Source organism: Schistocerca piceifrons, chromosome 9 (genome assembly GCF_021461385.2).
Source record: "Schistocerca piceifrons isolate TAMUIC-IGC-003096 chromosome 9, iqSchPice1.1, whole genome shotgun sequence".
Lineage (NCBI taxonomy): Eukaryota > Metazoa > Arthropoda > Insecta > Orthoptera > Acrididae > Schistocerca > Schistocerca piceifrons.
In genome coordinates this window covers 137,381,533-137,651,915 of record NC_060146.1, presented here as the reverse complement: position 1 = coordinate 137,651,915, position 270,383 = coordinate 137,381,533, and the positions used below count along the sequence as shown (strand labels likewise).

General features: G+C 41.2%; 1 protein-coding gene across 1 annotated transcript; it reads right to left on the bottom strand.

Moving 5' to 3' along the window:
• Nucleotides 1-36,605: 36,605 nt before the first annotated feature.
• Nucleotides 36,606-252,748, bottom strand: LOC124717212 (peroxidase-like). Its single transcript, XM_047243999.1, has 14 exons — nucleotides 252,689-252,748; nucleotides 212,162-212,295; nucleotides 123,772-124,027; nucleotides 117,334-117,539; nucleotides 107,793-107,969; nucleotides 94,680-94,870; nucleotides 81,457-81,652; nucleotides 78,188-78,385; nucleotides 74,085-74,232; nucleotides 65,485-65,641; nucleotides 55,254-55,424; nucleotides 46,780-46,969; nucleotides 38,062-38,167; nucleotides 36,606-37,520 (listed from the first exon to the last, which is right to left on the bottom strand). The coding sequence occupies exons 2-14, from the start codon at nucleotides 212,292-212,294 to the stop codon at nucleotides 37,454-37,456; spliced, it is 2,196 nt and encodes a 731-aa protein (XP_047099955.1). The 5' UTR covers nucleotide 212,295; nucleotides 252,689-252,748; the 3' UTR covers nucleotides 36,606-37,453.
• Nucleotides 252,749-270,383: the final 17,635 nt, after the last annotated feature.

The following is a 270,383-nucleotide window of genomic DNA, read 5'->3' as shown; positions in this document are numbered from 1 at the left end:
CCTTTCGTTGTCTCTCATAATTTTTAAATCGTAGGCCAGTAGTCATATTATTCCTTGCAAACGGCGGCCTTCAATACGGGAAGAGTTGCCTGATTTCTCCGCTACGGCGTGCTAGGAAGTTGATGAATCTATGAGCTGGTAAGTATTTGCTAAATATACCAGTAGTCTGTTTCTTCAAACATGCTCGGAGGTGATGATTTTGCAGTAATGAAGTTGACACACGAAGTTATATGTATAATGTTGATGTGCCTCAACCGATAATGGTCCCATTTCTTCAGCAACCGCATACAGGACTGATCACTCTCAAATACACGAAGTAGTATCTGGAGAGAAATTTGAATATGTTCCAGCAAGTATTTCAGCCAGAGTAACTCAGGAGCAGCTGTTGCCAGAGCTATATATTCTGCCTCTGTAGAAGACAAAGCAACACAAAGTCTGTTTCACGTTGCACAACAGATGGTGCTTCCATATCATTGTAACAAATAACCAGAAGTAGATTTTGAGTCTTCCTTTTCGTTCCAGTTTGCATCAGCATAAGCCAGATGAACTTCTTGATTTCCTTTTCGATAATGAAGATTCGTATAGGTGGTTCCTTTTCATATATCTCAAAAGTCTTTTCAAGCAGCTCCATTGTTCTTCCAGTGGATTGATTTGGCATCGGCTCCAGAAGATGACCACATCACACATATCAGGCCTTGATGCTGCCATTGCATACATCAAACATCCAATCAATTCTCTGCATGGCTTATCAATCCTTTTTCCTTTTTCCTTTTTGGCGTCTCGAATGGGTTACAATCTTGCATGTTGAATCGTTGTAGCAGACTCTTCCAATATGACGTTTGGCTCCGATACGTTTTTCCTTTGTTCCTTGAAACCTCGATGCCACATATTATTGTGGTTCTCCAAGTTCCTTTATTTTAAATGGCTGCTTTCACCTAAATTTCACTTTGTCCATTTCCTCTCTGTTACTTTTTGCCAGCAGAATGTCATCAATGTAGAGCACAATCTAAATAAGAAGTTAATCTATAATTACATAGTAAAGACATTTCTCTGCTTCTCACTGAGTGAATCTGGTAGAGAAAAGAAACGCGTGAATATGATTCCATGCTGGTGGTACTTGCCTTAAGCCATATGAAGACCGCTGTAACCTGCAAACTGAATCAGTTCTTCAGGAGTAGCCACTCCTCCGGGAATAATCATGTATATTTCCTCCTGGAGTAATCCATGAAGAAAAGAGATGGCGACATCAAATTGTTCCAGAACCAGTCCTTGTCATATTGGAATAACTAGCGTAATTCTAATAATTGCAAGTCGAGCCACTGTTGCTTATGTTTCCTCACAGTCAGATCCCTTTTTCTGCAAATATCCTTTAGCCACAAGTCTAGCCTTGTGTCTTATGATATTTCCATCCTTGTCCTTATTCAATCTCATCACCCACTTATTGTCGATGTCCTTCCTTCCAGGGGCTACTTTAACAAAGATCCAAGTCATGTTTTCCTTTATAGAGTCAGTTTCATCCAGTATCGATTTGTACCAGTATTCCTTACCTTCATGAGTTGCAATTTCCTTGTAGCTTGTCGGTAAGCCATTGATAAATGATTCTATGCTCAGAAGAAGAACAGCATGGTTATCCAGGTATTGAGGAAGGTTCCCCTTCCTGGTAGAATGTCAAATAGTTTCCTTTACAGTTTCCCCTTTGTCACTGGTCAGTTCCGATATGGAAATGCTTTCATGAGCCACATTATTTGATGTAAAATTTTCCTCAGCGAACTCTCCTCCATTATCGACCTTTTGTTTCTTCTCTGATGATTCCTGTACAGGTACCGGAATCCAGCCCTCAGTCAGCTTGCTTTCAAAGCCAAAACTTCCTTTGTAGAAAACAATGTTTCTTTCTGCGACTATTTTTTCTTACTCTGGGCACTGAAGTATGTAGCCAGTGAAGTAGCACGTCAAGGACTTGCTGTCAAACTTTCCTATTCTCGATTCCTTTGGCACCAGTAGATAAGCAATACATCCAGATACTCTTAGCTTACTCAAGTCAAGTTTTTCGTTGTAACACAAGGCTGCAGGCTCCACTAGGACTCCTATTAAGTAGGTATACAGCTGTATAAACCACTTCTGACAACGTCTTACTTAATTTACACTGAAGTATCAAATTGCGAGCATTCTCAATAAGAATTTTGTTCATTAGCTGCGAGACTCCATTTGCAGAGTGAGACTCAAGCTGTTCTTCAAAAAATTTGCTTCAGTTCGTTCTACATGTTTTCACAACCAGTGTCACAGCGCAATCTGACGATCAGCAAATTACAATGAGCTGTAACCATAGCATGAAATATCTTCAGGTAGCGAGTCATCTTAAACTTCGATTCCAGTGCGTAAGCCAAAGTGAAATGCGCAAAGTCGTCGAAGAACGTGAGCACATACTTCTTGCCGTCGAATGATTCCGGTGAGATTGACCACACAGGTCACCGCAAATCAACTGAAGAGGTCTGCTGCCACCTTTCCTGGTGTGATTGTATGGTACCTGTGGTCATTTACCTTCGACACAATCTGAGCGTTGTTCCGTGGGGCCTGTTGAAGTGTCCAGTTCCATACCATCAGCTTGTGACTCGAGGCATTTAACGCTATCATATCTCTGCCTAATCTGCTGTGCCAGTTTCAGATTAGTTTCAGCTGAAACAACTTTCAAGGCTTTACGTTACAAAAAATTTAAAATGTATAGTTGAGATTCATTACTATCTGCTATGACAATAATTTCGTTTCCTTTTATAATTTCTTGAGCTTTCTCAAATATGATAATAAAAACCTTCATTTGCAATTTTCTAGCTGACAGCAAATTATAATTAAGATCAGACACGAACAGAACATCTTTAATCGTTATTTGAATTTCCTTTTCTTTTACAACAGCAGTGACTTTAATTTCTTTTCTTACTTTAGCCTCAAGAAAAATGCCTGAGCCACCTACTTTAATTAATTGTTAGCTAAAGGTATCTTGCTGTTAATCAAGTGGTCCATAGCTTCAGGATCCAAGAACCAACTTATATTGTTCGCTGATTGATCTTCACTTGAAGCTGCAAAACAAAAATCATCTTCCTCTGTGACGTTAGCCACGATGACAATGGCTTCCTTTTTCAGATTTCTTTCTGCTGCCTGGATAACATGCGGTATACAAATTCACTTCGAAAACTTAGGTACAAAAAGTTCACTTAAAATTTAAATTTGTCTTTCGTCTGATTTTATCGAAATTCGTGCGGTTGGCGACATATTTTCTGGTGTACTAAATATACAAACATAGCCTGTACTTAGCCAGGATCTCCTTGTTCACAACTAACAGTTCCAAAATTTCATTATATATTTACGCAAAAAAGGTAATTTTCAGAAGTTCCGGACGGTTGCAGAGATTTTCGTAATTTATGAGTGTTTTTATCACCAGTTTTGTAACAAAGCGGTGATCGTGATTTACAGTTACTGTTAATAAGTAGCATATTGTGTCACATTCGTTTATATTGTCTACATTTATCGCAAACTGACACTACTGTCTGACTTTCTTAGCAACCATAAAGCTTCAGAGAAATAGTAAAACTTGAAACAAGTTTTCTGTTGTCTTCATAGATATCTCGCTTTTGGCTATAAATTACTTAAAATTCGAAAGAATTTTGATACTATTTGTAGCATACTAAACTTATAAATTAAAAGAAAATTAGCAAGCTTAGTACAAAGTTATTTGTTTACTAGTCTGTAAAATACTGCACCCAGCATAAATTGTTTAGTTTTCTCTAAAATATTGCACCAGGCATATACAGCCCTACTGTGTTTGCTGTTATCTGGGGTTGCTGCTCGGAAGCAGCTGGAAATCGCCATGACTACTGACAAGTGACAGGAAGCTGCTGCAAATGTGTGTGTTTGTAGAGCTACCAGGAGTTGTGTACCAAATACCTCAAGTACTACCCTCTCCTGTTGACACTGTCTCTCCTGCAGGCAATACAAGCTCCAGCATTACCCATTCACTTCACTGTGAGTGGTGTGTCAATGGTGGACCTAGGCGTCGTGTACAATGAAGACAGGACACAGGATGTTATACCAATCCCTTTAACAAAGCAGTTTGTGCTGCTGTCTTTCACTAAAATTGAAACTAAGCCACTGGGTTTCTCTTCACCTGTAGTGCTCAGAGCCATTTGAACCATTTCACTTCACCTGTTTTGGGAAAACATACGTTGTTCTTTATCAAGAGGAAGCAATCGAAAATGAATAAGAGGTCTATTAATCGTTGGCAGTTCAAATATAAAGTGAATAATGGTACCCCTTAGGGAAAAGGTAACAAGGAATGGGGAGGAACACGTGGTACACTCAGTGTGTATGCCTGGAGTCTTCATTAAGCATGTTGAAGAGGCTATTCCAGCAACCATTGAGGGAACAGGATGCAACCAACTGCAGGTCATTCTGCTCATTGGAGCAAACTATGCCTGTCGTCATCCTATGGTCATTCCAGCGAGTAGCAAAGAGGGTTGATAATGCCAGGCTTCCTCACAGAATTTCAGTGAAGTGTACAATATGCAGCAGTGTCCCAGAATTTATCATGATTCCCTGGTCTTGAGTCGAGTTGAAGACTTGAACCAGAGACTCTGAGGATTCTGTGACAAGCTAGGCTGCGCATTTTTAGACTTATGCCATAGGGTTGAGAGTTGTATGGTCTTAAATAACTCAGATGTGCACTTCACATCAGAGACAGCTACCCAAGTACCTGACTGTGTATAGGTTGCACACAGTTTTTTTTTAGATTAGCCAACTAAAATGTTTCCCACAGATGAGCGTATCATAATCCTAGTGGTTAACTGCCGAAGCACTCTAGCAAAGTGCCAGAGTTTGAAGTATTCCTGAAAAGCAGTGAAGCTCATGTAGTACTAGGTACAGAAAGCTGTTTGGAAACTGAAATTGTCAGCAGTGTAATTTTTGAGGAAAATTTAAGCATATACAGAAGGATAGGGAAAGGGGAAATGAAGGTCGTGTATTTGTCCCAGGAGACAAGAAACGCATATTCACCGAAATATAAATAGAAGCTACATGTGAGATTATTTGGTCAATACTCAGTATTAAGGGTGAGCATTAAATTATAACAGGATTCATGTATCGACCAGCAGATTCTCGTCCTGACATAACCGAAAACTTTACTGAAAACCTCATTTCGCTACTAATACATAAATTCTCTAATGATACTCTAACCACTGGAAGAGACTTTAATCATCCAAAAATCAACTGGGATAAATCTAATTTTGTTAGTAGTGGGTATGACAAGGCATCCTTTGAAATGTTACCGAATGTCTTCCCTGAAAACTACCTTGAACAGACACTTCAATACCCCACTCACGATGGAAATATATTAATCTAGTGGAAGAAACAGACCTCACCTCCTTGAGGAAGTACACATCGAAACTGGTACCAGTGATTATGAGGCAGATATAGCAATAATGATTACCAAAACACAAAGGGCAACTAAAACAAGAAGGAAGATTTATATGTTCAGCGAAATAGACAGAGAAACAATAATGTCCTCTCTCAAAGAGGAACTTGAAACTTTTAGTTCCAGATAGAAGCCTACAGAGGAGCTGTGGCTCAATCTTAAAAGAATAACTGACCATGTACTGAATAGATAACACCCTGTAGTGCAGGTCATAATAGGAGAGATTCTTTGTGTATAGAGACACTGTAAAGAAGACTTTAAAGAAATGTAGACTCCTACATAAAAAGTAAAAAACAGACGAATGGGCTACAGATAGAGAGATACTAAATGAAACGCATATGGTCTTATGTAAAGGATGTTAGTGGACAAAAGTTAGCATCCATTCACTCATTGATGACACAGGAACTAAAATTGAGGGTAGCAAAGCCACCTGATTGAGCGATGTGATGTGTAAAATGTCCTGGGAAATATCCATGGAGCATATAAAGCAGTGCAACAAAGATCATTGTCTGCACTACTTGCTAAGCAAGTTGTGCAGGCTTTTCAACTGTTCCTTTACAAAGAGAAGCCCAGGAATATTGCCCCAATTTAATTTTCGTACCGCTGGAAAGCTTAGTGAAATAGATATTAGTGTCAGTGGCGTTGTGAAACAATTTAAATCATTAAAATTTAACGAAGTCCCAGGTCCTGATGGAATCCCCATCAGACTTGTATACCCAATTTTCAGCCTAGTCAGCCTCTCTGTTAACTGTAGTCTGTCTGTTGATCCCTCAAACAAAAAACTGTGGACAGCACCTGGAAGAATGCACAGGTGACACATGTCTTCTGGAATGGTAACAGAAGTAGTCCAGAAAGCTACCATCCAGTATTCTTGACATAGATTGGTTGTAGAATTTTCGAATATATCCTGAGCCCAAACGAATGAGGTATCTCGAATAGAACGACCATCTCAATGCCAGCCAGTATGGATTTCGAAAACACAGATCATATGAAACCCAATTCGCTCTTTTCTCACACGACATACTGAAAGCTTTGGATCAAGGCAATCAGGCAGATGTAATATTTCTTGATTTCCAAAAAGCATTTGTCTATGTACCACACTTACTCTTATTGTCAAAATTACTATCACGTGGGTATCAAGTGGAGTTTATGATTGGATTCAGAATTTCTTCCTAGGGGGACACAGCATGTTGTCTTAGCTGGAGAGTCATCGATAGCTGTAGAAGTTACTTCAGGTGTACCCCAGGGAAGAGTGTTGGGTCCCTTGCTATTCATGTTGAATGTTAATGTTATTACAGACAATATTAATAGTATCCTCACTATCTACAGAGAATTACAGTGTTAATACAGCTGCACAAATATTCAATCAGAATTTGATAAGATTTCAAAGTGGTGCAATGATAGGCAAATTGCTTTAAATGTTCAAAAATATAAAATTGTGCACATCACAAAATGAAAAAAACATAATCTCCTATGAATCAGAGAGACATAGTACAAATCTGTAAACTTATACAAATACTTGGGTGTAATACTCGGTGCAGACATGAAGTGGAACATTAACATAGGCTCAGTTAAGGGTAAAGCAGATAGCAGACTTTCGTTGATTGGTAGAAAACACTGAGGTGACAAAAGTCATGGGATACCTCCTTTTTGCCCAGTGTAATGCAGCAACTCGACGTGGCATGGACTCAACGAATTATTGGAAGTCCTCTGCAGAAACACTGCGCCATGCGGCCTCTACAGCTGTCCATGATTGCGGAAGTGTTGCCTTGGCAGGGTTATAAGTACGAACTGACCGCTTGATTACGTTCTGTAAATGTTCAATGGGACTGACGTCGAGCGATCTGCGTGACCAAATCACTCGCTCGAACTGTCCAAAATGTTTTTCAAACCATTCGCAAACAACTGCTGCCTGCTGACACTGTACTTGTCATCCATAAAAATTCCATCGTTGTTTGGGAACATAAAGTACACAAACGGTTGCAAATGGTATCCAAGTAACCTAACATAACCATTTTCAGTCAGTGGTCGGTTCAGTTGGGCCAGACGACCCAGTCTATTCCTTGTGAACACGGCCCCAACCTTTATGGTGCCACCACCAGCTTCCACAGTGCTTTGTTGACAACATGTGTTCATGGCTTTGCGTGGACTGCGTCACACTCTTACCCTACATCATCTCTTACCAACTGAACTTAGAATTTATATGACCAGGCCATGGTTTTCCAGTCATGCAGGATCTAACCGATATGGTCACGAGCCCAGGGAAGGTGCTACAGGCGATGTAGTGGTGTTAGCTGAGGCACTCACGTCGGTCGTCTGCTAACATAGCTCATTAACGCCATATTTGGCAGCATTATCCTAGCGGATATGTTCGTCTTACCTCCCAGAATGACTTCTGCAGTTATTCGAAGCAGTGTTGCTTGTCTGTTACCACTGACAACTCTACGCAAATGCCAATGCTCTCAGCCATTAAATGAAGGCTGTAGGCCACTGTGTCGTCCAAGGTGAGATGTAATGCCTGAAATTTGGTATTCTTGGTATAGTCTTTGCGTGAATCTCGGAATATTGTATTGCCTAACGATTTCCAAATGGAATGTCTCAAGCATAGCTCCAAATACCATTCCATGTTCAAAGCCTATTAATTCATGTTGTGCGACCATAATCACGTCGGAAGATGGAAACCGTTTCACATGAATCAGCTGAATACAACTGATCGGTCCGGCAAGGCACTGCCCTTTTTTAACTTGTGTACACGATACTCCTGCCATCTGTATATTAGTATATTGTTGTCCCATGACTTTTGTCACTTCAGTGAACTAGAGAAATGGAGTCAGTCTAGGAAAGAGATTGGTTAGAAGTAGTAGTAGTAGTAGTAGTAGTAGTAGTAATAGTAGTAGTTCATTAATTCAGAGATGGTTTATGCTGCATGGATACAAATCACTCGTGTGACCCATCCTAGAATATTACTAGAGTGTGTTGACCTGTACCAAACAGGACTAGCAGGGGACATGGAACGTATACAGAGAAGGGCAGAAAGAATGATCACAGTTATATTTTATCTGCTGGAGGGTGACACTGAGATGTTGAAAGAACGTAACTGTCATAAACATTGACGGCAACTATCCCAAGAAAGTCCATCAAGAAAGTTTCAAAAACCTGCTTTAAATGACGACTCTAGGAATATACTACAACTTCCTGTATATTGCCCTCATTGGCATCACGAAGATAAGATTAGATAAATTACAGCACCTACAGAGACATTTAAACAATAATTTTTCTAGCGCTCCATACATGATTGAAACGGTGAATTGCCCTAATAACTGGTACTGTGGGATATGCCCTGTGCCTTGCACTTCACAATGGTTCACGGAGTATAAATGTACATGGAGATGTAGGGGTAAACCGAATAAGGTAGCACTGTTTTAAACAGAGTGCCCTTGTATTCAGGAGAGTGGAGGCTCCAGTCTTCATGCAGCTATCCTGATTTATGTTTTCTATGGCTGCCTTAAATTACTTGAGGCAAATGCTGGCCTGATTTCTAATATACGGCCATGGCCGACTGTCCATCCCATCCTTGTCATATGAGACCTATAAGTCTGTAAATGACTGTTGTACTTAAATTGTAATACCTAGACATGTCCAGTGTCCATGTAAAAGAGACCTACGCTTTAGTAACACTACAATATTTTTACTGTTACGACTGCATTTATTTTCAATCGATACACACAACACAAGACTTCGATGTGCTACGCTACAACTAAGGTGCGCGTCATATATCTTGGCGGCCGAGTTTAGGTTCGTTCTGCGCATTTGACGTCACAAATCACAGTCAGCCAATGAACAGAGAACGATGTTGCCAGATCTCGACTGCAGTGCAGAGCACGGACGAGTGTCTTCAATTTTAGAAACGTTCAGTCATAAATGAAGTAATTGAACAAAATCAATGTCTTGATAGCAGACTTTCTTTTATAGAAAGTTTGGAAAAAGCATTCTTTACACCAATTGCTTCATATTCTATTAATTAATTAAACCAAACAAACAATAAGCCTCCTAATTCAGGCGATAGCAGGGAAAGGTGTTTGTATCAGTCTCACGAAGCGCTTTTTCACAATAAAGAACAGCGGTAATTGTTTATTTCCTATTGTACTTCGACGCAACGTGAGTAATTCATAGTCATCCCAACAGTGTTTGTCGGTATTTTGCAAACGTTTAGAGTGCTCCAGGAGATGCCAGAAATGAGTAGCTGCGTTGGCGTAATGGTTAAGGTGTTGGGCTGCTAGTTGGAAGATTCTGAGTTCAAGGCTTGTTGCATACTAAATATTTTATTTATTTAAAAACAATAGCGAAGTGTCTTACTTAATGAATTTTATTCGTTTGAATGTAATGTTTTGAAATTTCCTGTGCCTCATTATAATCATAATAAGTTTTCAGTTTTTGTAATTTTCTCCTCCAATATTTCTTTTCACAGCAATTAAAAACAACGAAAAGGCACACATACAATATTCATGTTATCCGTTTTGTTTGTATATCGCCTCTTCCGCAGTCGCTGTTTTACTATTCATATTGAGATATATTCTTTTGCGGCAGTATTAAAAGTATTATTTAGAGCAGAATATCGGCTCGTACGTTGCCGAGCTATTTGATTGTCTGACGGAATTCTTTGCTTCGCTGCTTTGGCAACATCATATTCAATGGTTTTGTCGACTGATCTATGTTTTGGCAAGTATTTGCTGTCCGTTGTGACAAAAACAAAATGTTTGCGCACTGTGCCTCACTGGCAATATATTTTAGTTTTATGTTTTATTACGTCCAAAATTCAGTTTTGTGTACTTCGCCAACTTCGTTTTAATCAGAACGTTTTAGAAAAAAGCGAAATGACTCTGGTATAAAGAAAGTTTTGTTACAGTTGCTAAAGATAGAATATTTCCCAATTTATAAACACTGTTTATGTTATAAAGGGTGTTCATTTTATGGGGACATTGAAATCTCTTGAAAACGACACACAGAGCCAAAAGAAATCCTAATGAAAATTAGTTCCTCCCGGAAGGGGACATCCAATTATAACAAATTTGACTACAAATTCGTCGAATTTGGTAACATTGGATGTCCCCCTCTGAGACAAAAAAAATTAGTTATAAATTTGTTTGATCCGATGTGTAGATTTGCGGATATTTCAATGTCTCCAATTAAAATGAACACTCTGTATAGTTGGAACCATGAACGACTGCGGTCGATTTAAGGCTCGTTCTACGCACCTGACGTCACGCATCCGCTGACAGCCAATGAGTGTTCAGTAGTTTTCTGAAAGGTCTGCTGGGAATGTCTTGGCGAGTGCGAGTGTTAAATGTGATTGTAGTTATTCTTTGGTGAATTTTTATCGCATTTGTTGCAAGTTGTCATGGCTGATAATGGTGGTAAGCGACAAACTCTCCATAAACAGGCGAGGGACATAATTTACCGGATTCACGCTTTTTTCAAGCGCGAAGCAGAAAACGGTGGACCTATCACGGATGTCGCCAGATCTCAGGAACGCACTGCAGAAGCGACAGGCGTTAGCTTGAGAACCGTTCAGCGGATTGCCAATGAAGGAAAGTTATCTACGGAGACCTGTGGAAGCCCACTTTTCAGATCGCCAGGGAAATATTGCACTCGTGAGAGGACTGTAACTAATTTAGATAATTTCGACAAAGATGTTCTAAGACGAGAAGTGCTCAACATGTACAACACAGGCGAATTTCCTACTGTAAAAAAAATCACTGTGAAAATGCGTGAAACCATAAATTTTAAAGGTAGCATGACTTCAATGAATAGAATACTTAAAAACATTGGATTCAAATATGTACATACAAATGACGGAAGAAAGTTTTTAATGGAACGTAGTGATATCGCTGCTTCAAGGGCACAGTTTTTAAGACGTATTATTGAAGTAAGAAAATCCGGGAATAAGAACATTTTTTTCTTGGACGAAACATGGGTGAACCAAAATCACACAAGGAAAGCGTGTTGGAAAATGAGTGATGGTTCGGGTGGGTTTAAAGTACCAGTTGGTAAAGGTGGACGAATAATTGTGCTTCACGCTGGTTCTGCTTCTGGATTCATTCCAGAAAGCAAATTAGTGTTCCGGGCAAAAAAGAGAAATTCAGGGGATTATCATTCCGAAATGAACTCTGAGACATTTAAATTGTGGTTTAGGAATCAGTTTCTCCCTTACTTGCCTGCAAACTCGGTGATTGTAATGGTCAATGCGAGTTATCACTCTGTTGTTGTTGACAAGACACCCACAACAAGTACAAAAAAAGCCGATATCATGTTATGGCTTGCAAGTAAAAATATTCCACATACTGCCAACCAAACTCGTGCTGAAATGTTGAATCTTGTAGTGCCTAATAAGCCTCGCACAAAAGTTTATGAAATCGATTGTATTGCACAGGAACATGGACACACAGTTTTGCGTTTGCCACCGTACCATTGCCAATACAATCCGATAGAGTTAATTTGGGCACAAGTGAAAGGGTATGTCGCAGAACGAAACGTGACATTTAAAATTGCCGATACAGAAAGGCTTCTGCACGAAGCACATGACAGAATTACTTCTTCAGCATGGGCTGAATGTGTTCGGCATGCACAAAGGCTACAGGAGGAGGACATGGACAGGGAAATTGTAATTGACAATCTGCTTGAACCCATCGTCATAACTCTAAGACCTGATGATTCGGACTGCGACACTGACTACAGCGATGCAGAAGACTATCGCAGCGATTGACAACAATGAATACTCATGTTCTCTTTCTTGTTTTTGTTCCACAGTTGCAATTTTACCAATGGTATTGAAATATATTCCTCTTCTGCAACTGTAATAAGCGTCTTATTTAGACCAGACGCGTTTTTCTCTTTTGAAGCATCTTCATTGGACAGCATTGTGTCTCCTCCATTGCCAAGTCACCTTTCGTAGTTTTGTGCTGAGGTAACACAATATTCAACGTTTGTGTCGGCCGATCAGTGTTTTAGCAAATAAATGCTTTTTGTGTGTGCCACACACAAAAATTATATTTGACATAGCCCAGAGCACTGATACACAGTATATTCAAGTCCTAATGTTTTTGTAAGTCCACAGTTTTGTTTAATGTATTTTGTGTACTTCCTTTTGATTGATCGAAGTGCTTTAAAATAAAGTCAAACGCGCCCGGTGTAAATAAAACTTTTATTACAGTCACGAAAGACGGAATATTTCTCAATATTACATACGACACCAATCTGGTACTTAAATTAAATGAGATGTTGTTATACAGTAAATTTTATATGAAATTTAGGTATCTTGTCCACATTTCATTCTCAACATTGTGGTAACTACAATCGAACATACGGAAAGTATACGCTATGAACTTTACCTCTGCAAACTCTTCAAAATTTCGTGCAATGGTTTACTACATTTAATGCTGCAATATAACTGCGTTGAAAATCGAAACAAAATTAAGTCATTTATGGGGGGAAGGTATCAGTCAAGAAGATGTGTCAAAATCAAATTTTTGGGCCAAATAGTTTTTGTGAAATCGAATGATAAGTGTGTCAAAGCAGTCGGAACACTATGTGTCTGCACAGGCGAGCAGTGCAGTGGTTACAAAATCGCGCACGGCGTGGAATGCGGGGAGCACGTCTCTGTAGCAGCGAAAGGTTTAATGCGGCCGTGGTGGCTTTACTTCATAAACTGCGCGCTCCCCCCTAAACGTAAGTTTGAGAACTACACTGCTACGGCGCTGCTTCTCTTGGCGCGTACAACTGGCAACGCTGCAATCTCCCGCGTCTGGGCGGGCATGCGCGACCCGCCAAGATAAATGAATTGAACTATAATATATAAGAAAGAACGTAAAATCAAGATTTATGCAGACTGTTATACACGACAATTTTCAGCTACACTACGTAATCAGAAGTATCCGGACACGTCCAAATGCATATGCTTTTCATATTAGGTGCATTGTGCTGCCACCTACCGCCAGACACTCCATATCAGCGACCTCAGTAGTCATTAGACAACGTGAGAGAGCAGAATGGGGCACTCCGCGGAACTCACGGACTTCGAACTTGGTCAGGTGATCGACTGTCACTTGTGTCATACGTCTGTACGCGAGATTTTCACACTCCTAAACGTCCCTCGCACCACTCCTTCCGATGTGATAGTGAAGTGGAAACGTGAAGGGATACGTACATCACAAAAGCGTACAGGTCGACGTCGTCTGTTGACTGACAGAGACTGCCGACAGTTGAAGAGGGAATTCCACACTGCATCAGGATCCACTGCCAGTATTATCGCAGTTAGGCGGGAGATGAGAAAACTTGGATTTCATGGTCGAGCGGATGCTCATATGCCGCACATCACGCCGGTAAATGCCAAACAACACCTCCCTTGGTGTATGGAGCGCAAACATTGGAGACTGAACAGTGGCAAAACGTTGTGTGGAGTGACGAATCACGGTACACAATGTGGCGATCCGATGGCAGGGTGTGGGTATGGCGTATGCTCAGTGAACGTCATCTGCCAGCGTGTGTAGTGTCAACAGCAAAATTCAGAGGTCGTGTTGTTATGGTGTGGTCGTGCTTTTCATGGAGGAGGCTTGCACCCTTTGTTGAATTGCGTGGCACTATCACAGCACAGGCCTACACTGATGTTTTAAGCACCTTCTTCCTTCCCACTGTTGAAGAGCAGATTGGGGACGGCGATTGTGTCTTTCAACATGATCGAGCACCTCTTCATACTGCATGGTCTGAGGCGGAGTGATTACACGACACTAACATCCCTGTAATGGACTGGCCTACACAGAGTCCTGACTTGAACCCTATAGAACACCTTTGGGATGTTTTGGAACGCCGACTTCATGCCAGGCCTCACCGACCGACATCCATACCTCTCCAAAGTGCAGCACTCCATGAAGACTGGGCTGCCATTCCCCAAGAAACCTTCCGGCACCTGATTGAGCATATGCCTTTCAAGAGTGGAATTTATCATCAAGGCTAAGGGTGGGCCTACACCATACTGAATTCCAGCATTAGCGATGAAGGGCGTCACGAACTTATAAGTAATTTTCAGCCAGGTGTCCGGATACTTTTGATTACATAGTGTATGATAATGGAAAGTTAGTAACGAGTTTGAAATAGAAGGAACCTTTACACTAGGGGCTCGTTTACGGGAGGTTTCAACATCAATCAAGAAAGACAGCACAGTCCTCATGTACAGAGGCTTTGAAGTGTTAATGACTGGAGCAAACGACGTCAGCAGAAACGAGAGGAAAGTAGTGGTACAGACCCTGAAGAAAATTCTCGAAGTGTTAACCCACACCAATGTGATTATCGTTAATGTGCCTCATTGACATGTTTTGCCTCAGTGGTCATGTGTGGATAAGGAATTGGAAGAAGTCAACAAGAAGTACAAAGCTCTCTGTAAGCTCTTCAAAAATGTTACCATAATCAATACCAGTAGTTGTAGCAGTGATTGGCATACCAAGGATAGCCAGCACTTCAACAAACTAGGTAAAAGTTTTTTAAGTGATACAGTTCTCAGAGTAAAATCGGATAAGCTTGGGAAGCAAGAAAAACCAGTGCTCCGTTTGGACATGTCTCAACTGAAATGACAAAAAATTTATAGGCATGGACCAGGTTTGTGTTCCACTAGTGCAGGTACAAAACCTTGCCAACTTTTATATGGTAACACTAGATTGCGTCAATCAAGTAAAGATGCAAATAAAGCAATGCCAAAAGTAAAGTTTAAAATAGGTTTCCTCAACATTCAGGATAAGGCGGATAAAAACTTTGCAGTTTATGAATTTTCATATGAAAACGTTGTGGATATTTTGTGTTTAAGTGAACATTGATGTAAAGAGGATGAGCTTGGGTACAAAGTATTGGATGATTGTTCATTATTTAGTTGGTACAGTAGAGAATGTCACTTACATGGAGGTGTAGCAATATATGTAAATACATCTCTTGCACCAAACTGTGGTAGGATGGATCTCAACACCCTTTGTGCTGATCTACATTTTGAAATACGAGTACTAATAACTGAGACTATTATGTTAGTGGTTGTAGTAATGTACAGACCACCTAATGACTGACCCACATGTCTTTCTAGAGGAACGTGAGGACCTCATAATGTACTTTGGTATACCAAAATGGGAGAAATATAATATTGTCATTGGAGGGGATATCAGTTCAAGCTTTGATGTTCTGAATGACAAAAAAATTGTGACAGAGCTCATAAATTTCCTTAGACAATTTAACTTATAGTATGTTAACTGTAAATCTATAAGGGGCTCTGCCTGCCTAAACAACATATTTACAAATATTAAGAGAATTTGTATGTACACTGATATAATTAGTTTCCCTTTCTCAGATCATGATGCAGTATTTATTAGTATTAGTAATGTAACTTCAGATTGTACAGACTCAAAAGCCAAAATTGTGATTACTAGACCAATGAGTAGAGTGAGGATGGTTAGGTTTAAACATGCCCTGACTTGTTTCAGTTGGGACTCCCTTTTTAGTAGGCTTCAATATTGTTCCTCTAATATTGTTTTCACTGAGTTTTTCTCTGTATTTTGAAATATATTCGAAAATACCCCCCCCCCATGAACCATGGACCTTGCCTCTGGTGGGGAGGCTTGCGTGCCTCAGCGATACAGATAGCCGTACCATAGGTGCAACCACAACGGAGGGGTATCTGTTGAGAGGCCAGACTAACGTGTGGTTCCTGAAGAGGGGCAGCAGCCTTTTCAGTAGTTGCAAGGGCAACAGTCTGGATGATTGACTGATCTGGCCTTGTAACAATAACCAAAACGGCCTTGCTGTGCTGGTACTGCGAACGGCTGAAAGCAAGGGGAAACTACAGCCGTAATTTTTCCCGAGGGCATGCAGCTTTACTGTATGATTACATGATGATGGCGTCCTCTTGGGTAAAATATTCCGGAGGTAAAATAGTCCCCCATTCGGATCTCCAGGCGGGGACTACTCAAGAGGATGTTTTTATCAGGAGAAAAAAAACTGGCGTTCTACGGATCGGAGCGTGGAATGTCAGATCCCTTAATCGGGCAAGTAGGTTAGAAAATTTAAAAAGAGAAATGGATAGGTTAAAGTTAGATATAGTGGGAATTAGTGAAGTTCGGTGGCAGGGGGAACAAGACTTCTGGTCAGGTGCCTACAGGGTTATAAACACAAAATCAAATAGGGGTAATGCAGGAGTAGGTTTAATAATGAATAGGAAAATAGGAATGCAGGTAAGCTACTACAAACAGCATAGTGAACGCATTATTGTGGCCAAGATAGATACGAAGCCCACACCTACTACAGTAGTACAAGTTTATATGCCAACTAGCTCTGCAGATGACGAAGAAATTGAAGAAATGTATGATGAAATAAAAGAAATTATTCAGATTGTGAAGGAAGACGAAAATTTAATAGTCATGGGTGACTGGAATTCGGGTGTAGGAAAAGGGAGAGAAGGAAACATAGTAGGTGAATATGGATTGGGGCTAAGAAATGAAAGAGGAAGCCGCCTGGTAGAATTTTGCACAGAGCACAACATAATCATAAGTAACACTTGGTTTAAGAATCATGAAAGAAGGTTGTATACATGGAAGAACCCTGGAGATACTATAAGGTATCAGATAGATTATATAATGGTAAGACAGAGATTTAGGAACCAGGTTTTAAATTGTAAGACATTTCCAGGGGCAGATGTGGACTCTGACCACAATCTATTGGTTATGACCTGTAGATTAAAACTGAAGAAACTGCAAAAAGGTGGGAATTTAAGGAGATGGGACCTGGATAAACTAAAAGAACCAGAGGTTGTACAGAGATTCAGGGAGAGCATAAGGGAGCAATTGACAGGAATGGGGGAAATAAATACAGTAGAAGAAGAATGGGTAGCTTCGAGGGATGAAGTAGTGAAGGCAGCAGAGAATCAAGTAGGTAAAAAGACGAGGGCTAGTAGAAATCCTTGGGTAACAGAAGAAATATTTAATTTAATTGATGAAAGGAAAAAATATAAAAATGCAGTAAGTGAAGCAGGCAAAAAGGAATACAAACGTCTCAAAAATGAGATAGACAGGAAGTGCAAAATGGCTAAGCAGGGATGGCTAGAGGACAAATGTAAGGATGTAGAGGCTTGTCTCACTAGGGGTAAGATAGATACCGCCTACAGGAAAATTAAAGAGACTTCTGCACATAACCAAGCTATACATAGCAAGTGAACACTCAACAGACTTTAAAACAAAAAAACTCAAATAATTAAACGTTAGGATGATCAATTATGTAAAATGAAACTGACAAGAAAGCAATATCGGTATACTCATAATCGATTTCCAGTATCATATCGTTTAATCGATTAATCGCAATTACTTGCGAGAACGCATTGTTTGATCTTTATTTGTTTTAAACTAAACTGCGATTTTCCGATATCAGTGATTTCTGTGAATGCTACTTTTCAGTATCTGTTATTCTCAACTGTGATTTGTCGCAGTTAAGAGTCGCAGTTAAGGAACCTAAGTCGCGTATCCCTCCGCCACTGCTATTTCTGCTACTTCCGCGATTTCTGCGACTTCTGCTACTTCTGCGACTTCTGCGATTTCTGCTACTTCTGCGATTTCTGTGACTTCTGCTACTTCTGCGATTTCTGTGACTCCTGCGATTTCTGCGACGTACCACCGTATGAAAAAGTTACATCTGTCCACACAGAAAATTGCATCTCAACAAACCTGTCATTGGTAAGTATGTTTTACGTTTATTCTTCCGCTGACTTTAATTTTGTATTAAAGAAACAACTGTGAAAATATTAATAGTGTAATTAATATGTAAGTAGCCGCACAGTACCGTAATAGTTCGTGTTTAGAAAATGAATTCTAACATATTGTTATGTTCATAGGTACCTGAACTACATTTCAGTCACTCAGTAAAGAGATAATTCAAAATATCATTGTCAACAGATCTGAAGAAATTGCCAGTCTTTAGACCGTTTTCGTCAGACGAGAGGTTAGTTTCTATGCGTTTTGATGGACTTAATTACTTCAGTGAGATCGTTCTTGCGAATGTGATATAGCAAATATTAGCAAATGTGATATAGCAAATATTAGCAATCTACTCTGTCAATTATATTGCTAGTAATTACTGACAGCAAAAATTGTTTAATAATCCTTGTGTTTTTGCAGACGCAGTTCTGACTGATTACTGGTTGCTGTACATATCTATCCACATCAAGGCTGTTGAGAGAGACTCGTGAAGATTCAAGACAGCTCTTAGAGGATTTGCAGTTTAAAAGTGAAATAATTATGAAATAAGTGTGCGACTGATTAAAGTGTTTTATTGAAGTTGTTGTGCGATTTTAAAGGAATAATAAATGTTAAATAAATTGAGTGAATAATAAAAATCTCATTTTCCACATGTTAAGCCGTCCTATATCCGTAATTTTCCGCCACTTATTTATTGGTAAACACTTGTTGGATACAGATGTGCCCCCCCCCCCTTTTTCCACAATCTTGGTGTGACACTGACCTGTAACATATCCCGAAGTCTACAATATGCATTTTGAGGCTGTTGTTATGAAAGTGGGGAAGTACAGATCTTCCAGTTAAATCAGGAATAGCTTAAGTGCATTGCTTGAAAGTGACACAGGAAAAGCTTACTTATGTAGGTGGTAGTAGTGTCGGCAAAAAGTTCTTGTGTGTGAAGTTGCCATGTAGAACACCAGGTGTAAAACTTTTCTCCCGAGTCTTGAACTGTGTCGGAACAAAAGTGAGGCATTCATATGACTGTTTTCATTTCTCTACACTTATACAGATGTCTGAGTTCTGCTGTGTTAACATTGCAAAGTCCTGTAGGCATGTGGAGTATTAACCAAAACTGTCATATTGGAAGCAGAATCAAACACATTTGTTACGTTACTTGATATTTTCAGGAGAAAAAGGCAATGTTGCTTTTTATTAATATAATACATTCAGAGTCACAGCAGTATTTGACCATAACTGATGCTGAATGTGCATGTCGTCATATAATATGAAGGGCTTATTTCAATAGTGGTACAAGTCCATTACCAACACTTTTCTGTCTATAATGCTTCTGAAATTAGTGATCCAAACAAACATAAATAAAGGTTCATCTCTAGCAAGAAGCCATATGCTTGAATATTTCTGGTATCTCAACTGCAGATTTTTCAGCGCTCATTTAACTTTACGACTCTATATCTCAAAATTAACAAAAATGGACTTGTACCACTACCGAAATAAGTCCTTCATATGCACACACAGCACATCGATCTCGTGAGGCACAAGGCTCTCATAACGAAGTACGTACGTCGGTCAACAGATGACACTAGGAAAAGTATGTTAACTGCGCTTTTTAGTTGCTACTTGCGACTCTTAGTTGCGATTTGTCACAGAAATCGCAGTTTGACACGGTCGCGAATAGCGTAGTATGAACTTTGCTCAACAGATGGCAGTGCTAACTGCGCTTTTTAGTTGCTACTTGCGACTCTTAGTTGCGACTTGTCACGGAAATCGCAGTTAGACTCCATAGCGTACCGCAGAGATGGACGTAGTACGAACTTTGACCCACAGATGGCACTGTTAACCGCGCTTTCTAGTTGCTACTTGCGACTCTTAGTTGCGACTTGTCACGGAAATCGCAGTTAGACTCCATAGCGTACCGCAGAGATGGACGTAGTACGAACTTTGGCCAACAGATGCCACTGTTAACCGCGCTTTTTAGTTGCTACTTGCGACTCTTAGTTGCGACTTGTCACGGAAATCGCAGTTAGACTCCATAGCGTACCGCAGAGATGGACGTAGTACGAACTTCGACCAACAGATGCCACTGTTAACCGCGCTTTTTAGTTGCTACTTGCGACTCTTAGTTGCGACTTGTCACTGAAATCGCAGAAAGCAGTGCTAAATTCGACCAATAGATGGCTCACGTCTTTGAATATGAAATACTATTTGCGACTGCTAACTGTGACTGAAATCGCAGTTAGATTCTGTAAACTTGCTACTGTGATATCTGTGACTTCTCAGTCACTGTGATTTCTAACAGATACGCGATTTCCTGCCCACCACTATTAGTTTACGATCAAGAGCGGTGAGGGTGTCATCGTGCCTTGTCTTATAAACATTTGCGAAAGAGAAGTAACATATGGAAATAAATAACGTGAACTGATCCTCGGAACATTCACGTGCCAAGTGGTTAGCTTTATCATAATGCCATGTGTTGTGTATCGTAATTTTTTTGTTGGGCCTGTGACAACACGTATTCACTAGAAGAATTTCTGTTATTGAAAAGTATAAAAGTTGGTGGGCAAGAATTACCAGCACATATCTGTGTATTAAATAACACAAACTTGTAAATGTTCCGCATGTAACCATATTTTCAGGTTATTTTGCGCTGTAACTGTAAAATGGTTCATACCACATCATTATCATTTCTCGTGTGAATGATCAATGGCACATGACACTAAGGTCGGTAGGTTGATTTGGGGGAGGGGAGGTCATCGATATCATTGGACGATGGAAGAATGGTGAAGGAAGTCTGCCCTTTCCAAGGTACTGTCCCGGCAGTAGCCTTAAACAATTTGGAGAAATCCCAGAAAATCTAAATCAGGATGGTTGGACATGGGTTTGAACTGTCTTCCTCCCAAATCTAAGTCCAATGTGCTAACAACTGCACTATCTCACTTGGCAACTTATAATGAGAATACTACTACATAATCTTGAGTAATTTGAAACTGTGTAAACCTACCCATTTGCTGATTAAAACTGTGCGAAACACTGTTGTTGAAACTACTATCTTCACAGATCCAGCAACAGGAGAAGTCTTTCATACTTAGTATGCCAACAATCCCATCCGATTTACCCACACATTTTACGACTTTTCAATTCCCAACCATTGTTTCGAAGGCAGTATCTATAAACAAGATTTAAGATGAAAGGGAGGTAGACAGAGAGGGGGCAGCAAATTGACATAGAGAGAGAGAGGAGGAGGGATTGAACAGAGAGAGAAGGGGGAAGAAGATTGAGACATACATTTGATTCCATTTAGCGATTGCAAACCATTGCTGGGTTCACTGGTTTTAATATACAATTACAGTTTACTACAAGAAACTGAATTCAAAATCATACGATTTTAGTATAACTGTCAATAATTTAGGAGTAAAGGAGACCACTCACCAATTAGTAGAAGTGTTGAGTCATTCACAAGCACACGAAAACAGTGAAAACTTTGCTAGTTTCTGGATGAATCTAACACACAATGCCAGGACTGGAGATCAGGATGCGGACTGTTGGGTGGAGTGGATAGAGGGAGGAGAGTGAGGAGTCACTTAATAAAAGTAAGTCTTCTTGTGCAGACTGTATATCAATTAGGTTCCTTTCAGATTATGCTGATGCATTAGCTCCGTACTTAACAATCATATACAACTGTTCGATCGACGAAAGATCCGTATCCAAAGACTGGAACTTTGCACAGGTCACACCAATATTCAAGAAACGTAGTAGGTGTAATCCACTAAATTACAGGCGCATATCGTTACCTCGAAGAAAACGGTCTATTGACACACAGTCAACATGGGTTTAGAAAATATCGTTCTTGGGAAACACAACTAGCTCTTTATTCGCATGAAGTGTTGAGTGCTATTGACAAGGGATTTCAGATCGATTCCGTATTTATGGATTTCCAGAAGGCTTTTTACACTATACCACACAAGTGGCTTGTAGTGAAATTGCGTACTTATGGAATATCGTCTCAGTTATGTGACTGGATTTGTGATTTCCTGTCAGAGAGGTCACAGTGCGTAGTAAATGACGGAAAGTCATCGAGTAAAAGAGAAGTGATTTCTGGTGTTCCCCAAGGTAGTGTTATAGGACCTTTGCTGTTCCTTATCTGTATAAACAATTGGGGAGACAATCTGAGCAGCCATCACAGGTTGCTTGCAGATGATGCTGTCGTTTATCGACTAATAAAGTCATCAGAAGATCAGAACAAATTGCAATACGATATAGAAGAGATGTCTGAATGTTGTGAAAATTGGCAGTTGACCCCAAATAACGAAAAGTGTGAGGTCATCCACATGAGTGCTAAAAGGAACGCTTTAAACTTCGGTTACACGATAAATCAGCCAAATCAAAAAGCCTCAAATTCAACTAAATACCTAGATATTACAATTATGAACAACTTAAATTGGAAGTAACACAGAAAATGTTGTGGGGAAGGCTAACCGAAGACTGCATTTTATTGGCAGGACACTTAGAAAATGTAATAGACCTACTAAGGAGACAGCCTACACTATGCTTGTCCGTCCTCTTGTCCTCTTTTAGAATACTGTTGTGTGGTGTGGGATCCTTACCAGATAGGACTGACGGAGTACATCGAAAAAGTTCAAAGAAGGGCAGCACGTTTTGTATTATCGCGAAATATGGGAGAGAGTGTCACTGAAATGATATAGGATTTGGGCTGGACATCATTAAAAGAAAGGCGTTTTTCGTTCCGACGGAATCTTCTCACAAAATTCCAATCACCAACTTTCTCCTCCGAATTCGAAAATATTTTGTTGTCACCGACCTATTTAGGGAGGAACGATCACCACGATAAAATAAGGGAAATCAGAGCTCCTACGGAAAGATATAGGTGTTTGTTCTTTCCGCACGCTACACAAGATTTGAATAATACAGAATTGTGAAGGTGGTTCGATGAACCTTCTGCCAGGCACTTAAATATGATTTGCAGAGTATCCATGTAGATGTAGATATGGATGTAGTTAGTTTCAATGTCTGGTTGGTATCTGTTATCGCTCCTGTTACTCCTAAGCATCTCTTTTTGAATTTCTGAAGACCAGACATCTTGTAGAAATTTTTTCTTGAACTCAGTTAAAATATTGTATACATCTGCAGTATAATTTGTCTCGTGAACTGTATCACCTTCCAAATGTCCTGTTTCGAAGGAAATTTGTTCCTACACTGTCCAAGTACCAGCAGTGTGCCGATGAATTCCTGTATAAAAACTTTTTGATCTACATTTTCTTGAGGACATCGAAAGAAGGTTACTTCTGCTTAGGTAACAGGCACATGTTGTACCACACTATTAGACAACTTAAAATTTCTTGGTAGACTTGACAAAATCTCGTCCACAATATGATTATGCGCAAGCTGCTCAATTTGAAATGACTCATGTTATGTTCGTTCAGCATCTATTGTGTGATATGTCTGTGTTAGATGATTAATAAATTTAGTTACTGGTCATACGTGACAGTATCACTTATGTTGGTCAATTCCTTAACTACAACTTTCTCCTGTATGACTTACTTTCACTCTATTTGCTCTGTGATAGTGCAATAGACAGTTTCGTTGGCTTCCAACCTTTTCGCGATTAATAACTCGGAAAACTGCGTGAGTTTCATCGGTTTTCTGCGCAGTACTGAGTTCCAGGTCTACCACTGAAACAATCTTTTGGAATTGCGAATCAGCTTGCTCCAGCAACTATACGGTACAGGGTGAGTCACTAACTATTGCCACCTAGAATAACTCCGAAAGTATGATAGTAGATGAAAAGTTTGTGGAACAAATGTTGCATGGGACAATGGGGGCCATAATATGACGACGGTCTTTTGTTGCTAGGTGGGTTCGCGTTAGAGATATATGAAGGTGAACTTTGTTTTTTATATGGGATGCTGTAGTTTGGTACTTATTTTCTGGTAGCGGCTATCGAGATGAATCCAAAGATGTGTATCAGTAAGGTCTTTGGAGGTCAATGAAGGTCACAAAGATGGCATGATCGTCCATTAGGAGAATGTGTTCGCAGTGGTTCAAATGGCTCTGAGCACTATGCGACTTAACATCGGAGGTCATCAGTCGCCTAGAACTTAGAACTAATTAAACCTAACTAACCTAAGGACATCACACACATCCATGCCCGAGGCAGGATTCGAACCTGCGACCGTAGCGGTCGCTCGGCTCCAGACTCTAGCGCCCAGAACCGCACGGCCACTCCGGCCGGCTTGTATTCGAAATGATGACCATTGGTACCAGTGCAGTGCTGCAATCTTCTTATCATGGATTGAGTGGTATTCCTGATCACTTTGGCACTTATCGAAGCACATGCTCTGACAATTCTCTCTCGCATCTCTTCAGGTGTAGTTGGAACGTCTTTAAAAACAATGTCTTTTACGAATCTCCACAAGAAAAAATCCAGAGGCGTCAAGTCTGGTGAACGAGCTGACCACGACACATCTCCGCATCCAATCCAGCGATCTCGGAATTGGCTCTGTGACTCATTTCTAGCCATCAGTGAAAAATGTGCCGGACACCCATTGTGTTGATACCACATTCTTTTCCTTGTTCCTAAAGGTATTTTTTCCAATAACAGACCTAATGTTTCTTGCAGGAATGTGGTGTACTTCCTACTTCGATGAAATAGGGCCTATAATTCTTTCCTCCAGAATCCCACACCATACATTCACCGAGCACAGTTTTTGCTATTCAACTTGCCGCAGCCAACATGGATTTTCAGTTGTTCAATAAATCATGTAATGCAAAATTACATTTCTATGGTTCACGAATGGAGCCTCGTCAGTAAATAAAATCAAATTAATAAATGTGCCATCCCTCTGAATATGAAGTTGAGCCCATTGGCAGAACTCAATGCGACGCATACAATCCGTACCAGTTATTCTTGGTGGAGACTGATATGGTAAGGACGATATTTATGGGGATACAGAACATGAACAACACTTTCAGGCTCATGCCAGATTCCCTTACGATTTAACACGAACTAAAACAAGGATCCCGAACCACAGTGGCAAGAGCGCCAATTTCCGTTTCCTCATTAGTGACTTTCCTTTGCTGGATATGTTTCCGATGTGTTAAAGATCCAGTTGTTCTCAGTTATCATACACATATTTAAATTTACGACGTGTAGGGTGAGTATGTTGAGGATATCTTTCAGTGTGTAAGTCTCTAGCTCTCACCGAATTTCGTTGGCATTCTCCTAAATGAGAAGTATATCGACTTGTTCTTCGATGGAATACATTATTCACATTCGCTTTATTCAACGATACTAGTCTTACCGTTCCTATTAGTGTTGTATTGCGAAACCGTCGAATGGTGCTTACATGTCACTGGGACGTCAGGTGGATACGCCGTATTCGGCGAATATTTACTATTTGCACGATATACGAGAGAGAATTGTCAGAACATGTGCTTCGATAAGTGCCGAAGTGATAAGGAATACCATTCAATCCATGGTAAGAAGATTGCAGCACAGCACTGATACCAATGGTCATCACTTCGAACACCTTCTGTAGATGGACATTCATGCCATCTTTGTGACCTTTGTTGATCTTCAAAGACCATACTGTTACACATCATTGGATTCGTATCGATAGCCGCTATCAGAAAATAAGTTCCAAGCTATAGCAACAAAGTTGGCCTTCATATCTCTGAAGCGATCCCACCTAGCAACAAGAAACCAACATCATATTATGTCCCCCATTGTTCCATGCAACTTTTGTCCCACAAACGTTTCAGCTCCTATCATACTTTCGGTATTATTCTAGGTGGCAATATTTAGTAACTCACTCTGTATATTAGGCAAACTGGTTTTAAATGTCACTCAAATGGTTCAAATGGCTCTGAGCACTATGAGACTTAACATCTGAGGTCATCAGTCCCCTAGAACTTAGAACTACTTAAAGCTAACTAACCTAAGGACATCACGCAAATCCATGCCCGAGGCAGGATTCGAACCTGCGAATTTAGTAGTAGTGCGGTTCCAGATTGAAATGCCTAGAACCGTTCGGTCACACCGGCTGGCAAATGTCACTCTTTACTTTTGATTTCAACTTTAATACTTCTGTCAAAACGCTGTCAATTTCTGTTTTACTTCGCTGGTCTCAGTTTTTACCATGAAATTTACGTTTTCAAGCTCCATTTTCAAATCAGCTATTAAACTGAAGTTTACCTTATCATTATTAGCGTTTATCTAGTCATTTTCCTTTCGCAATTTGGGCTTGAAATGATTTAACATCTCTATTAATGACAACACAAAAACATTTTGCCCATCAGGCTTGACATCGGCAGACAGTTCCCCCTCTACTGCATCTGTCATTGGATGAGTCTCATTAGCACCCGTAGGTACTGAGTTGCTCAGAATATAACTGGTTCAGTTGTGACCTGCTCCACCCAAACAATAGTAGGAGATTCTGCCACCGTTTCATCTCCATACTGTACTTGGGTCGAGTACATATCCAGATTGAAAACTACTCAGTTCCCTCTTAATGCTGTTGTTGTGGTCTTCAGTCCTGAGACTGGTTTGATGCAGCTCTCCATGCTACCCTATCCTGTGCAAGCTTCTTCATCTCCCAGTACCTACTGCAACCTACATCCTTGTGAATCTGCTTAGTGTATTCATCTCTTGGTCTCCCCCTACGATTTTTACCCTCCACGCTGCCCTCCAATACTAAATTGGTGATCCTTTGGTGCCTCAGAACATGTCCTACCAACCAATCCCTTCTTCTCGTCAAGTTGTGCCACAAACTTCTCTTCTCCCCAATCCTATTCAATACCTCCTCATTAGTTATATGATCTACCCATCTAATCTTCAGCAATCTTCTGTAGCACCACATTTCGAAAGCTTCTATTCTCTTCTTGTCCAAATTAGTTATCGTCCATGTTTCACTTCTATACATGGCTACGCTCCATACAAATACTTTCAGAAACGACTTCCTCACACTTAAATCTATATTCAATGTTAACAAATTTCTCTTCTTCAGAAACTTACTATCCATATCAATTATTCCCTTGTACTTCACCTTATGACGTGGGATCTGCTGGTTTCTTACAACTATCAGATGCTCTGTTGTGAAGTGTTACAAGCATACACAACAGTCGGAAAATAACTGGAGAACTTAGTTTTTGAATTTTGCTCTGACACACCGCTTGTCGCTGCTCACTCGCTGTAGCTGCTGGGTTGGTTTTCCGCCCTGTTGCGTGGAACTGCAAGAATCCGTCACCAGCCCATCTACCTCAGGGTCCATCTGGACCTCCCGCTGACTGATATACAAACAAAAAGGCGACCTTATCTGCGGCCGGATAAAGTTCGTGGCCTTCTGGAATCACCTTTTCTGTCGTGAAATGGACGAGTCAAAAACCTCCAACTGTTACAGCTCATTGTTGCGTTCTAAATCAAACCTAATCTTACAGAATTCACGACGAACTTATTACACCCACGTCAATTACATGGCAGTGTTCCATACAATTTTCCAGCACCATGGTGCACCAATACGGAACATTTTAATTTCTCCCTTTGATGCTAATCAGCATAGGAACTGTTATAACCTACCTTTTGCAGATTAATTATTCATGACCTAGTGACACATCTGTTAATATAGAGAAATAATAAAATCCACAAACTCACTTCCTCAGAATAATGCAGAACAACCTGCCAGACACAATAAAAGGAGGACTAGCAAGGATGCGTGGCTGTGTTACAACACAGACTTACCTCTTGAGGCTGTGCACACGAAGTCCAGCCTCAATGCTGAATCTGTTCACCTTACCTCTTACCTGCTCTTAGCTGTTAGACCGTTTTTCTTAAGCTGTGCTCATATATGCGAAAAGTAATTAACCTTTGAGTTCAATCGACAACGCTAAAGGAGACGTTCGTACGCCATAAAGTAAAGAAAAAGCTGGTCTGGTGGAACTGTAATATATTTCTGAGGCCCTTTGTTCTCCAGTTTGGTTGGTGTACATTAATTACAACAATCATGCAAAGCTAGAAGCACTACTCGTCGGAATTCTCAGAGCTTAAGTGACCAAGAAGTAATTAGGATTGACAAGACACTTCTGCCTGTACTGAGAAAGCTATTCGCATGTAAATTTATCTTAGCGCTGCAGCTCTGCCGCACTCTCAGGATCCCTCTGGCAATAAGTCACCCGATATACCCCAAGATATAATATAACCCAATTCCACAGTCTCGACTTTAAGATCACCAGTAATTATTTGTTCACATCTAGACAATCAACATCGTCCAACTTAACGCCAGGAAGTCGAGTGATGGCATATTATTCCACAGGAGCTCGGTTCATTACACTACCTTCCTGTGAGACTGTAAATATTGTTACATTAAAAATATACATACTTAGCAACACCAAAATCTGCACTAAGGCACTGCCTATGTCACTACATATTTAGACTTGGTTTACACAGCTTCTTATGCAACTGAGTTTGGACTGTCAATTGATGCAGGTCCTGTCTCAGCCAACACCCGGCACATTCTCCTTCACATACTGGAATGTCACCCCTTTTTATCTCTTTTTAGGCTACTGTAACGTCGTAAAAGCCACTTTACTAACACTTTCACTTTCTTCAAGACAACGTCCTGCATGGATTCCATCAGTGGGGACTCATTCCAAACATTACTTGAAAAAATTATCCCATCATGCTAATTTTCAAAAAACATAACTTCTAGTTGGTCTGTTTTTCTTTTCCTGGCTTCAGGACTAGGACAGGTCCACCTGCTTGATACCAAGAGATTTCTGTCCTCACAAAAGGGTCTGACTTTTAGCTCCGCATGTTTTATTGCTGCACAAGCCCTCCAGAACTCTTTCTGGTGCTGCACTCCAAACCTCCGCTATGATTAATTGCTGTTCTCAGGCACTCGGCTGCCCCACCACACAGCAATGGCTGGCATCAGGTGCCACTAACTACAGCACTTAATCAAAACTGAATTATTTCATTATCTGTAACTTTCATCACGATGCAGTTTGCACCAATCGATCTCAAATAAAAGACTGCACTCAATCAAGTTCTGTTCCTACTTCTTTCTTGTCTGAATAACTATTGTAAATCCAGACTTTAAAAAGTCAGAAATGTTCGAGGTCAATGAGATTACATATCACAACCACATCTCAAGTCCTCACAAGAGCCATGTGATACGTCAGGGAAAACCATTGCATTGTGATGGGACAAAACTACACTACTGGCCATTAAAATTGCTATACCAAGAAGAAATGCAGATGATAAACGGGTATTCATTGGACAGATATATTATACTAGAACTGACATGTGATTACATTTTCACGCAATTTGGGTGCATAGATCCAGAGAAATCAGTACCCAGAACAACCAACTCTGGTCGTAATAACGGCCTTGATACGCCTGGGCATTGAGTGAAACATGGCGTGTACAGATACAGCTGCCCATGCAGCTTCAACACTATACAGCAGTTCATCAAGAGTAGTGACTGGCGTATTGTGACGAGCCAGTTGCTTGGCCACCATTGACCAGACGTTTTCAATTGGTGAGAGATCTGGAGAATGTGCTGTTCAAGGCCTGTATCCAGAAAGACCCGTACAGGACCTGCAACATGCGGTCGTACATTATACTGCTGAAATATAGGGCTTCGCAGGGATCAAATGAAGGGTAGAGCTATGGGTCGTAACACGTCTGAAATGTAACGTCCACTGTTCAAAGTGCTGTCAATGCGAACAAGAGACGTGTAACCAATGGCATCCCATACCATCACGCCGGGTGATAAGCCAGTATGGCGATGACGAATACATGTTTCCAAAGTGCGTTCACCTCGATGTCGCCAAACAAGGATGTGACCATCATGATGGTGATGACGTTTTGCCATTCGTGCACCCAGCTTCGTCGTTGAGTACACCATCGCAGGCGCTCCTGTCTGTGATGCAGTGTCAAGGGTAACTGCAGCCACAGTCTCCGAGCTGATAGCCCATGCTGCTGCAAACGTTGTCGAACTGTTCATGCAGATGGTTGTTGTCTTGCAAACGAACCCATCTGTTAACTCAGGGATCAAGACGTGGCTGCACGATCCTTTACTGCCATACGGATGAGATGCCTGTCATCTCGACTGCTAGTGATATGAGGCCATTGGGATCCAGCACGGCGTTCCGTATTACCGTCCTGAACTCACCGATTCCATATTCTGCTAACAGTCATTGGATCTCGACCAAGGCAAGCAGCAATGTCGCGATACGATAAACCGCAGTCACGATCTTTACCAAAGTAGGAAACGTGATGGTACGTATTTCTCCTCCTTACATGAGAAATTACAACAACGTTTCACCAGGCAACGCCGGTCAACTGTGTATGAGAAATCGGTTGGAAACTTTCAGCACGTTGTAGGTGTCGCCACCGGCGCCAACCTTGTGTGAATGCTCTGAAAATCTAATCATTTGCATATCACAGCATGTTCTTCCTGTCGGTTAAATTTAGCGTCTGTAGCACGTCATCTCTGTGGTGTAGCAATTTTGATAGCCAATAGTGTACTTCGAGCAGAAGTCATAACCCAGGATTGCAGTGAAGACACGACCAGTCAGCAGGTGCTGGCCATTGAACTGCGTGATCTCCTGTGTTGTCAGACCACAAGCGCCGAAATCATGCCACAAGTCACGGACACCAGCCACAGGTGGCCGCCATCCACGCTTGATCACCACCGATCAGCAGAAGGACTTGTGTGGCACCATTCCGGGCATCAACGTTCTGGGGCCAGTCTTTGAGTAGCTACTCCAGCCCGACTGACTTATGCGTCATAGACACGCTCTGCCAATTACGCGAGACCCCAGTCATTGTCCTGTTCCAGACGCTTCTGAGTGACACAAAAACGTCGTGCCTTTGGCAATTCTCAGTGCCTGGAAGCAATATTTAACTACAGTTGTACCAGTCTGGGAGGTGTTCGACCAGCTGGGCAGTGAGAGGCGCCCATTCTGTGTCAGTCACTGTAACTCTGCTTCCACAAGACCGAGAACGAGGGACCAGTGCTGGTCTGCCCAGCCCAGGCAGCCAACACCATGCCTGCTCTTCAGCATCAGTCCAGACTTCGACAATGGGCGACGCCATCGATGTATGCTGGGACCTTCTGCAGTAGAGAAGATGTGATGCCGCCCGTGACTGCAGGGCCTCTGCATCCTACCGTATTAGCCCACCTTGCATACCAGAGACGCCAGAACAGCACCCTGCCTTCCAGGCAGAGCACGAACCATATCTACGACGCTGGAATATTACAAGAAAGCTTCAGGCCATGCCAGAGAATAGAGTGCACTCAGAAGAATGTCTGAACTGTCTAAATTAGTAAAGAACTAATAAAGAGTTGTATCTTCACCAGGACCCAACTAAGCCGGCCGGAGAGGCCGAGCGGTTCTAGGCGCTACAGTCTGGAACCGCACGACTGCTACGGTCGCAGGTTCGAATCCTGCCTCAGGCATGGATGTTCAAATGGTTCAAATGGCTCTGAGCACTATCGGACTCAACTGCTGTGGTCATAAGTCCCCTAGAACTTAGAACTACTTAAACCTAACTAACCTAAGGACATCACACACATCCGTGCCCGAGGCAGGATTCGAACCTGCGACCGTAGCAGTCGTGCGGTTCCAGACTGTAGCGCCTTTAACCGCTCGGCCACTCCGGCCGGCAAAGGGCATGGATGTGTGTGATGTCCTTAGATTAGTTAGGTTTAAGTAGTTCTAAGTTCTAGGGGACTGATAACCTCAAAAGCTGAGTCCCATAGTGCTCAGAGCCATTTGAAGAAGGACCCAACTCTAGTGCTCTCCACATCCACCATCTTTGGCAGAGAACACAGCCCCCAACCAGCCAGCCTACGTTTCTTTAACAGCAAAACACTCATCTACCCTAACCTTTCAGATATCTGGCGCATTGCAGTGACGGCCATTTACATTCTGGAAAAATCTCACATCATATTTCATGGTGAATATTATACTCCAGTTTTCTATACTTTACATCAGTGTGAATCTCCGTGTTTGTTGACTGCTTCTTAAATTAATTACTACTTTCTAATACTGACCAAATCTACGAGTAATTGATGCATTGGAAGCTCCAGTGGTTGGGCGATTTTTCTGCTGAAAGGAGATACTGGTTACACAAAGCATGGCCAGAACCACAACGGCAACAGAAACAGAGATTCATATCGTCTTGACATTGCTGCCTCATTCACCACATGTTGTTGAACATACTGGCACATCTGCTCTGCAGTAATGTGTTGTCTTTGTGTTGCTATCAGTTCGTTTGAGAAATGGAGAAAGTCAGGATACAAGGTGTTGTTTAGATAAGTTATGTTCTTGTGAGGAAGTACTTCTAGTGGTTTATCTGGCCATCACATTCATGATAGTGCTCCCAGTGTTAGTAACTATCAGAAGAGAAGCTGCCCTGTGATTCACAAGTTATCTTGTTAACCAGTAACCTACTGCCTGGCAGTTTCTAGTCTCATCACCCCATTAGGTCAGCCCTGCTCATAGAAATCGATCCAATGCATACCAGCCCTTTGGAAGTAAGGTTGTAGCACTAGGACAGCCGTTGTGTCTTATCCTGCTCTTGCTTTCGCTAAAAACAACTTTACCTTGCATGTCTGTGTGTCGCTCAGCATCACTTGTGTTGGGCAAATCATGACCCACTCTCTCTGACAATGGCAGAGTTCGTCTCTCGACATTAGTACATAACTTACCTTTTCTTTAGAGATCAGCATCACCTCTTGCATTCTCACCTGTATGTACCTCCCCTGAGCTTCCCACTTTACTGGGTGGGTGTGGACTATGAAACATTTATACTTTGCGTCAATTCTTGAATGAGTAAATGGAGTTTGGCTGTATCAGTGCTAACCATTATCATAGTCAAATGATAGAATAACTATAAGCTCTGCTCATTCAGTTTAACTATGTGTTCTACACAGATGACACAAAAGTCATCGGATACCTCCTAATATCGTGTCAGATCTCCCTTTGCCCAGTGTAATGCAATTCGACATGGCAAGGGCTCAACAAGTCGTTGGAAATCCTCTGCAGAAATAGTGAACTGTGTTGGCTCTACAGCCATCCATAATTGCGAAGGTGTTGCAGGTGCACGATTTTGCGCACGAACTGACCTCTCGACTCACTCCAATAAATGATCAATGGGATTCCTGTTTGACAATCTGGCGAGCCAAATTATTCGCTCTAAATATCCAGAATGTTCTTCAAACCAATCGTGAATAATTTTGGCCTGGTTGCATGGCGCATTGTTAGCCATAAATATTCCACCATTGTATGGAAACACGAGATCCATGAATGGCTGCAGATGGTCTCCAAGTGACTGAACATAACCAGGACACAGTCCATTCCATGTACACATGGCCCACACTGTAGCCGGCTGGTGTGGCCGAGCAGTTCCAGGCACTTCAGTCTGGAACCGCGCCACCGCTACGGTCGCAGGTTCGAATCCTGCCTCGGGTGTGGATGTGTGTGATGTCCTTAGGTTAGCTAGGTTAAAGTAGTTCTAAGTTCTAGGGGACTGATGACCTTAGATGTTAATTCCCATAGTGCTCAGAGGCATTTGAACCATTTGAACCCACACCATATGGAGCCACCACCAGTTTGCACAGTGTCCTGTTGACAACTTGGGTCCATGGCTTCTTGGTGTCTGCATCGCACTAACCTTACCATCAGCTCTTACCAGCCGAAATCTGGCCTTATCTGACCAGGCCACAGTTTTCCAATCGTCTAGGATCCAACTGATACGGTGTTGAGCCCATGAGAAGTGCTGCAGGTAATGTCATGCTGTTAGCAAAGGCACACACGTCGGTCATCTGCTGACATAGCCCACTGATGCCAAATTTTGCTGCACTCTCCTAACGCATACATTTGTCATACATTCCACATTGATTTCTGCGGTTATTTTACATAGCGTTGCTAGTATCTTAGCACTGACAGCTCTATGCAAATGCCCTTGCTTTGGACTTTAACCAAAGGCCGTTGGCCAGAGCGTTTCTCACAATAAGAGGAAATGCCTGACATTTGGTACTCCCAGCACACTCTTGACATTGTGGATCTTGGAACATTGAATTCCTTAATGATTTGTGAAATGGAATGTCCCATGAGTCTAGCTCCAACTACCATTCCACATTGAGAATCTGTTAATTCCTCTCATGTGGCCATAATCACATCGGAAACTTTTCATTTGAATCATGTGAGTACAAATGATGGCTCTGCCAATGCACTGCCCTTTTATGCCTTGTGTACGCAATACAACCACCATCTGTATGTGTGTATGTCACCATCCTATGACCTTTATCATCTCAGTGTATTTGAGCTGTTAATTCGTTCCAGACATTCCTTAGGACATCCAGAAATTGTTCTGGTGTATAGCATAGGGCTCAACTGCCCATGTGATACATGATGTGTGGCCTCCTGTAATGCTCTTTCCTCTACTGTAGGATCCCTTATGCTGTCAAGTAGTGACAGAAGGGGATCTCAACACAGCTACACTAGTATCTAACCAGTCTATCAGAGTCTGCATCACATTCAGATGTTGATTCACAGTCCCCATGGTTGCTTTCACACACTCCATCAGCTCTTTTGTTAATTCCTCCAACGTCCATGTTGTATTCAGAATCTCCTGTTCCATGTTTGTTACTTGTATGGTATGCCATTCCATCATGACTTTGTAGCTGCTGGCTATTTCACTAATTCGTCCCAGCATATCACTCAGTTCTGCGATATCATCAGTATCCTCAGTCCAAAAGATCATTTAAGCAACCTACTACCTGCATCCAACCATCCTCTCTTATGTCGTAGCAACGTCTGTGGCATCAAATTTACTGCTTTGCATAACTGCTCCCGTAGTCGCCCATATGAGGGACTTAATCCTGGATACTCTCCTGCCAATTCCTTCAACACTCATTTCCTCCTGGCCTAAAGGTGTAATCTGGCAATTGTCTCCTCCAGCCTTCATACTTTGTTCCTCCCTTCCCACACATTACATGGCATCATCAGTGTTCAACAGTGGCTGGTTAGAATGACATCCTCCTGTATGCCGTACAGTACCCTTCCTTCCAGTGATTGATACTGCACTGTGTCTACCACTTGTGGTGAAGCCAGCTTATTCTGGTTAGTTTACATAAATCTATTAACATAAAGTACAACCCAACTAAACACTGATGTTACATAAACTGCTGATATTTGTTCCTTTGGAGGATCAGGTCCAGTGTACTGTCAAGTACTGCTCAACTAGTAATTATTCTTGACACATATTCCCTGTTTTAATGTCCACTGAGTGGTTATATTTCTTGTGTGTTTAAGTGTATGACGTGAGTAACTGCTTTGATGTATGCTGTAGTCAGGTGGACCATTGAGGCTATTGGTATTCATAATTTTCAAGGTATACACCCTTCCTGTAAGGAACTGAGCTTATTTGTTGTGTAGATTAGGTGTCCTTACTACAGAGGAGCTGATTATGAATAAATGTTATTTCGTTTGAAACCTATTGATCAGTCCTGCAAGTTCTTTTCCTGAGGCACTATTTAACAAATTTATAGAACTGCCATTTGAGACTGACTGGATAATGATTCTATAGCCACCGAGGTACATTTTGAACAAGAACCACAAAAATAAGAGAAATTAGGGGCTCTATTAATCCATACTCAGTCATTTTTTCCACATTCAATTTGCTAGTGGAACAGAAAAGTTGTAGTGGTACAAGATGCCCTACACCCTGCACCGTATGTTAGCTTGTGGAACATGTACATAGATGCATGTGTAGGTCCAAGTATTTAAATCAATGACTGAAGTGTCTTACTCGTTGTTTTGATGGTTTTAAAACTGCTTTCATAACTGTAATTGGTTATTTCAAGCTGTAATCTTAATGAACAAGATGTTTAAATTTTTTATTTAATTTCAACTGATGGTTGGTTCAGAGTGCTTTGCTTAAACAGTATTAAATTAACTGGTATATGTCTTTCAAAAAATTGTGCCAAATTTTCTTCGTGGGGTCCTCTGGTAAATACAAGCAATTATTCAGAATGAGATTTTCACTCTGCAGCAGAGTGTGCGCTGATATTTTCTATTTAGACCGAATTTCATTTTTAATTTTTTATTCAGATGCTTATTTTGAATGTTATGATTTCAGTGGCACAGTTAATTTTCATTTGGGCAGCTGATTCTAACAATATAGTTCGATACATATAAAATTTTCTGAGCTAATCAGCGTAATTCCATATAGTGACACATGCCAACAGAAGGTTAAGCATTCCCACTTTCCTCTAAAGTATTTTAAATAGAAAGTTCCTCTAATTTGAAATGTGGTGCTTATTCATAAAAACAAGAGGACTCACGTTGTGTGAGGGTAATAGTTCCATGTATTTTTCTAAATTTATGACTAGCAACATTTTCTATAAATAAAAATCACGTAAGTTCTTGGCATTCATAAAGAACAGTAAATTCCAACTTTAGCATTTTCAAAGCAATATGTAATTTAAAGAATAACAGTTTGTTGTTACATCTATCTAAAACTAGTTGAATGTCACCCAAAATTGGTAGCCGCCATCTGAAAGAACATGTGTAACATCTATGTTGAGAGCAGTCATGGTGTTGATGCATGCCGCCGTCATGCACGTTCTGAATGCTAAACTCCATCCACTGGAAGCTGTGAGATTCATTACATGTCCACCCTTGGAATGAAAAAGGTCACCAATAAATGTGATTTGTGCAATCTGTACTATTTTTCAAAGTAAAAATGGAACTAAGTTGTCATCAGAGTGAGGCACTGGTGGACACAGTGGTCTAATTATGGACTGACTTAATTCAACTACCATAGTGTAATCGTCTTTATTAAACTACTACAGGTTAGTGATAATAGTGAACTCAGTCGTTTTTGTACAAAATGTGAACACTATTTCTGTCCCACAGTGGCACATTCAGCTTCACCACTGGATTGTAACTGTTAAACATTGTTGGTTATGGCCTCAATAGTTGTGCTAATATTTTTTCATAGTAAATAAACTGGTTACACTTAATAACTGATCTTTGAAGGGAATAAATAGTGTATTAATATTATCAAAAATATGGTGTCATGCACATCACTGAACAAATATCGTCCCACACACATTTAAACTTTCAGCTTTAAGGTGATTGAGATTGGTGCTACTGAGAACGAGACTATGAAATTCTGGTTGGTGTCATCACATAGTCACTGTTCCTCTTTCCAATAGCTCAGATCCACCTCAGGAATGAGAGTGCAGTCTATTGCTGGATTCCTGGAAAAACAATATTGCCAATGACAGGACATAAAGTCAGATCTTGAGGAACAGTTGTTTGACACAAATGGATCAGAGAACTCAGTTACACACAAGAGGCAGCCAAGATCTAAGTTGAAATGCAGTGGGGAAAAGCAAGAATGGACTAATAGTAATAACAAAATGGATCAACATATGGATATTGTTAGTTTTCTATGTGAGTTGGGATCTTCCACTACATTTCAACATACCTGCCCTCACTGCTGACATAGTTTACCATCTCATGGTTAATTCATTCTTACATTCATTTATCATATCCCAAAGATACCATCAAAAAAGAGAAAGACAAGCAAATCCTGGAAAGTTCATATGTATAGTGTGTGAGTATTGACAATAATTCATCACTGTAATGCTTAACACTGGTCATGTTTAAACTGAGCAAGTGTACAGTAACATAGTAAATTAGAAGAAAAGCTACTAATCTGAGAAAGGCTGCTGCCACCTCTGTTTTATAATGATTGCCATTTATCTCCTGTCAAAATACATTTAGAAATCCACTTACGTGTCATTGACTTTCTTCAAACTGTTGGCCTGTATTCTGGTTATGTTATCTGAGTTGTCACAAATTATCCTGGACATGGTTACCTTTTTAATTTCATTTATCTGATCTGCAAACAAGCCAGACAAAAATTAATCTGAGACAATGTAATAAAAGCATATCAGAACTGGGATTCCACTATGTTTAGATACATGACTTAGTTTGAAAGCAAAGATGCAGAGATGTGCTTACAAAACTAGTGCAATATAAATCACCACCTTAGCTCAGATTGCTAAAGCATGCCTATCCAGTGGTGCTTGAATAAGAGAGAACTGGGTTTTCATTCCCTCTTTCACCCTTTCACACATCACGTTCTGCAAATCTCAAGATGAAGGAAACACAATAGAGATGAGAAATATGTCAAGTTATATGTCAGCAGAAAGAAGTATGCTACTGTAAATTGTAGTAAGAACAAATTATGACTAGTGATAAACCATTCATATCAATAACTATGGGAACTGCTTCCCTATTACTTTATATACAAGGGTCATTCTAAAGTTAAAAAAAAAAAAAAAAAAAAAAAAAAAAAAATTAATAGACGAGCTGTGCAATTCTCCCCCTACTCCATGTCTGTGTTATACACCTTCCTCATCAAGTGTGCCATTATGACGATAACAGACGCAGGAGTTGTTTCAAAATGTATAACAAATTGTAACAATCTCGTCAAGTTTGAGATAAAATAACCAACGTTTATAGAAATTTGATGAACAAAGCTTCAATTTGAATATAGTGCATCATATTTAATATTAGATGAACGAATATTCATGCAGAGAAACGATTAGGCCAATGTTCAGTTGTGATTGACAAACTCAAATCAAGGATTAAGGAAGATATTCAACACAATAAATGTTTCACTGTTGATGGACTGAGCATATGCTTTCGATCAGTTGTTTATCACATTGCTAGCGATAATTTGGGCTATAGAAAAGTGGGTGCCAGGAAAGTTCCTCAACTTTTGATAGATGAACATGAAAAACAATTAATGGGAGTTGCACTGACTTTTCTCACTCAGTATGACAAGGGTGGTAAGGAGTGTTTGAACCATATTGTTACTGACGATGAGACCTGTGTTCTGCATAGAAGTCCAGAGACAAAGTGCCAGTTAATGGAATGACATCATTGTCAATCCCCAACAAAACAAAAGAAGGCAAAGAAATTCTGAACATGAAAAAGATTATGATCACTGTGTTTTGGGATTCAAAGGGTGTTCTACTCATCGACTTTATGCTTGGAGGAGAGATTATAAATGCAGCAGCCACTGTCAGACCATTCACCAACTATACCATACCATTCAAGAAAAATGGTTCAGATTACAATCCAGCAGTGTAGTACTTCTTCATGATTAACACTCATATTTACTCTGCTGCATTGACAAACGATTTGATCTGGCAATATAAGTGGGAAGTTTTAATCATCCACGTTATATCCCATACTTGGCCCTGAGTAATTACCATTTTTTCCCAAAATGAAGAATGGTTTTGGCAGAAATCACTATGGGAATGACAATGAACTGAGAAAAGATGTTATTGAATCCTTGGTCACAATCGAGTACACCTAATGCAAAGAAAACCTTGTGGAGTAGTACGACAAATGTTTAAATTTGAATGCAACAGATAAGATATCAAAATAAGTTTTCTTGTATTGTCTTGAACAACATTGTATGATAAAACAAATATTATTTACTGTTAAATAACCCTGATTTTTTAATGTATATTAACAGAGGAACAGTTACTTCGAAGAAAGCCATTGATCCTCTTCTTATACTACACAGTTGCTGTTTTATCTAATACTTCAAACATAGCAAAATTTACCCAACAAGTCATCCACAGTAAATATGTTGCTTTATATGTTCTCCAAGCATTTGTTGCATTCATTCATTATGAAAATCCGAGATTTTGAAAATATCAAACATTATCGTTATCAGGACCAATTGATTGTCAAAGTCGAAGTCGAATCACACAGATGTAAGTGATGCAGTAGTGCTTCCTATGGCCAAAGATTATCTTAATACCAATGATGAAATGTGATGCATAGCATATTTGTTTCCATCAAAATGTACAATACGTACAGCTATGTACCCAGCAAAGCAAGAACACAGGCACTTCATGCGTTTATGTCCTATATTATCCATCACAATGCAAAAACAGATGCTGTGAGTGACATTTCATCATTGGCATCAATGGAATCTTTGGTCATAGTTTACTCTAACAATAATAGGAAAAACACAGGGTCTAGTCATAGAGTCTGTATTTCCATGGAGTAAGCATAGTTTATTGTTTTTATTCTATGTTCCTTGATTTACTGTGCATGTTCTCAACATCAAACGAGGCTAGTCACGTGATATTGGAATGACACTGCTCATCTACAATTTGCAGTAATGGCGAACCTTGAATGTTTCACATATTTTCCTTGTTTCATATACGTTTCTACATGTTTGAGTTTTAATATCAGCCACAGTGCAGTGCTGTCATTACTACAGAAATGCAACAGACACACTTTCAAATATGTAAGAATTTGGACACACTGATGGGTGCCGTAAATTAGTTGCAGTCAGTATGTAAACTTTTACCAGATAAGGTACAGAAATTGTCAATGCAACTAGATAATTGAAAACTTCTTGGCAGATTAAAACTGTGTGCCCGACCGAGACTCGAACTCGGGACCTTTGCCTTTCGCGGGCAAGTGCTCTACCAATTGAGCTACCGAAGCACGACTCACGTCCAGTACTCACAGCTTTACTTCTGCCAGTATCTTGCAGAACTAGCACTACTGAAAGAAAGGATATAGCGGAGACATGGCTTAGCCACAGCCTGGGGGATGTTTCCAGAATGAGATTTTCACTCTGCAGCAGAGTGTGCACTGATATGAAACTTCCTGGCAGATTAAAACTGTGTGCCCAAACAAGTTCTGCAAGGTTCGCAGGAGAGCTTCTGTAAAGTTTGGAAGGTAGGAGATGAGATACTGGCAGAAGTAAAGCTGTGAGTACCGGACGTGAGTCGTGCTTCGGTAGCTCAATTGGTAGAGCACTTGCCGCGAAAGGCAAAGATCCCGAGTTCGAGTCTCGGTCAGGCACACAGTTTTAATCTGCCAGGAAGTTTCATATCAGTGCACACTCCGCTGCAGAGTGAAAATCTCATTCTAGATAATTTAAATTTAAACACTACATTTCTGCAAAAGGAGTGGGAATTATAGGATAGGGCTGAAGCAGGTATGCTAGACCGAGGTAATACCTTTGCACAAAAGATAGTTGAGGAACATATAACTCACGTGGAATTAGTCAAGGAGATGATGAAGGAGAAAGAGAATGAATTGTTGGCTAGGTTAGATTCGGGCATTAAAGCAGTGGATGAAAAGTTGCGGAGTAGCCTGATCAATGTTGCAAAAGTAATTAAAGAAAATCCGAGTCCAAGCAGCCAAATGCCTACATCAATATACTGCAAACCACCGTGAGGTGCATGGCTGAGGGTATGTTCCATTGTACCAGTTATTTGGGTTTCTTCGTGTTCCATTCACGTGTGGAGCGGAGGAGGAATGATTGGTTTGAATGCTTCTGTGCATGCAGTAATTATCCGAATCTAATCCTTGCAATCCCTATGTGAGCTATACATAGAGGGTTGTAACTGCTGCTGACTACTGTACCTTCATGCAGCCATACTCAGAATATAATCCCATGTACCAAAAAAATGCCACATTGTCAACAGACAGTTGCAGTGTTACGTGGCTTAATGCTTAATTACAGACTTACTATTTTATCAGTTGATTTGTTTTCACCACGTAACGCGCGCTGTTTACGTCCTTCTTCGTTGCTGAGCAATGTATCACTTTTCGTTCTGACGCCGCAACTCTTCCTTTCCTATATCTTTACTACTTTTTACCTATATAAATGATGAACTATTGGTTTTGCCGTTTAACAACTTTTTAATAACTGTGGAAGTATATAGGCATCGGATCCCACCTAATGTGTCACCCGCCTATACGTTTTACATGAACCTTTCAAGACTCGATCGATCTGTTTACAAAGGGAAAGTAGAATATCTCTTCCTTTGACGTTGTCCAACAACGACCTAGGAAGCTCGACGCCCTTGCGGCCCAGGATCTTCCATGGCTGACGGTAGTTTGCAGCATTCATTTTATTCCTTGCCCACTTGCCGCTACGTCGAACTTTCGTGGTGATCGTTGGGCAACATAAATAAACTTTCTTCCCACAGTATTTCTCAAAACCCAAAAACAAACTTAAAGAACATAATAATAATAACTGTTCTTACAATTATTCGTATAAGTCTTGGTCGAATTAATGAGTGGTGGGATAGGCCTAAGCCTTGTGACACCACACAGTGTTACATGTCTTTCCACTTTATTACCTGATGAAGGTTTATTACGGCATAGACAGTTCCTTATTTTTTCATTGGAAGGCAAAAGAATGAACCCAGTGATGTTTACAAGGGCCTTTCGTAATGCGTTGCCTAGAAACTGGGAAGAGACACAAAAGGTCTGTTTTGATGTAGGATACATGCAAGATGGTGTCTCGCTATGAGTCACAGATATGGCAGATAGATGGCACATTTATGAACAGTTCAAGAGAGCACTTTTGGATAAATTTTGGTCTCCCATGGTACAGGAGAGGTTGCACCGTGAAGTTTTCAATCCATCACCATTCAGCAGCAAACATGGGGACAGCTAAGAAAATACTCTGAGAAGTATTTAAATAGAACTTGGTACTGTTCAAACCCATTCTTCCATGTGGAAGTGCTACGGATTTTGAAAAGCCGTCTGCCTGCCCACATCTGCGAACAGTTAATTACCATTCCACAACATGATCTAGAGTATTTTTTATCAGTATTTGATTCTGCCCACCTTATTTATGAGGAAGGACCAGTGCAAACACAAAGTGGCAGCACACCGTTTGAGTCCCCAAGATTGCCAAACAGCAAGGTGGAAATGGTAACAATAATCAACAAGGTTGCCAACCACACTCACCTTGCAGCAATGGCAATAGATCAATGGAAAAGACCAAAAATATAAACAAGGTTATGAGGACCATCAGGGTCAAAATTTTAACCAGTCGGCTTATACTGATCAGAGATTCTACAGCCAGCAGGTGTAGAATGCACAGCCAACTAATGGCAACAACCAGTCTGACAGCTGACAAGGGCAAAACGCAAACAGACAATCAAACAACCCACCAACAGCTGATTATATTCAACATAATGAGAATTACATTTCAAATAGTGGGCAAGTCCATTGAGATTTTGAATCGAGAGCTACACAAGACACCAACTAGAGAAACCAAACCCACAATGTACACTTAGCTGACATCACCTCAAATGAGGAGGTTAATACCCCAGTTACCCAGGCCCCTGTCCAATGTCGAATGAGGGGGGTAAGGGCATAAAGCTGATTAAAAACTGTTTTATTAGATATGATCAGAGCAGAGATATCAAAGATGAATTGTGCCAGGAAGATACCACTAACCATTAAAGGGAAGGTGAGGAAACAGTGCAAGCAGTAGTTAACTCCCAGATATTTGACTTAAATGTAACTATGGTCCTAGATACCAATGCCCCAACTTAAGTGATATCTCAGGACCCTGTATATCAGGCATAATATAAGTTTAACTGAGGTCTCATACAACCAAACCACAAGAGGTCAAACCAGATACTATACATTGCTTATAAGAGCGCCAAGCATGTGTGCTCATGGTGCATTTGCACTTGATCATGAGATACACATTGTTTTACACATATTCACTGACACAATATTCATAGTGACATATTTATACACATAACGTACAAGAATGATATCCTGAAGTGAAAAAGGTGTAAGTCATAAATACTGAATGACAATCATTGCAGATATTTTGAAACAATTGATGTTGATGTCTTGTGTAACACAGTGATGTACAGTCAGAATTTTCCAGTAGGTAGGAAACACTAAATAAGTGAGTTAACACAGAACGAGTAAATTTTCATGAAGAATATACTCAGTGGTTATATTATAGATAAACAAAGGACTTTAGTAACAGAGTAAAATATATGTCTGTTTGTGTCTGTATATGTGAGGATGGATATATGTGTGTGTGTGTGTGGGTGTGTGTATACCTGTCCCTTTTTGCCCCTAAGGTAAGTCTTTCCACTCCCAGGATTGGAATGACTCCTTACCCTCTCCCTTAAAACCCACATCCTTTCCCTCTCCTTCCCTCTTTCCTGATGAAGCAACCATGGGTTGTGAAAGCTTGAATTTTGTGTGTGTATTTGTGTTTGTTAGTGTCTCTATCAACATACCAACTCTTTCGTTTGGTAAGTTACATCATCTTTGGTTTTAGATATATTTTTCCCACGTGGAATGTTTTCGTGGCATTCAATACGTAATGCAACAATTTTTTTTTCTCAACCAATATCAGTTGAAAAAATGTGGAATTTGTTGGGGACATTGTGGAGTATTCCTGCTTCAGCCCCCACAATTTCATGAAGTTTTGATATGTAGCGGCACTATGCATAAGTCTTCAAAATGGCGTCTGTAACAGAGGCGCATTCCAAGCAGAGAGCTGTCATTGAATTTCCTTTGGTGAAAACAAAATCATTGCAGATATGAAAGGCGCTTGGGCATTGAACAAAGGCATGGTGAGTTGTTAGATGAGGTTTCTGGCATCATGGCAACAGGGTGGCGCCAACCTTTCCAATCTCCTGCATGCCAGCTGGCTGCTCACAGCTGTGACTCCTACAGTGTTGGAAAATGCACAAACTCTCATTTGAGGTGACAGATGGATCACAATCAAACACCTTGTCTCTTGACTCAACATCTCTGTTGGTGTGCTGGCACACTCATCCACCAGTTGACACATTCAAAGGTGTATGCTCATTGGGCTCCTCACTGCCTAACAGAAGGTCATAACAGCCAAAAAAGGACCATGTGCAGAATTGCTTTCAAGTTATGAGACTTATCATGAAAATTTTTTGTCAAAAATTGACACGGGTGATGAAACATGGGTTCATTAGTTCAAACAGAAAATGAAACAGCAATTTGTGGAGTGGTGTCACATCACTTCACCTCCAAAGAAACAGTTCATGCCACACCCTCAGCCAGTAAAGTCATGGAGACAGTCTTGTGGGACTCTCAGGGGTTATTATGTTTCATGTCCACCCTCATGCTGCAATGACCAACTCTGAAGTGTATTGTGCTGGTCTTAGGAAATTGAAGAAATGACTTCAACATGTTCATCGCCACAAAAAATGCAAATATACTTCTTCTCCATGACAATGCAAGGCACCATACAAGTTTTTGCTCCTGGTGGAGGTCATGAAATGGCATTGGACTCTACAGCCCTGATCTCCAACCTTCCATTTGGCCCAATGAAGGCAGCATGCTGCAGAAAGTAGTACATGGATGATGGGTAGGTTACTGATGCAGGAAGACATTGGCTCTCCTCGACCAGTAGAGTGATACCATGTGAGCGTATGGACCTTCCCAGTAAGGTGGTGTAAGACTGTTGATTGAACAGAGATTATGTTGAAAATTAGAGTTTAGTAGCCAAAACAATGGTGAATAGTACTGCATGTTTGAGTCTTGAATAAATACGATCTGTTTCAGAAAAAAAAGTGTTGCATTACTTACTGAACACCCTCGTAAACAAACACTCACATTGCAATTTCTCAAAACAGCATACTGGCACTCCAAAAGACAGTAAAAATTAAACTATTTATTATTTTATATATATGTAAAGTTACTGAGTATTTGCAATGTAACTAACAAGTAACCTGATGCAATTGTTGACAAATGGTATTATGATATTTTGTAAAGTTTCAATTTGACAACTTATTTATATCAAATTACTGTTTATTTCAAACTTGTTACCACAATTTGTCAAACCAGACTCATGAAGAATCATTAATTTCAATTGTAAGTTTAATTATGTACATTTCCAAGAATACAGAAAAACATTTGTAATTTTTGTACATTATATAAGCATGAGAGGTTGTGCAATCAATGAAAAGCAAGATAAAAGGTGATATTATTCAATGTATATTTAAGAAAAGAGACACTGGAACATCTAAATGGGAACTTTTTAAACATACATTCACCCATAGGAGTAACTTTTTGCAGTGATTTTTTGAAGGATATCAGTTCCAAATGGAATACACCTTTTTTTTAGTCTTCTTTTGCCAGATTACATGTAGCTTGACTCATCTCACTCCACAACACTAAACACAACAGAACACAAAAAGAACTTCATGATGGGATTCGTGGAACAAGATGTTTTAATGAATGAATTTAGACATGTTGTTATTTCAGGATTCTGCTTAACGTTTCAACATAGTGCACACACAAAAACACAAACACACACACACACACACACACACACACACACACACACACAGAGAGAGAGAGAGAGAGAGAGAGAGAGAGAGATAGAAAGGGATGGGGGGAGGGGATAAATCAAAATTAGATACTTAATGTAATTTGAAAACACATACAAAATATAGTAATAAAAGAGAGAAGAGGTGCCATATTGCGAATGTGTTAATGAAATTAATAAAGGTAATAATTACTCTTCTAATGCACATGTAAGCCATATTTGCTGATAGAATGAAAATAAATATGTTAGATTGTACTGTAACAGTAACAAAGTTTATACAGACTTGTTCAACAATGAAAAATGTGAAGCAATGAGAAAATAACTGATACCTTCTGAGAAGGGGTAAGGGGACCCAACATAATCATAGAAGAATCTGTCTCCACACTTCCAACGGTAGAACTGTTCTGCAACAATGATCTGCCTCACAGTCAGTATATCTGAGCTGATGTTCTCCAGCATCACCATCATCAGGTCTACATCATCTGGGTCTTCATAATACTGTTTTAAGGTCATGGCATCCTTAAAAGAAAGGTTAATTTATGTGCTTTTTTTGCTTAATGTACACAGTGTGTAAATAACTCTTTTTGTGCATTTCATACTCTCGCCATTCAAATAGTCATTTTGATTGAATAAAACATTACATTAGTAGCTCTTTCAGATTAAAGCTATTAGGTTTTGTACTGGGTTGTTCAGTAATATATGAATATAAAAGCCACACAGTTTATTTCGCTTACCACATGCTTGCACACACACAAAAGACTACAACAAAGATGATAATATTGTACCAAAGAACATAGAAAGACAACTTACACTATGGTGCCATTGCCAACTTAACTAGCAGATCTAACAGCTCCCCCATCTAAAAATGGGATAACTTAAGGTTAAGTCTTTTTAGTTTTTTAATAATCCTGGAGCTACGGCACAACATTGGAACATCCTGGACATCTTGCTTAGCAGCTGGAGTCACAGCAGGTTCATTATTCTGCATGGCTACGGGTGGCTCATTTACAACAGTGATTGATAATTGTTTGCTTTCAGGCATCTTGTCAGTTTCAGAATCAGAGTTGAAACCCATTTCACCATCATCATTAATGGTTGGCATTATATTAGTTTCAGAAATAGCTCTATTATTACGAGGAATGGATGACAAAAGTTGGTCCACATGTATCCTATGAGCATTACCACTAAGATCTATTACTGTGTGCATAACATTTCCTCCTCTTTCCAAAACTACACCCTTTTCTTATGCATCAGAGTTGATACCATGTCTCATGCAAACAAAATCTCCAACATTTAATATATGACTCTTCTCAAGTGTTAACTTAGGTCTTAGATTTGGCTGGATGTCAAATGATTTGGTTAGGTTTAATTGAGTCCCTAGATACTTTCTAAACATAAGCATGGCTGAGCTGTGGCCTGTGAATGCATATTCTGCATTCTGAATCACTTAAGGTCTTTCATTAGTTTCACTAATTCATTGAAAGTCATGTCCTCTGGCCTCTGAAGATAAGCTAGGTCCATGGTGAGAGCTGCATACTCAGATCCAACGAGACTCAATAGGTAGTTCATTTGCAGATTGTCTGATATCTTGTGCACAAAGAACTTATTCTTCATAATAGAGATGTACACACTCCACTGTACTTGTTTTGTGAATTCTAGCATTGTGATACCACCAGGATTATCCACAAAGTCCTCTTCACTGCATCCTTGTCCTCACATTCACTGTCAGTTTCTGACATGCTGCAGTTGATGGTTAACTTGAATAATTTTCCCAACAGACACTATTTCAGTGAAAATGTACACATGAAGGCACATACAACAAGTTCTTGTTGAACTTCTAATTGCCAGTTACTAGGTTTTGTACTGGATTGTTCAGTAACTCATGGATATAAAAACCACACAATTCATTTCACTCACTACAAGCTTGCACATACACAAAAGACTATGACACAGATGACAGTATCATGCTAAAGCAAATAGAAAGACAACTTACACCAAGGTGCCATTGCCAAATCAACTAGAAGATGTAACAGAGTCTAAATACATTATGTGATCTCTGATTAGGTGCAAAATGAAATTAAAGTTTCATGTTTTACACATTTTGTTCTCTTCAGACTTCTTCTTCTTCACTATAACCTTCATGATCCTAACTATATAATTACAACACACTTTTCTGACTGATACACTCTGGTCAGACCTAGTTTTTTAGCTTTAGTACATGTATATATGAATATGTACTTCAGAAAATCTACATCTGAGTTGTGTCGTAAGGTGGTAAAGTAAAAGTCTTGCGTTGGTTACTCTGTGCCATAAAATTACTGTGTCTTATGGAATACAGATGAATAATGATAACAGAAATTCCTGGATGCAATCAATAAACAAAAATGAGTAAAGGTGCCCAGTCACCTGCAGATTAACAACTGATGTTGCAGAGACAGGTTCCTGTATTTTGTTATTATCTGGACTGTCAGAGCTAGAATGAAAAAAGTTTGTTGGTGTTGTTAGGGGCAAGGAAGTCAGCATTTGAGTTTTGTGTGTGGGAGACAGTGAAATTCTTTTATATGTGTTCCACATTTCTTTCATTTGCAAGTGAGTGAAAACCTTTCGCAGATGCAAATCTCCCCCCTTCTCGACCTGGGAAATATTTTACCAACAGCATTTATATTTTCAAGTATGTCAACCTCCAAGTTTCTTAGATAATTTTTTTTAAATAAAGTAGCATGTAAAATGTCTAAATACAGGAAGCAGTTCTTGAAAATTAAAAGTGGGCTGACTGGCTACAGGTAACATTAGAGCCAGGTAGAGGCACCCATTCCTTGTCCAACCACATCTGCTGGTAACAACATATCTGACATGGTTGTTGAGCCTATAATGTAGAGGAATGGGCTGGTGCACCTTCTTCTGCCATGTAATGTGCAATAGTGTACAAAATTAACACATGATCTAACAGTATACTATTTGTAATTTAGTATTTAGTGTAACTTTGGCAATATAATTAAAACGACCTTCCATTTTCTAAAATTTATTCTGAGTAGTAATTTTGACAATATTTCTAAAAAGAACTAATTATTTGTGTGTTAATGTCTTTTTAAGGAAAATATCAATACACAGTGACTTCTTGTTCTTGTTCACCTGTGTTTCTGGTTGGCACAAGTAAGCTGTTATTGTGGAGTTGGTATACAGGGTTGCAAACGGTGTGACATGTTGTATTTTGAAGGACTGCTCTAAATACTGGCATTATTTATTGGGTTGGTGCATAAGGTTGTATTGTTTTTCCTTAATAAATACAACAGATACCTTAATCATCAATAATATATTCTCCTTCATTATTTAGAACAGTCTACCAATGCTGGGGTAAATTTTCAATTGCATGACTGTAGAAATCACATGGCTTTGAAGCAAAGAACTCAGTGAGCCACATTCAGAGCACATTTAATCCAGAAATGAAGTTTATTGAAGGCTGTTTGATAGAGAGTGGAAAAGGTGAAAATGTGAGGGTACAAGATCAGGTGAATATGGCAGGTGCTGAATAACTTCCCAACCAAACGCCTGTATAGTGATTTTTTCAATCTAGCAGAATATGGGCAAATGTTCTCATGGAGTAGCATCAGTTCATGCAGTCTTCCTTGTGGTTGTTCTTGGATTGCGTCTGCAAGACATCTCAGTTCTTGACAATAAACTCAGCAGTGATGGTTACTCCTTGGGGAAGCAATTTGCTATTCCACCAGATAACATTATCTTTTGTAGACATGCACAGGTCTTCATACAGGGAGTTGTTTTGTGTTTGAGCTTAACCAATCATTTCTTTTCCTTCTGTTAGCATAAAGACACCATATCTTGTCACCAGTAATGGTACAGGATAGAAATGGTCAGTGTTGTTCATGAGCCAATTGATGACGAGCAAACAAAGATGCACATGTGGTCACCTGCTGATTTTGTGATTTTGGCTCGGAGCATGTGGTACCTATATATCCCATTTTTGAACCTTCCCGGCTCCATGCAAATGTTGCACATTGGTAGAATGATCACAGTTCAGCATATTTGCCAGTTCTTTGGTACACTGATGTGGATCATTGTGGATTAATGTATTTAAACAACCTTTCTCAAAGCCCAAAGGTCTTCATGAACATGTAGAGTCGCTGATGTCAAAACTATCCTCCTCAAAATGAGAAAACCATTTTACTGTCATGCTCTGTCCAATAGCATTATCCCTATAAGTGGTGCCAATATTTCTGGCTGCCTCTACTGCTGTCACCCTCTAACAAACTCTGACACGAGAATATGTTGAAAATGCTCCAATTTCTCCATTTGGCACTCCATTTTCTACTGTCCACAACTCCATTCACTATCTCCAAATGACAAATTAACAATAAATAAACTCAAGTAGCAACAGTGAACTACAAATAAAAAGTAATAATTGATAAATAAACCAATAGCAGTTAGAATACCAATATTCCAAATGAAAATGCTATGAACTTATGTACCAATCTAATAGTTTGTAATAAGAAGACAAAACAATAAAAATGAATGTTTTAAAGATTATACACTTCCAATTAGTCATTTTGGCTGGACTATCTTTAAAATTAAAATTTTACCTTCAACAATCAGGAAATCTACTTCACTGGACAATGGGCACCAAAGAAGACATCAAACTTGATAATTTAAGTAATTAGAGGAAATCATTATTCTTATCCAAAAATTCATTTTAGATTCAACCTATGCTCACAGTCCACTGTGAATGAAACAGCTAATTATGTAAACATATGCAAACAATCCTTTTGCAATGTTTGTAATAATACTGAATTTATGTATAGTTGTTTTGCGTGCACATGTTTTAACATGTAGAACTGTCAAACCATGGAAGGTTTAGTAGGCAAGACAGAAGGAGAAAAATTCTCCACCAAGGAAAAAATTACAGAAGCATTGACTTTTTAAACCATAGCACTCACGCACTCATATAGCCATTGTCCACATATGTGCATTCACAGCTGTAGTCCCAAGTGAATACTGATAATGATGAGAGCACACTCTGAGTTTGTTTTATGTAAATTATTAATCTTGCAAGTGACTCTATTAACATACTTTATAAAAACTGACCTCATTTTGCCCAGTGTAGTGCAGCAACTTGACATGGCATGGACTCAACAAGATGCTGAATGTCCTTTGCAGAAATATTTGGCCATGTAACCTCTACAGCCATCCATGATTGCAAAAGTGCTGTTGTTTCAGGATTTTGTGTGTGAACTGACCTCTCGATTATGCTTCATAAATATCCAATTAAATTCATGTTGGGTGATCTGAGTGGCCAAATCATTCGCTAGAAATGCTCAGAATGTTCTTCCATCCAGTTGCAAACAATTGTGGTTTGGGAACATGAAGACCATCAATGTCTGCAAGTGGTCTCCAAGTAGCCAAACATAACCATTCCCAGTCAACAAGCAGTTCAGCTGGACCAGAGCACCCAGCCATACTGTGTAAACACAGCCCATCACATTATGGAGCCACCACTAGCTTTCACAGTGCCTTGTTGATGAGCTGCGTCCATGGCTTCATGGGGTCTATGGCACAGTCAGACCCTATCATCAGCTCTTATTAACTGAAATCAGAACTCATCTGATCACACCATGGTTTTCCAGTCATCTAGGGTCCAACCAATATGGTCACAAGTCCAGGAGAGGCACTGCTGGCAATGTCATGCTGTTAGGAAAAGCATTCACCTTGGTTATCAGCTGCCAAACCCCATTAACACCAAATTTCATCATACTGTCCTAATGGATATGTTCATCATACATGCCACATTGATACTTGTGGTTAATTCACAGAGTGTCGATTGTCTATTAGCCCTGCAACTCTACACAAATGCTGCTGCTCACAGTCATTATGTGAATGCTGTCAGCTACTGTGTTGTCCTTGGTGAAAGGTAATGCCTAAAATTTGGTAGTCTCAGCACATTCTTGACACTGTGTATCACAGAATATAGAATTCCCTAATGATTTCCAAAATGGGATGTATCAGGTGTCTAGCTCCAATTCCCATTCTGCATTCAAAGTCTGTTAATTTCTATTGTGTGGCCACAATCGACTCGGAAACCTTTTTATATGAATCACCTGAGTATAAATGACAGCTCCACCCATGCACTGCCCTTTTATACCTTTTTCATGATACTGCCTGCCATCTGTATATGTACATATTGCTATCTCATATCTTTTGTCGCCTCAGTGTATTTTACTCTTATTACTGTCAAATTCTAGGCAACTGTGGTATCTTAAAAGTGGAAAGGAAAGCAAATTTTTTGAGGGAGGTAGGGAGGGCAAGGAGAGCATAAGAAACTGTGTACATGCTTTAGAAACTCCACTGCACATGCAAATAGACGATAGAATTTTTTCAATATGTGTAACCTCACACACATCCAGTGAGGGTAAGCACAGTGGGAATGAAAGGGCTTTTGGTGTCTGTCTCTGCCTCTGCTGTTATTTGACTCTCCTCTAACTGTCGTCCCTACCACAATATGACTGTTTACTGTGTGTATAGTTCCCACCAAAGTTGCCTGTATGCAAATTTGCTACAAAATACTAGTTAGCTAGCTAAGTCATGTATTGACTGTACTCTTCACATTGTAACAATCTCATATCCATTTCTATTGTGACTGTCACAAGTATTTTGTCATGAACTGTTCCTTCATAGTTCATGGACCAATTAATTAATTACATTTCGTTTGGAGAAGATTTATTTGTGATAAATAAAAATTGTGATTAAAATTGAGGGTTGCAACCTTCTCCCTCACGTCTCCCACTGTGGTGTGCATACTGTAAGACCTTTGGTACACACACCATCAAATTATTTGACTTGTTGCTCTAACGAAGTAGGCGAGTGTCAGCAATATGTCTCGTGGTCTTATCATGGCGTGTTTATCTTCTGCCGTTAGGTCAGACGATAGAAATGCCACTTGCACGCTTAGAGTAGCAGATTGACGGTGACCAACTTTAAACAGAACTTGATTAATTTTCACACACATTTATTAAAATAATAAAAAATATAGACATTACATAACTTGATTCTGGATGCTGTTTAAAATTGATAATCTGAAGTTCCTTTGGTCTTGGTACATTAATCTTATTCTCACATATCTCTGATACTTGACAAAGTGTCTATACATTTCTCTTCATGGCTATGTACAGGAATATGATAATCTTATTAGGTGCAGACTGAAACTTGACTATAGACTAGTGCAGACTAATGCAGAATGGTACAGACTGGTGCGGACAAATGTAGACTGACTAATCGGAGGTCTGTACACTCGTTATAATACCCTGAGCATTCAGGTATCACTGCCCAAGTGTGATCCGCGAGGAGAAAAGGTTCTATGTTAGCAGCAATCTCATTGGCTGCAAGACATATTAATACGCGGATTGGCAGAAGCAGAATTTGGTCTGTCTCTAAGACAGTGCCATCTCGTAGTGCGGAGACGGACGAGCGCTGTGCCTGCACTGTTGTGCTTAGTGGGGCGCGCTCTATTGGGAAAGTTGTGTACGCGCTGACTACGCGGAACTATGTACACAACTCCCACTCTCTCGAATCCAGACATAGATCCACGCTTGGCCTCTCCTCAAATTTTTGTTTTTGGAGATCAGGTCTGCTTTATGTTGAAGCACAGTTTTATTTTATTCTCACCCAGACATGTTTTCCCACAGCTATGGCATTCTCAGTGTGTATGATATTTATCCTATTGCCATTATTTTATGTTTGCAGATAGCAATGTCCTTCTAGCAATGGATGAAAAACTTATAGGAAAGTTGGTACTCACAGAGTTAAAGTTCTTCCAATTATGATGATAACTGTTTGGAAAGCACTCTCTGTGAATTTGTGCTTCTTTGTGGGCACTGCATTTTGCTGCACCATACATTAAATGTATATTGGCCAACTCTAGTAATGAGTAACAGTCTTTCTTTGACTATGGATCACACACTGTACACAGTAACACGCATCACAAGCTGTCTGATGCAGTGGACAACTGACCCCAGGGATAGCAGTGTGGGTGCAGCACAGGTTAATGCACCAGTGTGATGCATGCAGTCATCAAATGATACATGTGCTCTGAGCTAAGTTTTGTACAGTATGTCTGTCTGGTGGTAAAGGAGTGTATGCTTTTTATTACCCAATGCCTCTTCCAGGGTACAACAGACACTCAGGATCCTTGCAAGGGTATGGCAACACTGGACGCACCATTGCAACAGAAACACTAAGACTGGTGGTTGTTGCTTTGAACAATTACAGTCAGCTACATTGTTGTTATGTGATTTACACTGTGCATATCCATAACACAATAAATATACATCTCTGACCACTGGCTCCTTATCTCACTATAATGGGTGTGAACACAGTATCACCTGTTTCAATATGACTCAATAAGTGTTGAGACATCCTGTATGTACGTACATTTATCTACTCATAATGGACAAATGACCACCAGTAGCACTGTTCAATTACCCTCAATAGGATAACCTCGATTTTCAAAATTATTTATGAGTATATGCAAACATGGAAAAAACTGTGAATAGCCTAGAGCTACAGATATTAGAGCATATTGGCTTTCCTCATTTTTGTCTGTTGTTATCTATTCTGAAGGATCAACATAAGCCCTATTGTTGGATCTGTTTCAATTCAAATATGCTCCATTTGGAGAATTACTCTAATTTAAATCAAAAGTGCAAATGGGACCAAAATGACTTATTCAGATGTAGCACTTAGTGTTTTGTTTTCGCACACAAAAATGAACATGGAATGACAATGGTTGTTTACATACCTCATAGGACATAATATCAGTAAAGTCTTCAAATTTTGTTGCTCTCGGTAGGCCTATTAATTCTCGATAATCATTATAGCGTCCCAAGCCACCATCTCTTCCTCTTATTATGTCAAACATGTCTAGATCTTGACCATAAGGCCAGTCAACTTGGAACATGTTCCTGTTAAGCTGAAATCATTGAAACTTTATTAATTCAAGTACTAGTTAAGAATATTGACATACCTACATCAATATTGTTCAAGTGAAATAGGCTGAATGCCTTTAGCCAGCGATATTTAACTTAGTTTTGGAAAAAATATTGTGGGTATAGAGAGACACATTCAAGGCAGAAGGCACAACAGGCACAATGTTGGATGAAAAGAATGGGAGACTTTACATTGAGTGCTTAGACTTTTGTAGCCACCTAGTTTGAGTTGGGCTGCTACTGTGTAGAGATGAAACTGTGGGGAGTGGAGGTGCTGGTGGTGGCCAGTGGTGGCTAGGGAAACTTGGCTGCCACGTAACCCATCTTTTATTCAGTCTCACATTACAATGATCAAAGTGTAGTGACACCACAAAAATGCCCCCTTCAGTTGTGTGGTCTTTCAGCTGCGCTGTCAGTTGCTGATGGTGCAGCTGGTGTGATGGATGGATGACGTTCACATCCTGCTTCTCTAGCACCATTTTCTCACTCAGCATTGCTCGTCCCACTTAACACTCTGCAGCTGTGAGTGAGGAGTGCCAGTAATGTGAACTTTAACCCTGGATTCTCATAGAGGTCCACTGCTGCAGGAAGGGAAGCTTGTCTTGGGGTAGGTGGTCCGTGAAGCACTGCCCTTCAAGGCAGAAGTTTAGCTGCTGCTTTAGTTGCTCCAACTCCACAGTTGCAGACTTAACTCCATGAGCCAGTCTCCTGGAGACAGCTGCCCAGATTTGTGCTGGTTGCTCACTGGCTTCTAACACAGTGGAGACATGCATAACCACTGCATCACAAAGAACATTGCCAGACTATACATAACTGTACTAGAATTGGAGGGTTTTTGTAATGGTTAATAGCACATTTTTTTGTTTCCAGGCATGTACAGATTGATGCTCTGGTAGCCCAACAGAGTAGAAAATCTGCTTGGGCTGAATTGTAGTTACACAGCTTTTCTGTGACGACGTGAAGATTATGTGGCTCTGCATAGCCTGCTTTACTGTAGGTGAACATGCTCATTTATGAAGGTAAATACCAGTGCCTCTGCTTCTGCCTGCTCATCCCACATATTTGTGCGATGAACCTGTTTTTCTTACAATACTGCTCAAAATTAACATTCCTCCCCTCTTTGGGAAGACTTGGACCCAGGGTCTGAACCCATGACCAGTCACATACATAGTTGTGACGCAGACAACTCACTGTTTTCTAATAAACATTAAGGACCTTGAGCTACAAAGCTTGGAGGCTCTATGTACACCCACACCTGTTAGCCCATCTTCTCTTCCAGCCTTCGCAACATTACTACATCAAACCTCTTGCTCTGATTTATGGTATCTCATAAGTACTAAACCCTCCAAAGCATTTAACAGTTATATACCAATGTATCACACCCTTACGGTGTCTCATACTATCAGCAACAATGTTTGTCCCAGCACTACCCCAGGCTCCCTGCCATACAAATTGCAAACAGTCATAATCCTATACTGTTTATGTCTATTATATTGAGTTTCTTGCACTTCTTTTAACAGGTCCAATGGTATCCAATGTACTGGAGGGTCGCACTGCTAAACAGCCCTCTAAGATAGACTTGGCAGAACAGAGCTGAAATCAACATTGTGTCTCTGGTTGTAGTACTCATAGTCATGATTGTATGCTACTGCTCCTCCTGATATTGCTGTATATGTGAGAGCACTTGCTCTACTGAACTCCATCTTTCTTGATTGTCTATTAGCCAGTTTAAGGGTAGGATTAGCTTAAGCTCCAAAGTTTCATTTAGACAGTTGGGTGGGGTAGGGAACAGCTTGAATAGGGACAGAGTTTACAGCATTGATAGTGACTGAGCAAGATAGCTTTTCCAATTGGTAGCACCAACGTGAGCATAGTTGAACTGTTTCAGCAGCGCAACTGACCTCATCTCAGCAGTGCTGCCTAGTGAGTCAGTGTGGTGCTGGAGATGTGCCCGGATGCACACTGTACTACAGTTGGTAGGAACTACTGGGAGAAGGGGCAACACTAGGCACATTCTGTGCCTCAACAGGACTGAGAAGGGGAAGCTGATGTAGTCAGTTAATGAGAATGAAGCAGGTGGGTGTGGGGTGACACTTGGTCAAATATCTGTTGTTCTGGGTAGGAGGACTGTGCCTTTTTTGGGATAAATTGTAGCAAACGTCAAAAGTACAAGGGCTGTTCAAAAAATATCCAACCTTATTTTTCACTATCGAGACCAAAAATGGTGTTGGGGCACACACACACTCTATATTTGTAGGCATACTTAGTGCACACTCTTGATGTTTTTTACACATGTGTGGAAATGACCAGTTGCTGAGTAGTCATTGACAAATGAACAAATGTAAATATTAGTCTTCAGATTTTGTGTTGAGGGTAAAATGACAGGAAAAGTGGAACAATGTTATTGCATCAAGTTTTGTTTTAAGACTGGCAGTTCTCAAGTTGGAATGACCCATAACATTCAACAAATCTTTGGGCATTAAACAATGGATACCAAACGGTAGGAAGGGTACAACCCTTCAAAAATGGAAGCTCATCAGTGTAGAGTGAAGCATGTTCAGGTGGGCCCTCAACACCCACAAATGAGGTTGTCAGTGATCACATAGGGAGGCTCTGATGATGCACGATAGATGAATCTTGATCAGAGAACTTGAAGGCAAGATTAAAATTATATTGGACAGATTCATTCCATTTTTGGACCTCGGGATGATCTCAGCAAAATCAGTGCCAAAGCTGCTAACAACAAAGTAGAGGCAACTCTGTTTGAAAATATCACATGCTGGATACTGTGAACAGTATTCACAACTTTCTTAACACAGTGATCACTAGGTTTATTGGTATGACTCAGAAACAGGTGCAGACACACTTAAATGTACCATATAGTGCTATTGCCATATGAACATGCAAGTAGAACATCCTTACAGAGTGGGAAATCATATATTTAAATCAGAGATGGCATACATTTTAAGGTGAAAGAGGATATGATTACCATTAGACTAGATAATCATTTTGAATTGGCAGCCATTGAACTAATAAAGCTATACATCTATATGAAGTTAATTGTTCTGTGTGTGTATTGTTCATCTAGTGAGAAAACTTTCTTCAACAAATTAACTGTCATCCTGGAAAGAGTTGCAGCCTCCAAAATCAACACCTTTAACAGTTTTGGCATGGCACAAATGGTAAATGCTTCTACTAAGGTATAAAAAAAGTTCAGCATCAGTTTTACAGCTACCAAAAGTGAAAATTGTAAAATATTTCTAAAAGATCTTGATTCTATGTTCATTACTGTCAGATAATGAAACTAAAGATAATCTTCTCCAAACACAGATGTCCAATTTTTCTAGGGCATTGGCAAAACAGACCTGGGATGAAGTTTATAGGGAAAACAGTGTAGATGGTAAGTTCTGTAAATTCTGCACTTTGTTTAAATTAATGTTTGAAAGGACATTTACAAAAGCAGCCATTTCAACAGTAACAGCTAAGTAAAATAGATATATAACTGTGGGTATTAGAAAGTCCTCACAGCAACTTAAATTTTTTCAGTTCTCTACTAAAGCAATATACTAAGCCACAGTCCCTAAATTACTATCGTAGCTACAAAATGAAATACGGGATATTACTGCTTACTGCAAAAAAGTCATTCAATGAGAAAATAATACACAATGCTGAAAATAAAAGCAAAGCAATAAGGCGTGTTATATAACATCAAACTGGGAACGACAGACATAGGTATAATAAATTAAAAATTAAAAATTGACCGAGACATAGAATATCCTGAGGAACAGGCCAATTTTATAACTGACTATTTCTCTGGTATTATGCAGGTGTTGCCATAAAATCTTCCTAAAACACATGCAGCATTCACAATGAATTAAACAGCAAGCACAATGGTGATGTTTCTCACAAGAGAGCATACAGTCAGCAGTACACTGAAGAAATTAAACAATAAGAAGTCAGCAGCCATTGATGAGGTTAGTTTGCAGACTGAACAATAAAATTTCACCATATTGGATATAGTACCAATTTGTCTTATTAACACATTGGAGCCTAATGGGTTGGCAATCCAGTTAATACCCAGATCCTGACGAAATATGCTACAGTTTAGAATTTTTTAATAAATTTACTAATCCACTTACCTCTTTGGGCATTATATCAGCTTAATCTTCCATCCTTCCTCTATATGCATAAGTATACATTTAGCACAAATAAATTATACAGGGATATGTAGATATTACTCTAAAGATACTGTTTTTCAGCATTTTTATTTTTCCCCGTAGAGGCCAAAATTTTCATAAGTTGTAGGGAATGGTAGGCTATTGATCTAAAATCACTTATCAGCAGGAAATTCTAATTGCTTAATTTATAGGTAAAGTGTTTTATTGTGAAATTGTTTTTTTTATTATTTTTACAAATTGGAGAACTTCACACAGGTATGAAATCTTTCAAAACTCTCAGGAACACAAAGGCCTTTGTTACATGGCCTACAGTAGTATCTGGCCTCTTTCCTCACTACCTTTCCTGCAGCTTTCACTTGTTCCCAGAAGACCCAGCATCTTCTAGCTAGGTTTGTTTTCTTTTTTGTTGGCAGCAGTTTCTAGGAAAATGATGTGTTGTGAGTCTGCTTGCACTTGCATCTCCAGGTGCTGAATGTGTGTCTTTATTTAGTTCTGCTCCTCCTTTTTGAACCAATTCCTTTGCTAATTTACAGATAAAATCTGCTAATTCACACTTTTTTTGATATTTTAATCTTGTGAATAATGTTGGCATTCACAACTGCCCTCATAGAAATATGGAAGAAAATCTTTTTCCACTATTTTACAGCCTTTCACTGGAAGGGTTAGTAACTCATCAGCTGGTCTCCCATGTCAATCCTGTTTAAGACAAGTTGTAGTCTAGTACAATGTCTGGTTTTACTACCTCAACATATTCACTCCTGGATTTTACACTGACATGAGAAGCAGTCCTCTTATGCTGTGTTGACAACATGTGTGCATCACGTTTGTCTTTTCATTTTAAACAGAAAACGTGTTCTTTGCAATGAAATGTCATTTCTCTTTTCTTTAGTTTTTGATTTATTAGGTCTCTATGCAAACCTACCTTGTTCTTCATCACAGTTCCAACTCCCAATGTATTTCTTTCTCATAGTTCTTCAAGGACTGCAGGATTTGTATAAAATCTGTCCATGTATACCACATGTCCTTTTCCCAAGTAAGAGGAACATACACTCAGCAGCAGGGATTTGACAGAATTCTCAACATTTCCTTTTCCTACATTATAAACTTCAACATTGCACATGTAACCTGTTTAGCATCATTTACAACATACAGTTTTATCAGATATTTCTCTGGTTTGTCTTTCATATAAACATGGAGTCCAATTCTTCCTCTAAAAGGATGTATTGCTTCATCCACAATCAGATTTCATGATGGATAAAAGCCCGGTTCTTGTTGAGGTATTCATAGTGAATTATTGTTCACTTGCAGCGTCCTGAATATGTCAAAAAATCTGTCTCTTGAAATTATCTGAGGTATCCATAGTGCATAATTGTTCACGTTCAGCAACCTGAACATGGCAAAAATCTGTCTCACGACATTAGCTGGGAAGCAAATGATAATGCAAGCACAGGCTCTTCAGACCAATAATCCCTACGTTTAGGTTTCTTTACAACACACATATGCAAAATGATTGCCAAAAATTGATATACTTCATGTATCCTCAATGCTCTCCATTTCATCGATAAAGATTTTGATTTGATTCTATTCTGACAGCAAAGTTCAGAAATAGTATAAGTAGCACGTATATGTGTTTCTGACTTTACCTTTAGAAACATGCTGTGATCAAAAAGTTGCAACAAACCATGTAGTTCTGTTGATAACCTATTGACAGGAACCTTAATTCCACTCATTTCTTCAAACAGAGGTAATTCCGGGAGTGCATCAAAATGACACCATTCATTATGAAGGGTAGGCTGCTGTAATGAATGATAAATCTGACTAATAGAAACTTGTGTGCTAGCTTCTTCATACCCACTACCATCATTTCTATCAGCAGCACAGGTTTTGCTCTCGATCTCACGTAAATCATGGTTGTCTTCTGAAAAATCGCTGATGTCATCTGAAAGATCATCATGTTCTGATCCATTGTTCAAGGGTTCTTCAATCTCTAAGTTTGACAAGCGATGTCTATTAGCCATATTCACTGTTTATATGGTTTTACACGTGTGAAGGATGCACACAATAGCACAACATGACAGCCAGCATAGAACAAAATGACCGTCAACAATATTTTATTTTACAGGTCCATCTTGATCACACAAATTTTTACATTTCACTATTACCGGTTTTGACTACTGCCATCTTCAGATCTGTTACAAACAAAAACAGTGTGCAACCAACTAAGTTCAGTTTACTGATGCTAAATCTAATTAAAGTCCTGGTGCTACATGAGAAAGATAAAACATGTTTACATGATTAACAGTCATGTATACCAACCATACATACCATAAAATATTCTGATGTAGTATCAACTTCAAACTAAACATGAAAGTACATAGTAAGTGCTGGTGATGATCAGAATGTGTCTAGTATTTATACAAAGAAACTGAGGCCACCAGAGGGCACTACAGCTAGGATACATGATTAAGCAGTATCACAAATGTGATGGTTAAAATACAGTATGCATAGATTATTAATTACAGTTACTTCACATGACAATAAAACATGTACTGACATGGAACTGGATCCATACTTAAAATACACATAAAAAGTGCAAATACTAATGATGTGAAGCTCCTAGGCTGGCAAGGTAAAACACACAATTATATTCCCACAAAGTGCCATGTATGATTGAACAACATTGTTTGCAGACAACTCTAAGGTACTGGTCGCCAACAAGTCACCAGAAGTACAAAGAGAGAAAGCTGATAAATGCTTTTCTGTGTACATAAGTGGGTATCAAACAATAAAGATACAAAACTTCCTGGCAGAATAAAACTGTGTGCCTGACCGAGACTTGAACTCGGGACCTTTGCCTTTCGCGGGCAAATGCTCTACCATCTGAGCTACTGAAGCACAACTCACGCCCGGTCCTCACAGCTTTACTTCTGTCAGTATCACATCTCCTACCTTCCAAACTTTACAGAAGCTCTCCTGCGAACCATGCAGAACTAGCACTCCTGAAAGAAAGGATATTGTGGAGACATGGCTTAGCCACAGCCTTGGGGATGTTTCCAGAATGAGGAGAGCAGGAGAGCTTCTGTAAAGTCTGGAAGGTAGGAGACGAGATACTGACAGAAGTGAAGCTGTGAGGACCGGGTGTGAGTCGTGCTTCGGTAGCTCAGATGGTAGAGCATTTGCCCGTGAAAGGCAAAGGTCCCAAGTTCGAGTCTCGGTCGGGCACACAGTTTTAATCTGCCAGTAGTGCACACTCTGCTCCAGAGTGAAAATTCTCATTCTGAATAAAGATACACTTAATATAAAGAAAATGAGCACTATGAATTTCTAATTAAAAAAAAAAAAAAGAAAAAAAAGAAAAGACTGTAATAACCTCAAAATAAATAATGAATCTGTACAATGTGTGAAAAGCACACAGTTATTTTGAATGCACGTTGATTGTTAATCAAAGTGGAAAGGGCATGTAAAATCACTTTGAATGATAGGAAAACTTGAGGTCAACATCATGATCAAAACATGTTATACTAACAAGGGAAGTCTGGAAGTCTATTGACTTGAACAGGACTTTGGTGTTCCAGTTACATTTAGAAGCCTAATGTACCACTGAATATAGGATGGTGAGAGCATTCAGCTTCCCACCATTGGACTTAAAGATGTGCATGTAGTTCCTCAACTAAATGCATGAAACAATAAGCAGAAGTACTATAGACACATTTGGCAAAAGCAATATCTGGACAATCCTCAGAATCATATCCCAGAGCTGCAAAATTGAATGGCACTTGAACCACTTTCTTGAATGCAGTTTCACCTGCAGGAGTATTGTATCCGGCTGCTTGTCAGGAATATTGAAGCATAAGCTGATACACTGGAGCAGACAGCTGTTCATGAATAATATAATGCATTGTCATTATGCAAATTCTGTCTCATGACTTCATGTCTAATTGTGCTTATATAGTCTGTTATCTATCTTTCATATGTTTTACATTTTTGGGAGAAATTTGTAGGTAGTTTGGTGTTTTTTGGCAGATTGGCTTTCAATGTCTTTACCTGCAAATGAACAACTTTCTATTGTTATGTTCTTGTGAGTAATCCACGAATCTAAAGTAGTGTACACTTCTGGTTATGGGTGACATTGTAATAAACAGCATTCACGAAAAATGATTTTAAATGTTTTCAACATTTTCCCACTTGTGTTAGCCTCTGAATGTCTGTCTGGTGGAGGATTGTCTTCAATAGAAGTTTTAATTTCAGGTCAAAAGTTTTTCCTGGAGAAAAATATACAGTTTTTATTTTAGGTGTTCATTCATTGAATCTCCAACATCTACTGTATGACTATGAGTTGTACTGTGTGCAGACTGGACCAGAGTGACTGTTGATTTTTCCTCCTTTTTTAGGTAGCTTCACATCAGAAGTTAATTCATAAAAAAATCCACTTTGATCAGTGTTCAAAAGGCAGTGTCACATATTTGGAAACTCACAGTGTACTGGTTTACTTGTCTGACAAAATGAGGACCAGACTGGTGAATGTCTTTTGCTTCCTTTACATCTCTGTCTTTCACAAAAGTAGTCCACAGCACATTCTACATTCTTCTTGTGACATTGTATGAAAGCTGAAGAATGTTTACACTTTGTGTGTATAATTTATCTTGCTTTTTGCATTGCTCAAAGTATGATGTGACACTAATGGGCACATTTTCTTTCATTTCTTGCTTTGTGAAATCAAAATAGAATGTGTTGTTTTATCTCCAAATCTTTGACTGCCTTCTTTCCTTGAAATGGATATTCATTACATCTTTCTTTCTCCACAAAATCAAATATTAATTCACTGTGCAATGTGCATTTTTATAGATGGAAGCCTCTTCAATAACAAGCTATAGGTCACAACTTTAGTAGAGGTGTATGATAATCATAGTAAATGCTGTCAAAACATTCTTCTGAAAGTTTTATTAAAATCCTAACAGTGTTGGATTTCTTTTCTGGTGAAGGTTTGTAGTCACCAGAACTGTTAGCTCTTTGTTGAGGAGTACTGTTTCCACCACTACCACTAACATTACGATCTTGAACACTATTAATTCTGTTATCACTGACAAAGTCATTTTTCTCATCCACCATCCTATTCACTGTTATTTCAGTTGAGCAGTCAAATGAATATTCATGTCTCTGAGTCAAATGAATATTCATGTTTCTGAGTCAAATGAATATTCATGTTTCTGAATAATCATACACAGTAAAACATTGTGAAAGTGTCATATCCTGTCCTACACTGTCTTCCATTGGATAACACCTTCTTAACTTGGATGCCACACTATTTAAAACATTCAAAACGTTAATGGTTTCATTCATTTTCACTGTAGATTTATGAAAATACTGACACACGTCTACTAAATACATCAGTTACTTGCTGAGGTAATTGGCTGACAGATGTTTGACCCCTTCCCCCCTCCCCTCCTCCAAGACTGTAAGCACTACTGTATACAAACCAAGGGACCAAGAGCAACAAAATCACATCACATGCTGTTGCCAGTTTGGTAAGAAGTGTGAGATGGGTCTGTGTACCAATGTTCAATACAATTTCCTGTTCAAGCCAAGAGACATCCTTTGTAAGCTTCATGATTAGTTTAAACAAGTGTTGACTTCCCTTTAACTTGTTATCCAGTTGTGAAAGTAACATGACATCACCAGGAACATTCAGACTTGAGAAACAAAAACCAAAAGAGAAGTATGACATGCGAAAAATGATTATGTGGCAGTTAACTTTCTTAAGCAAACTATATATAATTGCTATAATAGTTACTAAATTTGTTATCTCAAATTTGCATATAAATCAATTGGATTAAGTACCACAACAGTTTATACATAGCTGTCTTACCTCATAGACTGTGTAACTGTCGTACTTCGTGGAAGCTTGCTGTGAGAGACCCAAGGTCAGTTGATCAAAATTGTTACCTTTGAGGATGATTTCCGGTTTATTGAACCATCTATTTATTTTTATTTTACCAACTGGACATCCTATGTCTTTGTACATGCTGCAAGATGTGATTTGAATAGTTTAGCTAATTAATAAGAAAAATGAATATATACATGAACAGGTCCCTGGAGAAAAGGACATTTTTGCCTTGCAGGACATTTATTTATTATTTATTTAGTATTTTTTCTGTCATGTATCCATACACTAATGGCTTTTGCAAATGTCAGAAATAACAGTTGACAATAATTCCATTTACAAAATATGTTACATATCACAGATGTTACATCTTATATCTGTTTTGTACATTTATTACTTTACAGTTGATATGCTATGGGTTCATGTCACAGTCAGTGCCTTAAGAGTTGTTGAATAAGTGTAAAAATTTACCTGTCAGAAACAATTTTAATGTAGTGTTAAAATCATTCCCCACACAACCACAGCTTCATCTATATTTCTTCTCTTCAAACTACTGTGATGTTCGTTGCAGAGGGTACACCCTGTGCTACCAGTTATTAGGGTTTTCCCCTTTCCATTCTTGCATGGCATGTGGGAAGAATGATTGTTTAAATATCACTGTGCTTGCTGTAATTAATCTAATACTGTCCTCATGGTCCCTACAGGAGTGATACACAGGGGATTGTAATATATTCCCAGACTCATCTTTTAAAAGTGGTTCTTGAAATTTTGTAAATAAGCTTTCTGGGGACACTTTATGTCCATGTTCAAGAACCCGCCAGGTTGGTTTCTTCAGTATCTCTGCAAAACTCTCCCACAGTTCAAACAAGTCTGTGACTGTTTGTACTGCTCTTCTCTATATAGATTCAACATGCCTTGCTAGCCCTATTTTGTACAGATCCCACACACTTGAACAATATTCTGGCATGGGTCACAAAAGTGATCTGTAAGCCATCTCCTTTGTAGACTGATTGTATTTCCCCAGTTTTCTATCAGTAAAGTGAAGTCTGTCACCTGCTTCACAGAAAACTAACCCTACATGATTGTTCCTTTTTATATCTGCACAAAGTACACTCAGGTATTTTTATAGGTTGGCCATTTCCTACTGTGACTCATTGACGTTATAGTCATAGGACAGATTTTTTTTTCAGTTTTTTAAGTGCACAATTTTACATTTCTCTGCATTTAAAGTGGGCTATCAATCTTTTCACCACTCTGAAATCTTATCGAGATCTGGCTAAATATTTACGCAGCTTCACTCAGACAGTACTTCATTACAGATAACTTCGTCATCTGTGAAAAATTTGAGGTTACCAAAACAGCAAGAGCCACAACATACTTCCCTGGAGCATACCTGAAGCTACTTCTGGATCTGTCAATGACTCTCCACCCAACATAACTTCCTTCATGCTTTCTACAAAAAAAACCTTAAGCCAGTTAGAAATTTCACTAAATAATCCCATGTGATAGATTGTACTTTTGATAATAAGAGCAGATGTGGCACTGAGTTAAATGTTTTTCGGAAATTGAAAAATACGGCATCTACCTGACTACCTTGATCCAAAGTATTCAGTATGTCATATGTGAAAATTAGTGTGAACTGAGTTTCAATGACTGATGTTTTCTGAATCTCTGCTAGTTGGAATGAAGGAGGTCATTCTGCCTAAGATACCTCATTAGATTTGTGCTCAGAATATGTTCTAAAATTTTGCAACAAATTAATGCCAAGGATATTGAATGGTAGTTTAGTGGGTCACTTCTACTACCCTTCTTGGAGACAAGTGTGGTCTGTGCTCCCTTCCAACAATTGGGCATGGTTTTTTGTTTGAGGGATCTATGATAGATTACAGTTAACAGAGGGGATAACTCTGCTGAAAAATCGGTACAGAATTTCATAGGGACTCCCATGATCTCCCTGGAGATTCTCAGTGGTACGAGGATTCAACCTGGTCAATTCTCCTGGGTTTTCTTTTATGAAGGAACATTTTAAAATGGAATGAAACATTTCAGCTTCTGCTTTGCTCATTTTAAGTTCCTATTTTATCTGAGAGCGAATGGACACTAACTTTGGTGCCACTAACAGCCTTTATGTACACCCAGAATTTCTTTAGGTTTTGTAAAAGATCATTTGACAGTATTCTGCTACATTTATCACTGAAGGATTCTGGCAGTCCTCTCTTGACAGTAAAAATTAAATGGCGTTTGATGAGAGCCTCCCGTTGGGTAGACCTCTCGCCTGGTGCAAGTCTTTCGATTTGACGCCACTTCGGCGACTTGCGCATCGGTGGGGATGAAATGATGATGATTAGGACAGCACAACACCCAGTCCCTGAGTGGAGAAAATCTCCGACCCAGCCGGGAATCAAACCCAGGCCCTTAGGATTGACAGCCTGTCGCGCTGACCACTCAGCTACCGGGGGCGGAGAGTCAAATGTTTTTAGCCCTATGATTTGTTTCACACGTATTATGCATTAATCTGTGTTTCTTTAGAAGGTTTTTTACATAGAGTGTTTCTCCCATTATGAACTGTTCTACCAAGTTGATATTGATCCAATGCAGGGTAAACTGTTCTCGTAAACTTGTGCCATAGTACCTTTACATGGTTGTCTCCTGTGCTAAAAGCTTAAAGTTCCTCATTGAGATATGACACTATTGTAGTTTATCTGGCTTACTGAATATATATATCTTTTGCTTCATTGTTGCTACAAGTGCCTCGTGGTCACTGATACCTGCTTCAATGTTCATTGTTCACATCACCAAAGAGAGCAGGTTTATTTGTTGTCATTGGGTTTAACATATTTCCATCATGAATGGGGTTCCAAGCCATCTGCTCTAGGTTGTTTTCATAGATGGTACTTAGTAATGTTTCACAGGATATCTTGTCATGTCCAACATTAACAAAACTAATTTTCCCAGTTGATTAAAATGATTATTGGATGATAAAGACTTCTCTGATGGCTACTGTATGACTTCTCTGATGGCTACTGTATGATGACAGAACTAACACAAAAGCAAACTGAAGCTTCTTCTAAGGCTTTCAATTACATCAAGATATGTGTCTGATGGTCAATAAAAGGATCCAATGACAATTTTATGCCCACCTGCGATACTTAGTTTGTATATATGTATGTATTGAACTGGGGACCTAGAAACGACGGAGAGGCATCATCCCCGCCACAGCCCTCAGTGATATACAACCCCACTACAGGCTACAGCAGTCCACTCACCCCATCACTGATCCACACCGAACCCAGGGTTATTGTGCAGTTTGGCCCCCAGTGGACCCATGGCAATGTCTCATTCCAGATGAGTGTAACCCCAATGTTTGCATGGTAGAGTAATTATGGTGTACATGTATGTGGAGACAGTGTTTCCGCAGCAATCGCCGACATAGTGTAACTGAGGTGGAATAAGGGAAAACTTAAATCACATTTTTCTCACATGACATACTGAAAGTTTTGGATCAAGATAATCTGGTAGATGGTGCATTTATTGATTTCTGAAAATCATTTGACTCAATTTCATTGATATTCGGAAATGTAAAATTGTGCACTTCACAAAATGAAAAAAAAAAAAACAAAAAACAAAATGGAAAAAAAAGAGTAGTATCCTATGAGTCACTGTTTGAATCAGCCAGCTCATCCAAATACTTGTGTGTAATGCTTTGTAGGGATATGAAATGAAATTATCACATAGGTTCAGTCATGGGTAAAGCAGTTGTAGGTTCCAGTTTATTGATAGAATACTGGAATGTGCAATCATTCTACAAAGGAGATTGCTTACAAATCACTCATGCAACCAGTTCTAGAATATTACTCAAGTGTGTGGGATCCACACCAGCTAGAACTAGCAGAAAATAATGAATGTATGCAGAGAAGGGCAGTACGAATGGCCACAGGTTTGTTTAATCCATGGGAGAGTGCCACAGATACACTGAAGGAACTTCATACTCTTAAAGATAGATGTAAACTATCCAGAGAAAGTCTATTAACAAAGTTTCAATAACTGACTTTAAATGGTTACTCTAGGAATGTACTACAACCCCCTACATATTGATCACATAGGGCTTGTGAGGATAAGATTAGAATAATTACTGCACGCACAGAGGCATTCAAAAAGTCATTCTTCCATACATGAATGTAACAGGAAGAAACCCTAATAACTAGTACAATGGGATGTACCCTCTGCCATGTGCCTCTGGGTAGTTTGCAGAGTATAGATGTAAATGTAGATAACGAATATATTGTCAGGTATTTGTGATGCACAAACACTTCAGAGTATGAAGATCTATGACCTATCCCTTGGATAAGTCTTATTGCTCTTTTCTGTAACAGCAACATCCTGTTCAAGTGAAAATCAACTGCACAACCCCATAGTTTGATGCCATAATTAAGAAAGCAGTAACTTATTCCACAGTAGCCTATAGTGTTTTTAATATTTGGCTGAGAATTATCTTTGTGAATTGGCTAAGGAGATGTAAGCCACTACTAACAAGTCTCTTCTGCTGCAAGTTCTTTGTTTTGCATATTTTGACAGGGCGTAGTACAGAGCAAAAAAAGGAAAAGAATTGTCTAGTAAACATGAGCTATGAAATGCATACCTTAAGAGCTTGTTTTCCACAGTAGTGCACCTTATGGCACTCCCTGGAGTTTTTCTTCCACTTTCAGCCATTGTACACTAAAGTGTTAATTTTAAATACCTGGCACTTTTTTGTTGCATAGTAGATAAGTGGGCAATGTCCTCCAGTGTTAGGCAGGAGACTCCTACATCAGCCATGCTGATAGCTTTTAAGGTATGCATTTTAAAGCCGGCATATATTGCACATTTTTGCTTCAAATGAACATTCCTGTCATATCCCTGAATATTGACCATTACTCCTGGGACATCTTGTATAAGAAAGAGAAAGACAAAGCACTGGGCCCTGAGGAACACTTAGTAGTACAGTATCACTGGTGTATTGGAAGTTTATTTTTTATTGCCTAGTTTGTGCATCAGTTTAGTGCACCACTTATGATTCAACAGGTTTGTGACTAGAACATTCACAGATGGATCAGCCATACAACATGACTTCACTTTTTTTTAGAAATAAAAAAAAGGGTCAACCGCTGAGGTGCATATCTAAGTCCTGCAGTAGCATCAAATTAAAAGGCTGAGAGCTTAGTAATAATTACTACAACAGGAAATCCTTAAAAAGCAAAGATAGCTCTGCACTTTTAAAGATGTTATTGTCTTACCGCAACACACCAAGAGTTACTTGCTTTTCAATACTTTCATGCATTCTTCCTCTGGCATTGCAATGTTTCATTTTATATCTGGAGCACAATTTATTTTGTATCAGCAATAAAAAGTGTGGATTACTTTGATCACACAAAACTTCCAAGACACAACATGTATATAAAATGACTAATAAATTTAATAGGTATTTTTCAGAAATTTCCACGAATCTCCTGACCAACTCTCCAAACACTGCACACTTTCTTCCCAAAAACAATACCCCTTTTAACTCCTTTTTCCAATATGCTACTACACCATGTGAATTTGAAGGCATTATAAGGAAAGACATTATAAAGATTTATTCTGCAGGGCTTGGTATGATATCCTGCTGCTTATTTCATAATTGCCCAAAGTACATGGTGACTATAATTAAAGTTAAACTTTCAGAATGCTGTATGAATAACACTACTGGTCAGAATGATGTCAAATTGCAACAGAATGTTATCGGAGAAGGGGAAAAATGTGTGGTAGGAGAAAAAGAATAGTGTGAAAATTGATCAATAGATGGTGCTATATGTGTCAGAAGATATAAATGGAAACACCTGTCACGTGCATAACCAATTGATGTTGATATAAACACGCTGGGTACACGGCTTTTCCTCCTTTCACACCTGTGATGTTCACCATGACTGTCTCAATGCAGGATCGGGCTCTGCTTGTAAAGCTGTATTACAAGAATCGTGACTGTGCTCACATCACTCTGCAGAAGTTCTGGACACTGAAGGATTCAAAAAAAGGCGTTTCTCTAATGACTGCCATGTTTCTATGTAATGGAATTGGCTTATTTTACAGTATCGTGCTTGAAATCCCTCCACAGACATGTAGACCACCACACACATGATACCAGAAATAAAACCTAGTTACAAATTATAGCTCACATCACAAAATTATATGGTAATGAGGTAAGGGCATAAAATATTCAACCACCTCCCATTAAACAACAAAATAAACAAAAATAAAAAAAAGAGAATTAAATTAAAGGAATTATTACTGCGTTGGTAGTTCTATTCTGTACATTCTTTAATTACTTGTAATAAGCTGGATTCTGTTTTAACTATTATGTACAGCACATAATTTTTATGTTTGTGTTCACTACATGAACAGAATTTGACAATACAAATGTAATCTCCAGTAGGGACCCATCTGTATGGAATGTTCTTAATAATTATAACTATGAAAAACACGTGCAATATTTCTTATCAATGTAAATTTTCATTTGTTATTCATTTCTGTGTATTTTTACTTAGTAAAATAATTTAAACTAATGTATCTTGTAGCTTTATGTTTTTGTTTATATCTCCTATATGTACTCTGCTATGCAAAGTATGTACACCACCACCATCTTACCATAATTTTTAATTGACTTGTCTTATACTATGTTGTGCTTTCCTGTAAAAAAAGTATGATATACAGAAATAATAAATAAATAAAACTCAAGCATCCTATGCCACTAACTACAAATTATACTGTTAATGATCACAATGTATATACTTTCTGAATCGTACTATTACTACTACTACTGCTACTACTACTACAATTATCATTATTTGTGAATAAGCCCATTAGGGCCACACAAAGTGCTTACAGTTAGGTATTTGCCTTCCTCTGTGCCCATTTTTCTGTCATTCTCTTCCATTGGCTTCCTTTCTCTCTTCAGATCTTATTGTTCCAGTCTTCCTCTTTGGTTTTTCCCCTTGATCAACTTCCCATTTGTGAACTTTGGACCAGGAGATTTTGAGTTTGAGCATCTTATGGAGTAATTTCTGCCAGTTTCAGATCACTTTTGATCATGTGCATGATGGCTTTGCTCTTGTTGAACAAAAAAAAAAGAGAAGAAGAAGAAGAAGGAGGGAGAGAGAGAGAGAGAGAGAGAGAGAGAGAGAGAGAGAGAGAGAGAGAGAGAGAGAGAGAAGAATCAACTATTGTAAGTCTGTCTGCGTTCATTTATTTAATGTGTCCATAGAATCTTAACCTGCACTTTGTAACATTGCCATGGATGTTTGCGTTTTGTTTGAGTTCCTGATTGCTTCTGAGTTGGTGTTGTTTATCTATAAGCTTTGGGTCTAGAATTTTTCTTATGACTTATCATGCATATTTCTCAATTTTTTCATTATCAGTTTTCATGTTCAAAATTAGTTTTACTGATACATAGAGGCATTACCATATTGTAATGTCTTAGTTTTATATGCTTGGAGAGACATTTCTAGTTTTTTATTATTTTTTTATTTTTTTATTTTTTTTTAGGTCAGTATGCAATTTACGTATTTGGAATGTAATTTCATTTGATTTTGTTTTGATTCAGTTTTCCTGGGTGGTTTCACAAAAAAATTTAAACTGTAGAACTCATTACATTTTGCCATATTTCATCTCCATGAATTTTGGTGCTTGTTTGTTGCAGGTCATGTGCTCCGTCTCTTCGAAAGATGTTTGCAAACAGATTTTTTCTACAGTACTTTCAAGAGTTCATTCTCATTTTAGGGCAATGAAATGTCTTGAATTAGTATTGATAGATCATTTGAAAAAGCTGGGCAGTCTATAGATAGCCTAGTTCTGCCTAAAGTGATTTGTTAGTCAATTCTGAGGACTGTTTTCTGTTTGCACCATTCTTGTATCACTTTGTCAAGAAGACAGTTGGACAGTAATGAAGAAAATCAGTCTCCTTGTCTTACTCCTGTGTTAATTTCAAAAGGATCTGAGAATTGCCCCATAAATTTAATTTTATCTTTGTATCTGTCAGTGTCCGTTCTAGACCTTGTTTCTTTAATATTTGGAACAGTGCTTCTTGTTCAACTGAGTCATAGACGTTTTTGAAACCAACAGATTTACAGAATAAATTTTTCGTACAAAATCTCTGATTTCTTATGGTTAGCTTTAGGTTCAAGATTTGGTCTGGATATGAAACACCTGTTCTGAATATTGCCTGATATTTTCGTATTTTGTGCTCTGTTGTGTGTTAAGTTATTTTAGTATTCTAGTATTTTAAGCATTTATATGACAATGCAGAAGTACACTCAGAAAGTTTTTAATTCAACTGACACTAGATACAGGATCCTACATATTCAGTTTACAAATACATGGAAGCCCAGTTTCTAGTACAATATCATGTGACAAATTTTCTTGCTACACTTTTTACAGATCTCTTATGGTGTCAAGGGAAACCGTCAGGTTTTTCAGAACACAGTTTTGGAGAACTGATAAAATTTGTGCCACATGATTTAGATGAAATGAGTTAAATTTATAATCTCTCTTGCACGAAGTCAACTGTTACTTACAGCAAGTCACCCTGAGCGGTCCCATGAAACATCCTGAAAACTGCCTCTGTGAACTCGGCAAGTGTAGCTGGTCTCAAGTCCTCCTTGTAACAGTTGCTATATCCTGTTTGGTTTGACTCTATAGGGAACTTGTCTAACAATTCAGTAACTGCAAACAAAAGATAAATGGTTCTGCAGAATCATCATCTAAAATTGGAAAAGGTGTTAAGCCTATATGTTTTTTAAATGAGCAAATAATGTGCAGTATATTGCGAGGGTCATTCAGTGAGTAATACAACACATTTTTTTTCTCAACCAATTTCAGTTGAAAAGTGCAGAGTTTACACTACGTAACATTTCCACTTCAGGCCTTATAATTTCATGAAGTTCCGATAGGTGGTGGCACTATACGTAGCCTTCTGAATAGTGTCTGTAATGGAGGTGCATCCCAAACAGAGAGCTGTAATTGAGTTTCTTTTGGCAGACAATTAGAGCATCATAGATATTCATAGGTGCTTGCACAGTGTCTACAGAGACCAGGCAGTGAACAAAAGCACGGTGAGTCTCTGGCCGAGGCGTCTGTGACCATCGCAACAGGGCCGCACAGACCTGTCTGACCTCCCATGTGCTGGTTGACTGCACACAGCTGTGGCTCGCGCAGTGTTGGAACATGCAGATACTCTCATCTGAGGTAATTCATGGATCAAACACCTCACTGCTCAACTGGACATCTCTCTTGGTAGTGCTGACACACTGGTCCACCAGTTGGGATACTCACAGGAGTGTGCCCACTGGGTTACTCATCACCTAACAAAGACCGTAAACATCAATGAAGGACCATCTCGGCAAAACTGCTTGTGCATTATGGGGATGATGAAAATTTTTTGTCAACATCATCACAGGTGATGAAACAAGGGTTCCTCACGTCAAACTGGAAACAAAACAGCAATTCATGGAGTGGTGCCACACCACCTCTCCACTGAAGAAAAAGTTCAAGCTGCATCCTCAACTGGTAAAATCATGATGATGGTCTTCTGTGACTCTGAAGGGGTTATTCTGTTTGATGTCCTCTCTTATGGTGCAACAGTCAACTCAGAAGTGTACTGTGCTACCCTCAGAAAATTGAAGAAATGAACTCAGTGTGTTCATTGCCATAAAAATGCAAACAAACTTTTCCTTCTACATTACAATGCAAGGCCTCACCCAGTTCTGCACACTAGGAGAGCTCACAAAACTTCATTGGGCTGGTCTTCCTCATCCATCCCGCAACTCGGATCTCGAATATTCTGACTTCCATCTGTTTGGCCCAATGGAGGGTGCACTCCATGGGAAGCAGAACATGGATAATGGGGAGCTTATGGATGCAGCAATTTGTCTGGTCTGATGTCGACTGGTAGAGTGCTACCATATGGACAGAGTGGTCCTCCCAGTAAAGTGGCATACGGTCATCACATTGAACAGAGATTGTGTTAAAGAATATGTAGCCAAAAGAGTGAGGAATAATATGGTGCCTCAGAACCCTGAATAACCCCCCCCCCCCCTTCCATAAACAAAAAAAGAATGAAAGAAAAAAATGAAAAGTGTTGCATTACTTACTGGACACCCCCATAAAGTTTTAAGTGGGTACACATATACTTGGAACAGTGGCGTGGTGTGCTGTAAAAGGTACCCTCCTCACTGTTCTCCCTACCTCTCCCCTGTGGTTTTTTGCCACCCACACAAGCTACACAATATCCTTGTCTGTCCCTGTTCCACCTCTGCTCCTAACCCCTTGCCCCACAGCTCACAGACCTCAATGTGAGACCTTTCCTGTATGTCCTCTCATTGCCACCTACTCCAGTCCTGTCATAGGCACCAAAAAATAACTACAACCACTGCAAGTGTTGCACTAACGAGCTCCCTGTTGTCATGAATGGTCACACCTAAGCTAGAGGCAGTTAGCAAGCATACTGTGCAACAGTGTATGCTTGACTCCAGAGACTGTCTCACAGCTAATGCCAACTGGACTGTTTCATACCAATATTAGCTTTTCTGAACTGCACAGTTGGGGAGCCTCCCTGCAACATATCTTTCATTCCCATACACACTCTGGCCTCAACTGTCCTTCCATGCTCCCACTCCAGCCTCACACACACATATCCCCACTCCTCTTGCCCCTCCCAGCAAAGCTGCACAGCACTTTCTCCTTCTCTGCTCCCCCCCCCCCCCCCCCCCCTTACAGTTGCACCTAGCAGCCCACCATCTTGTCTCTACTCTCTACCTGCACACACCACAAGCAGTGCAGTACAAGTGCACCTTCTGTATCCCCAGTACCCACTCAAAGCAAGATCACTGCTCACCACAGTCTCAATTTGGCCTCAGCAGCTGAAGTCGACAGTGGCTACGTGTGGCTCAGTCGTGCATATAAGGGGGGAGGAGCTGTCAAGTGAGAATTTTTGAATGTGCCTGTTCACTGCACAATGCCTGTTCTAAGTGGCAAGCAGCAATCTATCATAGTTTTTATATGCAGAGTATTTATTTTAACTCGAGCCAACTAAATATCTTGAATATGATGCCCTCCACGAAAGAAATGTTCTAGGTGAAAAGTTCAGTATTAAAAGGGACATCTGTCTGTGCTACAGCTGGTCACCTTCTAACCAGCACTCCTGTGTGGACAGGGTCAAGTTTGTATTTTCAAATGGGACCTGCCCATTTTTATTGCATATTCGCATTTTATGACAAAAATGCTTACAGTTTATTCAAACTATTGTTTCCTATTCATAATAATTGAGAAAAGTGTGCCTCTTTTTTCAATTAAGAATCAACACATTTGATTCTGCATTTCATTTACAAATGATGTAAATGTAAACTGTTGAGCTCTAATGCTTGATGCTAATCTTCAAACATGACTTGGATGTTGTGGATGTTATTGTATAGTACAAATAATATGGCTAGAAACTGCCATTTCTGGCAAACAAGCTACTTGTATGGTAATGCAGTCTTCTGTTGTCTAGGGCATTGATTGTGGTGAGTCCCCAAACCACTGGAATGCTTGATTTCAGAGCCCACACTCAAACCCCACCATCAGGGTGACATTTCAGTGTGTGTTTCCATCCTGCTACCATAACTCTCACACTGGCTGCTATATGGCTATTGATGAAATACAAATGTCAACTACTGTAATGAGACAAAATGTCCATATAGTGATAGTGACAGGCACACTTGCCATGAATACTCACCAAAATCAAAAACTCCAATAGTGAGATGGTGAGAGGCATTGGGGCTCATCAAAACCCAGCATCCCAGTGGTGAGATACCAGGGCACTCACCGAAATCAAGAGCCCCAGTGGGAGAGGCAAGTGAATCACCAAAATCAAGCATCTTGATGGGAACAGAAAACTATTACATCAATGATTGTTCCTAGATAACACTAAACATAGTTCCTAATAAGATGCTGAAATAACTAACCATACTGTACTGTACAACCAATTCTGCAACACTAAAGTAAATTTCAAACATAAATATCAACCATGAGAACACATTTGCATCATAAAAGAAGTTTAGAATCAAATGTGCAACATCAGGCATACTTGATATTTGTCAATTACAGTGACACCAGCTACCAAAAATGGAAAACAATGCCTTGAATAAACCATCTGTATTTTTTGATGCAAATTCTAAATTAGCAATAAAAATGGGGGTTCCCATTTGAGAATACAAAGTTGACCCTAGTCATGCAGAGAGGGGGGGGGGGGGGTTAGGAGGTGGCCAGTTGTACCACAGACAGGGTGTCCCATTTATTAATATTAATTATTTCACCTAGAACATGTTTCCATACAGTATATATATTCAAGATATATTAGTTGTCTCAAGTCAAAACAAACACCCTGTCTATAAGGCACTATCAGTATGAGTATATTGGCACTAGTTGTAATTAGTCACCAGTACACTTCACAGAAGTAGTTTGCAGTGGCTGCTTCTGACTGTTAATGTGTAACTCGACTCTTTTTACATCCCAGTCGGCCCTCCTTCATGATGGAATTTAGGTACCTCAATCCACAAATGAATAGAGGCTCAGAAGTCTCTGTTTCAAACCTGAAAGAACAATAAATAAATTCTTATAACAGCTTTTTGAGAGTACTTACCCACAATCTGTGAGACAAATTCCGTATAGGTTATGTGTTGGTGTTCTGCAATAACGATCCTGCGAGCCTCTTGGTATGTCTTCTCATCGTCCCAGTGTGGGTTCATGGAAGATAACTTGTTAGCCACCCTGTTGTGTTCTCGTAAATACAAATTTTGCAGTATCGTCAGCTGGGTGTTCTGGTTCACACGGGCATCACCTGAATACATAACATTTCATGCCACATTTTATCTGTGACACTGGAAAGCTAAAAACAATTTTAAACTACATAACAAGGTTGGCTTGTTCCAGTTTTTTGTAAAATTTTTCTGTGTCCATATTCATTTATTCCAGTGAGCTTCACTCTATGGTACAAGACTGAAGTATCCACATAAGGTAATTGCACATTCTGAGAGTCATATTTGGTACACTAGGCCAAATGTAGGCATGAAACCAACTCACATTTAATTCAAAAATTTATATGTTCATAGCAGCAACATAAAAAATACAGAATACATGTGCTAAACTTCAGTTTTTAATACAATGATATTTTTTAATTTCTTGTCCTTGATTTGCACCTCTATCACCAGGAAATTGTGTATGAGGAGGGGGGGGGGGGAAACATTGCTTTGGGTGGAGCTTGTATAGTACACATTTCTGCCACTAGGTGTGTATAGTGCAGCTCATTGCCAGTTCAGTGACACCTGTGTTATCAACCTGGCTTGTTCTTTTTATCCGCAGTGACTGTTTTGTTCTTGTTTCATTTTTTATGATGGCAGGTTTAAGTGAACAATATGCAGCTGTGAAATTATGTTTTCTACTCAGTAAAAATGCTGCTGAAACTATTTTAATGTTGATAACAGCTTACCAAGATGATGCTATGGGGAAAACTCAAGTGTATAAGTACAGGGTGACACAGAAAAATGGAAACATTTCCACAGTCCAACAAAACTAGAAGTGATGAAGAAAAGAAATTGCATTCATAGTAATTGAATCCTTACAACTTTGCCATTAATGAAAAATTGATGGCATTTATTATTTTTTTAAGAAAATTATGTCCTTTAGATGGTATCCTTCTGTACAAATACATTCATGAAATCTGCTGTTGAGATTCCTCATTGACTGCTGCAATATCTCAGCTTTGATACTGGGAATTGCATCCCGAATTCTCTGTTTCAATTCAATTTCCCTGTTCATTTGCAAGAAAAAATCACAAACGGATAAATCTGGCGATCTAGGGTGCCAGGGGATGTTATTGAATTGTGAGATCACACGGTTGCCAAACAATTCTCACACATATGCCATCGACTGCCGTGCAGTATGTGATGTCGCTCCGTCTTGTTGAAACCAGCCTTCTTGGACATTTGGAAAGTTGTTCAATGCAGGTGTAATGAAAGTTCATAACATCTCCACATAATGATTGGCATTGACAGTTAATGTGTTTCCCTGTTCATTTGCAAAAAAGTACGGTCCGATAATCCCATGTGATGAAACACCACACCATACTGTCACTTTACTAGCATGTAAAGGGCGCTTATGAACGTCATTAGGATTTGTGTTTGCCCAGTAATGGTAGTTCTGTTTATTCATATAACCTGTGAGATGAAAATGTGCGTCATCTGACATCCACAACTTGTTTAAAAATACATTTTCTTTGTTTATTTTTGTTATCATTTGTTGACAGAATCCTAATCATAACCAGTAATTGATGTCCTTTAATTGTTGCACCATCTGTAGTTTGTATGGCTGAAATATTAAATCAGGATGAAGAATTCTGCAAACACTCTCCTGGGACATTCCAACCACTGCCACTAGTTTACAAATTGAACACTATGGGCTCCGTAAGACAGACTCGCGTACAACATCAATGTTCACTAGAGAATGTACACTTCTTGGTTGTCATGTTTGTTTATTCTTGAGGGCGGATCCAGTCTCTTCAAAGTTATCAATCCAACATTTTATCATGTGTTTTGATGGAAAGTCATCATGACATCCTAAATTATAAAAAAATCAAAACTCCCTCTGTGGTGCTACCAAAGTATCATTGTTTTTATAAAACATTTTTATGGCTAATGCATGCTATTGTCCATTCCACTAATCCATGATTACTGAAATGGCGGACTGTTTACTCGCTGACTGTCATGAACCCATAGTGCTGCCACCTCTCCATTGCTGCCACTACTCATTTCAAACATTTCCATTACTCTGTGTCACCGTGTAGTTTGCTCAATTTAAAAATGGGGACATGTTGATTGATAACAAACCTTATACTGGATGTCCATCAACTGCCAGAATCAATGAAAAAAATTGAAAAAATTTGAGAGCTTGTGCTCACAGATGTCGACAGACAATTGATGAACTTTCAGAGATTAGTGAGTTCTCTTGGAGCTCAGTTCAGTGAATTTTAATGGAAAATTTTGGAACAAAAAGGGTTGCTGCCAAGTTTGTTCCTCAGGTAATGACTGACAGTCAAAAGGAACATTGGGTCAAAACAAGTGCTTTGAAACAACAGTTTGAAACTGATCCAGATTTTCTGTCACTGGTGATGAGTCATGGTACTATGGCTATGACCCAGAAACAAAGCAACAGTCAAGCCAATACAAGATGTCATCATCACCCCATCCAAAAAAATGTCGTCAAGTCAGATCAAACATCAAAGCCATGCTGATTTGCTTTTTTATGCCAAGGGCACACAGCTCATTCAGAGTCTGTTCCTGCAGGTCAGACTGGCAGTCAACCTTTTATTTGGAAGTTTTAAAAAGATTATGCAACAGTGCTCATAAAAAAAGACTCAATTTATGGCAGACAGAAGACTGATTCTTCCACCATGACAACGCACCTGCACACACAGTCATCTCTGTTAGATAGTTTTTGGCTAAAAATGGCATGGTTATAGTGCCCCACACACCTTACTCGCCTGACCTGGCTCCAAACACCTTTTCTTTATTTCCACACAAGGAAATGGGCATGAAAAGAACTGATTTGATAACACTGAAAAATTCAAGAAAAAGATGAGGGAGGTGCTGTCAGCCATTTCCAAAGATGATAAAAAAAAGTTTTGAACTGTGGAAGCACCAGTGGGACAAATGTATTAGTTGTAATGCAGAGTATTTTGAATGGGATAAAATTGTTTTGAAAATAAATAACTTTTCAAAATAATTCTACTTTTTATAGGTACCTCCTCACAGTCATAGCAAAACATTGCTTCCCACAGACAGAAATATCACTGAATAACACTTGTTCATATACAAAAATGCCCTTTAAAAATATATGATACATAAAATTATGTACCTGCAATGAAGCATGTCCTATTTGATGGCAGGCTACAAGATACCATTGAGTTAGGCACTTGAGGCAACACCTTTCTGCCGTCAGGAAGGACTTGTTCAATAAGCTTCCCACCTTCAAATTTTCTTAAGTTATATGCTCGCTCCTGTTTAGCCCCATACGTGAAAGAAGCATCAATGAAGTGATTTTCAGAATTAATCTGTAACAGATGGTGATGTTTTGTTTTAATCTAAATTTCTCTAAACCTTCCAGAGGAAACATTCAGTTGGCACCTGTATTGATAACATTTTAACTAACTGAGTATGTAAATTTTGTTTCAATTTAGGACTCTCAGGATGTTTTGCATTATTAGTTAAACTGCAGTAAAATTTGTAGGAACATTTCAGTTAGGAAAACTGACATGAAAAGGATCTTTGTTAATGAAAACTTCTTTTATTTGTATTTATATGCCAAATGTGTTAGAACAGCATTTTTGGTGACTATCTGAAGCAATAAAAATTATGAAAAATTCTTTAACAACATTCTAGATGTCTTCAGTGAGATGTTTTCACCTAGAAACTTCTGCAATAAAGTGAAAAATTAATTGCAGTGGATCAGCAAGGGCATAAAAATTTCCGGAGTACAGAAATGGCACCTACACTATGTAGAAAAGTAGAACAGAAACACCAGAAAATCCAGGATGGAATAATAATTGTGGTATAGTCAATGTCCACTCTGTGGCGCCTGCAGCTGTGTGGTCGCAGTCTTTACGTCATACAGCCAACGGCTGGCACGCCCCACTTATGTGCAGCTCTGCATAGCTGTACAGCGCAGGTGCGGGCCTCACACACTGAGTGCCTCCACGCTGTCAGGGCAACCTCAGCCAGCGTCCTCCCGAGAGACAGTTACGTGAAACCATGCTGCCAATAACAGGACACAACAAGCGGACTCGGGTACAGTGGGCATATTCCTCCGCCACTCGCCCTATATAGCTGTATACGCCGCCACGCCTGGCAGTCTCGTGTTGGCCTACCTACGTGCTATGTCGACATCACACCCCGGAACGACTCTACACTACGACTGTTTACCATACCAGACTTGGACTCTGCAGCCCAGTTGCTGCTCTTGATCAAGCACCAAGTTGTGTTGTTATTGTGGAACTGTTAGCAATAAACAGAATTTGGAACTCACACCAATCGTTATTTATTGTTTCTCTAATTACAGATACAACAAATATGACAATATTGTGAAAAGGATACATTGCTACTCATCATATAGAGGAGACGTTGAGCTACAGAAGGCACAACAGAAAGACTGCTAAACATGTGACCTTTCAGCCAAAAGGCCTTCTTCTAAATTAGACAGGCACACACACTCAAGCAAGCGCAACTCACACACACACATGACTGCTGTATTTGTCCACTGGCCCCCTCCTCTATACAGTGAGTAGAAATTCATCCTCATCATAACATTGTTATAACAGAAACACTGACTGAACTTTATAACTAAAGGATACATTGCTACTCATCATATAGAGGAGATGTTGAGCTACAGAAGGCACAACAGCTGCTATTAAACAAACCAAGAAATTTCAAAATTATGGTTGAAGGAAACACTGTCGTAAGTTCAACTCCAATATCAGACTACTTAAAGTATTCTTTATAAATGTTGTTACAGAATGAGTAACAGAATGTTATAATTAATTAAATATCTTTGGTCTCTGAAATTCTGAAGACCTTACAATACTGCTAAAAATTTCAATTAAGAATGCAGAAAATGCAATATCACCGTTAAAAAACAAAACTATGTGAATTGGAATAGAATACCCAAGAAAATTATGAAAGCAGTACCCAGCTTAATAACACATAAGAAAGGATTAAGAGAATGGGAAATTAACACATTATTTCATTTCTCTCAGGCACATCAAAAATATCTGAGATAGCTGCTATTAAACAAACCATGATTTAGTTACAAAGTTGTTGTCATAAACAGTCAGTTTGATTTTTGGGAGGAGAAAAGCTAAACTGATGCAAAAATCATTGACAGAGAAAACATCAAAACATTAGAAACGGAAGAATATAGTTACACTAATCTTCTGTGAACTCACAAAGGCTTTTGATTCTATAATTGAGACATACTGTGTACAACACGTTGTTTCCAAAAAGTTATGATATGACTTGGTCTATGAAGAGTAAATAAATATGGAAAATTAGGGATGGTGCTCTAAAATAGCTTAAATCCTACTTATGGGACAAAAAACAAGGAATAATCATCACTTTAAATGGGAAAAATTAATTAGTCTGACTCAGTACTTAATTTCTGAAATGTTAGATGCCAGAATGCTCCTCTTCAACTTTACAGTGCCCTTTATCCCATCACAAGTTTCAGTTTTTGAAAACTTGTGATTAAAAACATACAGTGAGAAATAATTTTTTTTACAAAATGTTGTTGTTGTTGTTGTGGCCTTCAGTCCTGAGACTGGTTTGATGCAGCTCTCCATGCAACTCTATCCTGTGCAAGCTTCTTCATCTCCCAGTACCTATTGCAACCTACATCTTTCTGAATCTGCTTAGTGTATTCATCTCTTGGTCTCCCTCTACAGTTTTTACCCTCCACGCTGCCCTCCAATAGTAAATTGGTGATAGTAGCTTACCTGCACTCCTATTTTTTTATTCATTATTAAACCGACTCCTGCATTACCCCTATTTGATTTTGTATTTATAACCCTGTATTCACCTGCCAAAAGTCTTGTTCCTCCTGCCACCGAACTTCACTAATTCCCACTATATCTAACTTTAACCTATCCATTTCCCTTTTTAAATTTTCTAACCTACCTGCCCGATTAAGGGATCTGACATTCCACACTCCAATCCGTAGAACGTCAGTTTTCTTTCTCCTGATAATGACATCCTCTTGAGTAGTCCTCACCTGGAGATCCGAATGGAGGACTATTTTACAATATTTTACCCAAGAGGACGCCATCATCATTTAACCGTACTGTAAAGCTGCATGCCCTCGGGAAAAATTACGGCTGAAGTTTCCCCTTGCTTTCAGCCATTCACAGTACCAGCACAGCAAGGCCGTTTTGGTTAGTGTTACAAGGCCAGATCAGTCAATCATCCAGACTGTTGCCCCTGAAACTACTGAAAAAGCTGCTGCCCCTCTTCAGGAACCACACGTTTGTCTGGCCTCTCCATTGTGGTTGCACCTACAGTACGGTTATCTGTATCGCTGAAGCACGCAAGCCTCCCCACCAATGGCAAGGTCCATGGTTCATGGGGGGGGCCTTCTGAAATTCAGCTTTACAAAACATAATTTATTATAATCCAAACAATAAAACTACCAGATTTAATATAAAGAAAAGGTGCAGTGGCACTTTGCTCCCTAGTTCTGCTCATACACACTGATGGATAAAAAGTACAGCAACAAAAAATAATTGATGTAGAGTTATGAAATATCGGGAATACATTTTTCTGGGTAACATATTTAAGTGATTAAAACTGCAAGATCACAGGTTAATGTAATTGTGAGAGAAGCCATCGAAAATGGGGAATGCTGGTCATTAACAACTGGTGTAACCAGCAGTATGTTACATGCAAGCATGCAAAAATGCACTTGTTGGCCAGTACAGGGATGGTTAATGCTGTTTGTGGATGATGCTGGAGTTGTCGTCTGATGATGACCCCTATGTGCTCAATTGACATACCTGGTGATTGAACAGGCCAAGGCAATATGTCAACTCTCTGTAGAGCATGTTGGATCACAACAGCAGTATGTGAGCACGTGTTATCCTGTTGGAAGACGTCCTCTGGAATACTTTTTATGAACAGCTGCACAACAAGCCGAATAGCTGAATCACCAGACTGACATACAAGTTAGCAGTCACAGTGTGTGGGATAACTGTGAGAGTCCTCCTCCTGCTGTCGTACAAAGTTGCACCCCAGACCATAACGCCAGGTGTAGGTCTAGTGTGTCTAGCATGCAGGCATGTTTGTTGCAAGCCCTCAACAGGCCTCTTTTTAATAAAAACATGGCCATCACTAGCACCGAGGAAGACTCAGCTTTCATCAGAAAACACAACAGACCTCCACCCTGTCCGGCAATGAGCTCTTGCTTGACACCACTAAAATAAAAAATGGCGGCAGTTTGGGATCAGTGGAATTTATTGTCTGGCATGGAGCTGTCCTTGAAGTAACCAATTTGTAATGGTTCATTGTTTAGCTGTGGTGTAAACTGCTACTCAAATTGCTGCTGTAGGTGCAGTACGATGCACCAGAGGCGTATACAACATGTCAGTCTTTCCTCTTGGTAGTGTTATGTGGCCGACTGGAGCCAGGTCTTCTTGTGACTATATGTTCTTGTAACCACCATTATCAGCAATAATGTACAGTGGCTACATTCCTACCAAGTCTTTCTGCAGTATTGCAGAAGAAACAGCCACTCTGATGTGACTGGCGTGGGATTTGAATACACATCATTTTTCAACTGTAGAAACATGTTTACCAACTTCCATTAATGTCGCACTATTCCTTCCTGGTGTTACAATGTTTTTATCTGTCAGTGTATATAGGCACAAGCCAGTAGTATTAGGATTCAGTTATTAAGGAATCAGTGGAGAGATGTTCAATGCAAAATCATATTTATCATGATGGTGGCTTTCAAATAAGGAAGGGACCCACTGATTTCTTTACTTCCATCAGAAAGTAAACATTTTGTGACCAAAGGCATATCTAATGACATTTGCTTTTATTAATTTTGACATCTGAATTTTAACTCCATGAGTGCACATTTTGACAGAGAGTGCACATGTAGTATCACATTATGCATGCACCTCCATGCCACAGATGGAGCAATATTTGAAGAGGGTGCATAACTTGATAGAGGTCACTCATGTAGCAGCTACTTTTGCACATGTATCTTCGTGCCTGTTTTTTGTATAAAGGTAGCAATATGAACTAGCAGCCTCCAGTCCAATATACTCGCCTAAAGATGGCTGAAATATTGTGGCAGGAAGTCAATGTTATCTCGCTGCTATCCTGAAACTTCATGGAGTAAATTGGTTACCCATTGTCATGTCACTGATGCTGGCAAAATGGGAAATTATTGTTATGTTGTGATTTAATACACGTATACTATTTCAAATCTTCAGAGCTGACTTGTTCCAGCAAATTAAAGAAAAATTTTCTGGGATGTGCCAGAAAGGCATTTCAGCACATTCTGACAAAAATTAAGCCCTGGTATGACTGGAAAACAATATTTCAGTGTATCTCACTAGGTTCCATACTAGACCCATTCCTCTTTCTGTTCAATGTGAATGATTTAATGGTAAGTATCAGCTTCCAATCAGCTCTGTTTGCTGATGATTTGTGTTAGTTGAAAATAAGGATGCAGAAAAGCCTTGTGACCTTATGATCAATACTCTCAGTAGTTTAGAAATCTCATCTCAATGAGATGAGTTGAGTATGAACATACATGTAACCCAGATGATGATGCAGTTCACAACCAAACAGTCAAAATTTGACCCAGTTAAGATTACTAATGATAGCCAAGACAAACTGACTCCATCAAATTCTTAGGATTTAATTTATTTATAGACAATGGGAGAGGGACATGTACATCTGACTGGTGTCTGTTCTGTTAGATACGCCTGACAGAACAGCATCACTTGTAATAGCACGACTGGTACATACATGTAAATGTGAAGTGAAACAAAGGGAAAGGATGGGTGGGAAATTGTGACAGCTAGCCAAACAGGACGTTTTGGTAATACAGTGGCGAAAGTTGAAAATATGTGCCACATTGGGACTCCAACCTGGATTTGCTGCTTCTCTTGAACAGTTGCCTTAACCACTTTGACCATCTGGACACAGTCCCTGACTGACTCAAATTTTCATGTCATTGCATGCTGCACTGGAGCATCCCTCACCCATTAAACTCCCTACTTGATTCTCATAGGATTTTGAATGACATTTGTGCATTTGTGCTGAAACAAATTTCAAGGAGCAATTACCCTTTTCTTTTTCAAAATTTATATATCTGAGTGATTTATGTTCTGTCAGACATGTCCAACAGAACAAACATCATCTGTGATGACATGGCTGGCACATACATGTAAACATTAAAAATAGGGAAGGGAAGGAAAGGGTGAAGATGGGTGGGGAAATTCTGGTGACTAGGTGCTGTCTGATGGAACAGACACCACTCAAATACTCAAATATACAAATTTTGAAAAATAGGCTAATGGCTCCCTGACATTTGTTTCAGTGTAAATGCACAAATGTTGTCTGAGCTCTTACAAGAATCAAGGTTTGTGGGTAGAGAGTTTAGTGGACGAGGGATGCTGCATTGAAGCAGATGGTAAGTTGGAAATTTACCGTGTTCAGATGGCTGTAATGGTTAATGCAGGTGCTCATGAGAAGTGGTAAACTGGGGTTCAATTGCCAGTCCAGAAAAAATTTCAGGTAGCTCTAAATGTGGGAAAATGCAAGTTAATGCAGATGTGCAAGGAAAAAAACTTGTAACATTCAGATACATCATTAATAGTGTACTTTTTGGCACAGTCACATCATTTAAATATCTGAGAATAAAGTTGGAAAATGATATGCAATGGAATGAGGATGTATGGACTATGGTAGGGAAAGAAATGGTTGACTTCAGTTTATTGGGAGAATTTTAGGAAAATGTAGTCCATCTGTCCAATTGAGGAGCTACTTGAGTGAGAAGTAGTAGCACCAGTCACAAAAACTGACAACAGCTGGGAGAGTGGTGTGCTGACCACATGTACTTCTGTATCTGTACCTGGTAATACCTGAGGGCTGAGGATGACACAGCAGTAAGTCAGCACCAGTGGGCATTCAAGACTGGTTCAGATATTGTTTGTTTGTTTTGTTTTTGTGCCTGCATATAGAATGCTGCTCAAGTGTTTGGGATCTGTACCAGGTCAGACTCAAGTAGGACATTGAAGCAACTCAGAGCTGGGCTAATAAATTTTTTAGTGGTAGGTTTGAACAGTATGTGAGTGTTACTGAGCTACTTTGGGAACTCAAACGGGAATCCCTGGAGAGAAGGTGGCATTCTTTTTCAGGAACACTACTGATAAAATTTAGAGAACCAGCATTTGAAACTGATTGCCAAATGATTGTACTGCCGTGAACGTACATTGCACATAAGGACCACGGAGATAAGAAACGAGGAACAGGAAAATAACTAGTAATACTACAGGGTACTCTTTGTCATGCACTGTGTGGTAACTTGTGGAGTATCTACGTAGATGTAGATGTAAGTGTGCACATAGTTGTCATGATTCCCCACCCATTACTTTGCTTTCCTTCCCTTTCCTACATTTTATGTTTCCACTTATAGAGATGTCAAAACATTGTAACGACCTGCTTGATAGTCTGGTTTTCCACCACTGAAAAGCAAAACTGCAGCAATTCTATGTGACATTGAGTGGAAAAGGCATTGGTGGAGTTATGGATGTATATGACACCGATTGTTTGTTTTCAGGTCATGCATCTGCCATTAATTATGGCCTCACAACTTGTGGGCAGAGAGATCTATCTCTACATCTATTTTATTAATTTACCACATGACTGAAATTTGATGGATTCCTTTTAGCACTCATGAGGTGACCTCACCCTTTTTATTATTTAGGGTCAGTTGCCAATTTTTGCGCCATGCAGATATCTAATCTAAATAGTTTTGCAATTGGTTTTTCCTGATGACTTTACTAGATGATAAACAACAATATCATCTGCAAACAACCTATGATGAAATGTGTCATTGCCATCAGAAAAGAAACCAAGCATGAAGGTATTGCATGTGGTCTGCAATAATGTTCACACAGTTCACAGCTATCATGGTGCCTCCAGTTACCATCACAGGTCCCATGGAAACCCATTTGGAAGTCCCCACTGCATAATATTGTCTCCATCAGCCTGTTTTCATAACACAGAACATGTATTCAGCACCACTTGCCTTGATAATGGCACATCGGGAACAGACTAGCAACCTGGTGTGCCAAGAAACACAATTCATCCAACCAGGTGACATACAATGGGGCAGTCAGAAAGTTTCCAGAATTTTGTTGTAACTACACTACTGGCAATTAAAAATGCCACACCAAGAAGAAATGGAGATGAAAAACGGGTAATTATTGGAAAAATATATTATACTACAACTGACATGTGATTACATTTTCACGCAATTTGGGTGCATAGATCCTGAGAAATCAGTACTCAGAACAACCACCTCTGGCCATAATAACGGCCTTGATTCGCCTGGGCATTGAGTCAAACAGAGCTCGGATGGCGTGTACAGGTACAGCTGCCCATGCAGCTTTAACACGATACCACAGTTCATCATGAGTAGTGACTGGCGTATTGTGACAAGCCAGTTGCTCGCCCACAATTAACCAGACGTTTTCAGTTGGTCAGAGACCTGGAGAATGTGCTGGCCAGGGCAGCAGTCAAACATTTTCTGTATCCAGAAAGGCCCGTACAGGACCTGCAACATGTGGTCGTGCATTATCCTGCTGAAATGTAGGGTTTCGCAGGGATCGAATGAAGGGTAGAGCCACGGGTCGTAACACATCTGAAATGTAACATCCACTGTTCAAAGAGCCATCAATGCGAACAAGAGATGACCAAGACGTGTAACCAATGGCACCCCATACCATCACACTGGGTGATACACCAGTATGGTGATGACGAACACACGCTTCCAATATGCGTTCTCTGGGATGTTGCCAAACACGGATGCAACCATCGTGATGCTGTAAACAGAATCTGGATTCATCCGAAAAAATGATTTTTTGCCATTCGTGGACTCAGGTTCGTCATTGAGTACACCATTGCAGGCACTCATGTCTGTGATGCAGCGTCAAGGGTAACCGCAGCCATGGTCTCCGAGCTGATAGTCCATGTTGCTGCAAATGTCATCGAACTGTTTGTGCTGATGGTTGTTGTCTTGCAAATGTCCCCATCTGTTGACTCGGGGATCGAGATGTGGCTGCACGATCCGTTACAGCCATGCAGATAAGATGCCTGTCATCTCGACTGCTAGTGATACGAGGCCATTGGTATCCAGCATGGCATTCCATATTACCCTCCTGAATCCACCAATTTCATATTCTGCTAACAGTAATTGGATCTCGACTGACACGAGCAGCAATGTCCTGATACGATAAACCGCAATCGCGATAGGCTACAATCCAACCTTTATCAAAGTCGGAAATGTGACGGTACGCATTTCTCCTCCTTACACGAGGCATCACAACAACGTTTCACCAGGCAACGCTGGTCAACTGCCGTTTGTGTATGAGACATCGGTTGGAAACTTTCCTCATGTCAGCACATTGTAGGTGTCGCCACCAGTGCCAACCTTGTGTGAAGGCTCTGAAAGGCTAATCATTTGCATATCACAGCATCTTCTTCCTGTCAGTTAAATTTGGCGTCTGTAGCACGTCATTTTCGCGGTGTAGTTATTTTAATGGCCAGTAGTGCATTTACTGCCACAATAAAGGTACATATTTACTTAATTCCCTTGAAAGTAGGCTCCTTCAGAACACAAACACTTATTCCACCATTCTTAGTACTGCTGGAAACAATGATGGAAGCCATGTTTTCCAAAGTTCAGCTGTTTTGTTGGTTTTGATGTCTTCTGTGGTGGGAAAATGGTTACCTTTGAGGCCCTTTTTGATCTTGGGGAAGAGTCAGGCACCTGCAGATATTAAATCTGGTTAGTAGGGTGGCTGGTACAGGAGTGGAATGTTCATTTCTGCAAGCAGGAAACACTGTCATGATGCAGTGTACATCCTCCTTGCCATTTCATGGGACATTTTCAGTCGATTGTCTCTCTCAGTGATTTCAAAATTGGCATGTGGAAAGGGTTGTTAAGAGATTTTACAGCAGGTACAAATTCAGAATACACAACACCTTCACCATCAAAAACTGCAATGAGTGTCACTTTTGTTTTGGATTTGATATGGTGTACTTTCTTTGGTTGAGAAAATTACATTGTCTGATATTCTTTGGGCTCTGGCTTGTATGCAAACACCCAGGGCTCATCACCATTGACGATTGTCTTAAGAAATGTCAGAATACTTTTTTCAAAACATTCGGCCACATCCAACAAAAGAATTTCCTTTTTATCTGGAGTCAGCTTCCATGAGACAAAGTTTGAACTAAGACATTTCATCTCCAAATAATATGATAGGATGGCATTAATGGATTCATGAGAGCTCTGGACTTCTTGTGCCAACTTCTTCATAATCAGTCATCAGTCTGATCTGATTAACTGTTGCACTTGCTTCACCAATTATTTGTTTCTGAAGGCTGCAGGTCTTCCAATGTGGTGCTTCTCCTCCAGTGATTCCTCCCAATCCCAAAATCTTGGAAACCACTTGTAAATGGCTGTTTTCTTTAATGCAGAATCCCGTAAACTGTCTGCAATGCTAACAAAGTCTCTGCAGCAGATTTCTCCAATCTGTACATTAAATTGATGTTCACTCTTTGCTCAAACTGCAACATCATGCCAAGAAATCACCATACATTCTTAACTGTAAATAAACAAAAAGCATTAAGCATATTATTGCAGAGTTGGTAAGAATAATTAGTTAGATCAGACTAATATGAGGGGCAACAAAATGGTTACAATAAATCTCTGGGAACTTTTTGATTACCCCTCACATTTCCTATGATTCTGGGTCCAATTTCGATGATCCTGTGCTCATTGCTGTCATAATTGATTATGTCATCACATCAACAGTAACATGTGGGGGGTGTCTGCTGAGAAGTCCCATTTTCAACATTGTCTATTAAACAGTGTGTTACAAAACAGTTGCACCTGAACCCGTATTGTATTTTGGGCTTTAATCTGCCACAAACTACTGCCTATCCTACTTTACAGAGTGGCCAAGCATCTACCTCTGCATTCTGTGATGAGGCACAGATGTCCAAAACCCTGTCACATACAGTTTCACCATTCTTCAGCTACTTTCCATAGATATTCACAATGGCAGAACACAAACAGAAGACCAGCCATTTCCAAGATACTGCCACGCATCAAGCCATAACAATCTGCACTTTGTTAAAGTTGCTTGCCAGTATATGACATTGTCACAAATAGGTGCAACAAAAAGACCATCAAACATTACACTTTTGGCCAAAATGCCTTCTTCTGGACTGGAAAATAAGCATCTACACCAACATCCACATCTACATCTATACTTGGGAAACCACCGTGAGGTGAACGACAAAGGGTACATCCCATAGTACCAGTTATTAAGGTTTCTTCTTATTCCACTCACATATGGAGCACGAGAAGGATGATTGCTTGAATACCTCTGTGCATGCAGTAATTATTCTAATCTTATCTTCACAATCTCTATGTGAGTGACATATAGGGGGTTGTAGTAAATTCCTAGAGTAATCATTTAAAGCTGGTTCTTGAAACTTTGTTAATTTACTTTCTCGGAAAAATTTACATCTATCTTCAAGAGTCTTCCAATTCAATTCCTTCAGCATCTCTGTAACACTCTCCCATGGATCAAGCTGACATATGACCATTCGTGCTGCTCCTCTCTGTACATGTTCAACATTCTTTGCCAGTCCTATCTCGTATGGACCCCACAGACCTGAGCAATATTCTAGAAGTGGTTGCACGAGTGATTTGTAGGCAAGCTCTTTTGTCAATTGATTGCACTTCCACCAGTAAGCCAAAGTCCACCAGCTGCTTGATCCATGACTGAACATATGTGATCATTCCTACAAAGTGTTACACCCAGGTATTTGTTTGAGTTAGCCGATTCCAACAGTGACTCATTGATACACACAAACACTCATGCAAAGGGTAGTCACACATGCATGGCCATTGTCTCTGGCTGCCAAGGCCAGACTGTGAACAGCTGTGCATGATGGGAGAAGCAATCCAGGTGGTGGGGGTAAGGAGAACGCTGGGGCAGGGATGGGGAGAGATAATAGACTGGGGTGAGGGACAGTAGGTAAAGTGCTGCATGTGATAGCATACAGGAACAATATGGAAAGAGGATAGAGTAGCTAGGTGCAGTCAGGAGGTTACACAGAGGTCAGGGAGAGGGTATGGGCGGGGAGGGGGGGGGGGGGGAGTGGAAAATTAGAGAATTAAAAAGACTGTGCAGCCTAGCCTCAGCAGCCGGGGACACTGGTCATGTGTGTGTAGGTTGTGTTTGTGTGAGTGTGTGTATATGTTATCTAATTCACAAGGAGGCCTTCTGGCTGAAGGATTACTTGTTTGACATTCTTTTTGTTGTGTCTATCTGCAACTCATCTTCACTGTATGTCGCTATTCCATCTTGGATTTTCCATTCTTTGCTCATGTCAGTGTATTTCTCATTTACAGTTCACAACATCACAACAGTGATTCTCCCTTTGCTTCTGCTTTGCTTATGTATTTTCCTCACTGCAGGATGTGCTCACAAGTCCACCAGGTGGGATCCAATCTTGTGGTGCTGTGGTTGTAACACTTAAACTTGTCATTGTAACTGAGAGGGGCATACTTGGTAATGTCTATTTTTCTTTTTAAGAATTTGGCAAATACAATATAGACACTAAAAATACAGAAAAAAACTTTTCAGAATATCTGATTTATGCATTAGACAGAACCAGCCACCCATTGTTTAGAAAACTAAAAGTATTAACTGGCCCATACGTTTAAGCTTATGGAATTGTTATCATCCTGTATTTGTGGCTGGAATTATTCAAGCAAGACCATTTTGCTCATACATATGACAAAAGAAATGAAGAAAACTGTACACCTTCCACACACCAACTTGAACTATTCTCTCATAATCCCCAGTATATAGTAATGCAGGCTTACAATAATTGTAAATATTTATAATTTTACATTGTTATAATTGATAATTATGACTATAATAATTGAACTGGGATGCATTAGTACATATGGAGCTATGTCCACTGATTCACTGATAGAGAAATTCTGTTAATCAGTGGAAAAATTCGTGAAAGACAAACTGGTAAATTTGATTCAATAAAACTTGATACTTGTTCCTCTAAGTAAATAAAGCTGTTTATTCTTAGGTATTACATTTTAATGCTGCGTTAGTCTTTATTTGCATAAAAAATATTGTGAACATGATGTTTCTCCTGTACACAGAGCAAATGTTTTTCAGAGGTCTCTCATGTGATGAATAAACTGCAATTCTCCTAAACTAGTAATATTTCTCATCAAATGATTGCTTAAATACTTACTGTCTCTGCTGGACCTAAGATGCCTCCAAAAGTGTAAGTCTTTCTTGACCTCGCTACACTCATACACGTTACCCCTTTGTCCGCGTAGTATGTATCATCCTTTGGTATCTTGGCTGGGTAACAGCCAATACTGATGTTCTTACAGGGGAGAGGAGATCCATTATATGCGCAGCACTCTATTCCAAGCCCATCTGCAGTTAAGAATGTAAAGCATTTTCTTAAATTTATAGTACATGTAATTTATACAGGGTTAACACAACATGGAAGATTCCACTAAATGCTACCATAGTAGTGTAGTTATTATTGTAGTTCCAATTTACTTATTTGTTTGCCATTGTAGTGTCTCCTGGAAAATACTCACCACAATACTTTTATGGCATTTAAACAAAGGCAAAATGAAGCATCTCTGCTGGCTTTGGCATCTTTCTTGGAGTAAATAAATACTATCTATATTTCTTTCTAAAATTTGATTTCAGAAAACAATGATCTAACAAATATCAAAACTACTTCACAGTCTGTGTTTTCCTAATCTTTAATATTCCTCAGTTTTTCTGAGGAAATTTTCTTTTACAGGGTCATTTGAAATTTAAAATTTCATAGTTCCATGAGTTCTAAAAATTTTTTGACCTCACTAATTAATTTTTGCTGAAACATTGACTTGTATACTAATTCATAGTACTAGGTTTCCTGGTAATATAACAACCTTGAAGTCATTTTAATTTAAAGATGTGATTCATTACATAAAAAATAATATTGAATACTAATGATGTGCACTTCAGGAAAGTAGGAGCTGATTAATTAATATCATTAGTTGAAAAGGCACATGAATTATGGAGAGTTACAAGAACATGTGCATTAATTATGCTATTAACTAAAGTTACTCCATGAAATAAAACTATTCAGGGGTGATTCTAGAAGTTGGTCAAGGGGGAGGGGGGGGGAAGGGATTTGGGAGAATGGAATATAGCTTAACAAAAGGAGAGTTGGGGTCCTCCACCAACAAATTGGTAAAATTTGGTGTTGCTTGTTGCTTAAAGTACTTTATGGTAGCTGTTTTGGAGTTTAGGGTAAAAACTGTGTATAATAAATAATAAGACGCCCATTTTAAGTTAAATGATATTTATTGGTTTAGAGAGTAAGCTATTTGCCGCTCTTGTTCTTTTCTTAAAATGTGTTTGAAATACATTGCAACCTATATTGCTACATAATTATAAAAAAGAATGATTGAATCTGTTGGAGAAATATTTTCACAGATTTCTGAAGTCATTTTATCCAAGGTAATATGATACTCCATTGGAGGGGGGGAGGGGGGGGAGAGGGGGGGCTACAGCCCCCATAGCCCTCCCCCTTGCCACTGCCCCTGAAACTATTTAAATAATTTTGGAAGTGTTGATGTAAATATGCCCCAGGTTAGACTATATACACAACCATGAAAAGAGGTAGAGTGGGAGTTGTTAATATGAGGTTGTCAGTAGTATTCTGTAATGATCTTTACATGTTTCATATGTAGCAGTTTGGATTATGAACAGTACTGCCCCTCTCCCCACCCACTCTGCAGTAGTTACTTTTAATTTGTTTAATTTGTTAAGGATTGGTAACACATTTATGATGCCTCCAAAGTTATGCATAACAACTGCATTGCAAAAAATATATTTTCTGTATGACCTATAAATATTTCAGCCTGTGAGGTTTCAGACAGTCATTCATGGATGCACTCATTATTGAACAAAAACAAAAAAAAAGTGAAGGTCTTTCATATTGACTTTATCCTTTACGAAAGCCTCTATCATGAACTGTGAAATTTATTGAAACAATGAAATTCTAGCAGTAACTGAACAGTGAACAATTTAATGTTATTAGGTCATAACATTGCACTCTGAGGGGAATAACCAATAACAGGTGTGGGTATATCATAATATGGGCCGTAATATGGGCCAACTACCACAAATAACAAATGCTATGAATACATCTTAATGAACTTTATTAGCTAACATAAATACATGCAACTGCCTGAGACAAAGGCTCAGATTACACTACTCTCCCTCTGCGCAGTTCAAAGTTTTTTCTTTTCTTGTGGTGGAGGGTCTCTGGAGACTGTGGCAAGATTGATACTCCCACATGGGACATTGACTCTTGACTTTAGAAAATATTTTGATTCATTACCACCCCAGGACTTCATATAAAAATATGTTGAATGAGGAGTATGCAGCTGGACTGAGGACTTCCCAACAGATAAAAGGCAACACATCATTCTTGTCTGTGAGCCATTCAAGGATGCCTGAACAGCTATGGGTGTTCCTCAGGGAAGAATGATGGGAACTGTCTGCTGATGATTGGCTATGATCCATACATGATTTGAAAAGTTTCATTTTAATTCTGTGGCTAGTAACCACAAGGGTATGCACCCTCATTCTGTGAATTGTATTACTTTTTTCTGAAGGTACAAATATTCAAATTCTTGTGTGTTATGTTTCTAATACAAAGATTGGGAATAAGCCCAGCACATACCAAGGCAACTGGGGAAAACCACCTGAAATCCAAGCTCAGTCTGTCTGGTTAGCCAAACAACTGGATCTAGGTCTGCCTCACCTCTGTAATATTATCTACATAGTGGGAGGCAAAAACCTTTGCATCAAGTTTTGTGGTTGATGATTAGAGTTTTTCATGTGGATTGAATTTCATTTTTGCCACCAATCAGAAAAGGATTTTTGTGCCAGTATCTTTGTTGCTCACTCCACTTTCAGGTCTCACAGTGAACGAGGAACAAAGTTACAAGTACAGACACTAGGATCCTCTTTCTTTTACTTTTGGACATTAGTCTGTCTGGCTGGTGTATGTGTTAGGTATGTTATTTCACATGTTTTGAACAATTTCCTTCAGAGGTTGGAGGATTCTCAGATTAGGATCAGCTGATGAAATTAATCTCAATATATCATGGCTGATGGTCTAGCAGTAACAAAGGGCTGGAAACCAAGATATCACAATAACTCCTCCCAGTCAGACCACATAATATTTCAGTTTTCCTTTAACTTAGCTTTCACCTCCCAATGATGTGCAGATTCACCAGGCATGAGATACTGTTTAGAGTCCTCATTAAACTGAACGTTCCTTTTCACCAGTATGAATTCTGGTTGGACATGGGCATGGTGTCCAGTTCAAAGGCTTGCACCAGGCCATTGAACCATACCAATTATTATTATTATTATCTCTTTCCTTTCTCAGACGTTATGTCTGGTTAAAAATGGAAAGTGACACGGACCTTGATCAAGCGTGACTTCCTTTTAACTGTACGGTATATGTTACATTGCATTTAGCAACTTTCGGGTAATTGAACACGTATAAATAATTACAGATTTCTGTAGTTATATATATACATTTGGGTGTAGCTGTATTGCATTGATGTACTGGTGGATATTGTGTGGTATGACTCCTGTCTTTGATAGTATAATTGGTATAATGTCAACTTTATCCTGATGCCACATGTCATTGACTTCCTCAGACAGTTGGATGTATTTTTCAATTTTTTTCTCCTGTTTTCTTCTGTATATTTGTTGTATTGGGCATGGATATTTCGATTAGTTGTGTTAATTTCTTCTTTTTATTGGTGAGTATGATGTCAGGTTTGTTATGTGGTGTTGTTTTATCTGTTATAATGGTTCTGTTCCAGTATAATTTGTATTCATCATTCTCCAGTACATTGTGTGGTGCATACTTGTATGTGGGAACATGTTTTATTAATTTATGTTGTATGGCAAGTTGTTGATGTATTATTTTTGCTACATTGTCATGTCTTCTGGTGTATTCTGTATTTGCTAGTATTGTACATCCGCTTGTGATGTGATCTACTGTTTCTATTTGTTGTTGCAAAGTCTGCATTTATCTGTTGTGGTATTGGGATCTTTAATAATATGCTTGCTGTAATATCTGGTGTTTATTGTTTGATCCTGTATTGCAATCATGAATCCTTCCATCTCACTGTATGTATTGCCTTTTCTTATCCATGTGTTGGATGCGTCTTGATCGATGTGTGGCTGTGTTAGATGATACGGGTGCCTGCCATGTAGTGTTTTCTTTTTCCGATTTACTTTTGTTGTATCTGTTGATGTTATGTGATCTAAAGGGTTGTAGAAGTGGTTATGAACTTACAATGGTGTAGCTGATGTATATATATATGAGTGATTGCTTTGTGTATTTTGCTAGTTTCTGCTCATTCTATAAAGAATTATCTTAAATTGTCTACCTGTCCATAATGTAGGTTTTTTATGTCAATAAATCTCCTTCCTCCTTCCTTTCTGCTTAATGTGAATTGTTCTGTTGCTGAATGTATGTGATGTATTCTATATTTGTGGCATTGTGATCGTGTAAGTGTATTGAGTGCTTCTAGTTCTGTGTTACTCCATTTCACTACTCCAAATGAATAGGTCAATATTGGTATAGCATAAGTATTTATAGCTTTTGTCTTGTTTCTTGCTGTCAATTCTGTTTTCAGTATTTTTGTTAATCTTTGTCTATATTTTTCTTTTAGTTCTTCTTTAATATTTGTATTATCTATTCCTATTTTTTTCCTGTATCCTAGATATTTATAGGCATCTGGTTTTTCCATCGCTTCTATGCAGTCGCTGTGGTTATCCAATAAGCAACCTTCTTGTTTAGTGTGTTTTCCCTTGACTATGCTATTTTTCTTACATTTGTCTGTTCCAAAAGCCATATTTATATCATTACTGAATACTTCTGTTATCTTTAGTAATTGTTTGAGTTGTTGATTTGTTGCTGCCAGTAATTTTAGATTATCCATGTATAGCAAATGTGTGATTTTGTGTTGGTATGGTCCAGTAATATTATATCTGTAATTTGTATTATTTAGCATGTTGGATAGTGGGTTCAGAGCAAGGCAGAACCAGAAAGGACTTAATGAGTCTCCTTGGTATATTCCACACTTAATCTGTTTTGGCTGTGACGTGATATTTGAATTTGCTTGGATATTAAGTGTGGTTTTCCAATTTTTCATTACTATGTTTAGGAACTGTATCAATTTAGGATCTACTTTGTATATTTCCAATATCTGTAGTAACTATGAGTGGGGTACACTATCAAAAGCTTTTTGGTAATCAATGTATGCATAGTGTAGCGACCTTTGTTTAGTTTTAGCTTGATATGTCACCTCTGCATCTATTATCAGTTGCTCTTTACATCCTCGTGCTCCTTTGCATCTGTCTTTTTGTTCTTCATTTATAAATTTTTCTGTGTTGTATGTGTCATTAATTTCTGTGTAATGACTGCAGTTAATATTTTGTATATTGTTGGTAGGCATGTTATGGGGCAATATTTTGCTGGGTTTGCTGTGTTTGCTTGATCTTTAGGTTTCAGATAAGTTATTCCTTGTGTAAGTGTATCAGGGACTGTGTGTGGGTCTGCTATGTAACTGTTAAATAATTTATATCTAAAAACAAAGATGATGTGACTTACCAAACGAAAGCGCTGGCACATCGATAGACACACAAACAAACACAAACATACACACAAAATTCAAGCTTTCGCAACAAACTGTCATCTCATCAGGAAAGAGGGAAGGAGAGGGAAGGACGAAAGGATGTGGGTTTTAAGGGAAAGGGTAAGGAGTCATTCCAATCCCGGGAGCGGAAAGACTTACCTTAGGGGGAAAAAAGGACGGGTATACACTCGCACACACACACACACACATATCCATCCACACATATACAGACACAAGCTGACATATTTAAAGACAAAGAGTTTGGGTTTGACCATATGTCTGCTTCTGTCTGTATATGTGTGGATGGATATGTGTGTGTGTGCGAGTGTATACCCGTCCTTTTTTCCCCCTAAGGTAAGTCTTTCCGCTCCCGGGATTGGAATGACTCCTTACCCTCTCCCTTAAAACCCACATCCTTTCATCCTTCCCTCTCCTTCGCTCTTTCCTGATGAGGCAACAGTTTGTTGCGAAAGCTTGAATTTTGTGTGTATGTTTGTGTGTCTATCGATGTGCCAGCGCTTTCGTTTGGCAAGTCACATCATCTTTGTTTTTAGATATATTTTTCCCATGTGGAATGTTTCCCTCTATTAATTCATGTTAAATAATTTAGTTAGATGTGAATGTGTTGAGGTGAACTTCTTTAGCCAGAAATTTGCTATTTTATCTTTTCCAGGGGCTTTCCAATTGTGTGTAGAATTAATTGCTTGGGTGACTTCATGTTGCAAAATTATCACTTCAGGCATTTGTGGTATCATCTTGTATGTGTCTGTTTCTGCTTGTATCCACTGTGCATGTCTGTTATGTTGTACCGGGTTTGACCATATGTTCCTCCAGAAGTGTTCCATGTCTGTTATGTTTGGTGGATTGTCTATTTTAATGTGTGTGTTATCTATTGTCCGATAAAATTTATTTTGGTTTGTGTTGAATGTTTGGTTTTGTTTCCTTCTATTTTCACTTTTTTTGTATCTTCTAAGTCATTTGGCCAATGCTTGTAATTTCTGCTTCTTTTCATCTAATTGCTCTATCACTTCTTGTTGTGAGATTTTACCTAACCTTTTTCGTTTTTTGTCTGATATTTCATTTCTTATAAATCGTGTTAGCTGTCTGATGTCTTTTCTCAGTTTTTCTATTCTGATCTATAGCCTGTGTTGCCATGCTGGTTTTGTAGGCTTCTTCTGTGTGTTGGTTGGTTCTGATCTCTGCCTAGTGTGTATATTTAGTGTAGTGAGTGCTCCTATATAAACCAGGAGTTGTAACTCTTCCATAGTTGTATTTTCATTTATTTTGTTGTGTATGATTGTGTTGATAGTTGTTATTGTTGTTTTGACTTGTGGGTTATTTGGGGGTCTATGCAAGAATGGTCTAATGTCTGTATCTGTGTCTTTGTATTCTATATATGTCAGCTGAAATTTTTCTTCTATATCTAACATGTGTGTCACTTCATGTTCTATTTGTGCTTGTTCTGGTGACTGTCTTAAGATTTCGTTTTCCTCTGATTGTTTAATTGATATGTGTTGTTCTCTGTTTGTTTCCTCTGGGATGTTTGAGTCAATTACTGTATTTTCTTCTTCTTCTTCTGATTGCACATTATTTTGTTCCAGTATTCATTGTACTTGTTGTTTGATGACTGGGGTAGCCTGTTATTTTTGATTATTACACGGATCTGATCAGCTAGTTGTTGTTCTGTTAAAAATTTTAATTCTGGGTATCTGGTAATAAATGTTGTGTATGCTTGTGATCTGTATCCAGTTGTGTTGGTTCCTTTTTTTGTTGCTTGGTAATAACAGAACATGAGGTGTCTGTTAACTTCATCTGACCATCTCATCCTCTGTCTTTGTTTTCCTTCTAGAGTGGTTGCAGGAAGCATATCCTGCAAAACACCTCTATTTGGATTTAAATCATTTTCCGTGTGGCTAGCAGTGTCATTACCATTGTGGGCAGGCATAGGGTTCAAGCGTCGTCCCCGACCATGACGGCGCTTGTCCGAGGCTTCATTAGTTCTGTCCTGAACCAAATAATCACACTAAAAGGGGGGTTAGCCCTATTAGTGGTTTGTTCTTTTTGTCGCCTTTTATGACTGGCAGAACATTATTATTATTATTATTATTATCATCATCATCATCATCATCTCAATATCTGTATGAAGGAATACAGTTGTAAGCAACTAAGAAGAGAGGTGTGCTATAAGGTGACTGTGATAACTCTTGTTCTCAGAGGTTGATGATGTCAGTGCACAAGAAGGTCCAGACCAGTGCTGTTCACTTTATATAGTCATATTGCAAAAGATAATATTAGCCCTAATCGTGCACCCAAACTCCAGATGTCAGACAGTCAGATCAGTACCGAACATTGTATATCGAGAGGTTATCAACCAAAACTCTAATATAGTTTGTGCTACATGCTATCATCCAGGAGGACATGCGTAAATGGTATGCAATACGTAAGACCTAACGTACAGAGCACACATAACTGTAAGCATCTAATATTTAGAGTTCCCATATGGAAGTTGGAAGAACATTAGTTTGTTGTACCAAACATCATAGGTTTGAGTCCTGCTCATGCCAGTTTTTGTATTGTACTACACGAGGAACTATTATATGGGACAACATGTTCCTGACTTGTAAAAGAAATGTTTATAGTTTGTAGCAATGCTCTTTTGGCTGCCTGTATTCACTTCATTTATTTGAAAATAGTAAACCTAGAGAGTACATCTGTAGGACTGCAGAATAAACAGAAAGTCTCCATCACATGCACTGTAATATGTGGCTATCTCTCTTTTACAAACATTAGCTCTCCACTTTCCACCACCATTTCCACTGGTACAACATACACTACTGCCCATTAAAATTGCTACACCAAGAAGAAATGCTGATTATAAATGGGTATTCATTGGACAAATATATTATACTACAACTGACATGTGATTACATTTTCACACAATTTGGGTGCATAGATCTTGAGAAATCAGTACCCAGAACAACCACCTCTGGCCATAATAACGGCCTTGATATGCTTGGACATTGAGTCAAACAGAGCTCGGATGGCGTGTACAGGTACAGCTGCCCATGCAGCTTCAACACGATACCACAGTTCATCAAGAGTAGTGACTGGCATATTGTGACAAGCCAGTTGCTTGGCCACCATTGACCAGACATTTTCCATTGGTGAGAGATGTGGAGAATGTGCTGGCCAGGGCAGCAGTTGAACATTTTCTGTATTCAGAAAGGCCCGTACTGGACCTACAACATGTGGTCGTGCATTATCCTGCTGAAATGTAGGATTTAGCAGGGATCGAATGAAGAGTAGAGCCACTGGTCATAACACATCTGAAATGTAAAGTCCACTGTTCAAAGTGCCGTCAATGTAAACAAGCGGTCACCGAGACGTGTAACCAATGGCACCCCACACCATCACACCGGGTGATACGCCAGTATGGTGATGACGAATACACGCTTCCAATGTGCGTTCACCGTGATGTCACCAAACATGGATGCAACCATCATGATGCTGTAAACAGAACCTCGATTCATCCAAATAAATATCATTTTGCCATTCCTGCACCCAGGTTCATCGTTGAGTACACCTTGCAGGCACTCCTGTCGGTGATGCAGCATCAAGGGTAACTGTAGCCATGGTCACTGAGCTGATAGTCCATGCTGCTGCAAACGTCGTCGAACTGTTCGTGCAGATGGTTGTCGTCTTGCAAACGTTCCCATCTGTTGACTCAGGGACCGAGACATGGCTACACAATCCATTACAGCCATGCAGGTAAGATGCCTGTCATCTTGACTGCTAGTGATATGAGGCATTTGGGATCCAGCACGGTGTTCCATATTACCCTCCTGAACCCACTGATTCCATATTCTGCTAACAGCCATTGGAACTCAACCAACATGAGCAGCAATGTCGCAATACGATAAACCGCAATCACGATAGGCTACAATCCAACCTTTATCAAAGTCGGAAACATGATGGTACGCATTTCTCCTCCATACACGAGGCATCACAATGACGTTTCACTAGGCAACACTGGTCAACTGCTGTTTGTGTATGAGAAATTCGTTGGAAACTTTCCTCATGTCAGCACGTTGTAGGTGTCACCACCGGCGACAACCTTGTGTGAATGCTCTGAAAAGCTCATCATTTGCATATCACAGTATCTTCTTCCTGTCAGTTAAATTTCGTGTCTGTAGCATGTCATCTTCTTGGTGTAGCAATTTTAATGGCCGGTAGTGTACATTGCGCAGTGAAAAATCTGTTTTTCATTGTAGATATCATGCAAAGTCCAAATGTCTTGGTTGACTTTGGCTGTTATTTGATACTAAATCAATATTTGAGCATTCTGACTATCTCATTTTTTTGGGTAAAGCACTTCCCTTTTCTCCTTTCATGATATTTAGTCATTTCCATCACTTGAGGACTCTTCTGGTAAAGATATCTAAGTCATTGACTCTTGTCCATGAACTTGGTCAAAAATGAATGTTTCCACTCCAGCTGGTGTGTGTTCATCAATATCTAATGTTTTCTCTTTACTGTCATTTGATGCCTTCCACTGATTAATTATGTCCCATAGGAATGCTGCACATTTTCTCTCATCTTCAGTTATTTCCATTGTTGTTGGAACACAACCATAACTACGAAACAATTTGACAGTGACAGCAACAATGGTCAAAGGGTACATGTCACAAAAGAGCAATGTCAGATGTAACAATAGCAGTAGCTTGCAAACTGGACAGCTATTTCAGACCCACTTGTTCATATGTTCATGAACGTCATGCTACAGCAATGGTGGTGGTGCTGCCCTCTAGCAATCAGTTACTATTCCTATTGTTATTATTGTTGTTATTGTTGTTATTATTACTATCAATAGTTTCACATGTGTGATGCAATTAATTCTTTATTGTTCTATTCAAATAATTTATGTTTATTCTGTGGAACTACAAATGTACTTCATTGGTTTGCTACTTTCAAATAAATGAAGCAAAAGCGGACTTCCAACAGGACAGTTTTGTAAGCTCCGAGCAGTCCTTTTATATGTCAGGAACATGTTGTCCCATACAACAGGTTCACACATACTACAGTACAAAACTGGCATGATCAGTGACATTTGGTATGACAAACTAACGCTCTACTGATTTCCCTGCGGAAGCCCTGTATGTCAAACACTCACAATTACATTTTCATTGTGCTCTGTTAGTCAGGTCTTACTTATTACTTAGCATACATGATTGCTCTGCTGGATGACAGCACATAGCCCAAACTGAATTCGAGTTTTGGTTCTTATTCTATTGATATACAATATTTAGTATTGATGTGACTGTGTGGCATCTGGAGGTTTGGGTGTTAGATTTTTGTAGCTGACATGGTAGCTGTCTACAGTAGAGTGTTATCTAAAATATATTTACCAGGGGTTGAAAATACTACTTCAGTTGTATACTTATTTTATTATCACACAATCTGTTTTGGGCTCTTATAAGCCCACCCTCAGGTGTTGTAACTTGGTGCTGTGGCCCCCGAGAACCAAGTTACAACACCTGAGGATGGGCTTATAAGAGCCCAAAACTGGTCATGTAATAATAAAAGAAATTTACAACTGAAGTATATTTTCAACCCCTTGAATAATGCTCAGTTCCAGATGTTTTTCTAGCAGGATTGTTCATAGTAAAATATATTTTTTGAATAACCTGTCACAGAATGGCAAAATATGAAACTGATATAAAGACAGGCACATCGACATTCTCAGAATTTATAGAAATACAAATCTTTGTGCCACAAAAATTTTTAAAATATGGTAGTTTGTGACTAGACAATTAAGTACTTACAATGGATCTATCCACAAAACGGAATAATTTTGCATTTTCAGTCACTGGGAAGACTGGTATTCCCATAAGATATTATGAACTGATTTTTTTTTTCTTCTAGAAAGAGGATTTTTACAAAATCATTGTATAAACTAGACTTGAATGCTATTTGGGTGTGTAAAACTGGAACCAAGTTCGGTTAATGACACTATGTATGAAGTACTACAGTGATAATGGCCACAGGCACAATATCCGATGATCTGCTATGTATAAGAGTACAAAGAAATGGAGAATATCACTTCTGTTAAAGAGTGACGGTAAATAGTAAATATACGCTACGTGATCAAAAGTATATGGACACCCCCAAAAACATACTTTTTTTTATATTAGGTGCATAGTGCTGCCACCTCCCAGCAGGTACTCCATATCGATGACATTCACAGTCAGTAGACATTGTGAGAGAGCATAATGGGGCATTCTGTGGAACTCAGAGACTTCAAACATGGTGAGGTGATTGGGTGTCACTTGCATCATACATCTGTACATGAGATTTCCACACTCCTAAACATCCCTAGGTCCAGTATTTCCAATGTGGTAGTGAAGTGGAAATGTGAAGGGACACATACAGCACAAAAGTGTACAGGCCGACCTCCTCTGTTGACTGACAGAGAGCACTGACAATTGAAGAGGGTCATAATGTGTAATAGGCAGACATCTATCCAGACCATCACACAAGAATTCCAAACTGTATCAGAATCCACTGCAGGTACTATGATAGTTAGGTGGGAGGTGAGAAAACTTGGATTTCATTGTCAAGTGGCTGCTCATAAGCCACACATCAGGCCAGTAAATGTCAAACAATGCCTTGCTTGGCAGAAACAGCATAAGCATTGGACAATTGAACAGTGGAAAAACGTTGTTTGGAATGACAAATCACAATACACAATGTAGGAATCTGATGGAAGGGTATGGGTATGGTGAATGCCTGGTGAAAGTCATCTGCCAGCATGTGTATGCCAACAGTAAAATTCAGAGGCAGTGGTGTTATGGTGTTGTCATGTTTGTCATGGAGGGGGCTTGCACGTCTTGTTGTTTTGCATGGCACTATCACAGGACAGGCCTACATTGATGTTTTAAGCACTTTCTTGCTTCCCACTGTTGAAGAGCAATTCGGTGATGGCGATTGCATCTTTCAACACAAACAAGCACCTGTTCATAATGCAAGGCCTGTGGCGGAGTGGTTACAAGACAATAACATCCCTGTAATGGACTGGCCTGCATAGAGTCCTGGCCTGAATCCTATGGAACACCTTTGAGACGTTTTGGAACACCGACTTCATGCCAGGCCCCACCGACCAACATCGATACCTCTCCTCAGTGCAACACTCCATGAAGAATGGGCTGCCATTCCCCAAGAAACCTTCCAGCACCTGACTGAATGTATGCCTGTAAGAGTGGAAGCTGTCATCGAGGCTAAGGGTTGGCCAACACCATATTGAATTCCAGTATTACCAATGGAGGGTGCCATAATTTGTAAGTCATTTTCAGCCAGGTGTCTGAGTACTTTTGATCACATAGTGTACAAGTCACATTGCTAAATAGTTGAACTTTTCTTTCTGTTTACTACTGCCTAAAAGCAGTCATGCTATGGCAACCAAATAATTTGTAGTTAATGTCAAAATTCATCCACAACACTCCCATACTGACTATGGAAACCGCTATCTTACCCTTTGTTAGAATTAAACTGGGTCATCATACATTTTGTTCTCAAAACAGATACAACATTGAAATTTGTAGAAAAAGGAAGAGAGTGCTACTCACTAAATCCAAGCCAGTCATTACTAAGTGCGGTATCATGTGCTATTAGCTGCCCAAACTGTGTCAACAGAAGAGTATTGGAATCATCATTAAAATCACCAGTGGGTAGTAAGTTCTGTCTGAGAATTCTGGCATTTGGGAGCTCTTTGCCTGTTACTGACTTCCTTGGTACATTGATACCTGCAAAGAAAACATATGTACCATCACTGTTCCAAAGGTCACATTAAAGCACAAATCTTCAGAGAGATGAGGAACTGTTAGTTTAAAGAATTAACCTGCAGTGACTACTTCTACCAATATATGTATAATTTGAGTCATTCCATTTACCTGAAGGCTGTCCTATATGATGTGTGAATGAGTTTATGTAAATGAGACTTTATCTGAAACTGTTTTTATCATCAGCAACAAATACCAGTAAGGAGTAAATATATATGAAAATAACTACAGGAATTCCAAGATTTTTGAAGAGGACACTGCATTACATATGGCTTCATACTTTACAAAGCATTCTTATTGCTTTGTTTACCTTGTGCAGGAGTAAATAGTTTATGAACAGTACAAATATTAGAACTACGTAGCAGACTCCACTCTGTAGCATTTGCTATTCATGTGACAGCAACCATTTGTAAAGAGGCACTAAAGTGGCTTACTGCTGCTATTTCCTTTTAGTTACAAAATACGAAATTATATTCTAGGGCAGTAAGACAACCAAAGAGAGCTTTTTCCATTCAAGAGAAGGTCGTCAGGGTCATGAACAGAGCTCATGCCAGACACTCTTGCAGAGATTTTTTCCAACAATTGGGAATCTTCACCAAGCCATGCCAGGACAATCTCTCAATAATTGTAAAAAAAATAACACATTTTATCGACTTAACAGTGCATAACAGGATTTACATAGTGAGATAAAAAACCTCACAATTACGCACAGAGGAGTAATTTACTGAAGCATAAAGATATACAATTCCCTATCAGCTCATGTCAAATTTACTAGTGGTGTCTTGTCAAAATTAAAAAGAAAATATCTAAAGCATTATCACGTACAAAAGTCCCACTCTACAGTGAATATTTTGACATCTTCTTCTGTAGTGATCCATGTGAGGATTAGTTGGCAGCAGTTAAGCTTTTCGTGTATTTCAAGTTTGATCTTCATTTCTCCATACACCTTACATGACATATTGTCTTCCATAACTTGGTCTATGTAGCTTAGCTGTGGTTTTCTTTTAGGTCTCCTTCCATTAATATATCCTCCAGTGACTGTTTCCAGGGGTCCCTAGTATATATGGTGTGCCTACCCATTTAGATGCACTCTTCTTTTCACAACTGATTTCTATACCCCTCCCTTCTCACCCTATCTTTTAAGGACCTCTTAGTTTGTTATCATAACAGTGGAATTTATTTTGAGCACACATCTTTAATACCACACCTTGAGATAATGTAAGTTTCTTCTCTTCCTCAGGTCCCTGAGTTCAGGTTCACAGCCACAACATGCCACACATTTTTGCACCATAAAATACTTTATAAGTTTTGAGGTATTCATAATCATTTATAGCTCAAAAATATTTGAACCTATTAACATAATACAAGGGGTGTTCAATAAGTAATGCGACAAACTTTTTTTGTCAGCCAATGTCAGTTGAAAAAAAATGCAGAATTTGTTATGGGACATCATGGAATATTACTGCCCCGGCCCCAATAGTTTCATGAAGTTTTGATACCTGGCAGCAATATACTTGGTTTTGAAAATGCCATCTGTAACAGAGGGGTGCTCCAAGTGGAGAGCTGTCATTGAGTTTCTTTTGGTGGAAAATCAGAGTATCACAGATATTCATAGGTGTTTTCAGTATGCCTACAGACTTGGCACCGAATAAAAGCACGGTGAGTCATCATTGCAATGTGGTCGTGCAAACATTTCTGATATCCTACATGTTGGACAGCCACGTACAGCTGTGACCCCTGCAATGTTGGAAAGTGCAGCCACTCTCTTTCACTATAATCAATGGGCTACAATCAACCACCTTGCTGCTCAACTAGATGTCCCTGTTGGCAGTGTTGGCACACTCATCCACCAGCTGGGGTACTCAAAAGGGTGCCCACTGTGTTTCTCGCCACCTAGCAGAAGACCACAAAGAGCAATGAAGGACAATCTGTGTGGGAGTGCAGTACTGCTTGTGTGTTACAAGACTGATTGTGACAATTTTTTGTCAAACATTACCACAGGTGACAGAACACGGATTCATCACTTTGCACCAGAAACAAAATGGCAATGTATGGAATGGCACCACATCACCTCTCCTCTAAAGAAAAAGTTCAAAGTCGCACCCTCAACTGGTAAAGTTAAGGTGATGGTTCCAGAATGAGATTTTCACTCTGCAGCGGAGTGTGCGCTGATATGAAACTTCCTGGCAGATTAAAACTAACTGTGTGCCCGACCGAGCCTCGAACTCGGGACCTTTGCCTTTCACGTGCAAGTGCTCTACCATCTGAGCTACCAAAGCACGACTCACTCCCAGTCCTCACAGCTTTACTTCTGCCAGTATCTCGTCTCCTACCTTCCAAACTTAACAGAAGCTCTCCTGCAAACCATGCAGAACTAGCAATCCTGAAAGAAAGGATATTGCGGAGACATGGCTTAGCCACAGCCTGGGGGATGTTTCCAGAATGAGATTTTCACTCTGCAGTGGAGTGTGCGCTGATATGAAACTTCCTGGCAGATTAAAACTGTGTGCCCAACCGAGCCTTGAACTTGGGACCTTTGCCTTTCGCGGGCAAGTGCTCTACCATCTGAGCTACCGAAGCACAACTCACGCCCAGTCCTCACAGCTTTACTTCTGCTAGTATCTCATCTCCTATCTTCCAAACTTAACAGAAGCCAGGAAGTTTTAAGGTGATGGTGTTCTGTGACCCTGGTGGGTTATTCTTTTTTGATGTGCTCCTTGTGGTGCAGTGACCAACTCTAAAGTGTGTTATCCTATTTTCAGGACATTGAAGAAACAATTTCAGCATGTTCATGATCACAAAAATGCAAACTAACCTTTCCTTCTCCAGGGCAATGCAAGGCCTCACACAAATGTGCAAGCCTGAAAGGACACCAAAAAACTTTATTGGACTGTTTTTCCTCATCCACTCTATTACCAAGACCTCATACCTGACTTCCATATATTTGGCCCAATGATGGATGATGAGTAGGTTATTGATGTAGGAAGACATTGGCACAAACATTGACGAGTAAAGTGGTACCATACGGGTAGCAGCCCTTCCCAGTAAGATGACATAAGGTCACATTGAATGGAGATTATGTTGAAAAATAGAGTTTTATAGCCAAAAGAGTGGGGAATGATATGGTGTATTGGAATCACGAATAAAACTAACCTGCTTTCAGAAAAAATGTGTTGCTGGATGCCCCAAGTAAATGAGAACTATACCCGGGCCGCTGAAACATTGCACTTGACGTTTGCGCATGAAGTTGGCAGCGTAACAGAGTAACAAGTGAAGAATGATAGGCGCTAGGCGTTCAACGTGGGGCGCCAGCCAATCACAGCGCAGTGAGCACAGCTGTTACTCACGTGCTGTGACGTCAAAGTTCCCTCGTTGCCGGCTTTGTTTAGTGAATGTGTATACAACGTGAATTGTATGTTGTTTACCGCGTGTTTTCATTGTACTGTGTGCTATATCGTTGTGACTTTTGTTACGTTGTGAGTGTACATACTTGGAAAATGCCACCGAAAAGACTTCGTTCACTTAGTGACAATCCTTTGCGTCGAGGGGTGCCGCTAAACAGCCAGGCACTGGAGTTATTACGCAGAACCCGTGAGTTTTACGAGCAGGAGAAGAACTACGTAAGCATTCATGGACAGCCATCAATTCCTGCCGACAAAGTGGTGGAACGTACGTCGAAAACTCTTGGTATTAGTGCAAGAACCGTAGTAAGTAAGGGAGTATTACTACAAAACTTGGAAGATACTGAAGTGAGCCGTAATGATTCCGAGCTGTCTGGATCAAATAATACATTTTTATCAACCCGGGAAAGAAGAAAAAGCGGCCTAGTCCTATCACAGATTCAGATTCTTTCCAGACTGATGCAATTCGTAGGCATGTTTATGCTTACTACAGCAGAAAAGAGTATCCGACTGTAGCTAAGTTATTAATCTCTTTAAAAGAAAGTGAACTCTTCAGGGGTGGTAAAACATCATTAAAAATAGTGCTAAAAAATATGGGTTTCCGTTACAAAACGCTAGACGGACGCAAAGTACTGTTAGAGAGGGCACATATTGTTACCGCTCGTAGTATTTTCTTGCACAAACTTGTGGGCAGAGACATTCATTCCATAATTTGGCTAGACGAAACGTGGGTTAATGCCAGGGAAGCTGTCAGTAAATGTTGGACGGATAACACACCCAGCAGTAGCGGCCATCAGCCGACGGGAAGAGGAGCTAGATTAATTGTGGTTCATGCAGACTCCTCCAGTGGTTTTGTCCCTGACGCACTTTTAGTTTTTAGATCGAAAAAGACTGGTGATTACCATGAAGATATGGATCACACACGATTTGTTGAGTGGTTCAGGAACCTTTTAAAACAATTTCCTGTCCCCACAACAATTGTAATGGACAATGCTCTATATCATTCGGTGATACAGAACAAAGCCCCAACCACAAATGATCGGAAAGAAGTTATGGTGCAGTGGTTACAGGCTCGAAATATTGCAGCGGATATGAGTATGACAAAGGTTCTGTTGTATTCTCTTGTTAAAGAAAATAAGCCTACGACACCTACATATGTAGTAGACGAAATTGCCAAGGAGCAGGGTCATACTGTAATAAGGCTGCCACCATATCACTGCCATTTCAACCCTATTGAGTTAATATGGAGTGATGTAAAAATGTATGTAAGGAACAACAACAAGTCCTTTACATAACAGAGGTGGAAAAGCTGTTGCGTGAAGCTCTTGTGACTGTGGATGCAGCCTCATGGAGAAAAAAAGTAGAGCACGTCGAGAAGCTTATACGAGCAGCACAGACAATAGAAGGAATTATCAGTGGCCATGAACAATTAATGATTTGTCTTGCTGATGACGACGATGAAGACGGTTTTGGCGATGAGTCGGACAACAGTGACGATGGCGAGCTGGATGGAATTGCGCCATTATCGCTGTAAATTGGTGAGTGATAAATTACTAATATTGGTTATTTATTGCAATCTCTGTTATTTATTTTGTAAACTACGTACATTATTGATTTGAAAGTACCAGTCGTCAGATGCTTGTTTTTTTGTATTTCTTTGCTCCGTTATCGAAAGGGTGCACAGTTATGCTTTTACATGTATTGTTATACGGTTGTTTACTTCCTGTCGTAGTACAACTAAAAACGAGTTTTTATATGCACTGTAATTGCTCAATCGCTTGCATTTACGAGACGGGACGGAAAACTGTATCGTCTGCTGTGTGTATAGAGGCTGCTGTTGCAACATCGCTATTACAGTGTAGCCAACCTAAATAGACAAAAAGCGAACTGTCAAGTGCAATGTTTCGCCGGCGGGGGTATAACTGATATTATGATGTTCTGGGATTAACATAATCAACTAAAAAGTATATGACTAGTGCAGTGTGTCTTTAACTTATCATGGTCTTTTTTTGCTTCCTATTCTGCTTTGTTCAATAATGTTTAAGCATGTGTCTAAGATATCTGAGCACAAGGGAGTGGAGGTCATTACACTGTCATTCTGTGTATGTATTTTATATTTTTGACATACTGTCGCCACATAACTGTTGAAGCCACAGAAGCAATTATGTTCTTGTAGATAGGTTATCTGCTGAAATTTGCACAGATATGTACTGTCATGACTACCATGCATAACCTACTGCTCACCATTGACATTGCTGTCCAGGACATCAGCAGCAAGGCCAAGGTTCTACATCTATCTCCTGTACTTCAAACATTGGATTCCATGCCACAAGTCAATCTGATTTGCGATATCAGGGCAACAATCGTGCTGGCCATGAAGTCGGTTACAGTGATGCAACCACAGAGCACTGTTTCACACAGATGTGCAATGGTATTAAGTGTCTCTAAGGATGTGTGACTTTGCTCATGGGCCCTCCATCTGCACGTACGAGAGCAACACACATTCCTCTCATCGGCTCTCGTGGTCTTCCTGCATTGTGTTTGCAAATTACAGTTATTCCTGAGCAACCAGATGTTTGGTTTGCAATAACAGAAAACATTTTTGTTTCTAATGATGACTGTCAAAATTTAGTATATGACCTCCATAACATGGAGGTGAATTACAAAACAAATCATGACCTACAAGTGGTCCGCAAAACGTTAGAGCAGCTTAGGATGCCTCCACATTGTGACTGTGTTCCACACACAGCAGTGTCCACAGTCAAACAGGGGCCAATAAAGCCACAGGATGTGGCCACACACACTACGTGCTCCATATCCAAACTAATCCCTGGTTCACCAGTTTTGTCAAGTGCCAGTCAGATCGCGCCGGAACGACAACTATCAATTTCTGATGGCTCCATGATGGCACTGAGGGAATCAACACCTCACGTCACTTCCCTGCTGTCTCCTATTGATGGTGCTAATCCTGATCATCACTACAGAACTAGTGGCTGTCACCAACTGCAGTTATGTGTCCATCATTCCCAGCCACCCAGACATAACCTGGCTGCAAGGTCAAATTGAAACTCTCTCTCATCCACAGTGTTCCACACTTAGGGGAGGGTGAGGCTGTGTGGGAGTGACATAATTGACTAACTGATATGTTACAGAGGAATTACAGACCTTGGCAGCATGCATCATTGATTGAAATCAATGGGGAGAGTTGAAAATTTCTGTCAGACCGGGAGTTGAACAGGGGTCTCCTGCTTACTAGGCAGACCCTGAGTCATTCAGAGACAGTGGCCATTGAAATTCACTGACTACCCTAGCAAGCCTCCTGTCAGATCCAAAGTCTCATCTTATCCACACACTACAAATGTAGTGCCCCTTATCCATTATACTGCCGGATCAAAAATAGCATCTGTTTATCATGTTCTTCATTGCTTCCTGTTCTGCTTTAGTTACTGATGTTTATGCATGTCTCTTTTGTGTCTGTGCACAATAAAGTGGATATCACTGCACCAATATTCCATGTATGTATATTATATGTGGGAGGTAGTTCCCTACAATGTAATGAAGCACTAACTTCACTGTAATATCCTACAGAAGTTATTGATACATTATAATATCCTAACATTTGAGATATGATACAAAGATTCTGTACATGGCTCAGTAAAAGTGCGTCATTGTTGTTAACATAACAACTTATTATTGGTATTCCATTATTCATTATTACTGCTATAAAATTCTGGCTGTAAAATCACATCTGCATTTAAGGGGACATGGTACGTGAAATTCGTTGAAATTTGACATTTTCTGTTTTCTACTCCATAATGTACTTTGAACTTTCCTGAACATTCTGGTATATGATACATTAAAATCAGACAATTGTGAGACCCTCAAATAATATTTTGAATGTTGACGTGTGACTGTCATATTTCACGGCTACACATATACTGCCACCGTAGAGCAGTCATATCTTGGGAACTACACAGTCTAGAAGGCAGTGAATTACTTTGTTTTGTGCCTACTGCTACGTCTCAGAAGTTGGCATTATGAATAAACAAATCAGTCCTTTGTTTTTGATACTAGTTTTCGTTGAAACTAGTGTGATTATTGGGTATTTTTGTAGTAAGCTAACTTCTATTGCTTTTCATACGTAAATAAAATAACTAAGCATGAAAGTAACTTCAAGAAATTCAAATTTTTGGGCAACAGATATGTGAGACCTGCATTTTCTTCTGAAGTACTTGAAAACATGTGTGCTAGTAGTGAAGGAAACCACGATAATGTTTCTGAAATGACCATGCCCCCTAGTGCATCGAAAAGGAAAGTAGCTTTAGAAATGGGTGACAGATAAAAGTAATGATATTATGGACAATAATGGAGGAAATCAAACCTATTTACAGAGATTTGGCAAATCCTGAGCTACTAAAGAAGTGTTTACATGGGAAGACCCAGAATGTGAATGAGTCCTTCAATAATGTTGTGTAGTGCCATGTGCCTAAAAATGTATTTGTTGGCCTTATGACTCTAAAGTTAGCTGTGTCTGATGCTGTAATAACATTTAATGGTGGAAACTATGAAAGAATTAAGGCTCTGGAGAAGTTATAGGTGAGATTTGGACAGAACACAGCTAAAGGACTGTGGGAACTGGATGAGCATTGTGTGCGTGATGCAGAGTTAGCTGCTCAGCAAATGACAAAAGAAGCAAGAAAGAAAAGGAGGAGGCAAGTACTGGGCTATTGTGACACTGAAGAAGGCACAGACTGCGGGGCAGAGCAATTCTAGTGCATAATAGACACAGAAATGTAAGACTGTATAAGAGTTTGTAATAAAAAGAGTTTTAAACCTCAATATCTCTGAACTACATTTTTTTGCAATAAATGACCCATTTTCTAAAAAAGTACTGATGGTAGAGACATAAAATTTTCACAGCATGCCAAGTGTGAGCTTCAACACATATGGAATTAGAATAATTAAAATATCCTGAGTTGTTTTGTTTTTATGTTAATTTATTTACTAAATTCTGTTGAAAAATCGAGTGTTTGGAAAAAAAAGATAACATGCCCCAAAATAAAATTTTAGTAATAATTCTAGTTCAGTGTATCTAGAAAGGTGCATTGAATAATTATGGAAAGTTGTAAGTTGGTGTCTTAAAAAGTTTCCAAGATTATGGGTCACAAAATTCTATAATTTAACATTGGCGGCATGGGACGTACAATGTTCCCTTAACAGAGTGTAATACACCTACAACATATGATAAGTTCTCCACTGAGCAAAATGCTCACAACATGGATAGATGGAATACAGAATTAACAAATTAAAAATAGTGATAGTTAATTAGTAATAGACCATACAAAATTAATACCTGAGAATTATATGTTACTGTTGGGGTGAAACTTGATTTGGTCAACATTTATGCAAATTGGCCCTCACAAGAAAGCTTATGATTTAAAATGAATGATTGTATGAATGAGCCTTACAAAAGTGTTTGTAAAGATGTGAACAAATAATCATATTTCGAAATTGGGGGTAACAACACATTGCCTCTACTATGAAAATGAGAATCTTTGCTGAAATAATATGTTATTGTATATTGGTACCTCTTTGCAATATTACTTCTTCTCCACCCTATTGAATGTCTAATTTTTGTAGATTAGTAAAAGAGCCCTTACCAATTTATTGAGTGTGTACATCCACTCAGCTGTAACTGATGTAAATCAGCTGTAATTATGAGTACTTTACAAAGCCTGTTAATACTTTTTCTTAATATTTTAGTGGAGTCTATTGCTTTTCATTGTTATACATAGCTTGATACACATTTCACAAGCTATTCATCTTCTATTAAATTTAAGATGTTAAAAATTAATATGCATCACTTAAAATTTTACTTTGTAATATTAGATAAAAGTATGTATATTAACACATGAAAGAAGGTTTACCATCATGGAACACTGAGCTCACAAGCCGTGGGTAAGCAGTTTCAGACATTCCCCATATTGGATGCTTGAGGTTATTACATGACCCATTGTATGTTCTGTAAATAGCAGATGCATTGCAGCTCAGACTTTGTGGAAAGTGGGATGGGTCTGCTGGAACCTGCATATCAATGAGAAGATCACCCACTTGCTCTTTCGATATATTAAACCTGTAAAAAAGGAAATATATCTCTCACAATTAATCTCTGAAGTATCCTATGAATTTACACCAACAGATCCAATTAACAATTTCTGTATTTCAGTATGTAACGATCAGGTCAATTTCAATATTGAAGTAAGTAATATATTATAAAATACACTAAGGACTTTCAAAAGACTTTGCCTTCATAAAATTTGATTTCAGACTTGTGCTTCCCTAAACAAATGTAATAATTTGATGTACAGAACAACAAAATTCTTTTCGGGTCTTTTTTGGCAGTTTTGTAGTGAATTTTTCCATATGTTTTGCTCTAATTTAATTGTGATATTAATGTATGGCTTGGTTGATGCCATAAGAGTGACACCACAGGCTATCATTACAAAACTTGTAGGTCAACTGAATGCGGACAGTGATACGGGCTGCGATTAATCTGATAATGACAGGGACAGCGAACACATGCTGTGCATCACTAGAGCTGTAACTGTATTTTAGCTCCAAATAATTGTATGGTGGCAACACTGGTGGCAGCCCTATTGGTATGACTGAGGCACACATTTTTGTTTGTGTTGGACATTATTGTAATAAAACACCAAACACATCTAAAGCTCCAATAAGTCAGATTCATTAGTGGTCAAATACGGAGTTCCCCGAGGTCCAATCCTGTTTTTGCTATATGTAAATGATTTAGATACAACAGTAATAAAAGGAAGCTATACCAGTTTCCACATGGCACCAGCATCTTAATTGCAAGAAGTGCCAAAGAAACCTCTGGAAAAAAAAAAAAAAAAACATTTAAGTTGTTACAAAGAATATAGTAGTGTATTCAGTGCAAACAATTTGATTATAAATTTTAAAAAAAGAAAAGAAAACTGTTGCAATGAATACATTCATCATCCAGACTAGAACATCAGCCAATAACCATACAGAAATAAACAGATAGACTATTGGAACATAAAAAGTACCAAATTTCTCTGTAGATGGACATTACAAAACATGAAATATGATACACATGAAGACTACATAAACAGAAAATGGAGTAAACATGTTTCATAATATAAAAACTAAGAAACTGTATATTATACAATGATATCAGGACTATGTATTTTGCTTATGCTCAATCAGTATTGAAATATGTTGTAGTATTTTGGGGAAAATATAATTAGTCTAATCAAATGGGTACACCAAAGCTCGTCATGCAGGCAACCATAAGTATTATGAGAGAAAAATGCCAGCATTGCACATAATGAATCTGTACACAGCTGCTACACTAGAAAAATGATGGATGTGTGCAACAGATGAACACAGCACTATTACAGAAAGTCATACTCCATCCTCCTATGCTCTGACTTTATAAAACTGTCTTTGTGTAATAGTCAGAGGGGTCCCGGCTGGAGGAGAGAATGTTGTGTTCTGGGGAATGGCTGGCTTGGTTCAAATGGCTCTGAGCACTATGGGACTTAACTGCTGAGGTCATTAGTGCCCTAGAACTTAGAACTACTTAAACCTAACTAACCTAAGGACATCACACACATTCATGCCCGAGGCAGGATTCGAACGTGCAACTGTAGCGGTCATATGGTTCCAGACTGTAGCGCATAGAAATGCTCGGCCACTCCGGCCAGCTATGGGGAATGTTTTTGTGGTATTCCCTACATGATGTCATCATTCTGAAAGGCACAATGGAGCAACACATGTTTGTACCTATCCTAATGCCCACATCCACCCCTACATGCAGTTTGTTATCTTTTCTCAGTACAATGGTGTCTTCCAGCATGACAGTGCAACGTCTCACGCGGATCATAGTGCACGTGTGCAGTTCAGAGCACTAGCATGAGTTTACAGTACTCCCCTGGCCAACAAACTCCACAGATTTAAACCCATTAGAGAATCTGTGGGACCACCTCGAGCAAGCTGTTCACACCACAGATCCTCAGATGAGAAACCTAAAGCAGCTGGCAATGGCTCTGAGTTTGCTTCGGTCCACATCCCTGTTGGTACCTTCCAGAACCTCACTGACACTCCTCCTGCATGTCCCGTGGTGGTGAGTGCTGCAAAAGGTGGTTATATAGGGTGATCAAAAACAATCAGGAAAGCTTGTAAGGGTTTTGCAGGGCAGGTTGTGCTGAAAAGTAATTGTTAAGAAAAAAATTCGATATGTTGTGCCATTTACAAGCTAATTAGGATTGAAGTTAGTCAATCAGGCCATTGCAAACCCAAATTCAAACAGCCTGCTGGAGACATCACCAAGCGTGTTCTTCATTTGGTTTTCTCAAACTGAATGAGAGAACAATGCAAAAATTGGGCATGGGATGGTAGTCAGGACCAAAATCGAGCCAAGGGCTGAGCAGTCTCATGTGCTATCATCTACGCTGGGAGAACAACTGACATTAACTGTGTATGGCAGGCTGCTTAAATTTGCACACAAAGGGGCCTGATCGGCTAGCTTCAGTGCTGAGTAACCTGGAAATGACACAACAAATCAAATTTCTTTTCTTAACAAATATTTCTCAGGGCAGCCTCCCCTGCAACAACCTTATAAGCTTTCCAGACTGTTTCTGACCACCCTATATACAGGATGAATTATGTAAGACGTAACAACTAATTTACACTGAAGCGCCAAAGAAACTGGTATAGGCATGCATATTCAAATTCAGAGATATGTAAACAGGCAGAATACAACTGTAAAGACAACAGGTGTCTCACACAGTTGTTAGATCTGTTACTGTTGCTACAGTGACAGATTATCAAGATTTAAGTGAGTTTGAATGTGGTGTTAGAGTCAGCGTACCAGCAATGAGACACAGCATCTTCAAGGTCACGACAAAGTGGGGAGTTTCCCAAACAATCATTTCACAAGTGTACTGTGAATATCAGGAATCTGGTAAAACATCAAATCTCTGACAACACTGCAGCTGGAAAAAGATTCTGCAAGAACGGGACCAATGATGGCTGAAGAGAATCATTCCACATGACAGAAGTGCAACAATTCCCCAAACTGATGCAGATTTGAGTGCTGGGCCATCACATCACACCCCACACCATTACAGAACCTCCACCAGCTTGAACATTCCCCTGTTAACATGCAGGGTCCATGGATTCATGAGCTTGTCTCCATACCTGCACATGACCATACGCTCGATACAATTTGAAACGAGACTCGTCCGACCAGGCAACATGTTTCCAGTCATCAACGGTCCAAAGTCAGTGTTGGCAGGCCCAGGCAAGGTGTAAAGCTTTGTGTGGTGCAGTCCTCAAAGTTACACAAGTGGACCTACGTCTCCAAAAACCAATACTGATGATGCTTCATTGAATGGTTTGCACACTGACTCTGGATGATGACCAAGCATTGAATCTGCAGCAGTTTGTGGAAGGGTTGTACTTGTGTCTTGCTTAATGATTCTCTTGAGTTGTCATTGCTCCTGTTCTTGCAGGATCTTTTTCCAGCCGCAGCAATGTCGGAGATTTGATATTTTACCAGATTCCTGATATTCACAGTACACTTGTGAAATGGTCATATGGGAAAATCCCTACTTCATCAGTGCCTTGGAGATGCTGTGTCACATCGCTCATGAGGTGACTATAACACCATGTTCACACTCACTTAAATCTTGATAACGTGCCATTGTTGCATCAGTAACAAATATAATGACTGCACTAGACTCTTGTTGTCTTATATAGGCACTGCTCACTGCAGAGCTGTATTCTGCATGTTTACGTATCTCTATATTTGAATACAAATGCCTACACCAGTTTGGTGCTACAGTGTACAAACTATTGCATATCAGCTTCGTCGAAAGAATACCACTACATACACTGTTGTCAGAAATGTGTATCAAGCCTACCTCTCTGGTTCTGCCATTGCACCTCTTTTTGTGTAAATTTGCAGCTAAGCAAAGACTTCTGACAAAGACCAATTGCGTAAATAAGGTTTCAGAACATGATGGAATGACTAGTACATAAAATTCAGCTACACAAGCTGATACCGTTAATGACAATTGTTCTCATACCATAGATGACTGCGAACGAGTTTACGATCCCTGCCTCCAATCATCATCCAATGAAGAACACATATGTGTGTGTGTGTGTGTGTGTGTGTGTGTGTGTGTGTGTGTGTGGTCCGTCATAGTTGAGTGGTCAGGGTGTCCAGTTGCCACATGTTCAATTTCAGGTACTGATAGGGATTTTTCCTTGGTGGAAGAACAAGAACAGAATGCAGTCAGTGCCAGATTGCCAGTTGAGGAGTTATTTAAGTAAGAAGTAGGAAATACAAAATCTCAGAATTTATCTCTGGGAAAGTATCGTGCTGATCCCACACATTCCACAGCTCTTCTGAATGGTCCATCAGTGCCAGAATATGGAACTGCTATGTATATCTATAGTGGACTGATCCATTCGATGGGTATGTAAAATTCTGCTTTAAAAATAATTTTCTTTTTTAATGGTAAACAAACTAACACTTTTTGTAATGCTGGGTATCACAGGAAAGATGTGGTAAGCAATATTTGTTAGGGCTTATGCCAGCTACACAAGCCAAAACCAAATTGCAGATATTTGAAAACACACCAGAGGAAATATGCCTGATGACTTTGGACATCCAGTGTGTGCCCCCCCCCCCCCCCCCCCACACACACACACACACAGGTATAATGCACAAATTCTAGGTATTGATCGATGAGAAGATACAGAACAAAAAAGGTCTAATGAACTTATGTCCAGGAATGCAAGGATTCAATGCTAGAGACTATTTATTCAATCATACTTTGTTACAGAGACTGTTGTCTAATACATGCTGTACCATGGAGCCATAGTTACAGTATGCACAGTTTCCTCCTACAGAGTCATACTGTTCCATATACATCATGCCCTAGCACCCTCTCCTGCCATTAGAATTGGTACCGTAATGTTGTGCCCAATTCACTTCTCTTGCTGACTCACCTTGTAGTGGCTGTGATACAGGATTGTGCAAAAAGGTTCCGTATTCGAATCGAGAGCTTGTTGACATGGTGTTTGCTTATGGAAAGGTGAACGGCAAAGGGTGGCAGGCAGAAATGTATCAGGAGACCTATAGCTATCACTGTTGACAACAAACACACCATTCAATGTTTGCAATGCTATTTGTCTGAGCAGAGTTGTTACAGAAAGCATGAAATCATGAAGGATGTACCCAAAATTTTTGGACACCAGACGTGGAGGAGAATGTGATTAACACTGTACAAAGTATCCGCCATGTCTGTACCAGGCTGTTGGCCCATTAGTACAGCATAAGCCAAACAACCATGAGGAACAGTGTCCATGACAATTGTTACTACCCTTATCAGTTGCAGCATGTGCAGGGCTTACTAGCAATAGACTTTCCTCACCGGGAGCAGTTTTGTCACTGGTTTCTTCACCAGGCTACCACAATACCGGGATTTGTGTTATCCGTCCTATTCACAGATGAGGCCATCTTTACTTGGTGTGGTGTCTTCAATATCCATAACCGTGATCTGTGGAACACCATGCAGAACCCCTATGGTATGGTGACAGCGAATCATCAGCATTGGTGCAGCAGGAATATCTGGGCTGGGATTGGCTACCATATTTTGGAACCAGTCTTCTTCCATGTCGCCTAACAGGCCAGAACTGTTGGCATTCCTTGCGACTGACTTTGCCTCCCCTGCTGGAAGAACTCCCATTGATCATTCAAAAGGTTATATGGCTGCTAGATGATGGTGGTCCAGCTCACCTAACCATTACCGTCTGCATGCATCTCAATTGTGTCTTCTGTGCTCATGCATTGAAAGAGGGGTTCCAGTTGAATGGTCTGCCTGTGCAATTTCTGGTTATGGGACCATACCAAAAGTATCATGTATGCAGACCTCATTCCAGATGTGGAGCCACTGGAGCAAGTTATTCATTCTGCCTTTGACACTGTTCGGATGGAGCACGGCCAATGTGAACGTGTGAGACGGAGCATGCTACAACACATATACACATGCATTGAGGTACATGGAAACAATTTTCAGCATATATTGTAATTGTTGTTGCATGATACAGTGTGTATTATACCACAGTCTCTTTAATAATGTATGATTGTATAAATGGTCTGTAGCATGGAAACTGTGCATTTCCGGACATAAGTTCATTAGATCTATTTTTGTTCTGTATCCTCTCATCAATCAATCCCTAGAGTTTGTACACAGTCGAAAAAAATATATGAGAGAGACAGGAAAGAGAGAGAGAGAGAGGGAAAACGCACTCACTTGTGCACTAGGAAATTAGCCAGTGCAGTGACATTGGCGAGGTCGTCAAGTGAATCCAGCACATGCTGCTTATCAGAGTCAGTGGACTCTTTGGTGATGAAGTTGTAGTGTTTGTACTCTGGTGTGGCAGGTGGCACAGGCAGGTGGTGCGACACCCACTGCTCATGTTTCTTCAGCGTCTCTGCTAGCCTGGATCCCCTCTGTAGTCCATGCCGCACTGCATCCCAAATTTCAGAGTCGCTCACGTTCAGGTCACCTGTAACACAAGGCTTGCGTCACCACTCCACACCTGACACAACGTACAAGCTGGGCCATGGACAGAGAGCATATTACACAGAGACGAGAAGCTTAATTGTGCCACAGTAGCCTGACAAAGCTAGCAAGTCGTCAAGACACTGGGCTCATATTTGTGAGGACAGCAGTTTAGTTATCTGGGTTTAGGTCTTCCATTTGTAACGGAGCTGGTCAATGGCCCTATTTTCACCAGAAATCAAAATACGTGATACACAATAGCATCTACATCTACATCTATATTTATACTCTGCAAGCCACCCAATGGTGTGTGGCGGAGGGCACTTTACGTGCCACTGCCATTACCTCCCTTTCCTGTTCCACTCGTGTATGGTTCACGGGAAGAATGACTGCCAGAAAGCCTCTATGCATGCTTGAATCTCTCTAATTTTACATTCGTGATCTCCTTGGGAGGTATAAGTAGGGGGAAGCAATATATTTGATACCTCATCCAGAAACGCACCCTCTCGAAACCTGGACAGCAAGCTACAGCGCGATGCAGAGCGCCTCTCTTGCAGAGTCTGCCACTTGAGTTTGCTAAACATCTCTGCAACGCTATCACGCTTACCAAATAACCCTGTGATGAAACGCGCCGCTCTTATTTGGATCTTCTCTATCTCCTATGTCAACCCGACCTGGTACGGATCCCACACTGGTGAGCAATACTCAAGCATAGGCCAAACGAGTGTTTTGTAAGCCACCTTCTTTGTTGATGGACTACATTTTCTAAGGTCTCTCCCAATGAATCTCAACCTGGCACCCACCTTACCAATAATTAATTTTATATGATCATTCCACTTCAAATCGTTCCGTATGCATACTCCCAGATATTTTACAGAAGTAACTGCTACCAGTGTTTGCTCTGCTATCATATAATCATACAATAAAGGATCCTTCTTTCTGTGTATTCGCAATACATTACATTTGTCTATGTTAAGGGTCAGTTGCCACTCCGTGCAACTTCTCTGTATACTACAGCATCATCCGCGAAAAGCTGCATGGAACTTCTGACACTATCTACCAGGTCATTTATATATATTGTGAAAAGCAATGGTCCCATAACACTCCCCTGTGGTATGCCAGATGTGACTTTAAAAACTCTTCAATCCATCCACACAGCTGGTCTGATATTCTGTAGGTTCTTAATTTGTTTATCAGGCGATAGTGCGGAACTGAATCGAACACCTTCCAGAAGTCAAGGAAAATGGCATCTACCTGAGTGCCTGTATCTAATATTTTCTGGGTCTCATGAACAAATAACGTGAGTTGGGTCTCACACGATCGCTGTTTCTGGAATCCATATTGATTCCTACAGAGTAGATTCTGGGTTTCCAGAAATGACGTGATACACAAGCAGAAAACATGTTGTAAAATTCTACAACAGATTGATGTCAGAGATATAGGCCTATAGTTTTGCGCATCTGCTCCATGACCCTTCTTGAAAACTGGGACTACCTGTGCTCTTTTCCAATCATTTGGAACCTTCCGTTCCTCTATAGACTTGCGGTACATGGCTGTTAGAAGGGAGGCAAGTTCTTTTGGGTACTCTGTGTAGAATCGAATTGGTATCCTGTCAGGTCCAGTGAACTTTCCTCTGTTGAGTGATTTCAGTTGCTTTTCTATTCCTTGGACACTTATTTTGGTGTCAGCCATATTTTCGTTCATGCAAGGATTTAGAGAAGCAACTGCAGTGTGGTCTTCCTCTGTGGAACAGCTTTGTAAAATGGTGTTTAGTATTTCAGCTTCACGCGTGTCATCCTCTGTTTCAATGCCATCATCATCCCAGAGTGTCTGGATATGCTGTTTCGATCCACTTACTGATTTAACGTAAGACCAGAACTTCCTAGGATTTTCTATCATGTCGGTACTAGATACTAATGGACACTCGGAGTACCTGATAGATAAAGAACACAGTGTACCCAATACATTTGGACAACCAGGTTACCAAATACAAAAAATACTTCAAAATCATTTAAATTCTTGTTTTCTTTGTCATGCTTGAATAAGTTATGGAAAACCATTTCACTTAGATAAAAATATACTAAACTATATTTTAAGAAAATATTTCAAAATGTAAAAGTTGTGTTCATTTTAATTTTGTAAGAAACTTTTGAAATGAATTAAATTTTAATTATTACTATTTAAATAAATATTAATTTGTAATATGAAGATATTCTTCAATATAAATGTTATAAAACTAAATTGAATTATAAATCGTATCTTTCAATGCAAAAATCGGTTTGCCATTCTAACATCTTTGAATTTCGATCTGCGAGGAGCATTACAAGTTGCTTTGTATCTGAGTAGCTTGTTGGTATGGAAATAATGGTTCATGTTGGATATTATTCTTGTAATGAGTGAGTCTGTTTTGTGCTGTTCTGTGATGAAAGTTGGAAGTGGTTTTAAGGAAATTGCTATTCTGATGTGCCATTGAAAATGAAATGCCTTATAGTGTGAAAGGAAAACTGCCTGTAAATAGCACACTTCACATACACATTTTGAAGATAAACTGTATCATTTTCAGCATGCAGGAATGTTATATCACTAGACACTGACAACCACAAGGATGAAGCATTTCAAGAAACTGAGACATTGAGTGAATTATTATTCACAAATATTATTTTATAAACAATTCATCCTCTCCTCGTATTTGTTCTAGGTAGTGAAGCAACTTCATGCAAACGGACATAAAGCTGCATTTTTGCCAGTTCTGCAGTAAAATAAATCTTGCAATATGAATGAGAAGGTTTGACATTCTTCCCTTAAAACACACTAGGATTGATCCCTTAAAACCACAGCAATTTTCAAGACAGCAACTTTCCTTCTAATTTGGTGGCTTAAATTGGAATAAAATGTGTACCTCAACTTGTTCCAAATACTTTATACTTTTTGATGGGATCTACCACCCCCCTCCCCCCCCAAACCATAAAATAGTTTTTTTGTTGTTGTTATGCATAGCCTGGATGCTAGTTTAAGTGGTAATATGACAATGTGAGCTGCTGGAGCCAACTAATGTGAACACAGGACAAAGGTTTGGTAATGCAGTTCTTCTTAGTCTTTCATGTGAAAGCTCAGGCCGGATGGAAAAAGCAATGAACACTTGCATGTAAAATACACTGAAATGACAAGGAAACTCATATAGGCAAGTGTACTCAAATACAGAGACATGTAAACAGGCAGAATACAGTCCTGCGGTCAGCAACGCCTATATAAGACAAGTCTCTGGCGCAGTTGTTAGATAAGTTCTGCTGCTACAATGGCAGGCTACCAAGATTTAAGTGAGTGTGAACATCATATTATATTTGACACAAAGGCGATGGGAGACAGCATGTCCAAGGTAGCGATGGATTGGGGATTTTCCCGTATGAACATTTCACGAGTGTACTGTGACTATCAAGAATACGATAAAACATCAAATCTCTGACATGGCTGCAGCCGGAAAAGGTTGCGGCAAGAACAGGAACAACGAAGATTGAAGAGAACCTTTAAAGGTGACAAAAGTGCAACCCTTCTGCAAATTGCAGCAGATTTCAATGCTGGGCCATCAACAAGCGTCAGCGTGTGAACGATTCGATGAAACATCGATACAGACTTTCCGAGTCAGAGGGCCACTCGTGTACCCTTCGTGACTGCACGACACAAAGCTGTATGCTTTGCCTGGTCCCATCAACAGTGACATTGAACTGTTGATGACTGGAAACATGTTGCATGGTCGGATGAGTCTCATTTCAAATTGTATTGAGTGTATGGACGTGCACAGGTATGGAGACAACCTTGTGAATCCATGGACCCTGCATGTCAGCAGGGGACTGTTAAAGCTGGTGGAGGCTCTGTAATTGTGGGGGCCGTGTGCAGTTGTAGTAATATGGCGCTCCTGATATGTCTAGATACAACTATGATAGGTGACATGTATGATCACTTGCATCCATTCATGTCCACTGAGCATTCCGACAAACTTGGGCAATTCCAGCAGGACAATGCGACACCCACACGTCCAGAACTGCTACAGAGTGGCTCCAGGAACACTCTTTGAGTTTAAATACTTCTGCTGGCCACCACACTCACCAAACATGAACATTATTGAGCATACTCGTATCTGGGATGTCTTGCAATGTGCTGTTCAGAAGAAATCTCCACACCCTCGTACTCTTACAGATTTATGGACAGCTCAGCAGTATTCATGGTGTCAGTTACCTCCAAAATACTCCAGACAGTCGAATCCACACCATGTCGTGTTTTGGCACTTTTGTGTGCTTACGGGTGCCCTACATGATATTAGGCAGGTGTACCAGTTTCTTCGGCTCTTCAGTATATTAAACAGTTAGACATATGCAGGCTAAGTGCTGTCATTATGTTGATACATTTAAAGCGTTTTCTGCAGAACTGTCTTGGTGGTAATCCTACTAGACATCTAACTCCTTTTCTATCACTTGAAAATATATTTAGCTCCAGCAGAACTGCTCCAGTGCAATATTCCATCTTGCAGTTGTGAATGGTAAAGCAAAATACACTGCCAGAAAAAAATTGGTACACCCTTTCAGAGGTTCCCAATTCACTCTTGATTTATTGCTGCAACAGTGCAACACTGGACTCACATTCGGGAGAACAACGGTTCAATCCTGCGTCCGGCCATCCTGATTTAGGTTTTCCGTGATTTCCCTAAATCGCTCCAGGCAAATACTGGGATGGTTCCTTTGAAAGGGCACAGCCGACTTCCTTCCTCGTCCTTCCCTAAACCGATGAGACCGATGACCTCGCAGTTTGGTCTCTTCCCTCAAAACAGCCCAGCCCCAGCCCAGCAACAGTGCATATGGACTACATGAAATGATTACATTTATAGATTAATAGCACATACAGTTCTAAGGTATCAGGTATTGACCCACGCTGAAAGACTCATATTAATAAGCAGTATTGCCTCCACAGGCAGCAATGCAGGTGCTGACTCTGGCATCCAGTCGATCATACAGACAGCGAAAAATGTCCTGGGATACATTATGCCATGTCTGCTTGTCCTGTTCACGTAGTTCTGTAAGAGCTGTTGGTTGACAAGCCACATCAGTCACTTCTCGTCCCATCATATCCTACAAGTTCTCGAATGGAGAAAAACCTAGAGATTGTGCTGGCCAGGAAAGTTACTGCACATCTTACAGAGCACATTGGATTTCACAGGCAGTGCATGGGTGAGCATTATCCTGTTGGAACAGAACATCACTTTCCCATTGTAAGAATGGCAAAAGAGCGGGTTTAACAACATTCTTGATGTACCGAGCGCTTGTTAGTGTCCCCACCAGTAACACCAAAGGTGAACTAGTGTTGTAGCTTATCTCACCCCAGACCATAAGGCATGGTGTGGGACCAGCATGTCTTGGACGAAAGAACCCTTTGGGACAACGCTCACTGGGTCTACAGTGAACACACAAACAACTATCACTTGCATGCAGGCAGAATCTGCTGCAATTTCTGAAGAGCATGGCATATCACTCCATCTTTTAAGTGATCCTCTGATGGCACCAGTCAAACAGTGCACACTGATGCTGTGGTGTGAGTGGAAGATGTTATAGAGGTGTGCCCATGGTCCCGCTGCTAACAATCATTTTGCAACAGTTCGTGTTGACACATCTGGGCCCACAATCCTTCTTATCTGTCCTGTGGGAGCTATATGATCCTGGCAAGCATCTGTGCTGCGTGTACATCCAGTACCTCATCTACAGATGTGAGAACTTTCATGCGACCACTGATACCAGCATCATTGCACAACTGATACACCATGTCCAATTTGTGTGGCAGTTATCCAAAAGGTCAGTCCCGCCACTCGGAAGGCCTCAACCTGACCCCTTTCAACTGCACTCGGTTGGCTGTAGGAAGCATGAGTGCATCTCTGTGGCATGGTTGCCTGCTTGCTTCACACATTTACACCAAGCCACTGAACCTTCTGGCTGTGAGTATTCCTTATTAATGGGTAAACATAGATGGTGCTCTGGTAGCTATGCCCCTACACTATCTGTTGGTGGACGATGCTGACATCATTATTGGTACATCTATTTTTTCCGAGGTAGGATTTGCCATCATCAGATCAAAATCGACATCATCTTTCCAGATGTACTAATTTTTTGTTCTGGCAGTGCATGAGTGGAGTAATAACTATTTGCACACAGTTCCTCAATTTATACCATAAAAAAGCTGCACAGATCAGTATGTTCTTCACAAGAGAACTTTTGTCTATGAACAATTCAAGTCGTTTTACTGTTTTTCTTTCACTTTTAGTTATGTTTACATTTTAAAAATTTTATTTTGCTTTCATCTGGTTTATGCACAGCTGATTGGCCTGATACCAGTGACTAGTCATTTCTCTGTTGTTAGCTAGTACACTTTGTAAATCCTCATCTGTGGTTATTGGTGTCATGTCATCAAAATATAGTATAGTCTTACATAGCATGTGATTCGGAAAGTCATTAATGTAGGCAATAAACGGGAAAGGTACAAGCACTGAATGTCAGGGTATTTCTCTTTTTATTTGGAGTGTTGCTGATCTTTGATTATTGGGATACACCAGGTGTAACCTATTTCTCAAATTAGATTTGAACAAACTGTGAGCTTCACTTTCTATCCCATAATATTCTAATCTTATGATGACTATGTCATGTGACACTGAATCAAATGCTTTGCTTAAAAGTTAAATCAATAAATGTTTCTTCTCTTCTTAAACATTATTCACCAAAGCTTCAATTGCTTTTAAAATTGATAGCTTAGACCTGAATCCAAACTGTTTTTCATTTAAAATTTTGTTGATTTCAAAACAGCTGTGTCACTGTTTGCACATACAATTTCCTACTATCTCGGATGAGGCTGGTACTATTGAATTAGGTCTATAGTTATTTGGGAGCCTTTTTTCACCTTTTTATATACACAGGTAATATGAGTATAAGCTTAAGACATTCTGGGAAAATTCCTTCATCTAGTACTCTGTTAGTGACAGAAGTGGCATTTCGATTTCTTTTGTTATGATGTGATGAAATTACTGTGAGTTCAAAATAGTATTTTGCTTTCTAATTTCTTAGTCTGAATAGCGATTTATGAATGCCATATAAAGTATTAAGGTCCAGGCAAATTTCTCACTTGTTTGTTTTGCATGATTGAACAGGGCTTCTGCATCTGAAGCAGAATTATTGAGTGCAGAGATGGTGCTGGCACTATTAACAAGATATTCACCTAGCGTATTACAACCAGAAGGTACTGTTCTTTTTATTGATATTATTAATTTCCATTTCAGTGACATTCGACACTGCTTTATATCTATTTCTGGAATTTAAAATATGCCCATTATTTGCACTTCACTTTGCACTTTTTCAGTTTTAGATCTGTAGTGTTTTCTCATATTTATGTAATTTTCCTAGTCCCAGTCCTTTTATGAGATCTATCTTTTTAGAATATTGTATTAGTATCATGCATTTGTTAAATTGTGAAGTGTACTACTTGTTGTTACGATACTGCTTATGTGCAACATTGGTATGATATATTTTTTTTTTGTTGCAGTGGGGTACATCATTTTTTTTATTATTATCAATTACATGAAACAAATCCATTTCCTTTAATTGTTCTTTCATATTATTTATATTGAATTTCCTGGGAGTTTATATGTCACTTGTTTTTCTCTGGTACTGAGTGAAGAGTTTCCCATTAGAAGCCACTGCTCTGCATGCAGTGATATTCCTAAATCTACAACATCAATTGAAGAGAGTCTATGCTTGTATTACACATTATGTTATCAAGACACACATCCAGTCTGGTGGACTTGTCATTGAGAGAGTAATAGTTCAATGACTTCAAAGCATTGACCATATGAATCACATTTTTCTCTCTGCCCTTATGTCTACGTTAATATTACCTGCAATTGCAATTTTATGATGTTAATATTTAGTTCGTGCATAAGTCCGTAGTGTTTTTGTTTTGCATGTTAGTATTCCAGTTGCTATGGGTTTAATTATCGATTGTCATTTTTTATTTGTAGGTCCCTGTTGCTATTTGAGTTAGCATATTCTCATTTTGTCGTTTAGAGATAGTAATGGAGTTGTGGGCGCTAGAAAATGGGGTGCCAAATTAAGAAATTGGAATATTTCCTAATATTCTTCTGTTTGGGTGCAGTAAATAGGTGACAGCAGCGGAGGCAGTCAGAAACATTAGCGCCATGTGTGGGGGCAATGCCATTGGACAGAGCTGAGCAAGCAAATGGTTTTCTTGTTTTTTCAGGGGTTTGACGATAATCGTTTAAACACATTAATCCACAATGATTCACTTCAGTGTACTCAAGAACTGGCAAATGTGATGGAATGTGATCATTCCAGCATCGTACGAGACTTAACATGCAATGCTCTAAGTCAAAATCACAAAATTCTGTGGGTGGCCATATGTATATCTCTGATTGCTTGTCATCAATTGACTAGTGAACAACAGTGACCTTTCCTACCCTGTATCGTTACTGGTGATGAGAAATGGAGTCTTTGTGCTACCATAAGGAAGAGAAAAGAATAGTTTAGCCCAAAACAAAGCAGCAACTCCCCATACAAAGACCTGCACACATCCGCAGAAGATAGTGTTATAGATCTGGTAGAACAGATGTGATGTGGTGTTCTACGAATTGCTTCCTCGATGTACAACCATCATTGCTGACATTTGTTGTCAGCAACTGAGACGTCTTGCAGACGTAGTCCAAGAACAACAATAAAACACAGTTCACCTTGTTTTGCACTGAGAATAATTTCTAGAGTTTGCACTGCAGGGTGTACAAGATTAGTGTATATGGCTTATTTCGACTCTATTATATCCTGTGGAATAACATTCTGGGGTGCAAATAAATGTCGCTTAACAGAGGTTTTTAAATTACAGAAAAGGGCCATTAGAATTATTACACACAGCTCTCCACAAACACAATGCAAGTCCTTGTTCATGCAGATAAACATACTTACAGTACCATTTTTGTGCATCATAAAAAGCATACTGCATACAAGAACACACTTGAGTAGTTTATGTGTAAATTCAGATCTTCATGTTACAATACACATATCTGTAATAATCTCCATGTAGAAAGAACAAGAAAAACAAAAACTCAAAAACATGTGAGCCACTATGGAATGTTGTTGTTGTGGTCTTCAGTCCTGAGACTGGTTTGATGCAGCTCTCCATGTTACTCTGTCCTGTGCAAACTTCTTCATCTCCCAGTACTTACTGCAACCTACATTCTTCTGAATCTGCTTAGTGTATTCATCTCTTGGTCTCCCTCTATGATTTTTCCCCTCCACGCCGCCCTACAATGCTAAATTTGTGATCCATTAATGCCTCGGAACATGTGCTACCAACTGGTCCCTTCTTCTTGTCAAGTTGTGCCACAAACTCTTTTTCTCCTCAATTCTATTTAATACCTCCTCATTAGTTATGTGATCTACCCATCTAATCTTCAGCATTCTTCTGTAGCACCACATTTCGAAAGGTTCTATTCTCTTCTTGTCTAAACTATTTATCGTCCATGTTTCACTTCCATACATGGCTACACTCCATACAAATACTTTCAGAAACGAGTTCCTGACATTTAAATCTATACTCAATGTTAACAAACTTTTCTTCTTCAGAAACACTTTCCTTGCCATTGCCAGTCTCTATTTTATATCCTCTCTTCTTCAACCATCATCAGTTATTTTTCTCCCCAAATAGCAAAACTCCTTTACTACTTTAAGTGTCTCATTTCCTAATCTAATTCCCTCAGCATCACCAGACTTAATTCGACTATATTCCATTATCCTCGTTTTGCTTTTGTTGATGTTCATCTTACATCCTCCTTTCCAGACACTGTCCATTCTGCTCAACTGCTCTTCCAAGTCCTTTGCTGTCTCTGACAGAATTACAATTATTTCTTCTCCATGGATTTTAATACCTACTCCGAATTTTTCTTTTGTTTCCTTTACTGCTTGCTCAATATACAGATTGAATAACATCAGGGAGAGGCTACAACCCTGTCTCACTCCCTTCCCAACCACTGGGAGTGAGACAGGGTTGTAGCCTCTCCCCGATGTTATTCAATCTGTATATTGAGCAAGCAGTAAAGGAAACAAAAGAAAAATTCGGAGTAGGTATTAAAATCCATAATGCTCTGCCACTCTGCATCAGGGGAACAGAATATGAAGGAAAATGTAAGTCAGAATTAAAAAAGTATCTGATAAACAAATGTTTTTATAGCATAGTGGAATACTTTGAATCCTTAAATCACTTACTGATAGTTGTATCGTCAATATCATGTTGTTCTCAATGTCAGTTCTATGTCTCGTTTATACTCTTTTAACTCTAAATTACGTGTTATATGCGTTTTCCAAAATGTGCTAAATATACAGGGTGAGTCACCTAACGTTACCGCTGGATATATTTCGTAAACCACATCAAATAATGACGAACCGATTCCACAGACCGAACGTGAGGAGAGGGGCTAGTGTAACTGTTTAATACAAACCTTACAAAAATGCACGGAAGTATGTTTTTTAACACAAACCTACGTTTTTTTAAAATGGAACCACGTTAGTTTTGTTAGCACATCTGAACATATAAACAAATACGTAATCAGTGCCGTTTGTTGCATTGTAAAATGTTAATTACATCCGGAGATACGGTGAGCAGCATCTGCAGGGAAATGTTTACAATGACGACCGTGTTTACGAATGTGGCTGTAGTGCACTGTTGTGGTTTGGTCTAGCTGTCGCTGTGTCCGCATGTAGCGCTTGCTGCTATTGTTATTCTGCATTCGTCTCCGCACGCAGACCAACTGTAGTACACTGTGTTACCAGACGTCTGTGATAGTGTAGTGTTGTAGGAACTGTGACCATGGTGTATTCGAACTCTGAAAAGGCGGAGATGATACTCACCTATGGCGAGTGTCGACGAAATGCAGCTGAAGCCTGCAGGTTGTATGCAGAACGGTACCCAGACAGAGAGCATCCAACGTGCTGCACATTGCAAAACATCTACCGCCAACTGTATGCAACAGGTATGGTCGTAGCACGCAAACGGGTCCGTAACAGGCCCGTCACAGGAGAAGCGGGTGCAGTTGGTGTGTTAGCTGCTGTTGCCATGAACCCACACACGAACACACGGGACATTGCGAGAGCCGGTGGGCTGAGTCAAAGTAGTGTCATGCGCATGCTGCATCGTCACCGCTTTCACCCGTTTCATGTGTCGCTACATCAGCAATTACATGGTGATGACTTTAATCATCGAGTGCAATTCTGTCAATGGGCATTAAGAGAGAATGCGTTGCAGTTCCACCTGTTTACCGATGAAGCGGGTTTTACAAACCACAGGGCAGTGAATCTACGGAACATGCATTACTGATCCGTGGACAATCCTCGCTGGCTCAGACAGGTAGAGCGACAGCGACCACGGACTATAAATGTATGGTGTGGAATCATTGGCGACCACCTCATTGGTCCTCACTTCATTGCTTGGGCCCAAACAGCTGCAACATACATCGCGTTTCTACAGAATGATCTGCCAACGTTGCTCGAAAATGTCCCACTGGAAACGCGACGACGTATGTGGTATCAGCATGATGGTGCACATTCCACAATTAACACTAGGCTGACCCTTGACAGGATGTTCGACGGGCGTTTCATAGGACGTGGAGGACGCATAAATTGGCCAGCCCGTTCTCCTGATCTTACACCTCTGGACTTCTTTCTGTGGGGTACGTTAAAGGAGAGTGTGTACCGTGATGTGCCTACAACCCCAGAGGATATGAAACAACGTACTGTGGCAGCCTGCGGCAACATTACACCAGATGTACTGCGGCGTGTACCACATTCATTACGCCAGAGATTGCAATTGTGTGCAGCAAATGATGGCCACCACATTGAACATCTATTGGCCTGACATGTCAGGACACATTCTATTCCATTCCGTAATTGAAAGCGGAAACCACGTGTGTACGTGTACCTCACCCCTCATGGTAACGTGCATGTGCGTCAGTGAAAAAGACCAATAAAAAGGTGTTAGCATGTGGCTGTAATGTGCTGTTCCAGTCTCTTCCATGCCTAAGGTCCATCACTGTTCCCTTTGGATCACTACGTAATTCGGTGCTCTCCGATACACACGATCGAACAGCGGAGGAGTGGTACTCAAGTGTCAACTTTAGGTTACAATATCTCCGGATCTAATTAACATTTTACAATGCAACAAACGGCACTGATTACGTATTTGTTTATATGTTCAGATGTGCTAACAGAACTAACGGGGTTCCATTTAAAAAAACGTAGGTTTGTGTTAAAAACATACTTCCGTGCATTTTTTTATGGTTTGTATTAATCAATTACACTAGCCCCTCTCCTCACGTTCGGTCTGTGGAATCGATTCGTCAGTATTTGATGTGGTTTACGAAATATATCCAGCGGTAATGTTAGGTGACTCACCCTGTATATATCTAAATTAATCACATACGGTACATGTTAAAAGAGCATGTAAAAGAACAACCCATTAATTCAATGTTTTAAGTTTCAACATATTATATAATGTTAATTTAATGTGTATGATAGAAATTTGTAATGTTCTGCTGTGCATATTCTGGACAGTATTATGACAATCCTATATCATGTAAATGATGCAAGGGATGGTAATAAATGAAATGAAATGAGGATGACAATTGTGTGAAGTGATGCTACTCCACGATTACGACCGCCCACAATTATAACTTTTTGTTTGCGCATTACTATAACAGCTGCTTCAATTATGCCTTCAAGTAATATTCAGCTAAGGTCTGTGACACAGTAATGTAAATCGAGTTTGCTTTTATAGCAGATTGAGAGATCACCATGAGAGATATTTTTCCGAAGTAGCTAGTAATTGGCAAGTAGACAAGAGGAAAGCATAATTCTATTTCAGGATCTTCACAGATTTACATGTCAGTCAGCCAACAACGTGACGACGAAACCGAAGAGTATTACACCAGAAGCGAATCACTGGCGAAAAGAGAGAAAAAGATTGTGCGGTGGTTGTCGAAGGGAAAGATGGAGAGGTGGTTGGATAGTTTGGGTTGGATAAGAGAAACTGGTGAGGTGCAAGCATGATCACATTTTTTTAAAGAAAGCTCATTCCTAGTTGGAAGTACCCTTATACCCTTTTCGAAAATCACAGAAGAAGACTCAGATACCAGATCGATTATACACTCATACAGATTCCGGACATGCATCAGGATCGTTAAGTCTTATCCAGAAGCAGACATTAATTCCGACCACAACCTGATTGTAGAGGAAATGCAGGTCAGATTGAAAAAAATGTTGGTAGGTAAAGTGAGAGACGAAGTAAACTTGGATGCGCTAAAGGAAGAGTGAATAATAAAAAAAAAACTGGAAGAACGTTTTGGAGACAGTGCAATAGGGGGTAAAAGACAGGCAGCATAAATGAACAGCGAATCCAGTTCAGGGACACACTGAAAACAAAAAAACAACCAGTGAAGGAGTTGTTGGAGTCATGCTGTCAAAACTGGCGCCAAGGAAAAGAATTCGTGTGATGTTATTCCGATTGTCTTGTCCGAAAATTACTTTGAGCGGATAGTAACGGAACCAACTCGTGAAGGTAACGTCATAGACCTCCCAGCAGCTAACTAACCTGAAATTATCAAATCAGTTGACGTAGAGGAATGTATCAGTGGTCACAAGGCTGTGATAGCCACTATGACCATGAGTTTTACAAGGAATGTTAAGAATAGTAGGAAGATACCTTGAATCAATCCCAAAACCAACAAATAATTAATGTGAAGTAATGAAATTTCGCGAATACGTTTGTCTAGGTAAAATATTTAAGATAGTTTTAACATAGATTTAAGAATGCATGATCAAAGGTTAATGTAAGTGCCAGATCCGCTGCAAATGTGAAATGCTGGTACATTAATAACTGGTGTAACCACCAGAATGTCGAATCCAAGCGCGCAAACGTGCATGCACTGTGTTGCACAGGTGCCAGATGTCAGTTTGTGGGATGGAGCCTGTTGCACTTGGTCAGTCAATACAGGGACAGTTAATGGTGTTTGAGAATAATGCCGGAGTTGTCTTCCAATAATGACCCATATATAGTCGAATGGAGAGAGTTACGGTGATGGAGTTGCCAAGGCAACATGTCGACACTCTGTAGAGCATGTTGCGTTACAACATTGGTACATGGACGAGCATTATCCTGTTGGAAAACACCCACAGGAATGCTTGTCATGAATGGCAGCACAACAAGTTTGTGGTGTCACCGCCAGACACCACACTTGCTAGGTGGTAGCCTTTAAATCGGCCGCGGTCCGTTAGTATACGTCGGACCCGCGTGTCGCCACTGTCAGTGATTGCAGACCGTGCGCCGCCAAACGGCAGGTCTAGAGAGACTTCCTAGCACTCGCCCCAGTTGTACAGCGACTTTGCTAGCGATGGTTCACTGACAAATTACGCTCTCATTTGCCGAGACGATAGTTAGCATAGCCTTCAGCTACGTCATTTGCTACGACCTAGCAAGGCGCCACTATCATTTGCTATTTATCTTTGATGCATGTACCGTCAGACTGATGTTTACCAATTATGGATTAAAGTTAAGTATTCCAGAAGCTACGTACTTTTCTTGCTAGTATAATTACTTTACCTGTTCCAGACCTCACGCCAGCCTGCGTGAGCTTTAGCGCATGCCTTTCGGCTATCTCATAGTGGCTTGGCTGTCTTGTCAAGTCACAACAAAGTTGAATCACCAGACTGACGTATAAATTTGCAATCAGGTGTATGGGACAACCACGAGAGTGCTCCTGCTGCCATATAAAATAGCACTCGAGGCCATAACTCCTGGTGAAAGTCCAGTGTGTCTAGCATGCAGTCAGGTTGGTTGAGGCCCTCAATTGCCATCCTTCTAACCAATGTAAGGCCACCTGTGGCACCTAGACAGAACCAGCGTACATCAGAAAACACAACACACCTCCAACCTGTCCGCCAATGAGGTCTCGCTTGACACCGATGAAGTCGCAAATGACAGTGGTTTGGGCTCAATGGAATGCACGCTATAGGGCGTCTGGCTTTGAGCTGTCTTTAAAGTAACCGATTTGTAACAGTTCGTTGTGTCACTGTGGTGCAAACTGCCGCTCAAATTGCTGCTGCAGATGCAATAGGATGTGCCAGAGCCATACACTGAACACAGTGGTCCTCCCTCTCGGTAGTACCACGTGGCCGTTCGGGACCTGGCCTTCTTGCGACTTTGCATTCTCGTGACCACCGCTGCCAGCAACCATGTACAGCAGTTAAATTCCTGCCAAACCTTTCTGCAACACAGCAGAAGGAACATCCAGTTTCTCGTAGCCCTATCACATGTCCTCATACAATCTCAGTGAGGTGTTGACAAAGGTGTCTTTGTAGCCTTAAAGGCATTCTTCACTAACATCAACTCACCACGTCGAATCTCAAAGGTGACTAACGTTCACGAGCGCTACAGTGTGTATTTAAAGCAAACCTGATTTGAATTCTCATTGGGTCTGCCCCGATAGCTGAGTGGTCAGCGTGAGGGATTGCCGTCCTATGGGCCTGGGTTCGATTCCCAGCTGGGTTGGTGATTTTCTCTGCTCAGGGACTGGGTGTTGCGTTGTCTTCATCATCATTTCATCCCCATTCGGCGTGAAGGTCGCCCAGTTGTATGTAATAAGACCTGCACCAAAGCGACTGGACCTGCCCCATCAGGGGCCTACCAGCCACTGACGTCAAACATTCATTTCCATTTCCATTCTCATTGTGGTGCTACTAGCGCCTGGAACGAGATGCCGGCCGGAGTGGCCGAGCGGTTTTTGGCGCTATAGTCTGGAGCCATACGACCGCTCCGGTCGCAGGTTCGAATACTGCCTCGGGCATGGATGTGTGTGATGTCTTTAGGTTAGTTCGGTTTAAGTAGTTCTAAGTTCTAGGTGACAGATGATCTCAGCAGTTATGTCCCATAGTGCTCAGAGCCATTTGAACGATTTTTTGAACGAAATGTGAATAGACATCATCTTTCAGTTGTAGAAACACAGTAACCAATTTTTGTTTATGTCGCTTAACTAAGAGGGGTATTCAGAAAGTAAGGAATGATCGGTTCCGAAATTGAAACCACAACGAAAATGCAATGAAGTTTTGCATAGGTGTGTTGGGCAGTGTCTCTAGTATGCCCGTCGATCGCATTACGTCGTTCTTTATAGTTCTGAGCACACAGGGAGCACATAAAGATACCTAGAACAATAGTGTCTCCCGCCAAGTACGAGGACCTGATGAGAAATTTCACCTGAAGCTATGCAGCCAACATTACATAACTGTCGTGCATTTTCTTCTTCAAAACAATTCTCAGCCGCATTCTGCAGGGTACTGAAGATACTCCTGCATCTTTTAATTGGAAATGTTTGATTACCCACAATACAGCCCGTAATTGTCTCCCTTTGAGTCTCACCTCTTCTCACATGAACTGCTGGCTGTGAATACAACATTTTGGCACAGACAACGAGCTGTAGACCAGCGTAGAGAATTGGCGGAAAGTGCTGGCGGCTCCCTTCTATAATGAGGTTCAAATGGTTCAAATGGCTCTGAGTACTATGGCACTTAACTGCTGTGGTCAGCAGTCCCCTAGAACTTAGAACTACTTAAACCTAACTAACCTAAGGACATCACACACATCCATGCCCGAGGCAGGATTCGAACCTGCGACCGTAGCGGTTGCGCGGTTCCAGACTGTAGCGCCTAGAACCGCTTGGCCACTCCGGCCGGCCTATAACGAGGGTATTGGAAAGTTGGTACAACGCTACGACAGACGTCTAAGTTGGATCGGCGACTATGGAGATAAGCTGCTGGAAGCTGAAGCTAACTGTTGCAAATAAAACAGTTTTGATTTTCACTGTTCCTTACTTTCCGAATAGCCCTCGTACTTCTTGATATTGCGACTTTTTTTCCGTCATTGTATTTTTGATTAGTAAAAGTGACAGAATACAAATTGCAGAGTATCTGACTGGTTAACATCAAATATTTAGTGATGAGGACGAATATGTGGAGCACAAATAGAAAAAAAATTGAAAAGTATCGTTCCCTATGTCTTAGACAAATATGTTTCTTGCAAGGCCTTGTGGGGTGGGAAGGATCCACCGTAGTTTAATAGAAAAATACTCCATAAACGAATAGAGCTTCATCTCAGTCTCGAGAGAACTTAAACCATAGCTAACAAACGAAAGCTGAATGAAGCGAAAATGAGCGTTAAGGAGTTCAATGAGACAGGCGTTCAATGATTTTGGAAATAAAATTTTACCAGCCAATCTGGTCTCATGTAAAATCAGTAAGCGGTTAGAAATTATCTATTCATTCATCAAAGACCATACTGGCACCGAAATGAAAGATAACATGGAAGAGGGCCGAAATACTGAATTCTGTCTTCCGAAATTGTTTCACAGCGGATCATCGTAACACAGACCCTCCTCCCAGCTATCCAACCATCGTCGAAATGGCAGATTCTGAGATAACCGATCGTGGAACAAAAAAGTAACTACAGTCGCTTAGTTTTGGAAAGGCATCAGATGAGATAACTACAAGATTCTACAAAGATTGTTTGAGTTCACTGTAGTTCGCTGTAGCAAAGAGGGGTACCTAGCGACTGGAAAGAAGTACAGGTCATTTCCGTTTTCAAGAAGGGCTGCAGGACAGATGTGCACAATTATAGACCTACAGTAAATCGTTGACGTCAATCTGTTGTAGAATTATCGAGTATGTTTAAACCTCAAGAATTATGGTGATTTCGGAGAAAGTAAATCTCCTCTATAAAAATCAGCATGGATTCCGCAAACAGAGATCCTGCGAAACTCAGCTCGCACTGTTCCCCCGTGAGATCCACAGCTCAGTGGACAACGCACCTCAGGTTGATGCCGTTTTCCTTTATTTCAAGAAGGCATCTGACACCGTCCCGCACTGCAGTTCAGTGAAAAGAAATACAAGCTTACCAGATTTGCATCTGGATTTAAGACTTCATTGCAAACAGAGACCAACAAATCGCTCTTAATGGTACAAAATCGATAGACGTAAAGGTAATTTCCTGAGTACCTCAAGGAAGTGTGATAGGGCCGTAATTGTTTACAATGTATACAAATGGCCTAGTGTAAATAGTCTGATACTTTTTAAGATTGAAGATGATGCGGTTGTCTGTAACAAAGTAGGAACGTCAGAAGACAGTATCGATTTGCAGAATGGCCTGCAGAGGACTGATGAATGGTGTTGGCAGTTGATCCTGAAAGTAAATATGTGTAACATTCTGCGCAATCATATGAAAAAATTCACTACTGTACAACTACCTTACTGATGAGAGACTGCTGGAAACAGCATTTACCGTAAGATATCCAAAGGGACCGTAAGTGGAATGACCACATAAAACAAATAGTAGGAAAAGTAGACGCAAGACAGATTCATAGGAAGAATCTTATGGAAATGTAAAGCGTCCACGAAAGAAGTGGCTTACAAGGCGATTGTTCGACCTATTCTTGTGTACTGTTCATCAATCTGGGACCCTTAACGGGCAGGACTGAAGATGAGATTGCCGGATCGTTCAGCGGGCGCGAGTGGGTTAGCGAGATGCTCAACAAACTCCACTGTCAGATGTTACAAGAGAGCCGTTGTGCATCACAGAGAGGTTTACTAGAGAAATTTCGAGAGAGCACTTTCCGTAAAGTGTTGGACAACATATCATTTGCTCACAAATACATCTTGCGTAATGACCACGACGAAAAAATGCGTGAAATAAGAGTCTGTACAGAGTGTTACCGACAATCGTTCTTCCCACGTGCCGTTCGCGAGTGGAACAGGGTACTGGGAATCAGTTATTGGTACCTGAATTACTCTTCGCTTCACACCATTAGGTGGCTTGCAGAGTCTGATGTAAATGTAGGATTATACTCACGAAGTGGATGCGGAGATGAAAACCACAGGTTACTGAAGACATGGTCTTGAAGTTGGCAGCAAGAAGAATAAAATGTACAAAGTGGGGAAGGGAAAAGGCAGTACAGTCGACTGAACAACGAACTGAGAAGAGCAACTGGTCAGGCCACTGAAAAATGGACGAGCTAAATCTGCTCACAAATTGGAACACTGGAGGAGAAACATAGGTACGAAAAGATGTATCGAGTAGCCAAGGACATAATGTTTCTGGAAAGAAAGAACAAACCTAATGTGGCGATAGACAGGACAGATGGAACTCTAATAAACAACCAACACGAAGTTCAGGCGAGGTGAAAAGCGTATATGGAAAGCCTTCATAAAGCTGATCAAAGATCTTGTAATCTACAAATTGAGAAGGAAGAAGCAGTAAATAAAGAAGGAAGCTTTCCAATGGTTCAAATTGCTCTGAGCACTATGGGACTTAACATCTGAGGTCATCAGTCCCCTATAACTTAGAACTACTTAAACCTAACTAACCTAAGGACATCACACAAATCCATGCCCGAGGCAAGATTCGAACCTGCGACCGTAGCAGGCGCGCGGTTCCGGACTGAAGCGTCTAGAACCGCTCGGCCACAACGACTGGCGAGGGAGGCTTTATCCTATGGTCAGAAGTAAGTGAGCCATTGGAGGAAATGAAAAATAACAAAGGATGTGGAGTAGACGATATTCCAGAAGAAACCTCCAAGGGTTTAAGAGAAACAGGCGAAAAGGAAATGACCTTTCTGTGTAACTATACCTACAACAAAGGGGAATGGCCGGCATATTTTTTTGCATACATTATAGTCCCAATCCCAAGGAGGATGAATTCTAATATGTGTGTTGAACATAGGACTAGCAGCCTAATAACGCAGGCAGCAGAAGTTCTTCAAGTTCTGAACAGAATGCTATACGGTATGCTGGAAGCACTTGGAGAGGAGCAGTATGATTTCAGAAAGGGAGCAGGGGCATGAGGACTATTGGTGAAAACATATCATAATCATCAGTGTAGCAGGTCTTTTGGGTCTCTGTCTCCTGTGACTCATCGCTTGTTTCTTAATGTTGCTTTATGTGCTTCCATTTATCAGGTTATTCATGATCAGAAACACCATCGCCTCCTCTTTTCTTCCACATACCCATCTAAGACTGTTGTTATAGGTCCCTCCATGTCTCTCATTATACATACTATTCAGCCTCACTTCCTGCTTTGTATTAGATCCAATTGTCTTTGCCTCCCCACCCTTCTTATTACCTCTTCATTTTTCACTCTATATAAAAATGCAGTAAGTGAAACAGGCAAAAAGGAATACAAACGTCTCAAAAATGAGATCGACAGGAAGTGCAAAATGGCTAAGCAGAGATGGCTAGAGGACAAATGTAAGGATGTAGAGGCCTATCTCACTAGGGGTAAGATAGATACCGCCTACAGGAAAATTAAAGAGACCTTTGGAGATAAGAGAACGACTTGTATGAATATCAAGAGCTCAGACGGAAACCCAGTTCTAAGCAAAGAAGGGAAAGCAGAAAGGTGGAAGGAGTATATAGAGGGTCTATACAAGGGCGATGTACTTGAGGACAATATTATGGAAATGGAAGAGGATGTAGATGAAGATGAAATGGGAGATACGATACTGCGTGAAGAGTTTGACAGAGCACTGAAAGACCTGAGTCGAAACAAGGCCCCAGGAGTAGACAATATTCCATTGGAATGCTTTGTCATATCTCCCAGCAGGCCCTGATACTGCCTTTGACCAACAGGAGGTCCTCTGCTTTCACATTGATTCCGCCCGCCGGCGGGGTGCACTGGATGGTCTGCCTCTTATGGCTGCCCACATTGCTGCATCTACCTATCGTGACCCTATCTCGTGGCAGGTTCTCCACTACGTGGTTCACGGGTGGCCCTCCTATGTTACTCGTAGGATGCAGTCTGAATTCAGCCCTTGGCGCCACCTGTCCCACAGGGTCTCTGTGGTCGATGATATCCTGTTGGCCACGGAGTCAGATGCCCATTGAGTGGTCATCCTTCTGGATTTGTGGCTTCAGGTGCTCAGTTTGTTGCACTGCGGGCACTGGGGTATGTCTCGTATGAAAGTTTTGGCTCGCAGGCATGTGTATTGGCCTGGCATCGATGGCAATATTGACTGCCTGGTCCATGGGTGCACTGTGTGTGCACGTCACCAGGCAAGCCCCCCTCAGTCATTTGCACCCTGGCCTGTGCCTCGTCGGACCTGGGATCACATCCATATCGATTTTGTGGGCCTGTTTTTGGGGTCCATGTGGGTACTCATCGTTGATGCCTACTCCAAATACCCATATGTCGTCGGCATGGCATCCACGACCACAGTGGCTACACTCATGTCTCTGGCCCAGGTTCTCGCCATTTAGGGCCTGCGACACACACGTTGGTCTCCGATAATGGTTCCCAATTCACAGCGTCCTCCATCCATGACGTCCGTTGGGCCAATGGTATCAAACATATCTGTAGCCCCCCCTTTACACCCTTCGTCCAATGGCGTGGCGGAGAGGCTAGTCCACACTTATAAACAACAGTTGACAAAGGCAGTCAACACATCTCCAACCACTTTGGTCCTCACCCTGTTTTTGAGCACCTATCACATTACGCCAGTTGCCAGATGCAGTCCAGTAGAGCTCCTTCATGGGCGACAGCTGTGGACCCTGCTCCATTTGCTGATGGCATCCCCCTCCCACCCCCGCTTCTGGCCCTCGCAGCAGTATGCCCCTTGCATGGCCGTGTGGGCCAGTGAGTATGGGCGCAAGGCAGGTTGGATGCCCGCCATGGTCATCATGGCCCATGGCAGCATCTGACGTCAGTCAGATGTCGAAAGGGTTGGAGCACCGCCATCACAATCAGCTCTGCGCATTTGCCCCTGTGGGACAAGTGCTGCCGCCTCCTCCCCTACCTCCTTTGGGTACAGACGTGGTCCTCAAGTCGCCACCCCTGCCCCCAGTTGCCATCTCTCCATGGGCCTGCTGCCAGCCCTCCCCGCCCCCACCAGGTTCATCGGCAGCATGGACTCTCGGTTGGCCATCATGGATACCTCGGGCATCCCTTCCTCCCCACCAATGGCAGTTGATGTGCCTGGCTCTTCTTCCCATTGTTGTCCACCCCGGCACCGTCCAGGGAGTTTCTGCCCCTACGCGCAAGTTTCAGGGGAGAGGAATCTGGCACCACGCACCGCGGAATTTGAATCCGCGCCAGATGGCATGGCGGTCGAAGACCCCTAGAGGTCTCTGCACCATAGAGCCGAAAGACGTGGTGGCGCGTGCCTCCTGGCCAATGTTTAGTGTGAGGGCACCACAGTGGAACAGGTGGTCTCAACGGTTAATAGCGGTGCCCCTGATCATGTATTTAAGCACCTGCTTCGCGCTCAGCCAGCCAGTCTAATCTTACATGTGTCTCTGGACTTATCGCCTTGCCTCAGACAGCATCTATACTTTCTTGTTTTGTGTACAAGTGGACATGGTTTTCTTGTGGTTCTGTTATTTTGATCTTGTTGTTCATTTGGTCCTTCATTGATCATGTCCATCCTCCCCCCATTTGTGATGTAGTTCGCGGGCCACTCTGTGGGTCCCGTCGCACTTTCCATCACGTCAACCCCGTGACCATTCCAGTTGCAGTTACAACAGTGCGAACAATTTTAGCAATTTTAACAGTAATTTCAACAGTGACCAATGATGTAACAGCATTTCTTCCAATTTCAGTATCATAACTAAACCACCCCTTCTCCACTATCATTGCAAATATCGATACATGACTGTGCCGTACGTCCCTTCATTGTTAATTCTTGAACACACACACCATCAAAGTATATCTGACAGCGCTCTACGTATTTCTAACACATCGAGCATAGTGCTTAATTTACGATTATCTCTCTGCATATGGGAGTCACAGAGCATTCTCACTGTCTTAAGGTAAAATTAAAGAGTGACAGATTCTCCTCACACTGTCATTGACCAACCTGCCCTGCAGCACCGTTACCGATTTAATCTGCAACTGACTAGAAGTAGGCCGCTGCGCTCCATGTCTCGTGAATGAATGGAGCTTGCCAAGTCCTCACCCATCCAGGTGCACAAGATTTCTCGAAATGCGCCCATGTCGAGGAGGTTAGCACTTCTTATCGATGTATAGTAACAGATTTCAAAGTGTCATGATGTAACAGCAGATGGTTAAGAAGAACAAGAAACAGATGATTTTTATGCATGTTGGAGTTCCAGACGGATGGAGGTCGATACATTTTTACGTAAATCAACCAAGCTAACAACTCTAAAGCATTGTTCTAGAGTCTAGGATCAGTACCTCGAAGATATTGGTAAGAGAGAACATAAGCACACGCACTCATAAGGCTACAATGTTCTGCATGGGCTATAATGTTAGTTCGCTTGCATTTCTGACCTTCCAGTCATATGGAATGTAGCACTGTTAATATTCCTATGTAATAAATATATTTCATTTTTTTAAACTAAAGTTCAGTCTTGATCATAGCACTTACATCTCAGTAACATAGGTGATCGGTTTCGGTTATATTTATATAATCATCTTCAGACCCATGGCTACCTTGGTGGATGGTAGTTGGAGCTCTCCTCAGCTGCTACGAAGTCAACCAAAACTGGTCACCTGTGTTATTGAGACATAAGTGTTGTGATCAAGACTGAACTTTAGTTAAAATATAATACTCTATTGATCACTGTTTCCAAAAATGTTTACCAAAACTATACAAATATATTTCAAGTGGATGACATTCCTTCTTCCCGGTTTCTCTACGATAAACTATGTTATCGAACCCTCAAACAAGAAAACTACTTCCTTAAAACAATGGCTCTGTGTGATACGAGTACAATATAGCTTTCCGGAGATGTATAGCAGTAACGCGTTTGTGCCGAGGGGGAACGAGCCTGAATTTGTAGAACAGTACTGAGAGTGGCTTCGGTCTGCTGAGAGTGCTCTGGTCACCTGTTGGGGGTGGATGATCACCGACCATGCAGGGAAATATCTAGTGCTGTTAGGAGTGTATAAGGTGCTGTCTGTCTTCACAGTAAACGTACAAATGATGTGAAAGGGCTGATTTTGTATGGTGCAGGATACAAATTGTATGTTTAATAGATCTACATGGTATGCAGTGGTATATTGATGGGTTGGAGATCTTTTTCCAATATTCAAGCTCCTGTCCTCAGTGGGAAAGCGGTGTAATTGAGTAGGAGTCTTTCCATATTTGACGATGTGTAGGGTACGTAGTGATATATTGATGGGTCACAGATCGGTTTCACGTTCTAATATTCAAGCTCTTGTTCTTGGTGGGAGGGCAGTGTAATTGGGTAAAAGTCTTCCCGTATTTGACGATATGTAGGGTAGTTTGTAAGGTTTAATTGTCGGTGCAATATGGCGATCTGTGTAAAATTGTTCTTTGGTGCTGAAAGTCAGGTCTGCAGAAAGCATAAAAAGGCAGACGGTGCTTCCACACCAGCGTCATCAGTAATTCGGCGGGTAAATTCGATAAGAGCCAATCATAATGCACAATTCATTCACAAGACTTCCTTTGTGCTGGGATGTAGAAGTCTCTACGCTGTGGTGAGAACGTTTGCGTATGTCAAAAGCAGGAAGGGTAACACATGATGTATGGGGTGCCATGTTAGGATCGTGAAGAATAATGCATTCGACATTATTCCGTGCTATTTTCGTAAACAGGTTCTGCATACAAGCCGAGACCATAGAAGCTCCTACGAAAGCGACCGTTAACTATTTTAGGACATTAAACAATTTCCGAGGGGTCGACTTGGCTCTTATTTTACGTTTATCAGTATAACATTGAGAACCTTTTAGATGCACTTGCGATGGTTTGTAGCTATAAGCACAATGCGCCAGTATTTGTGTCACACATGTCATGACCAGTGGAACAGTTTATCTAGAGCACAATTTGTGACATCAGTATGCGCGGCACGCACACGTCACGAGTGGCAGAACCGTTTTTCTATTGCATGATCTGTGATTTCAGTATGCACATCACACACATGTTGTGAGCAGTTGAACAGTTTTCTATAGAATTTGTGAGAGTAAGTCACTCTGCAAATAGGTCTTTGCTGGACTGCAGGTAGAGAGAGGGATTACATCGGCAGCAGTGAACACATGCGCACGCTGTCCATAGGATGACTTGGCACTTATTTAGAGAGACATGTGACGTGAGTATAACAGTTGAAGAACTTTCACATGCCGTCGTCTGTGGCATGAGGGTGATGGCTTGCGTCCAGTGGTGGTTCGCGCCCTTGGAGCATCTGTACTCTGCAAATAGGTCTTCACTCCCATCTGGTCACGTCAGCAATGGTGCCCAGGTGATCATGTGTTTTGAGAGGAATTTCTCAGGTGTCAAGTATGAAAGGGATGTTGCCGCTTCATGTTTGTGGGCACCTGTGTGTAGTTTGACAGCTGCCGTTGCATCTCAACTTCTGGGAGCGTGTGCGGTAGCGTCCGGTGTGGTCTAGTGGCCAGGGGACAGCGGGCGGTGTCTGTGCCCGTTGTTTGCATGTCTGTTGCATTATTTTGCAAGCAGGTCTGCAGGCTGTGCTATGTATAATTTGGACAGTTTACGAGTTGACTTCGTGTCTGCACATCAGTGTACTGCATTATTTAAGAGTTTTCATGTCTGTACTGAAATTATTTCAGTAATTTAGGAGTTGTTTATGTGTCTGCAGAGCGTTATTTAGAAGTAGTTTGCAGGTCTGTGGGCTGTGTGGCGTGACCCCAAGCAAGTCAGAGGGGTTGTTTTGTACCGGTGTTCTAAATATACTATTTCAAATCTATCCATAAATAAATTGTTCCAAAATAAATACACTCCTTCCTCTCTCCAGCAGCCCAGCACAGGCTGAGTCATTTTCCCCTCCAGACTGTCATCTTGGTTTATATCATGGAACAGACGACAGCGCCCTGTCGTGACAATATTGTGTACTAGGTCCATACCTCATGGTGCCCACACGACCATCTTGGATTACGTCACAGACTTGATGACAGCGCCCTCTGGTGGCAGCACTGTGTACTATGTCAGTTAGCCTCTGGACACAATGGGGACCACACCAGATGGTGGTAGTGTCTCTAATTGTTTAAATAAAGACTGGTGCATGCAAAATAAACTTAAGTCCAGTACATGTTGAGTCCTTCCCCACCAATCTCTAGGAAGAGGTGGCGGTCGGGTGGCTTAGGTTAGTGAAGGTAGCCCAAGTGCCCTGTCTTTCCCACCATTTTCTTAGGTTAGTAGAGATAGCCCAACTGACCTTTCTTTACCTCCAAAATTGAGACTTCCTGCCAATCCCTAGGAAGAGGTGGCAGTTGGATGACTTCAGTTAGTGGAGGTAGCCATTTTCTTAGGTTAGTGTAGGCATATTGCATTGTCCTGATGGAATTTGAAGTTACCGCCATTTTCTGGGGGAGGGAGTTAGGTTAGCGGAGGTAGCCCAATTGACCTATCTTCCCACCAAAATTGAAACTTCCCGCCAAAATACGCCATCTTGAATTACGTCTTCGCCACCATCTTGGATGACGTCATCGCCACCATCTTGGATAACGGTACTTTGGCGCAAACTCTCCTTGCCTCAGTGCTTATGTTTCACCACTATACAGGAGGACACTCCATACATATCATATTATTAGTCTTTACATCAAATCTTTGTTCATATTGCTGCAGAAAATTCTCCTTTTCTAATAAAATTCCTCTTTCGTCATCGCTATTTTTGTTTTAACTTTTGTGCTGTTCTTCCTCTTAGTTTCAATCCTGATACCTCGGATATTAAAGCTTTGAACTTGTCCTAATACACCGATGAGCCAAAACATTATGACCACCTGCTTTATAGCTTCTTTGTCCGACTTTGGAATGAGATACATCACCATTTCTGTGTATCAAGGATCCAACAGTTTGTTGGTTGGTTTGTGGAGATATATGACATTAGAGGTATATGCACAGTTCATGTAATTTGCGTAAATAATGGGGCGCTTTGTTTGTGGCACCATACACAATCATTAACCCAGCTCAAGGGAGGTAGGGTGCCCTTCCCTATTTCTCCACTGGGGTAATTCCTGTCTGGCGCATCCACGTCATGGGGGTGGGCTCCTACACTTCAGTAGGCTGGAGTGTTAGGATGGCTGAGTTCAGGCAGGCACCCAATCCCGTGGGGTATAACACAGAACCCATGCCCAGGGTTATGGGTGAAGACCGTAATGGCAGCGACGGCGGAGAAGGAAGACTTCGGAATGGTGTAGCTGGCAGATGAGGCAACCCTCCTTTCTGGGGATTAAATGAGAAGGGAACCACTGCCTTGTGGTGGAGGAGAAACTCCAAAGGCTAAGGGAGACAACCCCAACAGAAAATCCTTTCTTGCGTTAGGGCTAGCAAGCCAGTAGGAAAGTCTTCATATATTGCTTTCAAAACACAGGCGAGCCTCGGAACAAACCACTCAGGATTTGACCCCACTGCTTCTTCAAGTACTGGTGCAAATGATGGGAGACCTGATGAGATTCATCAGTACAAGAAGATGAAACCAACTGGACTAAAAAATAACCTAAATATTGGCACCCTTAATATATTAACCCTCAATGGAAAAATGGAAGAAATGACAGATGTACTAACAGAGAGGAAGTTAGATATATCGTGATTAAGCAAAACAAAGTGGAAGGGAAAAGGTGAGAAGAATTTGAGAGGAGGAGGAAAACTGTACTGGAGTGGGAATAACAGGTCTGGAAGAAATTGTGTGGCAGTGATGGCGAATAAGAACGTACAAAGCTGTATTGAAAATGTGAGGTATATATCAGACAGGATCATAATCTTAAACCTGAGATTCCAAAAAGAAACACTAAAAGTAATCCAGATTTATGCACCTCAAGTGGGATGTAGCGAAGAAGAGAAGATGGACTTTGAAAATGTGTTAGAAAACCATATAGAGAGAGCTAATATAGTGATGGGAGATTTTAATTCACAGGTAGGCAAAGACAGAAAGGGATTTGAGCAAGTATTGAGATGTTTTGGATACGGAGGCAGAAATGAAGAAGGGGAAAGACTCCTGGATTTGTGCCAGAGGAATGGAATGAAAATAGCAAACAGCTGGTTTATGAAGAGAGAAAGTCATGTTATCACCAGATACAGTTGGGATGGAAGAACCAAGAGTGTAGTTGATTATATTCTAGTAGATAGGGAATAGGGAGAGAAAGTAACAAATGTGAAGGTAGTTCCAAGTGTGAAAGCAGATGGAGACCATAGATTACTGGTGGGACAATGGAAAATGAATCAGTGTGTGAAAAATAGAAAACAGAAGAAAGTGATGAGGATACAGGATTGGAAACTGAAGGAGAGTGAATGTGCTGAGAAGTACAGAGAATTAATCACACAAAAATTTCCAAAAGAAGTTTTCTGCAATGTAGAAAAAGAATGGAGTTTATTCAAAGACACTTTAGTTGAAGCAGCACAAAAACTATGTGGCAGAACATCTGGAAAGGAAAAAGTAAGACAGACAAGTTGGTGGGATGATACCACAATCCAAGCAGTTAGAAGAAAAAATGGAGCATGGAGAAAGTGGTGGAAAACTAAAAATGACGAAGACCATAAAAGATATATAGAGGAAAAGAAGAAGTGCAAAGAAGTAGTGGAAACAGCAAAGAAAAAGGCATGGGAAGAGTTTACAAAAAAACTTGAAGCAGATGTGAAGAGCAATAAGAAAATATTCTATAAAATGATGAAAAATAAAAGGAAGGCTTCTGAAGTACCAGTAAAGATGGAAACAGAGGACGGTACCATTATTGAAGATCCAGGGAATATACAAGATCTCTGGAAAGAACATTTTAAGAAGCTGTTAAACGCTGAGGAGCAGGTACATGAGGAAACAACAAATAATGGAGAAATTGAGAGAAGTTGGGAAGCAGAATTAGAACAGATTACACGGGAAGAAATGGAAAAAGCTGTGGAGAAGACGAATGGGGGGAAAGCCCCAGGACCTGATGAAGTATCAGTGGACATGATAAGAGCATCAGGTCCAGTGGGAATGCAGTAGCTGTATAGAGTACTATTAAGCATGTGAAGAAATAATACAATACCTGATGACTGGAGAACAGGAGACATTGTTCCCATCTTCAAGAAATACAATAAAATACTTTGTAAAAACTACAGAGGAATAACCCTTATGAGTCATACAGCCAAGATTTTTGAAAGAATTTTACTAAATGGAATAAGTGAAAAGATAGAAAAAGAGCTGAGTGAAGAACAGCATGGGTTTAGGAAAGGAAGAAGCACGATCGACGTGATATTTTCTATCCATCAACTGATGGGAAAAAGTTGGGAGTATAACAAAAGGGTGATAATGGTTTTTATAGACATAGAAAAGGCATATGACTCAGTTGACAGGGAAAGACTCTGGGAAGAAATGAAGAAGATAGATATAGAAGATGGATACATTAATGTTATAAAGACAATGTACAGAGGACACAATTGTAGAATTAGAACACCACTGGGGAACTCTGAATACTTCGAAATAAGGCAAGGACTTAAGCAAGGAATTATTCTATCTCCTGCACTTTTTAATGTTGTGATGGAGGGAATGAATAGGGCAGTTAAAGATATAGTAAAAGAAAAAGACAAAAGATGATTTTTGCAGATGATATGGTAATATGGGGTGATAAAGAGGTAGATGTACAGTTACAGCTTGATGCGTGGAAGGAAATAATGAAAAGGTATGGATTGAAAATAAATAAAGATAAGAGTGAAGTAATGGTATTTGGAAGAGAGAAAGGAATCAACGGAAATATTACCTTCAATGGAGAATGCCTCAAAGTGGTAGAAAGTTTCACTTATTTAGGGAGTGAAAAATCTAGGGATGGAAGAATAACTAACGAAATTAATAGGAGGTTACAGAAGGGAGGCAATTTCTACCAAACAATAAAACACCTGATTTGGAATAATGAAGTTTCAGAAAGAGCAAAACTCTTTATGTATAAGAATTATTACATCCCTATTGTCACCTATGGTGGAGAAACATGGACAATGACAGAAAGGGACTGGAGCAGACTGCAAGCAGGGGAAATGAAATTTCTAAGGTTAAGGGAAAAACAAGAATGAACAGAGTGAGGAATGTAGAGATTAGAAAGGACCTCAAACAAGAAAGTATGAGAGAAGAAATTGAAAGAAAGAGATTAAGATGGTATGGGCATGTTAAGAGGATGCATGGGCAGAGACTCCCCAAAATTATGGATGAACTAAAGATGGATGGGAAAAGTCCTAGAGGGCGCCCAAAAACACGGTGGAAAATGGGAGTGAGAATGTCTGTAGAAAGGAGAGGTGTGACCTGGCAGCAAGTGGAGGAAGAAAAATGGTGGGAGGACCGAGCCAAATGGAAACAACTCGTCAGCACCCAGACCTGGCAGTAGCTGGAGCGGGATTCGAATATAGATAGAATGGGCCGCTGATTTGCGTACGTGCTAATGGCACCTGATAGCGATCCGGATTTGATCGCCGAGACATGAACGTGAGTTTACTGTAATGCCCCTCAAACCTTAGTAGCACTGTTGTGGCTCCGAGACGCAGACAATTATACTGCTGAAAGAGAGCATCGCCATTGGGAATGTTCTCGAGCATGAAGCGATGCAGCTGGTTCGCAGCTGTCAGCGTGTCTTCTATTACTGCCACAGGTCCCATGCAAGTGCATAAAAATGTCTCCCATATCATAATACTGCTCCCAAAATCCTGCATCCGTGGCACGCTGCACATTTTGAGCCGCTATTCACCTCGATGACAGCGTTTGTGGAGACGACCATAGACCTCGTGTAGTTAAAATGTGATTCACCCAAAGAGGCGACATGTTTACATTGGTCTACGGTCGAAGCCTGATGGTCCCGTGCACACTGTAATCGTAATTGGTGATGTCATTGCATCAACATGTGAACATGTAGGGGTTGTCTGCTGCGGAGCTCGATGTTCAACAGAGTACAATGAATGGTGTGCTCCAGAACACTTGTGCAAGCACCAGCATTGTGTTCTTTTGGCAGAGATGCCACAGATGACCATCCTACTTTACAGAGCAGACAAGCCTCCGAACCCCACGTTGTGAACAGTCATGGAATCAAACCAGTCACCACCTAGCGGTAGTTTCACTGTGCTTGTACCTCTTTCTGTAAATGCTCACTATGTAGCACGTCAACATTCGACCACCTCCAGCATTTCCGAGATACTCAATCACAGGCTCTGTCTAATAATAATCTGTCCTTTGTCAAAATAGCTTGTCTCGATGGGTTTCCCCATTTTCAGCCCATATCTCCAGTCCGTGTCTGCTCCGCTTACATATTTTTGTTACTGCGTCACGAGCCCGTAACGCCACCAGGCGGCATCCAACGTCGCTGTAGGCAGTGGTCATAATGTTTCGGCTTACCAATGTGTCTCTCCATTCAGCATTATTATTACCATTTAATTTCCTCCTATCAAATTTACTTTTGTTTCCACTGTAGTGATTTTAAATGCATAAATATTTCCTTAAGCTTCAATGGGATCTACCACAACCTGGGCAACGTCTAGCTCTGCAGGTAGTTATTCCTATGAAGTTGTTTACCAATACAGTAAATCTTCATATATCCAACGGTGAAATGGAGGACGGTGGGACGTCAGCTGGTATAAATTTATATTGAAAATGAAGAAATTCCTCCAGCTATATTTAAGGTGTCGATTTTATTTTGGCAACTAGTTTCAACGTTGTAACAACGTCATCTTCAGGCCCATACACTTGTTGACGTCAACTGCGTGCCTGTGGCCACATGGAGCACATCTGTATCTCACCACTGAATTATAGTATCAGCCGCACGCAGTTGACGTCAACAAGTGTATGGACCTGAAGGTGACGTTCTTACAACGTTGAAACTAATTTCCAAAATAAAATCGACACCTTAAATACAACTGGAGGAATTTCTTCATTTTTAACATACAGTAAATGGTTTTCCGTCTAAACTGCCTCAAGTAGCGAAAGTTTAATTATAACCACTCTGTATGCTAGTACTTTTTTAAACGTATTATCCTACTTCTATGTATATTTGTTATGGATTTGTATAATGAACTTTTGTATCAGTAATTTGAGCACTAATATACGTTATTCACTGCGACTTTTAAGCTACAAGATTGCGTGACTGGTACCTACTGAGTCCAGATAAGTCATTCATTTGCTGTCGAATCATTCGAAACAACCTATCAGAGCTGAAGCGCTCCTGCACTGAAGAGGCAAAGAAACCGGTATACCTGCTCAATATTGTGTGGAGCTCCCGAGAGCACGCAGAAGTGCCGCAACACGACGTTTCATGGACTCGACTAATGTCTGATGTAGTGTTGGAGGGAACTGACACCATGAATTCTGCCCATAAATTCATAAGAGTATGAGTGGTGGAGATCTCTTCTGAACAGCATGTTGCAAGGCATTCCAGATATGCTCAATAATTTTCATATCTGGGGAGTTTGGTGGCCAGCGGAAGTGTTTAAGGTCAGATGATTGTTCCTGGAGCCACTATGTAGCAGTTCTGCACGTATGGGATGTCGCATTGTCCTGCTGGAAGTGCGCAAGTCCGTCGGAATGCTCAATGGACGTAAATGGATGCAGGTGATCTGTCACCTGTCAGAGTCGTATCTAGATGTATCAGCGGTCCCGTATCACTCCAACTGCACACGCCCCACACCATTACAGAGCCTCCACCAGCTTGAACAGTCCCTTGCTGACATACAGGGGTCCATCGACTCATGAGGTTTTCTCCATACCCGTACACATCCATCCACAATTCGAAACGAGAGTCGCCGACGAGGTAACATGGTTCCAGTCATCTGAAGTCCCAAGCTGGTGTTGATAGTCCCAGGCGGGGCATAAAGCTTTGTGCAGTCATCAAGAGTACACGAGTGGGCCTTCGGCTCCGATAGCTCATATCAATGATGTTTTGTTGGCTGGTTCGCACGCTGACACTTATTAATGGTCCAGCGTTCAAATCCGCAGCAATTTGCGGAAGAGTTGCACTTCTGACACGTTGAACGATTCTCTTCAGTCGTCATTGGCGCCGTTCTTGCAGGATGTCGAGGTTTTGATGTTTTACCGGATTCCTGACATTCACGGTACACTCGTGAAGTGGTCGCACGGGACGATCCACACTACATCCCTGCATCAGAGATCCTGTGTCCCATTGCTCGAGCCGGCCGGTGTGGCCATGCGTTTCTAGGCGCTTCAGTCTGGAACTGCGCTGCTGCTACGGTCGCAGGTTCGAATCCTGCCTCGGGCATGGATGTGCGTGATGTCCTTAGGTTAGTTAGGTTTAAGTAGCTCTAAGTTCTAGGGGACTGACGACCTCAGATGTTAAGTCCCATAGTGCTCAGAGCCATTTGAACCATTTTGGAACCCATCGCTCGTGTGCTGACAATAATACCACGTTAAAACCCACTTAAATTTCGATATCCTGCTATTGTAGCAGCAGTAAGCGATCTAACAACTTCGCCAGACGTTTGTTGTCCTATGTAGGCGTTGACACCGAAGCGCCGTATTCTGCCTGTTTCTGTATCTCCGTATTTGAATACAGATGCCTATACCAGTTTCTTTGGCACTTCAGCGAAGAAAGCAGTGGAGCTCACATAATACTAGGTACAGGAAGGCAGTAAGAAATTTAATAGCAAATATATTTTTTAGGGGGAACGGGGAATCTAAGAGCATATTGGAAGGATAGGCTAGAGCTTGGTTCTTGCCTCTGTTCTCAATGATCCTATGCACGCTGAAGTCGTAATAGAAGAAGTCGTTACGTTAGATTGGAAACACGTAGGGTTCGTTTGCTGCAGAACCCCATTTTCATTCGGGGGGTTGCGCTGAATGGGACTTTTGCCTGCCCCGGCACCTCGCCCTGTCGTTAGATCTGCCACAGATCGCCGCCTATGCTACTTTAGAGAGCGGGCGAGCCTCCGAGCTGCACGGTGTGTGAGAAGGCGTCAACGTCTCACATCTTGTCACCTACTCGTGCTTTCAACCTCTTCCAACCTCTTTCCACAGACGCTCACGAGAGTAGCACCCGAACAGCCGGCCAGCCGAAAATCTTCGGCCTCTATTACCGATGATTTTTCTTCAAAATTTAAGGAGTGTCAGGATTTGAACCCAGGACTGAGGGACTTTTTAATTACTAATCAAAGACGCTACCCTTAGACCTTGTCTTTTAGCTACAAAACCCCATTTTTGAATGTAATCTCAATTCAAGATAACGACGTCGCTCCACTACAGTGGCCAGCATGTTCTCAAGATATAAACCCTATCGAACATGCCTGGGATAGACTGAAAAGGGCTATTTGTGGACAACGTGACCCACCAACCACTCTAAGGGATCTACGCCGAACCGCCATGGAGGAGTGGGACAATCTGGACCAACAGTGCCTTGATGAACTTGTGGATAGTATGCCCCGACGGATACAGGCATGCACCAATGCAAGAGGACGTGTTACTGGGTATTAGAGGTACCAGTGTGTACAGCAAATGGCTCTGAGCACATGGGACTTAACTTCTGAGGTCATCAGTCCCCTAGAACTTAGAACTACTTAAACCTAACTAACCTAAGGACATCACACACATCCATGCCCGAGGCAAGATTCGAACCTGCGACCGTAGTGGTTTTGCGGTTCCAGACTGTAGCGCCTAGAACCGCACGGCCACTCTGACCGGCTGTGTACAGCAATCTGGACCACCACCTCTGAAGGTCTCGCTGTATGGTGGTACAACATGCAATGTGTGACTTTCATGACCAAAAAAAAAAAAAAGGGCGGAAATGACTTTTATGTTGATCTCTAATCCAATTTTCTGTACAGGTTCCGAAACTCTCGGAACCGAGGCGATGGAAAACTTTTTTTGATGTGTGTAGAACGTGAGGACACTCTCCTTCTCCATGACAACCCAAGGCCTCATACAGGTCTGCATGCACGAGGGGAGCTCACAGAACTTCATTGGACTGTTCTTCCTCATCCACCCTACAGCTGGGATCTCACACCTTCGGACTGCCATTTGTTTGGCCCAATGAAGGAGGCACTCCGTGGGAAGCAGTACGTGGACGATGGGGAGGTTACTGACGCAGCGAGACGTCGAAGGTAGAGTGGTACCATATGGGCACAGAGACCCTCCCAATGAGGTGGCGTAAGGCCGTCGCATTGAACGCAGATTATGGTGAAAAATAGGAGTTTGTAGGTAAAAGAGTGGAGAATGATATGGTGTACTTGTTCCTGAATAAAACCAATCTGCTTTCAGAAGAAAAATGTGTTTCATTACTTATTGAATGCCCCTCATATTAATGTAAGATATTTTGAAATTACATCATGTAGCTGAATTACTATTATTTTATGACATCATAGAATATTCTGTTAAATGATGCGAAATTTTGAAAAAAATTATCCAGTAAGGTGGAGGACTGCAACATATTCATTACAGGGCATGAACTTGCTTCTAAATTTGGTTCTTGCGAGTTACTGAATGTTCTGAATTTCAAATTCTACAAAATGTCCGAATATGTTAGTTGTCGAGGCGAACAGTCTGCTTTAAAAATGGTGGTCAATATTACTATAATTAATGGTTACATTCAAGTTTCCAAAGTGTTAGTAATTCTTCTGTAAGCACCCCACAAGTACCCACTCTAAGTACGAGACTGCATAACAAATGATCTATTCCTACTAAGAAACTCCTCCCCTGAATTCTTAGGGGTTGTTTTGCACTGCCTCCACCAATCCTTCAGTGTGCACCACCTTCGTAAGATTAGTTTAGAGGAAAACATGTAACAGTTACCTTTAAACGCGACTGAATGGTGTAGTTCGATTGTAGAGACGAAATTGCTACATTCCCCTGCACGTGAACCATTCAGTATCAGCAAACAGTCTTGTGGGGAAAAAAATAACGCCAAGTTCCTGCAGCCCTCCATTACTGGTTGGTGACAGCTTGGATGACTGGACCTCAAACACTCTGTCAAGCCTTTATCTCGTATGTCGCCCTTGCATTATTATCCGCACGCACGCCCCTGTGTGTGTGTATGTGTGTGTGTGTGTGTGTGTGTGTGTGTGTATGGCGCCACCTCAGCCATTAAGGAAAGGTCTAACCGTTAAGTGGTGGTTGCGTTTTTCACGTCATCACACTGCAAATTGAGCAGAGATAACGGTGACATCACATGCGTAACTCACCAAATTCCCCAAATTTATCTCTTTGTAAAACAAAGCATATTTACTCGCTAATTTTGACCATACAACATTTCCGTGTTATCGCGCTTAAATAGTTCCTTGTTGTGATACTGGTGTTGCCAGAATAATTAGCAGAAATTGGCTGCAAACTGTGTGGCACGTGTTGTATCACGGAAGAGCAGGAAAACACGTAAGGCAGACTGCGGCTTCGCGTAATCGCTTTGGCGACGTGCTTGAGATAAGGGATGACAGACAGAGCGGAGGGGGACCTGATGGCTCTGTTAGGGTTCACAGACAGCAGTGCGAAGGTAGGCAGTACTCTGAAACCTGTAAAGCCATCCAAGACATTCAAAGAGACCCGTACAGTCAAAGGCAAATGTCTCAGGAAGTGGTGATGCTGAGTGATTCAACGTCTGTTGTGCATGCTCCATCTTCACAGGATGCCCAAAGATGTTAACCACCGCCCCAAACTACATTTAGGGCAACTCATTATTAAATATAAAGAAAAGAAGTAATCTCTTAGAGAAAACTATCCTATGTTAGAATTCTTGATAATGAAGTGGCAGACGAATTGATGCTACAGTACAACAAACCAAATATCCAACCCTGCCATACTAAAATGAAAAATAGATGAAAATCATGGTCCACTGATCGTGACCGGGCCAAATATCTCACGAAATAAGCGTGAAACGAAAAAACCACAAAGAACGAAACTTGTCTAGCTTGAAGGGGGAAACCAGATGACGCTGTGGTTGGCCTGCTAGATGGCGCTTTCATAGGACAAAAGGATATCAACTACGTTTTTTAAAATACGAACCCCCATGTTTTAATACATATTCGTGTAGTACGTAAAGAAATATGAATGTTTTAGTTGGACCACTTTTTTCGCTTTGTGATAGATGGTGCTGTAATAGTCATAAACATATGGCTCACAATTTTAGACGAACAGTTGGTAACAAGTAGGTTTTTTAAATTAAAATACAGAACGTAGGTACGTTTGAACATTTTATTTCGGTTGTTCCAATGTGACACATGTACTTTTATGAACTTATCATTTCTGTTACAGCGTGATTACCTGTAAATACCACAATAATGCAATAAATGCTCAAAATGATGTCCGTCAACCTCAATGCATTTGGCAATACGTGTAATGGCATTCCTATCAACAGCAAGTAGTTCGCCTTCCGTAATGTTCGCACATGCACTGACAAGTCACTGATGCATGTTGTCAAGCGTTGTCGGTGGATTACGCTAGCAAATATCCTTCAACTTTCCCCACAGAAAGAAATCCGAGGACGTCAGATCCGGTGAACGTGCGGGCCATGGTATGATGCTTCGACTACCAATCCACCTGTCATGAAATATGCTATTCAACACCGCTTCAACCGCACGCGAGCTATGTGCCGGACATCCATCATGCTGGAAGTACATCGCCATTCTGTCATGCATCTTCTAGTAACATCGGTAAAACGTTACGTAGGAAATCAGCATACATTGCACCATTTAGATTGCCATCGATAAAATGGGGGCCAATCATCCTTCCTCCCATAATGCCGCACCATACATTAACCCGCCAAGGTCGCTGATGTTCCACTTGTCGCAGCCATCGTGGATTTTCCGATGCCCAATAGTGCATATTATGTTGGTTTACGTTACCGCTGTTGGTGAATGACGCTTCGTCGCTAAATAGAACGCGTGCAAAAAATCTGTCATCGTTCCGTAATTTCTCTTGTGCCCAGTGGCAGAACTGTACACGACGTTCAAAGTCGTCGGCATGCAATTCCTGGTGCATAGAAATATAGTACGGGTGCAATCGATGTTGATGTAGAATTCTGAACACCGACGTTTTTGAGATTCCTGATTCTCGCGCAATTTGTCTGTTACTGATGCGCGGATTAGCCGCGACAGCAGCTAAAACACCTTCTTGGCATCATCATTTGTTGCAGGTCGTGGTTGACGTTTCACATGTGGCTGAACACTTCCTGTTTCCTTAAATAACGTAACTATCCGGCGAGCGGTTCGGACACTTGGATGATGTCGTCCAGGATACCGAGCAGCATACATAGCACACGCCCGTTGAGCATTTTGATCACAATAGCCATACATCAACACGATATCGACCTTTTTCACAATTGGTAAACGGTTCATTTTAACACGGGTAATGTATCACGAAGCAAATACCATCTGCACTGGTGGAATGACACGTGATACCACGTACTTATACGTTTGTGACTATTACAGCGCCATCTATCACAAAGCGAAAAAAGTGGTCCAACTAAAACATTCATATTTATTTACGTACTACTCGAATATGTAATAAAAATGGAGGTTCCTATTTAAAAAAAAAAAACAGTTGATATCCGTTTGACCCATGGCAGCGCCATCTAGCGGGCCGAATCATAGCGCCATCTGGTTTCCCCCTTCAAGCTAAACGAGTTTCGTTCTTCGTAGTTTTTTCGTTTGATGCTTATTTCGTGAGATATTTGGCCCGGTCACTATCACTATCAATGGACTACCCCAAATATATATATATATCAGGTGTAGAAGTATGAAACCGGAATTTGGTTGCAATAATTATACGTCTGTTGTTTGAAACTTATAAACAAAACTTTATTCAAAACAATCTCGATTGTTGTTTATATATTTTTTCCACCTCTATGGCAGGCTATGAATGCCACGCCAAAAACAACAATTCTTCTTTTGAGCCGAACCAGTCAGCGAGCACTTTTCGTACATTTTCATACGAACTGAGGTGTTGTTCAGCGAGAGCGTGTCCAAATGTTGCAAACAGATGATAATCGGACGGAGAATAAGCCACATGCCCTGGTACTTCCCAGCTGAACGCCTCAATCGTTTCCCTGACCCGTTTCGCTGTGTGTGATGGGGCATTATCATGGAGCAATATGACTTTGTGTTTCCTTTTTCCATATTCCGATCGTTTTTAACGTAACGCTCAATTTAAATCGACCATTTGCTGTTGGTAGCGATCAGTGTTAACGGTTTCACCTGCTTTTAGCAGCTCATAATAGATGACACGCTTCTGATCCTACCAAACACAGAGCACTATCTCCTTTCGAAAGCGGTTTGGTCTTGTACAGGATGTCGATGGTTTTTCTGGATTCATTCATGATTTAAGAGGCTTAGAATTCTCAAAATATATCCATTTTTCATCACCTGTCACTATTCGACGGAGAAACAACTTCCTTTCGTATATCGCGAACAAGTGGTCTTTCTGTTTGCATCCTGTCCTTCATTCAGTTCATGCGGAACCCATTTTCCCACTTTCTGAACCTTTTCCATAACTTTCTACCGAAGAGAAACGGCTTTCTGCGTCACATTCATTTATTCTGCTAATTGCTGTTGAGTTTGAGTATCATCTTCATGCAATAAGGCCTGTAATTCGTTGTCTTCGAACTTTCTCGGTGGTTTCCCGCGCTCGTTGTTTCTCACGTCAAAATCACCATTCAAAAGAATGTTTTTAACCACTCGAAACACTGTGTTTTCTCAAGAGCATGTTCGCCGAAAGCTTCGACAAGCATTCGATGTGATTCTGCAGCAGTTTTGTTCAAACGATAACGGAAAACCAATGCTGTCCGCAAATCGTAGTTCGACATGCACAACGGACATGAATGGATGCAACTGATCACACAGGGTGCTTATCAGGTACACCTGAATTGTATGTACTCCATACAATTCTTCCTTACGTCGTGTGGATGGAGGATGTGCTTGGGAGGACGAAACTAATATCTCTTCAAGATGGGATAGTAGCCTTAGATCCTCTTGGTTTAACCTTCGATCAATCTCATTGAGGAGGAGATTAAGAATTTCAAACAAATTTGTTCTAAATTTTCGATCTTGGGAGCAGACGGTGTTGCTGTGTGTTGCAGTTTCGCTGGTATTTTTCTTGGCCGAGAGATATCTGAGTCTTCCATAATGAGGTTTTTAGAATAATCTTTGCATTTCTCTAACAGCATATGAAATGCTTCCGTAGTCCTAAGATTTGCAAGAGCCATTTTTAGACCGTCTACACAGTGTTTCACTCCGTCTGCGTTAAAATTTGGATTCTGTAGGGATCTGGCCAGTTCCCCACACGATCCAAACATTTCAGTTGCTGCTGTTATGTAACAAATAAACTTTTCGAACCGCTTCGCATCACCCCACAGGACTGACCTTTCGTCTCTAACCGAGCTCGATACATTCAATATTTCATTCACCGTTTTCTGGATCCGCTCATAGTTTTCCCTGAAAAGTGTTAAAGATTTTGCTCTTACGGCCCATAGGGTGGGACATATTGGAATCAGTCGTTGAGCTTTTGGATTTGAATTCATCCCATCGACACCAGATGGTAGTACAACATTTGCATACACGTTTTTCGTTTTTGGCGATTCTAGAATTATATTTGAGACGTCTTTCACAGTTACCAGTACATCGCACAATGGATCAGAGCTTCTTCAAACTTCCTCTAGTGCCAGATCCAATGATTGCTGTAATGACTGAAACTCTCTGGCTGGTCTTGAAGAAGGATTTCCTTCACACCTTCACTCCGCCCACACGTATTAGCTGTACCATCGAACAGTGGGCGCGTAGAAACTCAATTCTAGCGACAGTCTTAGATGGACATCTTTAATCGTATTTGCCAGCGTTTGCGCCTTGGAGTCTGGCGGACTACATAAACCCTGAAAAAGTTCTTTTATTTCTAGCGTCTCAGAGACAATACAACGAACACAAACAGTGAACTGCTCCTGGCCAGCCGAATCCGTCGCTGAATCTGCCATAATTGTTTGGGGAATGAATTATGGGGTCCTCTACCGACAAACTGGTAAAATTTGGTCTTGCTTAAAGTAGTTTTTGGTAACTGTCTTGGAGTTCAGGGTAAAAATGTGTATTAATAAATAATAAGACGCCTATTTTAAGGTAAATGATATTTATTGGTTTAGGTAGTAAGCTATCTGCTGCCCTTGTTCTTTTGTTAAAATGTGTTTGGAATACATTGCAACCTATATTGCTTATTAAAAAAAATGATTGAATTTGTTGGAGTAATATACTCGCTGATTTCTGAAGTCATTTATTTAGTGTAATATGATACTCCATGGGGGGGGGGGGGGCTATAGTCCCCATAGACACCACCTCCCCCCTTGCCACCGCCCCTGATTATGACCAACACATACAATCCATTTACTCGTCACTGGAAAGATGCAGTTTTCTTACCACGATAAAAAATTACTTCGGTATGTCAGCTTCAGTTGGTAAGCTGCAATAAGTGACCTAAAGTGTACAAAACGTGAAATAGCCAGTTAGCTCATTCTTCACTACAAATTCTTCAAATTCCGTTCAATGAGTTATAGTAGTCCTATTTCATTTATAACCATCGTAAAAACTATGACTAATAACGAAAAGGTACCGACTTCACTGCTAAACACGAATGTTCGGCTATAATATATCAATTTTTTTTTTATTAAAACACATTAGAAACGTTGCATTGCGAAAAGAAAAACCCCAAGCAAATCCAAAAACAGAATTTTCTTAATTTTTGTGTGCAAATAGTAAAACTTTTCCGAAAGAACTAATTTCAGGAAAGGATGTAGCTTTGTCTCATGTATATAAAATAATGATCATATGACTGGAAATTCGTTTTCCGCTTCGGTTCTTTTGTGTTGCAGAGCGAGAAAAAGTTTTCCTCAAACAGTCCGCAACAGTAATACCGCGACTATGAGCCAGGAAAATAAATAGCGATAATGAGTCCGATAATAAATCAGTGCTTACTAGACTTCAGGATAAAGTTATTTACAACGCCTCAGTAAACTGAGGGCTGTTTTTAGCATGAGAAACATTATCTAATCAATAATTACCACGGCTGATAGAGTGCATTGCGTAAATACTATCGCAGGGTTGACTATGAGAAATGTGAGCGCTAAACAAAGCGGTGTGTGTCAAATCATGAATGTATTACATACTCCCATAAGACATAAATGGGAGTTATTTGTAGTTAGTCAAATTAATTAAAATTTTCATACTGAAACGTGAATGCAGTGTGTGTCATCAACTATGAACTTTCTAACTTGCTATACATGAATGTTTCGGAACATATGTCTCACTTTTCTCATCCTGCACCAGCAGTGGGTTTTATCTTGTTGTGGAATGAAAGAGTGATCTGAGTACACTGTCATCATACCTAATTTCAGGACAAGCTGCAATGGGTTATGGAGGAATTTTCTTGCAATATTACACCTAGCTCAAACACACGCTTCCAAATACTAGTTTTCATGGAACTTACAAGAATTATTCCTTCCTAGTTCCTGATACGATGTTATATGTACATAGTTTGCACCTTTCTCTACGAGTTTATCTTAGAATACATTAGATTAGATTCACCCAAAAAAAATGATGATTCTCGTGGGTGTGGAACATGTCAGAAAGTGTAACATAAAACATTTGAATATAATACTTACTAGCCTGATCATTTGTAAGGATATTGTCAAACTACATGAATACAATACAGTCAACTGTAACTGCAAATATTTACAGAATTAACACACTGTCAGAATGAAACATTGCTATGCACTATTAATAAATTTATCATGCACAAAATACTTAATCTTGACTGTTGTGACGAAGTGTTGTCAAAACTGAAATCTAATAGACATTTTTGCTTAAGATTCACTAACAGTCTCTGTTAAGATATTCATCTATAGAGTAGAAGGAGTTACCTATCAAAAACTCTTCCAAACTCTGTTTAAACCGTGCTTTAACTGAAAACCAAGTTTTTAATGGTTTCTGACAATTCATTGAAAATGTATGTTACTGAATATTGAAACCATTTTTGGACCAAGGTAATTGATTTAGGTCTTTATGTAGATTGTTGTCATTCCTAGTATTGATACTATGTAGTGAGCTACTGGTTTTATAGAGATACGTTACTTGCAAAAAATTTCATTAAGGAATAAATATACTGAGAAGTAGTGGTTAGAATACAAAGTTCCGTGACCAGGTTTCTACATGATGTTCTTGAATTTACACCACAAATGATTCTTATGGCACGCTTTTGCACGCTAAAAAGGTTTGCTCGGTTTGATAAGTTACTCCACAATATGATACCATATGACATAATAGAATGAAAGTAAGCAATGTTTGCAAATTTTTTGCATTTATATCTCCTGCATCTGACATCATTCTCACTGCAAATATAGACTTGTGTAGGCACTTAAGCGATCCTGTGGTATGCCGTTCCCAAATGAATTTATTATGAAGTTGTAATCCCAGAAATTTAACACCATCAAACTCATCGATCTGCATGTCTTCATATGTTATATACATACTGGAGGGAAATCTCTTACAGGTTCAGAACTGCATATGGTGGGTCTTTTCAAAGTTTAATGACAGTGAATTAGCTTTAAATAATTTGTTAATTTCAGTGAAATTTGATTAGCAGCTATTTCTAAATCTGTACTTGACTTGCTACTGATTCAAATTTTTGTATCATTTGCAAACAAAACAAATATAGCTTCGGGTATTGTAACAGACAAGTAGTCTTTAATGCACACAAGAAAAAGCAATGGACCCAAGATGGAACCTTGAAGAACATCATGTGTAATTAATTCCCAATCAGATGAAAACTGACTGCTTACTACACAGGTATTTTGCAATGGCACCCTTTTTTTCCTGTTAGTTAGATAAGACTCAAACCAGTTTGCAGAACTGCCGGTGACACTGTAATATTCTAATTTATTTAAGAGAATGCTGTGGTTCACACAGTCAAAGGCTATTGACAGGTCACAGAAAACGCCAGTAGTCTCTAATTTATTATCTAATGTATTAATTACATTCTCACTGTAAGTGAAAATAACTTTCTCTATATCAGAAACCTTAAGAAATCCAAACTGTGACTTGGAAAATATATTATTTGCAGTCAGATGCTTAACCTCTAGCGACTCCTTGTATCACTTATGATACATCCGTTCAAATGATGTTCCTACACAGTGTGTGCCATTTTTTGTAAAAGCGCCGACTGCATTGTATTCAATACACTCCGCAGAACAAGCAGCCAGCCTACTCGTAGTTCTCAGAATGACCACTATGTGTCAGGAGCAGTCAGTAACAAGTGTGTTTTGGACGAGTGAACATGGCTTCAAGAAAGAAAGGTTAGTATTGTTAATTCATCGTGTATTTACTTCTAAATCAGTGCTAAAATATTGTTAACAGTTCCCTGACTACAATTCTATTAAAGAAAGTGATGTTAAAGACGATTTTACTTCTGAAAAGTCGTTTTTTAGTAGATATAACATATTTGATACATTGGTTCTCTGTGACTACGTTTCATATGCCTGTGAGCAAATGGCGGTCAGTTGCATTTTATATTGTTGTTCGTTGTTTCAACGTTATTTTATTATTTTTAGTGCGTATTTCACAACTTTAATAATGGGGTAGGCATTTGTAATGGTTTCCATACAAATAAAACTTTGCAAACGTGATTTAAAAATAAAAAACTAAATATTATTGAAAGGTCTATCTGATTCAGAACTAGCTCAGCTACTGGATGAAGTCTTTGACACTAATTGTTCTTACACTGAAATTGATGATGATAATGGTGATGATAATGATGTTGATGATGCTGAAGTTCACAATCAGAGATCCCAACTGACAGCATCTGAAGAAGAAGATGAAGTTTCAAACAGTGAAAGTTCAGTAGTGCCAACACAAGCTCATGAAACTCCATCACCTAGAGATCCAATGCAATGCTGGCGGCACAGAACAGAGTAAATAATGTTTTTGGTAATTTTAATAGGCATGAATGTTCAAAAAAATCGTTTTTAAACAACATTGTGCATTCTATTTTAGATTTTCGTCCAGTATCTCAACCACCACAATGCAACATCATCAAGTTCTGATGTAGAATCTGTCAGTACAGGAGTTGGGAAACAATTTCAATATTTTAATAAGCATTTAAATGAAGAATGTTTTTCGTATATGGCAGAAAAAACAAACATGAAGTATGTTTCATCACATGGAAAATCTCTCAACACCACCCCAGATGAGATCAAGAAATACTGGGCTGCAAGTATTGTGATTTCACTTCTTGGTTTCCCTAAGCTTAGGATGTGTTGGGAACGATGTACTAGATATCCAATGGTTGCAGAAAACATCAGCAGAGATCGTTTCTACTGCCTTAGAGCATCTCGCAAGGTTGTTGATGACAATGCTGTCAGTGACAATGAAAAAACAACTGGCAAATACTGGAAAGTAAGACCAATGTTGTCAATGATTAGAAAAGCGTGTCTGCAACATCCTCATCCAAAAATTGTTTCTATTGACGAACAAATGGTGTCATTTCATGGACAAGTCCGCATGAAACAATATGTTAGAGAAAAACCTCAACCTGTAGGCCTGAGAAACTTTGTATTGGCCTCATTACGTAGACTAGACTTATAATTTTTTTTATGTATGTGGGTGAAATGGGTTGTTCAGAGCTAACGAATGTGAAATGTTCTGAATGTATGCAATATTTTTTAAAAAATTAAAGTTTTTGTAATTTTTTATTTATTATATTTTTAACAATTTATATTTCAACAAGAACATGTAATGAGACAATTGTAACAATTTTGTGCATTTTCTAGCATGAGGAGGAATGTATGACTTGCAAATAAGCAAAAATAAAGCAACATTTATTTCTTCACTGAGTGGCAGATTGTCTTGTTAGCAACCCGAAGTATTGTATATGATACATGGGCTGCAACAATGTGTAAATATAAAAAAAATTATTCATGAATATTTTACAGTCAGTGGTGCCAACCAACATATTAAAGCTTGTTTTGTTTGATTTACTATATAATTCTGACTTCAGGTCTCTAGAGGTTAAGGAGACGCTTGAACACAATGTTTTCAAATATTTAAATATATAATAGTAGTTACTTCCCTTGTAGAGTAAGTTTGTGATTATTGTAGTAGTGTGAGTGAGAAGTGTGGGCTTTGTCGTAGGTTCGTGAGTAGTGGATTGTGGTGTGAGACTTGTTTGAAGTATTTTCACTGGGGGAAATGCAGTGGGGAAGCCAGTGGGCATTCTGGTGAGATCCTCTCCTGGAACTGCAGGTTATGTAGCAAGAGTAAGTTGATAGAGGAGCAGGAGCGTAAGATCTGTGCCCTTCAGGTGCAGTTGAAAGACGCACAGGAGGAGCTAGATAGGATGAGGAGGGAGAAGGGGGTTGGGGAATGGGAGCTGGCTGTTGGCAAGAGATCTGCTAGGAGAAGGAGATTTTCAGATAGTTTCACTATTGGTGTTTACAATAGATATGACCGTCAGAGTCTAGTGGAGAGGAATCTCTAGTAACTGTAGATGTAGGAAGTATGCAGCAGACCTCAGTAGTTACGGTGGCTAGAACAGTTGCAAAGTCGAAGAGGAAGAAGAAGGTTCTGCTGTTAGGTAGTTCTCATGGCAGAGGTGTAGGCCAGCAGTTGAAGGAAGTGCTGGGGAGTGAGTACCAGGTCACCAGCATTGTGAAGCCTAATGCAGGATTGGCTCAGGTGACTGTTAACATAGAGGGGTTATGTAGAGATTTTACTAAAGAGGATCAGGTAGTGATTGTGGGTGGGGCTGGTAATAGTATTGATAGGGATGGGGAGTATAACATAGATGGTGATCTGGAAAAGATAGCCACTCAGACTGGCAACACAAATGTGCATTTCGTGGAACTGTTTCAGCGTCACGATCGGCCTCATCTTAATACAGCTGTCAGGTATAATAACATGAGACTTGGGGGTGCGCTGATGACAGAAAGCATCGGTCACATTTCAGTGGTGTCGGTGGAGTCTATCAGCAGGACGGGTTTCACTAGACATGGCCTGCACCTCAACAGGTATGGAAAGGGGAGGTTGGCAAAGCTTATAGGTGACAGCATAGGTGAGGTGGGTGGGATCACTCATGGGAAAATTCCTGCAGTAGTGGGTGTTAGAGCTGTGCCTTTTTTGGATTGAAGTCAGCTGATAGGTATTCCTGCTTAAGGGAAGTCTCTCTAACAAAGGAACCACTTTTGACAAAGCTTAGGTATCTGAGTAATGAGAGAATTAGTATATTTCATCAAAATATTCAAGGTATTAGAGATAAAGTTAGTGAACTGCTTATAGATGTTGACTCTGAAATTATTGGTATATCTGAACACTTCTTAAATAAGGAGATAATTCAGAGGCTTCCTTTACCAGGATACAGGTCGGCTGGCAGCTTTTCGAGGAGCTCTTTGCGGTGTGGGGGAGTAGCCATGCATGTGAAAAACGACATCCCATTTGAGTCAATTGATGTTTCAAAGTACTGCATTGAAAAGGTGTTTGAATGTTGTGCAGGTGTGGTTAAATTTAACGGAGCTAAACTTCAAACTGTTGTTATTTATAGATCCCCAGACTCCAATTTCACAACATTTTTGCTAAAGCTAGAGGAAGTTTTTGCTTCACTTTATAGGAAATACAAAAAGTTAGTTATATGTGGTGACTTCAATATTAATTGTATAAATGATTGTGCAAGGAAGAGGATGCTGGAAGACCTCTTAATTCATATAATCTTATACAAACCGTATTCTTTCCAACGAGAGTGCAAGGGAACAGTAGAACAACCATAGACAACATTTTTGTTCATTCCTCATTACTAGAAGGGCATTCTGTTAGAAAAAGGTTAATGGCCTTTCAGATCATGATGCACAAATTTTAACTCTAAAAGATTTTTGTGCTGCAACACGTGTTAAATATAGTCATCAGCTGTTTAGAAAAGCTGATCCAGTTGCTGAAGAGACCTTTGTAAACCTTATCAAGGAACAAGAGTGGCAAGATGTTTATAGCGCTGATACAGTAGACGATAAATATAATGCTTTTCTCAAGACTTTTCTCATGCTCTTTGAAAGTTGCTTTCCATTAGAACGTTCAAAACAGGGTACTAGCACAAGCAGGCAGCCTGGGCGGCTGACTAGAGGGATAAGAATATCTTGTAGAACAAAGTGGCAATTATATCAAAACGTTAGAAACAGTCAACATCTAAATGCAGCAGCCCATTACAAACAGTATTGTAAGGTGCTTAAAAATGTTATTAGGAAGGCAAAAAGTATGTGGTATGCAGATAGAATAGCTAAGTCTCAGGATAAAATTAAAACCATATGGTCAGTCGTAAAGGGCTGGTCTGCAGAGACAGGTCGAGGATATAGAATCAGTGCGTAGTGGGAATGTCCGTGTTACTGACACGTCGCGTATATGTACAGTATTTAATAATCACTTTCTGAATATAGTAGGTGAACTAAATAGAAACCTAGTCCCAACAGGGAATCATACAGTGCTCTTAGAAAAAAGTGTTCCGAGACTGTTACCTGAAATGCTCCTCCATGATACTGACAAGAGGGAGATTGAGTTAATAATTAAATCACTAAAGACCAAGAACTCTCATGGATATGATGGGGTATCTAGCACAATACTGACGTAGTGTTCTATGTATGTTAGCCCAGTACTTAGTCATATCTGTAACTTTTCCTTTAGGAGTGGTCGGTTTCCTGACCGATTAAAGTACTCGGTAGTGAAGCCACTTTATAAAAAGGGAGACATTGATAATGTTGACAATTTAGGCCTATTTCTATGCCATCTGTGTTTGCTAAATTTATCGAGAAGGTTGTGTATACAAGGTTACTGGAGCATTTAAATTCACATAATTTGCTGTCAAATGTTCAGTTTGGTTTTAGAAATGGTTTAACAACTGAAAATGCTATATTCTCTTTTCTCTGTGAGGTTTTGGACGGATAAATAAAAGGTTGCGAACGCTAGGTGTTTTCTTTGATTTAGCGAAGGCTTTTGACTGTGTTGACCACAAAATATTACTGCAGAAGTTGGACCATTATGGAGTAAGGGGAGTAGCTTACAATTGGTTCGCCTCTTACTTTAAGAACAGAAAGCAGAAGGTAATTCTCCGCAATATTGAGAGTGGTAGTGATGTTCAGTCACAATGGGGCACTGTTAAGTGGGGTATTCCCCAAGGGTCGGTGCTGGGGCCACTGCTGTTTCTTATTTATATAAATGATATGCCTTCCAGTATTACAGGTGATTCAAAAATATTTCTGTTTGCTGATGACACCAGCTTGATAGTGAAGGATCTTGTGTGTAATATTGAAACAGTATCAAATAATGTAGTTCATGAAATAAGTTAGTGGCTTGTGGCAAATAATTTGATGCTAAATCACAGTAAGACTCAGTTTTTACACTTTCTAACTCACAATTCAACGAGAACCGATATTTTGATCAGACAGAATGGGCAAATTATAAGCGAGATGGAACAGTTCAAGTTCCTAGGCGTTCGGATAGATAGTAAGCTGTTGTGGAAAGCCCATGTCCAGGATCTTGTTCAGAAACTTAATGCTGCTTTATTTACCATTAGAACAGTATCTGAAATAAGTGACACTTCAACATGAAAAGTACTCTCCTTCACATATTTTCATACGCTTATGTCGTATGGTATAATTTTTTGGGGTAATTCTTCTGATTCAAAAAGGGTATTTTTGGCTCAAAAATGGGCTGTTCAAGCTATATGTGGTGTAAGTTCGAGAACCTCTTGTCGACCCCTATTCAATAGTCTGGGAATTCTGACATTGCCCTCACAGTATATATTTTCTTTAATGTCGTTTGTTGTTAGCAATGTTAGCCTAGTCCCAAGAGTTAGCAGCTTTCACTCAGTTAATACTAGGCAGAAATCCAATCTGCATGTGGAATTCACTTCCTTGACTCTTGTGCAGAAAGGAGTGCAGTATTCTGCTGCATCCATTTTCAGTAAGCTACCACAAGAACTTAAAAATCTTAGCAGTAGCCAAAACTCTTTTAAGTCTAAACTGAAGAGTTTCCTCATGGCTCACTCCTTCTACTCTGTCGAGGAGCTCCGGGAAGAGCTAAAAAATTAAGCAAATTCCAGTGGTACATTGTTGATTTTCTTTATTTAGACTTACGACTTGTCACTTGAATATGTTTTTTTTATATTTCATTTTATCTGTTTCTAATATCCTGTTATAATTTCATGTATTGACTCGTTCCATGACCATGGAGACTTCTCCTTAATTTGGTCCCACAGAACAATAAATAAATAAATAAGTAAAACCAGCAAAAGTGAAATTGGTCATTGGTTTGATAATATCTCTTTATCTGCCTTCTTGTAAAGATGCTTAACTTCAGCATATTTTAGCCAGTCTGGAAATGTTCTGCTGATGAGAGATTGATTACACAAATAACTTAAGATAGAATTCAGGTTGTATGAGCACTCTTTGATTAATTTTTTAGATATGTTATCGTACCCAATAGAATACTTAGATTTTAAGGCTTTTATGATGGATGCTACTTCTGTGGGAGATGTGAGTGTCATTTCCATTTTACTGAAGTTATTTTTAAAAACTGGCCTCGGATACTCCATTGCACTCTTTACCTAACCTGATAACCCCAAGCTGTCAGTAACAAAAATGAAATGCTTGTTTAAGAAGTTTGCAACACCTCATGCACTTGTTACAAAAGTCTCATTTACCTTTGCAGCTATCTGTTCCTCTTCCTCTTTGGTCCCACCTGCCTCTGTCTTCACTAAATCCCATAAAGTTTTTATTTTGTTGCCTGAAGTAATTATCTTTTTCTTATAATAAAGCTGCTTCGATTTATGGATTACTTGCTTCAATATTTTGCAGTATTCTTTGTAATGCACTACAATGCTAACATCGGAGCTGTTCCTAGTGGTAGATACAGTCTGCTTTTTGTCCCACATGATATCTTTATTCCTTGCATAATCCATGGTTTATTTTTTTACTTCTGTGGGATTTGAGTTACCTTTAGGGGAAAGTGGAGGTAACTTTATTAATGAAAGCTTTGTATTTTTCTTTTGAGTTTTACATAGTGATTATTGACACCTTCGTTAATTGAACCACTACTTGCTTTGTTGTAGTGGTAGGGAACGCTTTTTCAGTGACTGTTGTTAACTATTTCTGGAACATTTCATCTCTTTTTCCTACTTGAATCCTTGGAGCTGACCTATTTGCCACTGATATGGACAGCTAAGTTCTGAGTATTCCAGTGTCGCTTTTACATTGAGATTTGGTGACCCCTTGTACTTCCCACTGTATGGAAAGTAACTGGGGTCTTTTTGCAAATACTTTTGGGTACGCCATAGCTCCCTTTCCCTGTTTCCCATAAAAGTCTCACTGAGAAGTGTGGAAATATAATTACATTTTCGTTCTTCAGTGAACTACTGAGAACAATCAATACTGAGCTAGGAGATTTATGACAAATAAGTGATATAAAATAATTACATACCTTTCATCACATAGGCTCACTCATATCACCTCGAAGCTGCAAATCAAATGTGTGTGTCTTTATCTCTGTATAGAAAACTGGAGAAAAATCACTAGTTACACTGTACACATTTCACTTTCGTTATCAGAGCAACAATGCATAGCTATGTAGCTATGCCGTGAAGGCATGGTGGTCGTGAAGGGAGAGAAAAAGGGGGAATGTTCGAATACTGCTCCTTCTCACATTTAGGTTATCACATTGCTTTTATTTTCTTAAATGATGGATTGATTAGAGAGTGTAGTGGACATTGTAGTAGGGCAAGCCAGGCCAGGCATACCAACTACTGTGTGGGCACTGTTCGCCAGTGTTTTTGATTTTCAATTGGACGGCACCTAGCTTGTGTCTGCATGTCTGCGAGACTAAACTGATCGAAAAAAGTTTTCACCACCTGCAGATCTGCGGATGTGTGTGGACTTAGATTCAAGGGTTGTGGCAGTAATTGTTTTGAACTGTATATTTTTCAGCCAGTGCAGAGAAAAACTGACAAGAACCTAAAGGGACAGCGAAACCGGTTTTTTAGAGTCAACATTTCTGCCGTAAGTCCGGCGACTCTCCCCCAAATCTGGTGCACTGGCCACTCTGTAATTCGCCTATACGACATAGCCAGCCCTGAGGGCCCAAACAGTCTCAACTACTGTTCGAAAGTTCTCTACAGAATTTGTTACACATGCATACAGAGGCTGTCCATGCATTAGGACTCACAGACTGAAAAATGGGACGTAGGGAGAGAACAGAATTTAGCAGATGATATAAGATGGTTCACAAAAGCAAAAATAGCTGCCAACAAAAATATTGGTCCTATTTTTCTGAATGGCAGCATAGTTTATTCACTGGCTCTGCCTATAGATCAAATAAAATTCCAAGTGAATTTATGTGTGTTTTATGGGGGAGGGAAGGCAGAACCCATATCTCGCCCCCCCCCTCCCCCAAAGAGTTTGAAGTGGGGGGGGGGGGGCGACTGCCACTCCCGCCCCCCACATTTGATATGCTGTTGGGCTGACTCCATACCTAAACGACAGCTTCGGACTCTGCAGGGATTAATAGAAGACCCACTCACCAACACGGAATCATTCATGGCATAATCTGGGCGACAAATGACGCTTTTGAGGGAGCTTCTGAACAGAGCCCAGAGAGATCATGAGTGTACCATCATACAACTAGTCGATTGGATCATAAACCGCTCCCAACTGCTTCTGTTCCCATCTAACTATAAGTAGTGGGACAAAGTATGTACCACCCCACTCTCCATTGTTGCCAAATTTATTCAAGATGGCGGACCTAAGATGGCGGAAATAGATATGGCAATGTCACAATGACGTCATGGTGGGAAGTTCAAATTTTGGAGGAAAGATAGGTCAATTGGGCTACCTCCACTATCCTAACCCCCTCCCTTCCCTCCTCCCCACCCCTCTCCCAGAAAATGGCGGTAAGTTCAAATTTTGGGCTACCTCCACTAATATAAGTCACCCAACAGCCACGTCTTCCTAGGAATTGGCATTAAAAGGACTCAGCCTGTGCTGAATAGGATGGATGTATATCTTTATTTGGCATGCAGTCTTTATTTAAACAATTAGAGGCAGACCAGCCATCAGGTGTGTTCACCACAAGGTCCAGAGTCCAACTGACCTAGAACACAGTACCACCTCCAGAGGGCGGTGTCGCCCTTCCTGTAACATAATCCAAGATGGTGGTCTGGGGAAGACAAATGGTGGGAAAAGGACTCAGCCTGTGCTGGATAGGATGGATATAAGTCTTTATTTTCAGGTATTATTTAAACAATTAGAAGCAGTACCTCCATCCAGTGTGTTCACCACGAGGTCCAGAGTACAACTGACCTGGTATACAGTACTGCCACCAGAGAGTTCTGTAGTCCCTCCCATGACATAATCCAAGATGGCGGGTTGGACGAGGGTAAAATGGCGGGAAAAAGTCTCAGCCTGTTCTGGGCTGCTGGAGAGAGGAAGGAGTATACTTTATTTCTTTTTGGAACTATTTATTTAGGTATGAATTTCATGTGGTTCATTTATTACACTGATACAAAACACTCGCCCTGATGTGCATAGGGTCACAGTAGATAGTCTGCAGACTTGCAAACTACTCGTAAATCAACGAAATAATGCATATATAATGTTTTGCCAACACACTCACAACGCTTAAATATCCGGGAAAAACATAGTGCACAAACACTCATTGCACGTAAGAACACTTTAGAAATATCATCAACATATCAGAGGCTCCAAGTGCGCATGCATCAACGCCGCTGCAAACCACCACCGGATACAATCCAGTGGAAGCCATCGCTCTCACGCTGCAACCGCCTACATTAATCAGGTGAAAGTCACATCTGTTTTCGGATATACAATTAGAATTCTTCAAATATTATACTGATGTCACATGTCTAAGACTCTGGGCCGTGCGTGTGTGTTTACTGTTGCTGGCATGATGTCTCTCTACCTGTGGATACTGATGTCGCAGGTCGTGCTATAGAAATCTGTTCCAGAATAGCACAGGTTGCATTCTTCCTAGCGATCCTAATGGGACATGAGAGCTGCATCTAGCTGTGAACACGTGCTTACCTCCCCATCATGGCTAACGCATTGCCGCAAAATGTTCATCCTGCTGTCAACGCACATCGCAGAAACGTTAAACGTTCTCACACCTAAAAGCCTTCATCATGTCTGTGCATGCTCCCAAAAACACCATTAATCACAAAAGCATTCTTGTTGTTTGGAAAGAGAGCACTGTCCAAGCACAGATGGGGGGAAATCAGAACAATTACGCAAACAGAATTCGAAGCACTGTCTTACAGAAGAGAAAAATGGCGGGAATTTTCGGTATCCTACAGCTAATGGTCTGGAGATGTCCTAATGCCACAGTGGCGGGTGAGTGACGGCATCCCCATCAGAGATGGATGGTCTGCTTCAACGTGTCTTAGGACACTTGCTTTCTCAGAACTTTCCATAGATATCTTACCTCCATCTTGTTCAAATCAGTTTGTAGATGCTCCTACGTCCCCACACAAAGGATGTGTTGTGAATGAATGGAGCATTATGATTGCCTCTTATTGAATTTACCCACTGAATTACTGATACCGCTCGTGTGGAAGCACTGTCAGGCTTTTTTTTCTTTCTGCAGACGAAACATTCAGTGGCAAAAAACTAATTTGTACAGATCAACATATTGCACCGACAGTTAAACCTTGCAAAGTGGCCTACAGATCGTCAAATACTGAAAGACTCTTACTTAATTACACTACTCTGCCACTGAGGACGGGGGATTGAATATTAGATTGTGAAACCGATCTCCAACCAAGCAATAAATCACGCCATACTGTGTTTATGTAGTAAACATACAATTCGTATCCTACGCCATACAAAATCGCCCATTTTACATCATTCATATAGTTTTCAGCTGCCAGACACTCGTACATTTACTGCGAAGACAGACAGCATAAGCACATGAACTGTAGGTATACTCCACGCTGCAATAGTTATTTCCCTCGAGGTCGGGTAGTCAACCACTCCTGATGCCTGACCAGAGCGCCCTCAGCAGACCATAGTCACTCTCAGAACTGTTCTACAAATTCGGGGTCAGTTCCCCTCAGCACTGCTTCCGGTCCTGATGTGCTTGCTTGCTTGCTTTTCTACACCCATCTCCAGACTCAGGGATTACAAGAACAATATATATTTTTTCACATGGTTTGCCAGAATATTATACCATTTACGTGATACTTCTCTATATCAAGCACATGGCAATACCGCCTGCACAACTAGTCTGGAAATTATTTCTCTACAAACCCGAAGCTTTAGCGAGATGGAGCATGCTGTAAACCATTGAGTAACAAGAAACTTATCCCGTCTGTGAAGATCTTTACGTGAAAACTCGAAAAAAATAGAGCAAACTGATATTTTCACTCGCGAATACCGATTTCGGTGATGTAACAGATTTCAAGTCATCCCTATAATTTACAAAGTCAAGCAAGGTGTTTCTCATATCTAGAGAACCAGCAAATGTGTCTTCCACCTGTCTTTTACCTGCAAGATGCACACATCACAATCGATGCTCCCTGAATGAAGGCGCGAAATGTGCAGAAGCAATCAACTGGACATTTTACATGGGAGAGAATAATGGTCCAGCGCAAACACACGTCCATACTAAATCTTCTCAAATTTCCACGCGATCATGAAAGCTGTCCAACACATACTAAGTATTAGTGTGCTATTCGGCCGTCTAGAGGACGACATGGTTAAGCCAGCTACATTCCTGTAGCCCAACAGTCCTCTCTATTCGGACACCTCCTACCGTTAGCCGGAAACGTGAATCATTCCCACCACAGGTCACCAGCGCTGCATGCCAATCACACATAGGCAGAATCATCATAGAAAACAGGTCGCATATATGTTTTATCACTGTACTTACAATTAAATATTACGATCACAGTCTCAATTGGACGACATTCGACAACGAGCGAAGTGTCGTAAACACACCCTGCTGATGGCTGTGGCTCTCGAAATTGAAATATCTGTACCATTTTTATGACTTGACGTACTCTTCCCTTTGCTGTCACAGTATTCCACGTCAAATCCATACCTTCCTTATGACTGGGCATAGCCATTTCCATTGCTCATGTCGGAACACAAACACATACTTTACAGGCCTGATGCTCAAGGCGAACTAATCACGCACCCTCTACTGTTATGTATAATACTTCGCCAATAAACGATTGCTAGTAATACGAAATAATACTGACCGAGAATCAACGATGGGTGGACACGTCTCATAAGTTTTTCTTGCGAGTAGTACTATTGTGTCTTAGAAAGAGAGGCGTAATCGTCTTAAAAACCGCAAGATGTTAGAAAACCCGCCCGATCACAACAACCACTGTATGTTACTGTCACAAACGATCTTGATTCTACAGGTGCATACAAGTATCCATGTTAAAAGCTATACTGGCTTTATAAATCGAAGTGTGGCATTACCTCTGAATGAAGTTCAACAATGGTTCAAATGGCTCTGAGCACTATGGGACTTAACATCTGAGGTCATCAGTCCCCTAGAACTTAGAACTACTTAAACCTAACTCAGGACACAACACACATCCATGCCCGAGGCAGGATTCGAACCTTCGACCGTCTGAATGAAGTGGTTTTTTCCAGACAAATACCGTGACACTGAATGTAGACGGTGATCGTAGGTGTGTATATTATCAGACCAACAGTACAGTTACACGTCGCTGACGGTGCACCCTCGTAATAAAATTACCGAATTTTGAAAGTGATTCAGCTAAGAAGCATGATATGAAACCTGTATTTGCAAATCCCTCACACCACCGCCACTAAATATTTCACCAGTAGTTTTAACACATTCTGTCTCAATGCCACGTCAGAGGTTCTGCGATATATCCACTGAGTTATAGGTGATGATTGATTGAGAAGGATCACAAACAGCAGTAGATGGTGTGCTGATTGACGTCTTAAGAAATGTACACTAGCTCTTCAGATCTCTAGTGCTCCGCTTTCGGAAGAAATTATGTCTGTGATTTTCAATCAAGTCTTTCCATTCAACCACATACCTGCGTTTGATCCTATGGAGAAGTCCTTTAATGATTACAGCCACTAGTGAACCATATTTCTAGCTTTCTCATATCTCGAAACCTCGAAACGAATCACCTTTCTCGAACCTGTCTGCTACAGTAAAATTCTAATGTGGTTTTAGATAGTCCCTACATATCTTGCAACTGCTGCCACTTCTGTACCTTTGTGCATATGATCGTTCTAAAGTAAGTCGGTACTGAGTAGAAGTCTGGGAAAGCTATATCTACCACCTTCTGTAACCCGTGTAGAAACAGGCTAAGCTGAGTTACTGCAACAGAACTGTGTTTTGAGTATTCGATGGAAACGAAGCCTGCCCCTGCAACACGAGGTAGTATAAAAGACAGTACAGGAACTGGGATAAGAACGGGAATTTTGTTATTGCATTGTGGTGCGTCCCCAAACTACAAGCAGGTACTACAGATCTGCATCTCTCAGGGCCCATTCACGTCTATCAGCCTGACATACTACCTTCATTATTCTGTACCATCCAACAGAGAAAAATTACGAACTATAAAAGTTCCATTAACTTCATCCAATGTAGAACTCGATAAGATTTTTACCGCATCTCTCCCCTCGCATCGAAAACAAATACCATCTTCATATTGGCATCGAGCACATGTGACGATCTTATTAATATACAGGTACTGATCCACTACACAGATGAATTTAAAGTTTCATTACCTGTACTGTAAGAGGATGACCATAGCCCACAAACTATAAGTCGAACAGACCCTCTCTGTAACTCTGTATCATTGTTTGAAACATTGTTTTTTTCTGCTGTAACACGCGTTGTACACTGCCAGACATTCTATTTTTTCCGCCGCAACTTCAAGGTCTGTGTCAGGTTCTAAACTGACATTAACATGTTCTGATCCATTGCTTCTCACAGAAAACTAGGTGTCACACGATGTAAGTCGTTACTGCTGCTACCATAACACCACACACACACACACACACACACACACACACACACTGGGTGATTTTAAATAAAAGACAGTTACAACTTAAGGAAACTGGAAGAGTGGCGGCGCTGTGGAGAGTTTCCAAACTGCAGTCCGAAGGTGATTGATGACCTCTACATTTAAATTCATCTGTCAGAGTGATGGAATAGCTGATGGCTCTGCGTTCTATTTCGACTGATTCCTCATATTGCAGTCATGCACGCGATCACTGTTTCTGTACTAGCTATCACCAGAAAGTGTTGCGCTTCGACCAAAACTCCTTCTCCAACTCAAACAAGCGATGTCAGTCAATAATTATGTGGTAACCAACAGCGTACCAGTGGACGGATGGGATGGAAAAGACACCGGTGATGTACTGTAATAATAAGCATCACAAGTGATAGCTCGAGCAATTTTAGCAATTTTACAGTAATTTCAACACCAACCAATGATGCAACAGCGTGTTTCCCCAGTTTCAGTATCATAGCGAAACCGTCCCATCTCTACTTTGCGAGTATCATTGCGAATCAGTACGTCCATTCATTGTTAATTCTTGAACACATACATCATCAAACTATACCAGACAGCACTGTACATACTTCTAACACCTCGAGCGTAGTGCATAATTAACGATCTATCTCCATGCAGATGGGAGTCACAGAGCATTCTCGCAGTCTTAGGATAAAGTTAGAGACTGAGAGTCCCCTCGCACTGCCTTTGACCAGTCCGCCCTCCAGGAACGTCACCGATTTAATCTGCAGCCTACCAGAAGTAGATCGCTACCTTCCACGTCTCTTGAATGAATGGAGCTTGCCGAGTCCTCGGCCATCCAAGTGCACAAGTTTTCTCCAGATGCACCCATGTCGAGGAGGTTAGCACTCCTTATCGATATATGGAAACAGATTTGAAAGTGTTGTGATGTAATAGCAGATGGTTAAGAAGCTCCAGAAACAGGTTATTTTTATGCATGATGGACGGATGGAGTTACAAGCATTATACGTAAATTAACTGAAAAAAGTAGGGGTAAGCTATAGGGAGAGACGGATCATATACAATATGCATAACAACCAAGAGGGAATAATAAGAGTGGACGATCAAGAACGAAGTGCTCGTATTAAGATGGGTGTAAGACAAGGCTGTAGCCTTTCGCCCCTACTCTTCAATCTGTACATGGATGATGGAAATAAAAGAAAGGTTCAGGAGTGGAATTAAAATACAAGGTTAAAGGATATCAATGATACGACTCGCTGATGACATTGCTATTCTGAGTGAAAGTGAAGAAGAATTAAATGATCTGCTGAACGGAATGAACAGTCTAATGAGTACACAGTATGGTTTGAGAGTAAATCGGAGAAAGACGAAGGTAATGAGAAGTAGTAGAAATGAGAACAGCGAGAAACTTAACATCAGGATTGATGGTCACGAAGTCAATGAAGTTAAGGAATTCTGCTACCTAGGCAGTAAAATAGCCAATGACGGACGGAGCAAGGAGGACATCAAAAGCAGACTCGCTATGGCAAAAAAGACATTTCTGGCCAAGAGAAGTCTACTAATATCAAATACCGGCAGTAATTTGAGGAAGAAATTTCTGAGGATGTACGTCTGGAGTACAGCATTGTATGGTAGTGAAACATGGACTGTGGGAAAACCGGAATAGAAGAGAATCGAAGCATTTCGGATATGGTGCTATAGACGAATGTTGAAAATTAGGTGGACTGATAAGGTAAGGAATGAGGAGGTTCTACGCAGAATCGGATAGGAAAGGAATATGTGGAAAACGCTGATAAGGAGAAGGGACAGGATGATAGGACATCTGCTAAGACATGAGGGAATGACTTCCATGGTACTAGAGGGAGCTGTAGAGGGCAAAAACTGTAGAGGAAGACAGAGATTGGAATACGTCAAGCAAATAATTGAGGACGTAGGTTGCAAGTGCTACTCTGAGATGAAGAGGTTAGCACAGGAAAGGAATTCGTGGCGGGCAGCATCAAACCAGTCAGTAGACTGATGACCAAAAAAAAAACTACACTATCAATTTCAAAGTATTGCTCTAGTGTCTGGGATCAGTACCAGGAGGGTACTGGTAAGAGGGAACATAAACATACGCACTCCTAAGGCTACAAGGTTCTGCACTTAAAACAAGCTATAGTGTTAGATCGCTTGAGTTTCCAACCTATCAGTCATGTGGAATGCAGCGCTATTAAATTCCCAGTGTAAGAAATATATTTCCAGCGCATGTCATACATCCTTCTTGCAGGTTTCTATACGATAAACTATGGTAACAAAATGTAAAACGAAAAAAACTACTTCTTTAAAACAGTGGCTCTGTGTGCTACATGCACAAAATAGCTTTCCAGAGATGTATAGCGTCCACTGTTCACATCCGATCACAATTAAGAAATTATACTATGCTTGCATCAGTCCTGTATGAAATGATCGATAGTAACAGAGAATACCTCTTACAAGGAAACAGGAAACACGTAGCAGTGGCGTCCGACATGTGAAATTACATGTCATGCCACCATTAACTCTGTAAACAGGACATGTGTCAAGCAGATGTATAGACGGGGATTGCAGTGTCTCACAAACACCTATCGTTAACTTAGTTATGAAACTGAAGTATCGATTTTACACCTTAGATGCAACGGGGGAATGGAGTACATTGCACAAATCTTCATTCATTTAGAGGAATGTGTCACGTTTCATCACACATGAGATGGATGTCCTCTGATGACCGAGAGGTTTACTGTTAACGATCGCAAATAGACACTGCTCAAAGACCCACACAGAACATGCGGTTGTATATGAGTCGAATGCAGGCTATGCATCCTGACAGAACATCAGGAAAAAATGGTAAAATAACCAGCAACAACTTCTCGCTCTATCTCTCTAGAATGCATCATCAGTCTAAATCATACCTCGTTACAACTGCATCTCAACCGACCACTCCATCCACACTATGTCATCTTTCAACGCAAATGCAACTATACTTAGAGGCAGATAATTTTCTATCTTTCTGAAAAGTGTCAAATACAGTAGTCAACTCACTTGTATCACTGTTACCTCAATGGACATAGAGTGGAATGCTTCTTCGACAGAAAAAAGTGACTGTTTTTCTTGTTCACTTCCATGTCGATGTTTCCTCGGATTCCTTTTGCTGTAGCATACTTGTTCCCATGTACAAATTGTTCTGTGCCAAACGGAAGACATGTAAGTACTTCCTCAATTTCCCCGAATTTCGTTGTATATTCTCTCGATGTATACGTATTTTTCCCAATTCTATCGATTTTATGTCAGTTCTACCCATGCGATCATTACATAACCTCTCGTTCCGTGTGCTAAAATTGTCTCTAAATGTAGATCAGCTGCCAACACCTAGCGCAAATGCATTGATCGGGAGGCATAGTATAGTACATTACTCGATTGTATCCAGTCGCCTCCACACCACATATTCCACATTTGCAGAGTGTCTGCTCTGTTTTCTGTATGTCTGTGGATGCGTATGTGTTGCGGATAGCTTCCAGGACCTGCAGTAGACCAGAGTTAGTGTTCGAGTGTGGATCCGGCGTGCGTTATATCTGGAGCAATGTTGCGATGCAGATCCACAATGTGCCACATCCGGGATAGGGTTTGAAGGTGGATCCGCCACGCACAATTTACAGAGCGATGTTGGGATGCAGATCCACAATATACCACAGCCGAGTTAGCATTTGAGTATGGATCCACCACACACTACTTATCGAGACCAATGTTCAGAGGCAGATACACCACATGTCGCATCTGGCATAGGGCTTGGAGGTGGACAAACCATGCATTACGTCCAAAGATGTGTTCTAAGTTGGGTCCACCAGCAGCAGGACCTGGTCCTGGGAGCCACCCACATTGGCAGTATCAGTAATTCGGCTGGTAAGTTCAATAAGAGCCAATCATAATGATCCATTCATTCATAAGAAATCCTTTGTACCGGGACGTAGGAGCATCTACAGACTGATTCCAACAAGATGGAGGCAAGGTATCTACAGAAAGTTCTGATAAAGCAAGTGTTCAAAGACAAGTTGAATCAGACCGTCCATCTCTGATGGGAATGCCATCACTTATCCGCCACTGTGGCATTAGGACATCTCCAGCCCAGTAGCCGTATTATACTGAAAATTCCCGCCATTTTTCTCAAGACAGGGCTTCGAATTCTGTTTGCATAATTGTTCTGATTTCCCACATATGTGCTTAGACATTGCTCCATTTCCAAACAACAAGAATGTTTTTATGATTAACGGTGTTTTTGCGAGTGTGCACAGACATAAGGAAGGCTTTTAGTGGTGAGAACGTTGAGCGTTTCTGCGATATATATGTTGACAGCAGGACGAACATTCTGCAGTGATGCGTCAGCCATGCCGGGCGGGTAAACACACGTGCACAGCTAGACACAGCTTGCGTGTCCCTTTAGGATCACTAGAAACAATGCAACCTGTGCTATTATGGAATAGATTTCTATAACGGGACCTGTGACGTCAGTATCCACAGGTAGAGAAATATTGCACCAGCAACGGTAAACACGCGTGCTTGGCCCAGAGACATAGACATGTGACATCAGTACAACACTCGAAGAACTCTTAACTGTATACCTGACTCGCTGTAGGCGGCTGTGCCGTGAGAGTGTTGGCTCTCACTGCCTTGCATCCGGTGGTGGCTCTCACCGGTGTTGACGTGTGCACCCTTGGAACCTCTGATATGTTGACGATAGTTCAAAAGCGTTTTTACATGCAATGAGTGTTTGTGCACTACATTATTTCCAGCTGTGTAAGTGTTGAGAACATGTAGAGTGTTATATATGCATTATTTCGGTGATTTATGAGTAGTTTGCAGATATGCAGAATATTTACTGTGACCCCAAGCACATTAGACGAGTGTTTTGTATGAATGTGACAAATAAACTACTTGAAATTCGTGCATAAATATATTGTTCCAAAAGGAAATAAAATCGTCAAAACCGACAACTATAATCCGTTCACTGTAAGAATAAACCTGATGTAAACAAACACAAACGCAATGATTGGTCAGAAGCCATAGCACGTGTACACCGGTGTTGTTAAGGTCTCGGAAGTAAGTCCTACTTATGTATTAGATACGTTATTACTAAATTAAATGGAACTTTAAGATATTCAAATGTATTAACATCCATCAACGTTTTCCTTAATCACGCTTTAGCTACACAGTTTTTATTTCAAAAATTGTGTACAGTCACTGCAGCGTTGTGTTCTGATTGGCGCGCTGTTAACGCGCACTATGGAAATGGCTGAGGCTGCTTTCTGATCCGAAGTGAAACACGCGTGTGGAGTACGGTTAAAAAGTGCCGAGAAATAGGCTGCTCTTCATGTTTTTCATAAATTTACGGAGATAATCGGCTTTAAAGTTTTCCCACCCACTGTGTGTCCAGTTGGTTGATAAATCCAAATCTTACGTGTAGTGCAGTCGGTAGCGTAACGACTTAATGGCTCGTTGGTTCAAATCTCCCAATATCTTTTTTTGTCGTTCAATTTGAAATATCTATATCTCGTAATTATAAAACTCATCATAATTTTTTATGAATAATGCACGTCTTCTTGTTTCTAATTACATAGTGGACTCGAAATTCCTGTTTTCATTTCAAATACAAATTCTTAATTATCGATGTGTTATGAAAGTCTGTTATGAAAGCCTGTTCATAATAGTTGCTTGCATTAAGAAAACATAAAAATTTAATTTTTAAGGCAAAAACGAAAAACCAAATCCTCCTTATTTGGACTATGTCCATCGTTCCATATCACAGAGGTAGATAAGTATCGTAGAAACATGGAAAACAATCATTTTGACAGCATCGAGCACATCATACAAATGCTGCATTTTTACATTTGCTACTGTACTATTACAATATGAACCCAACAGAATTGATCTGGAGCCAAGTTGCGAGATCTGAACCGAGAAGTAAGAAGGCTGTTACGCTGCCACACGTAGTGGAACTAAAGCACGCAGCTTTTTTCACTTGTCACTGCCGAACACTGGCTCGTCACAAAAGAAGAGAAAATGCAGCGCCTGGTTGGCTACGTGGATTCTGTTGTTGATAGGCTCGTTATCAACGTAGCAGGTAACACTTCCGGAACTGAAGTGTATTTCTCGCATAAAAAAGGAGCTAAGAGATTACTAGACGACTGACTGTAATTAATACCTTCAGTGGCTTCAGTATTCAGCAGTACGGCGAAATCCTTGCAGTATGGTCTTGCGTTACACACAACTCGCTCAGAAAAGTTGCCCTATGGGTAAGTTAGAAATTTTCATCACTCTTGTTTTTAATTAGAATACTATGTCAGGTGAGAACGAGTGCATTTTACGCTTTCCGTCTGGTCCCCTAAGAAGCGCGCGGTAGTGCTGGAGTTTCTCCGAATATTATTTCATTCTCTTTAAAAATTAAATGACATTCGAAGCTACATTGTTTCTTTGCTCGTCTCTTTTTACGTCTGAACTGCAACTGCTATACCATTGCAGGTTAGTTGGACCGCTGTCTGGCCAGTGCTGTCCAAGTTTAATGCGTCGCTAAAGCTGTTGTCCTGCCCATTATGGCTCAGCCTGTGTGCATGTATCAAAGCATAAAACGTATGCTTATGATCGTACTTGACTGTACTGATCACAGCTTGGATTCCGCTCCACGTGTAACGAAATCCAATGAGATTCAAGCAAAAGCGGAAGAATACATGGCGTAATGTTTACGTCAGGTTTATTCTTATGATGAGCGGATTATAGTATCGGGAATTCCTCTTTATCCGTGGTGCTTCCACCGACACTGTAGTCTGCAACAGGATCGCCGCCTATTATCCTGATTTACAAAGCAGACAAGACCTGCACGTGGACGTCCAACACCTTGTCGCCTACTCACAGGTTCACCGTCCTTCAGACACTTTGTGGTGTTTATGCCACATCGCTATGAACTTTTATAACATTCTGTTGCTATGTTTTAATTTACAGTATCGGAAGATTTCGTTACGGTAAGCTAGCGAGCAGACACGATCACAAAGCAGACTCATCGAACGACGCGCCAGATGGTGACATGGCGCGAGAACGGCCGGGCGAGCAAGGTCCTTATCGTACTGGAGCAGGTTGTTGTTTTGGGGGAAGAGACCAAACAGCGAGGTCATCGGTCTCATCGGATTAGGAAAGGATGGGGAAGGAAGTCGGCCGTGCCCTTTCAAAGGAATCATCAAGGCATTGGCCTGGAGCGATTTAGGGAAATCACGGAAAACCTAAATCAGGATGGCCGGACGTGGGATTGAACCGTCATCCTCCCGAATGCGAGTCCAGTGTGCTGACCACTGTCGTACTGGAGCAGAGAGACTGAGAGGGACAGTGGGGGTTCACCTTCCACGCTGAGTGCCAAGAAGCGAACCTTTTATTATTTAATTTATTAGTTATATTTAATATTTAATTGTTTATATATATAGCTCCTACAGTGCTGAGAGCGTTACTAGCACTGAGAACTTGCAAATAATAATTTCAGTATCATTCAATTATAGCGAAATGACAGTTACAAATTTTATTTACTGTCAGTGCTTATGGTGGTAGGATTGGTGGCAGGATGGACCAATTATAAGTGCGCCCTGAAAGGGCAGGAGCCAAACTGCTAATTGCTGACAACTGTTGAATTATACGAAATAAAATCATCATAACTTCGCGAACGGTTTGCGTTAGGACGTTCAAACTGCACAGTTGGCCGCAGTGTATGATGGGAATTAGTGTGCACATGTGAACGCGTCTTATTATTGTCGGCCATTTGCATGTGAAAATGTCACGGTACAGCGTGCCTGAGCCCATAGCGCTTGTGAAGGCCTACTATGCGAGCAATAACAGCCCAACTGCGGCTTAAAGGAAGTTTGTGATCGAGTTCAAGCTGAAGACAGCCGGTCCAAGTGTGCTAACTATCAAGAATTTCATTCGATGGTGGTTTGGTTTGTGAGGCGCTCAGCTGCATGATTATCAGCGCCCGTACAAATTCCCAACCTCTGCTTAGTCCAGTCTCGCCACTTTCATGAATGATGATGAAATGATGAGGACAACACAAACACCCGTTCATCTCGAGGCAGGTGAAAATCCCAGTAGTACACACTTTTTAATACCAGCACTTTGTTCTTGGTCGTCCACTCTAATTATTCCCTCTTGGCTGTTGTACATATTGTATATGACCCGTTTCTCCCTACAGCTTACCCCTACTTTTTTCAGAATTTCGAACATCTTGCACAGTTTTACATTGTCGACCCCTTTTTCCAGGTCGACAAATCCTATGAACGTGTCTTGATTTTTCTTTAGTCTTGCTTCCATTATTAACTGCAGTGTCAGAACTGCCTCTCTCGTGCCTTTACCTTCCCTAAATGAGATGTTAAGCTGATTGTGCGATAATTCTCGCACTTGTCAGCTCTTGCCATCTTCGGAATTGTGTGGATGATGCTATTTGGAAAGATGGTATGTCACCAGACTCATATATTCTACACACCAACGTGAATAGTCGTTTTGTTGCCACTCTCCCCAATGATTCTAGAAATTCTGATGGAATGTTATCTATCCCTTCTGCCTTATTTGACCTTAAGTCCTCAAAAGCTCTTTTAAATTCTGATTCTAATACTGGATCCCCTATCTCTTCTAAATCGACTCCTGTTTCTTCTTCTATCATATAACACAAATATTCCCCCTCATAGGGGCTTTCAATGTTTTCTTTCCACTCATCCCCTCTCTCCGCCGGCCGGTGTGGCCGAGCGGTTCTATGCGCTTCAGTCTGGAACCGCGCGACCGCTTCGGTCGCAGGTTCCATTCCTGCCTCGGGCATGGATGTGTGTGATGTCCTTAGGTTAGTTAGGTTTAAGTAGTTGTAAGTTATAGTGGGCTGATGACCTCAGATGTTAAGTCCCATAGTGCTCAGAGCCATTTTGATTTGGACCCTCTCTCCTCTGCACTTAGCAGAGGAATTGCCAGTGCACTCTTAATGTTATCACCCTTGCTTTTAATGTCACCGAAGGCTGTTTTAACTTTCCTGTATGCAAAGTCTGCCCTTCTGACAATCATTTCTTTTTCGATGTCCTCACTTTTTTCTTGCATCCATTTTGTCTTAGCTTCCCTCCATTTCCTACTTATTTCATTCCTCAGGAACTTGTATTTCTGTATTCTTGAGTTTCCTGGAACATTTTTGTACTTCCTCCTTTCATCTATTGATTGAAGTATTTCTTCTGTTACCCCTGGTTTCTTCTCAGTTACCCTCTTTGTACCTATTTTTTCTTTCCCAACATCTGTGATGGCCCTTTTTAGAGATGTCCAATGCTCTTCCAATGTACTGCCTACTGAGCTATTCCTTATTGCTGCATCTATAGCCTTAGAGAACTTCAACCGTATCTCGTCATTCATTAGTACTTCCGTATCCCACTTCTTTGCGTATTGTATCTTCCTGACTAATGTCTTAAACTTCAGCCTACTCTTCATCACCACTATATTGTGATCTATGTCTGCTCCTGTGTACGCCTTACAATCAAGTATATATGATTTCGGAGTCTCTGTCTGACCATGTAAGTTAACTGAAATCTTCCCGTATCACCCGGCCTTTTCCAAATATACCTCCTCCTCTTGTGATTCTTGAACAGAATATTCGCTAATACTAGCTGAAACTTGTTACAGAACTCAATTAGTCCTCTCTCATTCCTTGTCCTAATGCCATAGTCTCCTGTAACCTTTTCTTCTACTCCTTCCCCTACAATTGCATTTCAGTCCAACATGACTATTAGATTTTTATCCCCCTTTACATACTGTATTACTCTTTCAATATCCTCGTACACTTTCTCTATCTCTTCATCTTCAACTTGCAACATCGGCATTTTTTTCCTGAGCTATCAATGTCGGTGTTGGTTTATTGTCGATTCTAATAAGAACAACCCTGTCACTGAACTGTTCACAGTAACACGCTCTCTGCCCTACCTTCCTATCCATAACGAATCCTGCTCTCGTTATACCATTTTCTGCTGCTGTTGATATTACCCTATACTCATCTGACCAGAAATCCTTGCCTTCTTTCCACTTCACTTCACTGACCCCTACTGTATCTAGATTCAGTCTTTGCATTTCCCTTTTCAGATTTTCTAGTTTCCCTACCACGTTCAAGCTTCTGACATCCCACGCCCCGACTCGTAGAACGTTATCCTTTCGTTGATCATTCAATCTTTTTCTCAGGTAACCTCCCCTTGGCAGTCCCCTTCCGGAGATCCGAATGGGGGACTATTCCAGAATCTTTTGCCAATGGAGAGATCATCATGACACTTCTTCAATTACAGGCCACATGTCCTGTGGACACATGTTACATGTCTTTAATGGAGTGGTTTGCATTGCCTTCTGCATCCTCATGCCGTTGAACATTGCTGATTCTTCCGCCTTTAGGGGCAGTTTCCCACCCCTAGGACAAGAAACTGCCCTGAATCTCTGTTCACTCTTCCGTTCTCTTTGACAAGACCGTTGGCAGAATGAGGTTGACTTCTTATGCCGGAAGTCTTCAGCCAGCAATGCTGATTATTAATTAAAATACAAGCAGTGGCGGGATTCGAAACCAGGTCCGCAGTCATATTGTCTACGAATCAAAGACTCTAACCTTTTTTTTTTTATCGAACCATAGACCACACGTTCTGCTTTCTACACAATAGGGATTGATCGTCTCGTCTCTCAGTGGAATAACGGTCTTAACGCATGTGGCGACTACTTTGGAATGGAACAGTTGTGGCGGGTGTATGGTTTTCATTTCACTGCCCCCTATAGGATGCCACTCAAAAGTATCTTCTCTCCAGAGCAGCGTTCCACTTGTCCCTGGCTGGAAGGCATTTGTGGGAAGGAGGATAATGACCGTATTTACTTATCTAAAAACTAAAAAACTAGACCGGGTGGTCACCCCCTCCGAGTGCTAGTCCAGCCCGGCAGCACTTAACTACGGTGACCTGTCGAGACCCGGTGTTACAGCTCACTTATCTGTCATTACTGATTGCTGCTAACATTTTTCACGCCAGTGCACATAAATGGCGCACTGGCCTACAATAACGTCAGGCGTCGTCATGAGCAACGATATGAAACCGTCGAAATGATGATCGCAGTAGTTTAGTTTCTATTTGTATTGTACACTGAAAAGATCGATGAACCAGACCAAGGCTATATTGAATGCTGAAGGTAACGGTAGTGAAAGGAAAGCTAATCAGAGATTTTACAGCGCATAGCTTTGAACTTCTGATTCAAGGATATGATCAACATATATTACATAAATTCTTATCGTTATGATTTGTAGTTCGTGTTTATTTGGAGCGTAGGCGTTATTTTCGACTGCTGAGGTGACATCACTTACTGCGATTCAGTTTTAATTCAGTTGAGACTGATTACGTAAGTTCTGCGGTGTACTTATTATTCTTAGAAATTAATATAGTGTTGTCCCACAACACTTCCTGCAAATGTGAGCCCATTTTGACGTCACACGCGATATCGCGGTACCCACCACAATATCGACAACGACGTGGCAGGCGCCACACTTATTTTGGCATTTTTAGCTGTTTTGTATTGTATAACGTGCGGTGTGCCGTTTCAGGGCAACGGCGCATTGAAAATGTGTCACAGACACGTCACCCTCATCATTAAATGTCAGTTAATGACGCATCAAGGAAGCCTTCAAGAGATACTATGACAACCTACTCTTTAGACAAATACTCTAGCATAATGAATAATGTCGTTGGTTATAGAGTCCTAACGTTTTCTTTTTTTCATCTTAATGTTGTTAACCCATTCTGGGACTTGCTTATGAATGTAATACAAGTTATTTAACATTTCCTCCTGGTTAGAGAACGAAATGTGAAATAAATATTTCGGTGTTTATTTCAGAATATGTGGCGATTTTCGAGTGTGTGGTTAGGGAGCAACCTAAGAGGACAGTTTACAACTCCGCAAGTGGAACAATGAGCAACAACATTCATATTCTTCCTTGTCAAAAATATTTTGCTGGTGCAATCATCTAACAAGGCCTCCTGCAAACAAATGGCACTTCTGATTGGCGTATTTCTGGCGGTAAGTAGACATGTGAGCTGAAACTTCCTGGCAGATTAAAACTGTGTGCAGTACCGAGAATCGAACTCGGGAACTTTGCCTTTCGCGGGCAAGTGCTCTACCAACTGAGCTACCCAAGCACCACTCACGCCCCATCCTCACAGCTTTAATCCCGCCGGTACCTCGTTTCCTACCTTCCGAACTTCACAGAAGCTCTCCTGTGGACCTGTGGCTGATCCATGTCTCTGCAATATCCTTTCTTTCAGGAGTGTTAGTTCTGCAAGGTTCGCAGGAGAGCTTCTGTGAAGTTTGGAAGGTAGGAGACGAGGTGCCGGCGGAATTAAAGCTGTGGCACTTGCCCGCGAAAGGCAAAGTTCCCGAGTTCGAGTCTCGGTCTGGCTCACAGTTTTCATCTGCCAGGAAGTTTCATATCAGCGCACACACCGCTGTAGAGTGAAAATTTCATTCTAGACACATGTGAGCTGTCAACCGAGGCGAGAGAGCCCCATATGGAATGCTATCGAAAGTCGATAGCAGTTCCTGCGGGAGTCGATATTGCGTGTGACGTCGAAATGACGTCACGTTTGCAGGAAGTGTTATGAAGTGAGTGTTACTCGTTAAAACTTTAATTAAATGTGGGGAATCACGAACTTTAACTTGAATCCCAGGCAGTTAGACGAATATTTCTATTACAGACACAATAACCATCAGTCCTTGCGGATTCTCGGGGAGTTTGCTTCAGACGCCTTTAGTTGGCACTGCACCTGTGTCTGGTTTTAAAATCTTTGCGCATTCAGGTTTGGGAGGGTGGAAAGTGAACAGACTACTAAAACCGATTGTATCATTCTCCTCCCGAAACACAGGCCGCCACAAGGCTACTTTGCAGCTTTGTTCGATTTTGCTTAATAAATTTGACTGTGAGTCAAGAAGCTGACTGTTGTCAACCAGTGTAAGGAAATGCTCAAAAAACAGGACCGAGTTAATGCAAAATCATTACAGAACGTCGTACCAGGAGACGAAAATATTTTCACATTTGTTTCGCACGAGGGCAAAGTGTATAAATTTTAAAGGTGACTATCCAGCATAACAACAAACTATACGTACCAAAAAATGTTTTCTTTCACTAATTGTGTAAAAATTTACATGTCAGCTCTTGTATAGAAGGTGATTCGGTGAGGGTGTTACAAACTTTCAGGGATGTTGGAGAAGGGTAAACGTATCGCATTGAGGTAAGGGACGCTGGTCCGGAATTGACTGAGTCGAAAGTTAAAAACGAGAATCGTTCTGATACCTCTGACAGTGTAAATGTTCTGCTAATAGTTCCATGCCTTCCATATTTTGAAACCTAGGAGCATGCACCAAATCATGGAAAAAAAGTCTAGCAAACGTGGTCTCTACAGTGCATGCTTTACGAGCTATGAGTACTTGTTCATGTTTCCTACTATGAAACACGTTTCGTGTACTGAACAAGAGCACATAGCTCCTTAGGTACAGATTTTAGAGCCCATGTTTACCACACATTTTTCACGGTACCATCCTCTATAGAACACGATTTTGTGAAAACTCCCACACTCATAGTGAAGTGTTTTTGTCAATGAATAATTGAGTAATAAAACTAGCTGCAGCGGACGGTCAACTTAAACGGGAAGGGGTATGGCCAAGGAAGCAAATTACGCTGAAGAGCCAAAGAACATGGTACACCTGCCTAATATCGTACAGGGCCCGCGCGAGCACGCAGAAGTGCCGCAACACGACGTGCCATGGACTTGGGTAACTACGAATCCTGCAGGGCTGCCCATAAATCCGTAACAATACCAGGGGATGGAGATCTCTTCTCAACAGCATGTTGCAAGGCATTCCAGATATGCTCAAGAATTGTCATGTCTGATGAGTTTGGTGGCATGCGGAAGTGATCCTGGAGCCACTCTGCAGCAATTCTGGACGTTTGAGGTGTCGCATTGCCCAAGTCCATCGGAATGCACAATGGATATGAATGGATGCAGGTGATCAGACAGGATGCTCACGTACGTGTCACCTGTCAGAGTCGAATCTAGACGTATCAGGGGTCCCATATCACTCCAACTGCACCCCCCCCCCCCCCCCACGCCATTACAGGGCCTCCACTACCTTGAACAGTCCCCTACTGACATGCTGGTTCCGTCAATTCATGAGGTTGTCTCCATACCTGTGGTCGTGCGGTAGCGTCCTCGCTTCCCACGCCCGGGTTCCCGGGTTCGATTCCCGGCGGGGTCAGGGATTTTCTCTGCCTCGTGATGGCTGGGTGTTGTGTGCTGTCCTTAGGTTAGTTAGGTTTAAGTAGTTCTAAGTTCTATGGGACTGATGACCATAGCTGTTAAGTCCCATAGTGCTCAGAGCCATTTGAACCATTTTTTTCTCCATACCTGTACACGTCCATCCGCTTAATACAATTCGAAAGGAGACTCGTCCGATCAGGTAACATGTTTCCAGTCATCAACAGCCCAATGTCAGTGTTGACGGGTCCAGGCAAGCCGTAAAGCTTAGTGTCGTGCAGTCATCAAGGGTACACGAGTGGGCCTTCGGCTTCAAAAGCCCATATCGATGATGTTTCGTTGAATGGTTCGCACGCTGACACTTGTTGATGGCCCAGCATTGAAATCTGTAGCAATTTGCGGATGGGTTCCACTTCCGTCACGTTAAACGATTCTCTTCAGTCGTCATTGACCCCGGTCTTGTAAAAATCTTTTTTCGGCATCGGCGATGTCGGAGATTTGATGTCTTACCGGATTCCTGATATTCATAGTACACTCGTGAAATGATCGTACGGGAAAATCCTCACTTCATCGCCACATTGGAGATGCTGTGCTCCATCGCACGTGCGCCAACTATAACATCAAGTTGAAACAAGCTTTTATCTTGACAAGATGCCATTGTAGAAGCAGTAACCGATCTAACAACTGCACCAGACACTAGTCTTACGTAGGCGTTGCCGACCTCAGCGTCGTATTTTGCCTGTTTACATATCTCTGTGCTTGAATATGCATTCCTATACCAGTTTCTTTGGCACTTCAGTGTAGGATCTCTGATGTTCTAAACAGAAAAAATGCAGACACCCTTTTATTTAATATCTTTGGAACAAATTGACATACCGTTGGAATTTTGGGCAGTAGCGTAGGCCATTATTTTCTCAACAGATCTTGGCGCGCGTTTTACACCAGATGACAGAGCAGCAATGAATGAAGTAAGATTGTCGTCTGAGCAACGCAGCGCCATGTTGAAGTGGAACTGGAAGCACGAAAACGTGATTGAGGTATAGCGGCAATGGCGTTATACTGGAAGCCGCCGGTACTGTTCAGTGATTCAAATGGTTCAAATGGCTCTGAGCACTATGGGACTCAACTGCTGTGGTCATAAGTCCCCTAGAACTTAGAACTACTTAAACCTAACTAACCTAAGGACATCACACACATCCATGCCCGAGGCAGGATTCGAACCTGCGATCGTAGCAGTCGTGCGGTTCCAGACTGTAGCGCCCTTAACCGCTCGGCCACTCCGGCCGGCGTACTGTTCAGTGGGTGCGGGAAAGTCTGACCTACCAAAGCCACCAAGTCCAGCTTCCTGCGCTGCCGTGTTGCTACATTTTATTATGTCACCTCAAAAATCTGTGAAGCAGGGCGCACGTGAAAGCGGAGTAAGCCGATCCAGCGTGCGACGGATTCTGTAGGCTGCAAAGTGGAAAATGTACATTCCAAGACGACCCGGATCGAAGGATGGAGTACTGCCAGTGGTTTGAAGGCACGCTTCACGAGGATGAACGGTTTGCCAGGATGATTATCTGGTTTGACGAAGCGCATTTCGAACTGAACGGTACTGTAAACCGCTTCAGCTGCGTGTACTGAGCTCCTGATATTCCTCACGTTCACGTGGACAAATATGTTAATCTACCAGCGTTAATGTATGGAGTGGTCTGTCATAGCGTGGTTTGCTTGGGCCATTCTTCTTTGAAGGTCCCGTAACTGGTGAGGTGTATCTTCATATGCTGCAGACATCGGTTGTACCTGCCGTTCGAGAGGTGTTTGGAAATGAAAGATTTTACCTACAATAAGATGGCGCCTCACTACCACAGAGATGCCAGAGCCTAGTTGGATGAAAATCTACCCGGACGACGGACAGGTCGAAGAGGAACTCTTGGGTACCCACCACGGTATCCAGACCACATACCTTTTGACTTCTACCTATGGGGGGACCTTGAAAAATGAGCTTTATCCATAGGAGCCAGCTACGCTGAACGAGCTACGAGGAACTATCGAGGAGCCCTGTGCGGCTGTCACACCGGCAGCGCTGACAGCCGTAGTTCGGTCAACAGTTCAGCGGCATTGATGTTTTGTCTGCTAATGGCGGTCACTTTGAGCACATAAAAGAACCTTCCCCCGTGCAAGAATTGCAACGGTATGTCATTCTGTTCCATTAATATTGACTGTCAGTGAGTGCCTACATTCTTCTGGACCCCTCTGTACGTAAGCTATTTATCATATAGTACCAGCTGCAGACAGAGGAGTATTCGCTCACGATTCCGTAAGTGGGCAAAGAGACTACGGCGGATTCCATGAGCGCGACGCGGACATCTACGACTGGAGCTATGGAACAGAGAATGTGATGTGTACAAAGATCTAAATCTAAAAAAAAAAGTAATTTTCATTCCTAAAAAGATCTGCAGTACTGACCATAATTTTATTCTGCTTAGGTTCTTCAGACTTCTAACATTTTTGAAGCTTTTTCACGTGTATTTTCGTCTTCATGGGCTGCAACTCGACATTTTTTTTATTTTTACGATCTTTGTCTGTATTGTATGTCAACCGGGGGCCCAGAAACGACGGAGATGCTCCGTCCCCGCCGCAGCCGCAGTGGTCCACAACGCCACGACGACTACCGCAGTCCACTTCACCCCTCCGCCGCCAAACACTGAACCCAGGGTTATTGTGCGGTTCGGTCTTCGGTGGACCCCCCCCCCCCCCCCAGGAACGTCTCACACTAGACGAGTGTAGAGTAATGGTGGTGTACGCGTACGTGGAGAACTTGTTTGCGCAGCAATCGCCGACATAGTGTAGCTGAGGTGGAATAAGGAGAACCAGCCCGCAATCGCCGTGGTAGATGGAAAACCGCCTAAAAACCATCCACAGACTGGACCGCTCACCGGACCTCGGCTCAAGTCGGCCGCGCGGATTCGTGGCGGGGACCAAGCGCTCCTTCCCACCCGGAAATCCGTGCGTTAGACCGCACGGCCAACCGGGCGGGCTTTTGTATATATTACTTCTCATGTCGCATAATTATTCTCGTAGATGTATCACATTTCTGAAACTCTTAGCTCTATCACTGTGCTGATGAACCACAATAAAATGTTAACACAAAAATTTTATTGTTGTTTAAAATAACTTTAATAAAATTAAATGTGTGGCTAGGGCCTCCCGACAGGTAGACCAGTCGCCTGGAGCAAGTCTTTTTAGTTGATACCACTTTGGCTACATGCTCGTCGATGGGAATGAGATGACGATTATGAAGACAACACAACACCCAGTCCCCGAGCAGAGAAAATCTCCGACCCAGCTAGGAATCGAACCCGGGCCCCATTGCATGGCATTCCATCGCGCTGACCACTTTGTTTTTTTTTTTTTTTTTTTTTTTTTTTTTTTTTTTTGAAATTCCATTTTTATCGTTATTGTTCGTTGCGTTTGTTCGGGGCGGACGTTCCATTACACACGTTGGACTTCATCATTGTTCCATTAACTCAGTTTTTTAATACAGAGGACTGCTAATCCTCTCACCGAACACGCTGAGCTACCGTGGCGGCACCACTCAACTAGCGAGGCGGACACAACTTCAATGAAGAGAAGTTGTAGCATTAGAAAATTGTAGCGAAATGCAGGACGATCTGCAGCGGATAGGCACTTGGTGCAGGGAGTGGCAACTGACCCTTAACATAGACAAATGTAATGTATTGCGAATACATAGAAAGAAGGATCCTTTATTGTATGATTATATGATAGCGGAACAAACACTGGTAGCAGTTACTTCTGTAAAATATCTCGGAGTATGCGTGCGGAATGATTTGAAGTGGAATGATCATATAAAATTAATTGTTGGTAAGGCGGGTACCAGGTTGAGATTCATTGGGAGAGTCCTTAGAAAATGTAGTCCATCAACAAAGGAGTATTGCTCATCAGTGTGGGATCCGTACCAGATCGGGTTGACAGAGGAGATAGAGAAGATCCAAAGAAGAGCGGCGCGTTTCGTCACAGGGTTATTTGGTAACCGTGATAGCGTTACGGAGATGTTTAGCAAACTCAAGTGGCAGAGTCTGCAAGAGAGGCGCTCTGCATCGTGGTGTAGCTTGCTCGCCAGGTTTCGAGAGGGTGCGTTTCTGGATGAGGTATCGAATATATTGCTTCCCCCTACTTATACCTCCCGAGGAGATCACGAATGTAAAATTAGAGAGATTCGAGTGCGCACGGAGGCTTTCAGACAGTCGTTCCTCCCGCGAACCATACGCGACTGGAACAGGAAAGGGAGGTAATGACAGTGGCACGTAAAGTGCCCTCCGCCACACACTGTTGGGTGGCTTGCGGAGTATAAATGTAGATGTAGATGTAGAATTCCAACAGCCGTTCCACAAAAGCGCTGCAATCGCCTGGGATGACAGGCATGTAGATGAGAAGTAGGGCTTGACATTAGAGAGGTACATCGCACTTCTGTATGAATCGCCAGTAACCAAAACCGAAGGGTGATAGCCTATTCAGTAGTAAATGGTATACATTCTTTCATATTCGTATTGGTCTGAGCAGTTCTCAGACGAATTCCTTTTAAACGATACATTAAGAATAGTGTTCCAGCGTTCGGGTGATAGTACGTATCCAACATTGGTTCACAGCTTTGGAAGCTGTTCGCTTACTTGAAAAAGAACGCAACCACAAAGCCCGAGCCGGCCGCGGTGGCCGTGCGGTTCTAGGCGCTGCAGTCCGAAACCGCGGGACTTCTACGGTCGCAGGTTCGAATCCTGCTTCGGGCATGGATGTGTGTGATGTCCTTAGGTTAGTTAGGTTTAAGTAGTTCTAAGTTCTAGGGGACTGATGACCTGAGATGTTAAGTCCCATAGTGCTCAGAGCCATTTGACCCATTTGAACAAAGCCCGATATCTCATTTTCTAGCTAAAGTTTCTCCTTGTGGGATGCAAATGTAGGAGAGCCGTTATATTCTGATGAACCAAACCATTCACCACTGCCCAGCGCGAGGCTGAAAGCTTCCAGGGGTTGTTGAGGGCACGTGACGCAGTAAGGAAAGAATGTAAACGAAAGAGAGGCGAATGGGCCGTAATTATAGCGAAGATACGGGCTGAAAATCTCCATCTACATCTACATACGTACTCCGCTATCCACTATACGGTGCGTGGCTGAGGGTACCTCGTACCACAACTAGCTCTTCTCTCCCTTTTCCACTCCCAAACAGATCGAGGGAAAAATGACTGCCTATATGCCTCTGTACGAGACCTAATGTCTATCTTATCTTTGCGAAATATAAGTTGGCGGCAGTAAAATTGTACTGCAGTCAGCCTCAAATGCTGGTTCTCTAAATTTCCTTAATAGCGATTGACCAAAAGAACGCCTCCTTTCCTCCAGAGACTCCCACCCGAGTTCCTGAAGAATTTCCGTAACACTCGCGTGATGATCAAACCTACCTGTAACAAATCTAGCAGCCCACCTCTGAATTGCTTCTATGACCTCCTTCAATCCGACCTGATAGGGATCTCAAACGCTCGAGCAGTACTCAAGAATAGGTCGTATTAGTGTTTCATAAGCGGTCTCCTTTACAGATGAACCACATCTTCCCAGAATTCTACCAATGAACCGAAGACGGCTATCCGCCTTCCCCACAACTGCCATGCTTGTCCCACTTCACATCGCTCTGCAATGTTACGCCCAAATATTTAATCGATGTGACTGTGTCTAGCGCTACGCTACTAATGGAGTATTCAAACATTACGGGATTCTTTTTCCTATTCATCTGCATTAATTTACATTTATCTACACTACTGGCCATTAAAATTGCTACACCAAGAAGGAATGCAGAAGATAAACGGTTATTCATTGAACAAATATATTATACTAGAGCTGACATGTGATTACATTTTCACGCTATTTGGGTACATAGATCCTGAGAAATCAGTACCCAGAACAAAAAACTCTGGCCGTAATAACGGCCTTGATACGCCTGGGCATTGAGTCAAACAGAGCTTGTATGGCGTGAACAGGTACAGCTGCCCATGCAGCTTCAACACGATACCACAGTTCATCGACAGTAGTGACTGGCGTATTGTGACGAGCCAGTTGCTCGGCTACCATTGACCAGACGTTTTCAATTGGTGAGAGATATGGAGAATGTGCGGGCCAGGGCAGCGGTCGATCATTTTCTGTATCCAGAAAGGCCAGTATAGGACCTGCAACATGCGGTCGTGCATTATCCTACTGAAATGTAGGGTTTCGCAGGGATCGAATGAAGGGTAGAGCCACGGGTCGTAACACATCTGAAATGTAACGTCCAATGTTCAAAGTGCCGTCAATGCGAACAAGAGGAGACCGAGACGTGTAACCAATGGCACCCCATACCATCACGCCGGGTGATACGCCAGTATGGCGATGACAATACACGCTTCCTTTGTGCGTTCACCGCGATGTCGCCAAACACGGATGCGACCATCATGATGCTGTAAACAGAACTTGGATTCATCCGAAAAAATGACGTTTTGCCATTCGTGCACCCAGGTTCGTCAAGGGGTACACCATCGCAGGCGCTCCTGTCTGTGATGCAGCGTCAAGGGTAACCGCAGCCATGGTCTCCGAGCTGATAGTCCATGCTGCTGCAAACGTCGTCGAACTGTTCGTGCAGATGGTTGTCGTCTTGCAAACGTCCCCATCTGTTGACTCAGGGATCGAGACGTGGCTGCATGATCTGTTACAGCCATGCGGATAAGATGCCTGCCATCTCGACTGCTAGTTATAAGAGGCCGTTGGGATCCAGCACGGCGTTCCGTATTACCCTCCTGAACCCACCGATTGCATATTCTGCTAACAGTCATTGGATCTCGACCAACGCAAGGAGTACTGTCGCGATACGATAAACCGCAATCGCGATAGGCTACAATCCGACATTTATCAAAGTCGGAAACGTGATGGTACGCATTTCTCCTCCTTACACGAGGCATCACAACAACGTTTCACCAGGCAATACCGATCAACTGCTGTTTGTGTATGAGAAGTCAGTTGGAAACTTTCCTCATGTCAGCACGTTGCAGGTGTCGTCACCAGCGCCAGCCTTGTGTGAATGCTCTGAAAAGCTAATCATTTGCATATCACAGCATCTTCATCCTGTCGGTTAAATTTCGCGTCTGTTGCAGGTCATCTTCGTGGTGTAGCATTTTTACTGGCCAGTAGTGTATATTTAGAGTTAGCTGCCATTCTTTACACCAAATCACAAATCCTGCCCAAGTCATCTTGTATCCTCCTACAGTAGCTCGACGACGACACCTTCCCTTACACCACAGCATCATCAGCAAACAGCCGCACATTGCTATCCACCCTATCCCAAAGATCATTTATGTAGATAGAAAACAACAGCGGACCTACCACACTTCCCTGGGGCACTCCAGATGATACCCTCACCTCCGATGAACACTCATCGTCGAGGACAAATGCGGAAATCTGCTGATATAAGCGGGTTTGACAAAGGGCACGTTGTTGTGGCGCTGCGGCTGGAAACGTGAATTTCTGAAGCGGCGAAGCTGGTCGCCTGTTGGCGTACTGCTGTCGTGAGCTCCAATGGAAGTGCTTGAAGGCCGGTGAAATAACGAGTAGGCCGTGTGGTATTGGACGGCCACGTGTCATCACAAAACGCAGAGGTCGGAGGATCGCCCAATGTGTAATCCAGAATAGGCAGATCTGACGACAATGCCGGATTAGGCACAAGCGTTTTTGGGGACACCGTTCAAAGGCCATTATTGAAAATGGAGCTCCACATCACGCGACCCTTACGTGTTCTCGTGTTGACCCAACGACATCGTAAGTTATAACTGCAGAGAGCACAGTATCACTGAGTTTACACCGTGGATTAATAGAAACGTGTCGCCTGTCGAGTGAATCACATTTCTTGTTGCACCAGGGCGATGGCTTGGTCGCCACACGGCGTCATCTAGGCGAATGGCTGTACGAAACATGCACTACGACACAGACGCAGGTCGGCGAGGGCAGAATTAGCTTATGGGGTACACTGAGCTGGGCTTCCATGGGATCTGTGGTGGTAATCGAAGGCATTATGGCAACAGTGAACGACACTCATGCTCACAAACTAAGGATAATTGCAGAATGTGGTGCCACACAACGTGGCACTACACAAAACTGGCGCTAACGGCATAGGCACATAGGGAACACACACGACACAGATCTGTAAGTTCACGGTATTGGTGATGAGTTGAGAAAACCGTCCCGAAATACATGTGCTACAAAACGCCACTGTTTCCTGCGCATGTACCCCGACATCAGTATGGGATATGATCACCATGTACACGTACACATGCCGCATAACGGGTTGGCATACTCTAGATCAGGTGGTCGAGCAGCTCCCCATTCTTGCACCAGTGCCTGTCGGAGCTCTTGAAGTGTCGTAGCGGTTTGAAGACGTGCAGCGATACGTCGACTGAGAGCGTCCCAGACGTGATCGATGGGGTTTAGGTCTGGAGAACAGGCAGGCCACTCAATTCGCATGTTTAAAAGTACTCCTCCACGATGGCATCTCTGTGGGGCCGTGCGTTATTATCCATCGGGAGGAAGGTGGGACCCACTGCACCCCTGAAAAGGCGGACATACTGGTGCAAAATGACGTCCCGATACACCTGACCTGTTACAGATCATCTGTCAAAGACATGCTGGGGTGTACGTGCACCAATCATAATCCCACCCCACACCATCAAACCACGACCTCCATAGAGGTCCATTTCAAGGACATTAAGGGGTTGGTGTCTGTTTCCTGATTCACGCCAGATGAAAACCCGGCGAGAATCACTGTTCAGACACTCGTCCGTGAATATAACCTGGGACCATTGTTCCAATGACCATGTACTGAGTTCTTGACACCAGGCTTTACGGGCTCTCCTGTAACCAAGGGTCAGTGGAATGCATCTTGCAGGTCTCCGGGTGAATAAACCATGTCTGTTCAGTCGTCTGTAGAATGTGTGTCTGGAGACAATTGTTCCAGTGGCTGCGGTAAAGTCCCGAGCGATACTCCGTGGCCGGCTACGGGCACTGACGGTGAGATATCGGTCTTCTTGTGGTGTTGTACACTGTGGACGACCCGTACTGTAGTGCCTGGACACGTTTCCTGTCTGCTGGAATCGTTGCCATAATCTTGAGATCACACTTTGTGGCACACGGATGGCCCGAGATAGGACCAGCTGTGTTTGACCAGCCTCCAGTCGTCCTAGTATTCTACCCCTCATAACGTCATCAATATGTGTTCTTTGAGCCAATTTCAACACACAGTCACCATTAGCATCTCTGAAAACGTCTGCACACTCACTCGCTGCACCGTACTCTGACCTGCACCAGCAAACCTCTGCCTATGTGGACTGCTGCCAACACCACCATGCGACGACCGCACGTTAAATGCACCGCATGGTCATACCCTGAGGTGATTTGAAGCCGAAAACCACCCACCACAGCGTTGTTTCACCATGTATCAGCATTATCAGTAATTTATGAGCATGAGTGCACATGAGCATTATTGCGGACCACCAGGATCGTTTCATGCATGAAGTCTCACCCTACGGTGGCGACATCTTCCAGCAGAATAACTGTCCGTGTTACTAGGTGAAAATCGTGCTACAGTGGTTTGAGAAGCATTGTAGTGAACTCACACTGATGTCTCGGCCAGAAAATGTGTCCGATCTGTACCCACTGGAACACATATCGGGCGTCAGCTGTGGGCCCGTAAATCACCAACCCGTAATTTGCAGGAATTACTTGACCTGTGCGAAGACATCTGGTGCTACATACTTCTGGAATCATGTCAAGGACTTGGAGAATCCATGCTAAGCAGAATCTCTGTTGTACTGGTTTTGAAAAGTGGAGGAACACGCTGTGGATCAGATGGTCATAATATTTTGGCCCATCAGTGTATAGCTCGCTTTCGTCCATTTCGCCGCCATAGTGTGGCCGGTGTAAACATTTCTGGCCCAGAAATGTTTCGCTGCCAACATTGCTGGGGAACACTGGTTCATAATATTACTGAACACGTAGCTGCAGTACGTGTCAAAGGTAATGTTGCTGGGCAATATTGCTGGGCTATATTGTCGGCAATATGCAATTTTTATGGCCCCTATAAACGTAGCTTTATAAAACGGTTACACACTTAGTTAACTCTTTGGCACACAGAGACAATGTGAGGAAAGACGTTAGTACTGTACGTCACAATATGACAGCCAGGCAGCCACTTGCCTTCAAGAGAAAGATACAAGAGGTGATCGAGACTGTGCATCACTGTGCTAAAATGAATGACAACCACGGATCACATACTGACCAACATCGCCCTGGATGCCAGGAGTGGCTGCCCTATGGTGTGACACGAGTACATTAGTACACCTGCTTCCCACTCATTCATCAACACCAGCCAGCAGGTTTACAAGAAAACCTTCTGTCAGTAAAAGAGATCAGTCCCGGACTCCCGTCTTCTGTCATACAGTTGAAAATCAGTATAGAAACCGTGCAGTCATATCGAAACACACGCAAACAGTTAGTGTGCATTTATTCAAGATACGTCAACAAAGCTTATGAACGTGTCCGTCACACTTTCCCACATCAGGTTCAGAAACTGACACGTGGCGTATGACCTCCTTTGCTGCGCTGGCATGCAAGAACTCTGTCGGTAAAAGTCGCTATGACTACCTGATAAGAAGGTATTTACACCACATATAATTGTTTAGCAACATGTATCCAACCACAACGATTTATACTCTTATTCTGAGTGGCTATAATGAAACGTTCCCTTTTTAACACGTTATAACACGGGAACTAATTACAGTATGAGCACCAAACTTGGTAGCATTCATGTAGAGGACATGGGGAAGTGAAATAATGCGGAATCAATTCAACTGAAATACTTTTAATGTGCTGCTACGGTATGTCATACCATTACATACCGTTACCATTACTGTTACAAAAGTTGCTCAATATTGTCCCATCAGTGTCCAGATGAGTATGAAAGCGCAGGATTGCATTCTGCACCTAGCAGAACTAAACATGTCCGTAGGTATACTGGCTACCTGTCTTGATATGCTGCGCTTCAGATCAGCAGATGCGCGAATGTTGCCCTGGTAAACCCTGTCCTTCAGATAGCCCCACAACCAGAAATCACAGGGAGTGAGATCAGGTGATCGTTCTGGACAAGCATTTGGAAACGATCGGCTGATGATTCGATAGTTTCCAAATGTGTTTCGGAGAAGCAGATGAACTTCACGAGCGATGTGCGGTGTGGCCCCATCTTGCATGAAAACTGTTTTCAATGCGTCTCTCTCCAGTAGGTATGGTATGAGATGCTAGCGAAGTATATCGCAGTAACGCTGGCCAGTCACACTGCACGCCCATGGTCCTTGAACGCGAACTTGTTGAAAAAGAATGAGCCAATGATGAACGTAGCTGTGAAGCCACACTGCACGGTGACTCGTTCACCATACAGAGGAACTTCATGTGCAGTGACTGGAGATGAAGATCCCCACACTCGCCAATTCTGTGTGTTCCCCTCACCCGTCAGAGGAAAATAAGCTTCGTCTGTCCACAGGATGGTCCAGGGCCAGCCCTCGTCAACTTCAATCCTTGCGAGAAAGTGGAGAGCGAAGCCAACACGTCGTCGTGCGTCCTGTGGTGCAAGCTGCTGTACAATACAGATCTTGTACAGATAGCATTTGAGAACAGTGCAAAGCGTCTTCCATACAGTTGACCCCGGATGTTCAGCTGTTGTGACACAGCACGCGCACTACCTGACGATCGTGAATTGCGCGCAGGGTTGTCTGCCACAGAACAGTGATTTCATCAACCACCTGTGGCGCACCCGGTCGTCGACCTCTTCCCTCAGCGACACCCAGTTCTCCAGTTGATTCGAACTCCTTCACCATGCTCCGCACAGCAGGCGATATTCTGGAAGTGCAATTGCAGCATTACTGTTCTTTTTTATTATTATAGTGTTTCACCAATAATGCCCTGCTCCTTTTGTCCAAGCTCATGTTGACATGTCAACAAGCGCACTGCGGCTGGTCACGTGTGTGAGGCTATGAATAGTGATGACTAATCACGGCACTCGGTGGCCATGATTGGAAGTGGACGGTGGCGCTGTGATGCATGAAAATTATGCACCCCATTCTCTGGAAATTAATGCTACCAAGTTTGGTACTCGTATGGTAATCCGTTTACGTGTTATCAAGTGTTAAATAGGGAAGTTTAATTATAACCACACAGCATATACGAGGGCATGCAAGAAAAAATATTGCTTCTTAATTTTTGTATGCAAAAACTCTTAAAGTTTTTAAAATAAAACAACGTTATTTATATACTACATCTTTTACTTCGTATCTATACAGGGTGTTACAAAAAGGTACGGCCAAATTTTCAGGAAACATTCCTCACACACAAAGAAAGAAAATATGTTATGTGGACATGTGTCCGGAAGCGCTTACTTTCCATGTTAGAGCTCATTTTATTACTTCTCTTCAAATCACATTAATCGCGGAATGGAAACACACAGCAACAGAACGTACCAGCGTGACTTCAAACACTTTGTTACAGGAAATGTTCAAAATGTCCTCCGTTAGCGGGGATATATGCATCCACCCTCCGTCGCATGGAATCCCTGATGCGCTGATGCAGCCCTGGAGAATGGCGTGTTATATCACAGCCGTCCACAATACGAGCACGAAGAGCCTCTACATTTGGTATCGGGATTGCGTAGACAAGAGCTCTCAAATGCCCCCATAAATGAAAGTCAAGAGGGTTGAGGCCAGGAGAGCGTGGAGGCCATGGAATTGGTCCGCCTCTACCAATCCATCGGTCACTGAATCTGTTGCTGAGAAGCGTACGAACACTTCGACTGAAATGTGCACGAGCTCCATCGTGCATGAACCACATGTTGTGTCGTACTTGTAAAGGCACATGTTCTAGCAGCACAGGTAGAGTATTCCGTATAAGTGTAGGTGGAAGGACATGGGGCCCAATCAAGACATCACCAACAATGCCTGCCCAAACGTTCACAGAAAATCTGTGTTCATGACGTGATTGCACAATTGTGTGCGGATTCTCGTCAGCCCACACATGTTGATTGTGAAAATTTACAATTTGATCACGTTGGAATGAAGCCTCATCCGTAAAGAGGACATTTGCACTGAAATGGGGATTGACACATTGTTGGATGAACCATTCGCAGAAGTGTACCCGTGGAGGCCAATAGCTATTGATAGTGCCTGCACACGCTGTACATGGTACGGAAACAACTGGTTCTCCCGTAGCACTCTCCATACAGTGACGTGGTCAACGTTACCTTGTACAGCAGCAACTTCTCTGACGCTGACATTAGGGTTATCGTCAACTGCACGAAGAATTGCCTCGTCCATTGCAGGTGTCCTCGTCGTTCTAGGTCTTCCCCAGTAGCGAGTCATAGGCTTGAATGTTCCGTGCTCCCTAAGACGCCGATCAACTGCTTCGAACGTCTTCCTGTCGGGACACCTTCGTTCTGGAAATCTGTCTCGATACAAACGTACCGCGCCACGGCTATTGCCCCGTGCAAATCCATACATCAAATGGGCATCTGCCAACTCCGCATCTGTAAACATTGCATTGACTGCAAAACCACGTTAGTGATGAAAACTAACCTGTTGATGCTACGTACTGATGTGCTTGATGCTAGTACTGTAGAGCAATGAGTCGCATGTCAACACAAACACCGAAGTCAACATTACCTTCCTTCAATTGGGCCAACTGGCGGTGAATCGAGGAAGTACAGTACATACTGACGAAACTAAAATGAGCTCTAACTTGGAAATTATGCGTTTCCGGACACATGTCCACATAACACCTTTTCTTTATTTGTGTGTGAGGAATATTTCCTGAAAGTTTGGCCGTACCTTTTTGTAACACCCTGTATATTTGCAGCACTCTATCGCTAGAATTACAGCAAGTAACATGGTGGTGTGTAACGCAACTACAGCGCTTTAGAAACAGTGTGCTCTAATCGAGTTTCGATTTCGGAGACCTCGTCCACACATGGAGCACCCTCTCCTTCAGCACGGCAGTGCAACACTAAACATGGACGCTCCGCCATCTGCAACAATCCGACGCCTTGAATTCATTGTCATCGATCATCCTCCTTACAGTCCCGACATGACCCCACCGGATTTTCATCTGTTTCCAAAACTTAAAGAATACTTTCGTGGACTTCACTTTGACAGTGATTAAACGGAGAAACAGAGGTGTCGTGTGGCTCCATCGATAAAGTGAAACATTTTACAGTGACCATATTAATAAAGTGCTCTCGTTCGGAGAAATGTGTTCATTACCATGGCGACTGTCTTGAGAAAGAAATATACAGACATAAAGAATAAAGATGTAAAATGTTAATAAAGTTTTATTTAAAAAGCTTTAACAGTTTTCGCATAAAAATTTATGTTGCATTATTTTTCAGCATGCCCTCTCGTTAGCGGTGCCCGACAACCAACGAACGGCAGCAGAGCAATCCCACGGCCAATCGGCGCTCGTGGCGCCAAGTTTCCATAGTTTCAAAATGGCGCGTTGTTGACCTACACAACACTGGTAATTTTGTTTCCTACTGGCATCAGCTATCCAGGGTTAAAATTTCGTGACACAATTTCTCCCCACCATATATATATATATATATATATATATATATATATATATATATACATATATATATATATATCAGGGTGTGTCAGTATCCAACAGTGTGTGCTGTTGTAATTATCGTATGGCAGTGAAATTGTAATATTCTAATGCACTAATGCGGAACCAATTTACATTGGAAGGAAATTAGTTCCAGTTTTAGCCACCAGGTGAAAATCTGGCATTGTGAATGCAAGGAAGATGTATAGAAATGTTTTCTTATGTAATGAATTAGGAGCCAGATGTGGGCAGAAAAGTCAAACAAGCTGTAATTTTGACTTTATTATTAACTGCCACTTCACAATTTCTACAATATGACCACCGGAGATATCAACAAAATGTTGTACAGTAAGAGAGGCTGCCATAAGATAATTACAACTTATACACTGAACCTCTGTAAGTACCTTCACTTTAATTATACCCATCAAGTGTGTATATAAACATATTCACACACACGCACACACAAACACACACACACACACACACACACACACACACACACACACACACACACACCTAACCTCTGTATATGTATGTGTGTGTGTGTGTGTGTGTGTGTGTGTGTGTGTGCTTGTAATGCTTCTGTAATTATATTTCCATCACAATGCATTATTTTTCCCTATAATTATAACTTAAACTAATAATGCAAACCACTTTACCACATTATTGAACCTCATTTTTGTCATCATATCGGCTGTCATAATCTGTGCTGTGACTGTAGACGCCCACTACTATTTTTAATACAAATGATTCATTGACCTAATAAGTAGTTCTTTTCAACATATCAATTGAAACGGCTCGTTAATGTAAACCTTTCAATAGAAACTACTAATGGTTGTCAATCGAATGCTGCCAATAACTCCATTTTTCTACTCTTTCCCTTAAGGTATACTTAAGATGCCACTTTTACACAAGCCAAGTACTATGAACATATGTGTCCGATGAAATGCATTCTGTTAAGTTACTAGACAAATCATCCGGGTCTCGCCATGAACAATAGCAGATGAGTCCTTTTTTCCTAATACTACTATGGCAGATGGTCGGCCTACTCACTCCTGGTGAGGCGCAGCTGGCAGGGTTTGCCCTCAAATACGGAGAGTGGCACCACATTGGGCCCACACCCATCCCCCACGACGGCAGCCGGAAGCATGCACAGTGGCAACAGCATCAGACGCACTATCAGCATGCTGTAGGAACACACATACAGCACACTGTGAGTCATTATTTGAGAAGTCATGTGGTAGGATAGTTAATAAGCTAACTAGTAGATTAGTTAGTAGGTTAGTTAGTTAGTAGCTTGGCTAGTTGATAAGTATTTAGCCAGTTAATAGGTTAGTTAGGCCATTAGTTAGTAGGTTAGTTAGTTGGTCAGTTACTAGGCTAGTGGCAAGTTAGAAGCTTTGTGAGTTGGCTGGCTGGTTAGTTAGTTAGTTAATTGCATGCCTTGTTAAACATGCCACAACTTTCTATGGTGTGGAACAAATAATTGGTTTTACGGATAATATACATTTTCTATGAGAAAAGACGTACATGCTGGCCCTTTAAATAACTTGATTCTTACTTTAATTCTAATCTGCTACACAGTTCAATAAGTGTAATTTAAAAACTGAAATACTGAGTACTGATGTTCGCAATAATATTTGTTTTATACTTTGTTGTGAACCAGCTGTTGGTTTTTTACACCATCCTCACACAATGAAAAACTCAAGCATAGATATACAGGGCGTAACAGGTAAAAGTGCAGATATGTTTATATGTGTTACCTTAATATGTACACACATCAGTATGTTGGTTTTTTTTCTGTGACGAACAGTCATCCCACAAACACGTCACATAATTTACTACCTAATGTTTCCTGCTTGGTCGTAACTGCGCACAAGGTGGACTATACCCGTCGGTATAGACTACCTGTCTTGCATTCACACATCCACATTTCAAACACCTCACTTGCTGGCCAGGGAAAAATAATCATTGACTTGCTCTTGTCACTCGTACTTGGGGGTATCAAGCAACCTAAATGTGTACTACTGCTAATAGCCACAATTATTTGTCTGCAAACGAGGTAAATACTGATTTAACGTTGTTCAGTACTCCGTCCTCAGTCGCCAATAGAAATATCAACATTTATACCTTTTACTCCCTCTGTAGTTGTAAAAGGTCACATATCTTTGCAAAAACTATCTTTTTGTATCTAAAAACTGTCGCTGGTGTTCTGTGAACTATCTGTCTAGTCTCGTTATCTGAGGTTGGCCTAAAAAGCCAAAAGCCACGTCACAACGAACTATAAATAAATGTTATCATGGGACATTAATACTATGTATTTCAGTTTTTAATATTTGTATGGTCCTGCAAGTACCGACGGAATACTCAATAAACATAATAAACCTACCACCCCACTCCCAAACACTCGCATTACATTAAGATATTCATCTATCAAGCAGAAGAAGTTATAGAACGATATAATTCGTTTATTTTTAAAATTGTCTTCGTTGTCTGCCAGCACTTTTAATTCAGATTGGGAGGTGCTTACATATTTTTATGGTTGGATATTTTGCTTCTTTCTGCTCCAGAGTTAAGTTAGGTAGTGAATATTGGGGGTCTACTATTATTTCCAAATTTTCAATCATCCTTCACAGTAAACTCCGTAAGAGATTAAACTTATACGGAGGCTGTTGCTACTATGCTATGTACTCTATTCCAGACACCATCCTTACAGCAGTTTTTTCTGCTATGGATACATTCTGCGTGTATGTGTCTGATAAAAGTAGTCCACATGGTGTTAATGAATTAGAAGTATGCAAACTAATCACATCAAAAAAAGTTTTGCATCACCCCAGTTCCCAAAACTACTGAAGATAGATGTTGACTGTGGATATTGTATCACAGACACAGTCACTTTGACTGTTCAGAGGTGTCACTAAACCTGCCCAAAGATGTAAACAACCATGCATGAGCAGCGCCTATTAGTCGGAGGGGGTCCGAGAGCCGATCAGTTCCAGTCATTTCATCAGGAAGGAGGCACACGGTTCGCGTTGTCTATAGTTCAACCATGCCTAGACGGTCAATACCGCGGTCCGATCGCGTCCGCATTGTTATTTTGTGCTAGGATGGGCTCTCAACAAGGGAAATGTCCGTGCGTCTCGGACTGAACGAAAGTAATGTTGTTTGGACATAGAGGAGATACAGGGAGACAGGAACTGTCGATGACATGCCTCGCTCAGGCCGCACAAGGGCTACTGCTGCAGTGGATGACCACTATCTACGGATTATGGCTCGGGGGAACCCTGACATCAGCACCACCATGTCGAATAATGCTTTTCGTGCAGCCACAGGACGTCGTGTTACGACTCGCAATAGGCTGCATGATGTGCAGCTTCACTCCCGACGTCCATGGCGAGGTCCATCTTTGCAACCACGACACCATGCAGCGCGGTACAGATGGGACCAACAACATGCCGAATGGACCGCTCAGGATTGGCATCATGTGCTCTTCACCGATGAGTGTCGCATATGCCTTGAACCAGTCAGTCGTCGGAGACGTGTTTGGAGGCAACCCGGTGAGGCTAAACGCCTTAGACACACTTTCCAACGAGTGCAGCAAGGTGGAGGTTCCCTGCTGTTTTGGGGTGGCATTATGTGGGGCCGACGTATGCCGCTCGTGGTCATGGAAGGCGCCATAACGGCTGTACGATACGTGAATGCCATCCTCCGACCGACAGTGCAACCACATCGACAGCATAATGGAGAGACATTCGGCTTCATGGACGACAATTCGCACCCCATCGTGCACATCTTGTGAATGACTTCCTTCAGACATGATCCCTATCGAACATACCCGGGATAGATTGAAAAGGATATACACCCCCCCCCCCACACACACACACACATACACATACACACACACTGCCTTCTAGTACCAAACTGACAGACCTTGATGCCTCAGGATATGAGCTATCATCCAATCCCTTCTTCATGTTATGCCACGCATTCCTTTTTCCCCCGTTCGCTTCAGTACCTCCTCATCTGTTACTATGCTCGCATCCTAAATTAAAGCGAGTGATATTAAAGTAGAAACATTGCAAGGAATTCAGAATGTAAACAACTTAAACATGTGTAACCATAGACAAAAATCTTAATCGTTTCTTCCAACTTAACGGATTTGCACGCACATTCCGACAGCTGACTAATGTGCTTGCTATGGAGTGTGATCCCCTTTGGTAGCAATATTGGCCTGACAACGACGGAGCATGCTGTGAATAATTATCAGTCTCGTGTTGAGGCGATAGCGCACATTCTTCCTGCAGAGTTGCTCGCAGGTCTTGGAGAGTGGTTGGTGGATGCTGACGTGATGCAAGCCATCTCCCTAGTGCAGCCCAGACATGATCTATGGGATTCAAATTGGGAGAGCGAACAGGCCACGCCATGCGTTCAATATCTTATCAACTACCTGTGCTCTGTGAGGTAGAGTATTATCGTCTATCAATACGAAGTCTGGGTCCACAGCACCTCGCAACAACCGCAAATGAGGTCCCAAGATCTCATCACGATATCTGACAGCAGTTAAACCTTGCCAATTAACCCATACAATGTCATGAAGTGTCGAGTGATAAACACGATCCCTATGTACACCGTCAGGGATCTTTCTTGATATCGGTGTTTTTCCACAGTGTTTGGGTCCCGAAATCGTGTTTCGCGTTCCCTCAAGTTGCGAATCCATCGAGAATCACTCTCCAAACTAAATCGGCACTCGTCTGCGGGAACAACATTTGTCCACTGTTCGACCGCTCCACTCTAGACATTCTCTTCTGTGAAGACGCGTCAAAGGTAGACATACAGCAGGTCTCCGACAATAGAGGCCACTCTCCGAAGCCTTCTGTATATCGTTTGCCTCTATACAACACGTCCAGTGGATGCTGCGAATTCACATGCCGGTTGCCAAGGAGTACTAAGGCGGTACTGTTGTATTCTTACAGCCAAATGATGGTCCTCTCTTCTGATGTCACACGTGGTCGGCCATGTCCTGATCTTCGGGATACAGTTTTGGTCCGTATAAACTGTCGCCACATCCGAGAAACAACAGAACGATTCACACTAAGCTATCGGGCCGTATCACTTTGCGACTGTCCTGCTTCCGTTATCTCTATGGCTCTCCGCTACAAAGAATCTGGTAGGCATCTTCTCTGCGTCATACTGCACCGTTTGTGACTGTGTACACAGCGATTGTGGATGTGGGACTTTGCGGCAAACACTACCTCGTATCACAGATACCCTTATGTCATCGTTGGCATGATTGTCCATTAAGCAGAATGCCATCTTCCGTGCAGAACAAGATCGTACGTGTTGTGACTTGGCAAGACAGCCAAGCCACTAGGAGGTAGCCGAAAGGCACGCGTTTAAGCTCACGCAGGCTGGCGTGAGGTCTGGAACAGTTAAAGGAGTTGAGTCTAGTAAAAAAATACGTAGCTTCTGGAATACTTAACTTTAATCCATAATTGGTAAACATCGGTCTGACGGTACATGCATCACAAGATAAATAGCAATTGATAATGGCGCCTTGCTAGGTCGTAGCAAATGACGTAGCTGAAGGCTATGCTAACTATCGTCTCGGCAAATGAGAGCGTAATTTGTCAGTGAACCATTGCTAGCAGAGTCGGCTGTACAACTGGGGCGAGTGCTAGGAAGTCTCTCTAGACCTGCCGTGTGGCGGCGCTCGGTCTGCAATCACTCACAGTGGCGACACGCGGGTCCGACGTATACTAACGGACCGCGGCCGATTTAAAGGCTACCATCTAGCAAGTGTGGTGTCTGGCGGCGACACCACAGTACGGACATCTGATGATTATGTCTTGAATTAGACACAGGACGGGGAAATAACGGTTTGTTGCTTTAATTTTGGACACCAGTGTAGATCTTCAGCGTTCTTCAATGGAGACGCATATAAAAAATTTCTATCGTCCACGTTTCACTTCCATACAAGATTATACTCCAGATAAATATCTCCAGAAAATACTTCCTAGCATTCAAATTTATATTAGCATTTAATAAATTCCGATTTTTTAGAAATGCTTTTCTTGCTATTGCCACTACCCATTTTATATCCGCTCTCCTTTGGTCATCGTCAGTTACTTAATTGCTTACATGGCAAAATTCATCGACAACTTTTAGCATATCATTTCTTAATTAAATTTCCTCAGCTTAGCCAGCTTTAATTCGACTGCATTCCATTACCTTTGTTTTAGTATTGCTGATGTGCATCTTAAGATCTCTTTTCAAGACACTATCCATTCCGTTCAGCTGCTCTTCCAACTGTTCTGCTATCTCTGATAGAATTACGTAGCCATTGGCAAATCTCAAAGTTTTCATTTCTTCTCCCTGAATTTTAATTCGCATTTTAGACTTTTCTTTACTACTTGTTTAGTGTACAGAGCTCCTGCGAGCTTCTGTAAAGCTTGGAAGGTAGGAGACGAGATACTGGCAGAAGTAAAGCTGTGAGTACCGGCCGTGAGTCGTGCTTAGGTAGCTCAGATGGTAGAGCAATTGCCCGCGAAAGGCAAAGGTCCCTAGTTCGAGTCTCGGTCGGGCACACAGTTTTAATCTGCCAGGAAGTTTCATATCAGCGCACACTCCGATGCAGAGTGAAAATCTCATTCTGGAAACATCCCCCAGGCTGTGGCTAAGCCATGTCTCCGCTATATCCTTTCTTTCAGGAGTGCTAGTTCTGCAGGTTCGCAGAAGAGCTTCTGTAAAGTTTGGAAGGTAGGAGACGAGATACTGGCAGAAGTAAAGCTGTGAGTACCGGGCGTGAGTCGTGCTTCGGTAGCTCAGATGGTAGAGCACTTGCCCGCGAAGGGCAAAGGTCCCAAGTTCGAGTCTCGGTCGGGCACACAGTTTTAATCTGCCAGGAAGTTTCAGTACACTCCCTGTATTTTACCCCTGCTAGCTTCAATATTGCAAAGACTTTACTTGAGTCAACAATGCCAAAGATTTTTGTAAATATACATATCCTATAAACGTATGTTTGCTTTTCTTCAACCTACCTTCTTCTAGGATACGTTGTATTGTCAGTATTACATCACTTGTTCCATCTCTAGAACCTGAACCGATCTTCCCCGAATTTGGCTTCTACTTATTTCTCTATTCTTGTTGATTATGGCGCTTGAATCATCAGAAAAGAGCACTATTTCTGCTTTGTTACTACAAGATGGAAGATGATTTACATTCAACAAGAACAGAAGCAGCGCCAATACTGAACTCGTGAAGGTACTGGTCGATTATTGCTGAGACCGTACCATTTGAGACAGCTGCTATGTTGAGTGGCATTCACTGGCGTTTGGCGTTGGTAAAAGTGTATGTTTATCTCCTGATCCAACAAAGGAAGAATCGTCTGTTGCATGTGTGAGGCGGCTAATATTCAACTGTGTTGTCAGTTTTCTGGCACCGAGAAAGAGGAGATATGGATATAGAATTTTACAGTTCGCTTATGACAAAAGGATACGTAGATTGCAGTTATACTGACCTATGTGTAGAAAGCTTTTGCACGATCTCAAGAAGTGCTGATATAATCTGCAAATGATGAAGGTAAAAATATAGTAGGTCTGGTCAGATTTTACTTGTCGACATTCATTTCAAGTAATTCCGTTTGCTGTTTTATGACAGTTCTGTGGGATGGAATCGTTTGTGCGCTCGTGACCTCGTGCTTAGGGCCTGCAGTCTTCGAAGTTTGTGGTGGATATCTAACACATCTTGGTTGCCTGCGCACAGCACTACGGTACATTGCACTATGTGCGGCACTTCTATAACCACAGAAGAAGTTAAATTCTGTTCATGTTCGCATATATGTAAGTGATAGTGCAGCTCGATTCCTGCTGACACCATACCACATAAAACAGAGACCTGCATGATATACAGCCAGAATCAAGTGGCATGCCGAGTGCCACTCCACGGTGTTCAGCGATGAGTTTCGCTTCCGTTTGTGGCGGTGAGGTCGCCACACCATCATATCTGTAGATGCCTCGTGCTAAGTGATGATGATGATGCTGATGTTTGGTTTGTGGGGCGCTCAACTGCGCGGTTGTCAGTGCCCGTACAAATTCCGAACCTTTGCTCAGTTCAATCTAGCCACTTTCATGAATGATGATGAAATGATGAGGACAACACAAACACCCAGTCATCACGAGGCAGGTGAAAATCCCTGAATCCGCCAGGAATCGAACCCGCGAGAACACGACCGCGAGAGCACGAGCAACGGACTCGTGCTAAGTCACAGGGAGCAATTGTTCTCGAGACACTTACGAGGAGCGTGAGAAAAATAATGAAACTGATTTTTTTATCTGCCAAAGTTTTTAATTTTTCAGGCAACAATATTGTCCCCTCCATAGTAGTTCTCTTCAGCAACTGAACACCGGTGGAGCCGTTGTTCCCAGTCTTGATACCTAAAAGGCTTCAACTGGTAGGGCCTTTAACGTGTCGGTCATATTCCTTAGGATTTTCTCCAGGGTCCCAAAACGACGTCCTCCTAACACATTTTTCAGTTTATGGAAAATAAAAGTCAGTCATAATGACTAGGACCAGGTGAATAGGGGTCTGTGGAACAACAGGAATGCCTTTTGAGGTCAAAAATCTCTTGACGGAAGTGGCTGTGTGACATGAGGGGTTGTCGTGATGCAGCATCCACTTGTCTGTAATGTCTGGCCTCACCCGATTCACCCTTTTCCTGAGCCTTTCAAGGACACCGTTGTAGAACACTTGGTTGACAGTTTATCCTGGAGGAACAGCCTCACAAGAGTACGCACACATTCGACGTTTTCGTCTTTTTTGAAGATGGACGTCTCCCTGAGCGAGGTCTTTCAAATATGTTTTGTGCCAGCGAAAAATTGACTCTTGATAACGAATGTTTCTCATAGGCCTATTTCAACTTTTCAAAGGTGACACTCGTGGATTTTCAAAGTTTAACACAAAACTCCATGGCGCAACGTTGCTTTAAATTCCGGTCTTCCAATTTCGTAACACAGAACAAAAAAGCAACTTCACTGCTGGCGCTCGCATTAATCACGTGATAGTTGTACTGAGCGGAAACTCGGACTGAACATTTTGAAGAAATGAACAAACTGGTCTACACAAGCATCAACTCGTAAAAGCGAGGTATTGGGAGCTATTCGATATGACAACAGGATTTGGTAATGGATAAAGGCATTCTGAATGGTCGCTAATGTGAGGTAAGAATGGTATACCCTGTTGTCCTATCCTTCATGAGGAGGGTACCAAATGGCAGATTTCAACAGCATAACACAAGACCTTACTCTGCAGATGACACCACAAACGTCTTGAGGAATGTAGGGATACTTGACTGTACTGCCTGGTCCCCTGATCTGTCACCTTTTAAGCATGTCTATGATGATTTACACACTCGTGTTCATAAAAAACCAGAACACCCCCCGAATGACTAGAAATAGGACGTTCATATTCACAGAACAGTACATTACCGTGTTCTGCGGAAATGATTAGCATTTCAGTCACCTCGGTTCAGCATGTATCTTGTTGCCTAGTAGGCACAGGGTCTGCCATGGACTTGACCCATGCATGATAGCATCGACGTATATAAAGCGCGAATGGCATTGTATGGTATAGCCATCCATGCCGCGTTCACCTGGTTCCTAAGTTCATCTGTGGTGGTTGGCATTAGATCATATCATATGTATTCCTTCACCATATCCCCCACATTTTCCATTGGCAACAAGTCCGATGATCTGACAGGCAGAACAAAAGGCTGGCATCCTGTGACACCAAGACGACACGTGTTCATGCATCAACATATAGTATTGCATTGTCTTGCTGAAAAATGGCGTCTGGGATGTTGTGCAGAAAGAGTACGGCTACAGGTCGCAGGGTGCCGTTCACATAGGGCACACTGATAGTGTCCTGGACAATACCAACTGTGATTTGTGGTCGTACCCAGTAGCACCCCACACTATAAGGCCTTGAGTTGGCCCCGTATGTCTTTGTGCGGATGCAGTCACTGTGATGCTGTTCTCCCTGTGAGGCGAACCAAAATGTGGTCATCATTTTCAAACAACCAGGACCTGGATTCGTCCGAAAACATCATCTGAAGCCATTCCTCTTCCCAGCGACGTCGTTCCATACACCATTGCCGTCTAGCATGTTTCTGCACATTCGTCAAAGGTATGCGGAGAAGTGGACAAAGCGCACGTAACCCTTGCCATAATAAACGGCGACGGACTGTCACCTCTGCTAGTGTACGATGTGTCAAACTGAGCCATCTTAGCGCCAGGGCCGAGCAGGACCTGTCCTGCAATGCCATTTAGACGAGGTATCGATCTTCTTGGGGGCTGGAGGTGGAAGGTGGTCTGGGTGGTGCGTTCTGACCCATCTCGAGGAGTTGTACGGCCTTCCGTGAACCATTCTGCACACAGCCGTTGCACTGTCGAAACACTTCGTCCCATACGAGCAGCAATTTCCCGGATGACTGCATCGCATTTTCTCATACCAATTACGCGCCCTCTTTCAAACTCACTGATTTGACAGTACGGTTCTCGCATACGTCTCCGAGGCATCGTGCACATCTGCTCAAATCACACTGATCCATTTCTTTCTGTTTATAGCGACGAGAGACGCAGACAAATTTTATCGGTAGGTGGTGTTGATCCGCGATATCGGTAGTGTCCTTGAACCCGCGGGCCGACGTGGTTCAAATGGTAATCATTTCTGCAGAACATACTAATGTACATGTCGTGCGCATATGAACGTTCTATCTCTAGTCGTTGAAGGTGGTCTTTTTTTCTGAACATTAGTGTATCTCCATACCATCCTGCAGTAAGCAATCTTCATGAACTGACACAGTATGAGTTTCAGCTACGGCGAGTAATTCCTCAAGGTGACATTCGAAGGCTGTTTGCTCCTATCGCGCAATGAATATAAGAGTCTGTTCGTGTCACACCTCATACTGATGTTGAAGATGAACATTTGTCTTACCTAGACTACCATCAGTTACTGTATTGTGAAAATAGTAAGTACATAAAGTAGTAAAGTTCTGCGTTCTGGCCACAGATTGGCCAATTAGGCCTGGCCTGTCCTCTCCCAGTGGAGCCACTGGATGCGGAATGGAGGGCCATGTGGTCAGCACACCACTCTCCCAGTTGTTGTCGGGTTTATTGACCTTGGAACCGCTACTACTTCCTGAAGTAGCTCCTCAGTTTGCCTGACGTTCCAGTTCCCCCACAAAGAACAAAATCCGTAGCAGTACCAGAAATCGAACCCAGATCCTCCGCATGGCAGTGCAGTCGTGGTAACCACTTACAGGTTAGCTACGGAGGCATACTATCTGCATCCCAGTGGCCTCCAGATTCAGAATCTTTTGCGCGCTCATCTGCGATCTGCTCCCAGCAGTTCTTTACACTGGTGTGTGGAACTATGCCACCTCCATAAAATCGTTCTTAAAGAACTTAAAGGAAATATTTAGCTGGAGTATAAAAACTATCCAAAAATGAGTAAATATATATGTACATAAATAGTATTAGTAATGTTGTATATTTTCAGTAATCATCGTTCGTGTGCATTGTCAGCAGAAATGATCCATATAATCCCAGCGGCTAATATTTTCGGGAGAACTTGTGAAAAAAATATTAGCCACAACCCTCATTCTTCATTTGAAAAATTTCACAGCATGTCAGTAAAACTGGATGTAACTACGAACTGAATTTATGAAAGGATACGCAATCCAGTCACATTAACGTGATCACATAATGTGTTTGACGTCACTACTCACAAAGGCAGGTGGCAGCACTAGCAGTGGAGGATACATAAATCGTGTCGGGGGGATGCGGAAAACAGTGTAGTCGTTGCCATAATCCGGAAACGGAGCGACTTCTCTGACCTCCAAAAGGACACTATCATTGACTTTTGCGCCAAGGATGTGAAGTAGTCCTCAAACAGGTGAGTCTGAAAACAGTTCGCGTGTCACCGTGGTTAAACTATATCAAACATGGGAAAATGACGCTGTCCAAAACCAACGACGAGGCAACTCTAGCGCCCCAAGGATGCATTTGGAAGAAAAGCGTCGGAAAAAGAGGAAACATACTTGGATGAAGCCATTGGTATTCCGCCGAGATAGTAAAAGCATTCACTAACCACAGACTGCACACAGCGCAGTCAGTGATTTTCATGCAGAGCACTATGTGGCAGTTGGATGTGAACAGTGCATAGGGTTGGGCAATTGGAGCTGAGCCGCAAGCAGTGGTGGATGTGGGAAGAGAGATGCCAGAGTTTTGAGAGGTTGCCATGAGCGGACGATCTGGATGTGTGTCCGTTAGAAAAAGGAAATTTGTTTAATTGGATGTCACAAAATTATATATATATATATATATATATATATATATATATATATATATATAAGGTAAATACATCGTTTGTTCTCTATCAAAATCTTTCATTTGCTACATTTGCTAACTATGACTATCAGTAGTTAGTGCCTTCAGTAGTTATTAGAAACTTTTATTTAGCTGGCGGTATTGGTGCTCGCTGTATTGTAGTAGTTCGAGTCACGAAGATTTTTGTGAGTAAGTGATTCATGAAAGGTATAAGTTATTGTTAGTCAGAGCCATTCTTTTATAGGGATTATTGATAGTCAGATTACGTTACGCTAAAATATTGCGTCAGTTTAGTGATGGTCAGAATAATTAAAGAGAAAACTGTCTGAGTACATGAGTTTTGCTCAGCTGTTTGAAAATCAAATAACGTAAGAGTTTTTCCAGCACTGTCATTCTTTACATTGAAAGGAGATGTTTCATACAAATAGTTTCACAGGTTGAAAATTTGCGTTAGAAGTGTGTAGAAAGGAAATCTCATATATAACAGTCTCCAAAAATTTCCCCCCCACATTGCGATACTCACATTCACACATGTACACGCATTTCATAACTCTTAAATTACGGTTCTTATTTCCCAACATCCTTTTCACAAACCAGAGTCCTTCACCCCTACTCATTATTCATATACATATAAACACATAAACACATTCCTCATAGATCATCATCTTATTGATGATAAACATATCTCAACATCTGAATACACATCGACGTCGTAATAATATCATCATACCACATCAATTACATGTCAAAATCGTCGCAGCTTCTTTCAATAATTTCAGAACCTAAAAAAAAGTCTCTGCTCGTTTCAGTAGTGCCATCTACCTCAAACATCATGACGCCATACCAAATACATCATTCAAATCTCACACAGCATCACAATGGTTCCAAAAAAATATGAACAGTTCGCAAAATTTAGAAAAAATACAATTTCTTAGGTGTGAATTAATTTAACTGTGTAATTACGTAAATATGTGTCACTGACATAGAAAAAAAAGTTTGTCTCTCTTAAATGATCAGATAGCTTGGTAATTCTGTGTTAGAGAAATATGGTAATTACCTCGTCATAAACAAAAGTGAAATGCTATGTGTACAGATATCACAGTTATTACGCTCATTGCCATGATCAAGAAAATACTGTACTGTAACGTATTGTTGTGTTACGGAAAAGGCTGTCTCACTGTAGTTATACCATAAAAGTTACTACTGAAACGTTTTATTTTTCATAAGAATGAGGAAAAACTGCAGATATAAAACAGATACAGCGCAAAAGCAATAATGTAAATTGTGTCACTCATCAGTAGCGACGTGATATAATCGTGTAACTGTCAAAAAAACCAAATACTAAGTCATCTGTAATCTCTCAGAAAGTACTTTAAATAAACAACCTCTTTTCAAGTAAACCAAAATGTTGCATTAAAGTCTCATTAGCAGTACATGTTGTAAGTATGTAAGCCTTATAGTCACTACGTAATCGTGCAACTAACAAGCACGAATGTACACACAATAACACTGTGTTGTCTGTTCACTAGAACAATGCATTCGTAATTACTGTCTAAATAAGTTCCCTAGGTTCTTGCCTGGATAGTTAACTTCAAAACTTCGTTGCATATTAACAGTTTCTAAGTGTGACAAAGTGTACTAGTAATGTGAAGTAGAAATCTTACAGCAACGACTAATTCAGAAAGCAAATTATCTCTCAATAAATGGTTTTACATGTGAAATGTGGTGTCATCCTTTACTCTTCCTAGTTTCAGTTTGAATGCAATTATCATGCAGTATGCGTCGGTAAAGAATACTGGAATTTTTATCAAGGTTAGCTTATGTTATTTTTCTCAAGCCCAGCCGGCGCACGTGGCCACCTGCGGTGCGAGTCATTGTCTGTTACCTCTTTGTTGTCGTATGTCATTACTGGGATTTGGAGATCTAACTTCTACAATTTCAACTTGTCGAGAGGGCCATGCCCTGTTTGAATCACGCTAATTTTGGTTAAATTCTGGTCTATTGTTAAGATTATATCGTCTGTCGGTAATTTCTGTAATAACTTTCTTGTCGGTCCGTGGTGGAGAATTTCTCCCTGAATCGTAACTGCACGGTGGGCTGAAGTTATTCTGTCTCCCTTGATAATAATAGTTCTGGTTCCCATATTGTCTATGATTGTCTCTACCATAGTCATTTCCACAGAAAGGTGATCTTCCTATGTAACTATTATTACTCTGTCAATGGTTGTCATATGGATGGTTGTTTTGATCACGATTTGCGTTATAATAGTGGCCTTGTCGTGTCCGGTTATTGTTTCTGTCATCACGGAATTGTGACGGGTGTGACCTGTAATGATTGTTTTCCTGTTTTCACATCCCGTGACTGTCAGTGTCAATTTCCAATTCTTGTAAGAGTCCCTGAAAAGCTTCAATGTCGTCTTTGCAACGTCCTGCCAAAATAATATGTCTTAAATGTTCCTGCAACTTAGTTAAACAAATGTGAATAAGTTCTGATGGGCTGTGCAGATTTGTCAAATACTGATTTTTTGTGCAACATGTCTTCAAAATATTTTACTGGACTGGAAAATTCAGATTGTTCGAAATGTTTCATCATTATGATGCTATGTTTTACGCGATCTTGAGAAGCTTGAGACCAATATGCTGAGAGGAAAGCATGATAAAATTCTCCTTCACTGTGACAATCGCGAATGATCGAACGCATTCTTACAGCAGGTTCATTTTCTAAATAGTCGCACACAAATTCCAATCTGTGCTCTAATGACTAGTTGGGAGGAAAATAATGAGAGAATTGATGAAGTCATGCTTGTGGATGAATGTCGTTGCCGGAATTCTTAAATGTTTTGAATTTTCGTGTAGTAATGAACAGCTGATAGTCAAAATCATCATGTCGGCGAGTCGCATATCGGTCATTGTTACGTCGTGTCGTTGGTTCAATCTCGAAATTCGGTGCACCTTGCCTGTGTTATTATTTTGTGGCTTTTCCGTATTTCTAAGTCCCTCTTCCCGTGTTGGGGCGCGAGTCTCCTCTGAAATATGTGATTCTTATATTACCTGTGTCACCTGATCTTGTACCTTCCGCATTTCTCTTTTATACTGTGTATTAATTTGATTCTGATTTTGTTTAAATTTCTTAATTTGTTCATACTCTTCTGTGTCAGTGAAGGATACCGGTCTTGTGTCGTTCAGATCATGTAGATAAGTTAGTGTAGATAAGTTAGTGAACTGATCCGAAAGTTCGGCTACTTTCTCCGATAATGAACTGATTTCCTTCATGTGTTTTTCTGAACAAAGTTTTAGAGTATCTATTGTGTCTGAGTTTTTGCAAGTTGCATAACCGAATCGGTAGATGCAACTGAGTCAATTTCAACCCGCAAGGTGTCGTGATTTTCATGAACAATAGTTTGCAGTTATTTTATAGCTGCTTCGTGATTCTGTAATGAATTTTCATGACGCGAAAAAATTGGTTGAAAATGGTCACAAATTTGTGTTTTCACGTCATTATAGACTTTTTGACAGTTCGATTCGCTTTTAAATAACTCAGCAGTTAAACCTTCACGTGTTTGTTCGAGTGTGGTGTCTAACTTCTGAAGATTTTGTTCCATTGTGTCTAGCTTTTGAAGCCTTTGCCCCATTTGTTGCATTAATTGTAATAACAGTGCACTGGTGTCTGAAACATGTTTCTCTGTGCTTTTCGGCAGTGCATTTGCACCGGCAACATTTGCATTTTGAAAAGCAGAAAATGTGTCTTGACTTAATTGAGAAAACGGTAATGATGCAAAACCTGAATCTACAGTATTTGCAAGATTTTGTCCTGTCATTACGGATTCCAGAGGCGAGCATTTGCCGACCGATCGATCGACAATACTACCCTGTTCACTAGCTGTTTCACTGTCTACACCATTATTTACCGCCTGGTCCATTTCCCTATGCACAATTACCAAATCACTACCTTGCATGTCTGTTAATTCATTACACGGTGGTGCTGATAAGCTACGCTCGTCATCACTATCATTTCTCAATTTACTTTGTAGCCTAGTGTTACGTTTTTCACACGCCATAATTATCACGTATTTCACACGATAACACAGAAAAGCACAATTTGAAGAGCAAAAATAAGAAAACTCATTAACATAGCGCTGAAAATAATATCTAATTAATTGCAAGCATGCCTGCGAAGTATTTGGTGCTAATCTACATGGCATGCCGCAACTTTTTTACTGTATAACAATGAAAAACTACAACTACAAAGGAGATTCTCTCTACAATTACTCGCTAGCAATAAGCAATAACTACACTAATTACTCAAAAAAACTACAAGCAAAATATCAGAGGATTCCAGTGAGGTATCCTGGCTAAGGGTCGACATATGAAACTTCTCCTTTGAATGTAAAGAATGACAGTGCTGGAAAAACTCTTACGTTATTTGATTTTCAAACAGCTGAGCAAAACTCAACGTACTCAGACAGTTTTATCTTTAATTATTCTGACCATCACTAAACTCACGCAATATTTTAGCGCAACGTAATCTAACTTTCAATAATACCTACAAAAGAATGGCCCTGACTAACAATAACTTATACCTTTCATGAATTACTTACTTCACAAAAATCTTCGTGACACGAACTACTGCAATACAGCGAGCGCCAATACTGCCAGCTAAATGAAAGTTTCTAACTACTGATAGGCATAGTTAGCAAATGAAAAATTTTGATAGAAAACAAACAATGTATTTACCTTAATAGTGTTCAAAAGTCATAATAAGTATGTAATTTTGTGACATCCAATTAAACAAATTTCCTTTTTCTGACGGACACACGTCCAGATCGTCCGCTCATAATAACCTCTCAAAACTCTGGCATCTCTCTCCCCACATCCACCACTGCTAGCAACTCACCTCCAACTGCCCAACGCTACGCGCTGTTCACATCCAACTGCCCAACACTACACAAGCGAATATTCCAACAATGAGTGGCGTTACCAACCTAAAAACCTAAACAGCCTACTTACACAGTGAACAGAAGACAAACGACTGTTACTCTCCAATCTATGGCGAGGCTCTAAATCTGATTTTTCTTTGATGAAAGGCGAGATTTGACAGTGTTCCCCACTATACTGTCAAATTTCTTTGGCATAAGCATTTCACATATCAACTATGACAAAGAAATATGATAGTGCAATACCGGCCGTGACGCCGATGCGTAACATTGGCAGCACACTAAGAAGAGGGTACATGTTCCGTGTTTCCTCCAGAGACAATTATACTGCAGTACAAGGTAAAAATTATTGAAACAGGCACACCCTGGAAGGTTGCATGGAACAAAAAAAAAAAAAAAAACGGTTCTCTCTAATGCTCTAATGTCATATTTTACTGTGAAGATTTCTTAAGCCAGTGGAGAGAATTTTCTCTGGCTGAAAATTAATTAAACCAACAAACTGTGGGAGGTTGCATAGGACACTGAAGACACTTTCTATAACAATATTACGAAATGATAGTTGCTACTCACCATATAACGGAGATGCTGAGTCGCAGATAGGCACAACCAAAAGACTGCCACAAAATGAGCTCCCAGCCAACAGACACATACGCACACACACACGGAAGTCACACACACATGACCACAGTCTCTGGCAGCTGAAGCCAGTCTAGTTTGGACAAAGACCTTGTTGGTCGAAAGTTCACTTTGTGACAACCATTTGATTGTGCCTATCTTCGACTCAGTATCTCCGCTATGGTGAGTTGCAACTATCCTTTTCATAATATTGTTACATTCCAGCCTGAATTTTACACTTTTTATAAGATGTTTTTCTGTGAGGCACCATTTTACGAGGACGTCGTATTTCACGTGTAGTACACATAACGTAAGACAATTTCCTATTTTGTATTAGGAAGAGACAACAACATTAACACAACACAATTAGTTGAGATGCAGTAGACGTTCAAAAATGCCTCCATTGACTTGTAAATAAAAGTTATACCCCTGTGCCATGTTCAGTCTAACACGGTGTAAGACTACACGAGTCTTCTTAATTGTTCCGGCTGCTGTTGCCATTGTCCAGGCAAGCAGATCCTCTTATGATTCGACAAGGGTTTTGTAAACAAGGTTGCGAGTCTCTTCCCACACAAAGAAGTCCTCAGGGGTCGACACAGGGAATCGAATAGACCATGGTGCAGGACCACCTTTGCCAGTCCACTTTTCTGGAAACTGTCGGTTTTAAGAATCTACGTACAGGGTGACTGAAATGTGCCGGCGCCCCGCCGTGTCCTGTTTTGTAACGAACGGCAGGTAATCCATTTCGTGACCATTCTGCCCACTTTCAGGCTGTCATGTTGTCCCCAGCCGAGCAAAGATGTCCCGCTTTCGCAAACAGACCGAACGATAATTGATTAGACGTATCCGCTACCTGCCTGATAGACGGTAAATCATGGACTAGAAGTGATATCTGGCGTTCCGCAAGGTAGTGTCAAAGGCCCTCTGCTGTTCCTGATTTACATAAATGATCTAGGTGATAATCTGAGCAGCCCCCTTAGATTGTTTGCAGATGATGCTGTAATTTACCGTCTAGTAAAATCATCAGACGATCAATTTCAATTACAAAATGATCTAGAGATAATTTCTGTATGGTGCGAAAAGTGGCAATTGGCACTAAACAAAGAAAAGTGCGAGGTCATCCGCATGGGTACTAAAAGAAATCCGATAAATTTTGGGTATACGATAAACCGCACAAATCTAAGGGCTGTCAGTTCGACTAAATACCTAGGAATTACAATTACGAGCAACGGAAAGACCACATAGACAATACGGCGGGAAAGGCGAAAAAAAGACTGCGCTTTGTTGGCAGAACACTTAGAAGATGCGACAAATCCACTAAAGAGACAGCCTACATTGCAATTGTCCATACTCTGCTGGAATATTGCTGTGCGCGGTGTGGGATTTTTTACTAGGCGGGATTGACGGAGGACATCGAAAAAGTGCAAAGAAGGGCAGTTTGTTTCGTGTTATCGCGCAATAGGGGTGAGAGTGTCACTGATATGATACGCGAGTTGGGCTGCTGGTCATAGAAACAAAGGCGGTTTTCTTTCCGTCGAGATCTATTTACGAAATTTCAATCACCAACTTCCTCTTCCGAGTGCGAAAATATTTTATTGACACCCGCCTACGTAGGGAGAAATGATCATCATAATAAAATAAGAGAAATCAGAGCTCGAACGGAAAGATTTAGGTGTTCCTTTTTCCTACGCGCCATTCGAGAGTGGAATGGTAGAGACGTGGTATGAAAATGGTTCGATGAACCCTCTACCAGGCACTTAAGTGTGAATTGCAGAGTAACCATGTAGATGTAGATGTTAATTGATATAGATATCAAATGATCAATTATCCTTACATACACAGCTTTTTCAATAACTTTAGCAAACACTGATGGCATAGAAATAGGTCTAAAATTCTCTACATTATCACGTTCTCCCTTTTTGTAAAGTGGCTTTGCTACTGAGTACTTTAGTCGTTCAGGAAATTGACCATTCCTAAAGGAAAAATTACAAATATGACTAAATACAGGGCTAACATGTGTTGATAAAGCATCAACCAAAACACCGATTTAGTTCGAGCTGTGTGCTGTCGTCCAGTAGAAGATGCGTAAACGATAATTAGAAGTAACGCCAGAACTACGGAGTATAGGGAAAGCCTATCTGTGAGGTGTGAATGCAAAGATGTGTGGTACGTGAGTTGATACAAGACCGCCGCACTAAAGTTCCCGATATAACTTCAAGACCAGTGCCAACTGATCAAAGTGTCCCGAGTGTAAAGTGAGAGACTTCTCAATCTCAAAGCAATCTGAAAATTCTCAGAAGTGATCCAACAGTGTATTTCTGTTCAACATACATACAACAGCGAGAACTGTTACAATACAAAGCAAACAGAGTGTGCAAAACGAACTTCCCTATAAAAGATCTGATTGTGCCCCACCTCTCTCTTTCTCTCGCTAATCTTTACCAAAAAATTAAATTATAAATATGTTGCAATATATTGATACATTGACATCGACTAAATGTGTTTCGTTTGCCCAAATGTAATATGTCCTAAGCTCACTTATCACAAGTATGTCTTATTGCCTAACATAATGTAACGTTTTCCGCTTAATGTTTCATACATATGCCCTTCATATTCCTTTCTTAAAGTGTTATAAATTGTATTATTTGCTGTCCTTATCACTAGTGTGATTTTCTATCTCTCTATCTCTTTCTCGTCCCTCCTTCAAAAAAATACTAACTTGTCACAATATAATATATGTCACTGACATGCTGACATCCATTAAATGTGTTTGTGTGCCAAAACGTAACATCTTCCCAGCTCATGTTTCACATGTATCTTTCATTAGCTTACATAATGTAACGTTTTCTGTTAATTATTCATACATATGTTCTTTCATATTTCTTTCCTTTTAAATTGTTTCAATTTTTTAATCACTATTTTGATGCTCTGTCACATAATTATCTCAAATAATACCTAAACTATAATCACTATGATAAAAAAATTAGGAAAATTGATGATACTGCAATCAAGAAGCTTTGTTGATATATAATTTTCCAGTTGTCTAGTCGTCTTGCAAAGAGTTTTTACATTGTTTGCTGTTGTCGTTTATTACTAGTGGAAACTTGACTTAGTTATATTAAAGGCTTCTAGCTTTTGGCGTACTGCAGTATCATCAATTTTCCTAATTTTTTTTTATCATAGTGATAATATATATATGTATACAATTGTTGAAAGTGTAAATTAAAGTGTATATACGCTAAAAACGTTCGAAACACAATTATGGCGATTTTTTAAACAGTTTGTGCCTGAAATTGTTATATTGGAGAACATTTTTCTGACATATTAAAGGACGTTTCGGAGTTTATAGCAATGTTCTTTCGGCAGTCTGCTTTCGCTTCGTTGGTTGAAAGTAGAAAACCTATAGAGTACATTTGTAAAGATAGGTGTGGTGTTATCTACGTACGTACGCTACAGGTTTGCTACTTTTAACTAACGAAGCGAAAGTAGACTGCCAGAAGAACATTGCTACCAACTCCGTAACGTCCTTTTTCATGTCTGAAAAATGTTCTCCCATGTAACAATTTCACGCGTACACTTGTCTGACGCTCTACCAACTCACCTACCAGACATTTCTCCGTAGTTTTGGTATCACTTCTAATTGCCATTTACATATGTCCTACCGGACAACAGCGCACAGCACGAACTAAATCGGTGTTATGGTTGATTATCGACACACAACGTTTGGTACCGAAATCAGCGTCTGTCAAGAAGGGGTTTAGGTGTCAGCCAAAATTCACATCGCGTGAGTGCCAACCCGCCGTGCGACAACATTGTTTAGTTTTAGTTTGTATTGGAATGTTCGTGCGCAAGTGCACAATCAAAAACTCATTCAACGTTTTCGTAACATTAGAAAAATGAATAAACGAAACTGCACCTTTAATATTACTTTGCAAAATAAGTATTCGTTCCTAACCCAAGGGAGTGGTGCATCAAATGTTGCGTGTGAAAAGGGGTGCCAGCGATATTGAGAAACATTAAAAATCGAAAAAACACAGGCTTTCCGACAACGCTGCTGCTTTCAGATCGTCAATGCTTGCTTAAAAAAAAAAAAAAAAAAAAAAAAAAAAAAAAAAAAAAAAAAAAAAAAAGAGAGATTTACTTATTTTGAAGGATTTCCAAGTACACTGAAGAGCCAAAGAAACTGGTACACCTGCCCAATATGGTGTAGGACCCACCCCCGCAAACACGCAGAAGTGCCGCAACACGAAGCGGCATTCACTCTACTAAATGTCTCAAGCAGGGGCGATTCTAGAAGTCGGTCAAGGGTAGGGGGGTGGGGGGGGGGCTAATGGCGGAGATTGGGGGAGGGGCCTTGGGGGAATGGAATATCACATAACAAAAGAAGTAGAGTTGGGGTCCTCTACCGACAGACTGGTAAAACTTTGTGTTGCTTAAAGTAGTTTTTGGTAACTGTTTTGGAGTTCAGGGTAAAAACGTGTCTACAGAATGTCTGTGACCGGGAAAATACTACGATTTGACCCAGATGTCCGACAATTTCGAAGTTTGTGTCTGTGGTCAGCAATTTAAGTGTTGGTAGACATACCCGGCATATTTAGCTTTCTTGAATATTGTAAGCGGTACTCGCACATTGGTACACATCCAATGTACATTAATAAATAATAAGACGCCCATTTTAAGTTAAATGATATTTATTCGTTTAGTTAGCAAGCTATTTGCCGCTCTTATTCTTTTGTGAAATGTGTTTGAAATACACTGCAACCTATATTGCTACATAATTATACAAAAAAGTGATTGAATCTGTTGAAGTAATATATTAGGTGATTTATGAAGTCATTTTATCCAGTGTAATATGATACTCCATTCGGAAGAGGGTGAGGGCTACAGTCCCCATAGCCCCCCCCCCCTCTTTGGCACCGCCCTTGGTCTGAAGTAATGCTGGAGGGAGCTGACACCATGAATTCTGCAGGGCTGTCAATAAATCCGTAAGAGTGCGAGAGGGAGATCTCTTCTGAACAGCACGTTGCAAGGCATGCCAGATATGCTGATGTTCATGTCTGAGGAGTTTGGTGGCCAGCGGAAGTGTTTAAACTCAGAAGAGTGTTCCTGGAGCCACTCTGTAGCAATTCTGAACGTGTGGGGTGTCGCATTGTCCTGCTGGAATTGCCCGAGCCTGTCGGTAGGACAGTGGACATGAATGGACGCAGGTGATTAGACAGGATGCTTAAGTATGTGTCACCAGTCAGAGTCGTATCTAGACGTATGAGGTTCCATATCACTCCAACTGCACACGCCCCACACCATTACAGCACCTCCACCGGCTTGAACAGTCCCCTGCTGACATGCAGCGTCCGTGGATTCATGAGTTTGTCTCCATACACATACACGTCCAGCAGCTCGTTACAATTTGAAACGAGACTCGTTTGAACAGGCAACATGTTTCCAGTCAAGAACAGTCTAATGTCGGCGTTGACAGGCCCACGCGAGGCGTATAGCTTTGAATCATGCAGTCATCAAGGCTGCGCGAGTGGGACTTTACCTCCGAAAGGCCATATCGATTATGTTTCGTTGAATGGTTCACACGCTGACACTGCTGGAATGTGCAGCAATTTGCGGCAGGGTTGTACTTTTGTCACGTTGAACGATTCTCTTGAGTCGTCGTTGGTCCCGTTTTTTCCGGCTGCACCGATGTCGCAGATTTGATATTATACCGGATTCCTAATATTCACGGTACACTCGTGAAATGGTCGTACGGGAAAATCCCTACTTCGTCGCTATCTGCTGTGTCCCATCGCTCGTGCGCCGACTATAACACCACGTCCAAACTCACTTAAATCGTGATAAACAGACATTGTGGCAGCAGTAACCGATCGAACAACTGCGCCAGACACTTGTTATATTGTACAGACGTTGTCGACCGCAGCGCCGTATTCTGCCTCTTTACGCATCTCTGTACTTGAATGCGCATTCCTATACAAGTTTCTTTGGCGCTTCAGTGTACTAGCAGCGACAGGGTCAACAAAACCACAGCTTTCGCTCAAACGGCTGTGCCTGTAATTTAATTTAAACATGTTTCAAGATAAAATTTTGGTGTGCCTGTACAAAATCCCAGGCACCTATGCTGGTGGATGAATTGAAAGAAAATCTTTATGAAGTCCACTGCATATCTTTATTAATGGATGCTTCAAAACACGGCTCAGTAAAATTGTTCCCTATTTTTATTCGATATTTTTTGTCTTATGAAGGTGTGGTAGTCAAGATTTTAGAGTTTCGGGAGCAGCCTGGTGAAACGTCGGACATTTTTGTCGATTGTTTGAAAGATCTGTTATCGTGCAACGATTTCGAAAAAAATGGTTCAAATGGCTCTGAGCACTATGGGACTTAACATCTGAGGTCATCAGCCCCCTAGAACTTAGAACTACTTAAACCTAACTAACCTAAGGACATCACACACATCCATGCCCGAGGCAGGATTCGAACCTGCGACCGTAGCAGTCGCGCGGTTCCGGACTTCGCTCCTAGAACCGCTCGGCCACCGCGGCCGGCGTGCAATGATTTAAGTAAGATAATTGTGGCATTTTGTGGAGATAATAGTAACTGCAGTTTTGGAAGAAAGAACAGAAAAGGGAGTAATAATGTTTACGCAAAATTGAACCTATCACTCGGAAGGCAACTCATTAGGAATGGATGTGGAGTCCATGTAGTCCACAACGCGATCAAGACAGCTTCAGATTGTCTCCCTGTGTCGACTGTATCATTGTGGAAACACAATCTTTTTTTATGTCCACAGCGCTCGATTGGAAGCTCTCAAAGCGTGCTGTGATTCCACTGACACAGAGTATCAGAAACTGCTGTGCTCCATCAGAAACCAGGTGGCTCGCCTTAATGTCAGTGCTTGAAAGGATTTTAAGAAAAATATTTCAGTCCTTAAAAAGCTATTTTCTGAGCGTCGATAAACTCCCAAATATTTTTAAAAAATTTTTTGAAAATTTCGTCTCTGAATTATGGTTATACTTCTTGCATGCACGGGCAATGACTTTCCATCGAACGGTGTTAAAAAGTGAAGCACAACGCGTGTCTACTGTAGAATATACGAAGGAAATGAAGGGTCACCGACACAACTTGGCAAGCAAGGAGAGTTCGCTTTTTCTTCCTCACACCGTCCGTAATTTAATAACAAAATTACAAGAAGCTGACGCTGTTCATCGTGTGGAAACTGCGGCAGCTGAATTTTATAAGACTAACAAAGAATACTTGGATCAGTGGCGTCGGTTCAATGGAAACTTAGAAGTGTTTAAATCGGCAACTTTGACAAAAGTACCTACGCGGGAACTAAATACAGAATCTAACGGACTTGCTGATTACACAAGGATTTCTTAGCAGTAACCAAGATACACACGTATTCAATGAGTTTTCTCTTATTTCCAGCTACGTCACAGATGAACAAATCCGAAGCTGGAACGCTAAAAATGTTGCTATTGAATACCGTTGTGTGGAATTGTTCAGACAGTTCCGTGAGAACAATGTGAACTGTACGAAATTTCGTGTAATTATTGAATACGTTTTATGTTTGCCTGGAAGTAACGCTTCTATCTAAAGAGTTTTTTCTCTAACGAATAAGATATGGACAACTGACAAAACATAGTTAAGTGTCGCAGTTTTGAAAGCCATTTTGATTACCAAGACTAACATCAACAAATCATGTGATAAGCTCCGTTCCTATCAGAAAAGTAGCCCCGACATTTTAAAACTGATTTCCTCCGCAGACAAATATAAAACAAATGCACATGCAACTGCAATCTATTGTTGATTAATTCAAATTATATATAATTAACTAGCCATACCCGGTGAAATTCTTTCCGCCTCTGAAAATCTTTATATGTTATAGCTGATCCGGCAAATGTTGTTTTGCCATATAAATTATCTCTATTCTATAAGAATAATGATACGTGTAACACAATGTATACCCGGCGAACTTCGTTCCGCCTCTGAAAAACTTTAGGTTACACCTGACCCGGCAAATGTTGTTTTGCCATATGAATTATCTCTAGTCTATAAGAATAATGTATACGTATAACACAATGTATACCCGGCGAACTTCTTTCCACCTCTGAAAATCTTTATATGTTTTTTTGCCATATAAATTATCTCTGATCTACAAGAATACTGTAACACAATGTATACGAGTAACACAATAGCCTTTGTTGGCGGGACACAAATAATAATAAAGGCCGAAAACTGTGTAGGGAGTGAGAAAAGGCTAAGGGGGAAGTCTGGCAGTATCGGCCACTTAGTCCAGTCAAATAGCAGATATACCTTGCAAAAGGTGGGGTAGAAGAGTTTATTTTTTCAACTCGTTCATATGGTTGGAAAGATTAGAAAACCGAGTTTTGCCAACAAAATTTCGCTTGAGAAAACTTTCTACAGTCAAAAAACTTGTAAAATTTCGGCCTTTTTCAGATTTTTCAAAATATCTGTTTTTTGCTCCTATCGCTTTAACGTCTATTTTCTTTTTTAATGAGCACAAAATTCTCTACAAATTTGATTGTTGCCATTTTTTTCTATTCCCAATATCTAAGGCGCTACAGCGCCTCAAAAAATACCAATTTTTCAAATTTTGACCATAGTGTCAAGATACCTTATTTTTTAACACTATTTTTTCAGTTTCTGTTTGTGTAGTATAAATACGTTATACATCACGTTATATGTTGGAATTTACCACCTCACTTTCAGGTATTCAATTTCTCTGTATGCAACATGAGGATTGCTGGGCACCCAACTATTGTGATTCTTACATCACTACCTGAAGTTCACTATGGTCCACCTCAGCCGTGGTATTTGTAAAACTATAAATATAAAAATACATCTTTAAGAAACATAGACACACACACACACACACACACACACACACACACACACATACACACGAACACAAAATTGTCTCAGGAAACTGAACTATTATTAGCTGCAATAGGCAACCTACTTAGGTAGGTAATTATTCTTGTGTATAAAAGCCACACAGTTGACATTAAAAATAAGTAACTTTATTACAATTAAAATGCATTGTCAGTTACTTAAAAATGTTGACAGTTCTGGGTGTGTAATACTTGTAATATCGCACTTTAGCGCACTTGCGACAGGTATGAGCATCACTTCGAACGTTTTGATGGGCCAAGTTCCTCAGTGTCACCAGAAATACCTTGAGTTACAGATTCAGGGTCTGTACATAGAGTTGATCCCAGATTGACCTCTTCTTTAAACAGCGATTCAGCCTCAGCAAGTTCGTTGATTTCGTCAGCGGTTTCCTCAACATCCTGCATAACATTTTCTTCACTGTTTTCATATAAAAATTTTCTCACGTTTTCATAGTTGACCCCAATACATTCCTTGCAAATTGAAGAACATTTCAAACCTGCTTTTCTGCAGGAGCACGCTCCGCCACAGTTCAGCTTGCATGAGCATGAAACAATGACAAGAAGTGCTTCAGGTGCTGGATCTTGGCTCATTATAACGGGTATTGGACCGTGGTCACTGTGATTCCAGCCCCATTTCTCAGGAGGTTTCCAGTTTCCCATCCAACTTTGGACTTGTTGGTAAGTCCGCAACGAATGATGTTGTGCAGCATCTTGTGTAGGTGGCAACCGTGCAAGATTCAGTTTGCTTTTTGTGGCAGACTTGGCGAATAGCTGGTATTGCAAATGGTCTAGTGTGTGGGAACTGCTGACACCTCCACTACACAATGTGATAATAACCTATTCTGCTGTTATTATTTTTTCACGGGTAGCATGTGATTTATTGAACGTGTAAAGCGCTGAGTTTAGGTGTTCATTTTTCGCAACAATATTGCAGCTCTTAATTTTTCCTTGACCAAAAAAAGCGGATGTTGTATCACATCCGCTAAAGGCGTGAGTGAACAGAATATATTCACTGTCAAACTTGTAAGATGCAGTGGAAAACCACTTGTCTTCTGCATTTCCTCTTCCTGGTTTTAGGAAAAATAAGTTTTCAATGCCTTGCCCCAAACCGGTCATGAGCACAAGCAGGACAACATCTTCTCCTACAACGACAACACTTCCAAAATCTTTGGTTCTTGAAATGGCAGATGTTACAATCATAACGTCAGCATCTTCTTGTGCCTGGTGCACTTCAATGCTACACTCCAGAAATTCCTTTTCAAGAAGTGTCATCAAACGCTTCTTGTTTCGTTCGTTGTACAAGAACTTGTCCTGAGGGACTTGGTTCACCATCTCTGATTCAACCACAACGTCAACCGAAGAATGTTTTTTGGACCTACGAATCCTCTCAGCACTCTTTGTGCTAAATTTGTCTCCCTCACATGGATACCCATCAAATACAATAGCAAATTGAGATCCAAAATGACGTTGCAGGTAAGAAACATGGCTTTGGGCTATTGACTTGAAGCAAACATTTCGAGTCCAAGTCACTTTGTGGATAAGGAACTCTCCGCCAATGACAAAAAATTTACTCGGTCCACCTGACTTCACATCTTCCAGTGGAACGAAGGCATTGTAGAATGAAGATTTTGTTCCTTTTCGCATGCCCTTTTCTGAGAATAGGGACATTTGGTAAGGAGCAACTTCATATTTCAGAAAGGCTTTTAACTCTTCTTCACTTTGTTTCATTAAACAAATCCTTTGGAAAAGAGTTAAAGGATCAACAGGAGTAATTTTAGTGCTCCCAGCTTTTACAGAATTGAACGCAGAAAGAAGAGTCACAACTTTATCTTTTCTACGGAACTTTACATCGTGGAAATTGTCACCAACTATTCTTTTCATGCCTTTTTCCCCCTCTTCGTGACACATATGACAATTAACATCCTCCGTTCCAACAACACGACTGCTGATAGACATTATAAAATCACTTTCCGGGAATGGAGGGTGCACTGAAAACCAATCACGCAGCTTACGCAAGTGTATGCCATCTCGTTCGATGCCACAGCTTCTTGCATCTACATGCTGTTTTGATGTTACTGCGCTCACTTCACAATACGACTCAATTTCTTCACAAATGTTCTGCATGTGAATCACACCCAATGTCCATCTGGTTAATACACTATCCGTAATTCCTCGTAATTCCTCGTCAAACAACTGTAGAAAATGTACGGCACCTGCACGCAATCGTATTACATATTGTAACACAAATAAATTTCACGCAATCCGGCGTGAATGTGTTCGTAGTTACTGAATATGATGCTGTTCGTCCTGGCCCTGCAGCAGAGTGAGGTGGTAAATTCCAATGAATAACATGATGAGTAATATGTTTATACTACACAAATAGAAACTGAAATAACAGTGTTCAAAAATTAGGTAATTTGCCACTCTGCTCGAAATTTGAAAAATTTGTATTTTTTGACGCGCTGTAGCGCCTTAGATACTGGGGGTAGAAAAAAATGGTAAAAATCAAATTTGTAGAGAATTTTGTGCTATTTAAAAAAGCAAATAGACGTCAAAGCGATAGTAGCAAATGAAACTGAGATATTTTGAAAAAACTGATAAAAGTCCGAAGTTTTCGAAGTTTTTTGACTGCAGAAAGTTTTCCCAAGAGAAATTTTGTTGGCAAAGCTTGGTTTCCTAACCCTTCCAACAATATGAACGAGTTAAAACATTAAAATCTTCTACCTCACCTTTTGCAAGGTACAGGCTTTTTTTCTAACAGTTTCACTGGACTAACTATTATTTCTAGCGTTTCTACGGTAGATCGCGCGGATTTAACAATTGCAGCCGATACATGACTCGTCCATGAGCATACAAACATAGCGGCAATTTCGTGTCGAAATGTGTTATATGTGAATAAGGCCAAGCGCACACACATCGATTTTTATAGTACGTAAAAATATCGTACGATTAAATTCTTTTAGAGGAACAAAGGCGAGCATAGGAACTTCTTTGTTCCACTAAAAGAATCTGATCGTACGATATATTTCTGTACGATAAAAATCAATGCGTGTGCGCTAGGCTTAAAATGTCGGTTTGGCGAATGATGCGTGCTACCTACTTAAACTTCTCGGGCTAGTAGTTATGTCGATTCAGAGAGTGATAACCGAGTCGTTGCTTTTGGTACGTTTTCTTCAATTACCTATCTATCGAATAGTGAAAGACTATCACCGGTAAACACCTGGCGCGGATAACTGATCAAGTGATAATTGATCAGTTGTCGACTGGAGTTGAAAATTATGAAATTACTAAAAGCGCTATTAAAAATTGGGGTTGATGGTAGAAGGGTGAAAATTTAGAATGTGTGTATTTTTAATGCCACATCATTAAAAAATAAAAATAAAAAGTTCTGTCCAAAAAATAAGAAAAAAAATTGTGGGGTGGACCACCCTTATCACTTAGGGATAAGAAAAATAGATTATGACCGATTCTCAGACCTACCGGATATACATGTAAAATTTCATCAGAATCGATCCAGCCCTTTCGGAGAAGTATGGCAACCAACACTGTGACACGAGAATTTTATGTATAAGGTTAAGGATACATTGCTATCACGTCCTTGATTTGAATAAATTATAAATGGTAGAATAATTTTTTCCCTAAATTCTGTAAGCTTCCCGCTCTGACAAAAAAAAAAAAAAAGAAAAGTGGTCACGCTAGTGATCCACCTGCTCTGGCAAGGAAATTCTAATAATGCCTGCCATTCAGTGGCCTAGGTAGAAGACATGACCCAAGTAAGCAGTCACTAACAACACCTGGCTTCACATTCACGTAGAACCGCACATGATGATCGCGAGTAAATGCGGCTCGTTGACTAAACTCAACCTGAACATGCGAATTGTGGATGCTGAGGACCCCATCACGCCCGAAATTTGCTTCATTTGTAAACAGCGAGAGGACGGAAATACAGAATGCATTTGACACTGTTCCAGGTACCACTGTGAAAAATGTGCGCTGTGTGGATAATCATCTGGTTGCATATTGTGCATACGTTGTAAGTGAAATGAGTGTAACACATCTCAAGAAGGGCGTTTACATTCGTCTGATTCGTCCCCATATTAAGCACAACTGCACCAGTGCTGATGGATCTTGCTCCATATGCTGCGGGACAGCTTCCTCAAATTTCAGAGTTCGTCCCCATCTAGGTAATCAGCTAAATGACCCAGTCTCACGCAGACGTTTTACACCGCGTTTTGAACGATGGAGGATTCGGCGATTGGGATCTTGACGATAATCCCGCAGTGCTGTTCGTCCGTTTTTGTTTCCTATGCAGGAGCACCAACACCAACCATATCAGTACGCTCACTCTAGCTGTATCGCTCCATTACCAAGTAAGTACTGTGCCGGGTCAAGACTTGCAAATACATGTCAACATGAAAAATGAAATGTCGTGTGGCGAGGGCCTCCCGTCGGGTAGACGGGTCGTCTGCTGCAAGTCTTTTTAGTTGACGCCACTTCGGCGACTGGCGTCTCTATGAGGATGAGATGAGGATGATGGAGACAACACAATATCCAGTCCCAGAGCGCAGAAAATCTCCGACTTAGCCAGGAATCGAACCCCGGCCCCTTGCAAGGCATTGTGGCACGCTGACCAATCAGCTACGGAGGCGGAAAATGTCAGCATGACATGGGCGAACTATGTGCTCTACTGGTGTAATAGGAATTTTTATAACAACGACGTCAGTCATCATAACTGAAGAGCGAAAACGCACTCCACCGGATTAAATAATACTCACAAGAGATTATAACATTAAAGAAAAATAATTGTTTCGGTGACATCTACATCTACATCTACATAGATACTCTGCAAATCACATTCAAGTGCCTGGCAGAGGGTTCATCGAACCACCTTCACAATTCCCTATTATTCCAATCTCGTATTGCGCACGGAAAGAATGAACACCTATATCTTTCCGTACGAGCTCTTATTTCCCTTATTTTGTCGTAGTGATCGTTCCTCCCTATGTAGGTCGGTATCGACAAAATATTTTCGCATTTGGAGGAAAAGTTAGTGATCGGAATTTCGTGAGAAGATTCCGTCGCATCGAAAAACGCCTTTCTTTTAATGATGTCCAGCCCAAATCCTGTATTATTTGTATGACACTCTCTCGTATATTTCGCGATAATACAAAACATGCTGCCTTTCTTTGAACTATTTCGATGTACTCCGTCTGTCCTATCTGGTAAAGATCCCTCACCGCGCAGCAGTATTCTAAAAGAGGACGGACAAGTGTAGTGTAGGCAGTCTCCTTAGTAGGTCTGTTACATTTTCTAAGTCTCCTGCCAATAAAACGCAGTCTTTGGTTAGCCTTCCCCACAGCATTTTCTATGTGTTCCTTGCAATTTAAGTAGTTCGTAATTGTAATACCTAGGTATTTAGTTGAATTTACGGCTTTTAGATTAGACTGATTTATCATGTAACCGAAGTTTAACGAGTTCCTTTTAGCACTCATCTGGATGACCTAACAATTTTCGTTATTTAGGGTCAACTGCCAATTTTCGCACTAGTCAGATATCTTTTCTAAACCGTTTTGAGATTTGTTTTGATCTTCTGATGACTTTATTAGTCAATAAACGACAGCGCCATCTGCAAACAACCGAAGACGGCTGCTCAGATTGTCTCCCAAATCGTTTATATAGATAAGCAACAGCAAAGGCCCTATAACACTACCTTGGGGAACTTCTGTTTTACTCGATGGCTTTCCGTCAATTACTACGAATTGTGACCTCTCTGACAGGAAATCACAAATCCAGTCACATAACAGACGATATTCCATAAGCATGCAATTTCACTACGAGCCGCTTGTGTGGTACAGTGTCAAAAGCCTTCCGGAAATCCAGAAATGCTGAATCGATCTGAAATCCCTTGTCAATAGCACTCAACACTTCATATGAATAAAGAGCTAGTCGTGTTTCACGGGAACGATGTTTTCTAAACCCATGTTGAGTGTGTGTCAATAGACCGTTTTCTTCGAGGTAATTCATAATGTTCGAACACAACATATCTTCCAAAATCCTGATGCATATCGATGTTAACGATATGGGCCTGTAATTTAGTGGATTACTCCTACTACCTTTCTTGAATATTGGTGTAACCTGTGCAACTTTCCAACCTTTGGGTATGGATCTTTCGTCGAATGAACGGTTGTATATGACTGTTAAGTACAGAGCTAATGTATCAGCATACTCCGAAAGGAACCTAATTGATACACAGTCTGGACCAGAAGACCTGTGTAAACCTCTGAGTTTGTGTGTTTAAATAACAGGTGTGCGACTGAAATGGCGCAGCAACTGGAGACAGACTCCAATGATGAAGTAGGGTTGATGGTACGATTCTCGCAGGCATAACGGCTCAATTGCTCACAAATTCACCGTGAAGTTCTGGCAGCTTGTGGACCACACGCAACGTCGAGTCCAGACGTAGTGAAATGGTGCCGACAATTTGACCGAGGCCTCACAGATGTGCGTAGTGCTGATATTGCAGTCTAGAAGTTGTACCACGCGATTACCAGCTTTCCGCTAACAAGCTGAAAGAATCGCTGGAAGGGAAAAAAGATTTCCCAGCGATGACGACGTTCACACAGTCGTTCTGGAATGGCTCCCTGACCGCGGAGTGGAATTCTACCGTCGAAGAACTGAGCAAGCGTTGTTTTCAGAAACTCGGTGACTGTGTTGAAAAACAGGGCCACGTATCTGTGTCACTTTGAAGTGTGGTGAAGCATTCAGTAAAAGCTACTTGGGCTGACACAATAATCTGCGACTTACTAAACCGTCACTGGTATCTAATGAAGCACATGCAAGCAAGATACAAACCTCTAACTTCATCAAATGGTTCAAATGGCTCTGAGCACTGTGGGACTTAACATCTGAGGTCATCAGTCCCCTAGAACCTAGAACTACTTAAACCTAACTAACCTAAGGACATCACACAACACCCAGCCATCACGAGGCAGAATTAGAGTCTGCGACGGTAGCAGTCGCGCGGTTCCGGACTGAAGAGCCTAGAACCGCTCGGCCACCACGGCCGGCTATAACTTCATCCATGTTATCATGTCCACAGATTAACCCAAGGCCAAACCCCTCCCGTCTCCATCTACTTCCCTAAACCCAATTCCGCATCCCCTTTTAATAAAATACGGAAGAGAATTAACGACTTTAACGTTCCGCCTTATCATCCGTTTCGTTATACTACGCTTTTGATCTGTGAAAGAGCCTAATGACTCATGCGTCGGTAGGAGCGCGATGCATATTAAAGTATTCAACTTACTAAACACGCGGTCTAAGGCGGACGTTGGAGTCCTCCCTCGGACATGGGTGTGTGTGTTGTCGTTAGTTTGAGTTAGATTATGTAGTGTGTAAGCCTAGAGACCGATGACCCAGCAGTTTGGTCCCATAGGAACTTGCCACCATTGACACAGCCACTGTCATTAAGATTTTACGAGAAGATTCCCTTCGCCCCAGCAACCACAAATCCCCCAACAACGACTCCTGTTGATGGTTGAATCCCATCTGTGCGGATGACAGATGCACATTTCCACTGTCTACAGTGTGTTTCACATTTGATGTTACACACTTCTAGATGTTGTAGAGGGGACTTAGTACAGTAAGTTTTAAATGGGAACCTGTGTCCAGAAACGTCATCAAACGATGGTACAAACCGTCAAAGTAATGGGCGCCGGCGCCTGTAAATGTATGTATAATATAAAGGTTGATTTCGTGATGATGTTACAAACTTTCAAGGTTGATAGAGACTGATAAATGTATCAATTTCAGGGTAGGATCCCTGTACCGGAAACGAACGAGTCGAAAATTATAAGAGAAAATTCTTCTGATACTTCTACAGTGGAATACATGCACCTGTAGTCCGCCTGCTTACAAGGGAACCTCCCCATCGCACCCCCCTCAGATTTGGTTATAAGTTGGCACAGTGGATAGGCCCTGAAAAACTGAACACAGAACAACCGAGAAAATAGGAAGAAGTTGTGTGGAGCTATGGAAAAAATGAACAAAATATACAAACTGAGTAGTCTATGCGCAACATAGGCAACATCAAGGATGGTCTGAGCTCAGGAGCGCTGTGGTCCCGGGGTTAGCGTGAGCAGCTGAGGAACGAGAGGTCCTTGGTTCAAGTCTTCCCTCGAGTGAAAAGTTTACGTTTTTCATTTTCGCCAAGTTATGATCTGTCAGTTCGTTCATTGACGTCTCTGTTCACTGTAATAAGTTTAGTGTCTGTGTTTTGCGACCGCACCGCAAAACCGTGCGATTAGTAAGCGAAAGGACGTGCCTCTCCAATGGGAACCGAAAACATTTGATCGCAAGGTCATAGGTCAACCGATTCCTCCACAGGAAAACACGTCTAATATATTCTATACGACACTGGTGACGGCATGTGCGTCACATGACAGGAATATGTTGTCGACCAACCTAACTTGTACACTTGGCGAATGGGTAAAAAGATTCCACTACCTTGCCCGCTTTAGGTTTTTTGTAGATGTGATGATCACTCCCAAAAAAGTGATGGAAACATAAGAGTTTGTCACATAAACTGCAACAAATGAATGCAACAGTTTCATAGTCGCACAGTTTTCCCTGTACTCTGTCAAAACATATGTTTCTAACGTTTTCAAATTTTTCCGTGTGTAGACCGTCAAATCCATCGGACGGACGGACGGACAGATAATAATTGTCTGAAAATGAAAAATTAAACTTTTCACTCCACAGACCTCTCATTTCGCAGCTGCTCACGCTAACCACAGGACCACGGCGCTCCTGAACTCAAACTTTCCTATATGTTGCCTATCCTGCGCATGGACTACTCAGTTTGTATATTTTATTTTTTTCATAGTTCCACACAACTTCTTCCCGTTTTTTCGATTGATCCGTGTTCATTTTTTCAAGGCCTATCCACTGTACCAACTTATAGCTAAATCTGAGGGGGGTGCGATGGGGAGGTTCCCTTGTTAGATGCCTCGAGGTGGCTGGGTATTTGTGTTGTCCTCATCATTTCAGCATCATTCATGAAAGTGGCGAGATTGGGCTGAGCGAAGGTTGGGAATTTGTACGCCGACACTGTAGCTCAGCGTGTTTGGTCAGAGGGGCGGTGGCCCTCTGCAATTAAAAAAAAAAACTGAGTAAAGGAATCAACGATCAACTTGAACGGATGTCACGTGACGTTCACCCAGACCAAACGCAACGAACAACACCGAAAAAAAAATGCGTGGTAACGTGCCATGTTCTGGGCCCGGGTTCGATTCCCGGCCGGGTTGAAGATTTTCTGCGTTCAGGGACTAGGTGTTGTGGTTTCCTCATCATCATTTCATCTTTAACGTCGGCCACATGTCGCACAATGTTGCGCCGACTGAAATAAGACTCGCACTTGGCGGCTGAACCCGACTGGGACATCCCGGCCAACTATGCCATACGATCATTTCATTTTCACGTACCAGTACCATTGTTGCTAAGAACATATGGTAGGCAACTTTCAAGGGGGTGGTATGGACCAAAACAAGACAAAATGTCTAGCAAACATGGGCTCTAAAACAGTGGCGGATGCAGAAAAACCTCAAGGAGGGGACTCTAAAGATATTTTGACCTACCTTTACTTTAACCGTAATAAAAAATAAACAAGTCACATGCAAAGTTTAAGAAAGTTTTATTTAAACTTATTGTACACATATATAAAACAATTCCATCTTATGATATAAAAAAGTTACAGTTGTGGTCCTCTTCCTTAAATGATGAATTCTATGCGCCTGTTCTTCCTGGGAAATGGTTAATTGCATCGCCAATAGGACAATCAATGTCAGTGTGAGTATTCAACAGAGCTAAGTCATTACGTCGATCCTCCTTCATTGTCGACCTCAGCTATGTCTTTGCACGCCGCAGTGTTGAAAAACTTCTTTCTACGGTAGCATTAGTTGCAGGTAGACAAGCAAATATTTTGTACAGCGTGTGAAAAGTAGGATAGTCAGATCTAGGACAAACAGACAATGCTTGCATAAGAGAATCACGATCATTAAGGGCGTTTAAGCTCGTTTGCTTGTATCGAAGAATCTCTCCCATTGGTCTCTTTTTAATCACAAAGATTCTTCTTCAACTAGAACTTTTTCTTCAATTTCTGCTTCTGAATGAAAACTAGCTTCCTATTCAGCGAATAGTCCGTATTTACACTACTGGCCATTAAAATTGCTACACCAAGAAGAAATGCAGATGATAAACGGGTATTCATTGGACAAATATATTATACTAGAACTGACATGTGACTACATTTTCATGCAATTTGCCGGCCGCGGTGGTCCAGCGGTTCGAGGCGCGCAGTCCGGAACCGCGCGACTGCTACGGTCGCAGGTTCGAATCCTGCCTCGGGCAAGGATGTGTGTGATGTCCTTAGGTTAGTGAGGTTTAAGTAGTTCTAAGTTCTAGGGGACTGATGACCACAGATGTTAAGTCCCATAGTACTCGGAGCCATTTGAACCATTTTTTTCATGCAATTTGGGTGCATAGATCCTGAGAAATCAGTACCCAGAACAACAACCTCTGGCCGTAATAACGGCCTTGATACGCCTGGGCATTGAGTCAGAGCTTGGATGGCGTGTACAGGTACAGCTGCCCATGCAGCTTCAACACGATTTCACAGTTCATCAAGAGCAGTGACTGGCGTATTGTGACGAGCCAGTTGCTCGGCCACCATTGACCAGACGCTTTCAGTTGGTGAGAGATATGGAGAATGTGCGGGCCAGGGCAGCAGTCGAACATTTTCTGTATCCAGAAAGGCCAGTACAGGACCTGCAACATGCGGTCGTGCATTATCCTGCTGAAATGTAGGGTTTCGCAAGGATCGAATGAAGGGTAGAGCCACGGGTCGTAACACATCTGAAACGTAACGTCCACTGTTCAAAGTGCCGTCAATGCGAAAAAGAGGAGACTGAGACGTGTAACCAATGGTACCCCATACCATCACGCCGGGTGATACGCCAGTATGGCGATGACGAATACACGCTTCCAATGTGCGTTCACCGCGATGTCCCCAAACACGGATGCGATCATCATGATGCTGTAAACAGAACTTGGATTCATCCGAAAAAATGAGGTATTGCCATTCGTGCACCCAGGTTCGTCGTTGAGTACACCATCTCAGGCACTCCTGTCGGTGATGCAGCGTCAAGGGTAACAGCAGCCATGTTCTCCGATCTATAGTCCATGCTGCTGCAAACGTCATCGAACTGTTCGTGCAGATCTGTTGATTCAGGGATCGAGACGTGGCTGCACGATCCGTTACAGCCATGCGGATAAGATGCCTGTCATCTCGACTGCTAGTGATACGAGGCCGTTGGGATCCAGCACGGCGTTCCATATTACCCTCCTGAACCCACCGATTCCATATTCTGCTAACAGTCATTGGATCTCGACCAACGCGAGCAGCAATGTCACGATACGATAAACCGCAATCGCGATTGGCGACAATCCGACCTTTATCAAAGTCGGAAACGTGATGGTACGCATTTCTCCTCCTTACACGAGGCATCACAACAACGTTTCACCAGGCAACGCCGGTCAACTGCTGTTTGTGTATGAGAAATCGGTTGGAAACTTTCCTCATGTCAGCACGTTGTAGGTGTCGCCACCGGCGCCAACCTTGTGTGAATGCTCTGAAAAGCAAATCGTTTGCACATCACAGCATCTTCTTCCTGTCGGTTAAATTTCGCGTCTGTAGCACGTCATCTTCGTGGTGTAGCAATTTTAATGGCCAGTAGTGTATAACGCTACGTATCGAAGGGTCTCTGTACAAGAAAACAGTAGAATATTCGCGGCTTTTCTCGAACAAATGCCACACAGAATAACGTATCGAGATCACTAGAATGGCCGCGACTTTTCTCGTAGGTATGTGTTGGCTGTGTATGTGTCAGACAGAAACGTATAAAATACGATGACGCGGACGTGCGTGCTACATAGGAAAGTACAATTACTCGATAACTCGATTCAGTCTTGTCGACTGATGAAGGAAACGAACGAATAACTTGCTGGGTGACTGGCGGGGGCAGCGTAGTTACAATGAGGTCGGCCCCGCAAGGGGGTGGGGGGAGGGGCTCGAGCCTCTCATATTTATCCGCCACTACTCTAAAATGCATACCTGAGAGACTATGAGCACTTGTTCATCTTTGCTTGTGTGCAACACATTTCCTCGGCTCAACTAATGTTCATAGCTCTTAAGGTCTGCATTTTAGAGCCCACGTATACTGGACTTTTTTTCCTTGTTTTGGTCCATATTATGAGCTCTGAAAGTTTCCTACCCTACAGTCTTACCAACAACAGTACCAGTAATGTATTCCACTGTCAGAGGTTTCGGAACGATTTATGCGTATCACTTTCGATTCGTTCGTTTCCAGTACAGGGACACTTAAGCCGTTGGCACGCGGACCGCGCTGTCGGACGTTAACGTTGAGCGTGCCAAGTTCAAAGTGCTGCTGAACGCTCAGGAACGATGCTACTTGTGCATACGGTACGTGGGCCCCAACGTGGTATACGCGATCGCAACGCACTCTAGCGGCAGTCTGAGGGATGTTTCTAGTTTGTAAATCACACTGTTTACTCAACGGGCGCGCGTAAAATTACCACGTTAGCTCTATTAAAACGCACATTTCCTCCATCGTCCACGAAAAGTAAAGTACCATGTCCAATCAATAAGGACACAGGCTCATAAAAGTTCCATTACAAACAGTGCGGTACAAATTTGGAATACTTCTCCGCATAAGATATACATTATTTCATCATTCCCACATTTTAGTAAAACCCCAAGGTCAGTCTTACTTTATCACTGTTACTATCTAGTAGCAGAATCTCTCCAACATGTGAATTACGAAGCGTAAAAGAAAAAGGAGCAAAATATCTTTGTACAACTAGCGCAAGCTGTCCTGTAGATTAAGCCAATCGAACAAAGTCACCCCTCAAAAAAAGGTGAACTTATATTTACATAACATCAAATATTATAGCGTATACTTATATTAAACTAATAATAAAGTATCAGAACCTAATAAAAACGCGAATGTTAGGAAGAAAAATTGGAAGTGCTAAGACGCGAACCACTACCTCAACAAAAACTCATTTTCGGACAGAGACGCTACTCATTACGCTTTTTTTTATTTTAATTTCATTTTGTTCGCTTCCGTTCGTTGCATCGGCTCGGGGCAGACGTCGTAAGACATCCGTTCAAGTTCGTTGTTGATCGATTAACTCAGTTTTTTATTACAGAGAAACTCTAAACCAACAACATGCTCCTTGTGCTTAATCATATTATGTTACTCCTTACTGAAAACGTTAATCGTAGATAATTATGTTACTAATTGAAATTTAATTATAACAAATTGTACCAAGAACAATGCGTTTTGGGTGGATCTTCAGTGTGTCGCTGCTTTCAAATAGCCTACTCTCATAATACGCAAGTTACAATAATTCTTTTGCCACGAATATGATGTTTCTCATTGTTTTATTGGAACGAATCACACAACTAACAACGGGTTTTCCAGTGATTCTCAATTTTCTGGTGCTCAGAAACGGCATATATACATATAGGCTTGAAATGAATGCCAATATGGCGCCTCACAACTCTGTACTGAAGGGAGAGGGCGTGCGTGTGACGTAGGCGGTGTTGTGCCATCTCACTGGTCAACGCTCAGACGCACGCTCAGAATATCTGACCTGCCAGATACTGCTCTGCACGTTCGGAATACCTGACCTGCCAGATATCGCTCTGCACGTTCGGAAAGATTCCCGAACGTGCTATTCCATGCTATGACGTCAGAAACAAGGTACGCTCAACGCTCAACGTTCGGATGCACGGTCCGTGTGCCGACGGCTACCTCAAACTGATACGTTTATTGGTTTCCATCATCCTGAAAGTCTTTAACTTCATCACGGAATCACCCTGTATAAACATACATTTACAGGCGCCTAAAGCTTTGATGCTACGTAGCATCAAATGGCTCTGAGCACTATGGGACTTAACATCTGAGGTCATCAGTCCCCTTGAACTTAGAACTACTTAAACCTAACTAACCTAAGGACATCACACACATCCATGCCCGAGGCAGGATTCGAACCTGCGACCGTAGCAGTCGCGCGGTTCCGGACTGAGCGCCTAGAACCGCTAGACCACCGCGGCCGGCCTATGTAGCATCGTTGGATGACGTTTCCGGATATGGGTTCCTGTGTGAAACTTGATCTACTAAGTCTCCTCTACAACCTCTAGAAGTGTGCCATATGTATTCTGAAACACCCTGTATATGACGCTGATAAAGGCGATTTCGGTGAACAAAGGCTGGACTGAAAGGTTGAACCCTCCCCCCTCCTCCCAAAAAAGAGACAGTGGGAGACAGGAAGAAGAAAATAGGTCAGGGGATAGAGCATCTACTCGCGAAAACGCCAAAGGTCCCAGGTATGGCCACAGTTTAAACTGCCAGGAAGTTACAACATATTATTTCTTTCCACGCGTGTCTCTCGAAACGACAAGGAGGAGGAAATTAAAGAAAATCCATGTCACGCGGAACTTTACCGACAATGGTTCTTGTCACAGCATTCGTGGGTAGAACAGAAGAGGCTGGAAGCGACCGCAATGCACGGTTTACTATACTCTCTGCCCCATGCCTTAAGGTGGTGAAAACATGCTTGTAGGAGTACAATGTGGTTACTCGTTTTTTACCTGGGATGTTGCGCTGACAACGGCCTGAGACTAAGAGGAGTTCAACATGTGTCGTGCCTTTTTGACGTGCGGCCGTGATATACCCACACGCAGGAAATAGGTTATCTAACCGGCGAGTCGAAGTGTGGATAATTATCTCGTTAACGAGGTAACGTCTGGCTGTTTCCTATCAGAGCAGTGACTGCCACTACCAGAGTAAGAACATCTCAAACAACGTCACAATTGCTCGCTGTTTTTTTTCCGACATGTTTCAAGTTGCGTCCCCGCATGGGCAATGATGCTTGCAGGTAAAGCTGAAGCACGCTAATCGAGCGATAATCTTCTCTTCCTCGTTTAAAGTGCGTTTTTTGATAACATTAATTTTTGGTAGACATTGTGTTACATTATGTGAGCATGAGTCACGGAGTATACACTGGGTGGTAATAATTAAGCTTTCCCTGTCTAACACTTTATAACACGGAAACTGATTACCGTGCAAGTACCAGATTTAGCAGCATTAATGTCAAGGACATGGGGAAGAGAAATAGTGCAGAATCAATTCAATTGAAACACTTTTAATGTACTGCTACGGTACGTCACACCATTACATACCGTTACTAAATACGGCGCCCATCAGTGTGCAGAAGAGTCTAAAAGCTCAGGATTGCATTCTGCACAGTAGAACGAGGTATGTCCGTAGGTATGCTGCCTACCTCTCTTGATGTGCTGCGCTTCAGATCGGCACATGCGTGAATGTTCCCCTGGTAAACCCTGTCCTTCAGGTAGCACCACAACCAGAAACCACAGGGAGTGAGATCAGGTGATCGTATCGGACAAGCATTTGAAAACGATCGGCTGATAATTCGATCGTTTCCAAACGTGTGTCGAAGCAGGTGAACTACACGAGCGATGTAGGGTGCGCCCCATCTTGCATGAAACCTGTTGAGTTCAATGGGTCTCTCTCCTGTAGGGCAGGTATGAGATGCTGGTGAAGCATATCGCAGTAACGCTGGCCACTCGCACTGCACGTCTTTGGTCCTTGAGCGTCAACCTCTTCAAAAAAGAATGTGCCAATGATGGACGTACCTGCGAAGCCACACCACACGGTAACACGTTCGCCATAGAGAGGAACTTCATGCACAGTGACTGGAGGTGAAAATCCCCACACTCAACAATTCTGTGTGTTCACCTCATCTGTCCATAGGATGGTTCAGCACCAGCCCTCGTTAACTTCAATCCTTGCGACAAAGTGGAGAGCAAAGTCAACAGGTCGTTGTGCATCATGTGGTGCAAGCTACTGTACGATAGAGATCTTGTACAGATGCAGTTTGAGAATGGTTCGCAGCATCTTCCGTGCAGTGAAGCACGGGATGGTCAACTGTCGTGACACAGCACCCACACTACCCTTTTTTTTTTTCTCATCAGTCTTCTGACTCGTTTGATGGGGCCCGCCACGAATTCCTCTCCTGTGCTTACCTCCTAATCTCAGAGTAGCAATTATTTGCTGGGTGTATTCTAATCTCTGTCTTCCTTTACAGTTTTTGCCCTCTACAGCTCCCTCTAGTACCATGGAAGTCATTCCCTCATGTCTTAACAGATGTCCTATCATCCTGTCCCTTCTCTTTGTCAGTGTTTTCCAAAAAAATGGTTCAAACGGCTCTGAGCACTATGCGACTTAACTTCTGAAGTCATCAGTCGCCTAGAACTTAGAACTAATTAAACCTAACTAAGGACATCATATACATCCATGCCCGAGGCAGGATTCGAACCTGCGACCTTAGCGGTCGCTCGGTTCCAGACTGTAGCGCCTAGAACCGCACGGCCACACCGGCCGGCCGTGTTTTCCAAATGTCTCTTACCTCTCCGATTCTGCGCAAAACCACCTCATTCCTTACCTTATCAGTCCACCTAATTTTCAACATTCCTCTGTGACACCACATCTCAAATGCTTCGATTCTCTTCTGTTCCGGTTTTCCCACAGTCCATATTACACAACCATACAATGCTGTACTCCAGACGTACATTATTAGAAATTTCTTTCTCAAATTAAGTTGCGTATTTGATATTAGTAGACTTCTCTCGGCCAGGAATGCCCTTTTTGCTATAGCTGGTCTGCTTTTGATGTTCTCCTCGCTCCGTCCGTCATTTGTTATTTTGCTGTCTTAGGTAGCAGAATTCCTTAACTTCACCTACTTCGTGACCGTCAATACCGATGTTAAGTTTCTCTCTGTTCTCATTTGTACTACTTCTCATTACCGTCGTCTTTCTTCGATTTACTCTCAATCCATACTCTGTACTCATTAGACTGTTCATTCCGTTCAGAAGATCACGTAATTCTTCTTCACTTTCACTCAGGATAGCAATGTCATCAGCGAATCGTATCATTGATATTCTTTCACCTTGGATTTTAATTCTACTCCTGAACCTTTCTTTTATTTCCAACATTGCTTCCTCGATGTACAGATTGAAGAGTAGGGGCGAAAGGCTACAGCCTTGTCTTACACCCTTCTTAATATGAGCACTTCGTTCTTGATCGTCCACTCTTATTATTCCCTCTTGGTTGTTGCACATATTGTATATGACCCGTCTCTCCCCATAGCTTACCCCTACTTTTTTCAGAATCTCGAACAGCTTGCACCATTTTATATTGTCGAACGCTTTTTCCAGGTCGACAAATCCTATGAAAGTGTCTTGATTTTTCTTTAGCCTTGCTTCCACTATTAGCCGTAACGTCAGAATTGCCTCTCTCGTCCCTTTGCTTTTCCTAAAGCCAAAATGATCGTCACCTAGCGTATTCTCAATTTTCTTTTCCATTCTTCTGTATATTATTCTTGTAAGCAGCTTCGATGCATGAGCTGTTAAGCTGATTGTGCGATAATTCTCGCACTTGTCAGCTCTTGCCGTCTTCCGAATTGTGTGGATGATGCTTTTCCGAAAGTCAGATGGTATATCGCCAGACTTATATATTCTACACACCAACGTGAATAGTCGTTTTGTTGCCACTTTCCCCAATGATTTTAGAAATTCTGATGGAATGTTATCTAGCCCTTCTGCATTATTTGATCTTAAGTCCACCAAAGCTCTTTTAAATTCTAATACTGGATCCCCTATCTCTAGTAAATCGACTCCTGTTTCTTCTTCTATCACATCGGAGAAATCTTCCACCTCATAGAGGCTTTCAATGCATTCTTTCCACCTACCCGCTCTCTTCCTCTGCATTTAACTGTGAATTCCCGTTGCACTTTTATTGTTATCACCCTTGTTTTTAATGTCACCGAATGTTGTTTTGACTTTCCTGTATGCTGAGTCTGTCCTTCCGACAATCATTTCTTTTTCGATGCCTTCATATTTTTCCCGTAGCCATTTCGTCTTTGCTTCCCTGCACTTCCTATTTATTTCATTCCTCAGCGACTTGTATTTCTGTATTCCTGAGTTTGCCGGAACATTTTTGTACTTTCATCGATCAGTTGAAGTATTTCCTCTGTTACCCGTGGTTTCTTCACAGTTACCTTCTTTGTACCTATGTTTTTCTTTTCAACTTCTGTGATGGCTCTTTTTAGAGATGTCCATTCCTCTTCAACTGTACTGCCTACTGAGCTGTTCTTTACTACTGTATCTATAGCCTTAGAGAAGTTCAAACGTATCTCGTCATTCCTTAATACTTCCATATTCCACTTCTTTGCGTACTGATTCTTCCTGACTAATGTCTTAAATTTCAGCCTATTCTTCACCACTACTATATTGTGATCTGAGTCTATATCTGCTCCTGGGCTCACCTTACAATCCAGTATCTAATTTCGCAATCTGTGCCTGACCATGATGTAATCAAACTGAAATCTTCCCGTATCACCTGGCCATTTCCACGAATACCTCCTCTTGTGACTCTTGAACAGGGAATTCGCTATTACTGGCTGAAACCTGTTACAGAACTAAATTAGTCTTTCTCCTTTCTCATTCCTTGTCCCAAGCCCGCATTGTCCTGGAACATTTTCTTCTACTCCTTCCCCTACAAATGCATTCTAGTCCCTCATAACTATTAGATTTTCATCCCCCTTTACATACATTATCCTTTCAGTATTCTCATACATTTTCTCTATCTCTTCCTCTTAAGCTTGCGACGTCGGCATGTATAACTGAACTATAGTTGTTGGTGTTGGTTTGCTGTCGACTCTGATAAGAACAACCCGGTCACTGAACTGTTCACAGTAACACACTCTCTGACCTACCTTCCTATTCATAACGAATTCTACTCCTTTTATACCATTGCTGTTGATGTTTCTCTATACTCGTCTGACCAGAAATCCTTGTCTTCTTTCCACTTCACTTCACTGACCCCAACTATATCTAGATTGAGACTTTGCATTTCCCTTTTCAAATTTTCTAGTTTCCCTACCAAGTTCAAGCTTCTGACATTCCACACCTCGATTTGTAGAACGTTATCCTTCCGTTGATTATTCAATCTTTTTCTCATTGTAACCTCCCCCCTGGCAGTCCCCTCCCCGAGATCCGAATGGGGGACTATTCCGGAATCTTTTGCCAATGGAGAGATCATCATGACACTTCTTCAATTACAGGCCACATGTCCTGTGGATACATGTTACATGTCTTTAATGGAGTGGTTTCCATTGCCTTCTGCATCCTCATGCCGTTGATTGTTGCTGATTCTTCTGCCTTTAGTGGCAGTTTCTCTCCCCTGAACCTCTATCCGCTCCTCCGCCCTCTTTGACAAGGCCGTTGGCAGAATGAGGGTGACTTCTTATACCGGAAGTCTTTGGCCGCCAATGCTGATTATTAATCAAAAGTTAAGCAGCGGCGCGATTCGAACCCGCGATCGAAGACGTTTTGATTATGAATCAAGTACGCTACCCCTAAACACTGACTTACGATCGTAAATTGCTCACAGCGTTGCCTTCTATAGCAACAGCGACTTCACCGACCACCTGTGGTGCAACTGGCCGTGGGCCTGCTCCCGGGGCGACGCCAGTTCTCCAGTTGATTCTAATTTCATCACCCTCAGCACAGCAGGAGGAGAAAGAGGACCCTTTCGTAATCCTTTTAGTTGGCGATGTTCTCGAACTGCAGCTGCAGCATTACTGTTGTTTTGATAACATAGCTTCATCTATAATGCCCTGCCCCTTTTGTCCAAGCTCATGTTGACACGTCAACAAGTGCGTTGCGACTGGTCAGGTGTGTGAGACTATGAATCACGACGACTGATCACGGCACCTGGTGGCCATAGTTGGAACTGGACGGTGGCGCTGTGACGCATGGAAATCATGCACCCCATACTCTGGACATTAATGCTATCAAGTTTGGTACCCGTACGGTAATTTGTTGTTATAACGTGTTAAATAGGGAAAGTCTAATTACATCCAGTCGGTACATCTATGGAGTGAGCATAATGTGCTGCGCATGTTGTCAACCTTAAAAGGGGTCTAGTCACGTGATTCTGAGGCGACGTTGCTCGTCTACAATTCATGGTAATAACAAAACTTTGTTATTACAAAAATGGTTCAAATGGCTCTGAGCACTATGGGACTCAACTGCTGTGGTCTTAAGTCCCCTAGAACTTAGAACTACTTAAACCTAACTAACCTATGGACATCACACACATCCATGCCCGAGGCAGGATTCGAACCTGCGACCGTAGCGGTCGTGCGGTTCCAGACTGTAGCGCCTTTAACCACTCGGCCACTCCGGCCGGCTTGTTATTACACGTATTCGCCTTGTTATATATACTTCTGCGCATTTGAGCTTTAGTAACAGCTTTGATGCAATATTTTCGTTGTTACAGATGTAAAGAGAAGCATGTGAAAGGAGGACCAGTTACTTTTCATAGGTATCTACAACAGAAGTACTGTATAATTGTAAATGCCGTATTTAGAGCCGTTGCTAGGTGTTTTGCCGCCCTAGGGGAAAATAGAAAAATGATGTCCCCTCTTTTATACTATCTTCGATCTCCAGGATACCTCCCTCCCCCCCTTTTACCAACTCCACCAGCATGCAGCAGTACAACAATGCAAATCTCCTATTATACTTTTAATTATTAAAAAACTGATTGAGGACAAAAATGTCCTCAAATTCGTTTTCTTGTCCTCAGGTTTTGAAATTTCCCTAAATAATTGATATAGGAAGAATGTGCTGAACATTTTTAAGTGGAACTCAACTGAAAATACCAGTGCAACCAAATTTGGTCTCAATTACTTGTTTTATTTCATTGCAATAAAATGGACTAATAAAAGTGCGCAATTATTTTCTGGTGTGAATGAATTTTTCCCTGAATTTAGAAATTATGCTTTATTGATGGGAGGCATGCCGAACCATCAAAGGAGGTCATCTGGAGAATTGTGCTGTTATTTTGTTTCTGTTTTAACTGAAATATTTTTAGAACGAGGAATAGATCTCATCTTTTTCAACGCACACTTTCTTTCACGGCTCCAACGTTCGCCATAGGCGAATCAAGGTCATGTTTCTTTCAACATGGACTAATAAAGGTAATATCTGTTCCAGGTTCGTACTCAGTAGCGGCTGCTTTAGTTTTGAGGCAGGTGGAGCCATTATGTTTACTTTCGTCAGAATAAGTACTTAGTAAGCGTTTAATAAGTAACTGTTCCGTATGCTTCAGAAGACGGTTCGGTGTTTATATTATCCCTTCCTTTCTGTGGTTATTAATTATTATTATTTTTAAGTGAAACACTAGAAAGGGATTTTATATATATATATATATATATTGACTTGTAGGTGGCCAAAGATAAATACACTCCTGGAAATGGAAAAAAGAACACATTGACACCGGTGTGTCAGACCCACCATACTTGCTCCGGACACTGCGAGAGGACTGTACAAGCAATGATCACACGCACGGCACAGCGGACACAACCAGGAACCGCGGTGTTGGCCGTCGAATGGCGCTAGCTGCGCAGCATTTGTGCACCGCCGCCGTCAGTGTCAGCCAGTTTGCCGTGGCATACGGAGGTCCATCGCAGTCTTTAACACTGGTAGCATGCCGCGACAGCGTGGACGTGAACCGTATGTGCAGTTGACGGACTTTGAGCGAGGGCGTATAGTGGGCATGCGGGAGGCCGGGTGGACGTACCGCCGAATTGCTCAACACGTGGGGCGTGAGGTCTCCACAGTACATCGATGTTGTCGCCAGTGGTCGGCGGAAGGTGCACGTGCCCGTCGACCTGGGACCGGACCGCAGCGACGCACGGATGCACGCCAAGACCGTAGGATCCTACGCAGTGCCGTAGGGGACCGCACCGCCACTTCCCAGCAAATTAGGGACACTGTTGCTCCTGGGGTATCGGCGAGGACCATTCGCAACCGTCTCCATGAAGCTGGGCTACAGTCCCGCACACCGTTAGGCCGTCTTCCGCTCACGCCCCAACATCGTGCAGCCCGCCTCCAGTGGTGTCGCGACAGGCGTGAATGGAGGGACGAATGGAGACGTGTCGTCTTCAGCGATGAGAGTCGCTTCTGCCTTGGTGCCAATGATGGTCGTATGCGTGTTTGGCGCCGTGCAGGTGAGCGCCACAATCAGGACTGCATGCGACCGAGGCACACAGGGCCAACACCCGGCATCATGGTGTGGGGAGCGATCTCCTACACAGCCCGTAGACCACTGGTGATCGTCGAGGGGACACTGAATAGTGCACGGTACATCCAAACCGTCATCGAACCCATCGTTCTACCATTCCTAGACCAGCAAGGGAACTTGCTGTTCCAACAGGACAATGCACGTCCGCATGTATCCCGTGCCACCCAACGTGCTCTAAAAGGTGTAAGTCAACTACCCTGGCCAGCAAGATCTCCGGATCTGTCCCCCATTGAGCATGTTTTGGACTGGATGGAGCGTCGTCTCACGCGGTCTGCACGTCCAGCACGAACGCTGGTCCAACTGAGGCGCCAGGTGGAAATGGCATGGCAAGCCGTTCCACAGGACTACATCCAGCATCTCTACGATCGTCTCCATGGGAGAATAGCAGCCTGCATTGCTGCGAAAGGTGGATATACACTGTACTAGTGCCGACATTGTGCATGCTCTGTTGCCTGTGTCTATGTGCCTGTGGTTCTGTCAGTATGATCATGTGATGTATCTGACCCCAGGAATGTGTCAATAAAGTTTCCCCTTCCTGGGACAATGAATTCACGGTGTTCTTATTTCAATTTCCAGGAGTGTATTAAATTGTGTTTCAGATGAGCGCCAGGCTCCATACAAATGATATCAAAAGCTTTCGGCGAAATGTAGTGCAGGCTAAGTTCACTGACGTAGAATAAATCGTACCTTTGAAAGTATGCATTTTTTGACGAAATAAAATTAGTGAAGCTTTCCAGTTAAGTTATTTGAATAACTTGAAATGATTCTTTCTGCTCCGGCTGTGGTGATATGTTACACAAAAGAATAAATTTAAATACGCCGCATAATGGTGGCCAATTGTTGACAGCAAAGATCACCGCTGCTCGTTTCGCAGAGACTGAGAAAATGCTAAATAACTTCTTGCAATTATTAATTCAGGAAGAATTGTTTGCGTGGGTACTTTAAGTAACACAATGCATTCACTTTTTGTAAATATATTTCCACTAAGCACAGAATACACACTTTAATTATCCGCTACGTACGAGAACAAATAAAACAAAACTTACCGCTTTACAATAGCAAGCGTACCTTACATACAGCAGAAGAAATGATCTGACTCGAAGTGATTTTAAATATCTTTTTTCTCTTGTATATAATGACAAAGATAATAATGTTAGTTTCGAGAACGTTATGCAGTACGATCTCATCCTATATAAATAATGTCTTTTTATTGCACTGCAATCGATATAGTCTTTCCTTGAAGCTAATTTAATACATTTTCATAATTAATTTGTCGTTTATGTCCTTATAATATTATTCAGAGTTCTTTTATTATTTACTTCAAATATATCAGCTTGAATATTTCAAAAGGGACACTATTTGTTATAACTTTTCCTCTGTTCAGTTTTTCTCATCATTTACTCAATCTTTCCGCTGCTTGATTTGAAATTACTATTGCCGCCCCTAAAATTTTGCCGCCCTAGTCGGCCGCCTATTCTTGCCCTGGTCATACGAGTATGGGGCATTTTGTGTGATGAAACTTATTGGCACACTGTATTTTAAAGCCTTTTATTGTTGGGATAATTTGTGCGATTTTATGGCCATGTGTTTACGAAACAACTGCTGGATAAATTTGCAAGCGTGTTTGAGTAAACTGGTAGTCAGTGTATGCTTATTGGTGCTGTCTCCACACGCAGATAAAATTTATAAATGACAGTCTTATTAATTTCCTCCAATTGATGCAGGTTCTCAAACCCTTGTGTGCATATACGTATTTCTGCATGAAACAGTTTTCTATAGGCTTACAGTGTCATTGTAATGTAATTAATGCGAACAGTTTCAAGAATACGAATCAGTGCAATAGAAAACGTAAAAAAAGTTGTTGTCTGTCGGTTCTTTTATTACTCCAGAATTCGAGCATTGATTCTGTACTTTATTGTGCATAGTGTGTAGTTTTACTTTTCTGTTGAGATGGGAAAAATGTAATAGATATTTTACTTGTGTGTAAAAGCGTAAGGGTAAATAAAGAAAAACTGAAAATAATAATGGAAAGGCAGGTGGTGCTAATTACTGCACCAGTTTCGTAGTTCCAAATCCTCTGTTTTTTCGTTAATCTTCGGCGACGTTCACAATGTCACTGTAACGTAATTAACGAGAACAGAGATTCGAAAACATGAATAAATGCAACAGAAAACGTAAAAATATACTGTCAGCTGTCACTTCATATCCCGTTATCGAAAAACGTAAATACAGTGGAATCTGAGCTATGCGACTGTGGCGAGGAACACAATACTATCGCTCTTCACATGTGTAAGCGAACTTCAGTTCCTCGTGTCAAAGTGTTAACATGTCTGTAAAACGCTTATACAAAATTTCAAGGTACTTCTGAAAGTATCTTTTGTCTGTAGCAGTAAACTATTAACACTCAAGCGCTTCACGGGCTACATTACGGCGTCCCAAAATCACGTGACTTGAGGTACAGGAAATGTTGCGGACAAAATTCTTGTTCTGCGCATCCGAATCCTCACTCCCTAGATATTTATATTCCGTGGCGTCAGTCGCTGGTGTAGAAGCTGCTTTCGGTTTTGCGGCGCTGATTTATCCAGTGCAATGGTAACTACGAGGGTAATCCCAAAAGTAAGGTCTCCTGTTTTTTTATAAGTACATAGACCTGTTTATTCCGCAATGGTTTACATCAGTTCACAGCTTGAACATTTAGCTATTTTTCGACATAATCACCATTTCTGTCTATGCATTTTTGTAAACATTGAGGCAGTTTTTGTACGCCCATATCATACCAGCTCGCCGCCATGCTGTTCTTCTAATAAACATTTAGATCCTATTTTCTCTATAACATTTAAAAAATGATTATTCAAAATGATTTCACAAACTGGGCAACAATCAAGAATGGGGTGCCGCAAGGTTCGGTCTTGGGTCCTCTGCTGTTCTTAATATATATTAATGACTTGCCATTCTATATTCATGAAGATGCAAGCTGGTACTTTTTGCCGATGATACAAGTATAGCTATCACAGTCAACAGACAAGAATTAACTGGTGAAATAGTAAATGATGTTTTTCAGAAAATCGTTAAGTGGTTCTCTGCAAAAGGGCTCTCATTAAACTTTGACAAAACACAGTATATACAGTTCCACACAGTAAATTGAATGACACCATTGATAAATATAGACTTCGATCGGAAATCGGTAGCTAATGTAGAATATTCAAAATTTCTAGGTGTATGCATTGATGAGGAGTTGAATTGGAAAGACACACTGAAGATCTGCTGAAACGTTTGAGTTCAGCTACCTATGCTGTTAGGATCATTGCAAATTTTGGTGATATACATCTGAGTAAATTAGCTTACCATGCCTATTTTCATTCTCTGCTTTCCTATGGCATCATATTCTGGGGTAACTCATCATTGAGTAAAAGAGTGTTCATTGCACAAAAGCGTGTAATCAGAATAATTGCTGGAGCTCATCCAAGATCATCCTGGAGACACTTATTTAAAGAGCTAGAGATCTTCACTGTAGCCTCACAATATGCATATTCACTTATGAAATTTGTTATTAACAATCCGAACGAATTCAAAAGTAATAGCAGTGTACATGGCTACAACACTAGGAGAAAGGATGATCTTCACTACTCAAGGTTAAATCTAACTTTGGCTCAGAAGGGTGTAAATTATGCTGCCACAGAAGTCTTTGGTCACTTACCTAATAGCATCAAAAGTCTAACAGATAGCCATATAGCATTTAAAAGGAAATTAAAAGAATTTCTTAATGGCAGCTCCTTCTACTCATTAGATGAATTTTTGGATATAGTAAGTGGATAGTTTCCCTAACCCCCACACCAAAAAAAAAAAATTGAAAGTATTGTCATGTAATTTTTGTGTAATGTAATATCTTGTATAGACACCTTTTATTAACCTGACACGTTCCACATCATTACGAAGTGTGGTATTCATGATCTATGGAACAAGTACTAATCTAATCAAATCTAATCTGAACCTCTTCTTTCACCTCGTCGTCGGAGCTGAATCGCTTTCCATCCAAATGTTCTTTTAACCAAGGGAACTGGGTGCCAAGTCAGGACTATAGGGTGGGTGGGTGATTATGTTCCACTGAAACTGTTGCAGGAGAGCGACGGTTTGCCGATCGATGTGTGGGCGAGCGTTGTCCTGGAGAATGTGTACGCCCTTGCTCAACATTCCTCTTCTCCGGCTCTAAATTGCCCGTTTGAATTTTTTCAGAGTCTCACAGTACCTGTCAGCGTTAATTGTGGTCCCAGCGATTCAGCTCCGACAACGAGGTGAAAGAAGAGTTTCATAACTTTCTGAACAGCATGGCGGCGAGCTGGTATGACATGAGCATACAAAAACTGCCTCAGCGTCTACAAAAATGCATCGACAGAAATGGTGATTATGTCGAAAAATAGCTAAATGTTCAAGCTGTAAACTGATGTAAACCATTGCAGAAATAAACAGGGCTATGTACTTATAAAAAACAATAGACCTTACTTTTGGGATTAGCCTCGCACTTATGAATGGAAGGAGAGAGCCTCGAAGGTGAGTCATTATACAAAAGTGTTAGCGAATTCTTACCTGTAACATTGCAAATGGACTGACGTTTTCTGAGAAAAGAAAGCCTGGTAGCCCTTCACTGGATCGACAATCAGTCGAGAAGAAGAAAAAGAAAACTGCAGCTCCTGTGCCAGTTAATGATTTACGATAACGACAGTTTTGGTCATTGGCCTGAGGGAAGACGTAAGATTTGCCTTGAGTTCTGTTCTGCCTCAGAGTGTGAACTGTTCTATACTTTGTGCCAAAAAGAATTGTTTTAATACCCTTCTCATGAAACACCAGAAAATGTACCATTTTTTCAGCCACAGTAACAACATTCTACAAGGTGGCGGATGAAGAATCGCCCCTAGTCATTGATTGTTCCCTGTCGCCCACCAATTGTCGTCTATTGTTTCAAAGCTGTTGCCACTACGTTTTGTACTGTCAGTACGAAGGCCGTTGCATTTTGGTTAAGACGTGTGAAGTAAATATCTCAGCAAGATGTATCCTTTTCAAGAAAGAATAGCGATAGTGGAGGCGTGCCTGTCTACCGATTCATTTACGGAAACCCGGGACGTTTTTGCAAAGAAGATTCCTGCTGTTTCCATACCAGTAGAGATCAATATACAGATTTTTTTAGCGTACTACAGAGACTGTTGCAAACGGAGAAAGGAATCGAGCCCCGTCTGTTCGTAACCCACTGTGATCGCAGATATTGGAGCACGAATGTTACAGAATCCAAAGAAGTCGACACGTTACTGTCGGAAGAAGTGAACGTTTCGCGGAGGTCTTGCCAATGTCTTACACACCGTATAGGGAAGAAGCTCTACAAAATGACATGAGTCCAAGTACTGAAGGAGGAAGATAAGACAAAACGTGCGAGTTACAGAACGTGGTTATGTCAGACATTTGAGAGTGGAATGCTACATTCGCTGTTGTGTTTCATGAGTGATGAAGCCTGGTTCCGTCTGAAAGGACATTTGAACACCCAGAACACCAGACATTGGTCAACAAACAATCACTATACGATTAGAGAAGGACTTCTTTCCCGTGAAAAAATGGGAGTGTGGTTTGCCGTGATATCATGTCTGATTGTGTGTCCCATATTTTTTGAAACAACAATAAACACTGCTGTGTATATGCGAATACTTGAGGAATCTTACGCATAGTTGACCCCCCCCCCCCCTCTCCATCATTGTGCGTATGCTGTATTTCAACAGGATTGTGACGACATTTCACACTTAACGCGAGTCAGTGTCACGAATTCGTGAAAGATACACAGCAGAAAGGACTATCGGCAAAGGATTGAAGCCGTTGCGTTTGCCGTACCTAATCACTTGTCACTTTTATCTGCGGTGCAGTCTAAAAGGAAAAGCGTGCGCAAATGACCCAATAACGTCATAGTACTTGGAGGACAACATTCGTAGAGATATTTTGAGAACTAATGCGGCAGAATTGCGCAAAGGTACGTGTCAACATGTTAGGGCGCGCGCAAAAGTTCATTGAAGCACAAGGAGGCAATTTTCAGCACCTAATAGCATGCAGTGTACAAAATTGTGAAGGCTTTTGTGGCCAGTTGTTGACAAACTGCCTGTTAGCTTCTGTCTCGGGTTCTTAGGCCGACGTTCGTCTGCCGATTTTTCTGACGTTTCGCCAGCACGAGTGGCTGGCATTGTCAAAGCTTCACCTTCCATTGCTGGTGAAACTTCCTGGCAGGTTAAAACTGTGGGCCGGACCGAGGCTCGAACTCGAGACCTTTGCCTTTCGCGGGAAAGTGCTCTACCATCTGAGCCTCCCAAGCACGACCCACGCCCGGTCCTCACAGCTTTACTTCCGGCAGTACCTTGTCTCCTACCTCCCAAACTTTACAGAAGCTCTCCTTCGAACCATGCAGAACTAGCACTCCTGAAAGAAAGGATATTGCGGAGACATGGATTAGCCACAGCCTAGGGGATGTTTCCAGAATGAGATTTTCACTCTTCAGCGGAGTGTGCGCTGATATGAAACTTCCTGGCAGATTAAAACTGTGTGCCGGACCGAGAGTCGAACTCGGGACCTTTGCCTTTCGCGGACAAATGCTGTACCATCTGAGCTACCCAAGCACGACTCACGCCCCGTCCTCACAGCTTTACTTCTGCCAGTACCTCGTCTCCTACCTTCCAAAATTTACAGAAGCTCTCCTGCGAACCAGAAGTAATGCTGTGAGGACAGGGCGTGAGTAGTGCTTGGGTAGCTCAGATAGTAGAACACTTGACCGCGAAAGGCAAAGGTCCCGAGTTCGAGTCTCGGTCCGACACACAGTTTTAATCTGGCAGGAAGTTTCATATCAGTGCACACTCCACTGCAGAGTGAAAATCTCATTCTGGTTCCATTGCTGGTGGTGGACTGGAGCCGAGTTCACGCCCGCAGTCTGTGTGTACCCAGCGCGCCAACGTCCGAGGACTTCTCCGCGCCGTTTCCCGTGCGGTTCTCCTCTTGCTACCCTCGACGTTCGTGTTGTTTATGTCTTGTACTACGACTTCAACAATAATTCGATACATGTATACTTCAGACACTGTACTATTACCATAATGAAATTTTCACTCTGTAGCGGAATTTGCGCTGACCTGAAACTTCCTGGCAGATTAAAACTGAGTGCCGGACCGAGACTCGCGACCTTTGCCTTTCGCAGGCAAGTGCTCTACCAACTGCAACTAGTTCTGCAAGTTTCACAGGAGAGCTTCTGTGAAGTTTGGAAGGTGGGAGACGAGATACTCGCAGAAGTAAAGCTGTGAGGACGGGGCGTGAGTCATGCTCAGTTGGTAGAGCACTTGCCTGCGAAAGGCAAAGGTCCCGAGTTCGTGTCTCGGTCCGGCATACAGTTGTAATCTGCCAGGAAGTTTGATATCAGCGCATACTTTGCTGCAGAGAGAAAATTTCATTCCGGTAATAGGACAGTGCCTGAAGCATACATGTATCGAATTATTATGAAAGTAGTAAATGGAAATGCTGTGTGGCTAGGGCCTCCCGTCGGGTAGACGATTCTCCTGGTGCAAGACTTTCGAGCTGACGCCACTTCGACGACTTGCGTGTCGATGGGGATGAAATGATGATGATAAGGACAACACAGCATCCAGTCCCTGAGTGGAGAAAATCTCCGACCCAGCCGGGAATCGAACCCGAGCCCTTAGGTATGACACTCCGTCGCGCTGACCACTTAGGCTACCAGGGGTGGACAAAGTAGTAGGCATAGAAAATGTAGTAGATACATATTAGACATAAACAGTCACGACACACTTACAGAGTTTCTTTCATAACACCAGTAACAAAATAAGGCGTTTGCATTTTCTGGGTGGGAACTGGTTTAAAGGCATTCACTATCCTATTGTGTTATTGCATCGTTAGCACTTTGTCCAACCTCTGTGTTTCCCAATTATCTCAAAAACTCTCTTCAGCATTGATTTTGTTAGGGTTTGTAGTTCTTTCAGTGAAATTGTCGCCCACTCTTCTCGCGTAGCTCTTTGCACCTTACTTACAGCCTCAAACTGCCATACATTGCAGTAAATATGCCTTGCGAGTGCTCCCCAAAGGTTTCCCTTGGGTTTACAGATACGGGCTAAGTTCATGTCAGGGCATTAAATCGATATCTTTATCTTCAGACCACTTTTTTGCTGTAGCAGAAACTTGCATAGATGTATTGTAAGTAGCATGTTTGTATGTTGGCAGCGCTATAGACTGTGTTAATATCGCTGAATGCGCTCTGCGCCCTGGGCAAGAGATTCTGAGGTTGGACGGATTATAGTAGTTAGCGAGCTGATAGGAAAGAGTATGGACGTGATATTCTTAGTGGAGACTGTGTGTGGGTAGGAAATGCTTTGTAAAGTGAGATGAAATGATGTCTTTATAGGAAGATATACAAGGAAATGTACGATGATTGATGTTTGGTCGATAGCGTTTGGGCAGTGGAATTATTGACAACTATTTAATTTTTGGAACTGGATGTCACATGAATAAGCTGAAATCTTCTAAATACATTGTTTGCTCTTCAACAAAATCTTTCTGTCGCTAACTATATGTCTCCTAGTAGTTAGAGTCTATAGTAGTTAGAATCTTTTTATTTAGCTGGCTGTAGTTGCTACTTTTTGTAGTTCTTGTTATTAAGATTTTCTGTGAGGTAAGTGACTTATGAAAAAGAATAGGGGTTTCACTGTTGGGATTTGTGACTGAAACGAGTTTAGGCAATTAACAGAGTCGGAGGTAGTTTCATATTTCTTTAATTTCATATTTTTTGGATTTGTATTATTGTTAGGATTTCCTACAAGTCAGGGTCATTCTTTTGTGTTAATCACTGGAAGTCATGTTGTCAATGTATAGCAGTCATATTGCGTTGGGCTTGTATATTGTGGGTAATAAATGAATAGGTTAAGTTGGAGTTGTCTTTGTCAGGGTAAATTCTGTAGGTCAGTGTTTAATAACAATAATTAAAGAGGTAGTTTCAGTATTGTCTTGTTGAAACATTAGACTTTCGTCTCCTAAGTTCTCATACATTCGAATCAATTGTGTCTCTAGCATCGCGGTATACGTGTTAGAATTGATTCTAGTGTTCAGCCACGCAGTGTGTGTTTTACATTCAGTGCGGAAGGTTGTCCAAATTTTAACACTTCCGCCACCAAATTTCTGTTCATTCTTACCTGCTACTCTGCTCTAACATCGCGCCAATAGTGCTGACATCCATTCGGCCCATCTAAATTAAACTTCTCATCACTGAAGATCACATTCTGAAGTCCATGACATGTTTTTCCATCTAGCCCATTTATGTCTGGATGTTAGAGCAGGTTTTTGCAGTCGTTTCTTGAATGCAAGATGTTTGTCATTATGGCAAAATATGTTGTACACTTCTGGCAGTTACTGGCAGCAATAAATGAGCAACAAGTTTAAAAGAGCAACGGTTTGTGACCCTTGCTTTGCACAAAAGTAGACGTTTCAAAGTCTTAGGTGATTTTCTGTTTTGTCCATATTATCCGTTGTGACCATATCGTGCACGCAATGTAACGGAATTATCGACGACTCTACTCGAACGGTTCAACTTTTGGCGATTTGACTATTAGAGAGTCCCATTTCCTTGTACGCACCGACTTATGCTTTTTTATCACATGACAACTGTTTTCCGTGTAGCAGTGTCACAATCACGTTCTAGGTACACTGTCACTAATGGTGTCTACTCCATACCACTAGTAAAGATACGTAAACACACACTAACACCGCATGGTTCCGACCGCCTTTCCGCCCTCTACTACATGAATCGTTGGTGTCTTGTTATATACTGTACTACTGAAATAAAATCCGATACCATTTGACCGCATTTGTCGGTATACTGGATCTCATACTATTGCATATACACTATGCATAACTATTCCAACCGACATTGTTAACATTCCTACAGATCTTCATGCCTTTGCAGCGATTTCCGCTACTGTATGTGAAATATGAAATGAATTGAATATATGAAATTATCGGTGCTAATTATTTTGAAAAATTAAACTGTCCAGAACCAACGAATAAATTCCTACCACTGCATAGTAATAACACCAATCC

Bases quoted from the DNA above. Each gene is read 5' to 3' on its own strand.
- LOC124717212 (XM_047243999.1), bottom strand. From the start codon at position 212,294: ATGCTGATAGTGCGTCTGATGCTGTTGCCACTGTGCATGCTTCCGGCT. The intron at 94,871-107,792 runs GTGAGTAGCACT...TCTTAACTGCAG, and splicing joins TAATGACTGGCTTGGATTTA to ATGGGCTTGGAATAGAGTGC. The intron at 38,168-46,779 runs GTATCAGTTATT...GCTTGTTTGCAG, and splicing joins CCCTTACCCCTTCTCAGAAG to ATCAGATAAATGAAATTAAA.